At 37.0% G+C, this 288,358-nt stretch overlaps 11 protein-coding genes and 2 long non-coding RNA genes across 20 annotated transcripts; 8 read left to right on the forward strand and 5 right to left on the reverse strand.

The window, feature by feature from the left end:
* Nucleotides 1-46,902: 46,902 nt before the first annotated feature.
* sorcs3b (sortilin related VPS10 domain containing receptor 3b) lies at nt 46,903-162,443 on the forward strand. Of its 2 annotated transcripts, XM_065297371.2 has the most exons (28): nt 46,903-47,604; nt 77,736-77,803; nt 91,171-91,270; nt 92,389-92,547; nt 92,721-92,794; nt 93,122-93,142; nt 97,340-97,404; nt 100,366-100,484; nt 102,494-102,583; nt 102,672-102,851; nt 103,335-103,481; nt 115,872-115,974; nt 116,557-116,633; nt 116,786-116,877; nt 125,570-125,677; nt 126,092-126,209; nt 132,994-133,127; nt 138,134-138,247; nt 141,592-141,763; nt 141,895-142,081; nt 142,355-142,488; nt 145,190-145,313; nt 148,580-148,692; nt 149,383-149,514; nt 155,267-155,366; nt 158,831-158,936; nt 159,127-159,365; nt 159,859-162,443. In XM_065297371.2, the coding sequence occupies exons 1-28, from the start codon at nt 47,014-47,016 to the stop codon at nt 159,918-159,920; spliced, it is 3,729 nt and encodes a 1,242-aa protein (XP_065153443.1). In that variant the 5' UTR covers nt 46,903-47,013; the 3' UTR covers nt 159,921-162,443. The 2 variants fall into 2 exon arrangements, with proteins under 2 accessions (XP_065153443.1, XP_065153444.1); XM_065297372.2 differs by lacking the exon at nt 93,122-93,142.
* A 21,271-nt stretch (nt 162,444-183,714) lies between these two features.
* Nucleotides 183,715-193,609, forward strand: add3b (adducin 3 (gamma) b). Of its 2 annotated transcripts, none has more exons than XM_065297369.2 (15): nt 183,715-183,898; nt 184,887-185,137; nt 187,864-187,999; nt 188,172-188,323; nt 188,614-188,694; nt 188,785-188,934; nt 189,020-189,163; nt 189,511-189,609; nt 189,694-189,864; nt 190,054-190,314; nt 192,033-192,149; nt 192,252-192,341; nt 192,433-192,550; nt 192,838-192,933; nt 193,195-193,609. In XM_065297369.2, the coding sequence occupies exons 2-15, from the start codon at nt 184,940-184,942 to the stop codon at nt 193,506-193,508; spliced, it is 2,127 nt and encodes a 708-aa protein (XP_065153441.1). In that variant the 5' UTR covers nt 183,715-183,898; nt 184,887-184,939; the 3' UTR covers nt 193,509-193,609. The 2 variants fall into 2 exon arrangements, with proteins under 2 accessions (XP_065153441.1, XP_065153442.1); XM_065297370.2 differs by having other exon boundaries at nt 184,892-185,137.
* Nucleotides 193,610-197,414: 3,805 nt separating this feature from the next.
* Nucleotides 197,415-201,081, reverse strand: smndc1 (survival motor neuron domain containing 1). Its single transcript, XM_065297368.2, has 6 exons — nt 200,924-201,081; nt 200,301-200,420; nt 198,788-198,930; nt 198,502-198,660; nt 198,246-198,399; nt 197,415-198,108 (listed from the first exon to the last, which is right to left on the reverse strand). Exons 2-6 carry the CDS (start codon nt 200,418-200,420, stop codon nt 197,971-197,973), a joined length of 714 nt encoding a protein of 237 aa, XP_065153440.1. The 5' UTR covers nt 200,924-201,081; the 3' UTR covers nt 197,415-197,970.
* Nucleotides 201,082-202,123: 1,042 nt separating this feature from the next.
* bnip4 (BCL2 interacting protein 4) lies at nt 202,124-204,927 on the forward strand. The gene is made up of 5 exons (XM_065244879.2): nt 202,124-202,312; nt 202,908-203,055; nt 203,164-203,266; nt 203,602-203,831; nt 203,919-204,927. Exons 1-5 carry the CDS (start codon nt 202,270-202,272, stop codon nt 203,962-203,964), a joined length of 570 nt encoding a protein of 189 aa, XP_065100951.2. The 5' UTR covers nt 202,124-202,269; the 3' UTR covers nt 203,965-204,927.
* Nucleotides 204,928-205,922: 995 nt separating this feature from the next.
* On the forward strand, nt 205,923-212,900 carry ebf3b (EBF transcription factor 3b). Its single transcript, XM_065295976.1, has 16 exons — nt 205,923-206,014; nt 206,572-206,728; nt 206,858-206,921; nt 207,089-207,144; nt 207,248-207,321; nt 207,406-207,474; nt 207,579-207,660; nt 207,778-207,910; nt 208,183-208,316; nt 208,683-208,809; nt 209,846-209,934; nt 211,524-211,589; nt 211,662-211,815; nt 211,885-212,127; nt 212,313-212,392; nt 212,831-212,900. Exons 1-16 carry the CDS (start codon nt 205,923-205,925, stop codon nt 212,843-212,845), a joined length of 1,635 nt encoding a protein of 544 aa, XP_065152048.1. The 3' UTR covers nt 212,846-212,900.
* A 622-nt stretch (nt 212,901-213,522) lies between these two features.
* On the reverse strand, nt 213,523-215,372 carry mgmt (O-6-methylguanine-DNA methyltransferase). Of its 2 annotated transcripts, none has more exons than XM_065245167.2 (5): nt 215,292-215,372; nt 214,839-214,963; nt 214,556-214,713; nt 214,192-214,331; nt 213,523-214,102 (listed from the first exon to the last, which is right to left on the reverse strand). In XM_065245167.2, the coding sequence occupies exons 2-5, from the start codon at nt 214,958-214,960 to the stop codon at nt 213,947-213,949; spliced, it is 576 nt and encodes a 191-aa protein (XP_065101239.1). In that variant the 5' UTR covers nt 214,961-214,963; nt 215,292-215,372; the 3' UTR covers nt 213,523-213,946. The 2 variants fall into 2 exon arrangements, with proteins under 2 accessions (XP_065101239.1, XP_065101238.1); XM_065245166.2 differs by having other exon boundaries at nt 215,288-215,372.
* A 4,206-nt stretch (nt 215,373-219,578) lies between these two features.
* gnrh3 (gonadotropin-releasing hormone 3) lies at nt 219,579-220,393 on the reverse strand. Its single transcript, XM_065297574.1, has 4 exons — nt 220,342-220,393; nt 220,098-220,242; nt 219,857-219,931; nt 219,579-219,749 (listed from the first exon to the last, which is right to left on the reverse strand). Exons 2-4 carry the CDS (start codon nt 220,233-220,235, stop codon nt 219,678-219,680), a joined length of 285 nt encoding a protein of 94 aa, XP_065153646.1. The 5' UTR covers nt 220,236-220,242; nt 220,342-220,393; the 3' UTR covers nt 219,579-219,677.
* A 1,357-nt stretch (nt 220,394-221,750) lies between these two features.
* ecd (ecdysoneless homolog (Drosophila)) lies at nt 221,751-227,446 on the forward strand. Of its 2 annotated transcripts, XM_065297364.2 has the most exons (14): nt 221,751-221,879; nt 221,999-222,223; nt 222,473-222,678; nt 222,924-223,102; nt 223,219-223,411; nt 223,497-223,625; nt 223,724-223,849; nt 223,952-224,037; nt 224,801-224,907; nt 225,245-225,455; nt 226,083-226,150; nt 226,496-226,716; nt 226,799-227,012; nt 227,311-227,446. In XM_065297364.2, exons 2-13 carry the CDS (start codon nt 222,019-222,021, stop codon nt 227,009-227,011), a joined length of 1,944 nt encoding a protein of 647 aa, XP_065153436.1. In that variant the 5' UTR covers nt 221,751-221,879; nt 221,999-222,018; the 3' UTR covers nt 227,012; nt 227,311-227,446. The 2 variants fall into 2 exon arrangements, with proteins under 2 accessions (XP_065153436.1, XP_065153435.1); XM_065297363.2 differs by lacking the exon at nt 227,311-227,446 and having other exon boundaries at nt 226,799-227,309.
* A 692-nt stretch (nt 227,447-228,138) lies between these two features.
* On the reverse strand, nt 228,139-236,917 carry LOC135787421 (solute carrier family 35 member D3). Of its 2 annotated transcripts, none has more exons than XM_065297366.2 (5): nt 235,818-236,917; nt 234,866-234,957; nt 234,493-234,700; nt 231,169-231,466; nt 228,139-228,848 (listed from the first exon to the last, which is right to left on the reverse strand). In XM_065297366.2, exons 2-5 carry the CDS (start codon nt 234,895-234,897, stop codon nt 228,460-228,462), a joined length of 927 nt encoding a protein of 308 aa, XP_065153438.1. In that variant the 5' UTR covers nt 234,898-234,957; nt 235,818-236,917; the 3' UTR covers nt 228,139-228,459. The 2 variants fall into 2 exon arrangements, with proteins under 2 accessions (XP_065153438.1, XP_065153437.1); XM_065297365.2 differs by having other exon boundaries at nt 235,827-236,916.
* Nucleotides 236,918-242,505: 5,588 nt separating this feature from the next.
* On the forward strand, nt 242,506-253,678 carry p4ha1b (prolyl 4-hydroxylase, alpha polypeptide I b). 2 transcript variants are annotated; one of them, XM_065244874.2, is made up of 15 exons: nt 242,506-242,719; nt 244,819-244,895; nt 245,778-245,874; nt 247,047-247,198; nt 247,311-247,448; nt 248,060-248,311; nt 248,545-248,756; nt 248,851-249,027; nt 250,945-251,015; nt 252,031-252,130; nt 252,209-252,262; nt 252,362-252,427; nt 252,612-252,680; nt 252,768-252,864; nt 252,996-253,678. In XM_065244874.2, the coding sequence occupies exons 2-15, from the start codon at nt 244,820-244,822 to the stop codon at nt 253,064-253,066; spliced, it is 1,632 nt and encodes a 543-aa protein (XP_065100946.2). In that variant the 5' UTR covers nt 242,506-242,719; nt 244,819; the 3' UTR covers nt 253,067-253,678. The 2 variants fall into 2 exon arrangements, with proteins under 2 accessions (XP_065100946.2, XP_065100945.2); XM_065244873.2 differs by lacking the exon at nt 250,945-251,015 and adding an exon at nt 250,215-250,285 and having other exon boundaries at nt 242,508-242,719.
* A 2,561-nt stretch (nt 253,679-256,239) lies between these two features.
* Nucleotides 256,240-283,321, forward strand: actn2b (actinin, alpha 2b). The gene is made up of 21 exons (XM_065297360.2): nt 256,240-256,508; nt 262,090-262,204; nt 263,751-263,870; nt 264,019-264,105; nt 264,224-264,311; nt 264,428-264,506; nt 267,345-267,426; nt 267,537-267,622; nt 267,700-267,792; nt 267,875-268,105; nt 270,570-270,717; nt 271,753-271,903; nt 272,959-273,067; nt 273,190-273,330; nt 273,504-273,686; nt 273,913-274,047; nt 281,675-281,854; nt 281,962-282,108; nt 282,397-282,462; nt 282,665-282,823; nt 282,977-283,321. The coding sequence occupies exons 1-21, from the start codon at nt 256,380-256,382 to the stop codon at nt 283,133-283,135; spliced, it is 2,688 nt and encodes an 895-aa protein (XP_065153432.1). The 5' UTR covers nt 256,240-256,379; the 3' UTR covers nt 283,136-283,321.
* Nucleotides 276,140-277,876, forward strand: LOC135787663 (uncharacterized). Of its 2 annotated transcripts, XR_012335301.1 has the most exons (5): nt 276,140-276,645; nt 277,162-277,255; nt 277,354-277,486; nt 277,569-277,669; nt 277,780-277,876. It is a non-coding gene; the product is annotated as an uncharacterized lncRNA (long non-coding RNA). The 2 variants fall into 2 exon arrangements; XR_010547158.2 differs by lacking the exon at nt 276,140-276,645 and having other exon boundaries at nt 276,869-277,255.
* LOC135787662 (uncharacterized) lies at nt 277,879-279,002 on the reverse strand. Its single transcript, XR_010547155.2, has 3 exons — nt 278,842-279,002; nt 278,363-278,420; nt 277,879-277,965 (listed from the first exon to the last, which is right to left on the reverse strand). It is a non-coding gene; the product is annotated as an uncharacterized lncRNA (long non-coding RNA).
* Nucleotides 283,322-288,358: the final 5,037 nt, after the last annotated feature.

Below are 288,358 nucleotides of genomic sequence, written 5' to 3' on the forward strand. Positions count from 1 at the left end.
GGCACAGATGATATAGTTACAAAAAAAATGGTGACAAATATAAAAAACTTTAGCATTTAATTCAAAACTGAAGCAGAATAACATTCAACAGACTTTCTGCCAATTTTTACCAAATGATTAACCAAACCAAAAGCAAATGAAGAGTTAAGATAACTCAGTTTTTAACATTTTTGTAAAAAACATGTTTATTATTATGTTATCATGTTATTATTTTGTTTTATGGTGCTACTTAGCTGTATTTTTGTAAGTTATGAAGGTTTAAATCAAAACAAACCAACTGAATTGATATTTATTGGAATGCACAACCAAAAAACGAGATATCTCGTTTTGCAACGAAACTCTTCAAATACAGTTTGTATAGTATGTGTGTGTTTGTGTATGAGTGGCACTAAAGACAAACTTCGCCAGGCTGGCTATTCCCATAAATATCAAAACAAACTAAAATTTAAATTATATTCATTTGAACTAAACAACAGTTTGTATGTGTGGGATGTGTGTATGGGTTGGTGAGTGGCACTGAAGCCAAACTTCCCCAGGCCGGCTATTCAGTATCTGCTTAGTGTGCTAAATGGTATTTTGAATTCCTTTGCTGTGATCCTAATACTTTTGTTTTGAGTCTTTCCACTGTCTGTTCTTAAATATTTTCTGAACGTTTTGACTTCTTAAAGAAAATTATTTCATACATAAGTTTATGTTCATGAAAATTTAATATACAATCCCGATAAAAATGTAAAGCATTTATATATTTATAAACTTACAGCATATAAATACATTATATATTATAACATACATAAAATGCATAAATTAATACATTTATAACCAAATGGCTATACTGGTGTTGGTTGGAAGATGTGTCATCAAACCCCAAATCAGTGTGTCAACCAACCCCACCCACAATAGGACGCACCTGTTAAATGAAATGATGTTAGCCACATACTGTAGCATCACTCATCAGAGACTTTTAAATTTCATGTCAAAACATCTCTTATCAACTGAAATCATTAGATTTTATATATTTCTATCTATCCTAGTTCTAAAATGTATTTAGTGTGGGGATTTTTTTTGTTTTGACACTGTAAAAGATAAAAGTTATCCTCACATCCACAGTTAGTGACTATTCAATGATTTAGTGGCATTGAACTGTGTGCCAACCAACCCTTGACTCAACCAGCCTCACTCTCCCCTATGTACCCAAAAAGTACAACATTGTATTAGGTTAAGTAAACCTGTAAAGGCACAAAATGGAACCTTAGAGTACCACCCCGGCAACAGAAAAGGTACAGCTTTGTACCTTTATCTTAAAAATAAAAGTGCTTCACAATGCCAGAGAAGAATCACCTTTAACATCTGAAGAACCTTTTTGTTTCACAAAAGTTTTTTTGTGAGGAGAAAAGCTTCTTTAGATTATTAAAAGGTACATGTATAGAAAGAAATAGTTCTTGAGGTACAAAACTATTCTCTGACTTCGCTGTTAAGAACCTTTAAATTAAGAGTATCCCTTTATTTTTATTATCTACAGTATGTATTATCTATTTATAAATAGAAGACTAGGCTCTTCATTACTGCACATCTTGGATTATGTTATGGTTTCATCAGGAAGTACAAAACAGAAGAGCTATTTTAATCTTGTGAGGTCATGTGACTATAATGTACTAGTGTTTAAAAAGTTTGCAAACACCCTTATATAAGTAGGCAGTATGCAACATGTATTGCACAGCACGCAATACTGTAAGCAACATAGTAAAGCATTCCATTCTGAATTACAGTGTAGCTTAATTCTCTTATAAACTGCACACTTTTTGACCTCTAACATAATATAAAGCTATATATCTTCTGTCTGTGCCGCTCTGACTGGAGTTAATGATATAATGAAGAAAAGGAAAGGCTGTTTTCCCTGTGTATATTCTCAAAGAGTGATAATCTCCATCTCCCGCTGCGCTTTCACACAAACACGTGTACGTGCACACATACTTAGTGTTGTGTCTTATTGTGCTGTGAGAGAGCTTTGTTTCATCTACTTTTCTTTCTGACAGCCATTTAAATACGTCTTGCCAAATGAAACGCACACACACAGACACGCGCTTTTTGTACAGAGGATTTTACTTTGTTTAATACTGAAATAATAATATTTTCTGAGCTAATGTTTTTTCCTATACCACCTAAACCTGATACTTTTGGCATTTTTATGTTTTCATTTTTATAACATTTTATTAAAACATTTTTCAGGTTACCACAACATTAGTGATTTCATGTTTGTCCATCTTCACTACCCTGCCTACCCCAGACACATTTGTTTTTCTAAATAGAGACTTACAGTTTATTTCCACATTTTTTTATTGTTTAACCTTCTGTATTTTTACATTAAAGACATCAACTGTCTCCACCAAATTTAAAAAAAAAAGTTTCCAGCCAGTGCCAGCATTATTTATGATTTTAACAAAAGTTTAATGCCTTCCAAAAAAATTTCTTCTTTAAATATACTGTATTAATGAAAGAGCTTTGCTTTAAAAAAAAAAAGTTTCATCCTACCTTCATTTGTTTTCTTTTTATCACCTCTCAAATATGGGTAGGTTGCTTCCAAAATACCAAATGTTGAGCAAAAAGCTGAGATAATAGCATTTTTGTAAAGGACTTTTAATAGAGATCAGATTTTTAATAGAGATCAGATTCAGAGCGATGATCAAAACATACACGGAGTTCTTACAGTTTGCTCTAAGGCAGTGGTTTTCAAACCCAGAGGGTCGCGGAAATTCAAAACTGGGTCGCAAGAAAGATTTCAAAAAATTTTTACTAAAATAATGTATTCAATTTTATTATAAAAAACTATAAAAATTACAACACACTTAAATTAAAGCACAGTAAAAAATATCTTTTAAATACACTAAATAAAAAATACTCCACCTCTGTGTCACATGACCCATGTGTGTGCGCAGCTTACTGTATTAAATTGCGCGCGGGGTCACAGTCATTTTTTAAATGATGCAAGAGGAAATAAAAACTCCTAAATAAAAATGTGTTTGGTCTGATTTAAAAAAATGGATATTTTAAATGTATTTGATTGGTTTGTCGATAGTGAGCGCGGAAATGTTTAGTTGTTTGCTAAGCATGCTACTGGGGGGGGGGGGTAGAGTGCAGGTCGCATCATTTTTATTTCTTTAAATTAGGGTCGCACATAAAAAAGTTTGAAAACCACTGCTCTAAAGGGTTGCTTACGGGTTTTATATGTTAGGTAAGAGCGCCATCTGGTGGATAATAGTGGACATACGGATTGCAGGAAAATCTTGTCAATGGCAGGGAAAGAGTTAAGTATGTTTATTTACATTAAGTAACATAATAGGATTTTTCCTGCATAGACAATTTGGGGGGACCTGTCAACAGGTGAATCTAATTTCGGTAAAAACGTGTTTTCTATACCAAGAAAGTGACGAGATGAAAACCACTATTTTCTGTTACAAACTTTCACATAGCATCTTTAGGATATTATAACATTAAAACTTCAATCCATAATTAGATTTTCAAAGATTTATTATGAAAACTGATTCTTTTTTTTTCGCAAAATGCAATAAATCCATGAATTTTTTTTTCAAAAAGTTTTTTTTTTCAAAATGTTCTAAATCTATTGAATCAATATATAAATGTTCATTCATCTATGCCGTGTAATATTCATTTAGTTGACTAGCTGTATACACTGATTAAAAAAAAAACATTAATGGCATTAATAAAAAAGAAACACTTACTTTGTCATATTAAGAACACTGTTATTGCTGCTGTCGTCCTTGGGACGTCGTCACTGGACTTTTTTGACAGCGATCAGCTGTAAAATGTTTTGGTCCAGCTCGATTTTCGTTGACTTCGAGTAAAATAATGGAAAGTTTTTCATAAGATCCCCTGGGGTCAATGTGTTAGCATGACAGAAGCTTGATTTTGTCATGCAGAACAAGCATCAGCCGCCACTTTTCCTCCGCCCGAGTGCCTCTCATGTAAATTATTAGATTTTGATGGCTTACATTTCTTCCCTGCCACAGAAAACCACCACAGGTTTGTCAATGGCATCAAAAGTATTATTTTGTTTTTGTTTGTTTGTTGATCACGAACTATAAAGTAGATGAGGAAAACTAAGATTCCATGTGTATTCAAAACGGCGCCATTATTGTTTATAATGCGTGGAATGGTGCGCTGTGATTGGTTGAGCGGATTTATTGCATTCAGAGAGTGATTTGGAAAAAAGGGGAGAAAAGAAGACAGAATAGCACGGCGGATATGGGATTTTGCGTAAAAATTAATACTGACCAGATACAAATTTTGGTGGTAAATAAAAACAAATGGTGTTTATATCACATTTTGGAGCCAAACTCTTTAGGTGTCTTTTTTTGTTTTTTTGTAAATACACGACAATCACTGCATTACACCACTGTGGTTGCGCTGTTTTGTTATCAGCACAGTAAATGAAAAGTGTCTGTCCGTTTCCTGTATGCACTAAACTTTACAAGAATAGCTGCAATTTTCAAAGAAATTCCTCCCATGAGCTATATTAGGAGCTTTATTAGCTATATTTTTCGAATGTTAGGGGAATTATTGCAGACACCAGCTGATTATTACGGCAATGTTTCCCGCATGAAGTCGTTCGGCGCTCTCAACACAAAACATGACCAGCAATGACTCGAAAACAAACAATTATTTTTTACCCGACGATTAGGATCGTTGGCTTGTCCCCATATTGCATTTTTGTCCTTCAGTCCACACAAGACCTAACAGGCATCCCCCAAAATTGTACCAATACTAAAATCACAGCAAAACAATATTTTATTTGGACGTTCAAAGCTGATAAAATGGCTCTCTGCCTATAACGGGCAACATAAAGAAACCGAAGTAGTAATAAAGTAAGAGAGAAGTCAATATAAACATTTTATATGCCATTAATGCTTTCAACCATAATATGATAGCTGAATGAAACATCAGTTTACAAAAAAATCGCCATATCCTAAATCATTTAAATACAGGGTTCCCACACCTTAGTTAACTTCAAATTCAAGGAACTTTCAAGAACTTTCATGTGGAGACACATTTCAAGTGAGAGCAAGGTTACATCGTGTTAACTTTTAAGAAATATTGTTACAGTTCCCTTTCGAGGGAACTTGCGCTGCGTCACTATGGTGACACTTTGGGGACGCCCAGGGGTAAGTGCGTCTAAATGTGTATATCAAATTTAACCAATGGTGAGGCTTAAAGACAAGGTGACGCGGGAGCCAGAAAGTATATCGCTATCTGAAATATTGCCAAAGACGTCGTTACAGGGAAGTATGGCAAGGGAGACGCAGCGTCTCGTTCCCTTCTCATGGAACAACAGTTACATACGTAGCCCGAGACGTTTTCATGTGTCAAACACAACTATGCAAAAAAGCATTTTGGTATAAATCAACATTCGAAGACAGGAGCTATACTGTAAGCGTTTAAAGCGAACAGTTTAGCACGTGTGCTTAAAAAGTCTAGACATTTTATGATATTATCCTTACACTACACAGGGAATTTTATGGATATTTTCCCAGAAAACTTGACATGTATCTATGTATGTATATTTTCAAAAACTTCCCAGGGCCTTGAATTCAGATTCTGGATAAACAAAATATGTCAGATACAGTATACAGTCTATAAACTGTAACTGGATCTGTTTATAACGAGGGCCAGATGTTTAAATTGATACAGAATTAAGCAATTTACATGTTATTTGGTGTGACTGCATCAGTGTGTTTGTGTGTGTGCGTATGTCAGTGCCATCCCGTTTGATATTCATGCTTTTTAGCTGCTGTCACAGGTTTCTGATATATGTCTTTGGTTCACTGCGCTCAGGGTGAGATTTCTGCACATAAATATATTTGTATATTGTTATTTTCCCCTTTCCTGAGATGAATTATGTGTGAGATGAATTCTAAGAATGAGGTGATGAAATGATTCAAGGATGAAAGTACAGAGAAAAAACAAGAGAGGGAGAGAGAGAGAAGGGGTATGATGCTGAGCAATGTCTACCGCCCAGAAATGACAATATTTGTGTTTTCATTTGCAATTATCGTAATTGTAGCCTTTAAAATCAAAAAGCTCAAATATCAAGACTTGAAATTGAAATTCATTAGGGGTGATGCAGAGACGCCGAATTGATCAGCAAAGGCCTTTCAAGGGTTCTTGCATTAAAAACACATACACGTACATTCGCGGGTACACTGACAGACAGACGCACAGGTACAAAAATTCACATTTGCAGGTACACAGACAGGCTCACAATTAAAGGGGCGATTCGATTCAGGGTTAGTGGCTGTAAACAATTGATTTTTGTCTTTGAATGTGTATGCGAGAATTGATAGATGTTATAATTCACTGTATGCAAGGCAACGGTCTTATCGGCCTCACCGCAGGTCAGCTCGAGGCAATCGGCTGCCTGAAATTTATGCTTCACTCATATTGCAAATCCATCAGTATACAATCGGTGCAAACCCAGCCGACCGGCAAAAGTCGAAAATGTTAAGATAAATTAAACCTGTGATCACGGAGTCCTCAAAAATCAAAGACTACTCCAGTAACGCTGACCAAGAGTCTGCCGCACGTGTCCGCACACACACGTATGTGAGATGAGAATTTAATTGGCTCTGTTGAATTTTTTTACATATTTGAGTGCTGTAACCCTGTATCAGCCTGAATTAGACGCAGTGTATTTGGGGGGCCTAAAACACCTGCAAAACCCCTAACACGTAAACGTACGTGCATGCGCATATACCCGTTCACCGTGTAAGTTAAAAGAGAAAAACAAATAAACATTAGCAGCCTTTATTTGCCCTTAAACCCACCTGAGCCTGCTGATTTTAGGAAGTCGGGAGATTGTAGCGCTGGAGTAGAATAATTTGATGGAGTCATTATGGAGATAAAACTACGGGAGCATCTCAAACAACACCCGAGGGATGGAGCTTAATATTCGGAAGACACTTAGAGTAAAACACCACTTCGCATACACCTGTATTCTCGAACTCATTGCGTTTTCAACTCTGGTCATTTTTCGCACGAATTGGAGTTTGTTAATTAGGTGTAAACCTTGGGCAGGTTTACCTCAACAAGCTCCCGCAAGAGCTCCAAATGAGACCTTAATGAGAACCCTTGATTAAAGTTCCCTCATTAGCATATGAAGAGCTGTTCAAAGGCACCATGCGTCTTTTAAAGCCATGAAATACCTTCAGCTTTAAGGAACCAAGTCTTGCTGAGCCATTCGTAGATCAGAGCGTTTCAGAAGATCACGTCTACACACTGCAGCAGCACACATTCAAAGAAAGAAAGAAAGAAAGAAAGAAAGAGAAGAAAATTGTGTGTTTCCAAATGACTCAGAGCGGTTCCAGTACATTATCCTATACTAATATCTAATGCATATTTCATCCATAATTTCATTAGTTAAATTATCATGATATTAATTAAATAATCCTAATGAGTGTCGATTCAATGCAGATGGTTGTTTAATGAGTTTGCTCGAGTTCCCCTTAGGCTCTGGAAGATCAAGATTTTAACGTTTACATGAAAGAACAAAGAACTCGTTCGAAAAAGTGCTGTCTGTGTGGAACTCATTCTTCATGGTAAAAATTGGTGATTTCTAAAATTATTCAGTGACATACATGTGAAACCTTTGTGTTATGACAATGTGGATTAGAATGAATAACTTTCTCTATGGCCTGCCTGAAGGATAGGTCATAATAATATCATTCCTGCTCATTCAAACGGTGAAAGATCAATGAATCGTACTTGATTTCATTTCTCTGTGTTTTTCAGACAAGACCTCGCCTGAACGACAGACCTCGATTTGTTTCGTGCCGGGATTGAACATGTGACATTTAGAGAAAAGGGAGGTATGCATGTTAGCTAGTGAGGTAAAGGGCAGACTTTCACTCATTAGGTGCCGTTTAGAGGAGAAATGTGTCATGAAAGTATTTTGGCTTGTAATGGTTGTGTTTTAGAGTTCAATGACTGTACATATCTCCTTAAAGGGAGTGTTCACCCACAAATTAATAAACTTTTGTAATTTACTCACCCTCATGTCATTCCAAACCATTGCACTTTTTGTGTGCGATGTAAAATGTTGAAAGTGAACGGTGACCTTATCTGTCCCCTGGTCCTCATCCACTTTTATTTATTAAAAAGTACCTTGGACATCACTGTCAATTAAGAGGAAAAAATGATAATTTTGGTAGTGCCAAAATAGCTGCATTTCTATAACCCTTCAAATTGCACAAATTGAAATAGCGAATTGAAAATGCACCCACACTAGCCGTGTTTCCATCACCATAATTTTATGCACATTTTGCATCAAAAACGAGTGATTGAAACGCCAAATGAAATAAAATCCCTTAATTCGCAAAAAAGTTTTTACGCTCACTTGAGGTGTTTTTTGACTTCTGCAAAAAAGAGTAAATGGGAATAATTGGGAGATGAAAAAGTATTTGCAGAATAAATTCTGTTGTAGCGACAATAAACCCACGGGACTGACCGTCTAGCTGTTTCCGCTGAAGTTGTCTTTATCATATATGGGGCTCAACTTCGTTTTAATGCCCATGCTGCTAGTGCCTGCATCAAAAATGCAGCATTTCTTATATACACAGCATTCAGTTTGCCAATATAAAGCTGCACTAGTAAATTAATAACTTGCCCCATCGTGACTAAATTCAGTCCTGTCTCCATTTTCCAAGCAAGCATTGTTTTGTTTAATGTCGGTTAACTTACAAGGTTACCAATACCATGGTCATTCGCTCGAACAACTTGATGGAAACGCACCTAATTTGGATTTGTTTTTTTCTTTTTTGCAAATAAAAAAAAGGATTTGCTTTAGGTTTGGATGGAAACCCCAAAAATAGGCAGAATTTTTGTCAAATCAACATATATTTTTATGTTACTTTAACTTAAAAACAATTTCAACTTGATTTTCTAAGTTATGTGAACTTTTCACAAGCCAAAACATAAAATTAGGTTAAATTGACTACAAAACCAAGTTGTTTTAACTTAATGTCCCATTTTTTTACTGTGCAATGGAAACACAGCAATTTCGCACAAACTCACATATGTCGTAAAAAAGTTTTCACACTTGGGTGAAGTGGTTTTAATGCAATTCGTATAAGGAATATTTTGCGAAACTGCCAGGGAAACAGTTTTTTTTTCACATTTACAAGGTCAACTGGCGTGCGTAAAAGTCAAATGATAATTTTTAAATATGGTGCGGTATGTTTAATTGAAGGACAAGACAAAGGAGGTGTGGTCGACTTTATGCGGCAGCACAAGAGCAAAATACAGCGAGGTCAATTCAGGAGGCAACTACTTTCGAGTCACTTTCGCGGTATTTTGATGTCATCTGCATCAGTATGCATGGCGCCGTACGAAGTCAAACGCCATTATTTTTGGAATTACTTATCGCAAAAGAACAAAATGACGTTTTAGTCGCATAGCATCAGTAAATTAAAACCGCGTCATTTCAACATTTGTTGACATTAACTCTTTCCCCGCCATTGACGAGATATCTCGTCAATTAAGAGAAAACGCTTCCCCGCCAATGACGAGATTTTCCGTCTTTCCGCAATACCGCTATTATCCACCAGCAACTTTTTAAAACCGGAAGTATTGCCCTATGGCAAGTGGCTGCATGTCCGTGTCTGTTTTAAAGTTCGCTCTGAATGGGATCTCTATGAAAAGTCCGTCACAAAAATGGAATTATCTCTGCTTTTTGCTCAAAATATGGTGTTTTTGCAAAAACCTACCCATATTCAAAAGCTGATTGCAAAAGAACCACTAAAGGTAGGATGAAACATTTTTTTTTGTTTGAAAGCAGAGGGTCTGTTCTTTCATTTGGTATATTGTTTGTTTATATATTTAAAGAAGAACATTTTCTGGAAGGCATTAAACTTTGGTGAAAATCATGAAAAACGCTTGCGCTGGCTGTCAACTTTTTTTAAAAACGCTGGCGGTGAAAGAGTTAAGAAAATAACGCTAAAGTTTTATGCAAATTTTTTATGGAAATGCAGCTACTGTTTACAGATTTTTTTAATTTTAGTTCTCTTTATTTTAAGCTATGTTTACATGACAATGACGTAGTAAAAAACTAAAAGGTTTTTCCATTGCGTTGATAACAAATTTCACATATGACATCATACACGTGACAGCGCTGTCAAAAAGATTAGCATTTAAACAGATCTGCGAACATGACTAAAAACTATGCATGCGAGGCAAGTAGATGGCAATGTTAGTTTGTAAAGCAACACTACAGGCCTGCGCACATATGCATTCTTCTACAGAGAATGATGTTATACAAAACAGAAAGGTTTTTTCTTTGCGTTGTTGAAAGATTCACGCACACACGACAATACTGTGTCCTGTATAGCTACCACTTTATAGTGGTAAAATATTGCGTTAGCAATTTTCCAGGAAACACAGGTTGAAAAAATGTAATGCACTGTTAGTCACTTTGACTTATGCTGCATCCGAAACCACATACTTCCATACTATATAGTAGGCGAAAAGCAGTAGGCGAGGCGAGTGGTATGTCCGAATTCATAGTATCCCAAAACAGTACGCGAAAAGTACCTGGACATACAATACTACTTACGGCAACACAACACGTGTAGCCTGTGCACAGTGCGATAAATAAAAAAATGAAGATTAGAAAACCATCAAGCAGTTTTGTTAAGATGGACGATGAGTTGCTAAATAATTTTAATAGCCAATTTTAGTAAACTTTGTTGGAGAAGCGTTAATAAACTCAGCACTCAGCACTTGAACAGCACAAACTCAGTCCTGTAGGTCGCTATTGTTGTTTTGGTTATACCCACACATCACTATACACTGAATTAACAGATGTGCCTGACCTTTATCACACAATTCACTGTTTACATGGAGATAATAAGGTGTCATTTAAAAAAAACTTGCAACTTTGAAACCCATCATCAAAAGTTTGCATTTTCTGGAACCCAAATGTCGTTTGTGTAAACGGACAGCCAAGCCACATTAAAACTTTTCCGGTTTTAATTGGAAATTTTGTTGTGTAAAACAGCCCCTTAAAGAGCTGCTAAGCACAACCTAATCAATTATTATGAATAATATAATCTTTAAAAGCTTTTAAAGCCTCATGTATCCGCAACAGCTATAACCATATTCAAAGAATCTACCTTTTCTTTTGAATTTTTGTAAAATTGGCAGCATAATGAGTCTTTTATTGATCGGACCAACAGACATCTTGCACTCCTAGATCAGAGCGTCTCCTGCTACCTCAGAGACATATAAAAAGATTCATTTTCACCAGCGTTTGATCTCGCAGATCCACTCAGAAACAGAGCGACATGAGCCGACCAACGCGCTCACGCCCTCTCTCCCGCACTCGCGCGCGCACGCACACTCATCTTCTCCCCGTCTCTCGCAGGCGCCTGCAACCTCTCCATATTTTCATTCTCCTCCTCCAGGGCTGTGAAGTTCCATCAGTGATACTTCCTCTCTGATTCTCTCTGTTTCCTCCTCCGTTGTGTCTGATATTGCTCATGTCCAGCGGCGCACTGCAGGTTGAAATTGTTGTCAAAAGTCACACTAGAAAGAGAAGAAGAGATATATGGGGGGAAGAGAAGATCAAAGTCTGCTCTTTATTTCACTGCCTTTGGACTGGATTTGCAGCTTATCACGTTTGCAATGTACAGTAGGTGTTAAATCAGAGGGATTAGTTGAAAGTTTGAAAATAATCATTGAAACTTAAGCGAGATGTCATACAAACAATTAAGGGACAAAGAGACACTTCAGAGTACGCATTATTGCTTTTGAAGATCCCACCTCATTGTAATGATACTATGTTGAATTAATGTGTATAAACCTTTGGCTTACCAGCACAGACCATTATATCAAACCATTCACCTTGTACTGTATCTTTGTGATGCATTGTTATTATTAGACAATAAATCAAACCACAGAGTTAATTTAAAGCAACAGTAAAGAGTTGTTGCTCTTGCTCCCCCTACAGGTTGGAAGTGGAATTGTCCATTACCACTGTCGTAAATAATTTAGCCTACTGCAGCAAAGCTGGCTCTGATTGGATTGTAGGTCTATCCAATTGCGTGCAGAGGCATGCTCCACCCACAGCCGTAAAGCAAGTTTTAGTAGTTCACTCGAACTACAGGACCGCGACCCGACGGTTGAAAACTTCTTTAGTGCGGTTTTGGCCGATAGAGGGCTGCAAAGCGAATGTAAAGGTGCTGTTCACCCTGTTTCGAGTGGATGAACGACTGAAACTTTTTTGGAAACGTTATTTTAAGGTAAAAAAACTCTTTGGTGTTGCTTTAAAGGGGACATATAATGAAAATCTGACTTTTTCCATGTTTAAGTGCTATAATTGGATCACCAGTGCTTGTATCAACCTAGAAAATGTGAACTTTCACTAGTTTTGGTAAACCATTTTCCGCAAGCATGTAAAAATAGGTCATTTGGAAATTTGGCTCCCCTTGTGATGTCAGAAGGGGATAGTACCACCCCTTAATCTGCACTTTTTGGCAATTTTAACATGCTATGATAAATTATCTATATGGTATTTTGAGCTAAAACTTCACATACGTACTCTGGGAACACCAAAGATTTATTTGACATCTTAAAAAAGTCTTGTGAAATGTTCCCTGTAATAAAACCAAAAAGTTTATCTGCAATTAAACTGAATTACAACAACAATCACATTTGCAATTTGGTGAAGCTTCCTGACACTGATTTATGTGAATTATTTGGATAGCATTCTCATTCAGACCCACATAATTTAGCCTAAAAGCATTTTAAAGGCAAGAGCTCTACCGCAAGATGTATAGTTCAATAAAATCTTTCCTGAAATATTTGCTATTGACATCCATTTTAAAACAGAACAAAGCGACTGCAAAATTAAACATCTTCAATATAGAGAGAAAAGGAAGAAAGATATAATGAGAGAGCATTAATAATTATCTGATGTCAATACGATAAGCATTGTGTCATACAAATTTTCTACTGAAATGGACAATAATGAATAATAATTGTTTCATCTCCAGTACGAAATATATTATGAATCATATATCAAATTTATTTTCTGCAATAAAAATAATGTGTTAAAATTATCCTCATTGTTACATTCAGGCTAACACATGATGCAGTCAGGGATTTTTAACCGCACACAGTATCATATTTCACATACAGTAACATTGAAATGTTGACATTAAATATTGAATTATGATAAATCATAGGTTTGCCTATCCATGGTATTTTTTCCACACTGAACATTCCTAAATGTCACGACTCATGCGTACAAAGAGTTCAAGTAAGGCAGAAGTACTTGTAAATCTCCTGAGAGGTCTGATTGTATGCGTGCCTTTGTGGTTGCATGCCATGTCACATAAGTTTCAGGCGGCACTTGAAAATTTGGTGACAATTTAAGTGTGCGTAATTATATGTGATGTGACTCGAGTGTCTTTGTAGGGACTGTATTCTCTTTAGTGTTTGTGTGTGCATGTGTACTTGTAATTATGTATGTTTCTCATCTGGCCCCTAAAAGCCTCTACACATCAATAATTCCTCTAAGGCGCATAAAATGTGCATTCAGTCACTCATATTGACATGCACACACGTCTGCATATACACTACAATCCTCTCTCTCTACAATACATCGTATTCACAAGCCTATAGTATTAAATCCTGACTGGGCATATAGGGGTCACAGTAAACATTATAGCAACATCAGCACATCTTGACACACATGTAATAAAGTCTGTGTAAAATAAATAATGCACACACATCTACAATACTTTTATGCTCTATTATTCTCCCGTTATCATAGTTGCGAAAAAGAGACAAAGTTGGACAGAAAAATGAAAGAGAATTTTCTCATGCACAAGACACTCGCTCATATGGCTGTCGTAATATTTCAGGCGTCCTCGAGCAGCAATGCGTCAATCTCCAAACGCAGAATGAAAGGGAAAGTGAAGGAAAGAGAAAAGGCGCGTGAGGTGTGGGGGGAAGCAATAGACGGTGCTTTGGGAATGTAGACGGGAGAACATAACAGCGCGGTGTTCCATCTGTTATTCATGTTACTGTCTAATGTTGTCTGTCTATTACACATGCCCTGAACTAACACTGCATCTCGCCAGCAGTCAAATTATATAATGCTGAACATCAACGGTGGAGAAGTAAAGAAGAGATGGCTGGGCAAAGACTTTGAGATGTGACCATCTGTGGAAAGCTGTTTTTATTAGGATTTGATGTGGCTGGCTTAAATAAAAACTACAAACACCTGCAACTTACAAGATAGTTAATTCACACGCTAGGCAACAGTGGACTTCAAATCTTAGGGGTTGCTCTGTCAACCATGAGATCAGGCCACACCCACAAGTAGTGACCTAATATGCAGGCACTTACTGTATATCAATTGTATTGTTTTATTAAAATGGTGGTTACAATTAGAGTTTACCACTTAAAATTGTAGTAAATAGGGGCAAGCGACTGTTAAATTTCACTCAGATGTAAATATTCTTAATCAGTAGTTTAAAGAGCAACTATCATCCGATTCATGATTTGACATTTCCTTTAAGTGTGTATTAGTACATGTTAACGATATGCAAAGGTACAAACCCCAAGGTAAACGATGACGTAAGTTATCGTTTCCAACGTAAATCTCTTTTCTTGGACTACAACAAACACACGGATCGTAGGCAACAGTTTACTGGGACTGTTGACTTGGACAACACTGACATTATCATAATTCCTCTTACTTTGACTCACAGCTTGAAAGTTAACTCGTGTTAGCATTGCATTGTGAGCAAATCTTTCAAATATGGTAAGGAGGGTCATATAGTTCCGGTTGACGTCAGAGGTATTCAAGACAATCAAGGACACAATGCTTTAAAAATCGAAGAGTTTTGTACAAAATCAGTGCGTTTGAAGAAGGCAGGATATCTGGAACTACAAAAATCTACGATATGTAGCAAATAATGTGTTTTTTAACTATAGATGGTTTCAGCAGTAACAACATAAACAAGCGGCTGTCGTGGTCCGCACGTAACTTCAGGTAAACTCCGCTAAGAATAAATAACAACAAAGTTCTTTAAACGCAGTTTATTTATATAACAACCCCCAAAAAAACACAGATTACCTAGGAAACCAAAACATGTGTTTTATGTTCGACAAGACATTTGTTCAGTTTAGCAACTAGTTAGCCTGGCTCCGCCCTCCTACATGCTTCCGCTTAATTTTCATTTTCGCTTCAGCAGTACGTCTGGGACTGCTCTGTAGAGTTTCGTTTTCTGCTGCAAAAATCTGCAGGACCAATCAGCGAACAGATGGGGGTGGCTAAGAACGATGACGTTGAGGTCGTGCGTCAGTTTGAGTTGTAGTTCAGTAATGGCAGCGGAGAAAGACGTGAGGAAAGCTATTCGGTCCGTTGTTGCAAAACTGTCGAATATACAGAAGTTAAAGCCGGAGCAAGAACCAGGTTTGCTAAGTTTTGTTAGATTATTCTGACTTGTTGTTTCCAAACGGTTTCGGTGCATGATATACGTCACGACCACACGTTAGCGATTGGCTTTGGCAGATCCTGAGTGACTCTGGGCAGATCCAATAGTTTTAAACTTCAACAATGGACCCTCCTTAACGGAAGTAACGCTTTGCAATGGAGCGTGGCCAGACTCTCTGTACAAATGAAATTAATGTACGAGAGTCTGGTTGGACCAGGCTAGCAACTAGTCAGACCATTAAAAAAACGAAACTGGAAGTAAAGTTCGGATCCAGACGTGTATCGCGTCAGCGCACGTGCGTCCAATGAAACCGTCTTTAAATCACGCGAACACATTGAATTATACCAATTATACGCCATAGTCAGTAAGAAGTCCTTATCAATCTACTGTAAAATCATTATGAGTCAGAGTCGTTTATAACGTGCAATTAAAAAAGCAACACTCGTTAAACAAAATCTTTCAAAGTATTCTTTATTATCATGAAAATGCCTGAAACAATTTGAAGAACAGCAATATAAATATTCCTATAGACATTACCTGGAATAGCGTTTGTAATGCTACTTCTTCTTTGGCACGAAGGGAGTTTCTGCACGAGAGCACCGCCTGGCTTTGGGATGTCCTGGGATTTCACTGTAGTTAATTAAAATTCATTCTTTGAGAAAAGGCACATTTGCACGATTAATCGTGACATTCCTACTTTGAATAAAAGCATCTGCCAAGTGCATAAATATAAGAGTAAATTTACTGTTAAATGTTAGCAGTATAAGGGGCCATTCACATGTGAAAATGCTAGGCGCGTAGGTCTTTGTCACATGACCTGGGGTGCACTTGCGGCATTCTGAAAAGTTTCTATGTTTTTAATTTGATGCAGTGCGGACACGCCTGGAAAAAACGAACGTGTTGTACCAGATGCACCCCTTAAACGTGTTTCCGTCAGGACCACGTCGCTTCCATTATGAGCATCCATAACGCGCGCCTACATTTGAAATAATGAACTTGAGCGTGCACGGCCCCTAATACTGTAAAGAAACTACACTACAATACCATATTTCTACATTACAGTAAAATACCTTAATTTGTATTGCATTCTGGGTAATTTGTTTTTGAGCAGGGATATTTTAACGTATATTTCATTCTTGCTATAACTTTGTAATTTGGCTGTAATATACCAGGCAATAATACCGAAATGTTGTATACAGTGCCACCTTAATGTCACATCACAATAAGTACAACTCCTTATTGATGTTCAAGGAGGATGATTGATTTTTTAAAGTTCAGCAAGTTTGGTTTATTTCATGTATTTATTGCAAACCTAAAGACATTTTAGGATTTTACAGTACAGTGTGTCACAACATTGTTTTTTTTTTGTAAAATGAGCCTAAAATATATTGTCGCCTTCTTCTATAGCGTTGTGATCTCCTCTTTCAAAAAATAACACCCATGTCCCATACAGAGTTAAACCTTTGGCTGTTTTACATTGACTTACTGTGAAAATACTAGAAAATCTTTAGTGTGTATAAACTGGAATGCAATTGATTATTAATGATGCCTTATATTCTATTTCTCAGCTAGCTTACATAGTTATCATAGTCCTGTAAACCCATAAATCGTGCACCAGTTTCACATGTTCTGCCTAGTAGAGTAAAATCCTGTGACAATTTGATGACTGAACTCAAAGAAATGCACTTATTTTATGAATAGTGTTTCAACAAAAAATGAGTGTCACTTTTTTGACTATTTACTTCCATTATGAAAATTATACATGCTTCCAATTAGGCTTCACAACCAAAAAATAATGTAATAAAAAATCAAGGACTTCACGTCTCCTGTCCCTGAGAGTAATCTCAGTGGTCTATCACTCTGTTTAGACATCACACATCATAATGTCACTTCTACTCTATGCATAAGCACTTTATTGGACCAGATGGCAGTGTTTTATTATTAATTCCTTTGTTGTGGTTTGCACAAACTATACTTACTAGCTTTCAAGTTTTATAGCTCCTCGACCATGACCCCTATTTTAGGCCAACTGTAATAAAGTATTTTTTGGAAAAAAATAGTAGTTAGGCAGACTCACATCGGAGGATACTGACAATAGCACATCAAAAACACAAAACAAAGAAACTTAGGATGTTTCTCAATTCTAAGAACGCAAAGAACGGACTTGCGTTCTCGTGGAGACTAGTCTTGCAAGGCGACCTTGGAAGAACGAACTCAGAAGGTCGCGAGAACACAGAACGCACTTGTGAGAATTGAGATGTGTGCGATCTTCCTGCTGGTCACGTGACCTCCCCAGATTTCAACGCGCAAGTCTGCACTCTATGGATCCTCGATATCAAGAACTCATCCGTGTATTTTCACGCGTCCTCTGTACTTGCGTTCTTGAGAATTGAACTTTGACTGTTAATGATGACGTAGAGCAAGGACACAAGGACACAAGATCGCTGAAGAACGCATATTGAGAAACCGTCCGAAATCACATACTGTATAGTAGGTACTGAATAAGATGAAGTACCTACTTACTTGCCGTTAAAACAGTAGGTACTGTATAGTATGAATCCTGGTAGTATGAATGAGATCTTGACGTACTACATCCGCCATGTTGCTACATCAAGTGACATACGTCTTCATTACGTCATGTCATTCCAGCGCGAAAACAGCCGCATGCCTCTTCTTCTATGTTAGATAACTCCTCTGCCAGGGCATCATGGGATAGTGAAGTGTCCATCGTATGCACACTGGAAAAATCTAACCGGAAGTAGTAGATCATCCGGGTACTTTTCGCATACTGTTTTTCGAATACTATGTATTCGGACATACTACTCGCCTCGCCTACTGCATTTCGCGTACTATATAGTATGAAGTAGGCGGTTTCGGACGCAGCAGTAGTCTCTTACCACTAATACTAAAGCATGCCACACAAGCTTTGAAAAGTGAAGCCAAAACGTCTTGATCGCCCCCCAGTGACTGGTCCCAGTATAGGTCATAAACCCTGCCTCCCCATGTTATTCAATGGGACTTCCGACCAACTAAACAATTTAATAACACTAATTTAGTAGTTTTTATCACGCTTATGTAAATTCAAGTGTTTGTTTTTAAAATAAGTTTGTTTTTAGTTAGTTATTTAATGGTATAAAAACGGTGGGGTCACGTCATGATTGACAGCTGCGAGAGGGAGGGTGGGGCCTTGATTTGGCGGCTTTACTTCCTGCTCACTACTGCGCATGACTGGTCCCGAAATCGCTACTGCGCAGACTTAAGACCCAAAATGTCAGCGCCGTATCAGGACACTGGCGTCTTCACTTTTCACCAATGGAAGAGAGCGAACGGGCGTCGTCCATCTTTTTTTACAGTCTTTGCTAATACTACTAAGACAATGTTTACATTACAGTGTTTTCAAGTGTTTATGCATTTTGGCTGTTTATTTACACCACCTGTAATTGAAAACTTTTAAAAATGGGTTTGGAAGCGCAAGTGTTTGGTAATGACGCGGTTATAGTTTCAGTGTAAACTACTAATAAGACAAATTGAAGGTACAGTAATGAAACACATTCTTGCAATCTGTTGTGTTACTATAACCTGCCACAGCTATGACTGGAGTCTTTGTTGTCTTCGCTCCAAAATCGAATAAACCTGCTGTTAAACCTAGATTAACTGACTTAAAGGCCGGGGTGCATGACACAACACAGATGGGCCTGTCTTTTCAACACTGCGTTGTTGTAATAATCATTAGTTCTTCTTTTATCAGTCTCTCAGGACCTGTGAACTCGAAAAACTCTCTGCTATCCGTTTGCACCCTGATATCTAGAGAGTAGAAGAGAGGGAGCAAAACACTGACAGCTGTAGAGTCCTATCTCTCTCTCCATGCAGCGCTTTAAACTGATCTGGACTCTAGGGCCTGAATCTATCGATTTTTTTCCTTTATCAGGGCAGGTAGAAGGAGAAGTTTACCAGGACACATTACATGGCCAGGAGCTGTTCCAAAAGAACTCATCCAAGCAGTGCTTTACGTCTTTCTCACTTACTGTTACATACTGGGGCACAAGTAAAGGCTGAAATAGCCAAACATTTTTCTAGGGCTAAACAGATAGGATGACCTGATGGTCCAATTGGACCAGTGCTTTTGCACTTACAATACATATTGATTTGAAGAAACATACATCTGGCTTTATGTGAATTCTGCAGATGTCACCTATTGGCCGCACATAATCTATTATTGGATTAAAATTACTTAAAAGGGGGTTGCATACCGGACGTGTAGCTCAGCGGCGTGCCGCTCTAAAAAAAACTAACACGTTGTTTTCTATGAGTATACGCACACCGGAGCCGACAGGTGGCGCCTGTCTGCGGCACCCAGCTACATCTCAGGAAGTTGCTCAAATTCCTGTCGCGCCACAGAGCACCACTCACATAGTTTAACATTAAATAACATCATATTTGTCCCAAATCATTAACGATTAACATTGGCTGCCAACATATATTTTGCATTTTGAAGTAGATGCTATCTGACTAAGCTTGCGCTATTTAATGTCACTTTAATGTCAGTGTACAATACCTCCGAGTTGTCCTAGATGCGACTCGACGTGGCACGGCGCTGAGCTGCGGGTCCGTCCGGTGTGCGACTTAAAACTTAAGTTAACTTTTTGAGGTGTTACCAGTAATAAGTCATTTTTAAACCTTTATTATCTAATTTTTTTTCACTTTTAGTGTTACCAATTAAAGTTATTTGTTTATGTAGATCAAACTTTCACCTTTTTACTGTGCAGTACACTATCTACTGTGTAAAGTTGCCATACAAATACTTAAATGTAAAGATGACCAATTGGTCAGACAGAATCGTCATTAGCCTCTTTCACACAGTAATTCTGGTAAATTACCATGAATTTACAAAAATTAATTTACCATTAAATACAAAAATGTGCTGTTCACACATGCAGCGACGTTCCGTCTTTTTACCAGTAAGACATAATTCACACATCAGTACCAAATTACCGGTAAACTCAGAGAGAAAGCGGAAGTTACCTGTGGCGCATGGCTGGCGAGCTCAGTGTTGTATTTGTAAACAATGGCGGGTTATAACTTAATATCCATCAGATGTGGCCTTTAAAAATGCGCGTTTCTGAGAGCAGAATGCCGCGGAGACTTCCGAAATTCTGCGAGATCCCGCAGAAGGGGAGTTCGGTGGGGGACGCAGGAAATATAAAAACCTGTAGAGGGCAGGCGTGTTTCATGTAGGCCATACTGACGACAATGTGTGTGCTCGACTTCATGCTTAGCGTATACTGTATGATATTGAAGTAACATGACACGGATTATCAATGTTTAGGCGATAGACTTTGATGTCATACAAATGCATGCTTTTTGGCAAACATTTTGTTGGCGAAGTTTTCTTTTGCCAGTTACATAAACAGTCACATATTCTTCATAAAAATCCGACTCTAACGCGCATCATTTGTCTTATTTTTTCCGTGTACTTACAGTAGAAGAGACGTGATGTATGATAATCGAGTCTTATAACAAAATAATTCGCGAAGACCTTTGAAGAGACCGAGCGCATTTACGCAATATCATTAACTAGTTTATCTAATTTTACATTTAGTTCATTTTTGCATCTGAACGTTTTAATAGCTTTAACATGGTTGTGTTGCACTTTTCTGCATTACTGAACAGTAGGCTACTTTTTATATTATCATGTTTCCCTTTACATGGTATGAAACACGATAAAAAGTATGCAATGGTGTTTAATACATTTCACTGAGAATTTGTATAATATGTTATACTTTTGTACTAAGGAAATAAAATCATATTGTGAGTGTAAATATTCATAAATTGGAGGAGTTTCTGAGGTGTTTGTCATCGGCAAAATGTGCAGTTTCTTTGTTGCTGATTAAAAACCGTTGGCTATGTGATTGTTTAAAATTGACATTTTTTCTACTTATTATTAATTTATTTTTTGCCTACATTTACTCAAATAATATCAATGTGAAAATATAAGTAATTCATACTTCAAGTTTGGCGTAAAACTTACACATTTTTGATGTCAAATAGAAATAATAATAATTTGAAATATGCAATTATTACAGTTTAAAAAACTTAAATATATTACTCTGACCTTTTTAAATATATTGACTAAAATAATCTGTAAATGTAATACTTATATTATTAAGGCGTATACATCAAATAATATATGTACATTTTACACAAAATATCTGTTCTATTTTAAGTAATTTATTTTCCAACTAAAAAAATCGCATAACTGCATTAAGAGATTTTATTAAGTTACTTTAATCATTTATTTTAGAGATATTTACAAAGCCACTGAATCATTTTTAACACTGTGTACATTATGACCTTACGGTAGACTATTATTAAATGCATATAAATAAAAATATGTAAAACTAAATAAAAAATTTATCATACACGGACTGTATGTAAGCATACGTTTTCTTGTTCGGTGCACGTGGGTTTAAATGCCGTTTTTCTAAAGAAGAATTTTAAAACTTTATTGGTGGTAGTTGAGAAGAATTCCTTTTTCCATTTCTAAATCATTTTGAGCGCAATATAAATATATCATATTTTTATTCTTATTATATAAGAATACGCAATTTTTACAACATTTTTAACATATGGAAAATATACGTTAAGCATGTTGTGTGAATTTCCTAATTACAAGCTTTTGATGAAATTGCACCAAAACTAAACGTGCATAAAAACATAAAAAAGTAATTTAAATAAGCGAAAAATCTTTTTTATGAGCTCAAAATGTTGAATATAATGTGCTATTGCTGAAAATTGCCCATCTCTAAAGGAGAATATTCATCTTTAAAGTTGAAGAAACAAAAAAGTACTGACAAGCATTCTCAAATATAGCCTATATATTCTGCAAGCACTCAGTTGAGAAGAATTCCTTTTTCCATTTCTAAATCATTTTGAGCGCAATATAAATGTATCATATTGTTATTCTTATTATATAAGAATACGCAATTTTTACAACATTTTTAACATATAGAAAATATACGTTAAGCGTGTTGTGTGTATTTCCTAATTATAAGCTTTTGATGAAATTGCACCAAAACTAAACGTGCATAAAAACATAAAAAAAATCATTTAAATAAGCGAAAAATCTTTTTTATGAGCTCAAAATGTTGAATATAATGTGCTATTGCTGAAAATTGCCCATCTCTAAAGAAGAATATTCATCTTTAAAGTTAAAGAAACAAAAAAGTACTGATAAGCATTCTCAAATATGTATATTCTGCAAGCACTCATTTATCCATAATGATGTAATTTATTTTTTAATAACATATTGTCGCTGTCGGGCAAAGATACTCTCTGGACACCAAGACCATGTCTATGGGTTCAAGAATAACAAAATATTGGCCATTTGAAACTCGAAAGTCATCACTTTATTTTGTCCCATTGTTTTCCATTTTGCGGGTGATAAAACTCCTGTGCACGTCGTTCAAATTCATTGACATTTTGTTCACTTGTAGTTTAGCAAGTATGTATAATACAATTTCAATAATGTTTTTACACTGCACATCGTCTGAGGAAATCCGAAGTTGCGTCGAGGGGAACCGACAGCCGCGACATCAGAGATTGTCACGTACCTACAGAAGGGTACCTGCAGCGATATCATTCTGGCTTGGTGGGATGTCAGCCAGCGAGAGTCCTCTGATTCTGGCCTTGTTCTTTTACTCCTCAGAGTCTAAAACCAGGAGGGCATATTAAGTATTCATTGTATTTTCATTTTAACAGAGCAGCTATGGTTGCGCGTTTCACACACCTCTCCAAACCACGTTGTTAACACTATGCTTGTTCGACTTCATGCGGCGCCACAAGAACCGACAGCCGGATGACGTCAGAGTACCGCGAGAATGATTCAAGAAATCATATTTCGCCTCGCTCTCGCGATACTGTGACGTCTTCCGGCTGTCGATTCTCGGGGCGCCGCATGAAGTCGAACAAGCCTATTGACAGCAGCAAAAGCTACGCATGCGCTTTTAACTTGTAAAACTCAAAGGTGTATGGGTAATGTAGTCTCTGCTCTCGGTGGGACGAATTAGGTAGCTTGCATTGTGAAGGGCGCTTTGAAAAGCGGCAGCGCAGCCAAATGATTAAATTAAGCCTCTGATTTAAACAGATGTGCAAATGAGCGTTCGGGTACGCTAGAAGTACGTTCTGGGCGCAGGGAGAGGTGGTGGTACGCAAGAGCTATATTTGGAAGTGGCGGTACTGAGTACTGGCGCCTACCGGCCCACATTAAAGCACTGGCGGTAGCAAAGGTAGACGGCCCTTTGAAAAGCAAAAGAAAGCTGATAAAAATGAGAAACCCACACTGAAATAAATTGGAGTAGGATTTAGGCTACTTAACAAAATCTAAACATTTTTCACTCAGAAAAGGCTAGTAAATATAAACAAAATTATCAGCAGCTTTAACTTTATTACTTTTTTAATTTTAATTCACTCTTTGTTTCAGCGATGTTTATAAATATACTATATTTTTGCATTTTGATTACAAACTGTTCTACACTGAAAAGAAACTAATGTAATCTTCATGATTTAATCACGTAAAACACAAGTCTAAACACAAGCACCACTTTTCTGAATGATGATAATCACAAACATCCCAGAGTTTGTAAACCAATTGTTTGTAAACATATTTAATGCTAACTACTTAAAAATTCAGAAAATATTTTTTACAGTGTATAAATAAAAAGACATGAAGGAAGTTAATTCCAAAATTTAATTAATTGTACATGGTTTAGCTGCTTGTTTTAGCAGCTACCAGTGACACAGAGTCAAGAAATTAAAAACCACCCACCCCTAGGTCTGCCAATTCTTTGCCAACCCCCAATGCTAATCGATCACCTCATCATCAGGGAATCAAAAGAAAACCGGTTTATCCAGTTTTCACCATCGCGTTGGGTTTTAATTTCAACCCTTGCAGTTTCTTTGTTAAAATGCAATTTAAGCAAATAGGCCTAATACATACGCTGTATGTTATTTTAAATGAATGTTTATAACTTATAAAATTAAGTGGATATCAGGTAACTTAATTTGACATATGTTGATATAACCTAGGCTCTTTTTGTTATGAAACATGTTCAATGGTTACAGTGCCTCATGGTGGGGTTGAACCCCTGGTTCAGTTTACCCCATCTGGTTCACTTTGCCCCACAGCCACCGTTTTGGAAAACTGCCTAGCTTAGTAATTCAGGCTAATCTTTAGCTAAATCATTCACATGGTTTTATACATTAGCCTATCACCAATATGTATGGTATAAATATTTAGACCTGGATAAATCTTGACATAACAGCCATTATACCTGGTATGTATACATTTTACTTTGATAGGATAAAAACTGTTTTTTTTTTTTTTTAAATCATACTTTAATCATAACTCTTTAATTTGTCCTTCTCTTTAACATAGCCAAATATAAATTATGGTTGCTACCTGTATTTGTGGTCACACGGCTACAAATCTGTATGGTTGCCTAGATAAAGGGGGTGGGTCAACTTACCCACTGGCTCACTTTGCCCCACTCTCCCCTACTTGGTATTGAGAAACGGGCATTGTTTATCGAAGCCGGAGCGCGAGCTACAAACTACAGAGCGAGTGCGCGGGTGCACAATGGTGAAAGAGCAACACACGATGTAAATAACTAAACCAGTGCTCGCAGTACAGACACTTTATATTTTAGCGTACTGCGTACCTTCACTTTCTTTTGCGTGCCACCACTTCTCATGTTGCTGGTACTTTGCCTTAAAGAGTCAAAGGGCGTTTCTATGTGGCGCTGCGCAGACAGTTCGGCAACTAAGACATCAAAGTACCGCGAGAGCAAGTCGAAATGTTACAAATGGTCCGACTTTACCTTTGCTCTCGCGGTACTCTGATGTCATACGCCGACCAGTCAGCGCCGCACCATTTAAAGTCGAACACACAAAGCGTCAAGGCAGGGCCGCTGGAAGTCATTTTGAACAGGGGGTACTGTGAATTTTTTTAACCAAAAAACCTATGAGCCTATAGGCCTATTTAAAATACATTTTAAAAATAAATACATTGAGATTTACTACTTTATTGTCATATACACTTCAGGGCACACAGCCAGGGTCTGAAACACAGACATCATCAGTTCTCAGATGAATATGCGCTATTAATCAGAAGCAAAAATACTTATCCCAGGGGGAATTACTTTCGTTACAATTTACATACAACATATAATATTATAACAACATATAATATTAATTAAACTTCACAGTTTTCAATGTCCATGCGGACGAACATATTTTACTTTCGTTTTTAAGTTAAGATCACACGTCGATTAACAGATGTAAAATATTCTCACATTAACATACCTAGTATATTTTTATATAGATCTTTTTTTACTAAATAGTACTATTACTGTCTTTTTTAAACATATAAATAATTCATAATTTGAACAAAAATAATAATGGGTTTAGTTCTGATATTGTATACTTTATAAAGAAAAACATGGTGTATAATTACATTTTTAGAATAGGCTTTATATAAGGTTTGTACTGTAAAAATACTTTATTTGTTACAAACAAAAGATAAAGAATTTACAAACGTGTGGAGAGCCATTTCAGCACTTGGACAGCGAAATGTTTTTTTTAAAAGCATTACTTAAAATGTTTTCTCATCTCACCATATCTACAGGTGCAGAGTCATTATATACAATAAATCCGTTGGGTAGCATTTAAAAAAAAACATTTAAAAGTAGATGCATTTGTTTAAAGCAAAGCATTTATTTACTTAGCTACAGATGAAGCAGCTCTTTGCGCCTTCTAACGTCTCATAATTGGTCATCATTTATGTCCAAGAGACTCAATAATAATCTGTTACATTTTAATCCTTTAATTTTTCATATTAAAAAGCGTTTTTGTGCTGCTGCGCATCCATGTAATAAACAAACCCGCGTTGTCATTCCGTTAATACGCATATTATCAACGCGCTCTTTACTCGAACAGAAAAAACTCGCCTCGCGAATTGCGCCGGTTGTATAATAGAGATTCCAAAGTCTCTCATGAGCTAGAGGACTAATATCCAGGGAGTTCAGTATTTCTGTGTGGGCATGCATCAGGGAAAGGTGTGTGAGTCTTTTCTGGGTCATGGTGCTGCATACCAATGTCTTCAAAAGATGCAAGGCGGAGAAAGTGCGCTCGGATGAGGCCACGGATAGGCACAGTAATGAAATTAAAATCCAAAATACACGTAATAACCTACGTGTGTCAAAAATAATTTCCTAAAATATTCATAAGTAATATATCAATTGTGCAAAATATTTTAACCTAAAAAAAAATATATTTCTCGCCTTCCCGCGACCACGCGTCAAGGTCTGGAGGAAGGTGATACCTGCCCGGATCCCACGCACGCATCTGCAGTTATATACATTTTACAAAACCAGTATTCATTAGATTTTAAGAACTTTTTTGCCACTTTTAAAACTGTAAAACTAAATAAAAAAGATATCATATGCCAAATAAGCATGTAAGCATATGTTTTCTTGTTCGCTCCACGCAACACGGGTTTAAACGCCGTTTTTTTTCTAAAGAATAATGTTTACACTTTATTGGTGGTGGTTGAGAATAATTTATATTGCTTGCAGAATAATGTATATTGCATTTTAGCGCAATATAAATGTATCATATTGTTATTCTTAAATTAAAGAATACTAATATATTTTTTACAACATTTTTAACTTTAAAACATACATATAAAGATGCTTTGTACAATAGCTTTGCTTCTGACAACAATTTTCTGTAATAAATCAGTAAATGAATCACAAAATGTGTTGAAAGTGGCGAATAAAATGCTTGTCAATTCAAACAAAGGTGTATAAAACCGCTTTAATTAACAATAACTAAACTGTGCTCTTTTGCATACCTCTACTTTTCTCATGTCTTTCTTTATACCACCTTTATCTTTTTAAAATCTTGCCACTTTTAGAAATTATTTGTTTGCATTTTTTGTATACTGCACACTTTATTTGCATCAACTATACCCATAATAACATTTTCTACGTTTTTCTTTCAATAAGGAAATCTGTTTATTGTTATGAATAACGGCTGAAAGGATTAAAAAAAATCATAACACTGACTGCCTATATGCGCAAGAAAGGTATTATTAAAGTTTTAAATATGTAAAACTAAATAAAGATATCATATGCCCACTGTACAGTATGTAAGCATAGGCCCATGTTTTCTTGTTCGCTCTGCGTGGGTTTAAACGCTATTTTTCTAAAGAATATTTTTTTAACTTTATTGGTGGTGGTTGAGAAGAATTCCTCTTTCCATATGTATAGCATTTTAGCGCAATATACATGTGTCATATTATTGTTCTTAATATATTAAGAACAATAATACTAATATATTTTTACAACATTTTTAACTTTAAAACATGTATTTTTATACCACATGAATCTCTTTAAAATATTAATACTTTTAGAAAAACGGACATAATTATTAATATTATAAACAAACAATGAAACGGTGTCAAAATTCGACAACACAAATAATTAAGATATTCATTGTAAATAGAGTTAAGGGTATTAGGCTCACACTAAATTCTTTGTTGCACTTAGTATAAATGCCCATTGCACGTACAGTCATCTTAATATATGTATGCGCTGTTATGCTGGCAAGAAGGGGTTGACGTCACTTTGCTGTTTTAATAGAAATATTAAATATTCAGCAATGCCCTTATTAACTTCTGGAAACAACCGCAATGACAACGCATATAAAAATGTAGTTTTTTATGCGCCACCTGGTGGATTTTCTGTGAAGCGAAACACATTAAGGGAAAAGGGAAAGTAGCCCCCCCGAAAACACTTGCAGAATTCTGCGTGACTCCGCGAGACGATTTGGCGAATGCCGCGGGAGAAAACGCGCGTTTTTAAAGGCCACATCTGGGAGGGGAGTTTCTGCACGAGAGCACCGCCTGGCTTTGGGATGTCCTGGGATTTCACTGTAGTTAATTAAAATTCATTCTTTGAGAAAAGGCACATTTGCACGATTAATCGTGACATTCCTACTTTGAATAAAAGCATCTGCCAAGTGCATAAATATAAGAGTAAATTTACTGTTAAATGTTAGCAGTATAAGGGGCCATTCACATGTGAAAATGCTAGGCGCGTAGGTCTTTGTCACATGACCTGGGGTGCACTTGCGGCATTCTGAAAAGTTTCTATGTTTTTAATTTGATGCAGTGCGGACACGCCTGGAAAAAACGAACGTGTTGTACCAGATGCACCCCTTAAACGTGTTTCCGTCAGGACCACGTCGCTTCCATTATGAGCATCCATAACGCGCGCCTACATTTGAAATAATGAACTTGAGCGTGCACGGCCCCTAATACTGTAAAGAAACTACACTACAATACCATATTTCTACATTACAGTAAAATACCTTAATTTGTATTGCATTCTGGGTAATTTGTTTTTGAGCAGGGATATTTTAACGTATATTTCATTCTTGCTATAACTTTGTAATTTGGCTGTAATATACCAGGCAATAATACCGAAATGTTGTATACAGTGCCACCTTAATGTCACATCACAATAAGTACAACTCCTTATTGATGTTCAAGGAGGATGATTGATTTTTTAAAGTTCAGCAAGTTTGGTTTATTTCATGTATTTATTGCAAACCTAAAGACATTTTAGGATTTTACAGTACAGTGTGTCACAACATTGTTTTTTTTTTGTAAAATGAGCCTAAAATATATTGTCGCCTTCTTCTATAGCGTTGTGATCTCCTCTTTCAAAAAATAACACCCATGTCCCATACAGAGTTAAACCTTTGGCTGTTTTACATTGACTTACTGTGAAAATACTAGAAAATCTTTAGTGTGTATAAACTGGAATGCAATTGATTATTAATGATGCCTTATATTCTATTTCTCAGCTAGCTTACATAGTTATCATAGTCCTGTAAACCCATAAATCGTGCACCAGTTTCACATGTTCTGCCTAGTAGAGTAAAATCCTGTGACAATTTGATGACTGAACTCAAAGAAATGCACTTATTTTATGAATAGTGTTTCAACAAAAAATGAGTGTCACTTTTTTGACTATTTACTTCCATTATGAAAATTATACATGCTTCCAATTAGGCTTCACAACCAAAAAATAATGTAATAAAAAATCAAGGACTTCACGTCTCCTGTCCCTGAGAGTAATCTCAGTGGTCTATCACTCTGTTTAGACATCACACATCATAATGTCACTTCTACTCTATGCATAAGCACTTTATTGGACCAGATGGCAGTGTTTTATTATTAATTCCTTTGTTGTGGTTTGCACAAACTATACTTACTAGCTTTCAAGTTTTATAGCTCCTCGACCATGACCCCTATTTTAGGCCAACTGTAATAAAGTATTTTTTGGAAAAAAATAGTAGTTAGGCAGACTCACATCGGAGGATACTGACAATAGCACATCAAAAACACAAAACAAAGAAACTTAGGATGTTTCTCAATTCTAAGAACGCAAAGAACGGACTTGCGTTCTCGTGGAGACTAGTCTTGCAAGGCGACCTTGGAAGAACGAACTCAGAAGGTCGCGAGAACACAGAACGCACTTGTGAGAATTGAGATGTGTGCGATCTTCCTGCTGGTCACGTGACCTCCCCAGATTTCAACGCGCAAGTCTGCACTCTATGGATCCTCGATATCAAGAACTCATCCGTGTATTTTCACGCGTCCTCTGTACTTGCGTTCTTGAGAATTGAACTTTGACTGTTAATGATGACGTAGAGCAAGGACACAAGGACACAAGATCGCTGAAGAACGCATATTGAGAAACCGTCCGAAATCACATACTGTATAGTAGGTACTGAATAAGATGAAGTACCTACTTACTTGCCGTTAAAACAGTAGGTACTGTATAGTATGAATCCTGGTAGTATGAATGAGATCTTGACGTACTACATCCGCCATGTTGCTACATCAAGTGACATACGTCTTCATTACGTCATGTCATTCCAGCGCGAAAACAGCCGCATGCCTCTTCTTCTATGTTAGATAACTCCTCTGCCAGGGCATCATGGGATAGTGAAGTGTCCATCGTATGCACACTGGAAAAATCTAACCGGAAGTAGTAGATCATCCGGGTACTTTTCGCATACTGTTTTTCGAATACTATGTATTCGGACATACTACTCGCCTCGCCTACTGCATTTCGCGTACTATATAGTATGAAGTAGGCGGTTTCGGACGCAGCAGTAGTCTCTTACCACTAATACTAAAGCATGCCACACAAGCTTTGAAAAGTGAAGCCAAAACGTCTTGATCGCCCCCCAGTGACTGGTCCCAGTATAGGTCATAAACCCTGCCTCCCCATGTTATTCAATGGGACTTCCGACCAACTAAACAATTTAATAACACTAATTTAGTAGTTTTTATCACGCTTATGTAAATTCAAGTGTTTGTTTTTAAAATAAGTTTGTTTTTAGTTAGTTATTTAATGGTATAAAAACGGTGGGGTCACGTCATGATTGACAGCTGCGAGAGGGAGGGTGGGGCCTTGATTTGGCGGCTTTACTTCCTGCTCACTACTGCGCATGACTGGTCCCGAAATCGCTACTGCGCAGACTTAAGACCCAAAATGTCAGCGCCGTATCAGGACACTGGCGTCTTCACTTTTCACCAATGGAAGAGAGCGAACGGGCGTCGTCCATCTTTTTTTACAGTCTTTGCTAATACTACTAAGACAATGTTTACATTACAGTGTTTTCAAGTGTTTATGCATTTTGGCTGTTTATTTACACCACCTGTAATTGAAAACTTTTAAAAATGGGTTTGGAAGCGCAAGTGTTTGGTAATGACGCGGTTATAGTTTCAGTGTAAACTACTAATAAGACAAATTGAAGGTACAGTAATGAAACACATTCTTGCAATCTGTTGTGTTACTATAACCTGCCACAGCTATGACTGGAGTCTTTGTTGTCTTCGCTCCAAAATCGAATAAACCTGCTGTTAAACCTAGATTAACTGACTTAAAGGCCGGGGTGCATGACACAACACAGATGGGCCTGTCTTTTCAACACTGCGTTGTTGTAATAATCATTAGTTCTTCTTTTATCAGTCTCTCAGGACCTGTGAACTCGAAAAACTCTCTGCTATCCGTTTGCACCCTGATATCTAGAGAGTAGAAGAGAGGGAGCAAAACACTGACAGCTGTAGAGTCCTATCTCTCTCTCCATGCAGCGCTTTAAACTGATCTGGACTCTAGGGCCTGAATCTATCGATTTTTTTCCTTTATCAGGGCAGGTAGAAGGAGAAGTTTACCAGGACACATTACATGGCCAGGAGCTGTTCCAAAAGAACTCATCCAAGCAGTGCTTTACGTCTTTCTCACTTACTGTTACATACTGGGGCACAAGTAAAGGCTGAAATAGCCAAACATTTTTCTAGGGCTAAACAGATAGGATGACCTGATGGTCCAATTGGACCAGTGCTTTTGCACTTACAATACATATTGATTTGAAGAAACATACATCTGGCTTTATGTGAATTCTGCAGATGTCACCTATTGGCCGCACATAATCTATTATTGGATTAAAATTACTTAAAAGGGGGTTGCATACCGGACGTGTAGCTCAGCGGCGTGCCGCTCTAAAAAAAACTAACACGTTGTTTTCTATGAGTATACGCACACCGGAGCCGACAGGTGGCGCCTGTCTGCGGCACCCAGCTACATCTCAGGAAGTTGCTCAAATTCCTGTCGCGCCACAGAGCACCACTCACATAGTTTAACATTAAATAACATCATATTTGTCCCAAATCATTAACGATTAACATTGGCTGCCAACATATATTTTGCATTTTGAAGTAGATGCTATCTGACTAAGCTTGCGCTATTTAATGTCACTTTAATGTCAGTGTACAATACCTCCGAGTTGTCCTAGATGCGACTCGACGTGGCACGGCGCTGAGCTGCGGGTCCGTCCGGTGTGCGACTTAAAACTTAAGTTAACTTTTTGAGGTGTTACCAGTAATAAGTCATTTTTAAACCTTTATTATCTAATTTTTTTTCACTTTTAGTGTTACCAATTAAAGTTATTTGTTTATGTAGATCAAACTTTCACCTTTTTACTGTGCAGTACACTATCTACTGTGTAAAGTTGCCATACAAATACTTAAATGTAAAGATGACCAATTGGTCAGACAGAATCGTCATTAGCCTCTTTCACACAGTAATTCTGGTAAATTACCATGAATTTACAAAAATTAATTTACCATTAAATACAAAAATGTGCTGTTCACACATGCAGCGACGTTCCGTCTTTTTACCAGTAAGACATAATTCACACATCAGTACCAAATTACCGGTAAACTCAGAGAGAAAGCGGAAGTTACCTGTGGCGCATGGCTGGCGAGCTCAGTGTTGTATTTGTAAACAATGGCGGGTTATAACTTAATATCCATGGTCCGTATTTTGTTGTTTTCACATCTGTGGCAAACGCTGATGGTTAATAAGGTGCTCGTGACCAAACAACATTGCGTTAGGCTACGTCAAACGGAACCTGTGTTGCACATTAGGCTTCACAGAGGGTGTGCTAAGGACATCGACAATTCGGCAAATAGATGGTAAGCTGTTTTAAACAACTTTGGTGAAGAAATGTGGATGTTAACTTGAGGTGTGCTCGACATTTAAGCAGCTTGGGTGTGGAAATGAACGTAAACAGTGCGGGGGTAAACGTGTCATCTGTATAAAAACTTTATGATTGGCCTGAAGCTGTCAGCGCGGTCTGACGTCGTCCATTCTAAATGCCGGTAATCCTATATTTTTCATTCAGACATAGCGCTTACCGGTAAATTACTGGTAATCGTACAACCTCTCTTACTGGTAAATTGGCAGCACTGATTTACCGGAAAGGTTCTGTTTACACATGACCTGTTAACTGCAATTTACCAGTAAATTACCAGTAAAGACTGATGAAAGGGACTATTATCAGCGTTGTTGCTAAATGCAAGATTAGCTGGCCCTCGTGTGCCGTTGAGCAAAACAAGTCATGTTGTCATCTGTGCTTTGTTGAAGTTTCCTAACCATATTCTTTTGGTCGTGAAAAATGTCCAAATGCCAAAAATCAAGAACATCATTCAATCAATAAACTCGATTGCTCATGCGTTGTGCATTTGTTTGTATCGCTTTACAATGAAATCATGGCAGTAGAGATGGCGCAACTATAATGCTGGATTCACACCAAACGCGGTAGAGGCGGCAAAAACGCTCTATTCGTGCAGAGTTGGACGCTTGAACATTTTGAGTTTACTCGCATCATTTGTGCGTGAAATTCTAGTCATTTGAGACATTCACACAGAAATTCGCTTCATAGGAGGGGGTTCAGTGACTCCGCTCGCATCCTGTAATCACGTCAGTACTAGAGCAAGGTCCTGATTGGTTAACGCGGCACGATTTTCCGCTAAAAAAGTTCAGATTTTTCAACTTGCACGTTTCCCGCTGCAATGCTCAATTTGCGTCATTCGTGCATCAATTCGCATCATTTGTGCAAAATAGACACACGAATGTGGTGGATTAACATCTAGACGTGCGTAAACGCATTTTTACATTGACTTAACATTGAAATCATTTGCGCCAGATGCTCTGTTCGCATTTGGTGTGAACGCAGCATAATATTAAGTCGAGCCGAGCTGAGCAGTGTCGCACCAAGCCCAGTCCTACCATGCAGTAGAGAAGTAGGGCATGTAATCTGGCTAATTAATATACTGTAGATGAGGTTATGTCATAATTGTAAGAAAGGCATAAAAGATTCTTGGAAGCAATAGTTACAAATGAGATTACAACTAGAGATGGACTGATCGACTGGCCAGAGACCAGAATTGGCCAATTTTACACATGACCGGCCCGGACAGGTCAGTGTCACCACATTTTGATTCCAAGCCAGTTTTTTTGTTACCAGTTGCACAAGCAATAACCTCACAGCTAACGCACACTCGTAGTAGAAGCAGCACTCGACCGACCTGTTATCCAACAGCAGCATTAATTTAATCCCGTACCAGGAAACGTGATTATTTGGCATAAAGGCGCGAGGCGAACCGCCTCCACAAATCATGCCGTAATTAGAAACCTTAAGAATGTAAGCACAAACAAGACTTTTAAAAACACCAGCCTTTTAGCGTATACGAAAATAAGTCGAAATGATCTTGGGTTTTAGACCGCAGTCCGCCCACCCGTGCCTATATTGATTCCTGCCCCGCATCCGCACCGCAAATGACACATTGGCTGGGTTTCCATCCAAACGTAAAGAGAATCTTTTTAAAATTCACCAAAAAAAGAAAAACAAAGAAATGCGAATTTCAAGTTGTTTGAGCGAATGACGTTATTTTTGTAACCTAGTAACCAACAGTAAACAAAACAAGGTACGCGTGGAAAATGGAGACATGACTGCATTTAGTCACAATGGGGCAAGTTATTAATGTATAAGCAGTGCAGCTTGTTATTGCCAAACCGAATGCTGTGCACAAAAGAAGGAATGCAGCATTTTTGATGCAGGCACTAGCAGCAAGGACATTGTGACAACGTTGAGCCCCATATATGTTAAAGACAACTCCAGCATAAACAGCTAGACGTTCAGTCACGTGGGTTTAATGTTCGCTCCGTCAGAATTAATTTGGTAAATGCGTTTCCATCTCCCCAATTTTTCCCATAAATCAAAAACCACCTCAAGCGAGTGTAAATTTTTTTTTTGCGAATTAAGGAATTTTTAATCGAAATTTGGCATTTCCATCACTCGTTTTTGATGCAATACTTCAAAATGCATGGTGTTGGTATGCAGGACTCTGCTCTGGATGACCAGCCGTTCTCCAGGCAGAGGCTTCAGAAATCTGATAAACTTCCTCTGCCCAACCTGGATGTCGTGTTTCCCTGAGTTGTTTAATCTCGTGTCTTATCACACGCAGCCAGTTACAAGCCAATCCCGAAGCAGGAATCAGTTTCACAACTGATTTTTGGACATCTAACATATGTCAGTGAGCCTTACTGAGTCTGAGAGCACTTTATTTTGAGATCTGTTCAAATAAAAAAAGTTCCAGTAATTTAATACAGTTTGAGTGAAAGTGCAATGTTGAATAATTTTATGATAAAAATACAGTTTTTTTATGAGTAAAGTAGATTTATCTTTGTAGCCTATACTCTAAAAACAAATGGTGCTAAATAGCACTAAAAGTGATTCACTAGCTTACAATCATAGGGGAACCATTTTATGTGCCACATGTAGTACCTGTGTAGCCCCTGTATTGTGCTATCTAGAACCATATGTGGTGCTATAGTGGTGTTGTATCAGCCCTATATGGTTCTTCATATGTGCATAGCATTAAAAATGGTTCCCCTATGATTACGAGCTTTTAGTGCTATTTTGCACCAATTTTTTAGGGGGTATATGCTGTCAATTGTTGTTCTTAGAAACAAAATCGGAATCAGAAAAAATCTATATTGGCAGGTCAAACGAAATTCGGAAATCGGCAAAAAAATAAATAAACAAATAATGCAATCAGTACATCTTTAAAGGAACGGTATGTAAGAAATGTATATCTATTAATAATGGCCCTCATATGTCACTAAACAGAAATCCTTTTCAATTTTAAATGCTTGTCATTTAAAAAGTGGAGTTGCAGCCCTCAACTGATGTTTATGTTGTCATGTTGTGTATTGGCCACCAGTTGTGAGATTGCAGTACCAGTTTTAGCCACAAGTTTAGTAATTGCAGTACCAGTTTTGACCACAATCCTACATACTGTTCCTTTAATTACAACCGTATCGAAAAGACATGCTAAATCCGGCCTAAGCTGTTTGGCTGGTTTTAGCTGGTCATGTTGGAAGGCTAGCTCACCCACCCACCCACCAGCAAAAGACAAGTTGAACACCATCTTCACCAGGCTTGAAGAGCGGCAAAAAACAACTTGACCAGCTAAAAATGATCAACGCTACTCTTAGCTTACACCAATCTTAGCTAAAACAACAAAGCCAGCTAAAACTAAGCTGGGAGAACAGCTAAACCAACTTATGGTGTTTTAGCATGCAAATTAGTAATATATCAGTCTACATCTTTCACTGGGATATTAAAAATAAATTAAATAAGTGAATAAAAAAAAAATGATTTTTGATGAAGTGTACATAACTGATTAATCAGGTTTCCTTTGATGGATTTATTTGCAGATGTGGTTTGTTATTATTTAATACCAAACAATGTGGTAATGGATTACGTGAACTTTGTGGTCAGGAGGGCACCAAAAAGGACCTGGTGTTGTCTCTGTACAGTTCTTACCCATGTTGTTTTAGTGTTTTAATATCAGAGAGGTAAAGCTTTCATTCTCTTTCTTTATTTTAATCCATTGCACATCTCATAGTCTCTTAGTTTGATTTATGTCTATTAAGGTACTCATACAGAAAACAGCTTATTTATTGATTTGTTTTCCTGAAGAGCCAAAGTCAATCTGATAGTATTGATCCTTGCCGGTCCTTGAAAAAACATTACATAGCACAAACTGATGCACTTTATTCTATGTATCTGAAGGATATTCCTTTCTGTCCAAATCGACACACTTATAGTGCTGTCATGTTGGAGTGTGTATATGAGAGAGAGAGAGAGAGAGAGAGAGAGAGAGAGAGAGAGAGAGAGAGAGTGAATGAAACTAAGTGGGTCAGAGAGTTTCTTCATTAACAGATGGCGTTTGCTTTCCAGTGGCAATAAACAAATGCACTCAGCAGAGCCATAAAGACCTGTGAATGTTTGTGTGTGTGTGTTTGTATGGGTAATATGCATGGATGATATAAATGAATAGACTGCTCTCTGATTAAGATTGTGAATGGTGCAGGCTGCCTCGGTAATTGGTGAAAAATAAAAGGAATGTGTGTGAGTAAACATTAAAAGAAGTGAGAATGATTTCTAAACCCCAATAAATACTGTATAAACCCCATCGCGTGTTCAATGGTTTTCATTATTCATTAATAGTTCATTTGCCAGCGTAATTGTAATGGATTGTATGGATTCAGACTGATAGAGCCTATTACCTCAAGATGTATGACAATGTGTTTATATTTAACAGTAGATTTATTTTATGAGATCCCATCCAGTTATTTCTATGCCGGTTTATTATTATACGATTCATATTACTTGTAATTTTACTATATTACTTATTTATACAATTTTTAAAAAACAATAGTCATTCCATTTTAATTTCGGAAAAAATCTATTACAGTTACGTTATTGTGTTGCTGATGGGTCAATACGGCAAGTGCAGTCAGTGATGGCGTGCAAATAGAAGCAGTTTTAGTTTATCTGCCGACCTGTCCTCTAAACATTTAGGACAACATTAGAATCAAATTGATCACATTATCAGGTTCATTTGTGATGGGCTGCTGCTATTCTGAATGTCTTTCATTTCACGCACTTCAGCTGGAACATTCGATTGTGACTTTTCTGTTGAGCACTTGATGCATTTCCTATCTTAGGTTTTAGAAGAGCACAATCAACAACCTCTAACGTCAGTACTTCAGAGTATTAGACTGGCATTCCCTGTTTTCTCTTCATTATTATTTTACACGCAGACCATAACAAAGCAGAATATATATTATGTAATATTATTTTGTTTATAGATATCTAATTTACTTGGCCTCCAACATGCCATGTAGTAAATGTATTGTGCAACCTGATACGTGTAAAACTGCGTAGCGTAGTCTCATTTAATCCAACAGAAATGTAACAACGGTGACCTATGGCAACAAGAAGTGGGTGTGTCCAGAGACGTGAGAAAGTTGAGAAAAGTTTAACTTTATCCAAAAATGAGAGTGGAGTTCATGTCGTCTGTCAATTTTCAGTTATAGGCCTTGCATCCACCAAAACAATTAAGCGCGGCTGAAAAGGTCAAGCAAATGCCGTGTATGGGTGCTTGCCAGCTTTAGTTGTTATGATACTTCTGTTTTCTATTAGTACTTGTACTTGTACAATGTGCCGGTTGGTTTGGTATTTGTCCTGCCTCTCCTCCACTGTGATTGGACGACTGAATGAAAAGTGACATTGATGACTTCAGCGCTTTACCCAAAGTTGCTGGCGTTTTTAAAAAGTGTTATTATATAAAAAAGTGATATTATATTCTATTACAAGACGTTCATGCGAAATGAAAATAACAGACTATATATCTATATTTCACAGATTATATGCATTTGTGGAAAAAAATTGTCATTGGATGTATTTTACTGGACGTTTTTCATGGATTATTTACACATCTGAAACAGACTGGATTCGATTGGCGATCGTTATATCAACACAAAGGTAAGATGTCACGTTTATATTCTGCATATTGTCATCTGGACTTCGGTCACAAAGTACGACATTTATGATGCTAGAGCATCTGTATCTCAAAACAGAGACCATACACTGCTAAACCCATAAGTTATAACTTTTAAACGATGTATAGTAATGTTATTATTATTAATGTTTGTAGACAGTAGGCTATATAGATATTGTTAGCATCATTAAAAAACGGACATCATCCCGCCCACGAATTGGAGCATGTCGAGGGGTTGTGTGTGTGTTTTTGCAGTCATTTGCCATTGAGAACGGCGAGGTGGCTAACCGCTATGCTATAGTTTGCTGCGTGGTTTCTCCTGCAAAGCCAGTGACCAGCTACCATACTTTTCGAAAGTTCAAAGAAATGTTTAACTGCTTTATTTTACAAATCTACATAAACTTACCAAGTAATAGTGTTTTGCCAAACTAAAAGTGTTTTGCCAAATTAACCAAGGCCGGGCCTTATGTACCCTTCTATCACTTTCCCAAGATACGATCCGGACCTCCCGCTAGCTTCTACCAATCAGCATGCTGTCCACAAGCAGTATACATCCCCTGTCGGGTCTTAATTTCTGTAATTTGTGAAAATAATGCGTTTGAAAATGTTTTATAACAGGAATATGTTAGCGTTGTCTAGGGCAAAACGAGTGTATTGTTGAGACTACTACATCACAATTTACTCTGGAATCATTATGTGTCATGAGTTTCTTCTCCTGGAATGTACTTATTAGTGATACTTTTTTGCTTGATTTGTCTGTTGGCAATACATAAACCGTTAATAATAATATATAATATATAACAATAATAATTCAGTCTGTACTGCTCGCGATACCATTGCGCATGCGCACATGACGTTAGTAGTGGGGCGTGGCCAAAGGAGCAGCAGCTCATAAATATGTAATGACCAGTTCAAAACGGCACAATCTGAAATGCACTGAAACAGAGGCTACTAGAGATGGATAACAATCTTTTCCTACAAGCTATTTCGAGCAAACAACTTTTGAAACATGTTTTATGGAACTCATACACCTATTTAACTTGGAGAAAAGCAGTCATAAGATGGGCACTTTAAAATAATTAATAATAATGAACTTCAGAAGTGAAAGTATGCAGATTTAGCTGGTTTATTAGTCTGTGTTTGTAAATATTCTGCTCTTATATATTATTACTAGGGCTGTCAGTTGATTCATATATTTAATCTAGATTAATCGCATGATTGTCATGAGCTAACTTGTGATTAATCACAACTTAAATGCAAATTTCTATATATTAACCTTAATTTAAACACTTTTCAAGTTTTTCAAACTTTAATTAATATGGGCGTGGACAAATATGGATGCTTTATTCAAATGTATGTTTATCATTATTATTAGTGAATGAGTCAGCAAAATAAAATAAAAAAATCCAGTTAAAGGTATAAAAACAAAATCACTGCATTATTTCTTACAATCACTGGTAAAACTAATAGATTTGGCACACACATGGCCCTATTTTAACGATCTGAAATGCAAGTGCGAAGCGCAAGTGACTTTGTGGGCGGATCTTGGGCGCTGTTGCTACTTTCCCGGCGGGAGAAATAACTCTTGCGCCAGGCGCAAATCAATAAGGGGTTGGTCTGAAGTAGGTTCATTATTCATAGGTGTGGTTTGGGCGTAACGTTAAATAAACCAATCAAAACATCATCCAACATTCCCTTTAAACGCAAGTGCGCAAGTTCCATGGTGGGTTGCTATTATTATGACGTATTTACCAGGCGCACGCCAGGAGCGGTTCACAGCTGAGGAGACCGACGTTCTTGTAAGAGCAGTCAAAGACAGACCTGACGCCAGCAGAGGACTTCGCTGCGTCCACCCTCACAGATGAAAGCCAAGAAAAGCATGCAGTCCAACCCCAAAGTACACTTACAAATCAAGTTCACATACATTAAGGTTTCTTATGAAAACATGTTAATTATTATTTACATAAAATAAACGTAATACAGCCACACAACAAACTTATGAAAATATTTTAATCGTTATTTGCATGATAATATTTTTAACGCAGCCACACAAAATAAATAAAAACTATCACCACAATGCTCACCACTATGATTCCCCTTATCTCATGTGTTAATATTTTTTATTGTAACAATTTATGATTTGCAAAAATAACTGTTGCATCTGTGTAGATTAGATAAGCAAAGTGTGTGCGCGTTGTGTACGCTATACATTATGGTCAGGCATGCGCTGTTAAAATAGCATAATGAACAACGCGCAACGCGCCACTGACTTTAGACTATTTTTTTCTGGTCAGTGGCGCAATTGTTTTTTGAAACTGCAAAATAGCATCAGGGATGGTTTGTGCCGGAACACGCCTCCTTTTTTGCGCTGAACCGCCCAGGGAGCACAAGTTCATTCCCTAGTTTGCCGACGTGCCCGCTGTGCGCCGGTGCAAAATACGAATGATACATGCGTCACTGACAAAGTCAATTGCGCTGTGTGCAAGATAGGGCCCACAAAGTCAAAAACAATATCAATATATGTGAAACTTTTTTCTTTCTTTCTATTTTTGTTGCTTGATTTGACATTGAGTCACAGACAGATTTAAGATCTACACTGTCAAAAATAAAGGTACAAAAGCTGTCACTAGGGCAGTAACCTTTACAAAAGGTCCTAATATTAGGTACATATATGGTACACATTTAGGTACAAATATGTATCTTTGAACTGCCAATATGTACCTTTGAAGTACTAATATGCACTCTTTGGATACAAAAGTTGAAATGGTACTGTCCCAGTGACAACTTGTGTACCTTTATTTCTGAGAGTGTACTGTAATGCAAGGATCTTATACCGTAATGTTCAGATATTTTTTCCAAACAGTTAATCAAACAGTCACTTAAGACATAACAAATTATATCTGCATCAATTCTTGTCAAAACAGATATTTTTAAAACTGTAATGTCTATGCATGCATATATCAAGGTCACGCGCCTGTGTGCATGCTTCAGATGTGTCATTCAGAATGAGTAAGATCGTTTTTGAGTCTTATCTCTTTTAATAACTCTTTCAACATCAACAAGGCCCCGAACTTTATCTCTCTTAATAACTATTTTACCATCAAGCAAGTCCTCCACTTTATTTTCTAATTCCTGCATGCTTTAAAACCAAAATCTTGGATGTGCAAGTGGATGGATACACATAATTTGTATCGGTATCTTTTTTTAAATCTGTTGAACCAACGGAAATAACATAAAACTAGCCAGTATGATTGAAACTGGCAACTTAAGCCAGGGCTTGCCATTTTTGTATCCATCACGCCACGGATGTCAGTAAATAGATTATGGGTGGTCTGATAGCCAGCAGCAGGATGAGTCTACAAGCTGTAATCTTCAGACTCTGAGCCTCTTCTCCAGGTACTGAAGTAGCAAGCCGAACCCATCTACCTATTTCCACAATGTTATTGTGAAAGTGTGAAATGCTCTTCAACCTAACTGAATCTCATAACGGTTGCCACTGACACCCTATCATCAGTTTTGCAACAACAGAGGCTTTTGTGATCAGAGTAGACCTTTGCTGATCTTGTTGAAGACTTTGCTCATGCATTTATCAACAAAAAGCCAGATTCTGTGCTTTTAGATTGAATATGTTGTCAGCAGTTTGGGGTCGTCTTTGAATAGTTTTTCGAATCTGTGGATTTGTTCTGGCTGTGAATGTTGCACAGATAATGAGCCATAAAGAAGAAGAAGAAGAAAAAACACTGCGCAGATAATGAGGCGTAATGAGCAAAAGAACATTGGCGGTGTTATATAATTAATCTAATATGGATTATTCAGTTTAAAGACAGTCAGGAATTTCAGCACTCTCATCTTTTCTCTTCTTTGTTCATTTTTTAAATAAATCCAACCAGTGTGAGTGTTGCTGCTTCATTATGTCAGTTTCTGGTCTCTTTCTCTCTTTCTGTCTCTCTCTTGCAGTTTGCTACAGAAAAGCCCATCCACTAGGACCAATGTAAGTGTGCTTGTGTGTGTATTTTCTTCTTCACACAATGGCAACTGCAGTGATAAAAGCTCTGCAGCACTCTCTTTCACATGTCTGCATAAGTGTGTGTGTGTGCAAGACGAGGCCATTTCAGTGTCTATCAGATCTCATTCTGGAGTGTCGGAGCTAACAAGCTCCTCCATGGACTGCGAACGCTACAGATAGGACAGTGCCTGGAGGCTGGCAGTTTTGGCACACATGTGTGTGTGTTTGAATGCATGAACATATGTCAGTCTGAAGTCTATGACATGAAGTGTCTGCATTTGGCAGCAGCGTACCGTACATTGCAAGTAGGAATGTGTGTTCAGTTTTGAGTATTTGACAGAAGCATGAAATGTGTAGAAATAAAAGCTGCAAATATATTTGTGTTTAAAAGTCTTATCATTGCTGCCAGAGGTCCAGTGGAGTGCTGCAATCGTCGGGAAATCTTGACAGAGTTTGCCCTAAAGTAAAAATGTCACATAGGAGGAGGCTATTGATTTATTTCCTTGAAACTGTCAGAAAATCTGACGAAGCATTGACACAGCAGTAAGTGATTAGTGAAATGCCAATTACCCGATACATGCAAAACATTCCTGTCAGTCACTTTCACAGTGGGACTACCAGAGAAAAAGGCTTTTTACAAGTCCCAGACAAATTATTTATGAAGATAAAGTAATCTCAGTGCTGGAGATGCAGTTAGAAATGCAAAATGACACATACCTATAGACAAGGGGTTTGCAACCGTTTTGTGAGCAAGGGCTACTTTTTTGATATACATGTAGTACTCAAAACGTTTTGTTTTACTTGTTTTTATTTTTACTTTATTTATTGATATTTTTATCATTGTTAAAAATATTAACATATGTAAAGGAAGCCAAAGTAATATAAAAAATTGTGTAACTGAGGATATTAATAGAGTGTGGTTTGGCGGGCAACTCACAGATACTGTGCGGGCAACCTGGTGCTGGCGGGCACCATGTTGGAGACCACTGCTATAGACGGACATCAGACACACGTGCGCTGGCGCGGATACGTGCCTTGGCAGCCAGGCAAGAATTCAAGGATCTGTAGCTAACATTGTACCCATTCATTTTACACAGTATAACGTTAGATCATTGTAGTGGTTGATACGTTTTAGCTATCATTTTAACTAAGGTAATTTACTAGATATTTATTTTGCTTGTTATGAAAAATAATCTACTCTAGAAGGACTCTCTTGTTTTTAATTTTATGCAGAAGTTTACAGCAAGTTACGTCTGGCCCGCAAACGCCATTTATTTATGTTGTTGCCACTGAAACCATAGTTGGTCCTAAGTAAAAGTTCTGTTTTAGACAGATGGTTGTCAGTGTTTACTGGTGCACAGTTAAACCGATTCTAAAGAATAACATTGTTCATTTTTACTTTAATGGGGGAATAGTTTTTCATCATCACAACTGATAGCAACAATAAAAATATCCATATAAAAGTTTTTATCCTGGCCAGCCACAATAAGCTATACAGAACATTTTATTGATCATTTTGTTTTTATTTTGATACCAGGAAGGAACACCGCCAACTTTGAAATGTCATTGTGTCAACATTTCACTGCTCAAAACTCTACATTAAACATCAAGGGGCGGTTTCCCGGGCAGGGATTAGACTCCTAGACCAAAATAAATGTTTTAGCTGTCCAAACCGAAAACAACTTGCACTAACATATCTTAAAATACATCAGTACCCTTTGTTTTGCCTCAAAATGCACACCAGTAATGTTTTGAGTAAGACTTGTTTGTTAAAACTAGTTATTTTTTCTAATTAAACTAAGGCCTAGTCCTGGTTTAAGATAATCCCTGTACGGGAAACCACCCCAAAATACCAGCAAAGAAATTTATGCCTATATTCTTAAAATTATATTTTATGAAATCTATAAAATAGGGATGCACCGATACCACTTTTTTGGAATACGAGTACGAGTACGAGTACTTGCATTTCAGTACTTTCCGATACCGATACAGAGTACTTAATAAAAAAACATGATTTAAATTTACAGGTAACAGCTTTAGTCATATAATTTAACAAAAAAACAAAGGACTAGTTTTCCAGTTTGTTGTAAACTATGCCTCTTTGGACAACACAAGAGGCATTATCCCCTTACACGCCGATTAAACATAGACAGTTCTCAGACCGTGGTATCGATTCCAGGTATCGGGGGACTTTTAACGAGTACTTTATAAAATGTGGTATCGAGGCCGATACCAGTATCGGTATCGGTGCATCCCTATTCCCTACTATAAAATAATAACTTTAACAAGCACCTATTGTCCGATTCACGTTTTTAAATTTCCTTTGGTGTGCAAGTGTGTATTAGTACATGTTAATGATATGCAAAAGGTACAAACCCCAAGTAAACGATGATGGGAGTTATCGTCTCCAACGAAAATCTCTTTTCCTGAACTACAACAAACACATGGATTGTAGGCAACAGTTTACTTCCTGGGATTGGTGATGTAGACAAGACCGACGTTATCATAATTACTCCCGCTTCGGACTCACAGCCTGTAAGCTGACTCCTGTTAACAACCAAATCTTTCAAACATGGTAAGGAGCGTCAGATTTCCTGCTGACATCAGAAGTATTTAGGGCAATCACAATGTACAGATTAGCTAGCCAATCAGGGGCACAGAGCTTTTAAAATACGTGCATTTCATGAAGAGAGTGAAATCTGGAGCTACAAAAATGTACGGTATGGGGAAAATTATGTTTTTTTTTAACCATAAACCATGCAAACACATTATATTATACCAAATACATAAAATAACATTGTTGTTAAGCAATGAAATAGGTACTCTTTAATTAATTAATGGGTAAAGAAATCTGGGTTAGAATATCACCATCTAGTGGTGAAACTAGACGAAAATGAACCCCATACAATATTGGGAGCATTTTTGTTTCTTTCTATAATATTTTGCCTCTAAACCTAACACACAGTAAGTTAAATCCCCACAAAGAGTTAATTCATTTAAAAATTCGGTTAAAAATCATCAAGCCAACTTGAGTTCAATACAGTACAGTATTTTCAACGAATCATTTCAACCGAAAATAAGGGTGAGAGGTCAGCTGAAAGTGCTGATAAAGGTGCAGCAAATCCTAAGGGTTTTATGTGATGGACACATCCAGGCTAATTTCCCGATCACCTCAATCAAAGAAAGAAAGACTATAGTCTGACCTTCCTCGTGACAGGTGCTCTCCTGTGTGACAGCTTGCATTTTGTTTGCGCGCGCGCGTTACAGTGATCTTCATAGAGATAGCCTACTGCTCATGCAATTGTGCATATTTTAACTAACCCAAATAAAAAAGCTTTTTTACCTCCTCCTGCTTCAAACACTCGCCACTTACTTCCCAAAGGAGAAAAAAGACATCTCTTCCTCGCTCCCCCTTAATGTAGGTTCTCTCCCTAATCATGCCATCGACAGGTTGTTTTAAATAAATCATGAATGCAAATCTTCCTCATCCTTTGCCTTTTTTTAAAGTCGTCTATTTGCAGTTCACCACAGAAAATTTAAAGAGATTTTTATTGCATCCAGGTGCTTTTATTTATGCGGACTTCTGTTCGAATTAAACCTTTTATGAGAAAAGTAAAGGAATCACTAATTTAATATTGGATCTTAAAATATGTCGTGGTATTTTTACCTATAAACCACTTACCGAAATTCACACTGTAAATATAAAAAATGAGAGTACAATTTTTATTTAATCTTTTTGATAAAAACACAAGATTAGAATTTCAAGATTAATTAGTGTCTATCAATTTGCTATGTTTTTGTCTGCATCTTATTCATGTGATGGAGACAAGGCTATTAGTTCCCCTGCTTATTAATATCAAAGAAGCTGCCTAGACTCATCCAGATGTCACTGCTCGCGGATACCCTCGGGGCCATAGCTGTACGCGCGCACCTGTCACTACTCTCTGCTCTCGCGCTGTATCCTAGCAGGAGCGCGTGAGTGAGCGCGTGTCACTCAGCAGCTCCACCCCTTCGGTAACTACTCCCCGCTCAGAACCGACCGAACCCTTAGATCACAGACGGTTGCACAGGTATGCCCAACGTCACTGTTGTTACGGAAAGTTATTTTAGGTGTACTTTTGAGAAAACTTACGTGGACTTTAGGGTGTAAAAACAAGTGAAGGATGAAGGATGTCAGTGGTTTGGGCTTTGACTGGATCCGGACGATGTTTTTTCTGTGCGCTCTCGTGCCGCTTCCCGCGAGCGCAGACATCACTTGCGCTTCGTGCTCCACGCCAATTAAAATGCGCGGGAATGAAGCGCTCACGCAAGTTACGCCGACTATTATTGTCAACCGTCAGTCTGAAAGTGTAACGGTCGGCAGCGCCCTGAAAAGCAGGATTTGGGGTCTGGATAGACCTCAACTTTTCACCGAAGCGAACAGAGGCTCTCCCGGGAGACAAAACACAGAGAACGCGCATTTATTCGGAGAGGTTCAGGCGAGCCCAACTAAAGAAAATGACGGAAAAGTTTATTCAACAGTATCTTCAGGAGGATCCAGAAAAGTAAAGCGCAGTGTGTTCTCCTCAGAGCCCGAGAAAAGTGTAAACAGCGCAGCCGCGCCTCGGTTTGACTTCAGGCGGACAGGAGGAGTTGACGGTACCGGCAGAAGTCCGAAGCAAAACGAACCACAGCTTGTCACGTCCACCTTCGCCCTCTCCGGAGATTCTGCTCATAATCAGGCCATGGTGCTGTGGTCCGGACACAACAGCAGCGTGAGTGGAAACTTTATCTAATGCACTAAACTTTGTGTTATCAGAGCTATAGAGTTTCTGTGTTTATTAAGTAGATTTCTAGGGCACTTGTGGAGCATTTATGATCTGTTTTTTTAGAGTTCTCATATGGTTTTCTGAAGTGTTTAATAGAGAGGATTATGATTCGCGGGAGCTGCAACATCATACATCATCATACATCTCACGGAAACGTGCGCGCGCTTGTGTGTGTCCCCTCTATATTCTCACCCTTGTTTGATTGCAAACTCATTTTCTGTGTAATGTTTTAAACAGTGAATCGACAAGAAATGCATACGAAGTTCAAACATCCGGAAAAAGGCGCACAAAGTCCTTGCACAAGCCTTTGACGCACTATAAATTTATAGCGAATTTCATGACGCAAGAACACAATCAATAAATAAAAGCGAAAAAATCAATCCGTCTCCCCACCAGTAACCCATACATTTCGTTGATTAGTTTAAAGTTTCTTCCTTTTTAGTGATACTTGGAACCAACCTAACGCAGATGCTTTTATGTTGTTATTGATGTTGTTATTGTTTTAAAACAATTAGTGGATCTCTGACATATTTTAATAATGCCCATGTCACTTATGGGAATACTTTCTAAAGCATTCATTTTAAACTGTATAGGAGTAGAAATATTAATAATTTGAGTATTTGCAGTGCTGTTATCATTTTGCTAATTTATTTACTAGCAAAATCAACTTCACACAATACTTTTTGCTTTCAGGCTTATGTAACCTAAACAATTATTCATCGTATTTTTCTTATTTTGCACTTCATCGGGACACCTGTTCTAGTATGCATTTTTTTTTTACAATTCTGAGGAATCCATTAATAGCCTCAATTTGACTTTGTCAGTTGTCTACCAGGACCAGTGTACTTCATTAATAATTAATTCTCTTTATTAGTGATCTACAGTGGTTCCATCTGTTTTTAACACAGAACTGCCCAGGTGTCTGTCTGCTATGTCTCCATATAATGCTATGTGTTTTGTTTTGATTTGAATAAGACATGTTATTTTAGCCCAGACTCATTCCTTTTCCTTTACAATTTCTGTGTTTCATCTGAAATATAAATGAGCAACTTTGTCAGCAGAGTTTAAGACTGGTTCTTCAATTTGGTGTGTCTTTTACCGAGCTGCATGAGTGGTATTTTGAGATGGCAGAGATGCAAACTGAACGTCATAAAACAGATAGCATCTACAGGAGCTCTCTCTCTCTCTCTCTCTCTCTCTCTCTCTCACTCTCTCTCTCTCTCATCCATGTCTGTTTGTCTCTCTCCATCTTTTCCTGACATTCAAATTTTTGCACATAAAAAAAACTTATACGGCAATGCATAATGAACCACAAAACTGTTTAAAGGAAGGCATCTGGATCCCTCTTTTAAAAAATATCATGTTGACGAATGACAAATGAGGCACATATGGTATTTTCCAAAGATCAGTTTAGGAAATTATGTTAGCACTAGAAGAGATGACACTGGTACCCTCTTAGCGGCAAGCAGCAAATGAAGTCCTCTGTCATCCCAGTTTTTATCAGATGTGTGAAGCCTTTCTTATTACAACAATAGTGATAAAGCTAATAACTGTTCTTTCTCTTGGAGAGCACACCTCTGTTGTACTCATTCAATCACGTTACAAAACACACATTAGCACTCCTATCATTACAGGGACATGATGGTTTTAATACTGAGCTAATGTTTTTTTCTATTACCTTACACTACCCTTAAAAATCATTTCATTGAAATATTATATAGTATTCTTTAAGCCATTTAAACTGCAATGAGTGTTGAGTTCCTCGCAGTGCAGCAAATGTCAGAATTCATTTTAAATTGTGAGGCCATTTTTGCCACCTAAACAAAAACACAGGTTTTTGTAATACACACATACAATGACACATCCAGTCTTAAATGCTCTTGTTTGCTCCAGAAGGAGAGAACAGATGGACAGATACCTGTAGCGCAGGCAAATAGAGTGATACACATGCATACATATTCAAGGGTGTCATAATGATTGTGTTACAGGAGCGCAGGTGTGTGATGACATCATGGAGAATAAAGACAGTAGTTGTGTCCCTCTCTCCTATCCACCTTATTTTTGACATAAATGTGTGCGCTGCCATCTTTGAGCTCCATTGAGTAAGACTTCACATGAGCCACTAAAGCTAATGGTAGTCATATTGCGAGGGACACGAGTGTGCCGTTTTGACAGGCTTTTTTATGTTTATTATGAAATCCAGGAAGACCGGAATAAATTGTCCAGTTAGGGGTTGCCATAATAGCTGGCACAAACACAGTAAATCTCTACAAAACATTTGTTTTAACTATAATAAACGCACAAGAGCTGATTATGTATGTGGCGCACATGCATCCATTATCTGTATCCACACATCCATCCAGTAAAACCTTAGAACTGCCAGTGAAAAATAAATACAATAATTGTTTAAAAACAACTAATATTATTATGCTGTTAAAAATATGCTGATTTAGTTGGTTTATTTATTCTGCTACTATATTATTACAAAAATGTGATTACAGTACAGAATATATACGACATAAACTGCTTATTAGTTAAAGAAATATTCCATTTTCTTACAAGAAAAAACAGATAATTTACTCACCACCATGTCATCCAAAATGTTGATGTCTTTCTTTGTTCAGTCCAGAAGAAATTATGTTTTTTGAGGAAAACATTGCAGGATTTTTCTAATTTTAATGGACTTTAATAGAGCCCAACATTTAATACTTAACTCAACACTTAACAGTTTTTTCCAACGGAGTTTCAAAGGTCTATAAACAATCCCAAACGAGGCATAAGGGTCTTATCTAGCAATACGATTGATACTGAATACATGTAATAGTTTAATATGTTTATTATGGTTTGTTCAAATAACTTACAATGCGTTGAATGAGAAAGGTGCTGCTGACTGTTGGACCGTGTGAAGCTTGATCTGTCACTTGAAATCAATTAAAAATTGCTGTTTAAAAAAAACTCACACCAGAGGGACAGTTGTGACATTTTAAACAATCGCCTGAAAGGTTAAAAACACAAAGTCTTGGTCTATTCTACGTACAAACACTCAACTGACTTTCCCATTGTAAAGATACTGGTATGTCTCTGTGCTTTTATATTTGCGCATTGAAGACCCATCATCTCTCCAAACAACAAAATAAAATGATTGAATATACTTTATATGATATATAAGGCTACTTCTTAATTTCATCCTCACACTGGTTCATACATGGCAGGTGTAGTAAATATTAAATATAACTTATTAAATCATGTTTTATGCGTGCTCCCACTACACTGCTTTCTACCGGCTGGCTATTGAAACAGACGTCTCGCTCAAAGAAGGGAAATATCAATTACTTCCGCGTTCGAAAATAAGGTGGAAATGAAGCACTAAACTGGAGGTCAACCATTTTGTAGTGGTATTCCAAACCTGAGTAAACAACTTTATTTCCTACATTCGTTTACACTTTTATATCGATAATGCACTGCAAGTTTGTATTTGATGTACACTTGCTAACTCACTATTTTATATGAAAAGAGATTCCAAAACAAGATAACTTTTTTTAAATAACGTTTTTGAATTTTTTAAAACATGTTTATTGATATGTTATCATGTTTTTATTGTGTTTTATTGTACTACTGTATTTTTTTGTTATGAAGGCTTAAAGCAACACTATGTAGTTTCCATGTAAAAATGACTTACAGCTCCCCCATGTGGTTGAAAAGCGCAACAGTGCCTGGTATCAGACACTCTTCTGCAGGCAGGGGGAGGGGCCGAGCTGTGTTTCCTACCCTCCCCCGCCACTTTCAGAGTGTGCTTGTAGCAGCTAGGAGGTTGCTCAGGTTGCAGCAACAGTACAATTTGTCCAGTTAAAAGTTGTTCTACCACTGAAATAATTTTAGAGACATTATTTAAAGGTAAAAAAACTACATAGTGTTGCTTTAAATCAAAACAAACCAACGGTTTGAAAAATGTAAAGTTATCTGGTTTTGGAACCAAACTCTTCATATTTTCCTATGTGAGACGGCAACACTCACAAATTAACTTAAAATTAAATTAATGCTATCCATAAAGCCACAGAAATTAATTTAGGGTATAAGTGTTTATAATGTTTATGAGGAAAGTGTCTAAGAGAGTTCTTTGTGACGCATAATGCTGTATTTACAGCAGTGTTTGAAATGATTCACTCACTTTCATTCACGTATAGTAAACTCACATGTTATTTGCTGTATAAAGAATAGTGTAGGAGTGAACAAGTGAGTGGTTTCGGACACAACAAGTGTCTCTTTTTATCATGATAATAGCTTCTCAACTGTGTTTGGCTGATGCGCTGAGTCATTTAAACTGAGTACTTTTTGCATGTTTCAAACGTTTGCTATATTGTGATGTTTGTGGGTTTGGTGAGAAGATTGATCCGTATGGTTCATCAGTTTTACTCAAGCTTATCTAAAGTGGACTGAGATTGTGTGTGTGTGTACGAGAAAGCTTGTGTGTTCTGCTGAAAGCATACTCTCTTAGGGCTAATGTCACTGAAAGCTTTCACTTTTGATTCACGGCAATGGAGAGGCTGTTTGGCTGCTTTCTCAATTGTAAAAACAATCAATGAAAATCCATAAAGATGATGGAAATGCTAGAGAATCATTTTGCGGCCCCTGCTACGCCTGCCCTTGGGTCCTGATCCATAGTTTACCCTACAAAGTCCACACTGACATTTTCCCTGAGAGTAGCCCCTGCAGAGCAAGAAATCATTGTGAAAGTAGGATTTGTGTATTTTGTTGTCTAGACTAACCAGATCTTATGCAAATGTGTCTAAGGAAGCACATCTCCAGAGGAAGTCACTCCACGGGAGCTTGATTGTGATCGAGCAGTGATTTTAGTGTTCTGAAAAACTCTCCAACCTGCTGAGAGAGAATCGCAGATTATGGTTGTACAATCACAGGTTGCGCAAAATAAACCAGGACTTATTTTGTTCGACTGTCTGTTACTTGGCTTGCTGTTCTGTTAATGCTCTATACAGGCAGTCAACTTTTTCAGGCATGCATACTGTACAGTTACAAGGTGTGTATCGGCTGTGTGTACATGTACAAGTTTGTGTAAGTGTCTGTGTGTATTTGTGTCCTACACATTGCCTGCAGTGGGCTACAGTTATGTCCTTGAGTTTGGTGTCCATCCAAATGTTTACACATTGTCCAACAGTTTCACACTGGAATGACATCCAAAATGAGTGTGTAGTGGGAGTTTTGCGTGTGGTTTCAGTAAGCACTGACGCCGAGACACATGTTTTAAAGGACCTTTCCATATAAGGCAGTTTGTTTTGGTTTAGTTTTAAATCACTGCGGTTTTTTAAGAAAATGAATTTGATTCAGATGATAAATCATATAAAATGTTTCCCAGCCGTGCTGTAAAGCATAAATCGGGGGAACTTTGAATTTCACTGTGGACAATGAAAGATAAAAAAACTGGTGATATCATATATTTAAATACTATTTCATAAGTTTACATTAGTTCAACATTTCTGACTTGGATAGTTTTGCCTATTTAGTATCTATACCCAGCAATAAGTTTGATCAATTACCTGAAGAGTTTTCAATAGGGATGCACCGAATCCAGATTTTTTAGGTTCGGCCGAATCCCGAATCCACCGTTTAAGATTCGGCCGAATCCGAAACCGAATACCGAATCCTACTCGCATCCTTATTCCATTAACACAGTAAAACACATTAATGAAGTAAACAACGTCCACAGCAGTGTATTTTTCATTTTATTTAATTTTAACTGTACATTATGCCAGGATGACAAGTTGGAAAAACTATTTTGACAATTACCATAAGCCTATGCATAATAAAAGCGATGCGTTGCGACACGCTCGTTTTTACAATAAGCAAGCAGCTCCGCGCTGAAAACTATATTTAACTTTGAGTGAGAAGCTCCGCTCGTCAATGTCAGGTTTCACACGGCCGCCCAATTACAGTGGAGGAGGGGCGGGAGATTACCACAGCAACCAACCGGCTCACAGCTGAAGCATCACAGCTACCAAGCGCTCGGCTGAAAAACAGCTGGAATTTGGCGTCCTCAAGGCGTTTTCAGCTGTTTTTAAAAGTTTTGGTGTGTCCAGCCCCTAAGGCTCACCGAAAGAAAAAGCTCATCTCCACGTCAGCACCCGATGTGTGTAATCAACGGCCGCGTTACGTCTACCAGCGTAGCGCAAGCCTAGGGTTCAGTTCGGTGGAAAAAAAATCTAGGATTCGGCCGAATCCGAACCCCGTCAAAAAGCCCAGTATTCGGCCGAATCCGAATCCGAATCCTGGATTCGGTGCATCCCTAGTTTTCAACAGACTATTCTTAAAGGCATCGTTTAATAAAATACAGTATGTTCATATATTTGCACGTTGACCTTTAATTTGTCACCTGATGTGCAGATTGGATTACATAAATCCTTACAGCAGTAAAGTCCCGAAAGGGTGGTGTCAGTAGACTGTATATTTTATTTAAACTGACTAAGGATTTACAGACTTATGAATAGTAGTGGCGGCTCGTGACTGCTAACCCGAGGGGGTGAGTGTCATGTGTGTTGCTTGTGTTTTCAAAATATGTGTTTGTTGCATCATGTGAACCATGTGCATCACGTGTTTTGTCAAAATAAGTGCCTGCTGCACACGCGTCAAAACTGTTTATGATAAAAGAGACGCTCACGTTCACAAAATACACGCAAGACACTCCCTTAATAGTAAACTTTGATTACGCATGAGATTATGTGAGTATCTGGCAACGCTACTCTATTATCGTAAACCCTTTAGACGTGTCTGCAGCAGGCACTTATTTTGACAAGACACGTGATGCACACAGGATCTCTTGATACACAGAACACATATTTTGAAAAAAGGAACCACACACACATGATGGGCTACATACATGTTGTGACGAGCTTTACATCGAGCGCCCTCGAAAAAGAAGTTACCGGCCGCCACTGATGAATAGTTAAACTAAATAATAATTTGAAAACAAAACTATACATCTTTTTTTAGCTTTATAGCTTAAAGTTCACCACATCATCTAAAATTTAAATGCACAGTGGAAGCTAGATGAAACAAATTCTTGTCATTAACAAAGCACAGGATTATAATTTTTTCTGAAACAATTATCTTGTCATTATAAAGGATGTTGTTGTAAAGCTTAGCATTCTTTCAAAATGAGAGAATTACACATACAAATGCTGTAGGGGTTTGCTTTTAAATTATCATCAAACCGACATCATTAAACTCCCTGTAATACCCCTGATTTTCAGGTTATTTTGTTACAGAATTTACAATAGCAATTATTCAAATAGTTGCTATAACACATTCATGGATAGTAATTTAGATCTTAAAAACATCACTCTAAAGGGATTACATTCTCTATAATATATTTTCAAATCTTTTCAATTGATTTCTCAATGATTTCTCAGTGCGTTTCACTCAAAATATACAAAAAAAATTCTAATAATGTCATGTGGTCAAACAAAAGGGCACAGATGTCATGACTCATGTTCCTAAGTATTGAGCACGGGGCAACCTCCCAATCTCTCTGATGAAACCAATATGGAAGTGACTTAAACTGCAATTCATCGTCGGGCTGCTAGAGACTGACTCCAAAAGGGAGTCAATTCAAAAAGACCACCATTCAAATGGCCAAATTTATTTATACAATAATATGTTTACAGCTGGTACAAAAAGTGATTTTGGTCTTTATAGCTAATTTTGCCCTTCATGACAACTGTGAGGGGGTGATTTTTTGTAACTTTTTTAATAAAAAACTTCAAAACAATGCATGCTTTGTTGGAATCTGACAAAACATGACAGAACTACACCTGTTTGAAGTTGACAGAGTCAGCTAAGTTAATTTAGAGGAAAATCTAAAATTCCCACAAAAATCACCACATCCATACCTTAAAATCACTGGTGAAACCAATAGATTTGGCACACACAAAGTCAAAAACAATATGGGCCCTACCTTGCACCCAGCTCAATTGACTTTGTCAGTGACGCATGTATCATTCGTATTTTGCACCGGCGCACAGCGGGTTTTTCCCTCCACAGACGCACGTCGGCAAACTAGGTAATGAACTTGCGCTCCCTGGGCGGTTCAGCGCAAAAAAGAAGGCGTGTTCCGGTGCAAACCATCCCTGATGCTATTTTGCAGTTTCAAAAAAAAATTGCGCCACTGACCAAAAAAAACTAGTCTAAAGTCAGTGGCGCGTTGCGCGTGGTTCATTATGCTATTTTAAGGGCGCATGCTTGACCATAATGTATAGCGTGCACAACGCACACACAATTTGCTTATCTAATCTACACAGATGCAACAGTTATTTTTGCAAATCATAAATTGTTACAATAAAAATTATTAACACATGAGATAAGGGGAATCATAGTGGTGAGCATTGTGGTGATAGTTTTTATTTATTGTGTGGCTGCGTTAAAAAATTCTCATGCAAATAACGATTAAAATATTTTCATAAGTTTGTTGTATGGCTGTATTACGTTTATTTTATGTAAATAATAATTAAAATGTTTTCATAAGAAACCTTAATGTACATGATCTTGATTTGTAAGTGTTCTTTGGGGTTGGACCTTGCTTGCGTTTCTTGGGTCCGATTTCAAAGCCCCCAAACCTTTTCAGCGGTGAGGGTGGACGCAGATCTGTGTAGAGGCAGATCCACCTCCCGTTACACGGCGTGCCTGATTTATGCTGGCAAGCTTGGGATTCCCCCGTCTCCTGACATCATTGTAGCACTTGGCGCAACGATGGGGATGCCAGCTGATGAGACAATTGTGGCTATTTCCTCTCACGCCTGTTTAACCTACGCTGATTTGGGTGGGTTTCTCCTATCCCCATACAAAACAACTTCTCTGTCTTTGACTGCTCTTACAAGATTCGGTCTCCTCGGCTGTGAACCGCTCCTGGCGTGCGCCTGGTAAATCCGTCATAATAATAGCAACCCGCCATGGAACTTGCGCCCTTGCGTTTAAAGGGAATGTTGGATAGCGTTCTGATTGGTTTATTTGACGTTACGCCCAAACCACACCTATGAATAATGAACCTACTTCAGACCAACTCCTTATTGATTTGCGCCTGCCGGGAAAATAGCAACAGCGCCCAAGATCTGCCCACAAAGTCACTTGCGCATTGCGCATCGCACTTGCGTTTCAGATCGTTAAAATAGGGCCCAATATGTTAAACTTTTTTATTTTATTGCAGACAGACAGCTTTAGGATCTACTGTATAATGCAAGGATCTAATTAAAATGTTACACATCAGATATTTTTCCCCGACAGTTAATCAAACATTCACTTAAGATATAACAGATTATATCTGCATTAATTCTTGTCAAAACAGATATTTTTTAAACTGTAATTCTGCGTATACGTCTATATCACTCGCATGTCTGTGTGCACGTGCTTCAGATGTGTCCGTCAACGTGAGGAAGATCGCTTTTGACTCTTGTCGCTCTTAATTACTCTTTTAACATAAATCAGGTCCCGAACTTTATCTCTCTAAATAATTATTTTAATATCAAGCAAGTCCTGCACTCTATTTTCTAATTTCTGCATGTTTTAAAACCGAAACCAACATCTTAGATGCACAAGTGGATGGACAACCATCCTTTGTGTATTAGCTATGCATTTAGGTTGGTACACCAATCAAAAAAAGTACAAATAAAGATCATTTTAGATGCTTAATGACCATTTAGAGCATTGAATGAGAGCTAAATGTTTTTATTTTTATAAAAACCTTAGACTCATTTAGACAGCACGATCCACATTGACTGTCTTAAGCTACATCTCAGTTTATCTATGGGCTAGATCAAGGGTCAAACAGAAATTGCACGTCGCATTTACCGCACGTTAATAAAATTTGTGGTGTTAAAATGAATTTGCGTTAACGCTTTCATTTTGACAACCTTAATATTTATATAAACATTTTCTGTGAATTCAGTGTTTACTATTTCTGGTAACAGTACGTTTCCCATACATTTTACCAGTGCGTGATTTTCCGTAAAAAAAGGGATTTCCATATTTTCTGACTTTGGTGGGATGACTTGTCATGTAAAATCATGTAAATCAGATGAGTTTTATTTAATTTTCTTGATTACGAAAAGTCATAAGTGTATAAAACGCAAAACACTGTACAACCGACTGACATTGCAAAGTGACCTGAAAGAATTTTATTGGAATGAATTGGAACAAATTATGGACATACTCCTCGTATGTAAGTCACATTGGTCTACTAGCCTAATCTAAATACGTAAAGGTAAATATGTTAAAATGGCAAAATATTGCATCAAATACTGTTAATACAAATTTTTTATTACTGACAGATTGATGGCTGGTCCACCCAGTCAAGAGACGAAAATATTTTTGTGGGAAAGCAGAAAAATCACGCATAGGCCTACATGAAACGAATCATTTAATAAGCATAAATCAGAAATAACTATTTATGTAGAATATTTATAATTTTATTTGTTTATAAGCCTTGCCAAATATAACAATTAAGTGTTTTTGAGCACCAAATATGCTAAAGTGAGCTGTTTTCTGTGCACATAGATGTGCACTCAAATGTACACATACTCATACTGTAAGCCCACGCATGGAGAGGTGTGTTTCAAAAAGCTTGCAAACACAGAATTTCTCTGCGCTTGATATATACACACACAAAATGATCTTGTAATTCCACAGTCCTGGCAAGTATGCTCGTAAAAACAGTTGTTTATTATAAGTGAACCGTTCAGAAAGAAATCAGATGTGTCAGTGTATGGATCCACGTTTATTTGGTCTTAAAGGGACAGTTTCCTTATAATAAATACTTTTTTAAACTCCAAAATCACTTCTATTAGCTTTAAAAATATTAATTATACTTAATTTATAGAATGAAAACAGTGTTATTATTCATTTGTTTATATTTCTGTACCTGATTATTACTTTTAGACCTTACTTTATTTGTAACTTTGTTCTTTTCTATTTTATATGCTTGTAATTTCTTGATTTGTTCTTATTTTATTTCCATCACTTTTTTGCAGATTCGAAAACCTGTGACTTAAAAAACGTAACGTAATTCATGTAACCAGCACTATATTGGGGCATTGAGGTCCACCCTAAATTTCTGGCCTCGCCACTAATGTACAGAATACTACAAAATACAATTATTGCTGATGTTTATTAGTAAGGGGATGCCACTTGTTACAGCTTTTCACATTTATCAACATATTTAATTAAACATTGTCTCTAGGGATGCACCGATAGGATTTTTTTGGACAGATACCGATACCGATTTAAACAGACAACTTCTGGCCGATACCGATGCCGATACCGATATTAAACACTTGTATACAATACTATACAGTTGGTCTATTTGCTAGTTTATTTCTGCATCAAATTATTTTTACTGAAAATGGATTTGATCTAATTAACATTCAACTGACCAACATAATAAAAGAGGCACAAATTAAGCTAAAACAAATATAATAAGACAGCATGACAACCTTCAAAGGTGTTTTTTGCTGTTCAGCATTTATTTTATTAACAACATTAACTCGTTTTTTACATATAATGGATTTCTTTATGCAGTTAATTAATAGGCCGATACCGATTGTTTTTCTCGTGCTATTGCCGATATGCCGATGGTTTCAAATTCATCAAAAATCGGCCGATAAATATCGGCGGCCGATACATCGGTGCATCACTAATTGTCTCGGTTACTAGTAAAATGATTACCTTTTAAAAATTTAACTTAAATTATTCTTATGGTTTGTAATTTTTGTCTATATGTGTGTTATTGTGTGCATTTTTTGCGCGTGTCAGTCTCATGCCTAATTTTAAGAAATTATGAAAGTCCCATTCATCTAATAAATAAAATGCATTCAATAATATAATTAGTGAATACTCCCATGTACCCCTTACATACAAATGTTGCCAGACCAGTGACCCGTTTCCTCTCAAATAGGATCAGCGTGACAGACTTATTCATTATAAGCTTCTATCTATGCTTTGTCACAGTACTGAATATTAATGAGAACATAGATTAATTGTGGTTATTGTAAACTTTCCAGGGATGTAGAGAGCAAGAATCAGAAGTGACCCAGAGATGAGACATGAGTGCATTTGTCATTGGTCTTTAGAGAGAGTGTGCATGCTAGCATGTGGTGGATGTGTGCGTGCTTACGTGTTTGGCACAGGTGTGTGTGAATATGTCTTTGAGACCTGTGTGTGTCCGTATGTGTGTCTAATTATTGGTCTGTAGAGAGTCAGCTTGTCTCTCTGTCTTTTTAATTAAAGGCAGAGGCAGAGGAGGTCGAGTGGGTATCCAGACTCTAGAGAGTGCTGGTGAAAGACAGAGAGAGGAGCAAAAGAAGCCACGGAAACAAAGGAAGTCAGATCAAAATCCAGAAACATAACATAGAGGTCACACCATATTTATAGAGCAAACTATTTTAACCCATTTCTGCCAGTGATGGAAAGTTACATCATAGAAATTTGTATTAGAGGAATACAAGTGACATTTAAACATAACATTGAGTGTCGTTAATGTTAATGATACACTCCCCTGTTTTAGTTTTGACTATCTTTGTTTTGACTTTAAGTCAGGTCTATTTTTACTTGAACGGCAGGACTTTAGCTTATATTTTTAACCTTTAAACCCAGTGACAGCTTGTGCTAATGATCTATGGCAAGTCTAAAAGATCCCTTAGATCACTTCTTTTAAAGGTCTGTTTAAACAATGACTTACAGCTTTGTTTAACATTCTGTGGAGAGCAGCAATGACTTTTTTATCACTTACTCCGGACCACAAGGTTTTTCGAAGCTCATTGTTCGTTTAACACTTTTAATTTCTAGTCATTTATTCCTAAGGCAAGAAACTAAGTTGTCCATCATAGTGTAGATTTTATTTACAGGATGTGCTGCTTGCATCTTCCAGTTTTAAGGTATTACATTAGAATGAACTGAGGGTCTCTCTTTTTGTAATTTTACATTTGTTTGCAAATAAAAACTAAAATGCCATAGAGAATGCTTACACTTATTTGCAAAAAACCCATAAGGGGGTGCAGTTTCTCTTAATTTTCCCTGCAAGACATGATTTCAATTGATTGGTGTGAGATAACATAAAAGATGCTACACATTTGTAGTTTTGATTATTGCCATAGCAAAGCTTAGGGATAGCTAAGCACTAGCACTATACTGTAACTACTTAAATAGTTATTTTACATGTATGCTTTACATGTATGCATGTTCACTTTTTAAGTTACACACCCTTATGTCAAACATTCACCTAGTCTATGAGGACATTTGAAGCTAAAAAGTGAATAAACAGTTTATTAATCTAATAAAGCTAAGCGGGACTAACATATGATTATTTTGGTGCTTGTTAAATGGTTAAATTCAACTACCAGTATTTAATAACATGGTCATTTTGTGGTATTTTCAGACAAAAATGTATTTATTATATTTTTAGTATATCGGAGGACATAAAAGCAGAAACATGTGAGAGTTAACATAAGACTGAGCAGAAATGTAAAGCTTGTATTTTTTTTTTAAAGCTGTTACATTGTCACAGAAATATGACGAGTTTGGTAATACATCCATATAAATTGCATTAAATCTATTTTGACCCATTTGTGACCCAAAAAAAGTGACAAGATGAAAACCACTATTTTCTGTTACAAACTTTCACATAGCATCTTTAGGTTGTAATAACATTAAAAATATAAATCCATAATTTGATTTTCAAAGATTTATTATAAAAACTGATTATTGTTTTCGCAAAATGCATTAAATCCACTAAAATATTTTTTTCAAAATTCTATAAATCTATTGGATCAATATATAAATGTGCATTATCTTTGCCATGTTATATTCATTTAGTTGACTAGTGTGATACATTGATAAAAAAACATTAATGGCATTAATCAAAACATTTACTTTGTCATATTACAAACAGTGTTATTGCGCTGTCATCCTCAGGACATCGTCACTGAACTTTTTTGACAGCGATTAGCTGTAAAATGTTTTGGTCCTGCTCGATTTTTGTGACTTCAAGTAAAATAATTGAAGTTTTTCATAAGAGATACCCTGGGATCAATTTGTTACCATGACAGAAGCTGTAGTTTTTCCATTGCCTGAGTGGCTTACGTTTCTTCCCCGCCACAGAAAACCACCACAGGTTTATCAATTCCATCAAAAGTATTATTTTGTTTTTGGTTGTTTGTTGATCACGAAGTACAAAGTAGTTTAGGAAAACTACGACTCTGTGTGTTCAAAGCGCCTCCATTATTATTTACAATGCGTGGAATGGTGCGCTGTGATTTGTTCAGTTGATCTATTGCGTTCTGCAGAGGAGGACGACTGGCGTTTGTCACGGTTTGGGAAAAAGGAAGAAAAGATAACAGAGAAACATTTTCGCGTAAAATTAAGAATTTACCTTTAAATACTGACCTGATACAATACTGATTTTGGTGGTAACTAATTTTTTTAAATGCCGTTTATCATGTTTTGGAAAAAACTCTTTATATGTTGTATAATACAGTAGGTGATTTTTATCACTAATGTTCAATGATTAGAGTATCTTCTGGTTGTACATTACACTACAAGCAATCTTGTGGGTGAAATCTGAAAAACTTGGCTCCAGGTAGACATCTTAGTGACCAAGAAAGGACATTATCTTGGATTTCTTGTGTATGAGTTTAAAAATACAACTGTGCACAACAAAGGTTGCTAGGGGTTTCTTTCACACTAGTCACATGCTTAACTATGAATTTGAAACCATTTTCTGTGGCATGCAGCAGGTCACAGTTGTTGTCAATAAAGCTTAAGAATATTAATTTGATTAGAAAGGGAGATTTTAAAGTCTTTATGTGAGAAAAGCACAAACTGCTAACTTTGATTTGTTTATTTGTGTTAGCAGAATCTCATGTGCTATGTGACAAATGTGCCATGACTAAAGATCATTTTGAAAGATTATACAAACCCTGTGTCACGGATAAATAGCATGAAGTGTGAAAATTGTGCATATGATACGCCATTCACTTAAACAGCGCATCTTTTTTGTTGTTTTATTTATTGGTTTCTCATTTTTTGTTGATCGGGTTTACGGTTAGGACAACTTTTTGTCCCCTAACCCAACTCCAAGCAACCATGGCTTAAAAATAGACAAAAACATGTAGAAACCTGTATATTAAATAACCTCCTTAAGCAAATCTCAAAGCAAAAATGGTTTAAAAAAACAGAAAAAAATCGAGAAACCAAAAAATAAAACAACAAAAAAGATGCACTACTTAAGTGAATGGTGAGGACTGGCTTATCGTATGCACGCCAAATTGGAATTTGGCGTATATGTATTGCATGATTTTCACACTTGTACTGAGGGTATTTTATTGTAACTTGTAGCTATAATTTCCATTCCTTTCCAGTTTGTGGCAGGTGCTCATAATTATTGGCCAATAGCTGTTGACTTCTTGTGGCACCGTACAGAACGATCAACATGAAGTTCTGCGAGAGTGATTTGTAAGCACTAGTTTTGAAATGCTCTCAGGATACTTTGATGTCCAAAATTACACTCCAAAATTAAAACTGCATTAAGAAGTTGTCTGTCCGAGATAAACACACAAAATGACAGTAGAGTCTGAATCAGTCTTTATGCATTTATTACACACAGGCGAGCACTGTCAGGTTTTAGTCAATGCGGATTAAGTCAATTAGGTTAAGGTAGATATAGAAGGTCATTTGAGTTTTGTTCAGTTCAGTTTTGTTTATATTTTAATTGTAAATGTATTTTCTAATATTGTGTTGTTTATATTTGTTTGTTCTTGCATGTTGAACATGTACCTGTAAAGTCACGTACCTTTTCTGTTCATCTGTTTTTTTTTACAAATAATAAGCACAAGCTTCTATGCTCGACTTGTAAGTTCATGATTAAAAATGAAAACGTGAACAAAAACAAAAGCTATTAAATGTCCTATTCTTATTAAATATGAAATCAAATAATTGAACCCCGTCCGTCAAAATGACGGAGAATGAAAAATGTCCAATATGACCTCTGCTGAAGATTTAGGAAGTATTTGACCACCGGAACATTGGATTTCTTGTTCCATTCTCTCGTATGAAATATAAAGAAAACCCAAAATAAACATGGAGTCAAGAAAACACGACAAGGTGGTATAATATTAGGTAGTGTAAGAACAGCTTGACACATGTCTACTACAATCTAAGCTTGGTAACACATTAGGATTCATGCGTCTGCTTTTGTGTTTATATGTATTTCTACATAAAAGGTTCTTTTTATATGATGCAGTAAAATAAACCTCCCAGCTGTTGGCAGTGGTCGTGAAGGCTGCTGCCCTCAGCAGAAATGTTATGCTCCCTGAGTATTTGTGTGTTGTATATAAATATGTGTATATGTGCAGCTGCCCGTACTTTAAACTGGTATATCTTGCCGTAGTCAGCTCAAAACACAAGTATCTTTTCAGAGGCATGCATATGAAGGCTATTTATATTCATATTTATATATTCATACGCAGATGTGTACTTAAGGATTATGCTTAAGAGCTGGATAATGTACAGAGTTTTTATTATGGCCCTGCGTGGCCTCCGGGCCTTCTGTTAAATAAACACCAAATAAGATCCAGAAGTGTGTGAAAATGATTGAAATTTCTAGCGAGGCAGAATCGAGCATTGCAATGATTTGTGGAGTTTCCTAAGGCAAAGAACTGAGCATTAATAAAACATAAATATGAATAAGCATCCTGTTTTTCTAGGTATGTGTTGGCTTGTGTATGTGTGTGAGGCACATCTTTGCTTATTGGACTGATGAGAAAACGTCTTTCACCCCGAAGCACAAATTCATTCTGTTGTGTGTATTATCCTCATAAACTCAATTTCATGCAATGAATGTCTGCTTTTAAATGGTACTGTGAGAATTCACCAACACACTCACCAAACAACCCTAAGAGTATTTTATTTACCTTACTGGTTTATTGTTAGAGAGCGCAAAAGTAACATACCCTTGAGTTTCCAATAGACCACCCAAAATCTTCACATGGGTAGGTGATGCAGACATCAACTTACATTTTTGATAAAAATAATGTAAATGTGTTGGTATAAAGAAAGCTGTATTTTATAGATCCTGTAAATGGTCACACATTTTTTATGCTTTTCCTAGTTTTTTTTTTAAAAAGAATTTCAGAAAGAACTAATTAATTAACATATGCAATCTTTATTTGTTCTTTTACAAATTCCTAAATAAAGCCACCTTTAGGGTTGGGCGATGTCCCCTAAATTGGCAGTTGACGATGGTTATGTTAAACCATCGTGATTATTCGTTATTATATAATTATTATTCGTTATTTTAATTTATTACTTCCACTTAAGAAGAGTTGTGCACTTTTTTATTTTAATATAGATTTTTACATAAATACTTTTTTGTACTTTTGTACTCAGTCAGAGGGGGTCTTCAACACCGCGGGGAGCAGCCAGCACTTCCATCCGCAGCTTATTAAAACTAGACAAAGTGAAAAAGTTGGTATTTCTTACCAGAAACATCAAAATTGAAACATGGTCTGTGTATGTAAATCCCGCGTTTCGATCGGGGTGTTGTTCCCGTTCTTGTTCTTGGCGTTCGCTGAATTCTGGGTTTATATCTTAATCTGGCGCTTCAGTGCAGTATAGTCACATAGCTACGTAGCAATGAGCACGTTCTCCTGATACACTTCAATAGGCTACTAATAGGGGTGGGCGATAAACCGGTAGACAAAATTAACCGGTAGAAATTTGTCAACCGGTAGAGATTTTGGACTATCGTTTCTATCGAGGTTACGTGCCCACGTCACGCTCCTGTGCGTGTGGTCGCGAAAACGTAACGTTTGTACACGTATTTAAGCACTGCAGTTTTAAAACAAGTTATTTTAAGCCATTGAAACACAGACAACAGATCTGTATGCGTGCGTTCTTTCTGTGTGTCAGGAGCGGACAAGTCGCGCAACCGCTGCTCTTTCTGTCTGTGAGGAGCGCGCAGGTCGCGCGACCTCTGCTTATTAAGCTCGTGAGCATTTTTCCCGCTTTATTGGCCTTAAATACACATATGCGTCAAAATTCCCGTCTTTGCAAGCATCATCATAAACACGACCAGTAAGGTCTTAAGAGAAAGTAAACAGCTAAAAGAGAAAGCGCATGTGTAACAGTGTATAGACCCTTTTACTGTTTGTACACAATGATGACGTGGCAGCGTATGCGCGCGCATTTAGGCAACGGAAGTATCGTAAGAATCAACAGTGAAGCAACACAAACAGTAAGTTATTTTAAAAAAATTGACTTTATCAACATTTTCAACACAGCTACCAGATCCGTGTACTATAGTGGAGTGGATAAAAGACGTTAGCAGATGGCCAAAAATAAAGTTGCCAGATACATATATACGTATATTAGTATATTATATTAGTGCAACCAAACGCAACAACGGGACATTTTGATGTTGAGAAACCGTTTTAATAAACTTTCTGAGTTGCTACCACGTCAGAACCAATGGGGAATAACACCACTTCCGTTGCCCAAATGCGCGCGCAGGCTATTTGATCACGTGAGCTGTAAAAGGGTCTATTGGATCCGGACTTTGGTCTTAAAGGGGAAGTTACCTAATTTTGCTCCTGTCTGTCACTCGTGTTAATCAAACAGCATTGAGAAAAAATCTCTCACTGCTCCTGATTAAATCACTTTTCTACCTTAAATAAAAATATATATAGGCCTATACATACATGCATAATTATTTATTATCATTCTTATTGACTGTGTATCTTCAGAGAGCTTGAGTTTTGTTTGTTTTTATCTTCTTTCTATGCTTGTATATGTTTTTTGTGAGAATTATGAACATTTCTATGGTATTAAAGATTTAAACCTTATTAAAACATAAAAAACTCTACCGTGATACATATCGTTATCATGATATAAAATTAATCCTATCGTGATAGAAGATTTTGGTCATATCGCCCACCCCTAGCTACTAATAAATTATTAATATGGGCTGTTTTCTAAAATATTTTAAGTTAAATGTACAACTTGTAAAAAGACAAGATTCTAGCAATGTCAAGATCAAATGCCTGACAGGATATTTTCACAGACTAACACACGTCACGTCTCAGACATTGGGCCAGATTTACTAAACAGGGCAAATTAGCGCATGAGCGCAATTCCAAAAATGCGCTGATGGGAGTGGTGATATCTGCGGGTTATTTACTAAAAAAGCGCTAATTAAATAACACAGGCGCAACAGCTGATTTCCATAATGACCAACCAATCTACTAAGAGCAGCGCAAATTAGCGCATGGTTGCAAATAAGCAGAGATGATGCTCCTGCAGGTGCATGTGATATACAGGCCGGTAAATAAAGGCAGAGAGACGCGTGAACTTATCTGGTAAAATGATCCTGGAAATCCTCTCCCTTCTACCATGCAGTCTCTGATTTCTGCGATGTCTCCTCCTAGCAACAACAATTGCAGCCATTTCGAGCGCAAAATGATTTAAGACATGCTTTTTTTCGGCGTTAAATAGTCGCGCAAATGCCATACATAACACATGCGCAAACATTAGTAAATCGCGTTGCGTGAATCATTTAAATAGTCTCCTCCCAAAATGTTTGCGTCTGAAAGGGAAACTCCTAGAAATGCATATGCAATCAGGTCAGTCGCTAAAAGAACTAGACCACACCTTTTCAGAGCTAATGATCCACTGCGCGTCTTTAGTAAATTCCGACATCGCTATTTACCGCCAAAATGATGGGTTACGCTGGCGCAAGCGCTTAGTAAATCTGGCCCATAGACTACAAGTATTTAAAATAGCATATATGCATTAGTTATATTTTCAATTTAATTTATAGAGCAATTCCCACAAAGATTTTAGGTTAACTATAGTCTATAGAAGAGAGTTAGTGTATGTCGACTTGCAGCGGAGTGGGGTGGGGGCTGTTTGACAAATACGCCGAAAATACAAATATGCCTTTTAGAACGACAGAAAATTAAAAGTTGCGATTTTCTAGGCAGATATTGCTAGGAACTATACTCTCATTCTGGCATAATAATCAAGGACTTTGCTGCTGTAACATGGCTGCAGAAGGTGCAATGATATTACACACTGCCCGAAAATAGTGCCCTGCCATTAAAAGTTACTAAGGGGACTATTTTCGGCTGCAGCGTAATATCATTGCGCCATGTTACATGTTGATTTTGAGTTTGTTTGTGCCCCCCCCAAAATTGTTCAAGCATCAGCCTCCACTGCCCCCCACACACACAAAGGTAGCTAAGGTTTGAACACTGCTGATATGAAACTATGAATCCTATAGCTTCTTTCAACCTCCCAAGATTTTTAGCTTCCAGTGTATGCCTAACACCTCTGTGTCATTATATTCAGACACGTGAACCTTGCAGTAATACAGCTCTTTTATTAAAATAAAGCCTTTTTGAAAATCAATTCTACTTTTCATCCTGTCCCTCCTTTCTTTTGTAACATATTTCAATGCCTTAAGGTTTATTGATTTTTACGGCAGCGTGTAAATATGATACTGTAATAAAGCTCTAGAAGACAGATTGAGGAGGAAACCCTATGAAAGGGAATAAAAAGACAGTGGAAAATGAAGAATGTTGGATTAATATTCCACACACTCCATGCACACATTGAAACTGATTGTTTCAATTCCACTAGAATTATCCTGATATATTATACCCAGTCTGTTCATGATCACTGATTTATGAGAGAATAAAGATTCCTCAGTCCTTAGTGTTTTATTCAAATTGTGAGCATAAATTTCCGTTTGGAGTTAACTCAGGGGGTTGTATTTTAGTACACAGAAACAAATTAGTGCCAGAAACACAGAGATATGAGCTGTGGAGTCCACCTGAGAGACACAAAAGTCACAATGTGCTGCATGACTCCCATGAGAGCAGAATCGCAATGAACGCAGGCGCTTCCTTTACACTGCGAAGACACTGCACGGAAAACTCACTGTTGTTTTTTTTTATGTTTCTGTGGAATGCTCAATACTTTACTCTTGACAGTACTGTGTTGTAGGAATGTCATTGGAACAAAAAGCAGGTAGTTCCATTCAATTTCACCATTTTAATTGAATTCATCTGAGTGTTTGAAACACAAAAAGTGTGACTGAAACACGCAGAACACACAGACTCCTTAATCTCCAATCCATTGTAATGTAATTTTGTTGTTTAGGGTTTTGGAAACAGTTTTAATTATAGGCTTCATCATTTGCTCTGCAATTAGACTGCTGCTTGAAATGGGGTTTCATGTTTTCTTGATTGTTTTTGTTTGGTCCCAGTTTGCAGTTGCCTGCTTTCAGGTGTAGGCTGGATATAAGCAGTTTTATTTCGACTTTAACTAGAGGTTTCAAGAGCCTCTGGTTTGTTTTACTCCCCAATTTAGGTCTGATCAGAACACTATTTGTATTGGATTCCTTTTCTAAACAGAGTTCGAGTTTCAAATTAACATGGATGTTTGTGATTTCAGGTACTGATTTGTAGTTTTTGAAAAAATTGGGTGTTCTGGCCATTACTGAAGGTAATGTTCTCTGAATGCATTGAAATAAATAAACTTGAATCTTATATCACGATAGAATTCATTTTTTATATGTTAATAAGGTTTTTATGTTATTAAAATATTTAATGCCATAGAATTTACATAATCCCCCCCCCCCCAAAAAGGATAAAAAAAACTCAAGCTCACTGAAGATAAACAGTCAGTGATGAAAGAATGATAATATACACTGTAAAAAATTATTTGCTGCCTTAAATTTTTTGTTGCATCAACTCAAATTTACAAATCATTTCAACTTACTATTATTTATCTTGACTAGAGATGAGTTGTTAAGATGACTTGTAAATCTGAGTTGATTTAATAAAAATATTTAAGGCAGCAAAGATTTTTTACAGTGTATATATATATTATCACAAACATTCATATATTCTTTTTTATGCAAATACGATATCCGCCATGTTATTTTGTCATCTTTTCTCCCTTTTTTTCCAAACCGCAACAAACGCCAGTCTTCCTTCTCTGCAGAATGCAATAAATCCTCTCAACAAATCACAGTGGACCATTCCACGCATTGTAAACAACAATGGTGGCGCTTTGTATACACACAGAATCTTAGTTTTCCTCATCTACTTTGTACTTCATGATCAACAAACAAACAAACCTGTGGTGGTTTTCTGCAGCGGGAAAAAAGTAAGCCATTAAATTCGAATAATTGACATTGACCCGAGGGGATCTTATGATAAACTTAACATAATTTTACTCCAAGCCAACGAAAATCAATAAGTAGGGCCCTATAAAATCCGTTTTATTTTTTCCCAAATTCCGTTTTATTTTTTCCCAAATTCCGTTTTGTCCGTTTTAATTTTTGCAAATTCCGTTTTGTCCGTTATAATATTTGGCAATTATTTTTTTCACCCTTTCCTGTTATTTTAGTCATAAAAAGAGTGTGCCTTTAATGTTAATGATTAAAATGAACACAAATACAATAGGAATTACCTTAAATTTATTGAGGTAACATTTTTTTACATTCCCTGTTTGAAACGCACACACACATATACATTTTACTCAATTCAATGCATTGTTTAGTGTTGTTGCACAAGGCTACGCATGTCAAAGCAGTGGTGCCTTCAGAAATGCCTTAAACACATTGGTCCAGCGCAACGCGATCCAAGCACAGTCGCTTGAAATGCATATAACTTTACAAACATACACAGGATTATTACTTACTGATCTGACTTCGGAAAAAATGAATGCGCAGCTCTCTGCACGTGCAAGCGAAAGAGAGACAGAGAGCGGTCTTGATGCAGATTATTATATTTTAAACGCAAGGAATAGTTTGCCTCAGCTCGCTTGAAATGCATAAAACTGAACCAATACATGAGGATTTGTGTTCGGACTTCAGACAGATGTGATAGCGCGTGCACGTGAGAGATGTGCAGCGAGAAAGACCTGGATGAGAGAGTGCATGTATCTTCGCGCTCCCAGTCAATGGAATGTTGACAAAACTTACAAAATAACAGTTCTCCGGTCACATAAAAGTCATGTGAGAACTGCTCGCAACTGAGGGCTTAGGGTAGAGTCGTGGAGAGCCGCTTCGCCATGGTTTCAGTGTTTTGGAGGGGGTCTGAAATGACGGGAGGGGATGTGTCGCCCAGATTTGCTTCCCCCGGTCTGCATTTCCCACAGACATACGTTGTTCTCCCACACAAAGACAGAATTTTTTTCAAAATATGCAAAATTCCGCGTTAACGCTAGATTCCGTGTTAATTACCCAATTCCCGCGATTCCGTCCGTGATTCCGTGATCGCGGAAATTATAGAGCCCTAAATAAGAAACAGTGCGTGCATAGCACTGTTGTTGTGTTTCAATGGCTTAAAATCACTTGTATTAAAACTGGGGTGCTTAAATGCATGTACAAACGTTAAAGGCGGAGTCCAAGATGTTGAATCGGTTGAAACGGTTTGGAAAAAGGAGACGGGCCGACTACCAAAACACACTTATAGCCAATCAAATCAAATCAAATGCCTGGTTGCGTATGTGTGGGGCGGGTCTATCAACAGAAGGTCCAGATTCTTTTGGGGTAGGGGCGTGTTTGTTTAGGTGATTTCAAATATCAACATTGGCTTTCAAACAACATGGACTCCGCCTTTAAGTTTTCGTGACCACGCGCACAGCAACGTGACGTGTAACCTCAGAAGAGACGATAGTCCAAAATCTCTACCAGTTGACACATTTCTACCAGTTTATCATACCAACCGCATGATAGCACTCAAAATGTAACTTTAGTTGCATTATTTAGGAATCACAGATATACTTGCCCAGAAGGCATTTTATTTCTCTGAGGACCCCAAAGTTAAACGAAAAGCAGTAGGTAATTTACTGTACATAGGTTGTGTGAGGAAAAACAGATGTTTGATTGGGACAGGACTCACAGGAGGATTAAAATCATAAAGTATGTCTATGTATTCACATCACCTCCTCAGGGAAAATACTGCCATCCAACATTACTTGTTGCATGTGTCTAATAATCTTTGTCTTCTGAATCAGTTAGATGGTGTAGACCAGGGGGAACAAATGTATCATACCAAATATAATATTATGGTGGGTTTTTAATGCCTGTAAAAAGTAGAAGAACTTTATAAGCAATATTCTCCTTTAAAAGAATATATAACTGTTTAAGCTGTTTCATCTTTACATTGATTTCAAATTGATTTTAAAATGTCAACCTGTCTCTCTCTATACATGGTTTAATTTTATAGACGCTACAGTGTTAAAAGCTAGAGTTTACAGGTGTATCATGATTTCCCATGGGTGGAGTTTTAAAAGCTGATGTTTCACTTTGGGAATTGCCTTAGATCTGCTTCAAAATGTCATGCTCCACAAGAAATGCTGTAAATGATAATAGTGGATTGTATTGTTGTCAGTACAAATAAAATTTCACTTTTCTTGGTACAAAAAACACACTTATAACACACACACACACACACACACATTCTGGTTTCCATGTTTTGTGGGGACATCCCATAGACGTAATGCATTTTATACCATACAAACTGTATATTCTATTCCCCTTACCTGCCCCATTCCCTAACCCCAACCATCACAAAAACCTTTCTTGTACCTTAGATTTTCAATAAACATCATCTTGTTTGATTTATAAGCTTGTTTCCTCATGGGGACATCAAAATGTCCCCACAAGGTCACAAAAACACTGGTATTCCCACAACGTGATAATTACCAGGTACACACACACACACACACACACACACACACACACACACACACACACACACACACACACACACACACACACACACACTATTTAATTAATACAATTAAGTTTAAATATGTAATGTATAAAAAGCAATGGATTATGTTTTATATTATATATTATATAATTTATACATTTATAAATCAAGCTAAACAGTTTCATCAGCTGTTGTCTGCATGTTTTTGCTGGGATCTTTCATGCAGATGAACCTCCACCTCAGTCTAATGCCGTAAGTAAGGGATAATGTACAGGCAGCCGGTTGTGGAGAAATAAGCCCCGACAATGTGTTCAGGGCCAGATGTGAAGCGGAGGTTCTTGTATCACACTGAAGAGGCTTCAGTGGCGGCCAGTTCTTCTTTATTCGAGGGCGCTCGATGTGAAATTCGTCACAACATGTATAGAGCCCGTCGTGTGTGGTCCCTCTTTTAAAAATATGTGTTCTGCCCATCGAGAGATCGTGTGTGCATCACGTGTCTTGTCAAAATAAGTTTCTGCTGCAGATGCGTCTAAAGGGTTTATGATAATAGAGACGCATGCGTTTGCCAGATACTTGCATAATCTCACGCGTAATCAGAGTTTACTGTTAAGGGAGTGCCTTGCGTGTATTTTGTGAACGTAAGCGTCTCTTTTATCATAAACCAGGGGTTCTCAAAGTCCGGACTCCGGTCCGGATCCGGACCTGACGGCAACTTGATCCGGACCCGCATCCACTTCATATTACAAGTGCATTAATTTCTATGTGATTGATTAAATGTGTGCATTTGCTTTTTTACAAATGCATATTAAACTTGTAAACCATTTGTTTAGTTTTTTTCTTTTTAGATTTAAGAGTATTCCTGGTCCGAAAATAAAACGAGTTATTTAAAAAATTCCTGTGTGACGCTGTAGCCATCACACCCAGATATTATGCACAGCTACTTCATGTACTACGGCTTTTGATCAGTCCTTACCAATCACTGTTGGTTTGAGTCGTTTAAAACATGCATTTAAAAAAGCAACACTCGTCAAACATAATCTTATACATTTTCTTTATTATCATGAAAATACCTGAAAAGCTCATTACATGACTATTTACCTCAAAAGTAAGGTAAGAAACATTAAATATTTTAAAAATATTTTATTTGCTCGTTTTTAACAAATGCAGGTGCAAGGAAAACCCATTTACTTTCCACTATTTGGTTTAATAATTTGTTAATATAATATTATATATGTTTGTTAAAACATTAAAATTTTTTGTGTAATATTAAACTGTATCTGTCAAAATTATTTGCAGCATCCAGGAGGTTATCGTGTGTTATTAGTTTTGAGCGGTTGTTATCTTGGAATACCAGAACAGCAAATATCTCGACTGGCCAATCAGAATCAAGCATTCAAATGAGTCGTGTAATAAATACATGAACTTAGTATGACACCTGGAACATACAGGTATGCAATATTATATTTGGGTGTTGGCACTAGCTAAAGTAATATTTTTAAATAAGAAAACTAAGCTTTTTTATTACATATATACAATATTACATGTATTTAAAGGCGCAAAAGAGGATGTTTTTCGCCGACTGAGAATCCAAAAACGATTACTGAGTTTTTTAAATGAGGGCATGCGTAAGAGCAGCCTCCCTCCTTCACAGCTCATTTCTAGGGAACGCCTTCCAAAACTCGTGCACGAATATTTGAATACGAGTGTTTGTTTAACACCGGCATATGCTGTGTCGTGTGACTCGCGTCAGTGGATTCATTATGTGAAATGATGATAATAAACAAATAAGAAGTTAAAACGTTAGATCAGTCTACGCTTCTCCCATTTCAACTAGCATGTAGCATACTGGTCACTGCCTTACAACTACAGTACAAGAACACTTACTTGAATAACAGTACAGCAATAATTATTCCCCAAAGAAAGAATAATCACTGTTACCTGTCGGGAAGAATTTTGCGAACTGTGCGTCTGTCTTGACACCTCTCTGTTCCTTCATTGCTCTCCAGCGTTGAAATGTTTCTCCAATAACGACTCTGTTTACATTACGTTCTTCTGACAATTTTCTCCTATTCCCAGCGGCTTAAAAAAGTCTTTCTTTTGCGTCCTCCTTCGAGTTTCTTCTCTACCGTGGTGCAAATTCGAGGAGGAAAGCAGGATCGACAATGAAAACAAACCGAAACTTAAGATGGAGTTTCATGCGCTATGCGCATGCATCGCCTGTGTTTAGTTACTGGAGCGCGCACGTCTCTCACAAGGATCGTAATGGCAGTGATTGACAAGCCAGAGGGCCAATCGCTTATGCGATGACCACATGAGCAAATGGCTGATGCTTTTAAGGCCCTATCTTGTGCACAGATGACGTATATTAATATTATTACTTTCAGTGCAGCTAATAAATAGTCTTTTATCATTTAGTAAAGACAGTTTCAAGTAATATTGCAAAAATGTAAAAGACAAACATCCTCTTTTGCACCTTTAAGTAACTGCATATTAAAAATAAAATGACGTAAACATTGCTAGTCAAACATGTGTTATTTTCTAGCACATGCTTTTTGTATTTACAGGTCATCAAAAATAGCCTCTGGTGTGTAAAATTAGTAAACTTGTTTAGTGCAGTTTTTGGGACAAGGCTCATCCTAGTCCCTGACTAAAATGTATGTTTAAGCGACTTTAATTTTAAAACATCTTAACATATATGAGTGCCATTGTTTTGTCTCATTTATGTCCCATTTATTTAGCCCTGTAAAACGTAATAAAGCATTAAATGGTTAAGAAGGACACCTGCCTGTATTAGCATTAGCACTGAAACTCACTTGTTTGAATGAATCCGGGTGTAAGCCTTTAATTTGTTTTCTCCTGCATCACGACACATCGCTATCCTCCTCATGGTTTGCCTCAAATCTAAAGTACATCTGTACACGAGACTGCACTTTAAGAGATGTGTCACCATTGCCGGTTTGATATGTCTTTTCAGATATTTTGAGCAATTTTTATAACCAAACTGTTTAAGAGCACCTTTGACTTCCATGGTATTTTTTTCTATTATGGAAGTCAAATGTGCTCCTGCTTTCTGCTTTCCTTTGTGATCATCAAAACAAAGAAATTGATACACGCTTGGAACAACCTGAAACATACAGAATTTTTAATATACAAAATATTTAAATTGTGTGTTAAATAGGATCAAATAAATGACCATTGTGTGAGGACTTTCTCAAATCTAATCAAGGGTCTGATGTTCTCAAAAGTAATAAAATATAAGACAAGTAAGAGTCAGCATCAGTGTAATTCAGGCCAGTGGCCTTGTGTTATTTTAGGCAATGAAAATGACTTTGAATCCGAGCTTTGAATACTGAGTATTAATTAGATAATAGCGTTTTAACTGAATCACTGAGCACCAGATGTTGGGCTGAGAATAAATTTGTTTCATCAGGCGCTGTTTATGATACTTTCAATACTAACGCTGTGATCACAAACAAAGAATTTCTACATATCTTGGACTGCCTATAGGCAGCAAAGTAAACAGTCAGTATGATATATCTTTCCATTTCACTTCTTACAATTGAAGTGCTATAAAACTTCATCATTGCCCTTTTGAAAAGACATCAGCTATTTCTGTAGTGCCATACCATATGTTCTTACTCCATTTATGGTTTTTTGTTCCACGTCTGCTTGTTGTCACTGTCAAGTGAGCAGCTTTTTGTGGATGCTGATTGGTCTTAGTAAGAAATGTTTCCATGGTATCAGACAGACGACAACAAAATGAAGGCCATATGCAGGATTATTGCAATTTAGATAATCACATTTCATGAGTAAATGCAATAAAGCAAATGAAATAGATTTGTGAATTATGGATATTTGCAGTTGTGAAGTTTAATGGTTAATAAGAATTTTATGGCAAATCAGCCCCAGCTAAAAAGACATTCAGAACTGTTGAATCTTCAACCATGTGGACATGTTATACAAAACCTTGGTTTTAAAGAGAACAAAATGGAACGAACAAAAAGATTATTGTAATTGTGAAGTTGTTTCTTGACATTGAATGGACCCCAGGGCATTGACTGTAATTTGACAATAAGTCATTCATATCCAAACTGAATCTGATCTAAGGCTGAACATGGACTGATCAAACCCACCATTCATATGCAAATGTAATTAAATCTGCATAACATCCCTTATTGACCTCATAGAAACGAACAATGGAAACCTTTACTTTAATGGTAATATCCATATATGGACACTGGTTTCTCCCTCTCTCTCTCTCTCTCTCTCTCTCTCTCTCTCTCTTTCTCTCTCTCTCTCTCTCTCTCTCACACGTGTGATATATAATTAGTAACAGTGGTTTTACTGGTTCAGGAAGCTGAGTGAGTTTGACTGGGGTCCTGCTCTTTCAGATATGCTGTATTTAGATATGCTAATAGTTTGTCCTCTTCTGATTGGTTAATTAACCTGAGATGAAGTTGTCCCATAACAGGTGGGGCTGTGAAAATAGTGAAAGTTACACCACACAACACACGCCAACATATCTCAGTTAGTTGAGTTAGTAATGTCACAGATTACTGGTAATAGGTTATTCAATAACATCTTTGTTTGCAGCTTTTTTTGTTTACTGAATTATTGTTTCGTTTCTTTTTTGGCTTAATGATAATGCTCATGTTGACTGAACTCTCATCAGGGAACAATCACGAAGTGTGAAATGAAATATTGGACCTTTTAGACTAATATTCATTAGCGTGTGGATGCAATACAGTAAACAGTGCATTCTCTCACAGACAAGGACACAAAGGGACTACTTACTCTCTGCCTTTGAATCAAAGTGTTTATCTTCTTTTTTCCTCTGTCTCCATCCCTTTCTGTCTTTTCAGATTATTACATTTTTTTTTGCAGTAAAAAACTGAAAAGGAAAGACATGCTCATTTGGACACTGTTGTTCATGAACGTATGCTCAGAATTTTTGTCAGGTGGGAAGAGCAGAGCGTTTTACCTGTCACGTTTCAGCATGACATTTGACAGCTTGAACATGTTTGTGCTTTTGTGTATGTGTGTAGAGCGTTGTTGTTTTTTCCCCGATCATCATTACCTTCATCAGGCTGTCCTGGCTCTGAGTGCATCGCGTCTTATTCTGCTGTCATCTCTAGATAATAAAATTCACACCTAATATTTACTCTCATCCATCACTGTGAGGCTACCTGACAGACATTTTATCATTTAGCCTTGCACATTAAGAGCATTGTAGCAAGGGAAATGCATAAGTGGAGATTGCTTAGTGATTTGTTAAATGTCTACATGTTTTCCTTTTAGGTGATCCTGATTCTGACAAAACTGTTCGACTTTAACCTCGGAACTGTGACAGAAAGTTCACTTTGGAGGTAAAATTCACTTCTGTGCATGGAACATATTATTTAATGAGTTTTACATTTATTGACTTGTATTTTTTTATGGGGCATCCACACTGTGCGATTATATGACAGCAAAATGTTGCAATTATATTAAATAAATAAATGTGTGGACTTGTTAACACAAACTTTCTGATAACAGTTTGATGATTTTCCTTGCTGTTTAAAAAAAGAAAGAAAAACTAACAAAAAAGGCAGTGCACGTGTGGCATGCACGTGTGTGGTGTGCGTCGTCACTTATACCAGAGCAAAGATGGATGCAGAGGAGGTTGACAGTGATCTGGTAGCTAAAAAAAACTCTATGTCTGTTGTATGGCGGTATTTTAGATTTAGGATTACTGACACTGAGCAGTTGCTACATCACGTGGCAATACGAAAACATTTCTAGTTTTACAAATACACATTTTAGCTAAACTGTGTGTGGATTTTCCTTAAAACCCATCAAGTTGATTCATGATACCATTTAGTATAATCGCAAATCGAACATCACAATATTAGCATCAATAACCGCAATGGGAAAAATTACCCAAATCGTGCAGCCCTACCCCAAACCCAAGCCAAAAATTGAGAAACCAATACATGAAACAACACAAAAAAAATACAACGGGAAGGACTTTTGATGTATGTATTGCACAACTTGTCTCACTGTGTGCTATTTATACGCACTTCATCAGAATGGGTTGGTGGTATAGCTCTTCAAAATGCGTGTAAATCACTGATCTAATGACTGGAAGCCACCACGCCGCCATATTGGTATTCCCAAACATTCTATTAAATCAATGGACGTTATTAGATTTTAATAAGAAAACCTCACTTTACTACTCTCCATTTTTATATCTGAAGTCTGCCTGTACATTATTACAACGCAAACGTCCTAAGCATGTACATAGTTATTTACTGAAAGTTGTTCAGAAACAATAAGTTACTATACATTCATCTTCATTACAGTATCAGATTGGCGGACAGATTGCAGCATATTTAGTATTAATGACAAACGTTCTCTAGCCTGGTCCAACCAGACTCTCGGACATTCATTTAATTTGTACAGAGAGTCTGGCCACGCTCCATTGCAAAGGGTTACTTCCATTACGGAGGGTCCTCTATTGAAGTTTAAAACTATTGGATCTGCCCAGAGTCACTCAGGATCTGCCATAGCCAATAGCTAACGTGTGGTCGTGAAGTATATCATGCCCCGAAACCATCCGGAAACAACACGCCTGAATGATCAGACCAACAAAACTTAGCAAACATTGTTCTTGCTCCGCTTTAACTTCTGTATATTTGGCAGTTTTGCAACAACAGACCGAATAGCTTTTCTCACGTCTTCCTCCGCTGCCATTACTCAACTACAACTCAAACTGACGCACAACCTCAACGTCATCGTTTTTAGCCACCCCCCTCTGTTCGCTGATTGGACCTGCAGATTTTTGCAGGAGAAAACTAAATACACAGCAGTCCCAGACGTAATACTGAAGCAAAATAAAAATTAAGCAGAAGCGTGTAGGAGGGCGGAGCCAGGCTAAACGTTCTCATCCTGTAATCTAAATAGATAATCATGCTTTCTATCGTATGTTCAGGCAATAATTTGATGGTTTTGTAATTATGTTACCTAAACTTACTCAGAGAAATAACGCTGAGCGTGTAGCTTAATGTCAAAAAACGTCTCGGTTACGGATGTAACCCTCGTTCCCTGAAGGAGGGAACGGAGACGTCACGTCGTGACCGACGAATTGGGAACTCGCTTAGAGAGACCAATCTGCTTCGTATACTACTAAAACGCCAAAGAACTTGGCATTGAGATATTTGCATAATGCTGGCGCCGCCCCGCCAGGTGCGTATATAAGCAGCAGGTGCAAATAGGGAAATTAGCTTCTTTTCGCTGAGAAAGCCGGGAAAATGAGACCGGCCGATAAACAGCAGGTGGCAGCACCTGTGGCGACGGGACGTGACGTCTCCGTTCCCTCCTTCAGGGAACGAGGGTTACATCCGTAACCGAGACGTTCCCTTTCAGTCGGTCACTACGACGTCACGTCGTGACCGACGAATTGGGAATCCCTACCAAAACGCCACTAGGGGCTGACCTCTTCCAGTGTCTGCGTAAAGCCCTCTGGTTCCACTTAAGGAGGAGGAGATAGGTTTTAAGGCAGAAGGCCGGGCACTAGATGTTCCTTTAACCCCACAGAAGTGCCAGCGACTGGGAAGCGCCCTACCTGAGCGGGATAGGAACGCTGCGGAAGCCACCACCCGTCTTAAGGGCTAATGGTGGGCGAAAGTCAACCATAGTTGAGGTAAAAATGACAGCCGTGGCTGTGTAAGCAAAGCAGTGCTCTGCTAAGGGAAACGTGGGCTGGTAGGATTAACCCCACGGAAAAATACTCACAAAGGAACCCGGTGGGACACAATGTGGAGCCCGAGCCAGACACGTAGGTTCGCGAGGATACAGCTAGTGAAAGGCTGACAGCCAATGCTCCGCAACAAAGGCTGCCAAGGCAGCGGAGGAAGAGCAATTCAAACCATTACGCATTTTTGCTCTGAAGGCCTTCCATACTGACACAGTTATGAAGCGTCAGTTGGAGGCTGCAAGCCGACTTGCGAGTCTGCTCTCCGTGCCCTCCCTGGTGAGGAAAGAACACGAGAGGATACAGGCTCGATACGAACACTGTAAAATCTAATGAACGTATTAGGTGTCGCCCAACCAGCAGCTCTGCAGATGTCTGTTAGCGAGGAACCACGAGCTAAAGCCCAAGATGAGGCAACGCTCTGTGTGGAGTGCGCTCTCAATTTAAAGGGGCAAGGAATACCCTGAAGATTATAAGCCAGGGCGATAGTATCAACTATCCAAAGAACAATCCTCTGCTAGTGACAGCTTTCCCTTTCTGCTGGCCACCATAACAAACAAAGAGCTGGTCTGAGGTCCTGAGGCTTTGCGTGCAAACCACGTAGAGTCGCAGTGCGCGTACGGGGCACAACAAAGCCATGGTTGGGTCTGCGTCCTCCGGGGGCAGCGCTTGCAAGCTCACCACCTTATCTCTGAAGTGAGTGGTGGGAACTTTGGGCACGTAGCCTGGTCTGGGTCTCAGTGAGACAGCAGGACCAAACTAAAAGCACGAATCGTCAACAGAGAATGCATGTAAATCCCCTACTCTCTTCATGGAGGCCAATGCTATCAGGGTCAGAGTTTTCATTGATAAAAACATCAGACTCGTAGACTGCAAAGGCTCAAAAGGGAGACCTGAAGGCTTCAGCACCATGGACAGGTCTCAGGAGGAAAGAGGGAGGGCGCGAGGGGTTTAGCCTGCGAGCGCCTCTTAAAATGTAATAATTAAATCATGCTGGCCAACTGATCTGTCGTTGATAAATGAGTGATGAGCAGAAATAGCGGCGATATCAACTTTAATGGCGGAGGGACAGCCTACCATCTAACCTATGTTAAAGATATAAAAGCACAATGTTAATGGGCATTCTCTGGGGTCCTCGCGTTGCGAAGAGCACCGGGTGACGAAAAAGGTTTCTTTAAGCGCGTAAGCCCGTCTTGTGGACGGTGCTCGAACCGCGTCGATGGTGTTAGATACCGCTTGCGCTAAATCACCTAAACCTTGCGCGCGCTCAACGACCATACATGGAAATCCCACAGGTCGGGGCGCGGGTGCCATAATGTGCCCCTTCCTTGAGAAAGAAGTTTTTCCTCAGGGGAAATCGTCAGGGAGGGGCTGTCGCGAGGAGCATTAACTCTGAAAACCAATTCCTGGTAGTCCAGTACGGGGCGACTAATAAAAGGCTCTCCTCGTCCTGCCTGACTTTGCACAGTGTCTGCGCAATAAAGCTCACTGGAAGGAATGCGTATTTACGCACCCCCCGCGGCCAGCTGTGTGCCAACGCATCCACGCCGAGGCTGCCCTCGGTTAGTGAATAAAATAGGCGACAGTGGGTATCGTCCGGCGACGCAAACAGATCTATCTACGCACAACCGAACTTCTTCCAAATTAGCTGGACCGTCTGGAGGTGGAGTCGCCATTCGCCGGGGGCGCAGCTCGGGAAGCGCGTCTGCCGCTGTATTGAGCGAACCCGGGATGTAAATGGCACGAAGGGACCTCAGATGCTTCTGACTCCAAAGGAGGAGATGACGAGCGAGATGCGAAAGGTGACGAGAGCGCAAAACCGCCTTAACGGTAAATAACGCAACAGTCGCAATGTTATTGGTGTCGGCTAATACATCCTTCCCTCGCATCTCCATAGCGGAGCGTACAAGTCCCAGATATACAGCGCACCGCTCGCGGCAGTTGGGGTGCTATGCACACCCCTGAGACTGCAAGCCCGTCATACGTGGCTGATCATCCCGTGCTGAGGGCATTGCAATATACAGAATGCCAGGAGACCCCTCAGGGGCATTTCTTCTATCGGAAATGCCGGGTCTACCACGGGGAAAAATTTAAATGACACGCAGGTGCAATGTTTACACGGTGTATGTCGGTGTGCCACGCTCTCCTCGAGACTCGATCGTAAGCCAATGCTGAAGCGGTCTCATATGAAGCAGCTCGGGCGGCGTCACAGCCGCAGCATGCTGTCATATGTCCAGGAGCTTCTGAAATTGTTTCAGAGGGACCGCGTACTTCCCTCGAATTAAACCGAGGCAAGTCAGAACTGACTGGTTGCGCGCTCTTGTTAAACACGCCAATTAGTCGACCGAGTCTTATTTCCATACTGAGAAAAAGGATCCTCTGCACGGGGCAAAGTTGCTCTTTCCCAGTCGACCTGAAGACTTAAACGAGCGAGATGCCGAAGCATTAACTCTCTGTGTTCGCGCACGTCTGCCAAGAACGGGCTATTATAAGTCGACGTAGAAAAAAGCAGAATGCGAACAACGCTCTCTCTCTGACATTTTAATGCCGTGACTAGCACATGGAGACACGGAGAGAGAGAGACAGCTCGAATGGTGTACTTAGTATTAATATGCCCACCCCACGACGCAGAGCGAAAAACGGTCTAAAGCGAGGGGAGATGGACACATAAAGTACATGTCTTACAGGTCTAAGGCTGCAAACCGATCTGAATATTGAAATACGAGCCTCGGCGTTATCATCCAAAAAGAACACCTTCGTAGAGCCGGTGCGTAAATCAAATCGATCGTAACCCGCCGCGTATTTTGGGTACTATGAGATAAAGGCTGGAAAAACCCTATCATCATCATCTCGGTAAGAGGGACCGGCTCGAACATCCTTCGCCAACAGGATATCGACTTTTGCACGCAGTACATGTGCATCGGACGCTTTCACAACAGTGAAACGAAAGCCCGAATTTTGGGGGTGTGCCGGATTCGTAACCGAGGCGGATCGTGCGTAAAACCCAACGAAACGGGCTGGGAACTGAAGCCAAGCACCCAGGCACCGTACGAGGAGAAATAACGACACTACCGAAGTACCCGCGGTGGGGCAGCGAAGCGAGACAGGTGGGACTGTCGGTGCGTCTGCTGTGACAGCATAAACATCTACAGTATGTGTGTGTGACACTGACCTGAGCCCGCTGAGGGTAACGGTCGTCTGGTCTCCTCTACGGAGAGCGCAGACTCCGATGAGGGTGCTGGTGGTCCGGTCTCCTCAGCGGAGAGCTCGGACTCCTCAGGTCACCCGCTGGCGATAGAGGAGAGGTAGGGGAGCTGGTGTGTACCCGCTCACGGCTCTTTCGATCCTCCGGAGACCTAGAGAGGGAAGAGGAATGCACTCTTATGTGTGGTTAAGTGGGTACCGGCCGAACAGCCGGTGGAACATATGCAAACCAAGGATTTTCCACCCGACCCTCTATCGGGGGAAGGAGCTCCATCTCCTGAAGAGTGATCCTCTGCCAATCCGGGTCGCCCTTCACTGGCCACTTAAACTCCCGAATTTCACGGGAAGCGGCTAAGCGGGCGGGGCGAGCTGCTGACGACCGGTTCCCCTGCGCTGCCGAGATGGGGTCCGAGGAGGGGAACGGAGGTGGTCGCCGCAGGACGCCGACGGCGAGAGGCAGACTGAGGAGCCGGCGTGGTGGACCAAGGGCAGCTCTCTTCCGCCGGGGCATGACCTAGGAGATCGCCTCAGTCTGCGCAGCGGAGCTGTACGACTCCCCTGGCTCGCCGAAGAGGCCGGTCTGTGAGACAGGAGCATTCAAGTTGTTCTCGTCTGCGTCCGTCATGTCAGCCAGACACAGCCAAGGTGGCGATCTTGAACCACTATGGTGGACATCGCACGACTGAAGGTCGCAGCCTCCCTCGTAAATCCTTGGTGAGCCTGCAGCAACGTTATTGCGTGCAGGGCCGAAGCCGCCTCTCCGGCATGCCTGATGGGCAGCGTCCGTAACCGGACGACTGTCTACAAACACGGGAGGGAAGGGTTGGGTGGTCCCTCCAGGAACACATCCCGCTCCACTGAAGGGGTCCCCGCCTTTAGCGGCTCCGTTGGTGAGGGAGGTGAGGGGTGAAAAGCTGAACGGCCGGATGGCCGCAAATCACGTCAGCTCTTCGTGCCGTCGGGAAAGAAAGGCACAGGAGGAGAGGACCGAGAGGCCCGAGCAGCTCCGAAGTACCAATCATGTGGGCGGGACGGTTCGGGCGGAGAGGGGTTAACCTTTCCAACTCTACCGTCTCCGCCGCTCGCGGGCACGGCCGCCATCTCCGGAACGACTCTGCCTCGGAGGAAAAATGGACACCCCTCTGATGCTGCAGAAGTGACGGGACCAGAAGGAGGTCCAATGGATTCGGCAGACATCGTAGAACACGACTCTGCAGTCTCCACCGGAGCCTCAACCGGCTGAGGATGAGAAGGCCGGTAGGTGGAGGACGCATCCTCCGTCCTACTCAGCGTAGTGACGCGAAGGGCGCCCTGCGAGCGCTTGACAGCCGCACCATGGCGGCGTCAGCACTGCAAAGGCGCGGACAGCGTTCCCGTAGAAACGACAGTCGTCTCCGCAATCCAAGAGGGTTATGCTCTCACAGAGAGAACAGAAACTCTCCACGAACGCAGCCCCGGAGTGCTCGATGCCTGAGCACGAAGACAGCGCTCGTGACCGTCACTGGAACCCTTATACTTCTCGCATCCAAGATCGCACGGGCGAAAAGCTATCCTGAAAAGGACGCTGATCCCCGCATATACGAGAGAGTGGCTGCCTTTAACAAGGCACAAAGCTCTCTCGTATCACTCTTTTAGGGAAATTCACTCAGATGCTTAGTTGATGAGCGCACAGGAAGGCAACGCACACACTAAACTCAAAACAATAAACAGATGTAGAGCCGTGGAATAAGCGAAGCGTCCGCTGTGATACTGCTAGTTCAACCAACTTCAGCAATCAAATCCCAACAGAGTAAAGTAGCTTCTCAGTAGCAGATAAAGCCGGCTTTCGAAGCGAAAAAGCTAATTTCCCTATTTGCACCTGCTGCTTATATACGCACCTGGCGGGGCGGCGCCAGCATTATGCAAATATCTCAATGCCAAGTTCTTTGGCGTTTTAGTAGTATACGAAGCAGATTGGTCTCTCTAAGCGAGTTCCCAATTCGTCGGTCACGACGTGACGTCGTAGTGACCGACTGAAAGGGAACTTTATTTATAAACAGAATGTAGCAGACACACTCACCTTATCCTGCCCGATTAAAACATTAACATTGCAAATAACAATATAATTAATAACTATTTTACGTACACACATCCTAAAAATGAATCTTGTGTGACTGATACGCTGTAAACCGGGTGAATTTAGATCATGATTTTGAATGTAAGTCAATTACGCTCTCTGCCGGTTGGGCACACCAAGATGGCCGCTCGACCGTTTGGTGCTCCTTATAGGAAGACCTAGATGAAATCTGTAGACCTTTTTTTCATTTTACAAAAAATTGGGGAATTCTGCAGATTTTATGTTGCTAAAATAATCAAGATTGCAAAACATTTTATAAGCAAATTTTGCAAAGATCTATAGAAGTTTACAGTAATGCCAATAAAAGGGCAGGAACATAAAAGCCATCCTAATGGAAGTACTGTAAAATAGCTGTTGGAGGATTTTTACTACATACTGTATTGTTATGCTGCGTTTACTCCAGCTGCGGTAGAGGTGCCAAGCGTGAGTGATTTCAATGTTAAGTCAATGTGAAGACATGTTGACCAGCGTTTGGAGGTCTCGCGGCGCGGTAGACGCAATTTCGCCTCATTCCACCTCATTCGTGCGAATTGATCGTATGGCGCGGTACGCGCAAATTGTGCTTTTTGTGCATTTAGCGTTTTACACGAATTTGCGGCTGACGCCTGAGTTGAAAATTTTTTACTTTGCCGGATTTTCACGTCGCGTTAACCAATCAGGAGCCTGCTTGCTGCTGTGGAGGCAGCCCCGCCCGGAGACACTCATTGTGCATGAAGGCTTGATATTGTCCGTGGGCAGTCACCCGGAGCTATACGACACAAGTTCTTATTTTTATGGAGACAGAAATAAAAAGGACCTCGCTTGTAAGAGTGTTAGTGAGGACATTGGGCAACCTGGTAAGTTGTAAATACACTTTTCACTTTTGAGTCAGGTTACGTTTAATTACCCGCGCCGTTTATTTTCCCCCTATAGTAAGGTGACTTAATACAAACCGGTAACTCTCTTGATAAATGCACAATCAACATCAGTCATCCTGCAAACAGACAACCGCAAAGCACTTGCCCCTCCCACAAGAAGGGGATTTTGCCTCTGACGTGTGCCAAATGCTATGATTTTTGAATGCATTCAAACTGTTCAAGCGGCAAACTAGGCGCGGTAGACGCGATTTTGACGCCTGAAACGTGGTTGGTGTAAACTCAGCATAAGGTCTGTTGCATTATAGCATATAGGCCTATAGTTGCTTTTTAAATGACAAATATGACAAATTAAGAAAATTTTTTTGCATTTAATTATTTACTGGTGTAATGGCGGCCAGCTAGTGAGTAAGAGCTGTCCAGTAAGTTTTGCCAAGTAATCTCAAAATTTCTTATACAAAATAGAAAAACTAAACTAAAAGATAAAATAGATATAGTAGATGCAATAAAAACAGTGATTTAATGCAGTGATTTAAGGTTTAATACATAAAAAATCTAATGAATTGAACCATTCTAAAGGGCTGAAAGTGACGCACCGCTTCTCGTCCGATGTGCGACCCCCTTTAATGTAAGTGAAGCTGTATACAAAGGTAGCGGTGAAAATATATACCAAAAGGTTCAATTCTGTTTATATTGAAGTGCGCGTGGCTAACTGTACATAATCAGATTATATTTTTACGTGATTGTACTACTAAGTTTAACTTAGATTTAACATCAGTAAGATTATGATATGGTCAAGGCTGAACTTGGCCCTCTGCCTTCAAGTACGTGTTACCCATTTTATCTCTCCCTCAAAGGAGGGTGCCTGCATGTATCACAGCGATTAAGGAAGTGAAGAGTCTACACTATCAGCTGCAAACTCACATTCAAATCTGACTCTGTTCCGGTGTGGAACACCCACTTTTCACAATCAATTAATTCCCTGTGGATGCCAACCTGCCCTACATTTCTTGTCCTGTCAAATATTCCCGTTTCACTCAGAAATACGTTTTTTGCGTAAAATAGGTTGCGAATACTGTTTCATGTTCCCTGTAACTATACTGCAGCACTGCTGGGCCAGCAAGAATGAAATGATCTGATAAGACCGCAGTATTAGTATTAGGCTTCTAGCTTATTACAAAGTAGATAAGCGAACACACGTTTTTACATTAGCCGCTACTGCGTTAGTGGCAACGACTCGGGCCTGTGAATGGCAAACACCTGGGATAAATTTCTGCTCTGAAGCACTTTCTCTGAAACATTGCTGATGTGCCCCTGGGTGAAGTACTTAATCCCTGTCTGCTCCTGGGACACACTGTACTATGACCTGCCTCTCGCTCTCTGCCATAGCGTGGAGACAATGAAAAGAAAAGAATTGCAAGGTAGCAGTACAAGTCAGGCTTAGACAGAGAGAAAGAAAGCACTGACTGTACATTCTGTCACATTCAGCTTTTTGAATTTTCTTTCCCATTAATTTTGAGTTCACATCACAGAGAACAATCATTTACTCATTTATAAACCGTCAGTATTCACAAAACACTTCTCTCTGCCTTTTAATAAGTTGGTGAGAAGCTCACCTTACTTTGGTATGCTTTTTTAACTTCTGGATTAGATTGCTGCAGTGCATTTCTCTCTGGCTGTCTGAAAGAGGCTGTTTTACATTTCTCTGCTCAACTGGGGCGCTTCTCGCTTGAGCATTTCTGAACTATTTTATCTATTAAAATGGCTCCCGGTCAAATCTACAATTCATTCCCATTAAGGTACCTTGAATTAAATTTAAAGACCCCAGACCCTCAATTTTTAAATGACTCTGTATTAGTATTCTCCCTTTACTTTTATGGTTCTATAGTTTTCAATCCTGTTATATTCATGGTCAAACTTTGGGGTTTTAAAGATTAGAAACTTTTAATGATAATATAGTGTTTAATTATTAGTTTTAGCTTTCCTTCACATTTCAGTAAACCACCTTTAACATCTTAAATGTTCTATATTTATTAGTTTATTAAATTTACTGTGTTTTATTTAATTAACTATTTATTATAGTTACATTATTATAGGATAAAAGGATTATTATGAACACCATACTAATACTGTGTTTGACCCCCTTTCGCCTTCAGAACTGCCTTAATTCTACTTGACATTGATTCAACAAGTTGCTGAAAACATGCTTTAGAACTGTTGGCCCATATTGATAGGATAGCATCTTGCAGTTGATGGAGATTTGTGGGATGCACATCCAGGGCACGAAGCTCCCGTTCCACCACATCCCAAAGATACTCTATTGGGTTGAGATCTGGTGACTGTGGGGGCCATTTTAGTACAGTGAACTCATTGTCATGTGCAAGAAACCAATTTAAAATGATTTAAGCTTTGTGACATGGTGCATTATCCTGCTTGAAGTAGCTATCAGAGGATGGGTACATGGTGGTCATAAAGGTTTGGACATAGTCAGAAACAATGCTCAGGTAGGGCGTAGCATTTAAACAATGCCCAATTGGCACTAAGGGGCCTCAAGTGTGCAAAGAAAACATCCCCCACACCATTACACCACCAGCCTGCACAGTGGTTACAAGGCATGATGATTCCATGTTCTCATTCTGTTTACGCCAAATTCTGACTCTACCATCTGAATGTCTCAACAGAAATCGAGACTCATCAGACCAGTCAACATTTTCCCAGTCTTCAACTGTCCATTTTTGGTGAGCTCGTGCAAATTGCAGCCTCTTTTTCCTGTTGGAAGTGGAGATGAGTGGTACCCAGTGGGGTCTTCTGCTGTAGCCCATCCGCCTCAAGGTTGTGCGTGTTGTGGCTTCACAAATGCTTTGCTGCATACCTCGGTTGTAACAAGTGGTTATTTCAGTCAAAGTTGCTCTTCTATCAACTTGAATCAGTCGGACCATTCTCCTTTGACCTCTAGCATCAACAAGGCATTTTCGCCCACAGGACATCCACATACTGGATGTTTTTCCCTTTTCACATCATTCTTTGTAAACCCTAGAACTGGTTGTGCGTGAAAATCCCAGTAACTGAGCAGATTGTGAAATACTCAGACCGGCCCGTCTGGCACCAACAACTATGCCCCGCTCAAAATTGCTTAAATCATCTTTCTTTCCCATTCTGACATTCCAATTGGAGTTCAGGAGATTGTCTTGACCAGAACCACCCCTAAATGCATTGAAGCAACTGTCATATGATTGGTTGATTAGATAATTGCTTTAAAGAGAAATTGAACAGGTGTTCCTAATAATCCTTTAGGTGAGTGGATAAAGCTATAACAAAAACAGCTGAATGTTAAAAGGTGTTTTAGCAGCCACTTTTGTTATTGTCAACTAATTAGCAACATCAATACAGGTGCAAAGAATCATATATTTCGGATGGGCTTTTGTTCATCATAATGAGGAATATGTTGTCATAACTAGGCCGGAAACATGATGCATTTTTGCAAGATATGAATTGTCCAGTCTAGAGCGATGCAAAATGACATCATCCTTTATCAACATGCCATCACTGTAGACACACACATACACACAAACACTCACACTGCAATCACCTTGAAGGAAGGCTTTGTTTAATTTCTTTTTGGCTCCAAGCCCTGATGAGATTTCCTCTCCTGCTGTGTGTCACTCAGAAAGGGAGCTAAGGTGGGGGGGGGTTTACAGAGGAAAAAACAGAAAGCCATTATCAAACTTCCTCAAACAGAAATGGCATAAACAGGAAATGAGGAAGAGGAAAGAAGTGGAAATAGAAGAGTTGATGAGGGAGAGAAAGACAAGTAAAGAGGTGATCGTGAGACAGAAAGAGAGAGAGAGAGAGACGGCAGCGGGGTGGGGATGGGGGGGTGGTATCATGTTATTAAAAGAGGTGAATGTTAAAGCTCAGCTTGCAGGCTGTTGTAAATGATGTCGGTAATAACAGTATGAATGATTAATGAATGTTGCTGTTGGCAGCATAAAGGAGGGGGAAATATGAAGACAAATCACAACTCATTCAGAGGAGCTAGTTAATCAAACTCTCCTGTGTTTTAAAATAGATATACATACCAGTATCTACACTGCCCATGCAATCTTTACACGCACACATTGTCAAGTATACGAGTATAATGCTCTTAAGTACAGTGCAGAAGCATCTGAAGGTCAGAGAGAGGGGCTAACTGCACCAAAATGTCAGAGGAGCTTTTTAGGTACTCACCATCCTTTTTGAGGGTGCTCAGTGAACCATCTTCCTCTTCACCTGTGCCGCTGTATGGCAGCTTACACAGCCCAAATAACCTTAACAGCTTAGAACGACCGTGACACAGAGAGAATGCGGCGTAATTGTGTGCTATGTGTCGAGATGGTAAAAGTGTCAAAGTAAGAGCGCTCTCAACATACACAGAATTGAGCACTCCAGGCGATAATGCTTTAGACAACGCGCGTGTGCACCTCCAGCGCCACAGCACATAACTATCTGGCCCAAAACCATTAGCGTTATTATACTTGCAAGAGTACGGCACTCTCCTGTCTGCAGCCATACCAGACGGAGAAGAGACAGCGGTAATGAGTTCAGATGGAAAGAAGATGCAGACGCATACTATACACAGTAGTGGAGAGGAATTTCAGCTTCAGTTAATTACGACTGCAACTTTTCTAGCTAAGCTGAGGTGCGGTGGCATCCTGACGTTTCACTGCTCATGTGGGTGATGTTAGTTATCGCATCCCTGGTTTACAACAGCATGAATTTCTAGTTTGATGCTGATGTGATGCTGGACCGAACTTGTGTACAAATATGTGTATTTGTGTGTGTTTGTAGGTCTGTAGATTTTGGGACGACGTATGAGAAGCTGGCAGACAAAGTGATGAGCAGAACAATGCTTAGCTATCTGTACGTCTGTCCGACCAATAAGAGGAAGGTGGGTGTGTCCCAATGCATCATAAACGTAAAAGTATGAAAGGGTGATTCTCGCGAAATTAGACTTATGAGGTGTCATGAAAGTAAATGCTATCAAAATAAGAAGCAAACATTTTTGTTGTCTTTTCCACATTTAAGTTGGGGAAAACTTTCATTACCGCAACGTGTCCATGACTGGATTTGGGTTCTTTGACATGGAAAAATTTTTAATTAAAAAATCTAAAAAAATTCAACGCTTCAGTGCATGTTATACTATAAACATTTACAGTAAAGAAACATGTGGTATTTGGTGATCATTGGTAAAAAATAAGGAATATAAATGTGTCCAAGACCAATTTTCTCATCCTCCGCAACAATTTTCAATCATTGTTTAAGCCCTCAAGGAACTAACATTTTCAAAAATTCTCTCCAAATTAGGGATTAATCGCGATTAATCGTTAGCAGAATAAAAGTTTTTGTTTACATCATATACGTGTGTGAACTGTGTATAAGAACTTTGTATAAATAAATGTACACACATGCATATATATGTTTTAGAAATGTTTACATGTGTATATAGATTTGTATATTTATGTATAATTTATATTATATATAAATATAAATACTTAATATATACATTTTTTTTCTTAAAATTATACATGAATGTGTTCATATTTATATATATATACATATTTATTATACACAGTTTACACACATATGTGATGTAAACAAAAACTTTTATTCTGCTAACGATTAATCGCGATTAATTGTTTAGCATCCCTACTCCAAATAAAAGTTGAAATTTTGTTTATCATAGTACCTAGACAACTTTTTAGTTCTCATTACCGAAACATGAGTTTGTAAATGCATATATTTAATTTAATATCATGTTGCGGTAATGATAATTTTTGATAATGATAATCTAAAAAATGTAAATAATTCTATATGAAATATTTTTAAAATCTTTTAAAAATAGTGGTTATAGTAAATTCAGACCTTAATCTTATTTGTGTTAAAAAAATTGGCTTCAAGGGCTTTTTTAAAAAATCTGATGCTGGACACCTTCTAAATCTGGATTTCGTGAGAATCACCCAAAAGTGTCAGGAAGAAAATGTAAAGCTAAATCTTTCTCTCGTTCAGATCCTGATTTTGTCCGATCCGGAGGTGGAGAGTTGTTTACTTATCAGTTCGGATGAAGGCGCAACCTTTCAAAAATACAATATTAACTTCTATATTATGAGTCTTCTGTTTCACCCTACGCAAGAGAATTGGATACTGGCTTATAGCCACGACCAGAGGGTATACAAACAAATATGCATACAAACACTCATACATTACCTCAAGGGGGTCTAATTTTAAGAAGCTATTAAAAGCAGATAATGTGGATAATTAAGTGTGAGCAAGATAATTACCTTTGTTGTCTGTAGTTAGGCATCTTACAGTGAATGTGTGTCTTTTTCACTTGGCTGTAGCTGTACAGCTCGATGGACTTTGGAAAGAAGTGGATTCTTATAAATGAACGGGTAACACCGGGGCGATTCTACTGGTATGATTCACAAACACACGCACACACAGAGTAATATTTTTAATGATCATCAATCTCATATATCACGCCTACAGTGCAATTTCACACTAAACAATTAATCTGACGCAAGAATATACCTGCATGCGTAAACACACACGGAAAATGAATCCTTTATTAATCCCACTCTTCATCTGATACTGATGAACTTACATACACGAAAAACACACTCATGCACTATGACTTTGTATCTTTGTGTCTTTCCCCATGTCTCTCTCTCTTTTCCTTTCTCTATCTACCTCAATCTGTCTCACTGTCATCACTTTGCGTCATTCCACCTTCATATCATAGTACGTGTGGAATTTTGATCAGGTTTTATATTTTAATCCCATCAGTGTGAGATTGTATTCGTGCGGATATATTTGTGAAGTGCGTAGTCAGTGGTTGCCTGTCACATGCTCAATGAGCTGTAGAGACAGCCAACAGCATGTCTTCACCCATGGGTTTAACATCCCCCCCATAAACACTCAGCACCTGCATACCCCCCCCCAAAAAAAAATATATATCTACTTTGCTGCTTCCCTCTGCAGTACACACACACACTGTCTTGCTTGTTTTTGTGTCATTAAACCCTGCCGTATCTTAGTTTAGTGACTACAGACTGGAAATTGAAAAAGTTTAACCTCAGACTGTGACTTTAAGGGTGCGTATTATCGGACCGGGCTATTGGCGAATGTATAAACACAAGCTGAGATAATTGATGGGTGGTTTAAATTGAGACTGAAATAATAATGAAAGGGTCAGTTAGACTGAGTTTACAAGAGACACACCACAGTTATAAAGAAGGGCTTAATAGAGTGCTGCAGGGATGATGTTGGCAGGACATTGGTTCCCTCGCTAAAAAGCCCATGAATTTATCCCTTAGACTTTTGGATTATCTAAAAAAAATAAAATCTGTGTTTAACATTTTGTCCAACAATTTAATCGTCTCAGATGAACGTTTATGAATTTTTGAAGTCTAAATGTGTTTTTTATTTCTAGTAATCGCATTTAGAGATGCTTTATGCCGAGTTCAGACTGCACGTTTTTGGCCCTGATTTTGACTCGCCGACAAGTTTTGAGAAATTGCAGACAAATGCCCAAAATCACAGGCAAATCTACCGAGCCCCTAAGGTGACATTGGAGTAAAAAAATCTATAGTTTAGTTTCATGTGCTCATGTGAAACTTTCATGTGCAGAATTTTTTTTTAAGTTTAGTTTCGCTTGCTCATGTGAAGCTATCGCGCGAGCACGTGAAACTATCGCGTGCTCACCTGAAACTATCTGGCACGCACGTGAAAGTTTCACGTGCGCGCGCGATAGTTTCCCGCGAGCATGCGATAGTTTCACGCGAGCACGCGATAGTTTCACGCGAGCACGCAAAACTAAACTTTAAAAAAAAATCTGCGCATGAAAGTTTCACGTGAGCACATGAAAGTTTCACGTGAGCACATGAAAGTTTCACGTAAGCACATGAAACTAAACTTTATTTAATTTTTGCTCCATGTCCCCTTAGGGGCTCCGTACAAATCGATGCTCGTGCACGCAAGTGACAATCACATAGTATGAATTATCAAAGACGTGATTTGAGATTCAAAATCATGCAGTGGGAATGTGTTTTGACTGAAAATAACATCGGCGATGACCTCCAGCCAATGAGAGAGAGCAACATACAGGGCAGCTGGAAGTTCGGGGAGGAGTCTCTCCAACCATTTCCTCCTTCATAATCTTTATTTATTTTTCTTCTTTCTGCTGCAAATGAGCACACATGCAATTTTTATGGTAAGCTTTTTGCGGGCTAGCATTTTTTAATAATAATCCCAGTCTCATGTGAGAACTCCGGTCTTGCACGCCTGACCGTGCTTTTTTCTTCACGTCACTTCTCGCGTGCGTTTGGTTGTGAGAGGTAGTTTGCGGACCGGGATTCTTCCTATTGTAAAGTCATGCAGTGTGAAACCATCTGTCGCCAATCAATCATGCAGTCTGAAAACAGCGGCGACTGAACGCTACCCCAGATAGTCAAGCAGTGTGAAAACATCTGTGACCCGCCCGACTAGTTTGAAAATCATGCAGTCTGAACTCGGCATTACCTGTAGCCTGATAAGTAAGCAGATTTTTTTGCTTTTAAAAAGTGCTAATATTGCATTTTTTTAATGCTACCCTAAGGATTTATTGTTCATGATGATTTTTGTACCTCAGGAAATGATAAGATGAAAACCTTTTTTTAAGTAATACTTTATCAAAATAGTCATGGCGCTCTCCCAGGTGCTGAAAAGAGAAAAAGCATTTGGCTTGTCCAAATCCACTTTTGCTAACTTAACAATGGGAAAAACAGTCTAAAAGAGTTGTTCCTATTTTCGTAATGGGTATGTTTTGGGCATAACATGCAATAAACCAATGAGGGGATGAGTCCCATCTCTCATCATCTTTAAAAGCCAGTTGCGCCAAAGAGTTTGTAATCGGAAAAACTGTAAGGGGAGGAAGAAGACCAGTTTAAGATTCATGTTCAACAAATGCGTTGTTTTGTATTTATTAAAATGGTTATTTTTAAATGAAAGCTTTGGTTATCTTTAAAAGTCATTATTTCAGTCATGAATTTATAAGTAAATTAAGCAGTGTTATAATTGCTGATAAAGTATGATGCATGATCACTGTAATTTTAAAAAGTTTTTTGTTAGAATAAATTACAAATATGCAAAAAAAGGTTTTCATAAAGTAAACATTTTTTTTAGGTAGCAAACAGAAGATAAAAAATGTACAGATCTGTTGAGAGCAGTTTCAGCACTGGACAGCGCCGTGTTTTAAAAAATATTACTTAAAAATAGTTCTCACCATATCTAGAGGTACAAACTCATCATATACAATAAATCTGTGGGGTAGTTTTACATTTATTTTTTTTAGAGCAAAGACCTCATCTTTTAATAAGGTCGTTTGGAGGCGTTTCTAAATCTGGTTGTCATAAACAAATGAATACCGTCCACTACAGTAACTGACAAGAGACAAATGACGTGAACTCCACTGCTTCGCTATCATTAGTCCCTTTCACACATACAGTACAGTCTTTACTGGTAAATTGCAGTTAACAGATCATGTGTTAACAAAACGTTTCTGGTAAATCAGTGCTGCCAATTTATCAGTAAGAGAGGTTGTAAGATTATACTATAGAATTATATTAAATTATAGAATTTACTGGTAAGTGCTATTTGTGAACGAAAAAAAAAACATTACCAGCATTTAGGACAGACGACGTCAGACCACGCTGACCAATCATAAAGTTTGGATACAGATGACGCGTTTACGACTGCAATGTTTACGGACGTTTCCACACATGCAGCTCGAGCACACCTGACATTAATGTCCACATTTCTTCATCAAGTTGTTTAAAACCGCTTACTATCTATTTGCCGAATTGCAGACATCCTCTGTGAAGACGTAGGTTACATTTGACGTCGCCTAATGCAATGTTGTTTGATCATAAGCAACTTTGTGACTGTCAGCGTTTGCCCACTGACTAAACCCTGATTCAAATGCAAGTTTTGAATAATGTTTTAAGCAACATAATAGGGGCTCTTTAAAACTGAGACTGAGGGAGTTTAAGAAAAATGTTTAAACTAAGATTATAAGAGGGTGTTTAATATGAAGGAAGATGTTGAAAATATAAGCAAGGTTTAATATAAAAATGGGTTTCGTCATTTCATCTTCACATTATGACTGATGTTTATTCTTCTTTGATTAATAAAAAAAAACTTGGATCGTAAATGGCGCTTAATATCAAACAAAAGATCTGCAAGGGTGCAGTATCAGATTTTAACTGAAAAGCTTAATATTAAACTTTGCAAATATCATTAATATCAGATTTTGACACTGTTTAAATGGACGTTAAAGACCATATGAGGATCTGAGATCCATAAGCCCCTAAACACCACCTCTGTCCAACATTAGATAATGATATTAAATGCTCTCAGCATGTATTATACGTTCATCAAATACTTTCACTTAATATCCAAATGATTCTGGCCTCAGTCAAAAAAAAATCCAATTTACAAGAAAATGTGTTGGTCGCATTAAGAGGTTTATACATCTGTGCTCTTCATGCTTAACAAAAGTATATAATGATTACAAACCTTAGAGGACATAATTGTGTGTTTGCACACTAAAAATAGGTATAAAATAGTGTATTTGTTTGCAAACATAGTTTTTGAGCATGCCAGTGAGAGTGCGGTTTCTGTGTCTGTGATTAATTGCCATCAGAGCCACAATAGGGTTTCACTGGAGACAGACTGTCTCCTACTGGAGCAGCGAAATTATGCTGTCCATCACTACCCCTTCATCCTTCCTCTCTCCTCTTCTATCACTCCATCACTCTCATGCTATTACCGCACTCATCTGCCCGTTTCCTGCTGGCATCTTCTTCTATCTCCTTCTTTAGTCGTCTCCTCTCCACTGGAGCTCTTCCTGATTGTTTTCCTCTCTTCTGTTCTTTTTGTTTTCTGTCATTTTTTGTCTTTCCTTCTTTTTCTTTGATTTCAGGGCGCTGAGTGGTCTGGATAAAGAAGCAGACCTGGTGCACATCGAGGCCCGAACTGACAGTGGACGTTAGTCTCTCTTTCCTCTTTTCTTTACCCCTCAGATTTTCTCCTTCTTTCTCTCCCTCTTTCTGGTTTGCTTTGGACCCTCTCTTGTTTATTTCTTCCTATGTCTCTCATTCTGTCTCAATAGCGCCTTTAGTGTCGGAGTGAAAAATGAACAGATGAAATCTGGACAACAGGAAACTCTCAATGGTAAATGGGTCTGGTCTCGCTCTATCAGGCTGTTGCGCTTTTAGTTTATCCTTATGGGAAAGTGTTGTGCATTAAACACTTTTGAAAACGAGTCAGACCCAACAAAACAAGAATTGAAAAACGACTCTTTGTGAGTGATGCAGAGGTTATACGAAATTACATAAAAAATGTCTAAAGAATGTCAAACCCAAATAAGAAAGCTTATGCTGCGTTTACACCAGCCGCGGTAGAGGCGGCAAGCGCGGGTGATTTACATGTTAAATCAATGCAAATACGCGATTACAGTCCGATTATTATCCTGCGGCGCGGTACGCGCGAATTAAGCGTTGCCTCGGGAAACGAGCGAGTTGAAAAATCTGAACTTCGCCAGATTTCCGCACCGCGTTAACCAATCAGGACCTTGCTGTAGTATAGTGACGTGATTACAGGAAGGGAGCGGAGTGGCAGAGTCTCCGCGGAGTCACAGAAGCCCCTCCCATGACGCGAATTTTTGCATGAATTTCTCGAATGACTAGAATTTCACACGCGACTTTCACGCATGAATGAAGCGAGTGAACTCAAATGTTCAAGCGTCCAAGTAAGGCGTTCAAACCAATTTAGTTATTTTTTTCCACATTTAAGGGGGACATTTTCATTACCGCAAAGTGTCCATGACTGGATTTGGGTTCTTTGACATGGAAATATTTATTATAAAAAAATCTAAAAGATAAAAAGCTTCAGTGCATGTTATACTATAAACATTTACAGTAAAGAAACATGTGGTATTTGGTGATCATTGGTAAATGTAGAGACAATAATAAGGAGTTTAAATGTGTCCAAGACCAATTTTCTCATTCTCCGCAACAATTTTCAATCATTGCTTAAGCCCTCAAGGAACTAAAATTTTCAACAAAAAAAATGTTGAAAGGGACATAATTGACTGTGACACTCAAGATGGCTACCAGGTAAACAGTTCTTATTTTTTCTCTCCAGATAAAAGTTGAAATTTTGTTTGTCATAGTACCTAGAGAACTTTTTAGTTCTCATTACCGAAACATGAGTTTGTAAATGCATATATTTAATGTAATATCATGTTGCGGTAATGATAATTTTTGATAATGATAATCTAAAAAATTGTAATAATTCTATAGGAAATATTTTTTAAATACTCTAAAAATAATGGTTATAGTAAGTTCAGACCTTAATCTTATATGTGCAAAAAAATTGGCTTCAAGGGCTTTTTAAAAATTCTGATGCTGGACGCCTTCTAAATATGGATTTTCGTGAGAATCGCCCATTTGGACCGCCTTCATAGTAAGCATAACGGAATTCTGTTTGAAATATAACAGATTGGTCTCGTACACACTGCAAACTTTCGGGGGTGACAACCGCATTTAAATGCAGGAGTGAATCTCTTAAATGTTCGTTAAATGTCTGTACGGAAGAAGACTCACTACCGAAAATCTGATGATTGACAGAGATAACCATAGCAACGTTCTGCCATCTTGCATGCTTATAACTCGCGTTATGTTTTGCAATTAACCTCTGTCTTGGCGTTGTGTATTGTACGCATTTGTGAGGCTGCCCCACAGCGCGCTTATAGCTTTTGGCTCATCAAGTTTTTGGTGTTATTAAAGTGTGAAGATGCCAATATTTTGGTCTTTGGGGTAAAGCATTTGGATTTATTTCGTTTTTTTATTGTATTTTTCTTGTTCGCTGTTTTTTTCGTGCAACATCTGGCAACAGTAGTCAGCAAATGCTCATGCCTCTGTCATTCTTTGCACCGTGCATACAGAAGACTTTTCCTCTTCTAGACATTTATTTTTTCAGAAGAAAACCTGTCATGTCCATGATGCACGTTTTAACACTTTATTAAGTTGTTCTGTTCGGTTATGTACACACTATGCAGTGTTTCTGTAAATGCGGTTATCACTACCTGCATTTTGTGGGAGTTAATTCGGTTGTCATGCCGTTGTCAGTCGCGTATTAATATGCAATGTGTTTAGGACCAGAGTGTCTTTGTGACTAATCCCATATTTGTAAACAACAATGCTAATTTCTTGCTAGAAAGGTAACCAAAAGTTGAAATATAACATTACTTTCGTGAATTTTGCTTTTTTTGGCCACCCATTTTATTTTTTAAAACTCGACCAGGCTCGACCAATCACATTCCCTGTGCACACCCATGCATAGAATTGTGGGACAAGAATCAGGAAGTAAACCAAATTGGATTCGGACATGCCTTGATGCCTACATGCCTTTGAATGCTGCCTCTGGAGGCAACATTTTAGAGATTACGGACGCAGCCTAAGTTTTCTTGGATATAACAAAACTTTTTTTTCGAGAGTAATTATAAACACAATTACAGCTTTTGCTTCATATCTTCAACTCGTCATTAGAAAAACATTTGCATTTTGTTTTGTGAAACTTGAAAGAGATAGGTGATAATCCTATTTTGTTGTTCCTGTTTGGTTCTTTGGCTTTCTCTCTTTACTCTCTCTGTTTCTTTCTCTTTCCTTTTATTTCCACCCCCTCTGTCTTACCTTTCTGAGTGAGGATGGATAGCTAGTAGAAAGACTGATAATGGAGAGCACTGATTAATTTGGCTAGACACAGAGATGTGTGGGGAGTTTTTGTGTAGGTCCTTCATTGTGTTTGTTGTGTGGGTGTTTGTGTACTAGAGAGAGCGAGCGAGATATTGATCATCTGTTTTTTGTTTGGTGTAGATCAAGGCGTTCTTGTGCAACAGCGTATCCTGTGTTGATAAATCTGTGTGTGTGTTTGTGTGTCTTACAGAAATGCAATATATTACCTGTCGAGCACAAAAGTGTTCAGAGGAGGGTAGGCAGTATCCATTCAGTGGCCGAATTGACACCAACTCCTTGGTAGTGCAGGACCAGTACATCTTTTTACAGGTACAGAAATGTGTGTGTGTGTTTATAGTAGAAATGTGTCTTTATCATGTGCATATATGATGCAGACAGGTGTGGGACATAACAACAGTGCTTGTATTTGTGTGTGTGTCACCATAATCTCTGACTCTTTTTATAGCTCTCCTTTTATCTCTGTCTGTGGCTGTGTAAGTGAGTGATAACCATTGTAACCAGCCTCTTCATCTCCAGAGGGTTAACAGAGGTCTAGGGGAGGACAGGACAGTGTTTTGAGCGAGAATCCCAAACCTGGACACTCCTCTGTCAATACAAGAGACTTTCTTTTGACTTTTATAGCTTGAAGCTGTTGGATTTGAGTTGACAGAGAATAATGAGGTTATCGATTCAAAAAGCGCAGGGACAAGAGACTGTCTGACACCCGACACCTCACAGAAAAAACGCAATCCTCACCCTACAAAAGTGAACATGTTGTATCGTTCTGTGAACATCTAAGCTGTATTGACACTGGATCAATCGGCGCATTAGCACCTTAATACACTATGTTTGCAGCTTAATAGCAACAGTCAACTTGATTTGGGAGACCGGCGATAGTTGGGGACATGGAGAAGTTGTCACATCCAGTAAAAAACAAGACACTTTTTTGGCAGACATTCAGACAAGGGTCAACTATACTGTATAGTAGTAGATTTTTAAAGGGACACTCCACTTTTTTTGAAAATATGCTCATTTTCCAGCTCTCCTAGAGTTAAATATTTGATTTTTACTGTTTTGGAATCAATTCAGGCGATCTCGGGGTCTGGCGCTACCACTTTTAGCATAGCTTAGCACAATCCATTGAATCTGATTAGACGATTATCATCACGCTAAAAAATACTCAAAGAGTTTCGATATTTTTCCTATTAAAACTTGACTCTTCTGTAGTTACATTGTGTACTAAGACCGACAGAAAATTAAAAGTTGCGATTTTCTAGGCAGATATGGCTAGGAACTATACTCTCATTCTATATTTTCATTCAATAATCAAAGACTTTGCTGCTGTAACATGGCTGCAGTAGGCGTAGTAATATTACGCACTTCCCGAAAATAGTCCCCTGCCATTGGAAGTTACTAAGGGGACTATTTTCGGCTGCTGCGTAATATCATTGCGAGTCCTTGATTATTACGCCAGAATGAGAGTATAGCTCCTAGCCATATTTGCATAGAAAATCACAACTTTCAATTTTCTTAGTACACGATGTAACTACAAAAGTGTCAAGTTTTAAATAGGAAAAATATCCAAACTCTTTGGTTATTTTTTAGCGTGATGCTAATGGTCTAATCAGATTAAATGGATTATGCTAAGCTATGCTAAAAGTGGTACCACCAGACCCGGAGATCAGCTGAATGGATTCCAAAAAGGTAAAAATCTAATGTTTAACTCTAGGGGAGCTTAAATGAGCATATTTTTTAAAAAGTGTCCCTTTAAGTCTTGATGCAGCTTCTCAGGACATCCAGGTTGTTAAATGGATAAATGTCACAACTTACCCCAATGAACTGTGTATTTGTTTACTAGCAAAGGTATTAGAATGAGTGGCACAGTGGCTCAGCGGGTAGGACTGTGTCCGCACAGCAACAAGATCTAAAAGGCACCGGCTAGGTCAGACGGCGTTTGCATGTTCTTCCTGTGTTAGTGTAGATTTACTCCGGATCCTCCGATAGGCCAAAAATATGCATTAGACATCAAATTGCCCTTCCGTCAACGTGTGTATAGATTAACCGGCTCTCTGCATAAATATAGCCATAGATGCTAAAATGGCGTTAAGGATAAATAAGGTGTTAGAATTTGTCAACAGATTTTTTTTTATATAAAACCCATTCAGAGAAAAATGCATAGGCATTAAATGGTTTAATTTGTTTACTTTGTGTGAGTTTATGAGCAGTTTGGGACCACCTTGGAAAATTAAGTTCTTCCTGCTATATGCTTTCTCACTAGCAGTGGTCTTAAATGTAACCGTGCTCATTACTGTGAATTCTCTGACCTTTGTGTGTATCAGCTAACCACAGGAGGAAGAACTACATACTTTGTGTCATACCAGCGAGGGCCCTTCAGGACCATACAGCTCCCGAAATACTGTCTACCCAAAGTAAGATACATGACACAGCACTAGCTGTCAGGAATAAGTTGTCAGATGAAATGCGCGCGTGTGGCTTTAACAGCTGTTCTCCGTACAGGACATGCACATTGTCAGTACAGATGAGGGACAGGTGCTTGCAGCTGTGCAGGAGTGGAACGAAAATGACACCTACAGCCTGTACATCTCTGACACGCCTGGAGTCTACTTCACTCGCTCACTCCCGAACCTGCGCACATCCCGAGGGCTTGCTGGAAACCTCATCGTTGATGTCTACAAGGTCTGCGACATCCAATCGTTGAACTTTGATGAATTATGGATGTGTGGCCTGTCAGAATTATAGGGTGCTTGCCAGTTAAATTGAAGATCTTGCATGTACTGAAATATACATTTTTGTAAAATTAAGAAAACCTTTATAATTATGATGATCTTCTGTAGAAATTTGTGAAAGTACAGTAGAACCACAATCAATAATGCATAAAACAAACTGTAGAGTGTTTGAAGTTAATAATAAACAACATGAATACACGGAGAGGAAGCAAATCTGGTAATGAGAGTAAATAAAAGCATTCAAAACTGAAGTGTAAGCAGAATGGCCAAGGAAATTCAGGGTTATGCGTAATAACATAGAGATAGTGATAATCTCCTTTTCCTCTTACTCCTATCATCTCATTTCCATCTTGGCTTACCAATAAATACAAATAGATTTCTGTGCTGTAAGCACATTCATTATGCAATTCATTATGTTTTCTATCCTGTAAAGGTGGCGGGTGTTAGTGGGCTGATCATAGCCAATAAGAAAGAAGACACACAAATGAAAACATACATCACCTTCAACAAAGGGCAGACATGGGCCTTACTGCAACCCCCAACGAAAGATGCTAACGGAAATGACATCAATTGCTACCTGGTGAGTCCCACTAGACTGTTACCTAGATACACAGCGGGTGGACAAAATAGCTAATATCACTTTAATTAAAAGGCTTTGGACCTTGAATAGTGTCCAGAATACTGTACCATTCATCTTATCAGATCATCTTCCAGTTGTTTCAGAAAGGTTGGAGTCGGGAACTGGATCCTGCTTCTCATTCTTTTCATAATTGTGGAGGCTGTTAATCTTGAAACCCCAAACATTTGGGCTGTTAAGATTACAGATGCTCTTGCTAAATGAGCTCCTACAGTTTGTCCCCTTTGGAACTCTGACAAGTTAACAATTTCACCAATTTTTGGTACTAACCTCTGCTAAACACAACTAAATAATATTAACAATGCACTGTAAAAAGATTTGTTATTTTAACTAAAAATATAATTATAAGTTGACTCAACATTTTTTGATAAGTTGAATTAACTCAAAATTTTAAGGCAGCACGAACACTTTTAAGTTAAAACTAATCTTTTTTACATTGTGGGTGTTCATATTATTTTGTCCAACATTGTACATTACCCACTAACATTTAACTCTTAAATCACCAAAAAACACTTAAAGCACCGCCAAAAAAATCTGGTGATATTTTCCTGAATTATTTAATATAGTGAAAGAGTGAAAGCGACGTATTTGCCAATGAAATGTGACCTCTGCATAGCAGTGGGCAGCTACAGATGTGGCCTTTAAAAATGCGCGTCTCTGAAAGCAGAATGCCGCGAGCACTTCCGAAATTCTGCGAGATCCCGCAGAAGGGGGAATTGGTGGGGGACGCAGGAAATAAAAAACCTGTAGAGGGCAGTCGTGTTTCAAGTAGGGCATAGCCTACTACGACAATGTGTGCTCGACTTTATGCTTTAAGCATTCTATATGATATTGAAGTAACATGACAGGGATTCTTGGTGCATTGGCAGTACTTTGATGTCACATGCAAGCTTTTTGACAAACATTTGGTTGGCGAAGTTTTCTTTTGCCAGTTACATAAACAGTCAAATATTTTTCATAAAAATCTGACTTAAACGCGGATCATTCGTCTTATTTTTTTTTGTGTACACTTACAGTAGAAGAGACGTGATGATAACGGAGTCTTATAACAAAATAATTCGCAAAGACCTTTGAAGAAACCGAGAGCATTTGCGCAATATCATTAACTAGTTTATCTAATTGTACATTTAGTTTATCTTTGCATCTGAGCGTTTTTAATAGCTTGATTGTAATGCGCTTTTCTGCATTATTGTACTTTTTATATTATCATGTTTTCCTTTACATGGTATGAAACTCGATATAAAGTGTGCAATGATGTTGAATAAATTTGTATAATGTGTTATATTTTGTAGTAAGTAAATAAAATCATGTTGTAAGTGTAAATATTCAATTCGAGGAGTTTCTGAGGTGTTTGTCATCGGCAAAAGGCGCAGTTTCTCTGTTGCTGATTAAAACCCGTTGGCTATATGATTTTTTAAAATTAACATTTGTTCTACTTATTATTTTATTTATTTGCCTACATTTACTCAAATAATATCAATGTAAAAATAGTAAGTAAATCATAGTTCAAGTTAGGCGTAAAACGTACATTTTTTTTAAGTTGTTGTTAAATACAAATAATATTAATTTGAAGAAAGCAATTATTACAGGTTTAAAAACTTAAATATATAATTCTGACATTATCAAATATATTGATTAAAATAATCTGTAAATTAAATACTTATATTATTAAGGCGTATACATCAAATAAAATATGTACATTTTAAACAAAATATCTATTTCTAGTCATTAATTTTGGTTTGTCTAACTAAAAAAAACCACATAACTGAAATTAAAAGATTTTATTAAGGTACTTTAATCATTTATTTTAGATAGCCTACATTTACAAAGCCACTGAATCATTTTTTACAGTGTATACATTGTGATCTTACGGTATTATTAAATGCATATAAATAAAAATATGTAAAACTAAATAAAATAGATGTCATACACGGACTCCATGAAACCATACGTTTTCTTGTTCGGTCCACGTGGGTTAAACGGTCACATAGCCTATTCTCCATAAAAATCCGACTAAAATGCAGATCATTTGATTCATTTTTTCTGTGCAATTAGAAGAGACGTGATGTATAACTGAGTCTTATAACAAACCTCTATTCGCGTAGACCTTGAAGAGACCGAGAGCATTTGCGCAATATCATTAACTAGTTTATGTAATTGTACATTTAGTTCATTTTTGCATCTGAACGTTTTTAATAGCTTGGACATGGTTGTAATGCGCTTTTCTGCATTACTGTACTTTTTATATTATCATGTTTTCCTTTACATGGTATGAAACTCGATATAAAGTGTGCAATGGTGTTGAATAAATTTGTATAATGAGTTATATTTTTGTAGTAAGTAAATTAAATCATATTGTGAGTGTAATAATTCATAAATTCGAGGAGTTTCTGAGGTGTTTTTCATCGGCAAAAGGCGCAGTTTCTCTGTTGCTGATTAAAACCTGTTGGCTATATGGGATTTTTTAAAATTAACATTTGTTCTACTTATTATTAATTTATTTTTTGCCTACATTTACTCAAATAATATCAATGTAAAAATAGTAAGTACATCATAGTTCAAGTTAGGCGTAAAACGTACATTTTTTTAAGTTGATGTTAAATGCAAATAATATTAATTTGAAGAAAGCAATTATTACAGTTTCAAAAACGTGATGTATAACGGAGTCTTATAACAAAACTCTAATTCGCGTAGACCTTGAAGAGACCGAGAGCATTTGCGCAATATCATTAACTAATTTATCTAATTTTACATTTTTTGTGATTTGTGAATTCATGTTCTGCTTGCCCCAATTCCAAATATTCTGTTGTATTATTATTCCCATTTTTTGTTAAACCGAGTATAACTCCCAAGCTGAACACCTACAAAACTAACCGTTTTGTCCAGTCTTAACAGTGTATGATATTCAGCTGTCTTAATTTAATTATTTTATTCCGCCGAATGGAAAAAAATCCATAGGCTATCTGAATGAATGGGATTCAGGAATAAAGTACAATAGTCTATACGTGCGTTAGTGAGACCTGTCGGCAGATCACGTTTGCCAAAACATGAAAAGAAACGCGTTTTCAAAACATATTGCGAGCAAACACAGACGTCTTCATCCGGACGGGATTACATTTCTCAGATGACCTCTGAGTTCGGCGTGAAACAGTAGGTAAAATGCTCTGAAATTTACAGATTACAGAGGTCGTCAGAGAAAAACACAGACATGGCCGATTCAGACGGGATTAAAAACACAGTGGACCTCTGAGAAGCATGATTTTCTCAAAATGATTTTTGTCGAGGGTGCCCCGCAAGCACGAGTTTGAAGCCTATGAATGAAAACGTTATTATTCGCTTTGCGTCAAACCCTGTTGCTGAAGGAGACGGACCGGAGCTCCGGCAAGGTGTGTTGTGGACCCGAGGAGGCGGAGCTGCGCTCCGGCCCAATTTAACCTATTACTTCCACTAACTGAGGTATCCTTCCTCCTTTGCTGTCTGCCTGGTATGATTTTATTGGTCATCTAGGAATAATTTTCACTTTATCTTACTTAATGGGGCGCAGCGCAAACCCGTTGGCCTGTGACATCACACTACCGCGAGATCTATTCAAAAGCATACTGTAGGCCTACTGTCTCGCGGTGCTAAGACGTCACATGCCGTCCGATCGGGCTGCGTGGCGCCGCAAGTCGTCAAACGAGCGCTGAGCATTGAGTCAAATAAGACACGCGTCAGAAAATTACCGAGGTCCGGGCGGCCATGCCCTTTTTTGCCTCAAAATGCAGACAAATAATGTTTTTAGTAAGGCATGTTTGTTAAAACTAGTTATATTTCCTATTTAAACTAAGTCCTGGCTTAAGCTTATAAAGACCCCGCAAAAACCCTGCTACAGCTCCTGAGGGGGTGCTCTCACTATTCACATGTAAATAAAATGGTTAGAAACCGGTTTTTCTGGTTCTCATTGCAGGACTGTGCGGGGGGAGGGCATTCCGTTTCCATGTGGAGACATTTAACAAACACATTTGATATACACCAAGTTCCAGATTACAACACCAAAAACACATCACGTTTGATAGCAGTGCATGTAGGCCCTACTTATTTGAGTATATTGATAGAGTAAGTATTATGTTGGACACTATTTTGGATATCAAATTGTCCTTTTCTCCAGACAAATAAAACACTGATGTGCATGTCTATAGATCTTATCTAAAGAGTCATTGCTATCATTTTCACTTTTGTGTTGGGTTAATTCCCTGACCAGACCTCTGTCATTTTCTTACGCTCGTCTTATAATTTGACTCAACGCTCAGCGCTTGTGTGGCTTCTTGCTGCGCAGCGCAGACCAATCGGCATGTGACGTCTATAAGCAGAGGTGGGACAAAGTGAAGGTGGGGCACTTAACAGAAGATACAGTCTGTCAGAATATCTCTCCACAGTTACAGATGTAAAGCAGAGACGAATCCGCACTAAATACAGACTCAGTGATCACAGTCTGGCAATAGAGAAAGGCCGACATAGACAAACATGGCTCCCAAAAGAAGAGCGAATCTGTGTCCATTGTGACAGTGGCGAGATCGAGACAGAGACACACTTTCTCCTTTACTGTGGTAAATATAAAGAGCTTATAGAAAAACACTTTGACAAAATCTCAAAGCTCATACCAGAGTTTCATAAATCTTCAGACTCAGATCAAATGAAGATGTTACTGGGGGAAGACAGACACCCATCAGCTGCTGCTAAATTCATTTATCAGTTACACACCATCAGAAATAATCCACAGCCCTGATCTTGTACAGTACTTTTATTTTACCTCTCATGTGCCTCCATAAATGTACATTTGTATACTTCATATTTTTATATTTCAAAGTCTACTTTATATTGTAAATATCCTCTGATTCTATTTTATTTTATTTTGCAGTAGTACTTCATCCATCACCCAGCACCTTAGCTTAATTGCACCTTAATGTTTGTATTGTGTTATTGTATGTTTCTTGTTTTATGTATAATGCTTTGGCAATATTGTAAGTGACACAATCATGCCAATAAAGTTCTTTAAATTGAAATTGAAATTGACAAAGTCATTGTTATGCAAGTCACAAGTAAGTCTTTGCCCTCGAGTCCCGAGTCAAGTCATGTCAAAGATGAGGCAAGTCCCAAGTCGAGTCAAAAGTCAAAGCCAACAAGTCTCAAGTCGAGTCCAAAGTCCTACTGTACCATTTTAGTTTCAAGTCATGTCAAGTTCTCTTACAACAGAAATAAAATGCATGCTGTGGACAGGTGGAGGGAGGCCCCTATACTGCATTGCATTTTCAAAAGATCAAATTGGCCATGATGCCACCATGGCTGAAAACTCGCTCCACTGTAGCACTAAGCAGGCACTGCCAAGGCTACTTGAAAGAGTGAAGGAAGAGTGCCCAGAACAAAATGGCATTCTGTCCTTCTGCCATGTCAATGTAGTGACTTAGCTGCAGTGGTATAGATCTCTTGGTGATGTCAAAGTACCGCGAGAGCGATTCCAGTTATCACGTGGCTAAATCCGCTTTGAATCGCTCTCGCGGTACTTTGCTGTCACTCGCCTGTGGGTTTTGTAGCGCCACACCACTCTGCTCCCCAGTCACTTTCGCGCCGCTATAGGGATTTCATATGCCGATCGGATCGCGCAGTTCGGCAGAAAGTCAAACACACCAAATATATAGCCTAATATGTATATGCATTTCAACCCGCTAAAGTAGCAAGTGTAGCATGCTAATGGTCAGTGCTTCACTATTACTAAAAGTTTGAAATGTCACAAAACCATGCTGTTACGCATCCTCACGCTATTTTTAGCGGGTATACGGAAATCCTTTACAATTCCTAGTAGACTACACCACTGCTGAGCTGTACTGGTACGGTCCCAACATCCAAACCAACGTGGGACTGCAGTGATTGGATGTCGTGCAGGCAGCGCGCGTGCTCTCTGCATGCAGGTGGTGCACATTTTTTTCATAGATGCAGACACACAGAGACCGGCGCGGCCGTGTGCATTTTTTGTGTAATGGGTAGGTTGCTTCACTGCTGATTCTTGCCATACCTCCGTTGCCTAATGCGCACGCATACGGTGCCATGTCAACATGGTGTACAAACAGTTAAAGGGTCTATTAAGTAAGATGAAGTCAAAATGAAACCGAGATGACCAATAAAATCAAACCAGGCAGACAGAGGTGCAACACAGAGGTCAGATGCGCAGTTAGTGGAAGTGCAAGAGAGATGTAAGTAATCAAACGCTGACTATTATACAGCAGTTTATTGACGAGAAATATGAAACCGTAGTGACTGTCAAGGTGACAGGACAAGAAACATTACTGCAGCTGAGAACTTGGGTGTCCAAATTTAATGCGCTGCTTTCTCTCCCTCCAGTAATTCACTTTCCGTTATTCAGCATGTTTATTAACAACATTCCACGCCACCCTTTAATTCTTGAAGATATGTTTTTAACTGTATAATGATTAGATTCACTGTGTTGCACTGGACTTCTGCTAAGCTTGAACTTGAAAACGCGATGCATCACGTGCGCGGTACAACGCTTCATCCACCCGTAGCGCGCGTGCACGGAGTTTAAATGTTCATATTTTGGCTTGAACATTTTATTGCATTCAGTCTTAAAGCCTAATAAACAGTACCTGTTGAAGTCATTAAAGTTAAATAAATAACAAAAGAAGAGAAAGTGTGCAGCAGTGTGCCCAGGATGGTAAAATAATTATTACAATGTATTCCTAATGACCAACACAAGTCTTCTGCATACTGACATGGTTTGAAATCTATAGGTATTTGATTCTTTGGTTTTCTGATGTATTAAAATTCATATATGTAGAGCAGGGAAATAAGAAGCTTTTTTTCCTGGGGTGCATGCCCTGGAAAATACTTATATGGACCTCGGTATTTATAAAATCATGCAATGCGGCGTGTTTGTCTTTACAGTTATGAAATTTATTATTTTAAACACACATTTCACAAAGTATATATTGTAAGTGTAAATATTCATAAACTCAACACTTCGGAGGCGTTTTTCTAAAGAATAATGTTTAAACTTTATTGGTGGTGGTTGAGAATAATTCCTCTTTCCATATGTAACGCATTTTAGCGCAATATAAATGTATCATATTGTTATTCTTAATATATAAGAATACTAATATATTTTTTAAAACATTTATAACATATATATATATATATGCTTAGTACAATAGCTTTGCTTCATATAAGTTTCTGTAATAAATCTTTAAATCAATCACAAAACGTGCTGACAGTGGCAAATAAAATGCTTGTTAATTTAAACAAGGCAGAAAGGTGTATAAAACAGCTTTAATTAACAATATCTGAATTGGCTCTTTGCACACTTCTAATTTTCTCATGTCATAATTTATAATTATTAATTAGATTTAATATAAATAAGTTTTGAAAAGTGTTGAATGCGAACGTGTAAGATATCTGGAAGGCGATGCGGCGTGTTTGTCTCTACAGCCACATGTTATAAAATTGATTATTTTACACACACATTTCACAAAGTACATATTGTAAATATTCATAAACTCAACATTTCGGAGGTGTTTTTCGTCCGCAAAAGGCACAGTTTCTCTGTTCGCGTCAATTATTTTGGTTTGACCAACTAAAAAAACACATAAGTGACATTAAGACATTTTATTAAGTTACTTTAATAAATTATTTTAGTGATATTCTATTTTACAATAATATTTTTTACAATTGTGAATTACGTAGAAACACTGACTGCATATGCGCAAGAAAGGTAGCCTATTATTAAAGATTTTATAAATATAAATATGTAAAAACGAAATAAAAAAGATATCATATGCCAACTGTACAGCCCGGGTTTAAACGCCTTTTTTCTAAAGAATAATTTGTAAACTTTATTGGTGGTGGTTGAGAAGAATTCCTCTTTCCATATGTGAAGCATTTTAGCGCAGTATAAATGTATCATATTGTTATTCTTAAAATATAAGAATACTACTATATTTTTTACAACATTTTTAACTTTAAAACATGTCTTTTTTATACCACATTAATCTCTTTAAAATATTGATACTTTTAGAAAAACTGACAATTATAAATATTATGAACAAACAATGAAACGGTGTCAAAATTCGACAACACAAATAATTAAGATATTCATTGTAAATAGAGTCGCGTTTATTAGGCTCACACTAAATTCTTGCACTTCCTATAAGTTCGCATTGCACGTATCTTAATAGTTGTATGCGCTGTTATGCTGGCAAGAATGGGTTGACATATCACTTTGCTGTTTTAATACAGTAGCAATGTAAAATATTCAGCAATGCCCTTATTAACTTCTGGAAACAACGCAATGCAATGTTTTTATGCGCCACCTGGTGGATATTCTGTGAAGCGAAACACATTAAGGGAAAATGGAAAGTAGCCCCCCCGAAAGCACTTGCAGAATGCTGCGAGACTCTGCGAGACGAATTGGCGAATGCCGCGGGAGAAAACGCGCATTTTTAAAGGCCACATCTGTATCACTGCATCGCCCGGGGAGCAACTGGGGTTAAGGTGCCTTGCTCAAGGGCACCTTAATCGCAACCTGCCAGCTGTCTGCCTTTAATTGGCTTCTCTAACCACTAGGCTACCTCTGGCTCCGTAACCATTTCCCCGCCAGCGTTTTAAAAAATGCTGCCAGGTAGCGTCAAATTTTTGTATGATTTTCTCAAAAGTTTAATGCCTTACAGAAAATGTTATTCTGTAAATAAATAAACATGCAATATATAAAATGAAAGAACAGACTGTCTCCTCTCAAACAAAAAACTTGTTTCATCCTACCTTCATTTTTTCTCTTTTTATCACATCTCAAATATGGGTAGGTTTTGATAGAGATCAGATTCAGAGCGATCCTCAAGATGGCGTTCTTACCCAACTTATAAAACCCCGAAGGGCAAACAGTTCAAACTTTGTGTATGTTTTGAGTCAAAACATACACAAAGTTTGAACTGTTTGCCCTTCGGGGTTTTATAAGTTGGGTAAGAACGCCATCTGGTGATAATAGCGTAAATATGGATTGCCGAAAAAAGTCGTCATTGGCAGGAAAGCATTTTCTCTTAACTCGTCAATGGCGGTGAAAGAGTAAAACACCAGGGAAATGTGTTAGACTTGTCAATATTCTTTTATACCCTTAAGAATCACTTTTATCAATCATAACTAGTAATACATGATATATCAGCCAATAATTGATACCTGCAGATAAAAGCATTTTTCCACTGTCAGACATCAGGCGATTGTTTAAAAACAGCCGATGATCAAGGCAGATTATATCCAGGTAATAACAAAGGGGGAACGTATCAGAATTCATGCTGTGTGATTGTTTTGAATTGGGTCACAATGACAACAGAATTACAGTTTACACTTGTTGATTTCATGAAAAAAGAATTCAAAACAATGAGTAAAAAATTGAGATGCAGCAATATAAGGCCAATAGCTCCATTCATTCCTATGGTACCAAACAGGGAAGCCACCAAACACTTCTGTGTTTTCCCTATTTAAAGACATGAGGAGTTATACCAGTAAGTATGGTGCCACAAAATAAAACTTTTTTTTGGTACCATAGGAATGAATGGGGCTAGGCTAAATGCTAACACATTCACAACACGCTGTACAGTGCACGCATTGAAAAAAGATAGATATGTATTAATTCGTCTAGGTTGAGGTAATAACATAGTTTAATATGGCAAAAGGGTAGACTATTCCTTTAAAGAAACATTACTAGTTTAATGTTTAATATTAATGGTCATTATATAAATAAATAACATTCATAAAATTTAATTTTCCGAATTTAGTTAATGCCAGTTAATATAACCACCAAACTATCTGTATCAACAGATATCAGTCTGAATAATCGGCTTTAGGTATCGATGAAGAAATTTTATATCGGTGCATTTTTCTGTATGAATACATATTTCCATATTTTCTGATCTCGGAGGGATGGCAGGTCTAAATCACGTAAATCCGATGAGTTTTATTTTTGTGAGGGTTGGGGGAATGGCAGGAATTGTTTGTAGACGCGCACTTCGCCGTCATCCAACATTTATCCAATAAATTAGGTTTGTTTGACTTCATGCGACTCCGCAAAAACCAAAAGCACCACAAGAGTGATTTGAGAAATCATAAGGAGTTTGCTTAAATTGCTCTCGCGCTACTTTGATGTCATCCGCCTTTTCTGCTTTCTTCGTCATACACATGCTTGTTGAGGATGCGCAGACCGACTACATTTGGGCCATAAAGTCATCAGTCGAGTATAACCTTGGGTTCACACCAGCCGCGTTTGAGGCATCAAATTCGCGTCTACCGCGTCTAGTTTGCCGCTTGAACATTTTGAGTTTACTCACTTCAAACGCCACGCATGAAATTCTAGTCATTGAGACATTCACGCGGAAATTTGCGTCATAGGAGGGGCTTCTGCGACTCCGCCTGTTTTCTGTGATCACGTCACTACTAGAGCAAGCTCCTGATTGGTTAACGCGGTGCCTTTTTCCGGCAAAGTTCAACATTTTCAACTCGCAACGCTCAATTTGCGCCATTCGCGCGAACTAGACAGCATAAGACACAAAATCTCTCTGCTCTTGACATGTGATATATACACAACTTTTCTTGTAATACCACAGTCTTGGCAAGTATTCCCATAAAAAGAGTCCATTTTAAAATTGTATTATTAGTGAGCAGTTTAGAAAGAAATCAGATGGGTCAGCATATGGATCTGCGCTTATCCGTTCTTAAAGGGACATAACCCTCTATTTTTTTTTTTTCGATTGTGTTATTGTGTAAATTAAACTACAGAAGACCAAAGGAAAATCACTTTTATAGCTTCAAAAAGATTAATTATATTTAATTTATAGAATTATATATTTCTATACATAATTCCTACTGTTAGACTTTACTTTATTTGTAACTTTGTTCTTTCCTTTTTTTATATGCCTGTAATTTCTTGATTTGTTTTATTTTATTTTTTGCTGATCTGAAAATGATTCATTTAGTGACTCAAAAACCATAGTGTAATTCATTTAACCAGTACTACATTGTAAAATTATGTAAATGTAGGCTTATTTAAAGGTCCACTCAGTTTAATTTTTCTGGCCTTGCCACTGATGTACAGATTAATTTATTGCATATGTAAAATAGTAAGACGATGCCACTTGTTACAGCTTTGCACATTTATCAACACATTTAATTAAATAGTGTTTCATTTACTAGTAAAATGCGTATATTTTACATTTATAATCTAAATTGCCCATCAGAATTAAATAATTATAACGGTTTGTATTTTTTGGGTATATGCGTGTTATTGTATGAATTTTATTTTTGCGCGTGGGGGGCTTCCTTCTTTTTTGTCCTTGCCCAATCACATGCCTTAAAAAGCTTAATTGTCAGTATCATTGGTATTGGTAAATGTCATTTCAAGTAATCGAATATTGGTATCGGCACAGAAATTTTGTATCAGTGCCTGCCTAGTCAGGACCATAAACACTCACTATATCTAACACATTATACAGTTATACAGTATTATAGTGTAATTTTAAACAGTAGAGTCATGTAGAGGAACCCCTGTAGTGTCACAGTGAGTTGAGGGTGGACTATTAGGTAGCACACAATAGCTCTGTGTTCAGTGCTCTGATGATTTGATTAAGACACACTACCTTCTCTGTGTCTAATGACTTTCACTGATGTTTTACACTGTTCTGGAAGATTGGTGATTTCAATTAAGACATAAATTGAACAACTGGAGTTCATTTATCAGCGGATCTCAGAAAACCTTAATTACTTTTCTATCTGCTGCACCAACAGTCAGCGAGTTCTGTGTTTGCACATGTGTTGTCATCCTTTAAAAAGAGATGAAACACATTTTTTACAGTCATCGTTCTTTGGGTATTTTGGGATTTATTACCAACGTTAAGCAACTGCTAGTACAAGAATTTCGAAGCATCTAGAGTGAACAATAATTTGCCAAATTTAAAGCTGCTCCATGCATATTTAATACGTTTTGAACTGTTCTGATTTGTGATGGACATTGTGTAAAAAGGAAACTAATCTAGACCTTTCATACACTAAATTCAATAAAGTGTCTTAAATCAAATAGATTGTTAGGTTTTGCAGGAGCTCGACAATCAAAGATTTGATTTTGCGAGTTTCCGAAAGAACTGGGTTGCACTAATTTTAAAAGGTACTAAAATACAGACAAGAGCTGCCGAAAAACTGAAACTGATTAATTTGCACAGTTTTTGAAAGCTTTGAAAGCGATTATGTTGATACATGTAAATATATTGTCATATAATTTAATACTGTGTGATGTTCCAATTTCAGCCATCGTGCTCCCTGCACCTTCACCTGCAGATGTCTGAAAACCCTTACACACCTGACACCATCTCCACCAAACACTCCGCTCCAGGGATTATTGTGGCCACAGGTGTGTGTAACTGTGCCAGTTGCTTTATTGTGTTTTATTCGTATGCCTTCCCAAGGATGGTCTCTCAGGTGTTTTTGATAAATTAGGGTGAAGAATTGGTTTGAATGGGCTTGCTTTTAAACACATACAGTGGTGATATCACAAGCGATCAAACTGTTACAGCCTTGTGTTTCAGCTCCTGAGTTTTGGTTGCCCTAGTTAAAACAAAAACTAATTTAATTCTGTTCATTTGTCAGACTCATTATAAGATTTTCTTGAAAATTCAAACCCTAATGGTGCCCTGTATGAGCTTAAAAAATGCACGCTCAGAAAGTTAGCCATGCAGAGCACGAAGGAAGTATGACCGTCGTCTTCCACATTCATAATTGCCTGTCATGTTCGGCAGCTGTTACGCAATCACTTTCACTTGCTCAAAGTGTACAAACACAGAATTTTGAGATTTTTAAGTGCTTTGCTTGTGTTGCCCCTTTGTACTCTTTGTACTTTTCTTTGCACAGTATTGTATTCTTACACAATTTCCCATAGTATATGATGATTATTAATTCATCTCTCATAGTTACATTAGTATTTTTCTTCTTTTAGGGAACATTGGGCCCGAGCTGTCTTTTTCTAACACAGGAATGTTTGTCTCTTCTGATGCTGGAAACACATGGAGACAGGTTAACAGCCCACCATCTTATTTCTGCAAAAGATATGGAAATAAATATTAAATCTATGATTACATCTCCAACTGACTGACGCTGACAGATATATGAGAGACAGCATGCTGTCTTCTAGATATTTCAGTCTGTAAATGCTCTTTTTTTTTTAGATTTTTGAAGAGGAGCACAGTGTTTGGTTTTTAGATCACGGAGGGGCTTTATTAGCTGTTACCCAATCTGCTGTTCCCACTCGGCATTTATGGTAAGACGCACAAACAACCACACAAGCATCCATACTCCCACTGTGTCGCACAAACAGATATTTATAATAGTCTGCTTTAATAAAAAAGTCACTTACTTACAGTATAAATCATAATTTACTATTATTATGTGTGTATATAATAGTATTTTGCCCCGCAGACACTAGACTATATTATATTTTTCCCTGCGTCAATTTAATGGCAGTTCATTTTAAACTTAGGGATGTTTTACATTTAAACTCAGTTTAAGAAGTTTGCAAATGCTTGAACTTCAACTTTGAGATGGGTACTGACAGATATAAACAACACGCAATAGGTCTTACCATATCAAACATTCTGAATCCTTTCAATGAAAAGTGTCTGCATGGCTTTGTAGTGCAGGTGAGTTTTTTGCCAGGGCTTTTAAGCTCGTGTTGGGGGGTAAAGGTTTGAAGCAGAGGTGGCATTCGCTAAGTTTTCATCCACATGTTGTTCCAGCCATGTCACACGGGCCACTTTGATGTGCTAAACATCCAAACAATGTCAGGAACAATTAGGCTGTGTAAGATAATTCTTATCCTCATGTGGGTTGTTGATGTAACAACAGGAGTGTGTTCGACTGTCAACCCCTGTGACTTCGCCCCACATTTATACCAACAAACATCAAGCGAGAAAACAAAGACTGCTTTCTTTTATGAATAAAAAGATGCTTTAAAGAGACTGTTATATTGTGTTAGAAATAATAAGGAATTGGGAACAGAAAGATTTTAAAGTATTTAAAGTCTGTGTAGTCATTTCAAAGAATTTTTTTTAAACACATTATAAATGTTAGAAATGTATTGCTGATACACACGTTAGGAAGACCGTGAACTATGTAGAATTGTGGAGTTAAACAGTTTTTACACGTGTTTAGGATTATTTGAGCAGGGCTAAAACGGTTGAACATGGCCCTGCCCCAATGCAATTGCGGGCATCCATTTAGGTTTTAACCATAGACTGTAAAAAAAGATGGACGATGCCTGTTCACTCCCTTCCATTGGTGAAAAGTGAAGCCGCCAGTGTCCCGATATGGCGCTGACATCTTGGGTCTTGAGTCTGCGCAGTAGCGATTTCGGGACCAGTCATGCGCAGTAGTGAGCAGGAAGTGAAGCTGCGAAATCAAAACCCCGCCCTCGCTCTCGCAGAATGCGCATATCACACGATATCACAGCTGTCAATCATGACGTGACACCACCGTTTTTATATCATTAAATAACTAACTAAACACAAACATTTTAATTTACATCAGTGTGATAAAAACTACAATAAATGACAGAAACCAGCTTCGGAAAAAAGATAATTGAAGTGTAATTAATTTTTTTAGTTGGTCTCAAGTCCCATTGAATAACATGGGGAGGCGGGGTTTATGACCTATACTGGGACCAGTCACTGGGGGGCGATCGAGACGTTTTGGCTTCACTTTTCAGGGCTTGTGCGGCACGCTTGGTTGTAACTGTATTTGTAAGTTGCGAGAGGCGGCAAATTTCCAGGAGTGGGTGTGGTTTCAGCGTCAACTGTGAACACGCCCCCAACGTTTGAGAGCAGAGAATCCTGCTTGTTTGTACAAGATTTTGATAACTTTTTTATTTATTTTGTTTCTTTTTTCAGACTTTACACAGACTTCAAGGTATAGATGATCTGAATGACAGATGCTTTGTTCTTTAAAAAATGGGTAACACTTAAAGGGGTGTTCATAAGACTGACATGACACCTTCATAATCATGACATTATGCATGTTTATGACGACTGTCATTTTGTTCAATTATGTCTTTTTTAATGCAAAGATAACATTGTTTGAGATCTTTGTTATCACAAATTGACATTAACCAATACATCATAACTTGTCATGACAACTTGACATTTCCCAGACAACATAACTGACCACTTTTTACCAGTGATACAAATTAAATTTGTCATTAAAGTGTCATTAAGTCTTAATTCTCTGTCAAAAGGTTTTATAACAACGTCACGGATATTTTTCTTGACCTCAACTATAGTGGTACAAATATAATTTGTCTTTAAAATGCCATAAAGTGTTAATACTCTGTCATATAGTTTTATAACAGCATCATGAATATTTTTCTTGACCTCAACTACAGTGGTACAAATATAATTTGTCTTTAAAATGTCATTAAGTGTTAATACTCTGTCAAATAGTTTTATAACAGCATCATGAATATTTTTCTTGACCTCAACTACAGTGGTACAAATATAATTTGTCGTAAAAATGTCATCAAATATTAATACTTCGTTAAATAGTTTTATAACAGCATGATTAATATTTTATAATGTTTATGAGGTTTCCTCCTGTTAGAGAAATAAAACCAATCATCCAATTATAAAAATAATAATAATTCTAATTTAAATAAATTATATTTAATTGCATTTGGAGACTGATTTACATAAAATTAAAAGAAAACAGTGCAATAATGGGTTAAGCTATGTAGCATTGGGTTTATATCACTGCAAAAATCAGTTAATTACATTGATTTTATTAAATGTTTTGTTAGTTATTTCTTCTGTCAGAAAATTTCAAAACCCTCTGTGGAGGAAGAACAAGTTCTGTTAGTTGCCTATCATTGTATTGTGAACATACATAAAGTTTAGTATATTCTTTGGACGTCTTTTTTTGTTAAGGTATTTAAAATTATTTGACATAATATTAACACTCTATGACATTTTAATGAGAAGTTAAATTTGTGCCACTGTAGCTGAGGTCAAGAAAAATGTTCATGATGCTGAATGACATTGGTCACACCAAAACTTTTAAACGCGTCTGAAAATGCCTGGAGGATGCAGAATGCAAGCTGTTTTTCAGCTGAGTGCCTGCTTTCTTCAGCTGAGCGCTTTGGAAGCTCTGATACTTTAGCTGTGAGCGGGTAGGTTGCTGTGGTAATGTCCCGCCCCTCATCCACTGTGACAGGACGGCCGTGTGAGAACTGACATTGACGAGCGTAGTTTTTCACACAAAGTTGAATATTTTTCAACTCTCGGCACTCAGCACTGAGCACGGAAAAACAGTTGAGTACCGGTTTTCAGTGCAGAAGAAAACCGCTAGCTGCTGGCATTTTTGAAAAACGCAGAGCTTCCATTGGAAACAATTGAAAACATGCGCCGGCCACAGCTTTGGTGTGCACGCCCCCTTAAGTTTGATAATTATTCTGCTATGTCATGTCATTAAAATGACATAATTAAGCAAATGACAATTAATGACAGTGTAATTAACATGCATAAAATCTCCTTCATGTTCATGATTATAAAGTTGTCATGTCAGTCTTATGAACACCCCTTCAAGTAAAGTGTTACCAAAGCAAAAATCTTAACAAAGTTAGATAGAATTTAAATGTAAGCTGACCATAATTTATGCCTTGTACAAAAGGTATGTTTTGCGATTTAAATTAATAAAATTAGCCCAAAAATGCAAGACTGTTCAATAAAAAATTACTGCAGTACATGCGTATGTATTTATTTCACAAGCAAATAGTTGCAGACATTGTCTTGCATTTGTATCAAAAAATTCTTATGGTCTGTTCTCTTGGCTAAAATGTTGCAGTCCCGTCCCATTTTCGTGAGATGAGCTGCCTCTTGTCGTTCTTGCTGAGTTTGATCTTTATTTCCTCCATCTCTTACTGTCACCAAAAGGGCTTTGATACTTCTGCAGTGCTGGACGATTTATCAAAGGTTTTGCTTGGCTGCTCTGGTGTTCACCAAAGTGCTGAGGCTTCCATGTGTTGTGAATCTTTTTGTGGTCTGACCCTCACAGGAGTCATTCACCGTGGGTGTGCATTCATAGTTAGCGCTTAATTGATGTTCCTGTACGTTGGCCGACTCGTGTCTAACAAAGGAGGTAAGTATTGGCACCTCAGGAGTCCGATGAGATGATCTCGATGAGGCATTCTCATATCCAGCACCGGGCTCAAGCACTTCTAAGATTTGCATGTGTTTCAAGCCTTTGGTTACTGATCCAAAGTTCTGGTGACTTGTCAGATCTTCTTGGAGTTGCTTACTAGGCAGTTGCTCATTGATGGAATGCACCATAGGCTGTGTACATCCATAGCTGGCATTCGTTTCCAGATGTTTTTTCACATTGGTGCACTGGTAACCCTTCGTTTTTCTGTATTCTTGCATTGCTTTTAAAAGCAAGGGCTTTTTAGCAGACTTCTGGTGCTTAAGGTCCTTTGCTTCTTTGGGTCCATGGCTTGAGCAAGTTCCAGGGAGGGTTTTTTTCTTAGGAATTCTCTCAGCACGCAGGTACTCTCTGCTTTGGGGAGCACCCTGTAAAAAAGTTGATTCAGCTTTATTCAAAATAGTGTGTTTGGTAAGCTAAGAAACTTTAGTTGTTTGCACATATATCTGAGTTCTTTAAAATTAGAATTAGAAGCTGGGATGACAAAGGTGAAGCTGATCAAATAGTCTGACCACCTTTATGGGCAGTTCACATTTTGCATATAAAACCAACCGGAAAACACTTTCCTCCTTTTTTCCAAAAGCGGCATTCTGAAAAATTGAAGTATTTTCAACTCGCGACTGCATCACTTTCTATTTGAGCATGCTTGCCACATGTCTACATTCAAAATAACGTATATGCACACACAAACAATGCGAAATGTGAACTGCACATGTAAACTTGATGTTAAACTGAGTTAAAATGCATTGAGATAAAACATCAAATTATTTTAACTGTGTACTCACAGCATTGGTTTTTGTCCCAAGTTTAAAATAGGTTTTAATGTCCAGCGACAGCCTTTGGCGGAGTAAATATTTGTTAGAGAGGTGATAGTCTCCATCACAACTTTCTGCCGCGGTGGGAGCGTCATGCTTCATGGACTGATTGGCCATAGTTAAATTATATTTAAGACGTTTCGTTGAAAAAATATGCTATTCAAATCAAACAACCACAATTTTTCATACAACAACTCAAGAGATGTTTACAGACAAATTTCAACCAATGACATCATAACACTGTTGCCATGGGACTTTGATGCACATATCTTTACCAGTGCAAACTTAGCATTATTGACTGTTAAAATATACTCTGAATAAATAATTTTTTTTTGTCAGTAGTGTAGTAAGTCCTATCCCTTGTCTGTCTGACATTATTTGAAATGCTATTAATTTGGTGCTTAGTAAAAAAACACACACATTTTTGAAAAAAGCTTTAATGGGGCATGTGGTGATAATGACAGCTCTTGATAAAATTTATATAAATAATTTTGACCTAAAACATATTACTTTTTTTATTTTAGATTTACATAGATTTACATATAACTGGGGTGAATTAATAAATTGCTCATAAAAGAATTGGTAAATATATACAATGATAAATGAAAACATGCTTAAAAAGACAACGTTAATGTGTAATTTTGATATAATTAAAAAAGTTAAAATCGGTTTATTTTAATAAAACAAATCCCCTGTATACATAACTGTAACATAAGTTTAAAACTCAACCAATTGTGTCTCACTAATAAGGCCGGGTTTAACATTCAACACTCATAAACAAACAAACAAGCCTAAAAATTGAATTAATAAAGATTAAGTTTTTAAGTTTTAATAACTACATAGAACAAACATCACTTGGACATTATCGCAGTGTGATTAAACAAAGGCTGCATACGAAATTGCATATTGTGACAGTAGATGAAGTACCTACTCATCAACTGTTAAAACAGTATGTACTTGATAGTATGAATATGGATAGCATGAATGAATTCGGACATACTACATCCGCCATGTAGATACATCACTTGACATGCGTCATCATAACAACAAGTCAGTGTTGTATTCGAGACCAGCTCATTCGAGTCCGAGTCAAGACTAAGTCCAGAGAAGGTTGAGTCCGAGTCAAGATCGAGACCAGGGAATGTCGAGTCCGAGTCAAGACCGAGTCCACATAAAGTTGGGTCTGAGAAAAACTTAAGGTCATAGTCTGTCCTATGGCATTTCTGATCTCACTCAATTCATGTTTTGTTAAAAATGTCAAAGTCACCCCCAGTTTAATGATTTTGAAATCCACTCTACAATATACACAGGTCAACTGTAACAGAAACCACAGCATACCAATTTACAAAATAAATGCATTATTTATGAAACAAAATAATAATTTAGTTAAATAAATAAAGATAATTGCTAATAAGCTATAGTACTGTGCAAAAGTCTTAGTCCACCACCACCAGACTTGTTGTTTTACAAGTTTTAATGTCCATCCATATTTATTTTTCAATCTATTTTATTAAGATACAAACAGAAAATACAGGAAATATGTACAAAAAAAGTCAGGACTAAATGTCTTCTTTAGGCATCGTCGGTGTTTAGTGTGACATCTCTTGGCACTAAACACATCTTGAGCGTTTTTGAGCAGAATGAAGCAAAAATACTAATTTCTTTTAAATTAGAAATGAGGATTTAATTTTATTTAGGTCTAAGAGATCCTGCAATTTCCTGCTATTGATTAAGTGGAAGGAGAATTAAAAAAACTTAACACTTAAGTTTTTTTATACAGTTTTTAATACTATATACACATTTCCTGCATTTTCTGGATGTTTTCTATTTAAGAGACTGAGAAACAATTATATATGATCACTATAACATTGCAAAAACAACAAATCTAATTGTGGCATGGTGGCCTAAGACTTTTGCACAATACACGTCTGGATCCGAACCTTACTTACAGTTTCGTTTTTTTAATGGTCTGACTAGTTGCTAAACTGATCTCTTGAACAAATGCCTCATCGAAAATAACAAATGTTTTGGTTTCCTAGGTAATCTATGTGTTGTTTTTTTGCTTGTTATATAAATAAACTACGTTTAAAGTACTTTGTTGTTATTTATTCTTAGCGGAGTTTACCGGAAGTTATGTGCGGACCGCGACAGCCGCTTGTTTATGTTGTTACTGCTGAAACCGTCTATACTGTATATTTGAAAATTTAAATTAATAAATAAATGTTGGTATTTGTGGTATTTCTCTTCTGAGATATAAATCAAGAATAAAATATAATACAGAAATATATGTAGACTAAATTTACAATATTGTGGTGACTCATTTATTGCTGGAATTATGTGTAGTGCTACTATGTGTTTTAGCGCCGCCGTCTTATAATTTTGGGTAACAACGGCTTATATAATGCTTAAATCTCAATGGCAGTGCAAAAACCTCCTCAGGTCTGACCTTGCGCCAGTCTGATGCACGCAAAAAAATCACCAATCACTGTTCGTTTCAATCTTACATCAGTTTAAAGAAACAGTAATATATATTTTAAAAGGCACTCGTGTGGACTCGAGAATAAGTCAGATTCCAGATGTATTCGAGTACGAGTCGAGACCGAGTCAAAATGCTCACTAGTCCATGACAAGACCAAGACCATTAAAATATGGTCTCGAGACCGAGTCCAAGACCAAGGCTGCGTCCGAAACCGCATACTTTATAGTAGGTACTGAATTAGATGAAGTACCTACTTACTTGGCGTTAAAACAGTAGGTACTGTATAGTATGAATCCGGGTAGTATGAATGAGATTCGGACGTACTACATCCGCCATGTTGCTACATCACGTGACATACGTCATCATCACGTCATGTCATTTCAGCGCGAAAACAGCCGCGTGCCTCTTCTTCTTTGTTGGATAACTCCTCGTCCGGGACATCATGGGATAGTGAAGCGTCCATCGTATGCACACTGAAAAGTACCGGAAGTAGTAGGTCTTCCGGGTACTTTTCGCATACTGTTTTTCAAATACTATGTATTCGGACATACTACTCGCCTCGCCTACTGCTTTTTGCGTACTATATAGTATGTAGTAGGCGGTTTCGGACGCAGCACAAGTCTCGAGTACTAAAACACTGCAACAGTTAGATGTTAACTGAAACAACTAGCGCAATTTATTAAACACACGGGACCACTGTTTAATGTATATGTATTTGCATTTGAATAGAAACGCATTACTGCTTTCAGGTATTTTTGAATAAACAATGACCCTCCGTCTTCTTCTTCGTTGGATAACTCCTCTCCTGGAGATCACGGGATAGCAAAGTGTCCATCGAACAAACACTTCAGGAAGTAGTAGGTCATTCGGGTACTTATCGCCTACTGTTTTTCGAATACTATGAATTCAGACATACTACTCGCTTCGCCTGCTTTTCGCCTACTATATAGTATGGAAGAAAGCAGTTTCGGACGCAGCCACAAACAAATACAAAGACAAGACCTTTGAAGTAATTGACCAACATACAAAAACTGAACATTGTAGTTTTATAACTATGAAAGCACGAATGCACTGCAATATAATAAGGAAATAAAGAGATCAGCATAAAAAGAACAATGCAGATGCAAAAACAGACTGAATGTGCAATGAGACGTAATATGCGTTTTACATGACTAAAAATGAGTCGTGTCTAATGTAAACTGATGTGGTGTATGGTGTATAATTTTGTCTTGATATTCTTCAACAAGCATATATTAGATTTGATTTTAATGTAATTATGCAGATGTGGCCCACATTAAATGTTAATGCAGTGACTTCATAATGACTTGTTTGTGGATCCACTAAATATTCTCAGATGACTGAACAAACTGCATCGACTTTATTTGTCAAAAGTATTTTGTACAATATGTTAATAAAAACATAAATCTATTGTACTTCGACAGTGAAGTGATAAAGGTGTTTGTGTGTGTGTGTAGGATTAGTTTGGATGAAGGCAGACAGTGGGATAGACTCAGCTTTTCATCTACTCCTCTATTTGTTGACGGGGTTTTGATGACTCCAGAGACCGAAAATCACATCATTACGTAAGAAATCTCATACACACACTCACATTTCACATCGGCACCTCATCTGCTCAAACACGCTGATCTGAATGAGCCAGGAGGTGTAATGAACCTTTACTCATTGGCAGCATTGTTATCTGTTTAGATCTCTGCATGGCTAAGCTGTTCCTCTGCACCCCTGCTAACTTCACGCTTTCATTCATTAACTAATTGCACATCAGTTGTAATCACACATTTGTGTATCACCTTAACCTGCAACTCAATTTCTTTTCATTTTTAAATTAGACTTATTCTTGCTTTTCTTTGACAAAAAATTTATTATTTAAGAATGGCATTTATGCCACGTAATAGACAGTGTATCTTTTTGCAATTAGCAACAGCAAAGAATATAAAAGTAAACTCTTCTTTTACTCTTAATTGTCTTTTTCCTCTTAGATTCTTTGGGCACTTTAGTTACCACTCCGACTGGCAGCTGATAAAGATTGACTACAGCTCCCTGTTCGGGCGGAAATGCACAGACGGAGACTTTCAGACATGGCACCTGCATAACAAGGTTGTCACCCAACATTTATCAGCATGCCTTACTGTTCAGTCTCAGTGGTGAAGAACTAATTCACTCATTCAACATTTTACATGAGCTTCTTTTTGGCAATGAATTCACTAATTATGGGAGTACAAGAGATTATTTTCACCTCTGGGGTAACATGTCCAAACAGAATGGAAATTAATAGAGTGGTAATGGATTTTTGAATCTTGTGACATGTTATCCATCAGCCTTGACTCTTATTTTTTGAACTGAGTTTTAGAGTCATCTTTCTTCAGGTCAAATCTGTTGCCTAGAAGCAAAATAAGCTGAAATCTTACAAACTGATGTAGTTGTCCTTACCATATGCGTTGACTTACACTGCGTTCCAAATTATGTGCATGCCAATTTTTTTTCCAATACAGTCAGTAAGTTTACACATTTTATTTTACCCTCAACACAATATGACGGTGTGGATGTTATTCTATTTAAATGAAATAATGAGATACTTAAATACTTAAAAAAATATGCAAAATATGATGTTCCAAATTATTATGCCAAATGCACTTTATCTGTCAAATGTGCTGCATGGACACAAAACAAAAATTGTCCAAAAAACAAACACAATGTAAAATAAATAATGTATTTACACAAGTTACATAAGAATATCTTGACATGACTTTAACTCTCCCATTCATTAAACTTGTAAGTATACAAGTATAGGTTCTTATTTTATGCCCATATTAATTCAAATAGTCGGTGTATTATCCTCCATGAAAGTAAATTTATTTCAACAGACATGATTCCCTTTATATCCCATATTTTAGGAACTCTGCAAATCTTCTAGATGTCTTTTTGACCCCCTCAGGGACCCTAAAGGGACCTACCATCTAACTTCCTAATATTCCAGTCCAAATTATTACTCTGCCTAATGTTACAGTCTTGTTTGAACATGATGGCTATTCACCAACAATCCAGAATGGCATTATCAACATTATTCAGTGTATTATGGCATGTCAATGAATAAAACTGTGTGAAAATAGTCTTCTTGTATTCTGAGCTCACAGCAAATGTTTCATTTTTGCAAGTTTTGGTTTGGGGAGAGGTAGAAATACAGCTTCATGCACTAAAGGATCCTGTATTAAAGGGGTTCTTGGCATTCCAGAGACATCAGTAGGTTTAAATACATGTTTGCTTCCTAACGGTGGCTTTTTATTGCTGCCTTTTCCAAATATTTTCCTAAAAAATATTTTAAAAAGCCTTTATATAGTAAAATTTTCTCTACTGTGTATCCCTTATAAATCTAATAATAGTTCAATTATTTATGTTTAGATCCACCAAATATAAATTGTTATAGGAAGTAATTAGCTTTTTTAAGATATTGTGCACACTTTTTGTCTTTTAGAAAGATCTTTTTCATACCCATATTGTTTAAGAACTACAACTGCTTAATAATTTGGAACGGCATATTTTTCAGTGTATTAGAGTATTTTTTTAACATTAATTTAAATAGAATAACATCCACACTGTCATATAACTGTTGAGGGTAAAATTAATTTTTTGAACTTACTAACTGTATTGGAAATATAAACAAAAATGGCATGTGCATAATAATTTGGAATGCGGTGTTGCCCCCCACTTTAAAATAAAGATCATTCTGTCCCCCACACTTTTTCAACTCATGCAACTGCAGCTGAAAACAGAGCTCATATCACGCACTGATAATAACACTGATAATACTATACATACATCAGGATATGTGTTAGAAACAAGCTAGTGTAACAAAAATGATGCGCTGTCACTTTGCAGTAGACTCAATGAAGAAGAACGGTGTCAATCACTAGCAACTGATTTATATCTTCATCACAGAACTTGCATCAAGAAACACATCATGTGCTTAAAAAGAGCATTTCAAAAGCTGTATGTAAGAGTGAAAGTATGGTTCGGTTGAGAAATGTTCCACGGGTGTTGATTATTTTTCTGTAAAACGCACACCTAACCTGTAAGATGTCTTAAAATAACCACCAGAACAATGTTTGTGGTAACGTGGTATAAGCGAAATAATTGACTTTGGTCTTTTGAATTATTTGAAAATAATGGTGCGTCTTGGGTGCTATATTTTTTTATTATATATATTCTGTAAAAATATATAGTATATATATATATATATATATATATATATATATATATATATATATATATATATATATATATATATATATATATATATATACAGAATATGTATATATGCTGTCAATGGAAAAAAAATATCGGATTAATCAAACCCTTTTTATGCGGATAACACACTCCACTTGTCGTTCACCCTGAAGATTCCACGGTTTCTGCCCGCATCTCGACATGCCTGAGGGACATCTCACTCAGGATGAAGGATCACCATCTCCAGCTGAACCTTGCAAAGATGGAACTGCTTTTCATATCGTCTGACCCCAAGATCCATCACAACCTTTCCATTAGGTTCTTCGACCATTACGCCTTTCAGGACAGCCAGAAACCTTTGAATGGTCATTGATGATCAGCTTAGCTTCTCGGAGCATGCTGTCAGCACCACCCGCTCTTGTAGATTCATCCTCTACAATATTAGGAAAATTAGACCTTTCCTAAATGATCATGCTATGCAAGTCCTAGTCCAGGCTCTTGACCTGTTCAGACTGGACTATTGCAATGCATTACTGGCCAGACTCCCAGCCTCCACAACCAAACCCCTACAGATGATTCAATTATTTTGCTAACTGATAATGAAGTAATTTGTTATTTGGGGGTAATAAAAATAGACCCAATTGAGTAGTAGCATTTAACTCTTTCACCGCCAGCGTTTTAAAAAAAAAATTGCCAGCCAGCGCCAGCGTTTTTCATGATTTTCACCAAAGTTTAATGCCTTCCAGAAAATGTTCTTCTTTAAATAAATAAACATACAATATACCAAATGAAAGAACAGACCCTCTGCTTTCAAACAAAAAAAAAACCGTTTCATCCTACCTTTAGTGGTTCTTTTGCAATCAGCTTTTGAATATGGGTAGGTTTTTGCAAAAACACCATATTTTGAGCAAAAAGCAAAAATAATTCCATTTTTGTGACGGACTTTTCATAGAGATCCGATTCAGAGCGATCTTTAAAACAGACACGGACATGCAGCCGCTTGCCATAGGGCAATACTTCCGGTTTTAAAAAGTTGCGGAAGGGCGCCACCTGGTGGATAATAGCAGTATTGCGGAAAGACAGAAAATCTCGTCATTGGCGGGGAAGCGTTTTCTCTTAATTGACGAGATATCTCGTCAATGGCGGGGAAAGAGTTAAAATGACATAATAACGAAGATGCAATAATAATTGGTTCAAATAAAGTATTAAAACCAAGTTACATTAAACAACATTAACAAACACATTACATTTGTGGCCTATAGACGGATTCATCGGACGCACGTGATACACGTCTGGATCCGAACTTTACTTCCGGTTTCGTTTTTTTAATGGTCTGATTATAGTTGCTAAACTGATCTCTTGAACAAATGCCTCCTCGAAAATAACAAATGTTTTGGTTTCCTAGGTAATCTATGTGTTGTTTTTATTTGCTTGTTATATAAATAAACTACGTTTAAAGAACTTTGTTGTTGTTTATTCTTAGCGGAGCTTACCGGAAGTTACGTGCGGACCGCGACAGCCGCTTGTTTATGTCGTTACTGCTGAAACGGTCTATAAATAAAAAGCATTATGTATGTATTATAACAAATGCCTGCAGGGGGCGATAGATGACTCGTCTCGCAGACGCTATCTTCACTTTCACTTTAGACGGAGAGAAACGCTTATTTTTAGCCAAACAATGTTTAAATCCATATTAATATTTAATATATGTCCATTTCTTTACACTAGAAATTATACAGACACTGTCAGATTTTGAGCAAGAACATGCAGACATTAAATTATATAAACTCTGTGTGAGGGTTTAATCTGCTGAGACTTCACATCTGACACTGATCAACAGACAAACACAACGCGTCTCAGACTTCACACGAGCTCCCAAACGAACATTATTGGAAACCTAAACAAGAAAGCAAACGCAGTAAAAGACCAATATAATGCATGCAACAATATATATATTTGTTTGACCAACTGACAGCCATGTCCCCCCTCACTGCTTTTAAGATGTCAACTACTGGTGGTCCGTACCAAAACATTAATGGACATTCCCTGTGTTTAATTTGGTGTTACAGGAATATGATTTCTGTAGAGAGAAATCATGCATCTAAGGGCCGACATTGGCAGTCCTGGCTCATTTAGTGTGCTAGGCTGGATAATGACACTAACAAAGAATAAACATGTTTTAAATACCCAATAGCCACTTTTAGACCACTTAGTTTTGGTATGCGAGAACTACTTCATGTAGTTGCTATATATAACCAATGGACCACAAACCAGACATAAGGGTCATTTTTAAAATTAAGATGTAAATAAATAAATAAATAAGTGTTCCATTGATGTATGGTTTGTTAAGATACAACAATATTTGGCCGAGATACAACTATTTAAAAATCTGGAATCTGAGGGTGCAAAATATTGAGAAAATTAGCGTTAAAGTTTAGTCCTTAGCCACACATAGTAGCAACAGCTTTAAGCAACAGCTGGGAATGGAACGGCTACGGCGACCGGAAGTATGCTGTCACACCGCCGTAGCAAAGAACGTAAAAATCACTAAGCAAAGTAAACAGGACAGTGCAACACGGCATTAATTCATTTACTGAAATACAAAAAAATTTCATTTAAAAAACATTGCTTTTGCCATTAAATGAAAAAAAAATTGTCAGAAGAGGAGTTTTTACTATATTGTATGATGTAAATAAGTCTTAAAACCTAGATTTAAGCAATACTTGAGAATGTTGAATACTTAAAAATCATTTAAATTAGCTTAAATTTAAAACATTTTAACACATATTATATAAAAGATTTGTGGTACAATCATAAACTGATGCAATTACAATGTCATATGCCATAAAACATAACATTTGTTTACATAATCTCTCACGTTGTAGTGACTACGGCAAATCAGCTGTTCTCCCGTAGTAGACTGTTACAGTAGAACGTCGCAAAGTAGCAGTTAAATTCACGCATGCGCAATACAACGTCAGAATGCCGTTGCCGTTCCACCAGAGGCTGTTGCTTAAAGTCCCTAGTACCTATGATAAATACATATTTACGATAGGACATTTACAAAATATCTTCTTGAAACATTATCTTTTCTTAATATCCTAATAATATTTGGCTGAAAAATGTATACGTTTGTTCTGTACAATGTATTGTGGGCTATTGATTCAAATATACCCGTAGGGGAGAGCGGGGCACAACCTAACGCTTTTTGGTTTTGGCTCAATCGTTCAAAAAATATTTGAGTTTGATTAATTATATTTTTACACAAGCAACACACACATCTCTGCTACAAATGAACATTTGAAGTTTGTTTCTATTACTTACCATTCTTGGACAATTACACCAAACGTGATAGAAGTGCAAACGTTACAACTTACCCCATAGGTGGGGTTAATTGTAACAGGCAGGGGGTTAGTTGTTAACACTTGCTAAAAATTAAGTTTGCATGCAAATATTTCAAAACAATTTTGTCTATTTACTTGAACTGGATATTGTTTATATATCTGTCTATAATAGAAAGGTATCCACACTTTATTCATTCATCCAGCCCTTTTCTAACAATAGTTCAATTATAAATCTATCTAAATATGTGAGGAAAAAGCAGCCCAATTATGACAAAAAAATTTTTTTATATGTGACTCAGTCTGTAATAATCATACTACAGTTACAAAATCAAATTCTGAGATATGAGCATCAAAGTCTGATTTTAGCCATTAATTTCATTATGATTTCAATCTTTGACGTGACCTTATTCATTCAATATTAAAGATATGAACAAAAATAAATTTCGACACACAATTTTGGGTAAGACATGCAAATTTATTTTGTTGGCAGCCAGCAATCCTTAGTGTGTAGCCTATTTAAAACAACGACAAGAATTACGCTAACGTTACTGATTTTCATTTCGTAAGTGCTGAGGGGTTAGTTATAACACAGCATTACAATTAACCCCACTGGGTCAAAATATTTTCAAGCCCACCAAAAAATTTGCTTAGAGCTGCAGACATTTTAAAATAGCATATGACATAGCGTTGGATTTGGTATCTTACACACCCAACTTAGAAACGAAAAAAAACATTTGATGAAAAAAATTACTTAAATGCAACCAAAACACTCGTTCAAGCTCTCTGAAAAACATTATACATTTCCAATAATTTGCGGGAGATCGTCTTTTGGCAGTGTGAAAAAATACCGGAAATCCAAAACGCTCAACCTTGTGCAACAATGTAAACAGCGTTAGTTTTTTGCGCCGCACACCCCAACTACTTATTTCTTGGTCCAGGGTCAAATATCATTAGTAATACTGAGATTAATCATATTCGTAGTACCACATACCTGATTATACAACGTTTTCATAAGTCACTATGAAATGCGTCAATTATAAATCCAGACAGGCTCGTACTGCAGGTCGAAATGTGTAAAAGGAAATAGAAGTTTTACCCAAGTATAAAACATGTATTTATAAAATGTAGTGAAGTAAAAATATGCAGAAAACACTGAAGAAGTACATATACTTAAATGTACTTAAGTAGTAAGTAAAAATACACCTCTGGAACACTTCAAGTGCTAAGCAAAGTAAGGGTGGGTAGTTGGTTACAGTATATTTAGTTTTAATGCAACTACTGATTTAAGCTGTGTGTGTATGTGTATGGTCAAGGGCGAGGTGTGCGTGATGGGAGAAAGACAGGTGTATATGAAGAGGAAGCCCGGCACACGTTGCACTCTGGGTCGAGAGTATTCTCGAGTCATTTCAGCTGAGCCCTGCATCTGCACCCTTTATGACTTTGAGTGGTGAGTCACACACATACACACACACACACACACACACACACACACACACACACACACACACACAGGCTGCTTTTTCCAATAGAGGAAGTGAGTGACGGCAACTCCTGTGGATCAAAGGACTCAGCGTTGCATACAGAGAACAAAAGCTGCGGGGATCCAACCAATTATACATATTAATTAAGTGCCTTTTGAATGTAAAAAAACAGGGTTTTTCCCTTTATCAGCTTTATGTGAAACTTCTTCGCAATGTAGTTCATTTACACTCTACAAGATATTGTTGCATTCAATACATTAAATTGAACTGTTTATGATATGCCAGAGTAAAACACTGGTATGTCGTAATCAAATTGCTATATTGATAAAGTCATTTTTACAAGCCCGCTCTTCTGGACACAGACTGAGACACACTCTCACGCTGATCTTAACGACGATATAAATCTCCCTTATACCACACACAGACGCCATTAGAGTTGTCTGCTTATAGGCAAATATGAATGAGAGGCCTGCAAAATTAGCATAATGTCAAATGATTAATTATCTTCAAATGAATAAGTAATGAATATTTAAATGGGTGATAAATGTGGCAGTGATCTGATTAGCCCAGAGGAGCTGATGTTACTGTGTCTAGTCCTGATCCTATAAAGCACGAGTTAACAGAGCAGCGCTGAAAGAGTATGCATCTCAAACACACCCACCAATCACAACTCACATGAAATGAGCTATGGTTCAAGTAGAACTAGTTTTAATGTGTTATAGATCTGAAGCTGACATTTATTGCCGACAATGGCTGTGTTTGTCATGGCTGAAAATTGTACAGAGTCTACACTCTTAATAATAAAGGGTTTTACAGCCTGATCCCATTAGAAAATGTTTTAGGGCCTAGATGGAGCTTTTTCATCTTTAGATGAGTGCCTTACGCCACGTGTATCATGCTTTTAAGATGACATGTTAACAATAGTTCAGCTTTGAAAATGTGTGTCTGTGGCACCTGCATTCAGTTCATTTTATCAGTTCTGCTCTGTTTAACTTATTTTTAAAAGTAGAAATGCATTCTTTGTTTAAGTTATGCCTTAAAGGATTAGTCCATTTAAAAAAAAAAAAATCTGATAATTTACTCACCACCATGTCATCCATAATGTTGATGTCTTTCTTTGTTCAGTAGAGAAGAAATTTTGTTTAGTTTAGTTTTTTTGGAAAACATACCAGGATTTTTCTAATTTTAATGGACTTTAATGGACCCCAACACTTAACACAATTTAAAATTGCAGTTTCAAAGGACTCTAAATAATCTCAAACAAGGCATAAGGGTCTTATCTAGTGAAACCATTTTTGGCAATAAAAATAAAAATATATGCACTTTTAAACCACAACTTCTCTTCTTCCTCCGGCTGTGTGACAAGCCAGCGTGACCTCACGTAATTGCGTAATGACGACGAAAGGTCACGTGTTACATACATGAAATGCACATTTGCGGACTATTTTAACCAATAAACTGACACAAAGACATTAATTAGTATTATTCCACATACAACATCGTCGGAACGGTCCTCTTTCTCTACACTTGTAAACATTGGGGTGTAGTTTCGCATACGTCATTCGTGACCTCTTGACGTGATGACATATTACGTGAGGTTGCGCTGTCACGTCACAGGACCGGAGGAAGACGAGAAGTTGTGGTTTAAAAGTACATTTTTTTTTGTTGCCAAAAATGAGAATCATTTCGCTAGATATGACCCTTAAGCCTCGTTTGGGATTGTTTAAAAACCTGTTAGCCTGCGCGAGGACGTGGATGTACTGAAGAGCTATTTATTTACATAATTTAAATTACTGTTAGTTTAAATGTACTTACATTAAACAACTATACATCATTAAAAAGTGTTTTGATATAAGATTTAGTTTTTGACCTTTATTTTAATCTGAGAATCCTAGTAACAGTAATTTCTTCATTTTTGTCAGGCGTTATGAAAATGAAAAACGGTACATACCTTTAATTTGAAATATAACCCTCAGCCGCACTCATTGATAAAAATACTCCTCCGTGATCGTCATGAAAGCACTCGATAAAACAACATCCATTGAGGCTTTTAATTCAAAGTATGCATATTTGGAGAAATATTACTTCAATTTTATATGTTTATTTCAAATTTCTGCAGGGGGGGTAATATTTCACCCATTTTTATTCCAAACATGGTGATATGAGCAAGCTGGAGTCTGCAGTCATTCACACTCAGTTTGTTTCATTCATACGTGAAGCCGGAGGGCGCTAAAGTCTGAAACTCTCAATATGAAAACTTTCATAGAATAAGACGTCAGAGCTCAGCTCAGCTGTCAGACGTGAACTTGAACAGTGACGTGCAACGATCGATCGCTGTTTTTATAATAACATGCAAATAAAGATGTTTTGATGTTTTAAAACCATGGAGACAATAAACACGATTAAGATTATATATGGTTTGTCTGTATTTTTAACGCTATGTCTGTTATTTTCATAACAGTACTGTATATTATAATGCTATGCTAATCGAGCAAAGCTAACAGCATAAATAACATAAAATTGTTTATTTTCGGTCTTATTTTATGATTCAAAGCCACATCAGATCACGCATGATTGTTTAAGCACTCGACTTTTGATGTTATAATGTGAGTTTTATTATAAATGCTTTTATTTGTAGTGTTTTGATGGTATGCTAAGCTAACGTACTAGCTGTTCTGTAAACATCTGCTGTCTGGAGATATGAGATATGTGTTTCTAGGAATAATTTTGACTGGTAAAGCTTCTTTAAGGTAAGTTTCTTTTTGTAAGAAAGGACTTTAATAAAAAGAAAGTGAATTGAGACAAAAGGAGGAAATAAAACACTAAATAGAAATTATGAGCAATTATTAATAATAATAATAAAATAAACATTTAGCCATATCCCGGATTAAAAGTTGTTAATGACTTATCCGGATGCTTATTTAATGAGTCTGTTTAAAACCCGGAGCAATAGGACAATAAACTGAAAGGATGTTGTGAGATATAAATAAACAAACATTAGCTTAGCATTTTTGCTGTTTTCTCTAAATAAATTTACATGACATGGGTCTAAAAAACATTTCATAAAATACAGAGTTTTAGAGGTATCATCTTCAGATTTAAAACAGAACATGGTCAGACCTGTGGCTTTATCTGCAGAGCATTTCTAGATTGCTCGAAGGCCAATTTCATTTAGATTTTCATAACAATATTTCATACATGTTTGGTGGAGTTAATAAAAAAGTATAATTTAAGCTCTCTATAACAACTTTTTTCATTTTAACAGTAACTAATGTTCACCTCTTAATAAACTTCCAAGTGTCTGCTTTCAAATGAGACCAAACTTATGCTTTTAGTGCAAAGACTTCATAAACTGTATCTATTTTAGTTTGGCTATGACAGTTTTTGTGGGGGGGGTCGGAAAATGGAAAGAGGGCTAACAGGTTAAAGTCCTTTGAAACTGCAATTTTAAACTGCATTAAACTGTTAAGTTTTGGGGTCCATTAAAGTCCATTAAAATGAGAAAAATCCTGGAATGTTTTCCTCAAAAAACATAATTTCTTCTCTACTGAACAAAGAAAGACATCAACATTTTGAATGACATGGTGGTGAGTAAATGATCTGGATTTTTTTAAGAAAACTGACTAATCCTTTAAAATCTTTTTCAGACCCCGATTGATAACCTATGTGTATACAGTAGTTTCAGCCCCAACTCATGGTGTTGTCCTGATCGTTGTCACTTTGGCTTAAAATCCACTGAAAAATTACAAGAACAAAGTACCATATGAGCAATTTAAGATCCTTGTACAGTGAAATTGGTCTTTGACAGGAAGAGGCTTTATTGCTAAGCCTCATTTGCCTCAAAGAATGATTGAGAAATCATTTTATCATTTTTTCAGAATTAACTTAATTAAGAGTGTAGATCAAGTCACTGTTCTTGACTATACATGAATATCAGCAGCTGACGTCACTCACTTGTCTTCTGCCATTTTGAGGACCTGAAGTGGTCGCAAAAGAACTAGAAGCTATGCCTTCAATATGCTGTGAGCATCAAAATCGCTATTTTAACAACACTAAGAAGGCTCAACACAACATGATATTTTGCTCGAAGTATCACCTGTGTCTCTACATGTGAACTCGAGCATTGAGAATATTGTTTGTGTACACAAAGTTAACTAAAAAGAAAGGTTTTGAAAAACTGACTTTGGATGATTTGGCGTCCGCTCGCCCCTTCTTCCCAGTCAAGATGTATCGATCTCCAATTGCGACGTAAGGAGGGAGGAGAGTAAAGATGGATATCTCCTAAAGCATAGTTCCATAAAAATGCACGGAATAATTCGTTGTTTTGTCGCAAGTGAAAAACAATATTGACCTTCTAGTTGAAAAAGGAGCCTCATATGAGATTCATTCATTCGCATTCGGAAATCGATTATTTACGTCTGCCAGAGATGACGAACGGACACCATAACAGCCAAAGTCAATTGTACAAAACCTTTCTTTTTAGTAAACTCTGTGTACACAAACAATGTTCTAAATGCTGGCGTTCATGTGTAGAGATCCAGGTGATACTTCGAGCAAAGTTTTATGTTGTGTCGCGCCTTCTTATGTTGTAAAATAGTGGTAGTTCGGTAGCAGCGGACAGGGGCTGAAAGAACGCATCAGGGATCGAGTAGGCATCATACCCTAACCAAGATATATTTTTTTAAAGTAGCGTTTATTTTCATGACAGTCGAGATGCGACATGTTGTCTTTCGTAGCCCTTTACTGTATCCGTAAGAAACATAAACAGTAAAAGATAAGAAATCCGTAAATTGTAGCAAGGTAGCCAATGCTTGTCAATAGCCTACTGCTACTCGGTAGGTCCTCAAGATGGCGGCATGACGTAAAAGGTCACATGACTGAAATCCATCTATACTGTAGTCATACACCTTTTGACACAAAGTGGAGCTTATACAACCTGAAGAACTGATTTTTTTGTACACTTTTTCTGCAGTGATTATGGATTCGAGAGGCAGGCCAGTGGAAAATGTTCACCTGCATTCTGGTATGATGTCAATTTACCTTCACACACCTGCAGCCATGGACAACACTTCCGCAACAGCACAGGGTAACATTGTCATGCACTCTCTGCCCTGCACTGCATGAATCTTCATCTTTAATAACCTTCAAAGAAACAAATAAATCTGTAAATCTAAATCTTATGCTTATACTGTTGCAGGGAAACATGACTGCTGTCAATTACTGGGTGAACCCTTATGTTTACCTTCAAAAAAAAAACCCAGATTGAATAATGTGCCACAGGCGTTTTATGTCTGTGTATTGTACAACTATCATTACATGGACCAGAACAGCACGTAAACAAATAGAATTTAAAAATCCCAGTAATATAAACTACACTGGCCGTCAAAAAAGCATCTTGAAGAGGTTTTGTTCATAAATGTATGTAAAATAAAGTAATATGACTATGAAATTTTTGTACTTCTGGTAAGCTCCACGGAACGTGCTGCAAAAGCAGACGGTTTAAAGGACAATGGTCGTGCGGCAAACAGCCTTTATGTGGGGGCAAAATTTTAATGGGGACATTTTACAAGACATTTTTAAGATGTAGAATAAATCTTTAGTGTCAGAGTACATATGTGAAGTTTTAGCTCAAAATGCCATATAGACCATTTCAGCAGTAACAACATAAACAAACAGCTTTTGTGAAACAAACCTCACTTCAGGTAAAGAATTAATAATAACAAATTCCTTTTAGAGTAGTTTATTTCTGATAACAAGCTACAACAAGTACATCACCTTAGTTCAAATCATAGCTAATGCGTATCAAAAACTACACTTAGCTAACGTTACTGTGTAAAATGTGTACTACTGTTTATAATGTATGCAATCTTAACTACAGATCAGCTGCCAAATCTTCCTTCGAATTGCGGTGATCCATGATTGCAATCTCCCCTTATCTTTAGGAAATCAAAACAATTTATATTTTCGACAAGGTATTTGTTCCAGACTTCAGTTTAGCCACTAGTCAAACCATTAAACAGAGATCAGAAGTTAAGTTCCATCCGGACGCGTATCCGCAACAACGCACATGTGTCCGATGAAAACCATGTTGGTTTGTTTAAATTGAAACTAAGGGCTCTATCTTACACCCGGCGCAATGCAGCACAATCCGCGATGCAAGTCTTTTGCTAGTTTCCACCATGTGCAATTATTATTTTCACGTTTAGCGCCATGTTGTTTAAATAGCAAATGCATTTGCGCCCATGGGCATTCTGGTCTGAAAACGAGGTGTGTTCAGGCGCATTGTTGGCACGTTGCTATTTTGAGGCAACTAAAATAGACTATTTTGTTATTTAAAGAGCGCATTAGTAATATGCGCCTATAAACTGAATGACAACACGGGTTTGCTTATCACATACATGGATGCGCAGCAGCACAAAAACGCTTTTAAATATAAAAGATTAAAGGATTAAATGTAAAAGATTATTATTGAGTCTCTTGGACATAAATGAGGATTAATTATGAGACGTTAGAAAGCGCAAAGAGCTGCTTCACCTATAGCCTGGTAAGTAAATAAATGCTTTGCTTTAAAAAAATGCATCTGTTTTTAAATGTTTTTTAAAAGCTACCTCGCGGATTTATTGTATATGATGACTCTGTACATGTGGATATGTTGAGATGGGAAACATTTTTAAGTAATGCTTAAAAAACTGATTGCTGTCCAAGTGCTGAAACGTGCGGAGAGCCGTTTGTAAATTCTTTATCTCCTGTTTGTTACAAAGAAAGTATTTTTAGAGTACAAACCTTTTCTTACATACTTGTAAATTATTTTTTGATGATATTGGATAGCCATACATTTAAAGCAATTAAAAGCCTGCTTTTTTACTTTCATGACTAAAAGAAAACGGGTTTTAAAGGTTTTAATAAAAAAATAACAATTTCAATACAAGTGAAAAACAACACAATTAGCCTATTTAACATTAATCTTAAACTGGGGATCTTCTTCCTCCACTTAGTTTTTCAGTTTACAAAGTCCGTCATCTAAATAGGGATTAAACATAGTGCCAGCGCAACTGGCTTTTAAAGGGGATGAGAGCTGAGACTGTCATTGGTTTATTGCATGCTACGCCCAAAATACTCCCATTACTCATTAAAAAAATAGGACCAACCCTTTTCGACCATGCGCTTGGCGCACATACCATTTTTCCCATCGTTAAATTAGCAAAAGTGGATTCGGACACGCCCATTTAGACCGTGCGCTGTGCGCTTTAGACAATGCGCTTAGATCGTTAAAATAGGGCCCTTTGTCTCTCTCTCTCTCTCTCTCTCTCTCTCTCTCTCTCTCTCTCTCTCTCTCTCTCTCTGCACTAAATGGTTGGATAGTGCAGATTAAGGGGTGGTATAATTATTATAAGATCCCCTTTTGACATCACAAGGGGAGCCAAATTTCAATTACCTATTTTTTCAATTACCTATTTTTCCACATGCAGAGATTGGTTGTTACTGGGTTGTTCTTTTTCACATTTTCTAGGTTGATAGAAGCACTGGGGACCCAATTATAGCACTTTAACATGGAAAAAGTCAGATTTTCATGATATGTCCCCTTTAATGAGTCAGTCATTGAGTCATTTATTCAACCAATTTGTTCAAACAGCCGATTCATTCCAAGCAAATGTACACATTTTGAAATCATATGCTACACTACTCTAATAACTTTAACCATAAATTTATATGATAGAAATAGCATGTAAGCATGCAATTTTGAATTCAGCTACTTTTATGAAAGAGTCACTGAATCATTGACTCTGATTCAGTTTGGTTCAAAAATGCGGATTGCTCTAAAATGCACTGTTCTCTGTGGGTTTATTTGCTGTATTTTGTTGGTAAAATACATTGCACATGTACAGTTATGCTAATATTCGGGAAAACAGCTCTCTTGCTCGAGTGCTATTGTTTAACTATTACATATGATATAAGTTAAACAGGCAACTTTTTAATCTAATGGCATTTTAACTACGCTCTAATAGATTACAGGCAGTGAAAGCTACACTCGCAGCACACATTTTTGTTTGTTTTGACACAGCGAGAAATGCTTGTGTTAAATCAATAACCCTACTTTCATTAATCATTATATAAATATTGTGTGGGTTGTCTATACTTGTGCTAGTTTTGATTATACTGTAGGTGTTACCTCCCCCCATTACCCCCAGAAACTATTCCCCTGGTTGTGATACGATGAAATATTTGTCCTGTTTTAAAGCCTGTTAAGTTGGGTTATAGGATAATAAATAAATAATAATAAATAATTATTAATAATAAATAATTTTAGATCAGTATAAAAACAATAGATGATATAATAGACAAGTCCCCACCATTATAGTAAACATAGGTGTGTGTGTTTAGGATAGTGACAAGTGAGTAACAGACAGCAATGTGTGTGTGTATGTGCAGGTACAGAAGAGTGATGTTAAATAACTGTCGAGAGGGTCTAAAGGATACACTGAGTCCCAAAACGCAGCAGTGTAAACCCATTGCACCTAAGGGTCTACTGTTGAGCACCAGCAACTCCCAGCTCACTGCTATACTGGGAACCAATATCACCTTCAGAGTAACACTGCAAAATGTAAGTTAGCACAGACACGCAGACATAAAGAAATTCATATCAAGGTTGTGCAATCTTTTCGGTGTTCCTCACTTTATCCTTTACAGAATTTACAGGAATACCCATCGAATATATCTTGTTTTTTACTGTAGGGTGACTCCTTGTCCACAAGTCTCCATGTTGACTTTGGAGATGGCACCTCCGTGTCATACTCTAACATCAGTCGCCTTGGTGACAGCATCACACACACGTACCGGATCGCTGGGATATTCAGGGTCACAGCACATGCACAGAACAGCCAGGGATCTGACAGCAATTCAGTCTATCTCCACATCACCAGTACGTGCTTTAGCACAAACGCGCACACACACATATTTATATTTCCAAGAATCTGACTTCTTTGTAAGAAGGTGGTCCTGCAACTGTACAGTCACACTTTCTAAAGTTTTACCTGTCAAACTAAATCAGCTCTACGCCACTGACTGCACATCTAGAAAATCTATTTTAGCTCCAGCTTTCAATGAAGTATGTGTAGAAGAGGAAATTGCTGTTGGTACAGCTTCGTGTACAGTGCTAAATGTGATTGTTGTGATGTCTGATGTGTCGTGCTAGGTCCCGTGGAGCGTGTATTTCTCTCGGCGCCGGTTGTCGTCACCAGAGGAAGAGAGGCCAACCTGACGGCAGTGCTGTGGCCCAGTCAGCCCAGGACTGCTACCTTCTACTGGTGGTTCAATAACAGCACAGAGGTTCAAACACTGAGTATTTGTACACATGCGGCCCAGAGGCCCAGATCGGTTAAGCAGCTATTCGAGTATTGCTTTTGACCTTTAACAAACAAGGGCTCTGCCTAAGATATTGTGGTTGCCGGGGCCAGCCCTGTTATTAGGAGGGATTTGGATTGGGGTCAAAAAAGTCGAAAGCAAATCCACGTCTAGGGGCTTGTGGGGGTCCGCCGTGACATAAACTGCGTTTTTCTTCCAGTACCGCAGAAAGAACACCTGCTACCATAAGCAAAAGAATAACTGAATTTTAAGCAACTCTGTCAGAATAGTTTTCGTTGAAGGGCAGGTATAGTTAGGGAAACACAAGTACAAAATGCTACCAGCTGTGCCATTGTGTATCCTGGCCAAGATTAAAAGCCCTGATAGAATTTTTAATTATAGATCACATGACACAAGACAGACTTTTTATTGGCTGCTTATGTTGTTATTGCCAAAATTGTGCTTATGGCTGTTTTTCTCGTTTTATTACTTACAAATATTACACATGCTGCTGGAGCCAGAATCATTTCAAGTTCATCACCGCAACCATTTTGACATCATTGCACTAGTTTCTTATAAAGTCAAGGTGGATTTAAATTTCAGATATATGCACATGAATCATATTTTTATGATCTTCTTATTTCACAGAATTATGTCCCTGGACAGACTGTAACGTCTGCTTAACGTATTAGAGGTGAAACACATAAAAAGTGTCAGAGCAGCTTTTAATGATTATGCGTGTATATTCTTATGCATTTTAATCTGCTGGAAAGCTTCCAGGGTTTGTATATGAGGCATTTTTAAAGCATTTAAAAACGTACTTGTTTATATAGTTTGTTTTAGAATTTAAATTAGGTTAGCAAAATATGTGCTGGTAACTTCTTCCAGTAAATTACTTTATAAAAGTCCCAAAAAATGCTGCTCAGTGTGCAGTGCAGGTCGCACAGTTTGCATTTGTTTGTGGTTTGCATCTTCCTTGGAGCTTTCCGTGTTTAGTGAAGTAATAATACATGAAACAAAAAGATGCAGTCAGGCAAAGGGCAGAAATACACCCTCAAGTGAGTTTCACTTTTATAAGTACATTTGTAAATAATTTAAAGGGATAGTTCCCCCCAAAATTAAAATTCTGCCAACATTTTCTCATCCTTATGTTGTTCTAAACCTGTATGAATGGAATTTTTTTTCTGATATTTTGATAAAAGATCTTAAGCACACAGGTGAACTATCATTTTTGGGTGAACCATCCCTTTATGCGCAGTAAATATATAAATTTAAGGAATAGTCCATTTTCTTAAAAGAAAAATCCAGATAATTTACTCACCACCATGTCATCCAAAATGTTGATGTCTTTCTTTGTTCAGTCGAAAATAAATTATGTTTTTTGAGGAAAACATTGCAGGATTTTTCTAATTTTAATGGACTTTAATAGAGCCCAACATTTAATACTTAACTCAACACTTAACGGTTTTTTTCAACGGAGTTTCAAAGGACTATAAACAATCCCAAACGAGGCATAAGGGTCTTATCTAGCAAAACTATTGTCCTTTTTGACAATAAAAATAACAAATATACACTTTTAAACCACAACTTCCCGTCATGTAGATCCGGTCGTGATGCGCCAGCTGACCACACGCAATACGTCATGACGTCAAGAGGTCACAGAGGACGAACGCAAAACTCCGCCCCAGTGTTTACAAGCGTCTTGAAAGAGGACCTTTCCTACGCTGTTGTATGTCAACTGATACTAATTAATATCTTTGTGGCAGTTTATTGTTTAAAATGGTCCGCAAATGTGCGTTTTATATGTAACACGTGACCTCCCTCCGTCACTACGCATTTACGTTAGGTCGCGCTGGACCGGACCTAGACGAAAAGTTGTGGTTTAAAAGTACATTTTTTTTTCTTGTCAAAAATGACAATCTTATTGCTAGATAAGACCCTTATGCCTCGTTTGGGATCGTTTATAGACCTTTGAAACTGTTGAAAAAAAACTGTTAAGTGTTGAGTTAAGTATTAAATGTTGGGCTCTATTAAAGTCCATTAAAATGAGAAAAATCCTGCAATGTTTTCCTCAAAAAACATAATTTCTTCTGGACTGAACAAAGAAAGACATCAACATTTTGGATGACATGGTGGTGAGTAAATTATCTGGGTTTTTCTTTTAAGAAAATGGAATATTCCTTTAAAAGGGATAGTTCACCCAAAAATGAAAATAAATTTTTTTGGGTGAACTATCCCTTTATCCCATTATATACTAACAGGACAATGTTTCTAAATCTGTTGATCCCCACCACCTCTGTAACCATGAAAAATAGGTCACCATTAAAATCTAACTACATTTTCTTTCATCCAAAATGAATGGACCGTAAACTCTAGAGCTGTTGTGCAAAGGAGTATCGCCAATGCATGGAATTGATGCATATCATCAAAGCACAAGTAAATCTTATGAAAAGAACTGCTTGTTAAAAAATATCAGGATAAAGCTGAAGAGTCCTGAGATCAAGATGAATGTATGAAAAGAGCCAAGATCAAAAGTATGCCAGCTCATCCGTGAAACACAGCGGGCGTTCGGTCATATTGGGCTGAAACAGAACTCGGCTATAAATGATTCTGCCACTCACACATCAGTCGGAGTTGCTTTCCTGTTTCTCAGCTAATTCTGGACCAAACTTTTGCGTGTTTACAGCCACTGATCACACTGGATGGGAGCGTGTCGCACATTTTCACTCAGGAGGGATCTAACTCTGTCACCGTACAGGTGTCTGCCGGAGGTGCTGTCTTACAGGACGTCAAAACCATCATTGTCAAAGGTAATATAAAAACGCTGCTAGCTGTGAAGATTTCACGCGTCTTATGAGCGGCTTTCTCAGCTTGTGGTTTTGGACCACCTAGGGGTTCCTGGAAGCATAGGGGGTTTGTGAGGTTGTGATAAAAATGCCAAAGCAGGGTAAAATTAGATAAAGATATATACTTTTAATGAAGATAAATATGTAATCTGATGTCATCTTAAGCATAGTTCATCAGTTCTCATTTTTTGTGATTTCAGCATCTGAATTGTATTATAGCTATATTGTCTTTAATACCCCTTTAAAATGATTGGTCTGTCAAGCTGGTTTTATTTTGACAAATATAAGCCCTGTACACACTGTACGTTGGGGGAGTGACAACAGTATTTAACATTTGCATTAAAAAAGTGTTTCTGAAGAATTTTTATGTTAATCTGCAATACCGCGATTACCAAATTTATGAAAAAACTGAAGCCAAAATGTTATTTACTAATTTTAAATTTAATTTATGTTTTGATAATAGTTCTGAATCTGATCTCTAACAAAATTCCTCCAATTATTTTTTTTTAAAGGAAGGCATTTTGTGAAACTTTTGTAAAAAACACAAAAAATGCTGGCGGGTAACTTTTCAAAAAATGGCTGGCGGGGAATGAGTTAAAGAATTACTCCTTTTTCTTAAAAACATCCCAATAATTTACTCACCCTCTTGTCATCCAAAATGTTGATGTCTTTCTTTGTTCAGTTGAGAATAAATTAACTCTTTCCCAGCCATTGACGAGTTATCTCGTTGCATTAAAAAAGTGTTTCTGAAGAATTTTTATGTTAATCTGCAATACCGCGATTACCAAATTTATGAAAAAACTGAAGCCAAAATGTTATTTACTAATTTTAAATTTAATTTATGTTTTGATAATAGTTCTGAATCTGATCTCTAACAAAATTCCTCCAATTATTTTTTTTTAAAGGAAGGCATTTTGTGAAACTTTTGTAAAAAACACAAAAAATGCTGGCGGGTAACTTTTCAAAAAATGGCTGGCGGGGAATGAGTTAAAGAATTACTCCTTTTTCTTAAAAACATCCCAATAATTTACTCACCCTCTTGTCATCCAAAATGTTGATGTCTTTCTTTGTTCAGTTGAGAATAAATTAACTCTTTCCCAGCCATTGACGAGTTATCTCGTCAATTAAGAGAAAATATTTGCATGAAAAAAGGTGTTCCTGATGAGTTTTTATGGTTATCTGTAATACCGTGATTATCCACTAGATTACCCAATTTATAAAAAATAAAGCAAAAATGTATTTATTTATTTATTTTGATAATCGTTCTGAATCACTAACAAAATTCCTTCACAGAAATGCAACCATTTCAGCTTTTTGTTAAAAAAATATTTTTTTATAAAAATACACATATTTAAGAGTTTATAAGCAGAGAAAAAATGTAAGTAGGATGAAACATTTTTCCCGTTTTGTTTGTTTTTTCGTTTGTTTGAAAGCAGAGGGTCTGTTGTTTCATTTGATATATTTCTATGTTTATATATTTTAAGAAGAAAATTTTTCTGGAAGGCATTTTATAAAAAATGCTGGCGGGCAACTTAAAAAAAAAAAAGGCTGGCAGGGAATGAGTTACGTTTTTGAGGAAAACATTCCAGGATTTTTCTCTATTTAATAGACTTTATTGGACCCCAAAGGACTCTAAATGATCCCAAACGAGGCGTAAGTGTCTTATCTAGCAAAACGAAAATTAAAACATTTGCACTTTTAAACTACAACTTCTTGACTTGCACCAGCCGGTTTATGCGCCAGGCGACCTCACGTAATTGCATTAGCACATCGAAAGGTCACGTGTTACATATGTGAAACGCACATTTGCCGACCATTTTAAACTGACACAAAGACATTCATTAATTATTCCACATTCAACAACGTCCGAACGGTCCTCTTTCTCCAAACTTGTAAACACTGGGGTGGTAGTTTCGCATATGCCATGCGTGACCTTTTGACGTGATGACGCGTTACGCGAGGTCGTGCTGGCACACCACATGGCTGGTACAAGGCGAGAAGTTGTGGTTTAAAAGTACATATTTTTTATTTTAAAAAACACTTAGATGTCTACAGAGGCGTTGTGTATTGTTGATGTTGTGAGGCTGCAACAACGCTGTCTTGCAGTGTTGCCATGTCCACAGGTTTTTATGGGGGGTCTTTGCCATTTTGAGTCGTAAGTGTTTTTGGGCTTGGCTCATAAAGCCATTAAGTTTTTAGAGTTGATAAAGTGGGATGTGCGGATTGTGATATTTTGGTCTTATTTTTCATGGAAAGCATTTTGCTGTTTTTCGTGCAAGATCTGGCAACCCGAGTAAGTAAACACTCATGTCTAACCCTGTGATTTTACTGCACCGTGCATAGAGAAGAGAGACATATAATGTTCATGATGAATGTTAAACTCTTTCCCTGCCATCTCATCAATTAAGAGAGAACACTTTCCTGCCAATGATGCTTCCTTGAGGAGTTTTTACAGCAATCTTACCCAACTTATAAAACACTTAAACTAAAAATACCAGAAATATGTACACATGCTCTGGCGGTACCACTTTTACCATAGATTAGCACAATCAGTAGAATCTGATTAGACCATTAGCATTGCGTTAAAAATACCCAAAGAGTTTGGATATTCTTCCTATTTAAAACTTGACTCTTCTGTAGTTACATCGTGTACTAAGACTGACAGAAAATTAAAAGCTGCAATTTTCTAGGCAGATACGGCTAGGAACTATACTCTTAAACTGGCGTAATAATCAAGGACTTAACTGCAGTAATATGGCTGCAGCAGGCGCAATGATATTACGCACTGCCCGAAAATAGTCCCCTGCTATTGAAAGTACCCAAAGGGACTATTTTCGGGCAGTGCGTAATATCACTACACCTGCTGCACCATGTTACATAAGCAAAGTCACTGATTATTACGCCAGTTTGAGAGTATAGTACCTTTAATACTGCATACACATTTCTGGTTGTATTCTAATAGAAACTATATATGATCACTATACCATTGCAAAAACAGCAAATCTAATGGTGGCCTAAGACTTTTGACAAAAATGAAGATTCAGAATGGTATATTTTTCAGCTTGACAGAGGTTTGAAAGCAGATGCAGAATTGAGAAGAATTTTTCTTGGTGTACATTTTATCTACTGTTAGGAAAGGTGCATTTCCACAATTGACAGTTTCTCTGCAGATTAATAATCTTTCTCTAGCTATCTATCCATCATTCTCTCTTTCTTTATCTCATTCGCAGAATTCTTTCGTTCTTTATTGCTGTCATTTTCTCCTAACCTGGAAGAGCACAACCCGTCTGTTGCAGAGTGGAGACAGGACGTGGGGCGCGTTGTCAGGGCAACGCTCACTCAGGTATACTGATCTTAAAGTCCATCATGGGCTCCTGTTGGAGTGTTCTGTTCATGTCAGTGAATGAGTAAAAAGGACTCGTGAAATTTCTTGAAAGGCTGCTGATAGCTCTCCATGCTTTCTCTCCTCTCAACCATTCTCTTTCCTCTTTCTCAAATGGCGCTGGTTTTAAGCCCGATGGCTCTTTTTGGTCTCTTCATCAAGGTTCACGTTTGGCTGAGAGGCTATACGTGCACTCGTACATCTGTCTGATTTTCCCTCAGTCTGAGTGAGAGAAAAAGAGCTATGTGGCACTGCCGAGGAGCGTGAATCAGACGAGTACAGAGTGAATATTGATGTAGCAACAGAGAGACTCTAAAGCCAGCCAGCCAATTAAGGAACAGAGCCAAAGAACTGCCTCACAGAACTCCATTACAATAAGTCGCTCAAGCACAAATATAATGGCTTGGCAATACCTCTGTATTTTCAACTGAGACGTTTTTTTGAGCGCGTTCGATAGTGATACACAACATCTATGGTAAACATTACAGCCGTCTTGAGATTTAGTAGAATTACTCATTATGATTTGCTTAGATTAACTTTGTTTTTAATTAATGTGCAAATGGGCATGAAATAATGTTGACTAGTTATTTTATGCACAAACTAGATGCTGTCATAAAGTTGTAAGAGAGTGTTTATGCATGTTTTCTACAGGTTTGTGGGTTCCCTGAGGCCCAGATGTTGGTTTCTGTGTTTCCTGGATCTCCAACAGCCGCTGAGCTCTTTATCCTACCAGACAAGAACCAGTCGGCATACAGATCACATGCAGAGGAACAGCTTGATAAAGTAAGACACACACACACACACACACACACACAGTGTTATTCCATAGTTTTGATGAATTTGGTAATATAGTGATGTGTACAAACTATGACTGTCGTGTGAAGTCAACCCTAAAACTTTTGAATGGCAGTATTTAATGTTACATAAGCTAGTTGGACAAAAATATATATATATATTACTGCTTTATGTGTAATTATAGTAAGCTACTGTACATAATGATATATTAGATATACACTCACCTAAAGGATTATTAGGAACACCTGTTCAATTTCTCATTAAATCAATTATCTAATCAATCAATCACATGGCAGTTGCTTCAATGCATTTAGGGGTGTGGTCCTAGTCAAGACAATCTCCTAAACTCCAAACTGAATTTCAGAATGTGAAAGAAAGGGGAGTTAAAGGAACACGCCCACATTTTGGGAATTTAGCTTATTCACCGTATCCCAGAGTTAGATAAGTCCATACCTTTCTCATCTCCATGCGTGCTGTAACTCTGTCTGACGCAGCCCCCGCTAGCTTAGCCTAGCACAGAGACTGGAAGTGAATGGCTCCAGCTAGCATACTGCTCCCAATAAGTGACAAAATAACATGAACACTTTCCTATTTATGTGTTGTGATTTGTATAGTCACACTGTGAAAAAATAACAAGGTCATATGAGACACAGCTATCTTTTAACAGTATACATACTGGGAACTATATTCTCAGAAGGCGAAGCACTGCTACTTGGGTGGAGTGATTAGCTTAACTCTTAGCAAACTCTCTGCTGCTCACCACAGGGCTTCTCAGGTGCTGTTAGCAAATCACTCTGCACAAGTAGCAGTGCAACAATACAAATCACAACACATAAATAGGAAAATGTTTGCGTTATTTTGTCACTTATTGGGAGCTGTATGCCACCTGGAGCCATTCACTTCTAGTCTCTGTGCTAAGCTAAGCTAGCGGGGGCTGCGTCAGACAGAGTTACAGCACACACGGAGATGAGAGAGGTATGTATGGACTTATCTAACTCTGGGGGATACGGTGAATAAGCTAAATTCCCAAAATGTGGGCATGTTCCTTTAAGCAATTTTGAGTGTGGCATTGTTGCTGGTGCCAAACGGGCCGGTCTGAGTATTTCACAATCTGCTCAGTTACTGGGATTTTCACGCACAACCATTTCTAGGGTTTACAAAGAATGGTGTGAAAAGGGGCAGTCCTGTGGGCGAAAATGCCTTGTTGATGCTAGAGGTCTAAGGAGAATGGGCCGAGTGATAATAATAATTGACTGAAATAACCACTCGTTGCAACCGAGGTATGCAGCAAAGCATTTGTGAAGCCACAACACGCACAACCTTGAGGCGGATGGGCTACAACAGCAGAAGACCCCACCGGGTACCACTCATCTCCACTACAAATAGGAAAGAGATGCAAAAATTTGCACGAGCTCATCAAAATTGGACAGTTGAAGACTGGAAAATGTTGCCTAGTCTGATGAGTCTCGATTTCTGTTGAGACATTCAGATGGCAAAGTCAGAATTTGGCGTAAACAGAATGAGAAAATGGATCCATCATGCCTTATTACCACTGTGCAGGCTGGTGGTGGTGTAATGGTGTGGGGGATATTTTCTTGGCTTAGGCTCCTTATTGCCAATTGGGCATCGTTTAAATGCCACGGCCTACCTGAGCATTGTTTCTTACCATGACCATGAACATTAACTCTTTCACCGCCAGTGTTTTTAAAAAACCGTTGCCAGCCAGCGCCAGCGTTTTTCATGATTTTCACCAAAGTTTAATGCCTTCCAGAAAATGTTCTTCTTTAAATATATAAACATACAATATACCAAATGAAAGAACAGACAAAAAAAACGTTTCATCCTACCTTCAGTGTTTCTTTTGTAATCAGCTTTTGAATATATATTGAATATTTTTGAACATTTTGAGCAAAAATTAGAGATAATTCCATTTTTGTGAAGGACTTTTCATAGAGATCCCATTCAGAGCGATCTTTAAAACAGACATGGACATGCAGCCGCTTGCCATAGGGCAATACTTCCAGGTTTAAAAAGTTGCGGAAGGATAATAGCGGTATTGCGGAAAGACGGAAAATCTCGTCATTGGCAGGGAAGCGTTTTCTCTTGATTGACGAGATATCTCGTCAATGGCGGCGAAAGAGTTAAGGCAGTTCTAAAGACGAAAGGGGGTCAAACACAGTATAATTATGGTGTTCCTAATAATCCTTTAAGTGAGTGTACTTCATCTTATTCATATAAAACTCGTAACGAGATGAGTGATATAGCTGCATACATTTTTCCTCATCTTTCCAATTGGATTTTGTATAATAGGTGCCCTTTAAGCCTCTTTTTCTCATCCATAGTTCAATATGTGTTATATTACTAACCTCGAACTAACACCACCCCTCCTTCCCGCACTTTTGAGTGACAGCTCTTCTCTGGACGAACACTTCGACTCCCAACCCGATTAACTGATAAGCATGGTGACAACCTCCAGAGCACTTTGGAAAGAAGGAAGAAGCCTTAACCCGCGTTAAACATGCGTTTTAAGACTTGATATGTAGACGGCCCCTTAAAAGTTGAAATCATTTATCAAACAAATATAAAATATGAAAATATAAAGTATATGCAGCCGCAGAGAGGGGGAGAGCAGGCGCAAACGTGCCTCGGGGCGGCAGTTTAAGACCCCTGGTCTAATGATTGATACAGTTTGTTTAAGTAACCTATTATGATTCTCTAATGGCTAAATAAATTATAGTGGCAATAAAAATAGGCTTTATTACTAGCAAATAAACCTTTTGAAAATACACGAAAAACCTACTTTAAAATGTCATGGGCTGAATTTCTAATGCCCAACAATCACAAAAGGAAATAAAAACTGCAGGGAAATTTATAGTTGACAGTAATTCAAATTTATGCTAAAACATTTTGATTTCCTTTTCAATTTATTAAATGTCATGACCTACACTTTCAGTTTATATTTTGAAATGGAAACTTTAATTGTTTGATTTGTGGATTTTAAACTGCTTAAATAGAAATAATTGAATACCATGCCAAATCGTTGCGCAAGGAAACTTGAACATTTGTGACCCTGTCTATGAAATTCAGGCTAAAGTCCCATAATCTGAGATTAGGAGCTTCAAAGTTTGATTTTGCTCACTGATTTCACATCTTGATTTTGAACTTTGACATAAACTTAGTCAGTGTTATCAAGGTTATTTTTCACAGAATGTTTAAATTATTTATTTTGTTTTTGTATAAAACAGTTAATTACACAAAAGGACTTTAGCTGGGATTTTACAGGCAGGGTCACATTTCTGACTAATACTTGCTTGAATTAAATTATAATAATAATTATAATAAATATAATGTTGCAAGATTGTGTATGAAACATCTTAAAGCTGCAATCCGTAACTTTTGCCTCTTTTTGCCATCTCTGTATGAAATAAAAAATTGCAGCTATCTGCACTTGCAGAGTATTTTTCTGTATGTGGGTTGTGCTTCGCCCCCGCTACCCTATGCAGATAAATCTGATGTCAGTGATCACCACATCAGAGCAGATCTGTCATTTTATATCGACATGACAGAGGTACATCTTAAAAGTCATATACAAAAAAAGTATCATCTGAACTAGTAAGATATCTGCTGCGTTTGTTCTGACTAAATGAAAACGTAAATAAATCACGTTGCTGATGTCTGACCTGTTCATTCCTTCAGATGTTGAAAAGTCCTGGTGATATTAAAGGATTAATCCACTTTCATAAAAAGAAATCATGATAATTTACTCACCCACATGCCATCCAAAATGTTGATGTCTTTCTTTGTTCAGTTGAGAAGAAATTAGATTTTGGAGGAAAACATTCCAGGATTTTTCTAATTTAATAGACTTTATTGGAACAACAGTTTACAGTTTCAATGCAGTTTAATATTGCAGTTTCAGCGCAGCTTCAAATGACTCTAAACCATCCCAAATGAGGCATGAGGGTCTTATCTGGCAAAATGATTGCCATTTTCAGCAAGAAAAAAAAGCACTTTTAAACCACAACTTCTCGTATTGCACTAGCTGTGTGATGCGCCAGCGCAACCTTACGCATTGAGTAAGCATGTCAAAAGAGTTGAAAAATATTCAACTTTTGAGTGAAAAGCTCAGCTTGTCAATGTTAGTTCTCACACGGCTATCTTATCACAGTGGATGGGACAATTTTCACAACAACCAATCTGCGCATCGTATAACGACTGATAAACAAAGCAGAAGTATCACAGCAACCAAAGCACTCAGCTGAAGAAAGCTTTCTCGTTATCCTGACATGATAATCCAAATGACATAATGTAATTTCCTGTTCATAATATTTTGTGTATTTTGAAGTGGACTGCTGATGCATACTGTTGAACGGGTTGATGTTCATGACCTCAGGGACCTTCTCTAGAGTAATAATGTACACGTTTCTATCTTCAACATCTTTTTATGTTGAATAAATATCACAAATCTAAAAAGTGTGCATTATAGCTGACAACCACATGAATTTTGTGACTGTTTGTTGACTTTAATAGGCTTTTTGCCTAGCTGCACTACTTCCTGAACTTCAGCCAGCTCCTTGTTTCCTGTCTGCCATTATTGGTGTGCCTGACCTCAGTAGTCACAAACAAACTGATTAATCCAGGTGTGCCTGCCCTCAGTAGTCACAAAAACAATAATCAGACACACCTGGATTAATCAGTTTGTCCAATAATGTCAGACAGGAAACAAGGAGCTGGCTGCAGTTCAGTAAGTAGTGCAGGTGGGCATAAAGCCTATTCATTCCATTTAAATGCTGTTTAAAGTAAAAACGTGTATATTTTGGAGTTACTTTGGAGACGGTCCCTAAATTCACCACTATCAAATTGTCAATTATTGACAAATCTATTTCAGCTTGAGCGAATCCCTGATCCAAATAAAATCTCATTTCTTCATCCATGCTAATTTAGCAAAATATCCTTTTGCTGTCTACAAAGAAAACAACACATTCTATTGAGTACATGGAAGCTTTAATCACATCACAAGAATTCAACTTTTGTTATGTCGAGATCACGAGAAAACAACTTTTGTTATCCCGAGATCACGAGAAAATTAAGTCGAGATCACAAGAAAACAACTTTGGTTATTTCGAGATAACCAGAAATTAAGTCGTGATCGCGAAAAAATAGAATTAAAATAGTACATGACCTCTCTCGGCTTCCAAAGCCGATCTTTGGTGTGCACACCCCCTAATGGTGCATTCACACCAGCTGCTATAGAAACGGCAAAAACACGCTATTCGCACGTAGTTGGACGCTTGAACAGTTAACTCGCTTCATTCGCGTGTAATTCTTGTCATTCCAGACATTCACACGGAAATTTGCGTCATGGGAGGGGCTTCTGCGACTCCGCTGAGACTCCGCTCCCTTACTGTAATCACATCACTACTACAGCAAGGTCCTGATTGGTTAACGCGGCGTGGAAATCTGTCAAAGTTCTGATTTTTCAACTTGTGCGTTTCCCGCGGCAATGCTCAATTCGCCCGGAATGCACCAACCGCACGTACAACGCCGCAGGATGTCTATTCGAGTCTTTGCATTGACTTTGAATCACTCGCGGTTGCTGCTTCTACCGCGTCTGGTGTGAACCCTGCATAAAACATTCACTTCAAATTTTTTTAAAGGATTTCAAGTCTCCATAATGAAGTTTTCATTATTTTCAGTTTGAACTCTTTTCCTCATCATGACCATCTTCCTATTGTTTCAGATGTCAGAGGTGCTTGTGAACGCTTTAAACCTGAACCTGATCCAGTTTGATTTAAAGCCGGACACGCGGGTCACTGTGTCTTTGTCCCAGCTTACTTTGGGTAAGACCTGAGCAAACACGTTTTGTTCTTAAGAGCAAAAACCCTGTTTTAGATGACCTTACTGTAAGACCTCTGTGTTGGAGCGCTAGATTCATTGCAGTGATACTGTGAGAAATACGATGCTGCTGTCTGTGGTTATTTTTGTGATGTATTACACTGCTGTCAATAGTTATGAGAATTATATTAAACTGTTCGTGTTTGTGTATCTATATTTTGACAAATATATGGCTGCTGTTTGTGATTAGCTGTCCCTTGAGTTCCTTTATGCAGTTTTCTGTGGTTATGTGACACATTTGGCACTGCTGTCTGTGATCATTTGAGCTCCAATGTGCTTCTCTCTGTGGTTTTGTGATGCACTTGCTGCTGCCAAATTCGTGGATATGAAAGTACATTAAGCTGTCTACCTACCACATTGTGTTTCTGGATGTAATTGCGCTCCACAGTGTGGTAAATTACAGCGCAAACTGTGGTTATGTTGGATGACCTCTGTGGTTATATAAGGTTTTATAATAATTAGTTTATTGAGAATCTATAGTGTCAACCATTTCTTAGTTAAAGAAATCCTCTGGAACAGATCCTCCATCATAGGCTTTTAAATTAATATTGATAATGCTGGACCTGCCTGAGCATGACCAATATAGTGAGTTGAAAATGATATTACTGAATCATAAAGAGTGTCCCTCTGCCACATATAATTCTACCCTTTTCAGACACAGCCATTTGTCTTCATTGCTCTGAACAGGAAAAGGTTCAGATTGCCTCCTGCATTCTGCCGAAAGGTCACAATCATCGTGCGTCAACCCTCAAAGGGCTGAAGGATTGGACTGCTGTGTGTGTGTGTGTGTGTGTGTGTGTGTGTGTGTGTGTGTGTGTGTGTGTGTGTGTGTGTGTGTGTGTGTGTGTGTGTGTGTGTGTGTGTGTGTGTGTGTGTGTGTGTGTGTGTGTGTGTGTGTGTGTGTGTGTGTGTGTGTGTGTGTGTGTGTGTGTGTGTGTGTGCAGTGAATGAGTAGGACAGTTTTTGGAAGTACTGAAACAGATTTGGCTGTCTCACTTTTCACACAGTCTCTGAGACAAAGAGATCTGTGCTTAATATTAATATTTTTCCTGTTTATGTTATTTTCTTTTAGTTTTTTTTGTCATTATGCTAATTACTCAAAAACAAAACAAAAATGTATTATATTTTTAGGAATCTCAAACTTTGCCTGATAATACTTGTGAGCAATTCCAAATGCAAATACCAATGCAAGGGTCTCTGTTTAAATTTTCAAGCAATTTTTCAAATTATTTTCCATAGTTAGGGGCGGATCACACAGAACGCATTTATGGCCATGAGGAGCCTTTTTTAATTGTTTTCTATGGGCAGTGAGTGCTAGACGCGCTGTTTATGCACGCCGAACACCTTGCGTTTTTGACGCGCAATAAGTTTTTGCAGGAGCACGCTGTCCAATTGAAGGAGGGGAGAGGCGGGCCTTCCGTTGTGGTGACAGAAGTTTACAGTTGTTGGAACAATCTGACTTCTCTTACTCATCCTTTTCACCCATAAACCCTATTCACACAGATCTTTGGTTTGAGGAAAATAGCCGTAAAAAATGCCAGACAAGCCTCTGTGTAAAGGCAAACATGTCCCATAAATTTTCTGGGATCGCTCCCGGAAAGAAGACCTAGTAAGATACCCAGAAAACCCTCTGTGTGAACAAGAAGCCGAAACAATGTCGTAATTGGCGTGTCCTTGTGAGGTCGCGCGTCATCACAACTCTTACTGCGCTGAAGCAAAGATTTTTCACCAGCATAAAGAATTTCGTGTCAAGTGCACATTTGAGCTTATAATAAAGAAAAATGCCTGCGCATCATCCCAACAAGATATATCGTTCAGCTCCTTAAACCGGGGGTTTTAAATGCATATAAACAATCACAATGAGAACTGTCTGAAAACTGGATTGAAGCAGAGATCAGGGAGCACCTCAAATATCCACTCTGAAGCTGAGATCATTCACCAGTGCTGCGTCACGCCCTTCTTTATAGTCTTATCATAAACAAAAATGCACGCAAGTGGTTCCTGGAGAGAGAAATAATAAATAATATGCAAACTTCAGACACTGCGTAGAAGAAAGTGCAGGACTTTAAACAGGTCACGTGTCTTTCCGGGACCTTGCAGATTCCGGCAACTCATTAGCAGTGTGAATGAACAAAATATCAAACGATCCTGGAAAAATCCAGGGTGCATTTTCCGTGTATTTTCCGTAATGTCTGTGTGAAAAGGGCTATACAGTCTTCACTGGTAATTTACTGGTAAATTGTAGTTTACAGGTCATGTGTGAACAGAACCTTTCTGGTAAATCAGTGCTGCCAAATTACCAGTAAGAGAGGTTGTAAGATTAGCTTACTTAGCGCACTTATTACTGCTGTTAAAGACGCAGGTTGCATCTCTTCCCCAGTTCCGTTATGTTTGAAGTTACCTAATGCAATGTTGTTTGGTCACGAGAAATTTCGCGACTGTCAGCATTTGCCACAGATGTGAAAACAACAATATACGGACAGTGGATATGAAGTCATAATCGCCATTGATTACAAATACAACACTGAGCTTGTCGCACACCACATAAAGTCATTTTGGTAAATTCATAGTAGTTTACCGAAATTACTGCTTGAAAGAGGCAACTGTCTCACCCTTGATCATGTCAGAGCAGGCTCCCTATTTTAAAGTTTCTGCTAATATGACAGTTAACAGCAAACCAAAGTTTCAAGAGCGCTCACAATATTTGATTGACAGGACAGCTGCCTCGGTGGTTGCCTAGCAATATTAAAAAAATGCAGCGAACTGCTCTTTACTGAAGTCAATCAAATAAAGGCAGTGCTGTCTGTCTCGGGTTTTCTCAAGCGTTTAAAACGCATTTGGTGTGATCGGCCCCTTAAGTAAGTGCAGCTTTAGAATTGTCACATCTATAACAGAGATATTTCACATTCATAACATTGCTTCTTTCTCATAGCTGCGCACATGGAAAATAAAATAAATATGATTTGTTGTTTGAAGAGCCGCCCCTTCTCCATTTTTTGGGGGGTGTTATTGGTTCTGGTATCTGTGCATTTAAATTGCCTTAATTCCTACAAAGTATGTTGTTTCCCAAAAACGTGTGTGCCACATCCATAACACGTGTTTATTTCTCTCATCCAAAATATACATGAGTATACACTGATATTTTTGTCTAGACTATTTAGAAAAATCTAAACAGAAAGTTCAATATTCTGGTAATAAATACATCCTTTGAGAAATTATATTAAAATTTTTGGCTGAAAATGTCACATCCATAACGCTGAAATTGCTCATATTGTCATGTGTTTTCATAAAAAACAATGCAAGACTCTACAAGCGATGATGAAGTATATTATATATTACAACTACAAAAGCATTACATGCTGTAAAACAATGGGACATTGAGTCTAATTATGCTGTCTAATGCCTACAGCACCCCTGGTTGACTCCACGGCACTCCCCAGTGGTTCTGCCATGCTGTTACTGGTTTCTTTGGGTCTGCTGGGGTTGGCCATTCTCTTCATATACAAGTTTAAGCGGTAAGCCTCATCTCACTAAATCGCGCTCTACTCTATTTTAATGTGCTCTCGAAATACCCACAGATGGTGACCAATGATCCTTGCTTACTTTATTGGCATCATTGAGTGTTCTCCTCCCCACTTAGACTAGAAACAGAAACACTTAGGATTTTTTCACCACACTGAATAGATTTTGTTTCTGTCTGCTCAGTAAGATCCCGTGGATCCATGTGGAGACCGAGGACACCCATGAGAAGGAGCCGGAGATGATCAGTGCCGTCGGACAGGAGAAGAACGGCACGCATACGACAGCCACTTCTTCATTCACACCGTGCAGCAAACACAGCGCGCACACACCGTTTCCATCGAACCCTGGAACACTCAACAGCTTTAGCCATCTGCCGCCTCCTAGAGAACTGATGGAGAAAGAGCTTGAAGCTCATAACACAGGTGAGAATGAGTTTGAATTAGTGCACCATTCAAAGTTTTATACTTTTACATTTACACATCAAGCATTTAAGTTACACATTTTGAGTTTTCCAGCCCCGGCCTTTCCATGATGTTTAAGGATTGTATCGTGTTTTGCTAGGTTTGTTGTGTTGTCAAATCTTCACTGTTAGTGTCTTAACAAGATCTTTTTCTGGCGACTTTAATGTTTATAAACCTGAGATTTGGGCTCAAGGAGCAAGCAGAGGTGTGCTTGTTCGTGTTTATGTTGTCGTTCCATAGGCGTGAGGTCAGCGGACGGACCCCAATTCATTCATTCATCTTTTATTACCCTGCTGTCAGGGACAGTGATTGTCTTCTGTGTCCCAGGACTTTTTGATTCACAGTAATCAAGGACTGATCCCATGACACTGAGGTGGAAAGCATTGATCACAGGGTTGCCCTTGTCTGTTGGTTGCAATTACAGTGATTTTCTGCTTTCTGTCTTTGTCTTTAGGGGGCCTTGGGGTTGGAGAAAGGCTACGAACCAGACAGATTCCAAACTGCACCAATGTCTAAAATGATGAAACGAAGACAGATTCGATGGTGAAATATCATAATTTTATAGATGTTTCAAGGAACTGACAATTGTATAAGATGCGTAATTACGGTACGTTTTCACTTTTCCTGTTATTGTGGTGCTTATGTATTTTTACTATTATTGTGGTGTTTAATATTTGAGCTTGATAATCAATTACTTAACAAAAAGTTACTCAAAAAAATATTATTAATTGCAGATGTAAATAAAATCTAAATCTCTAGCGAAAACTGTAGTTATATTACATCAGCACTTGAGGAGTAGTTTTTCTTACATCAGATAATACAAATATATCTGATCTATAGACGGTTTTATGGGACTCACGTGCGTTGCCGCACTTACGTGTTCGGTCCGAAGTTAACTTCCGGTCTGTGTTTGCTTATCAGTCTAGCTAGTGGCTAATCTTGAGACCATTACAAATACCTTGTTGAAAATGTAAAAGTTTTGGTTTCCCAAAGACGAGGCGAGCATTAGCGCTGTGTGGATAGTGGTTTGGCAGCCAGGCAAGAATTCAAGGATCTGTAGCTAATAGGGGTGTTCATTACAGTTAATTACGATCCGATACAAAAGAAAAAAAATCACATAAAATCAAGCTTATGAACGCAAAAGTTTTTTTAGTATTTTGTGCCAAAATGTGCAATAGTGACAATCCCTGAGGTAGTTTTTTTTAAAAATAATTAAATTGAAAAATAAATAAATATAAAAATTTAAGCTGTTAAAGGGACATTACACTTTTTTGAAAATATGCTCATTTTCCAGCTTCCCTAGAGTTAAACATTTGATTCTTACCGTTTTGAAATCCATTCAGCTGATCTCCGGGTATGATTTGAGAAGACCAGCAATGATGGAAGTAAATAAACAGCGACTTCTGTTGCAGTTTTAGGTTAAGTCACTCCAAAACTTGGCCATTCCTTGTTTTCACCGCCGCAAATGGAAATATCTATGACACAGTTTTTTTATCTGACGGGAGGGGTTCTGGTGGACCAATCACAGCACTTGCGGTCCGCGTAGAACTGACGCGCTGTTAAAATTTTTGCACGTCAGGCTACGCAAAGCTACGCACAGGCTACGGATAGAAATTACGCACGACTATAAATTGGGCTTTACGACACGATGTAACTACAGAAGAGTCAAGTTTAAAATAGGAAAAATATTGAAACTCTTTGGCAATTTTTTTGCCCGATGCTAATGGTCTAATCAGATTCAATGGATTGTGCTAAGCTATGCTAAAAGTGCATAGAGCCAGACCCGGAGATTAGCTGAATGGATTTCAAATCGTTAAGAATCAAATTTTTAACTCTAGGGGAGCATATAAAATGAATATATTTTTAAAAAAGTGGAATGTCCCTTTAAACTAAAACATTTGATCTGTCACACAATAACAGATCTAACAAGTACTTCAATGATCTCTTTTCAGGAGATTACTATTTAAAAAAAAAATTGATAATCAAAATGTGCAGGAGAGAAGAGATTGTGTTTTTAAGGCACGCTCGTCTTCTGTCTCTTTCGCTGCTACAAACGCTTTGTTGCTGCATCGCATATACTTGCTGATGCTAGCAGATAAAAAAAATGCACGCTATGGCAGAAGTGCATAGATGAACGTTATGTCAAGTAATAAGGACGCGGAAAGTGTAAAAATAAAGGTACATCAAATCTATTTTTATGTGTGGCATCGATGCATTGGATTTTTAGAAATTAAACCGATGTATCAATCCATATTGATGTGTTACACCCCTAGTAGCTATTGTATACATACATTTTACACAGTAACAATAGGTCAGCGAGTAGTTGATATGCTTTAATATAATTTGAACTAAGGTAATTTACTTTGCTTGTTATCAGAAATAATCTACTACTTCTTTGAGAAGTCTACCGGAAGTTAAGTTTGGGCCGCAAAAGTCTTTTGCTTATGTTGTTGCCACTAAAACCGTCTATACGATTATCGTTAACCAAATTCCTTTTGTAAATCATTTTCTGCATGCTCACTTGTAGATATATTAAGTTATACGTCTCTCTTTGTAAAAAGCTCACTTTTAGATAACGAAATCACATAGAAGTGATATGTTTTTCATACTGAAACAATAATATGTAATAATTTGAAACATGCTTATTTAAAACTGTTAACTAGCTTTATGTATGTTTTTGAATTTGGTAGTTATTCTCAGATGTAAATAGTTAATGAGATAAGAGGTTAACAGAAGCAAGGTTAGGGTTTTAGATTTGTCTACAGTAGATATACATGGCACAAATAGAGGTGGGCACTTTCATCTGCAGAGACTCCACAGTTTAAAAGCCTCATCTGCTGAACGTGTTCATTTGTGCCTTGGATGTGCATATTAAAATGTCAAAACATTCTTTCTATAGTCTTCACAATACTACATTACTAGACATAATGTATTACCATGTGAACGCATGTTTCATTGCTGCTATTGGCTGACATACAATTTTATATTCTACTGTAAACTCAAGGTCACTTTAATCTGAATAAATGTATTTTTACATTAGAGAAGACTGCACACTGATTTTTTTTTACAATGGCTTTTCATGAGATCCCCATGACAGTCCAATGACCCGCATTCGCAATTTCTCCAGCCAATTTCTAAACATTCACCATCTCTTTCATTTCCTCAGTAAATAGCTTTTTCGTGACACCAAAATCTTTAATAGGACAACTTGAATGGCAGAATACAAAAGAGCAAAGCTTTTCTGCTAAAATAGCACGTAAACATTCAGTGATTAAGCATAATAACAGAAATAGGCAAACAAAAATATTTCTATTAAAATAGAACCAAACACAGCAAGGACCAATCTAACAACACAAATATTTCAATTCATGAATCTATTTTATTACTGATATATTTACAGAAAACGTTTGGTAGTTTGAGTAGCAAAGTGTGCATCTAAGTAACACACAAAAGTAATTCCCTATGCGTTTTTAACACTAAGCCTGCTGAAACCATTCAGACATTTACATTTGGTCGCAGCAGATGCTTTTAGATAAATAAGGAATATCGCAAGCAATTTGCCAAGAGCTACAATAGCTGCGGTATCACACAGATATACAACTCTAAGCAAGAGCAATTCAGGAGCAGGGGGACGAATGCAAGGACAAAAGGGCCAGATTATTTTAATAAAGATGACTCAAGGACTCGGTACACAAAAGAAATGCAGTCAGGCAATGTTTAATATCAACCCATAAATGTGCAGCCTGCTGGTCTGGACAAAGACATTACAGTAACCTTTAGAAATCGTATTTTTCATCATTTTTACTCTGTCGCACACATACAGGTACGCATTGTCTGATTCATCGGGTTGTATGGTTGCATGGTTCTTATCCAAAGATCTGTATGTTTGAAGTTCAGTCTCATGGACAAAAGAGCGCTCTGTGTGATACACAAGTTTAATATAATTCTCTTACAGGGAGCACTACTGGTCATGTTTATACAATATAGGGGAAAGGGTTTGCGTAATTTAATATTAAGGTACATGGGAAGGCCACATTGATTCCCTAAGAATCTAACATAGCATTGTTTTCAAATATACAGTATAGTTATGAATATTAAGATGACTCAGACTGTCCTCCAAAAAAATAACAACCTCATAAGTGGTTTGTGCAAGCACCTTATTACGACATAAAGTGACGTATTAAGGCATTAGTGTCCTCTAGCGGCAGTAGCTTATAAATACAACCTGTTGTTACGTTTTAAGGTTTTTAATTAGATTAGACGCATTTAATTTTATGAATTTGTAAATGTAGAAATGGTTTTATAAACATTTATGGTTTTAAAGATATTTTGGAGCATCTAACCCACCCTCACCCTTACCCTAAACCCAACCACCTCTCGACTATATAAAACACAACATACAAGTAAAAGTACAGTATTTATTGCATAAAACAGTATAAAAGTATTACAAACCATTCACGTTGCAAACCTTGCGAACTGAAGCCATACAATTACTTTATATGTAGAACTCAGTGATCAAAACGCACAGTCAGATCTCATTCAAACATAAACCAGCATGACATAGTCGGTCACAAGAGCCAATAGCGCTTCACATTCTTAGATAACGTAATGATACAATCGGTCACGAGACACGCGAGAGCCAATGCCTTTTTACAATCATAGATGACGTAGCATTGCGGCAGTTTTTGAATCAGTGTATGTCCGGATCTGATATTTACAGTGGATTGTGCATCTTTTCTTTAAATAAATCGATCGTTTGACCTCGGTACACTTGGTATATTTTAAGTGCATTTTTTAAAAGTTGTGACTGTTTTGTTTGCTGAGTTTATATCATATAATAAATAAATGGGTACGTTATTTGATCTAAATTCCTGAATAGTAATGTGTAATAAAATACAATTAATCCTGGTGGTTTAAATTGAAAATGTTATCCCAGTACATGTCATCGTAGAAAAATGATACACCAAAATATAATTTTATACCTTAATATTTGTGATGCACCGATGTATCGGCCGCTGATATTTATCGGCCGATTTTTGATGAATTTGAAACCATCTGCATATCGGCAATAGCACGAGAAAGGCCGATACGATTGTTTATTAATTAACTGCATAAAGAAATCCATTATATGTAAAAAATTAGTTAATGTAGCTGAATAGCAAAAAACACCTTTGAAGGTTGTCATGCTGTCTTATTATATTTGTTTTAGCTTAATTTGTGCCTCTCTTATTAAGTTGGTCAGTTGAAAGTTAAATAGTTCCAATCCATGTTCAGTAAAAATAATTTGATGCAGAAATAAACTAGCTAATAGACCAACTGTATAGAATTGTATACAAGTGTTTAATATCGGTATCGGCATCGGCCAGATGTTGTCTGTTTAAATTGGTATCGGTCCAAAAAAATCCTATCGGTGCACCCCTACTTAATATATTACGTTTTACCTGCTGCCGGTAGATGCGCTACTTTACTAAATGCATCTTTTGGTCGTATTTGGTGAAATGGACAAATGTCCAAAGCAATCGTATGGGTTGGAGGATATGTTGCTCACTACACACTCATCACTTAAATCTCAGCAATTTTAAAATTTGACCAGCGTAATAAAGTTAATGAATAATACACAATTTGTAAACTACAGTACATGTCCCTGATGATTTTATTTGTAGTTTATGTAAACTTGTTATTTAATTAAATATCAATCGTTGTAAAAATGCCTTTCAAAGCATTCGAAAATGCTTCAGCATCAGGAAAATGATAAATAATGCATTTTCATTTTTCCTGTGTGTTTAAAGATCTGTGTGTGAACATAAGCTTAAAAATTAATAAGCCATTAATATTGCTACACAGCCAGCTTGGCAAATGTTACCATAAACTTCAGGGGTTAAAACTCTACAGTTAATGCATTTCAACATCTCTATGACGCTGCGTTAGGGGGAAAAAACGGACAGCTGTCACTTTATAAGTCTGAAAAACGAATCCGTGTCGAGGTGATGGGGCTTCGGCTGTCAGCACGCGCGTGCACTGTTACTGCCCTGCTGACGGACTGTTAAGGTTTCAACCTTTCCTGCCAGGCTCATCACAACCACGTGCAAAAAAGATTTAGCATTTTCCAAAGGTCATCTTGAGCTTTCAAAGATTGAGAAACAATGATAAAGTCAGAGGGATTATTTAATGTCTGATGAATTATTAAAAAGGCCTGTTTTGGTGCGAGTACGTCAGACGCCTCCGCCTGTCATTACTTGCGGACTTCATCTCACACTCGACGTGTTCATCAGACCTGTTTCACTTCAGTGCTGTTTTGACTGGCGCGATTGTTAGAAAAACGGCAGTGTTCATTTAATACGCTCAATTGTTATTCATGACCTTTATAAAAAATAAAAAAATTAAGAAATAAGATGTTGTCACCAAATTGTCAAAACGTATCATTACACCAGCGGGAGACTGCCTTATGGTGCCGTTGCAATTTTGTCTTTTTATATTTTATATCTAACTTATAATGAATCATTATATACATTTTACGTATCTAAGTTCTACTAATCTATGGCAACTTTAGAAAGGGTTAGTTCCAGTCCTTGATTCTGATTGGTCAACAGCTGTGTTTTAATTACAATAAAGCACAGCTATGACAGCTGCACCCAACGATTCTGTGTATCACTGTGCAGCACCCTTAGCAACCACCCTTAGCAACGGTGTAGGGCTGCATAACAATGAATAGCAACTAATTGTTTGCATAATAAAAGTTTTTGTTTACATCATATATGTGTGTGTGTTGTGTTTAATTATTTTGTATATATAAATATTTTGTATATATTTAAGAAATATTTACATGTGTGTGTGTGTCTATATATATATATATATATAGACACACACACATTCATATATACATACATACATATATACATATACATATATGAATACTTAATATATACAAATATTTTTTTCTTAAAATTGTACATGCATGTGTGTGTATTTATATACATTATTCAGAATTATTATACATAATACACACACATATTTGATGTAAATAAAAAAAACTTTATTTTGCAAGCGATTAGTTGTTAGACACATTTTTGCTTTAATATTTGTATTTGTATTGTAAATTCTTTTTTTCACACTGATCATCCAGTGGTGACTTAATGAAACTCCATTTTGTTTATGTGCTTCAATGAAAGGATATTAAATGACTTTGGTGTCCATAAAGCTATTCTTTCACTGGTTTTGCTATGGGGACCTCCAATGCCGCTTTATTTGTTGTGTGCTAATGTGACCCTGTTTTATGTTTATTGCATGTAATCTGTGTATCTGGAGGGAGTCGCTGTGTGATAGGATACTTTTTCTATTTGAATTTTTACTGCTATGCAAACAACCCCTGAAGCATGAATACAAACTAAAGTGCTTTATAAATGAACGATTAGGAGTAATTTCGTATGTTGAGGAACCTCTGAGTGAAATTTGTGTGACCTCTGTGAAGTATGCAAAAGTTTAGATTCTGAGTGCTTGCTACGGTGTTGCTTACTAATTCATCTATATACCCTGTGGTATTCTGGATATAAATATGGCTTAGGTACTTCTTTTAATGTAATATGGGATTTTATTGTGTATTTTACTACCTCAATGTGAAGTCATTGAACGTATCATTAAATTACGCTTGTAGTAGCCACCTCTAATTGATACTGTGTCTTCTAACATGGACAGAAATGCTACATACATGCCTCTACAGAGAATTCATTGCCTCCACCTTAAATACATTTTAATTTATACTTGCATAAAATCTTTTTTAGTTTAGACTCTTGGGTCATGCTTATCTGGAACTGATAATACTGAGATTAAAAATATTGACTTCCAATGCTAGGACACGCCATAATGCGTGCAAAAAGCCAATAATTCACCTTTAGTTTCCTGTGTGCAGTTCGCAATCGATTTTCTTGCTGTGCTGGTTACTTACATTCGCATTGTATCAGTGTTGCTAATAACAACATTTGCGATGGTATTTGAATACTTTGTAAATTATGCATTGTGTTTGAAAATTATAAAAGCAAAACTGGCAGAGATACAACTAGCAGCTTCAAAGGAATAGTGTCACTATGATAAATAACTCTTCCTTTCTAATACACACACACACATTTTGTTGGGACATTCCATAGAGATAATGGTTTTTATACCGTACAAACACTATATTCTATTCCCTTCCCCAAACCTCAACCCTAACAAAAAACGTTTTGCTACCTTAGATTTTCAAGAAACATCATTCTGTTTGATTTATAAGCTTGTTTTCTCATGGGGACCTCAAAAGGTCCCCACAAGGTAAACATTTACTTGTATTCTTAACTATGTGGGGACATTTTGGTCCCCACAGCGTGATAATTTACCAGTTACGCACACACATATGAGGCCATCTGTGAAAATGCATGACCATATCATAATAAAATGACTTTGTTTGTACTCTTTGTATATCCTTCATTTAACACTTACTAATTCAATTATCACATTGCATTAAATACTGGACAGAGCACACTGTTGCGTTAAAGGGATAGTTCGGCCAAAAACGATATTAAACCCATGATTTACTCACCCCCAAGCTGTCCGAGTTGAATATGTCCATCGTTTTTCAGACAAACACATTTTCGGATATTTTAGAAAATATTTTAGATCTTTCTGTTCATTAAATGTAATGTCACGGGGTCCAGCAATAGTCCACGACCTTCAAGTCTAAAAAAGTGCGTCCATCCTTCACAAATTAAATCCAAACGGCTCCAGGATGATAAACAAAGGTCTTCTGTGGGTAATCCGTGCGGTGTTGTTGTAGAAATATCCATATTTAAAATGTTATTAACGTTATAAACTACCTTCCGGTAGCGCCGCCATCTTAGACTCAGGAGAGAGTATTAGCGTAGTGTACGCACTTTTCTTAGTGACGTATGACAAATTCGGAGGGCGGGGGCACAGAGCAGCAGCAGAGAAACTCTGTACGCTGCGTAAGCTCTCATCCTGAATGCGGATCACTCCAAGATGGCGGCGCTACCGGAAGGTAGTTTATAACGTTAATAACATTTTAAATATGGATATTTCTACAACAACACCGCACGGATTACCCACAGAAGACCTTTGTTTATCATCCTGGAGCCGTTTGGATTTAATTTGTGAAGGATGGACGCACTTTTTTGGACTTGAAGGTCGTGGACTATTGCTGGACCCCGTGACATTACATTTAATGAACAGAAAGATCTAAAATATTTTCTAAAATATCCGAAAATGTGTTTGTCTGAAAAACGATGGACATATGCAACTCGGACAGCTTGGGGGTGAGTAAATCATGGGTTTAATATCGTTTTTGGCCGAACTATCCCTTTAAAAATTCCCCAATGCTGGGTGCACTTTTAACCCGAAATTGGTTGACTTTGCTAGAAAATTGCGTGGAACCCTTTGCACTAAATCATTTAGGTTTTTACACAGCGTGAAACTAAACAGGGGTCCGTTTCCCAAAAGCATTGTTAGCCAACTACTGTCGTAAGTTACGTTGTTCCTGACGAAGATGAATGATTTGGTGTTTTTCACGAAACCATAGTTCAAAGGAAGAGACAAATCAGAGTTAGTTTTTACTAAAAACGTTAAGGATATATTTTATAAAATAACTATTAAGTTAAACAAAAAAATTGTACATTTAACATAAAATTTCTAGTTCAATTAACTTAATTTTAAGTTGATTTATTTTTTAATATCAATTTGTATTTTGTTGAATTTGTAATATCAATTGCTCTGTCCAACTTCTCCACTTAGTTTGTATTATAACACATAATTCATGACTACAAGTCAATCATTAAATAAACTTGAATCTCCACAGAAACGCATAAAAAACTTTATTTTGACATGCATTGTCAGTACTTTGGAGAGAAATACAATAAAATCCTGAACAGGGTTCATATAAGTAAATATTAGTTAAAGATCTTCTGTGATAAGGCATAAATAATCAAAATATTCAGGCAAAATGGATTATGGGTATTCCTCACAACATGTACTAATAATCTTAAGCTTAAAGTTAGATCAACAAAAATGTTGAAGTGTAGTTCTAAAGCACAAAATATTTATTGTTTAAGTAAAGACGATGGGCTCTATTTTAACGATCTAAGCTCATTGTCTAAAGCGCAATGTCTAAATGGGCGTGTCCGAATCCACTTTTGCTAATTTAAAGATGGGAAAAAAATTTGTGCGCCGAGCGCATGGTCGAAATGGGTTGGTCCTTTTTTTTTAATGAGTAATGGGAGTATTTTGAGCGTAATGTGCAATAAACCAATCAGAGTCTCACCTCATATACCCTTTAAAAGCAAGTTGCGCTGGCGCTATGTCTATTATCTATTTAGATGACAGACTTTGTAAACCAAAAAACTAAGCGAAGGAAGAAGATCCTCAGTTTAGGATTAATGTTAAATAATTGTGTTGTTTTTCACGTGCACTGAAATTTTTATTTTTTATTAAAACGTTTAAAACCCGTTTTCTTTTAGTCATGGAAGTAAAAAAGCAGGCTTTTAATTGCTTTAAATGTATGGCTATCCAATATCATCAAAAAATAATTTACAAGTATGTAAGAAAAGGTTTGTACTCTAAAAACACTTTATTTGTAACAAACATGAGATAAAGAATTTACAAACGGCTCTCTGCACGTTTCAGCACTTGGACAGCGTCAGTTTTTTTTAAGCATTACTTAAAAATGTTTCTCATCTCACCATATCCACAGAGTCATCATATACAATAAATGCGTGAGGTAGCATTTAAAAAAAAACATTTAAAAACAGATGCATTTGTTTAAAGCAAAGCATTTATTTTCTTACCAGGCTACAGGTGAAGCAGCTCTTTGCGCCGTCTAACGTCTCATAATTAATCCAAGAGACTCAATAATAATCTTTTACATTCAATCCTTTAATCTTTCATATTTAAAAGCGTTTTTGTGCTGCTGCCATTCATGTATGTGATCAGCAAACCCGCGTTGTCGTCCCGTATGTCCCGTTTATAAACTTATATTACTAATGCGCTCTTTAAATAACATAAAAACATATTGCGCCATTGACTTTAGACTTTAGACCAGGTTTTTGTTGGTCAATGGCTTAGTCTATTTTAGTTGCCTCAAAATAGCAACGCGTCAACAAATGCGCCTGAACACACCTCGTTTTCAGACCAGAACGCCCATGGGCGCAAAAGGGGGCGCAAATGCATTTGCTATTTAAACAACGTGGCGCTTAACGTGAAAATGATAATTGCGCAGTGTGGAAACTAGCAAAAGACACTTGCGTCGCGCATTGCGCTGCATTGCACCGGTTGTAAGATAGAGCCCGATATCTGGGTTAACAGTGTGGTTTTAACCCTATTCTGCTAGGTCATTACAAACCATGGTTGGGTAACAACAACCCAGCATTGGGACATTTTTAACCAAGCAGTGTGCTCTCACCAATATTAACCCAGTGTGAGTTAAAAACAACACAGCTTTTTTTAAATGCCATAAGTGCACACATACTGATAAAAAAATGTAAATGTACAAATGCATTTCAGGGTGACACACTAAAACTTCTGGGTTGTTTCAGCGCTGGCTGTGTAAAATATGGACAAACCGAATGGTTGGGTTAAATTAACTTAGAAAATGTCCATATTTTGCCCAACCCACTTAAAAAACACCTGAATTTCTATGATTACTCTCATCCCTAAATATCTCAATTCCACATTCAGTGTAAATCTAGGGAATTTAGATGAAAATGCCAGATGAATATTATATGTGAATCCTTTGAACAAAATGACTATTTGCCTTAGTAGATTTAATGAAATAATTTTCTATAAAAAAATAATTATTGAGTTAAACTTTTGAGTTAAAATAACATTAAAATATGAGTAATTTGAGTATTTCTAAATGTACACATTATTGAGTAATTTCAATGTAATTTTATCATGTAAAATCCGCAAAAATGTGTAAGATGGATATTAACTTAATAATTTTATTTTATTTTTTGTAGTTCCCAGCATGCTTTGCATGGGACTGCATTCAGAGAATCAATTTTGAAATGAATTGCTATTTTGTGTGTTTTTCACTAAAATAAAGACTTTTTTAGTATTTTATGCTCATTTATCATTGAGATTTAGAAGAGTTTCGGTTTCTTATTTGAGTTTTGTGGTTACCATCGTTCAGAAAAGTGGTGCGCGTGTTCCGACTGTGGTTACACATGTTATAATCCACTCACAGAGTTAAGGCTATGAGCAATGTCCAATTAGTTGCATCATTAATGATGTCCAGCATCTTGTGCTTTGTTGACTGAACTGGAATCAGTTAATAAAACTAATCTAAGCAGCACCTAATTCGGGACTCCTGAGTGCAGGTGCTTCAGAATTTCCAGGGAAATAAACCGAGGCCCTTCACGCTCTTTCATCATCGTTTCCATTACATCAAGCAGCTCATTAGCACGTCGTTTTTATTAAGTCTTCACTTAGTGCTGAGTGTCCATTAAGTGATAAGTCTGCATTATTGTCACAGTAAAGCACTTCAGGTTGCTACACGTAAAAACAACATACACGCATAAGCACACACACAAGCAGACACACCATCTCAAAATACAAAACCATCGTCACTGGTGCAGAAAGCCTCTGCTGCTGACTCCCCAGCGTTTCACTGTTGGGGAGGAGTCCGTTCTGACTAATGACCGTCTCCAATGTCCTATACCGGGACCGCTTACACCTACACACACATACACACACGCTGAGCATCGCGTGGACACATCTTCACGCACGTGTGTTAACTCCTTCTCCGTGACTAATGATGGTGTCTTATGGCCCATACAAGGGTCAGTAAATCAATTACACATTCTAATAAAGAAGCAGACACATCTCTCTTAGCCTGTCAGCGCTGATATATTACACATACTATGAGTGAGATTGTGTGTGCGTGTGTATGTGTGTGTTAATGCTCCACTGAGGCTTTTCAGGCTCCCCATCACAGCATGAACATTGATGAAATTATACTGAATAATAATGACAACTACCCATCTACCTCACAAACTTCATTGCCATCAGACTGTAAAACTAACATCTGCTCTTTGTTTATTGTACGGCTATACATCATCTTTAATTAGTCCTGTGAAATAATGTGCGTTCTGCGTGTTCTCCTCTACAGAAATTAGCTCTACTCGAGCTAAAAACTGAAGTGCTGCTTGCTTGATCATTTTTTGATGCATAATTGCATGCAATCGTATCACAATTATTCAAATTGACTGTGATTTAATTGTAGTTACAGTAGTTAATTGTCAGCAAATCTAACGTGCAGCACCATGATGCACACTTTAAAAAAAAGATGTGTTGGGTTTACTTAAAATATTCACAAATATTTTTTAGGTTTTATATTTATTTATAAGGGGTATTTAAAAAAATAATTTATTTTTATTTATTTATTTTTCTGCATTTATTTGCAGAAAACTGAATGCAGACTAACAAAAAGTTGCAATGCAATTATTACAGATCTTAATAATGAAAATAAAACATGTTTATATTCATTTTTTAAACAACACAATGCTAATGTTTTCACATGTATTTTAGGAAGAGTTAAAAAATGAATATTTAATGCTATTTTTAATCTTGCATTGTCTTGCATTGCTGTTGTTCGAGTTTATTGTCACTCTTAAGGTTTGCTTTTGTTGGAATTTAACAGAAACTGGACTGAAATTGTCACAATACATGTAGAAATTATGATTAAATGCAAAACTGGAGTGGGCTCTTAACTTTTTTCATGGTTGTACACATGCATCTTATTTTCGTCATGCTTTGTAAGAAAATTTCATGTGAGTATATATAACAAGAAATAACCTTAACGGTATTTTAGATTTAGTTTAGATTTCTTTATTGTTATTGTAGCATCATACAACAAAAATAGGTTGCACACAAGGACCAGATGAATACTTTCATCCATTTTTTCATTCATATTCTACACATCAATATTACTGCATGGCAGTATATACAATTAGTAAATGTTAAGGTGCATGTTAATAGATTATATTGCTCATAAGTAGAAATATTGCTAAGGTTTTACTCATACCAGCCAGGACTTGACATTAAGCATTGTCATGTGGTTGTAGATAAAAATGTCATTTTAGCCTTGTCAATTATGTTATATCTGATTGTTATAGAACAAAAGCTGTATATCACAAATGAAAGCAGTTATTTGTATTATTTTTTCATTTTTGCATTGACATTTCAGTTTTCCCCACAGATTTTAGTTTATTTGTGGTGGCACATCCGATGGGGGGATGAGTGAATAATGGGTAACTAACCACATGTCTGAGTTTGTGTACATTAAATGCGTGTGTGTGGTGGTGTGCAAGGCATTTTTGAAACTTTGCGCATGGCTCCGCATCCAAAAATGTCCAAAAGTCTTGTGTATAAATGAAGGGTCAGCGTCGCAGCAGACCTGTCATGTGAGAGAGAGGCAGTGAGAAACGTGATGTGCAAAAACTATTTCGATTTTTTGGCGGGGATTTTCAAGTTACTTGTCCGGTCGGGCAAGTCAAGCTCTCTCTCACTTGCCCATCCAAAACATTCATTTGTCCCGAACACATGGATACGGGTTAATGTTGAGCCCTGCAAAATAAATAGCTTTACCTAAACAAAGTGCTTAACCTAAACAAACAGGACCCGGAAAATCCTGTCATGAAAATCCTTAAGTGAGGGTTTCCCTGAGGGGGGAAAATCCCTGAGGAAAAGTACAAAAAAGTGTTGCAACAAACGTTTTAAATGTCAACCTTACCTAAGTGTTTATATCTCAGTCAAAACATGGCAACGGAGAAGCGTTTGTTATACTTAAAAATCTCACAAATCAATGGATCAGCTTAACAGATGGTGGATTTATGTAAATTAAAGACGTTGTCAATAACAGACTGAAAAGTACCGCATGCAAAAAAACTAAAAGCGATTAAAACTTTAAGCGAAAACTTTGGATGGACTGACGACTGGATTGATCAAACCACTATTCTCCTAATAACTGTGCATCCCTTTCTCCAAGGGATTATTTTTATTGTTAGAAATGCCCCTTTGTACTTCCTCTTCTTTAATAACCATAATAATAATAATTTTAGCTATGCCATATAACGTTTAAGGACCTATTATGCTCCCTTAATTTTTTTTAAGGTAAAATGGGTACTGAGGGATTTGTATCAATGCATAAAGTGCTAAAGTATTCCCTTAAGTTCTGTTATGGAAAAATACTTATGGACAGCTTTATGGTTCCTTAAGTGCAACTTTTTTTTCTTGCAATCTGTATTTTATTAAGCGTACCCTTAACCGTATAGATTTTCTTAAATTGAACCTTTTTCTACAACCGGGCCCAGTTCACTTAACTTATAGTGCTCATGATTGTACTTAAATTGTTAAATTGTTTTAACTTGCTGTTCATAAAGTGCACTGATGCATATTATAAAAAAGAGTATTAACAGATTTAATGGCTAATTCTATGCCAGTTATTGAACAGACTTACTTAACCACAAAAACACACAGGAAACTACATTTTTGACATGCAATATATACATTTTTTGTGATATAAATATGTGTTAAACAGAGTCCACCAAAGCAAACATTGATCAACTGAAGGGTGACTTCAGAGAAATGTTTTATAACAAAACAACATTAATAATACACTCTAAGAATGGTCTGTTGTTTTAGGGACAAGACACTGAATGCGTTGTCCCAAACTAGACACATATTTTTAACACAAAACGACACACAATGTGTTAAAACGACATAATGTGTTAAAATGACACATAATGTGTTTAATAACATAATACGAAGTGCACTAAATAGAGCAAATATTCAAGGACTTATGGGTATTTCTCACAGCATTTTTACTAATTTAAGTGCATTGCATTAAATTTGTTATGTTTCCTTGATTTTAACTACACAGAAAAAAAACTACTTGTAAAATTAACTTTAAAAAAATCCTCAACTTACCTACCAAAATCAAATAAAATCTACTTAATACTACATGAAACATTTGTTAAATAATTAAGTGAATGCCACTTAATTAGGCTATTTTTATTTTAAAAGATTTATTTTAATTGTTTAAGTAAAGTCTATTACTTGTTTAAATACTGAAGCATTGCTGTCCTAAAAATATTAAATCAATCTTATTTACTGTTTGTTGTTTTCTTTAACATGATTGTATGGCCTGAGTACTCTTACGGGCGGTTTGCCGACCATGGCTTATCTTAAACCATGACTAGGCATTAGTTAAATTAGGATATTTAAGTCATTTTTAAAAGCACAATTTATAAATAATCAATACTGGTGTGCATCTTCAGACACAACACTTGCACTGATATATTTTAAGATATGTCAGAGCCAGTTGTTTTCGATCAAGACCACACTAACATTTAAGTTAATCTGGGACTACACTTAAGCCCTGTCTGGGAAACCGCCCCATTGTGTTATAAATGGCTGACTTACTGATAATTTTAAGTTCATTAAGTTAATGTCACTTGAATGTCTTAGTTTAATGGATTTTATATGCTTAAGTTAAATGAACTCAGATTTTTTAAGCAGACTTGAACAGACTTGTTTTTATTAAAATTTACTTAGTTATTTTAGGACTGTGTGCAGTCACTATAGACGGTTTCATCGGACGCACGTGATACACATCTGGATCTGAACTTTACTTCCGTTTTCGTTTTTTAATGGTCTGACTAGTTACTAAACTGATCTCTTGAACAAATGCCTCGTCGAAAATAACAAATGTTTTGGTTTCCTATGTAATCTTTGTGTTGTTTTTTTGCTTTTTATATAAATAAACTACATTTAAAGTACTTTGTGGTTATTTATTATTAGCGGAGTTTACCGGAAGTTACGTGCGGACCGCGACAGCCGCTTGTTTATGTTGTTACTGTTGAAACCGTCTATAAAACATTTAAATAATACAATAAAATATAGAATACAACTTACTATTCCCACACAGTTCATTTTGTACATTAATTAATTAATTGTGTATTTATTATAAAATCTAGTTCTCAATAAATGTTGATATTACTATGTAGAAATTATGAGGGTTAATAATATATTTTACCATACCAAAAAGATATCAGTGTAGTTGAAAAACTGAGATTTTCCATTCACTTTATTCATACTTTTGAGTTTACCTTGTAATTTATTTTCTTGTGTTGCATGAACAATGCATTGTTTTTACAATAAGCAAAAGCTATAATACGTCATGTTGTTGAGACAACAAATCACTTTTTTTGTGCATTTGACCAGGATTTTTAAATTTGACATTAAACTACTTTAAAACTTTTCTTTGTCTATCTTTGTCTTACAGAAAGGCAACCTTACTGGATATTTTATTATAGGCTATACAGTAAGGCTACAGTAAGGTAGGATTAAATGAAATGCTAAATTGGACTTTTTGCATAATATTTTTATGGCATTGTTTTTGCATTTATTTATATATTGCTGTACCCCCTGTGTTTGGTCCTCAAAGCTTCCTCTTCAGGCTTCCAGTATTAGTTAATTAGGATTAACCCGTGGTCTGTTTCTACTCTGACACATTAAGAAAGTGTAAATGCCGAAACCCATTAATGTTCCAGTCTGTTGTGGCAAGCTAATTTAGAAAAAAGCTTTTCAACTCTCACGTCAAAATATGCGCCTTGAACTATAATTATTTCCTGTGACTAGGGTTGTCAGTGCTTCTGGGCAAATGTTGTCCCGTGGCATAAGCTGAATGCCTGTATGTTCATGCGCATTATGAATTTTAATAGTGTTCAGCGGCGTATATACAACTTAATCACATGCAATTATGTGTGCTGAGATTAATGAGTGACATGAAAGTGAGAGAGCTGCAGTGACACCGACAGCAATATTTACATTTAGAGTGAAGACAAAATGATACCTGATATCTTTATGAAAGTCCTTCTTGTATCCTCTGAATTTGTTAACAGTTTATATACGACAAACAGAAACATTCTCCAACTGAACAAAATCATGGCCACGGGTGAGGTCATTTCCCTCTTCTGGTGTCAAGCTATGTTGCCAGCAGTCATACTGTAGTGTTTACTGTATTCATTGCTATAGGGTTTCTTATTCCCCAAGTCCAAACGGCTGCGATTCCTATGACTAATAACCTACGGGTCATGACTGCAATGCGAAGTAATGAGCTGCCAACCCTTCTAGACTGTGTTATCCATAAACACTCACCGGTAAAAACATGGTAAAGAAAGAGCAACTGAGGGCAGTGCATATAGTGTGTGGGATTGAGCAATTGCAGTTTCCCCAGGAATGATTACAGTACATTTGTGACAGAAGCAATGTGCACAAAAGCTATAACCTATTTAAATCCAAGCACCTGATAAATTACAACCCGGCTGAGGAAGGTGAGCTAGTACATAAAACAAACAAAACACGTGCTGTAGTTAAAAACATGTCTGTGTAGGCCAGATGTTGATTTATAAAACAGCGATTGATGCGTGATGAATTATTAATGCTGATCTGGTTCTGTGCGTAGCAGAATGAATTATAACTAATTATTGTAAAGAAGACTGTATGGTGAGGTGCGTGGGTGGGTGTGCCCAGGACTTGACCCCTGACCCTCTCCATTTAATATACGTTTAACGGCTAAACCAAGAACAGCATTTACACTTGGCATGCGGTTTCCTCAGAATTTAAAGGGTTGAAAAAGGGTGTAAATAATCTGCTTCAAGTAATCGGAGGACATCTGCCACATCAATCTGAACAAGAATGGGGTTCAACGAAATAGATGCCTGTGGAACGGAGGATACTTTATTCTTTTTGCTCTCATGTTGAAGAGAGGCCTTGAATTAATATGAGATATGAGCGGAGACACAAATGAATGCTTAAACGCATGCACACACGCACAGTGCACTTGATACAAAAGCAGGGCATTGTGCACGCGCATGTGTGTGGTTCAGTAAGGAGAAAAGGTCACGGATATTGTATGCTGCTGCTGCTACTAATATTATTCGGGTAACTCCCAACAAGACAGAAAGTGAGAGAGAAGTGGGGGAGATTGATTTGAGGCTCTAGGTATATTGTCCTCCTTTCATTTGTTAGTTTCAGGGTTCAGGAGATTCACATAAAAAGAGCAGGACAGTGTTTGCTGGGCCATGAGGTAATTGCACATGCTGAACTCTTACATCTCGATAAGTGATCGCCTTTAAATCTTTACACGTCACATTCTGCACAGGTTTTGGATTCGAGCTTTGAAATGTTAATAATACAGGGCATGAAACTGATTGTATTCGTGAAGATCTATTCAGACTGATTTAATTAATAGATAGGATTCATTAGTGTATGTGGTGTAATACTTGAGCAATAACAGCCTTCTTATTAAATGCATCATTGATTAAATCTCTACTGCCATCTAGTGTCGCAAATACCTATTGCATGCAGAATGCGTGTGAACGCTCTTTGTAGACTCCTGGAAACAACTTGAAAAGCTGCCATAACAGACCCAATAAAACTAAGAAATTAAACTTTCAATTATTTGAAATTGAAGCATCAAAGTTTGATTTTAATAATTGATTTCACACTAATTTCAATCTTTGACATGGCCTTAGTCAATATTAACTCATTCGCTGCCAGTATTTTTTTTTTTTTTTTTTTGAAAAGTTGCTCCAGCATTTTTTTTTTAAACTTCCAGGATCATTTTCTTCTAAAAACATATAAACATACAAATATATCAAATGAAATAACAAACAAACAATAAACAAACAAACAAAACAGGAAAACAGTTTCATCCTGTTATATTTTTTTCTCTGCTTATAAACTCTTAAATATTTGTATTTTTCTTCAAAAAAAATTTGTTTTTTGCAAAAAAGCTGAAATAATTGCATTTTTGTAAAGGAATTTTATTAGAAATCAGATTCAGAACGATTATCAAAACATAAACGCAGTGTAAAATTAATTAAAAAAAATTGCTTCAGTTTTTTCAAATAAATTATATTTTTTATATATATATATAAATCGCGGTATTACAGATAACCCTAAAAATTGTTTTCTCTTAAATTACGAGATATGTCATCAGTGGTGGGGAAAGAGTTAAAAATATCAAGGTTAGATTTTCACAGAATGATCTTTACATTATATAGGATAATTTTGTGTAGGAAACAGTAAATAATATAATATAAAAATAACAATAATTCAGTTTTCAGAGGCAGGTTCATATCATTTTGATCAGGTATTTACTTTAGATCTATTATTTATTCAATATTATTTAATTATTTTTAAGAATAAACATGATCTCTAGAATAAAGTGTAATCTCTATCTATCTCAGACACCAGACTGAGAAATGTGGATGTTTTCAAATATTTTTTGTCAGCTTATCTCCATTAACTTGAATTATTTACTTGAAGTAGGCCTACCCCCTGAAAAATATGTAAAATAAGTAACGACTATAAGTAAATATTTAAATAATTTAATAGCATATTTAAATTGATTTATTTTTAATCCATTTTAAAGTTTTTTAAAGTGTTAAATTGTTATTATTACCTTCATCTAGTCATTTTTTATAGTAATGGTCACATGACATGCAGATTAAACAAATAAAATATAAGGAATAATTTGCCCAATTTTCTCATGGTTTATTCCATCACAGATGTGCAAGATGTCTACTTTCTTCAGATAAGAACAAATGAAGTTTAAATAAAACAATCACTTATATAGATCACAAAATGACGAAGCTCCAAAATGCACAAACCTCCATCATAAAAGTAATCCTGTGAGGTATAAATGTCTTCGAAAGGGAAAAGATGGGATAGTAAAAGAAAATTATTCATATTTTGAGCTTATTTAGCAAAACTGATACCAAAACATGCACATCTGAGCACTAAACTGAATTATGACAACATGTCAATAACTTTAAATCGCATTGGTTCTTGTGTATATTGTGACAAAATATTATGTGACTATTATTTAAATAATCTTACACATATTTTTAACAAATGAATTTACCGAGAAGCAAGCATTTTAAACACAATGTTCATTAAAAAAATATATATTTTTACATTTTGGTTAATGTATTGCAGAAAAAATAGATATTGTAAAGAAATTGCAACACCTAAAAAAATTTAGCTTTATCAACTTAATTGTTTTGCTTAATGCAAGACAATTAAAGTTGAAAAAAAAACATTTTTAGGTATTACCCATTAAAGTTTTTTTTAAGTTAATTAAACTTTCCATTTTACAGTGTAGTCAAATATCACTACAAAGAAGAATTATTTCTCACTGATATATCACCATTCTCTGAATTTTTTGTAGTTCAGCTTATATCCACCAGAGAACAGCATTGGTCCATACTGAGCACAGAGCACTTTTACATCCCAGTAAAAACAAACTGGCAAGGATGCAGAGCTGATCTGAGGTCAGCATTGTTATTCTATATGTGAAACGTCACTACACCACAGTCATTTAATCACTGTCAGACAAAAGGGTATGACTAGGAAAGATGAAAAGATAGAGCAAGTGAGGAATAGAGAAAGCTAGAGCAGCATTATTTAATGAAATTATTTTTCTCTTTTAGGATAAATACAGCTTGAGAATAAATATAAACTGATATGGTCCAAAACACTGACAAAATTCTCATATATAAGCATTCAAAACCTACACATGTGCTAAAAATGTCAAATAATGATGCACGTTTCATGGCACTTCAGTGGGCCTTTAATGCACAATCGTACACAGCACAATATTTAATAAAACAAAATACATCCAACTTTTTCTCTCTCAGTTTCCTCCTCTGTTCTTCTCGTTATCGTTCTGTCTCTCAGATACACACATGAGCAGTGAGTCACGGTGCTGTATGAAGTGATTGTAGGCGGAGGTGAGAGCATGTTGTAAAGAGAAAGATGTTGCAAATGTAACAGTGCAGTATGCAGGAAGCACAAAATATTCAGCAATAATTCTGCACAAATACATCTGATGAAGTCTGCATTATTGAAAAAAAGCTATACCAGCAACATGACTAAATAGTATCATACAGAAACTCAGCCTTGCTATAAGGATTAAAGTGTGTTACAGATACCAATCGTATCATACCTGTATGGTAAGATCTGTGTAGGGACACATGAGACTTGAATTAACTGGGTCTAGGTAAAAACAACAAAGTATTAGCATCTGCATTAGCATTTCAATTGGAATAGGGCTTAATCACAGTCATAAGATGTCATGATGACCAACACCAGAGTAGACCTGCTCAATTTTACAGAGCTATGGGGAGGACTGGTGTTAAGATAACATCTTCATCAGATTTTGCAAAAGAAGCAACAGTTTTAGTTTTGTGTGCGTATGTGTGTGTGTGTGTGTGTGTGTGTGTGTGTGTGTGTGTGTGTGTGTGTATCTCAAGGATAAACATCCCAACGGTTATGCAAGATCCTCGTGGGAAATTGTCCAGATGTGGCTTACTTGAGGCATGAGACACTGTCTTTCTGTCTGCCTCTTAAATGTACACTTCAGTTATTTAACCCGCAGTAACATCTGGAAACTCAAAAACTGCCTCTTTCCTCCAGACGTTTTTAACAAATGATAAACTTTTGGTATCTGGACCAGAATCGCAGTCTGTCTGTACTAGAGGTCAAGACAGAGTTCATGTGTTTGATGGAACACAGAATAACATTTTCCAAAGGTCATCTTAAAGTCTCAAGGGTGGAATAATATGCACACGGGACAATCAGTAATTTCGGTCTTGCCAACTCCTTTTTTTTTAAGAATTATTGTAACAATTTGTCAAATACATAAAACAAAATGCTATCAAGATTTACTATTTAGAGATATTTTAGCAAGTTCAAGCTATAAAAAATGTTGTTCTATTGCAAAATCACATATGAGTACATTTAAATTAATCCAACAGGGACTATTAATGCAAAAACATCACATTTATTAGACTAATTTCAAGTAAGTGCTTTAACTAACATAAGTACATAACAAGTTTGTCCAAAAAAAGGGTAAAAAAAAAAATAGTCCCAGGCTGTCATTGAGGCAGTACCCTTTTAAAAGGTCCTTATACCATTTATGTACAGATGTATACATTTGGTACCAAATATGTATCTCTAAGGTACTAATATGAACTCTTAAGTTTCAAAGGTGTTGAAAGAGTACCTCCACAGTGACAGCTACACTCCAGCATCGGGTCAAAATGGGACAAACGCAGCTAATGGGTTAAAATAACACAGAAAATCTCTAGATTTGACCCAAAAAATGGGTTAAAACAACCTAGCTTTTTGAGTTGAAACAATTGCAGATTGGGTTCATCCATTCTTGACCCAACTCTGGGTTGAAAATAGCATTTTCTAGAGTGCAGGAACCACTTTTTGACTATTTTTAGGTGCTCCACTCTTATAAAAGGTTCCAAAAAAGTTATTTGTCAGGATGTGTGGTTCCATAAAGAACCTTTGACATTGAGAGAACCTTTTTTGTTGCACAAACATTTCTTTACAGTCAAAAACGTTTATACAGACCAAAAATGAAAGAAAAAATGGTTCTTTAAGAAAAATAAGAAAATATTACATTACATCAATGCTGTGACGAAATCTATTTAGAATCATTATTTTTAGAAATGTTCAGAACCCTAAAAAAAATAATTATAATACAACAAAAAATGGAAATGAACAAACACCAATGAAAATGTTATCTCTGTGTCTGTTAGCCCAATATGAGTGTTTGAGAATTCATTTATAGAACAAAGAAATCTTTTATTTCCTCAGGTACTTGGGTAGTTATATGCTTATTATCCACTAACAAAAAGATAAAGAGGAAAGCCACACAATACAGAACAATATACGGGGTTAGGAGTTTCACCTGTGAACAATGGTAGATAAAAAGAACAGAACCAATTATGTGATGTCAGAGGAAAAGTTCAAGTTCAGAGCATGACACAGACATGATGCTGTGCTTGTGTCTCTGTGTGCATGTGTTGGCTCAGGCTTATATAAACGGTGTTCTCAAAAAGTAAAACTTTGGGAAGAGATCAGTTTTTCTTATTCTCATTCTGTTCTTATATTAATGCGAGTTTGGGCTATTCCTAATAATTTATGTATGTATGTGATGTCAACCATTGCAGTAAATTGTGTATGTGTTTATTATTTAGAGACATGTGAGAGCAAATCTCCAAATAAGCTATAAGGTTGTTATAAACATCCCAGATTCAGCATGTATATGTGTGCTTGATGTGTAACATCTGTATGTGTTTGAAAGATAAAGCTCAGGGAGGTCGCGGTGGTCCTGCCAAGGCACAAGCAGCAGTGGGCGGACAGGGTTGGTCACGTGATCCTCTCGCCAAGTTCCCACGCAAAACACTGCTCACACATTCACACTTGCACGCGCATCCATTGCGCGTTCACGGCCTGAACTCTCATCGTTTCTAAAACGTAGTAGTAATAGTAGTGCTGTTTTTAATGTAGTTTTTCACTCGACTGAAGGTGATTGTGGAGTTAAAATGTTTCCTATTGCCATTCTGAGAATAAAGTTGAAGAGAACCTAGAAGGTAAGCATTACGCGTTTATATTTCTATTTTGTTGTTAAAACTTTAATTGGTGTAGAACTACGACAGAAATTGTTTAATTGTTTTATCTGTAGTTTTATTTGGCTATATTACCAAAATGGTTAGTTTTGTGTGTTTTGTTGTTACAATGAATCTGATGTTTAGTTACATAACGCAGCAATTATACAATGGCAGTGTCTCAAAATTTTGTGAGCTGGCTACCTTTTCTTTATATATATAGCGCGTGGAGCAGTTGGAGCCCAGCTGGCTTGATAATGGCCAGAAATGACGTATTTCCCTCTGAGGGCCAAAATGCGCATGGAACACCGATACCCGAAATGTTTCATGCGCTGATGATACCCCCCAAAAATTGCATGCGCCTTATGACGTTCGAAGGGTTGCATGCGCATGTTATGGCTAAAAATGTTGCATGCCCTTATGATGCCAAAAATGTTGCAAACACGTATGATGCCCAAAGTGTTGCGCGCGCCTATTTTGACGCCCAAAAGGTTGCATGCCCCAATCTGGCCAAAACTGCTGTAGCGGGTGATGTACTCCTGTGGTTGTTAAAGGCAGGCATCTCTGAATTTTTTGAGTCACAGCCAATCATATATAGCGCTCTGCCAAAGGCCGCGCCGCAAGACGCGCAACAAACTATTTGAGTGTTTGAGGAGTTTTTTTCATTGAAGACTTTTCCTCTTTTATTTATGAACCAATTTACGTAACGGTGTGATTTGGGGTGTTGGGGCGATTTGCGTTAAATGGTGGGGGTTTAAGGTGTCAATTGTTCTCAGTTGGGTGCGCGCAGATATGCATGATGGGTTTTCAGCTGAAGAGCAGACACATATGTGTGCTATTGTATTTGTGTGTGCGCGTGTTTAGACAATACAGTGTAATCCAAAGTGCTCTGACCTTTTTACATTCAAACAGCAATTACAGCGTGTATCAGAAAAAACTCATCCCACCCTTTCACTTTCTCTCTTTCTGTCAGTGAAGCAGAGGGTTGTGTGTTGTGTTAATGTATGAGTGTGTGTGAGTGTTGCGATGAGTGTTGGTTGTGAAGAAGGGGGGCCTTCTGTCCGCCCCCCATGCACTCTAAATGTGAAGAAAGTCTATGGTGATAGCACAGAAGAACTATATTCTCCAGAGTCTCTCAGACTCAACGCCATGTCACCTGACCTGAGGCAGGACTTCAATATGATGGAGCAGAAAAAAAGAGTTACACAGATTCTGCAAAGTCCAGTAAGACATCACTCCCACACACACACACACTAAATTCACATTCTCTCTCTTTCTCTTTTTCTCTCTCTCTTTCTCTCTCTCTTTCTCTGGATTTTTGAAAGCGGAGCCCACGCTTATATTTGATTGCATAACAACCAACAAGTGGAATCAGTTGCCCTTGGTAACCATGCATAGATCATCAGAAACACTGGGAATGAATTAAAGAACCCCAACAATGTGTTTTTGTGTCATGCTGCAAAAATAGGATACTTTTAAGGGGATTTCACAACTTCTAAATTTAGTCTGATTTGTTTTGCACCCTGTTTTCACCTATTTATGGCCAGATCACCTTAGATAATATGCAAACTTTCTGTAATGTAATCAATGTCCTGTTTTGAATAAATACACAGAGCATAACCTTTACAGTGTGCAGCCCTGAAGCTTTCGAAATTTCCAACTGTAAATTATATTACAGTTTGTAATACATATATGAATACATTTTCATAAAGTTTGCCTTAAAGCCTGATACATTTTCAGTATTTTTTCAATAATGTAACTAATATACTAGCAAATCAGGAATGTCATTTAAGATGTACTTAAAAGCACTTAAAAACCATTATTGCATTTTTAACGCAATCTCAGATCCAAGAGTCATATGCAAAAAAAATGATATTAAACCCATTTTTATTAAATATATGCAGGCTGCAGCATTCAAATACAAAAGTGCTTTATTTTTTGCACACAAATTTTGTACTTAAAATACTAAAAATTCACCTTTAGTACTTCTTAAGATGTTCTTTAGATTATCTAAGTGTACTTCACTGTGCTATTTTGAGACACCATGAATATGAACTAAAATGCACTTTTAACATACTATCTCTGTATTAAAAAATGTATTTAGTTAACACTTGTATTAAACTTGAACTCAACTTTCATACAAAGATGGGTTCAAGTTTACTACAAGTGGTATGTAAATACGTTTTTAAAATACATTTTTAGCACATTTTAGTTCATATTTATGGTGTCTCAAAATAGCACAGTGAAGTACACTTAGATGATCTTAAGAAGTACTAAAGATACATTTTTAGTATATTAAGTACAAAATTAGAGTGCGAAAATAAAGCACTTTAAGTACACTATGGAAGTGTACTACTTTTTCACCTGGGATGTAATTTAGTCAATCAGTGTATCTGTTGGTTAAGCAAGTGTGGGTCATACCAAAGTTCTTTTAAGGAAGCCTCCCCACTTGCTGGCATGTTTGCAATTCTTCCAGGCATCTACAAATATCTCTTAAAAATCGTGTGCTCAAATCACAATAAAACAACCATACCATAACGTTTATTTATTAAAGGCGGGGTGCACGATCTCTAAAAAGCCAATGTTGACATTTGAAATCACCCAAACAAACACGCCTCTACCCCAATAGAATCTGGACCTTATTTTGATAGACCCGCCCCACACATACGCAACCCAGGCAACGATGTCGGTTAGTAGACATGCCCCTTACTGCTGATTGGCTACAAGTGTGTTTTGGTACTCGGTCCGACTCCCTTTTTTAAAGTGTTTTCAAAAATCATGCACCTCCCCTTTAAAGGGGACAGAGAATGAAAAATACATTTTTACCTTGTCTTTGTTGAATAATGGTAGTCTACCCGCATTCACGAACATACAAAAATTGCTAGACATGCTAAACAACTCAGTCTCATAGAAATTCCTCTTTTAGAAATGTCAGCCAGAAAATGACCCAATCTGAAAAACTGATGCTTATGACATCACAGGCATCTCACTGCCCCTCCACTTTAAAATAATTGGCTACATTTTTTGAGTGGCAGCAAAGTCAGCCAATCAGTAATGAGATTGCAAGTTAAGCCAGTAGGGGGAGCCAAATAGGTGCAAAACCACTTGTTTAAAATCCCCCACCCTAATAGAGCTATCTGAGAGAGGTTTTTAGGAAGCTTCTAAGGCATTACAGACCCAACAAAAAAAATTTGTCTACATGTCACATCACAGAACCAAAGTGCTGTACAGCATAAAAACAATTATAAAACACTATCAGAAAAGAAATAATTGACATAAAAATTTAAAGAAATAATAATAACAAAGGTTAAAATTATCTCCTAAGCTACAATTCAGATAGAGAAAATAGATGAGTTTTCAATTGAGATTTAGGGGCTCTAAAGTGAAAAGGCAGATTGAAAAGCACCTCACGTGACTATACATAACTCCCCAGAAAATCGTCAGTCTTTATCGATTGATGATTGGTTCGTTAAACTGTAAGGCGGGACTTCGTCGCCAGAGAAGCCATATTGAGCATTGCATTGTCCCCTATTCATAGTAATTTGAGTGCTCAGTCGTGTTATATCCTCTATGTTTGATCATACACTCTAAAAACAAACGGTGCTAAATAGGTAAATACCACTAAAAGTGGTTCTTGGCTTGTAATCATAGAGGCACCAATGAAGTACCTGTGTAGCACCAGTTTACCATATGTGGTGCTAAAGTGGTGCTATGTGACCCCCGTATGGTTCCTCATTGGTGCTTCATAGGTGCTATATAGCACTAAAAATGGTTCCTCTATGATTACGAGCCAAGAAACATTTTTAGTGCTATTTAGCACCGTTTGTTTTACAGTGTACGTTTGACATATATTCCAAATTTGCTATAAGTGTCCAAATACTTTTTGTTTCTGTATTTAAGTACATTATTGTTGTAAAAGCATGACTCCCATGTGTTAATGTTTATTACAGGATTTTAAGGACGAGCTGGAGTGTATGGTAAAAGAGCAATACTCTAAGAGCAGTAACTCTGGTGGTCTATTAGGTCACATTGCGCACATCCTCATCAGCAACACGCTTAGCAACACCGGAGTGCAAAGCCCCAGCAGTAAGTGCACACACACTTTTATTGACCTGTGTTTTATAGCCCCACTGAAGATTATTTGCTGTGGCCCTAGTAAACAGATGGCAGGCATGCGACTCTAAATCATTATGCGATACTTGTGGAAAACATTGAAGCAATATTTATTTACAATGTCACACGGCATGTTTGTTTCCAGGCGTGGGGTCAGTAAGTCCAGTGAATGATCTGTGTGGTGCGGAGTGGATGCATTGTTCTAAAGCCGAGAGGCAGGGACGCTGTAAACTGGCTTGTTTGTACCGCCTACTGGACCTGTATGGACACACCCACTTCCCAAATACATATGTAACGGTAAGGACCTAATTTTTGATATTTATAGATATTCTTCAGCTCATTCATTCACCTTTATTCTCTTCACTGATGTTTCTGTAGCTCAATTGATAGAGCATTGTGTTGGCGACACAAAGGACTATCACAAATATAGGCTACTAATAAAATGTTTACCTTGTAATGCAATGTAAGTTGCTTTGGATGCAAATGCATGAATGTAAATCCTGAGGCTTTAGTAAACCCAGATGACACATGCAAATACAAAAGCATAAATGTTGCTGATAACAGATCTATCTGTATTTTTTCCATAGCTGCGTGTGAGCAAAGAGCAAGATCATATTCTCATTCTTCCTAAAGGACTCTCATTCGCAGAAGCCACTGCTGCCAGTCTGGTAAAAACACATTTGTACTGTATAAAAAGACTATACTTCGGGCTTTACAGTGTACACATCAATATAAAGTGAATGTCATCTTGTTCCTAGGTGAAGGTGAATCTGATTGGTGAGGTGGTTGATCAGGGAGGAACTGCACTGCCTGTGGATGTTTTGGGATTCAAACCCCATTCGGCAGTCTATTGCGCTAGACCGGATGCCAAATGTGTTATACATACATACACACCAACTACAGCTGCAGTGAGTACATACATATGGAAACCAGACTCTATTGGATGTTATTTTTACAATCAAACAAATCAGTAACTTTCTGAGTGTCCCGCAGGTCTCCTCTATGAAATGTGGCATCTTACCCATTTCCCATGAAGCTTTGCTGTTGGGGGAGGTATCTTATTTTAGCTACTATGGTGATTTGGATGATGAACAGGAGAAGATGGAACTACAGAAAGCTTTGGGTCCCACTGCCAAGGTGAGAGTCTAATACTTGTTGACATGACAACCATGCACTGTACGAAAGATATTGAATAATAACAAGATGCAGCATTGTGTGTCTTATTCTAACAAGACCTAGAGGCGTTGCAAATATGGCGGCGGAGTGACGTAATTTCTTTTAAAGGACTGTACACTTTTAAAAGTAAAGCTATTGACTAAAAATGCTCTTTGGAGAATCAAAAATGGTTCTTTTATGGCACTACTGTGAAGAACCCTATCAGAATTTTATTTTTAAAAGTGTAAAAAAAGCTTTAGAAATATTAATAACATTCATTGTAGTATTCATTGTGGATTTGCGGAACTGATGTTATTTTGGCATTTTAGATTTTGGTGCTGAGGAATCAAGGCTTACTTGCATTTGGAGAAACTACAGAGGAAGCCTTTCATTATTTGTACCACAGCCACCAAGCCTGTGAGATACAGGTACATGCACATAAATACAATCAAAACGAAAACTTTTATACGCATACAGTGCCACTTCATCAGTATCTTTTTGTTTTTGTGCAGGTTAGTGCTCTGCTTTCTGCAGGTGGTGTTCAAAACCTTCACGTGTTAGACAGAGCAAATCTCAAAGCAGCCCCTTCGGTGAATCCCAGTGGAAAAGTGTCAGATGGACAGATCAGATGGAGAGTTGGAGAGGCAGAATTTGAGTCTCTTATGAGAATGATGGATAACTTAGTGAGTGCATTTTACCTTATTTTTGGGATATAAACAGCCAATTGTATAGCATTGTTTTTAGATACTTGTAGCATGTAGGTAAGTAAAGGCATTTCACAATGTAAAATAAAATATACTTAATAAAAGATGCTAACACCGCACACATTTATGCACACATGTTTATTAACATGCATCCATCTGTGTTGTCAGGGCTACAGGACTGGTTACACCTACCGCCATCCCATAGTCAAAGAGAAACCTAGACACCATAATGACGTCGAGATCCCAGCAACCGTCTCTGGGGTGGGACTGGAGGAAACGGACGGCTTCCCGCAGAGTCCTTTGCACTTGCAGGCACACAAGCGGGACAGAGAGAGGATACGATGGTTAAATTCACCTAACAGCTACCTAAAGGTCAATGTACCCGAGGAGTCGACCAATGGCACCTGTAGTCCACGTACTAAAACCATGGTATACTGACACAAACATGCATGTTTTATAAAACAATGTCCCTACACAAGATGCAAGACTTTATACAGCTATGGATTTGTATTATCTATAAATAAAATTTAGCAACTGCTATCGTGGAACATCATAGTAAGAAAATCTCATCTTTGGAAGCTGACATCTTAATAACTTGGGGGATTTAACTGTCACAGATCAAACAGAGTTGCATGTGGTTGATCACAGATCAAATCAGTTTAGCAGAAAAATATATAAAATTATGTTTATATCCTCTCTGACAATTAAGGAAGCAATGCATTTATTTATACTTTAATCAGGAATACCATTCCATGGTCATGGAAAAGCTAAAAAAAGTCAAAAAATGTAAAGATATTTTCAGATTTTAAAGTCATGGAAATAAACAAAACTGAGACACAATACTTATCATATTTTTTTTTTAAAAAGTGAAGTGATGGAAATTGTGAATATTTATGTTAGACATACACTGTAAAAATTAGTAAAACCTAAAAAAATTTAAATATAAATTTGAAACTCATTTTAGGTGAAAATTTTAAGTTGTAATTTTTTTAGGTGTTACAAATTGAAGTAATTAAAAAAAATCACATTTCTTACTTTAAATTAAAAATTTAAGTTGACAAAACTTTTTTAAATTTATCAAATCAACATAATTTGTTAAGTTAAAGTAACATAAATATATAAGTTAAACAATTTCAACTTGTTTTTATAAGTTATGTCAAGTTATCAAAACTTAAATAGTAAGGTTGAATTGACTTTTCAATTGACAAGTTGTTTTAACGTCATGCTCTATTGTTTTACAGTGTACCGATTAAAGTATTTTTTTTAAAAGGGACACTCCACTTTTTTTGAAAATGTGCTCATTTTACAGAACTCCTAGAGTTAAACATTAGATTTTTACCGTTTTGGAATCCATTCAGCCGATATCCGGGTCTGACGGTACCACTTTTAGCATAGCCTAGCATAATCCATTGAATCTGATTAGACCATTAGCATCACGCTAAAAAAATAACCAAAGAGTTTCAATATTTTTCCTATTTAAAACGTGACTCTTTTGTAGTTACATTGTGTACTAAGATCGACGGAAAATTAAAAGGTGGGATTTTCTAGGCCGATATGGCTAAGAACTATACTCTCATTCCGGAGTAATATCATTGATCATTGCGCCTCCTGCAGCCATGTTACAGCAGCAAAGTCCTTGATTATTACGCCAGAATGAGAGTATAGTTCCTAGCCATATCTACCTAGAAAATTGCGACTTTTAATTTTCTGTCAGTCTAAGTACACGACAAAGATTCAAGTTTTAAAAAGGAAAAATATCGAAACTCATTGGTTATTTTTGAGTGTGATGCTAATGGTCTAATCAGATTCAATGGATTATGCTAAGCTATTCTAAAAATGGTACCAGCAGACCCGGAGATCAGCTGAATGGATTCCAAAACGGTAAAAATCAAATGTTTAATTCTAGGGGAGCTGGAAAATTAGCATATTTTTTATAAAGCGGAGTGTTCCTTTAAGTAGATCCAACTTTAACTTTTTACAGTGGATGCTTAGCCCTAAAAAACAATCTTAATAAATATAAATTGTTTTAAAGGTAATGGAACTCATTCTAAATAAATGCAATTTAAAACTGCTATTTCATTTTTTTAACACTTTCATCTGACAACAGATTTCCTTTTTATTTAAAAGTCACATTCTTTTCTCTTTAGTGGATGAAGTCGGAAGATTCGGGCAGCTGCAAGGACACCCCAATTAAGATTGAGGACCCCAACCAGTTTGTCCCACTAAATACCAACCCCAGTGAAGTACTGGAAAAGAGAAATAAGGTGTGTGTCTGTGTGTGTGTAAGAGAGAAAGTGAACAGAGCAGATTGTGCCCACAGATTGTGTTCCCTACACTAAAGCACTGCTTTGTTTACGGTGGTTTAGATTCGGGAGCAGAACAGAGTAGATTTAAAGACGGCAGGACCAAAGTCTCAACTGCTGGCAGACATTGTGATCGACAAACCACCCGGTCGAGTGCGTAACTAAACCAGTGCCTCCAATTTCATGCAATTAAAACAACTACAAATGCGTTACTGAGACACAATACTTATCATTTTTTCCATAGGCTTTCATTTATGAGGATGAGGAGCAGACAGCTTCCCTACCACCCAACCCTTTTGACCAATCAGAGGCCGAGCTTCAGGATTACACGCAAACTGTGGAAAATAAGTGCAACCAATCAGGTACACACAGACTCTTACCGAAACACATGCTGTACACTAACAAAAGGACGTTGATGTGAAATGTGACAGCAATGTCCTGGAGTGGGACATGCTATACCTAAACATTTGAATAATTCATGTATCGTTATTATCCATATGCTGTTTATTTGTGCTTAGTTCCATGACTGAAATGTACATTAGCACGTTTCCTTATAAAACATGTTGTTACGCATCAGAGTGGTTTTAGGACACAAATAATGCATTTCGATCTGATTCTCATGTTTTTTTATATATATTAACTCAATCAGAGGCCGACGATGAGTTGACTGATGGAGAAATGACAACATATGATGGCTCCACGGTGTCCCTGTCAATCTCACCCCTCATGAGCCCAGAAAGAGGAGGTAAAGAATCTCTCTGTTTCATATAAAGTGTATATTCCAAAAATAAGAGTAACCCAAAATGCTAGGTTGTTTTATTTAACCCATTGTTGGGCCAAATACAAACATTTTCTGATTTAACTGAACCCAAGGGTTGGGTTTGTCCCTTTTTGACCCAAAGCTGGGTTGAAAATAACCCAGCATTTTTAAGAATAACAACTGTTGGCTGGGATTGAATGAGTATATTACTGCCACATCATGACCGAAAAATCTCTCTTTTCTCAGACTGTCTCTCAGCTCTTTTACAAAGCAGCGACGACCTTACGCAGGATGATGACCTCACTCTACAGGTCACGGAGCTCAGCATCACTAAAGAGATGCAGGTCTCCATAACAACCACCGTCGCCAATGACATTTCAATCACCAGCTCCTCTGAAAGTCAGAAATCTCCTAAAAAGAAGAAAAAGAAATTCCGTACTCCTTCCTTCCTGAGGATGTCTAAAAAGAAAGAGAAAGGAAAAAACAAAAAGGAACAAGAAAAGGAAAAAGAGGAAATAGATGAAGAAAAAGAGTGTAAGGACCCAGTCAAAATTGAATAATCTGTAATATGTAAAATGATTGTAAAATAAATAATTTGTAAGATGATTGTTGGTAATATAGTTTAAGTATAGGGTCCTGTGTTAAAGGGACACTCCACTTTTTTTTAAAAATATGCTCATTTTCCAGCTCCCCTGGAATTAACATTTGATTTTTACCGTTTTGGAATCCATTCAGCTGATCTCCGGGTCTGGCTCTATGCACTTTTAGCATAGCTTAGCATAATCCATTGAATCTGATTAGACCATTAGCATCGCGCAAAAAAATTACCACAGTTTCGATATTTTTTCCTATTTAAAACTTGACTTTTCTGTAGTTAAATTGTGTATATGATATTACGCAGTGCCTGAAAAAAGTCCCCTGCTATTGAAAATTACCAAGGGGACTATTTTCGTGGGCTGCGTAAAATCATTGCGCCTGCAGAAGCCATGGTACGGCAGCAAAGTCCTTGATTATTACGCCAGAATGTAGTTCCTAGCCATAACTTTTAATTTTCTGTCAGTCTTAATACACAATGTAACTACAGAAGAGTCAAGTTTTAAATAAGAAAAATAGTGATACTTTTTGTTCGTTTTTGAGCGCGATGCTAATGGTCTAATCAGATTTAATAGACTATGCTAAGCTATGCTAAAAGTGGTAGCGCCAGCCCCGGAGATCGGCTGAATGGATTCCAAAATGGTACAAATCAAATGTTTAACTGTAGAGGAGCTGGGAAAAAAAGTGGAGTGTCCCTTTAATTGCGATGAATGTATTTGTGGGCAGTTGCATTGAGGCAATGACTTGAATGTGTAGGTGTTTTACTATGAATATTTTATTTCAACACACTTTTTTGTTACAGCTTTATTAATAACTACAAATTGTCTTAATCGTGACATTCTACACTTTTATGAACTATATACTGTATGTTCACACAAACACAATATTGTCAGTAGTACATTCTAGTTGCGGATTTTAAATAAAACCTGGAGGTCCTACATGCTGAACTTGAGAAGCATCATTTTGATGATTTGTATGTCATATATAAATACATTGTGTATTGAAATGGTCAGGTGAAAGTGATAAGATGATACATTGATTTATTACAAACTATGTTCCTACATTTCAGGAATATTTAATTTAATTGAAGTAGGCTACTATCAAATTGGTATTTATAATTGAAAGATGGACATTTAGTGTGATATAAAGCTGTTTTGCTTCGCATAGTATGTGTGGATGGAAATGTGTTTATACTTAGGCTATGACTAAAAAGTATGACAGTTGCTGTTACTCTGTTAAATACACTGTTTTTATCATAAATCTTTAAACGCATTGTAATTGTTTACAGTGATGTATTATTGTTGTTGTTTTTTTGTTTTTTTAAATACTGCTTTTGTAATTTGCCGTGTCAGTCACGTGTGGATGAGTTGTGACATATGATTTACTTTTTAAATAAAAATGAAGATTGACAACTGTAGCTCTCTCTCATGCGTCTTTGAAAACTTTTAGCGATGGCGAAGTGATTTCAAATCAGAGCTCGACGATGACCTCTGCTGGTGAAAATGGGGAAAACCGCTATGACCCAAAATGTTTCATAACTAACCAACTTATTAATCAAAGAAGCAAAATTAATTAATGGATAAATTAATGAATACAGTAAATACATGAAAACAATCTGCTACAGTGCATACTCATGGACTTTTTTTCTGTTTGTAAACAAATTAAACTTACAAATAGACAAGTAAATAAATGCAGAAGTCAGACACATGTATATATTTACACTACTAATATATGAAAGCCATAGGGCGAGGAAAGGCTGTATTGATTATTGGTGCACCTTGTGCATGGCAGTTTTAGTGAACAATCTTAATAACCGAATATTAGGCGATCTATAAAGGGATAATTCACCCAAAAATGAAAAACTTTCTTAATTTTCTTATCCTCGTGTTGATCTTAAACTGTATGGATTTCTTTTTTCTGATAAACACAAAGAAGATATTTTGATAAATGATGATAAGTAAAGCTGACTGTAACCATTGACTTCTATAGGAAAACAAATATTATGAAACTGTTGTAATAAATGATCAAAAAGATGGTTTGAATGTTGTATACTCATTGAATTTCATTGTATTTGTTTTTCTTACTATGGAAGTCAGTGGTCACAATCGGCTGTGTGCTTTCCATTGCTTATAATTTTTTTTTTAAATCATATAGGTTTAGATTAGAACAACATGCGGATTAAAAAAAAATATGACAGAAATTACATTTTTGGGCAAACTATCCCTTTAATGATGCAATTTGGCATATGTGACACTATGTTAAAGGAAAACACCACAGTTTTTCAATTTTTACTATGGTCTTACCTCAACTTAGACAAATTAATTCATACCTATATTTTTTCAATACGTGCACTTTTTACAGCGCATTGTGAATATGTTAGCATTTAGCCTAGCCCCATTCATTCCTTAGGATCCAAACAGGGATGAATTTGGAAACCACCAAACACTTCCATGTTTTCCCTATTTAAAGACTGTTACATGACTGTTACATGAGTAGTTACACGAGTAAGTATAGTGGCACAAAATAAAAAGTGGCAATTCTTTAATTGGATAAAAAATGAGAACTATATTGTATGGCGAAGAGCACTTAGAGGCTGTTTTCGTCGATCGGATCACAAGTGGACGACGTTAATGGCAGGTGTAAACGGTGTTCAAAACGTTTTGAGCTCGTCCACTTTCGACCACTTTCACCCACATCCAGAGGTAGTCGAAACCACTTTCGATCTGATCGCTTTGGAGTTGCGGAAGCATATGTGGTTGAATGTGTTCGAACAGCCACACGCGACCGCCTTCTCTCCGCCCATTTATCTAATCTGAGGTATTAAACACAAGTTTTACGTCTTTTTTTGATTTCTGGCGTGAACATACGTGAACAGCACTATTTTTAGCCTATCATTGATAAAACTAAAGCGGAGGATCTCCGTAGTTTCATTTTGAAAGCGTGTGAAAGTTGCGATCCTATTTCATCAATTGCGCTGAAATTTCAGAGAAAGCTCTTACATACACACGTACAAAACTCTATGCAGCATGTTAACTTGCTAAACAAGCAGCAGACTCCGACATTATATTAGTTTGAGTCCATATAAACTCATAATTACTCCCGCTCGGGTTTGAATGACAGCAGAGAGACTCACCCACCGTCTCACAGACCACCCCCTCACAGTATTCAGGACGGATGCGGTCGAAATATCCCTTTAATACCAAGTGTAAACAGACCCTTAGTTTGAAGCACTCTGACCTCGGATATATCAATGCATCTCTATTATCAACCCGACAACTCTCGCAATATAATATAATACACGCTAACAAGGGCACGCCCCTTTGTAGAGCATTTTTTAATCCTTTTAGTACAAACAAGGCAGGTGGGTGTGTGAGAAAGCTTTAGAAGTCATCTGAATTTGATAGAACGAATCAAATAAATAAAACAATAAAAAAAACTTTAAATCATTTCATTTTTTTGACACAAGCCTCTGAGCTTCGGTGATACGGCTACCATTACTATGAAAACTCATAACGTTCAAAGAAATGTCACAATTTTGGAATACTGGCTTGACAAAACATTACCAGTTTTGCAAGTAAACACAACAGTACATACTGCACTGTTTGAAAATGTTGTCAAAACACTGTAAGTACCCATACCAAGTCACTGGGGCAATACCATTATATATATATATACCATTAGGTCCAGATATATATACATTTGTAACCAATATGTATCCCTCGGGTACTAATATGAGTTATTTAGCTGTAAGAGTACCACCACTTTTAAAAGACGACAACTAGGGTACCAATTTTGACCTTTTTTTGACTATGTATTGCATTACTCATAAAAGTTAATCTTACATTTAACACAAAACACAAATTCTTAGTACAGACATTTCAACAAATCAATGTTTATTCCTCTCAAATATGTAAATATACAAAACTGAAAAGCAAATTTAACAACACAGGGACTGCAGAAACAGATATCAGAAAGCAAAACAGAAAACAGCTTTAGCCATCCCGGACTAAACCTTGTATGAATTTTAATTATGTTACTTCAGACATTATAAAAAAAACCTATAGGGCATTGTTCTCATCCTCCATATCACAGCAAATGTGCAGAAATCCAGTCCAGAGAGCATGATGAGATCCATTTAAATAAAACAGGAACTGTATAAACTGTACTTAGAAGTATCTGGAGTGATGACTTATTAGTTATACATCCAGTGATTCTTTCAGTATAGAGCAGCCAGTATATAGACATCCAAAGCCGAAAAACTCGCTGGAACTGGAAATATAAAATGGGAGAGTCCTACTTGGGAAGCGTGTTACTCTATTCATATTTCCAATCAAACTTAGGAATTCTTATCCAGTATTTATATGCTTCGTTCTAATGGTGGATGGTGATGTTGAGGGGATGAGACAGACAAAACACGACACTGATGGATCACTGGGGCATCAGATGCCTGACGTTATATTTTGAAGTGTCGTTGTACTGAGTCATGGGTTTATCAGCGATGCCACACGTGCCGACGCCGACCTTTCCATTTACGCTCTCTGGTGATGCAAATATACTCCTCTTTACCTGCATAGGATGATCAACGTCAGCATTAATCATGGGTTAAAACATTAAAAAAATTAATTCAGCGAATCACTGGTTAGTAGTGCAAACTTTTCTATAGACCACCACAGCTCGATAAGTTTATTCACTCTTATACACACCTGTCCTTTCTTATTCTTTGAATAGGCTTTATTATTAAACTGCTGCCACTTGGATTTCTGATCTTCTCTCTCCTGTTCAAGCTCCTTCATGCGCAGCACCTTCTTTTGGGCTTTCTTCTTCTTATATTCCCTCTGCTCAGCCAGCATCTCCTTTCTGACAGAGTTTACATTTTTTAAATCAGACAGTAACTCTTAAATTGTATCTGCTGTATGCATATCTGTTTTGATATATATACACCCTCACACATCCACTTACTTGGATTTGGGCTTTCCATCAATCTGTGGTCTGCTAATTCCCTCCTCTGAGACTCTGAGTGCCTGAAGAGGCACCACCTCTGCATTGCCATAGCCACTAAAGGTGATGGCTGCCGTGCCATTTTCGTTGTCGATCTCCTCGATTTCTGCCTCATACAACCTGCCAATTAAACAGCACTGTAAGCAGGTGAGTACGGATATGCACAGAAATCTCTCCCCCAAATGTTGCTGAATCCATAAACAGCCCAAATCACCTAGCACCGTGTGTGTGACCGCATGATACTCACTGTCCGTCCTGGTTCCAAACGGCCATGCAGGAGTCTCCGACTCTCCAGCTTCGAGTTGGCGCAGCAGCCTCTGAGCTATTGGTGCTGGCCACGCCCTCCGCTGGCTGTGATGTCAACAGGTCTTTTGTCAACTCAATCACCTCCTACAATAACACATATAACAGCAATATGTGATATGATAAATCTACTTACTTAGAGCTGACATGATGTAAATTCTTTTTTATCTTGTTGCAAATAGATGCTATCAGGCTTCGACTTTAGTGAAATAAACTGCACACTGAAAAACAAGGCAGATCCCTAAGTCTATTAACACAGGTAAAATATGCTAAAAAAAAAAACATAGCAAGCTCCAGTTCATAGTCCCGATTTATATTAAATATTAATGTGGTTCCTGTAAAGCCTGATTTCTACTTCTGCGTTGGACCTATGTCGTACCCTCTACGCCGTAGGCTATGCGTTAATAGTTGATTAAATGTAAAGATTGAACATTCTGCAAATTGCTTTAGATTAAAGGGATAGTTCAGCCTAAAATGATATTAAACCCATGATTTACTCACCCCCAAGCTGTCCGAGTTGCATATGTCCATCGTTTTTCAGACAAACACATTTTCGGATATTTAAAAAAATGTTTTAGATCTTTCAGTTGATTAAATGTAATGTTACGGGGTCCACGACCTTCAAGTCCAAAAAAGTGTGTCCATCCTTCACAAATTAAATCCAAACGGCTCCAGGATGATAAACAATGGTCTTCTGAGGGTAATCCGCACGGTGTTGTTGTAATATCCATATTTAAAACTTTATTAATGTAAATAACTACCTTCCGGTAGCGCCGCCATCTTAGACTCCTCTGTATTCAGGATAGAGTATCAGCGTAGTGTACGCACTTTTCTTAGTGACGTATGACAAATTCGGAGGGCGGGGGCACAGAGCAGCAGCAGAGTAGCCTCCGTAGGCTGCGTAAGCTCTCATCCTGAATGCGGACGCGACTAAGATGGCGGCGCTACCGGAAGGTAGTTATTTTCGTTAATAAAGTTTTAAATATGGATTTTCTACAACAACACCGCGTGGATTACCCTCAGAAGACCTTTGTTTATCATCCTGGAGCCGTTTGGATTTAATTTGTGAAGGATGGACGCACTTTTTTTGGACTTGAAGGTCGTGGACCCTGTAACATTACATTTAATCAACTGAAAGATCTGATTCTGAAACATTTACTAAAATATCCGAAAATGTGTTTGTCTGAAAAACGATGGACATATGCAACTCGGACAGCTTGAGGGTGAGTAAATCATGGGTTTAATATCATTTTTGGCCGAACTATCCCTTAAAAGTGTCATCCAAATGCATAAACATTTTTATAATAAAAGTGGCTTTATTTAGCGTTGGGAATATAAACATTAATGATATATGTACAGAAAGACCTGGTCAAATATAAACGTGTTGTTTTTTAATCTATTTATCTTCAATAATTCCCTCCACAAAATAATAAAAAAAACAGTGTGTAGTCCCAAACCTGGAGGTCCTTCTGTAATTTAAGCAGATCTTCATTTTCTGGATCTGTTGAGAGTGCAGCTTCTACTTGCTGCAGCTGTGCCTTATAATTGCTCAACTGCTTTACCAACTCTTCAGACATCTGTAAAGACATCCATGAAAAACAGAAACAACAGCTCAATAACACACATATTGAAATGGTAAATTACTCAATTTAGCTAAAAAAAGTCAATTTCAACATTATACGTACACATATAAGCATATAATTCACTTGGCTGAGTAGTATTTTGAAAGAGCAAGCCTGATTAATTTAACCTAAACGTTACTTCTAACGTGCATGTGCTATTACTATCGATACTACAGGTTGTTTACGCAAATCAAACCTTAGCTGTGCTGCTAACTAGCACTAAGCACTCTCACATCAACCCTCATACAGGCTAAGCTTAAGTAAACATCTACAAAGAATTGGTTATGTAAACCTTTACAGAGGAAAAAACACTGTTCTTATTTAATTGAAAATATTTGGTTTTGGTACAAAATAAAAGCTAATCGGCGGCTCGTGCTCAAAGGAAGCCGCGTACAAGGCCACGATGTTTATATTTAAATATCAATAATAACCACGTACTTATTTGACAAATATCTTACCCCTATAGAGTCCTCTTGAAATGTTTATATGAAATATTGCAAAATTAAGCGCTTAAGTGTCCATGTACTGCTGTATTTTAATAAATAAAAACTGGCCGTTCGTTTATTATCTCCCGTTCCTTTCAGCAGCAAGTCGACCTCTTTCCGCCGGATGTGACGCCAAAATCCCATGTGATAATGTGTTATCGCGTTATTTCTGTTGGGGATGCAAAGAGTTCTGTGTATTTTGAAGATTGGTAATCAATTTTAACATGTTTGTGCAAAAATAGCAAGCCAGAACCTAATTCTATGCATGTCTGTTTGCAAAAGCAGATACAAGTCCCTAGATCTCACACACTCTTTCAAATACAAAGCCCACATGCGCTGCTACACATCTGGTTAAATGTACTTCAAAAGTGTAATTGTGTGGTTTAAACACCACACAGAGATGCTAAACACACTACTTCAACCTAATAAGATCATGATAAAGACTACGTCATAAAAGACTAATTGTTGTTTTTATCAAATTCGAGAAAATATGAATATCCTTATTCTGTTTATAACTTATAATATCATTAGAATTTTGATTCCGGGTAATAAAAAACAACACAAATTTAACCGTCTTAAATATAATGATATACTTGTGGGAGCTGTTTTGTGTATTAACTTTACACTATACATAACTCTCAATTCTGGCGTATGTTATAAAAACATTGATTACTAATACCATGTCTGTATTGTCTGCTTCTTATTTAATTATACTGATGTATTGTCAATAACTTTTTTATTTATGTAGGCCAGTGTTTTTTTACCCAAGGGGGTCATCAACAGACATTGAAGGACCTCAAGATGATGTTAAATTATTTAAATTAAGAAAAAACAAGCATTAAAATAACACAACAAAAAATTAAACGAACAAAATTAATTTAAATGCATATTTCTAGTTATGTTAGCAAAATAGTGGGCATTGAAGTCGGTTAAAATCCACTGATGTAGGCCCTGCTGGTGTCAGCCATCTTGTACCTACTGGTACCTAAAATTCATAGTAAACGTAACCTTGTCTCTTCAGTTTAGTTTATTTATTTTATTTGACTGATAAACGCAATCATTTTATAATATTTTTATTCAAAGTGCTTGTGTCACATTTCCCATCAACCTACGTAGGGCGAGATGATTGGTTCACAGACTGACCAATCAGAGCGCAGATTCTGTCTGTAAACAAAAGATTTCGTCATTGTTTTTCAAGGCGCTCAAGCTGTCCGTATGTTTGTTTCTCTCAGAGAGTTACTTTATCTTCCGTTCACGTATTAACACATCTTTCTACATTGTGGGAGCGTAATATAATAAAAAACAACATTTAAACAACAATGTCAACGCAGAAGCTTGTAACACAAGAGGATGGTCTTCACGGTGAGTTGCACACATTGGCTCCTCGGTTAGATACGTAGGTACATCGACAACTTATGTTAACAATATGAATATTAACAACAATATTTACTCACATTATTTAGTAAGTTGGATTTGATAACAACACATGTAATGTTCTTTTGTAAATCTCGGCAGTGCAGAGCTCAAATCCGCTAACTAACACTGCGACGTCAGCAACTTTGTGTTTGCCCAAAGCAAACATTTTTATTTATATATATAAAAAAAACCTTTGTTTAAGTTTGTTAAGAGTTTACGACTAAAACGCTTATTTGTGATATGTGGAATCTCCATGACCCAATTTTAAAATAGGTTATGTAAAAGGATTTACGGACTAACATCGAACATGGTGTACTTGTTGTAATACATAATTATTACATGATTGATTCGAGCATTGATGATTCTGGTTTGGTCCAGTTTTATCAAACACAGGGTGATAAACATATGGGATGGTTATGAAGCTGAAACTGATAAACAAAATAAAGCATTTAGTACTTCAAATGGAATGCTGGCACAATTGAAGTCAAATCTGGAAACTCCTGGAAGGTCCTGGAAACTCAAATCTATTTTTGTTTCCCAGACTCATGGGTAGAGCTTCATTTTGATTCAAGCAGCGAGCATAGTGAAGGCACACCAACCCTGTGTGACATCACAGACCTGGAAAAAATGCTCTTGGAAGCCCAACGTGAGTCCAGCAGCAGTTCACGGACAAGCTCTCACTGTAGCAGGTGTGTGAAAATCCTTCCATTCAGGAAGATGAAAGTTTGTTTGTTTTTAAAAAAATTGTTATACAGATAAAAAAATCACATTGAGTATAATGATTTCTTTTTATGAAGTCCTCGACGAATCCAGACACCTCCACTTGTCCAGACACCTCCACTTGTCCAGGTGTCTCCAGTCATTAGTCCAGCCTCCTTCAACACACACACAAATGTACAGGTAAATGATGACATCATTACACATATTTCATCTTTTAAAAAGTATATACCTTTTCAAATATTTAGGAGTAAATGATCACTCTGATTGACAAGACATATTTGTTAAAAAGCAACATTGATTTGGCCAAATATTGATGAATAGACATGATCTTTTACAAAAATGATCTTTTGCAAAAAACTATCTTGCAGATAGGCCTTACTGTAGTATAGTTGCATTTTTAGTTTGAGTTGCATTACCCAACCAACAGAGATCACAGAAAGTTCAGTGTTGGACTTACGCGATTTAAGAGTTTAAAGATCAGATGTTATTGTGGGTATTTGTTCTGTTCGTTCTAGGAAGAAGTCGTAACCGAGAACAAACAGGAAGCCGAGCTTGTCATGAGGATCTGCGACTGGTCCAGCCGTCCAGAGAATGTACCACACGCAGCATTTATTATTAAACGGCCAAAGAGGAACCAAGTGAGCAAAAGAAACACAGCTCAACCTGATGAGGAAATGAACACACATTTGCTGAAGCTATTGCTGCCCTCCCTAGTCATTACACACATCTTAATGCTTGGATTGGGGTAAGGAACTTATATACATACATACAATCTTTCTCAGTTGTCCTACTTATTTATTCACTGTTTGACTGCATGTTTTTCTTTTTGCAGGATCTGTATTGGACGGCGTCTCACTACTCAGTGTTCTGCTATCTAAGTCATCATAGCAAACAAATGTGTGTATCCCGTCTCAGGGTCTCTCTGGCACAGGCCCAAGAAAGCACCTGAAAGCATCTTTTTCCTGGCATTTGTTCTTCTGGGAAAATTCAGGTCTTTGTAAGTGGACACTGTGAAAACACAAAACTCTCAGCAATAACTTTTTCAGTTTCTAGCAGGGAGATTTTTTGCCACAGAATTTATATTGTGTAGATATGTAACTTCTACATGGAAAATGACTTATAATTTTCAGCTTTTGATTTGAGTTAAAAGTGTTAAAATAAATAAATATAGTGTTAAGGTCACAGTGTAGTTTTTTTTAGCTGACCTGCTTTTGTTTTATTACAGTCCAAGTAAATAAATACACATATTCCTTATTCTGATCATGATGTGCATTGGAAAATGCTCCATATTACCAAAAAAAGAATAAACTTGTGCTAACCAAATATATAAATGTTGTGGAAATAAGTGATGTTTGTTCTTGATGTTTGTTATTGACCTCAAATCTGCATCTGTTGATTAGTGTTTGAGGAATTTTGATTATTCAAACATTGCAAATAGACATGGGGGCTGCTGCTGTCAATATTCAACATTTTCCAATGGCTGTAAAAATGCTTTAAGACCAGCAGGTGGCAGAAAAATCCAACTTCTTTATCTCCTATCAAGCTTTTTAACATTGAGTAAAATGTGTTTAAATAAATTAAAGAGGTAGTTCATTTCTACCACTCAAATACCACACTTTGTCATTTGCTTAAAAAGTGCCATGCTGTATTTGTGTTGGGTTGAAGAAGGAACAAATACTGAGATTATAACTCATGATCTGACATTTTGAGCAACAATTGACTTCATTATATTCTTTCTAATGTGTGAATATGTCTGCGTTTTACACATAAAATTGTTGACTGTTCAGCATAAAATGTGATATCCAGATGTTTCATTTTCTTATTATTGTCACATTCACCTATCTTAAAAAAAGTCCTTAAAGCCTTCCATCACTCCGATAAAATGAACCTTTCAGCTGCACAGAAGTTTCTTTGTAAACTAAAAAAGTAGGAAAGAAAAGCTTCTTCTATGGGATCACTGTGAAGAAACCTTGTGTTGTAACGCTCCATTCACAGGGAACCTTTAACATCCAGAGCCGTTCTGCACTAAAGGGTCTTTGTAATAGAAAAAAGTTTATGAAATGACAATAAATAATTATTTTAAAAACCTTTGTCACAAAAAGTTCTTTGGAGAACCATTAACTATTATTCTATGGCATCAGTGCCAATAGCACCTTTATTTTCAAGAGTGTAAGTTATTGCATAGACTTCAAATTTCCATTTTCTTCCAAAAAATTAAAACGAAACATTATATACAGTATATATGCACAATAGCTATATAACCCAATCAAGTTTACACGAATAAAATCATTTTAGATTATATAAAGTGGTGTAGTGCAGGTATGCAGGGAGTGTACCCACTTCTAAAATCTATATGAATTAATAATATTAATTTCATAATGATCCTTACGCTAAACAGCTAAGGTTCAGTTACAACACTGGCCCATTTTGCAGTTAACTAAATACGCAAGTTTTACATGTCACTGTTTATAACACAGGGTGTTAGCTTTTAAAAAAAATGGGGGCAGGGGGCATAAATTAAGAGTACCCACTTCTCCAGGCAGGCACCACTACACCACTGTTTTTTAGAAGATACACTTCTAGATGTGAAGTTAATGAAAAAGATTTCTATGTTTTCTAAAGATTGGTTGTACTGCTTAGCACTTTTCGACTAAGTTTTGCTTTTAAAGCATCTGTGACAGCCCTACATCACAGCCACGCCTATACAACGCATCATTACACCAACCCTTATTCTTAAGCGCTTTGCATCGCGTTTGTGTGAGAGGAGGCTATCCTGAGGGAAAATAACTTTGTGCGCGTATCCCTGTGGATTCAGAGCCGAAACAGTCCGGGAATAATGAAGGAGGAGCCGGCGCCGCTGACTGGTCTGGGGTCAGTTTGTCCCTGGCTGTCATCCGATGGGCCGGATGCAAAACTTCGTACTCAGAGGTAAGCAGGTGCATCCTAGATTGTTTGCGTTTTCCTCCTAGTGAACTATCTGGACTCTGATCTCTTCAATCTATCAAAAATACATAAAAAATAATGTGCACTTTGTAATTAAACACAGTGTAACATTGTTTTTTATTATGTTATAATAGTAATAGTAATTAAGATTTTATTTATTAACTGTAATTGTGGAAAGATTAAGTAATATATTAATAATAGTATTTTTTCATTAATATAAAGTGAAGTCCAAATGTCTTCATGTAGCATTTTGCTAATTTCATTTTATTTATAGGAGTATTCTATTTGCACATTTTCAGGAATTGCATTGAACAGACTAGTGTTCTTACACATATAATTTAAACACGTCCAAGATATAAACCTTTCTTCTGATTTATTTTAGCATTTCTTTTTTTTGTAAAATTAATTTCTTTAAAATTACTGTATTTTCATAAATGCATGCTTTGTATTGTTTTTTCCAATGTTAAAAATAAATGTCATATTATCAGTGGAAAAACAGATCATTCCACAACACCAGCATTCACCCTGTCTCTTTTCCCCAGGGATGTAGGTCTCGCCCGAGCACACTTCGAGAAACAGCCACCTGCCAATCTGCGCAAGTCAAACTTCTTCCACTTTGTGTTAGCTTTGTATGACAGTCAGGGTCAATCTGTGGAGATTGAACACACTGAGTTTGTGGACTTTGTGGAAAAGGAGAAGGTCAGTTTGAAGCTTTGAACATATGCAACATTAAAGAAAAAATACTCAGCATAACCCAGAGAACAACTAATAAAACTTTTTACTCAAGAGGTTGCATTTTTTTATTCATCTATATGATTTTTTATTTAGGAGCCAGTAAATGAAAAGACAAACAATGGAATTCACTACAAACTCCAGTTACTGTACAGCAATGGTGAGTGAATCTTTAGCATTAAAAATATTTATTTATTTGGCATAAATGATGGGCTGCTTTAGAATGAATCTACTATTAAAATCCAAAATTCCCACAAAAATGTGTCTAATAAGCTTATTTCATTTGATAAATGGTATAAATTGTGCTCATGTTTTGTCTCTTATTAGGTGTCAGGACAGAGCAGGATCTGTACATCCGATTGATAGACTCTGTGACCAAAGAGGTAAAATATTTTAAGCACTTTTATTTTATTTACAAAAAATGTAATATACTGGTACTACTGACTGTAGTTTTTAATGTTACTCATATTTACTCAATTTTCTCAGGTCATTGTGTTTGAAGGTCAGGATAAAAATCCTGAAATATGTCGTGTTCTTCTTACACATGAGACAATGTGCAGGTAATTTAATGACAGTAAAACAAACTGATACACACTACAAAAACATTTAGCTTCATGACTGACAGCTGTTTGTGGATATTACAGCCGATGCTGTGAAAGGAAAAGTTGTGGAAACAGGAAAGAGACTCCATCAAATCCGGCCATTATTGACAGGTAGGACATTTCACACTTTCTTATATATGATCATACACATATAAAGGTTCTTTGGAAAATGTTATTTTAATATCATAATTTTTTTCTATTTGTTGTAAACTTAGGTTCTTCCTTAAATTTTTCCTCAAATGCAATCAAAACTGTCTTAAAAACGCTGGAAACCCACGAACCACACGTCGTTTTCAGGTATACATACGGTTTTCTTTAATAAAAGTTTGGAGTGTGTAACTCAATTTTTACAGTGTGAATTGTCTTTGCAGCAGACTTTTACGTGAACACTAACAGTAAACCTGTACACTGTAGGTGATGGTCTCTACCACAGCCTCTGTTAAGGGCCACGTTCTAGCCATTTCTGATAACATGTTTGTCCACAACAATTCAAAGCATGGCAGAATAGAGAAACGATTAGATTTGGCTGAAGGTACAGTAATCACACGCATGTTTACTTTATAAAATGTATTTTAGTAATTTAGTTTTCTTGCATTTTTATAATGTCCTGGGGACAGAAATGGCACTGATTCGGTGGAATAGCCCTTAGTAATTTAACTGCATGACTTTAAATGCACAGTGTCTTCTTGCTCTGCATATGGGTGCATGTGTGTGTGTTATTTGTTATACAGTAGTGTGAGGAGGGAGAGAGATAATGCTAAAGAGTGAGGCGTATATTCATGCACTATACTTTCTGCATGTGTGTACTAATGTTTGTAGATGAGATCCCCTGCATTAAGGCGATCAGTCCGAGTGAAGGTTGGACAGCAGGTGGAGCTTCAGTTGTTATTATTGGAGATGAGTTCTTCTGTGGGCTGGAAGTGGTTTTTGGAACAATGTCAGTTTGGAGTGAGGTGTGTAACAGTCTGTCTCAAATCATTTCTATAAATACTGTGGGTTTTGTGTTTGTAAAAAGTGAAAAGTTTGAGCAACTTAAAAATTACTTCAATTGGGAACACCTAAAAAATTTAGTTTCTTAACTTATATGTTTAAGTGAAAAGTAGGCTAAAGTGGAAAATTGAAAAACTTTTTCCAGTATATTCTTATTTACTTAGTCAAATCTTTCAACAAAATGACCCAAATAAGAAGGTGCATTTTTAGGGAGTGACACTCAAAGTAGAGAGAAAAAAATCCATTGATCTTATAAGATGAATGTAGGGTAAAGTTAACCTGGATTTTACCTTCCTGTGAGGATGAAGATTTCTTCCTGTTTCTCACAGGTGATCACACCTCATGCGATGCGCGTGCAGACTCCACCTCGTCACATTCCTGGTATTGTAGAAGTTACACTGTCCTACAAATCGAAACATTTCTGCAGGGGAGCTCCAGGGCGCTTTATTTACACTGGTGAGAGCTATCTCTACAATTTGTATGTGTGCGCACGTGTGCCATAATTCTGTGCTCATGTCTGCGCAATGGGATTTGTAAAATATTTTCCACTTGCATTCTTGGGTATAAAATATTGTAAAATAGAATATTCAAAATAGAAAATTATTGGTTATGTCTGCTGCTGCTTTGACCAATGCAGCACTGTAAAAAAATTGTTTGTTCAACTTTAAAAATTAAGTTAACTGGCTGCCTTAAAATTTTGAGTTTTTCTTTAAGAACAGAAATAGTTTTTTACTAATAATTTTACTATATATATTTATATATGTAAGGGATAATGTAGAGGCAGCCGGTAGTTATCGGGAAATAAGCCCCGACAGTGTGATCTGGACCCGACGCGAAGCGGAGGGTCTTGTATCACACTGAAGGGGCTTATTTCCCGATAACTACCGGCTGACTCTACATTATCCCGCTTATTACACGGCTACTTGTCACATAAGAAAAAAACTGGACATGAATATGAATTTGAAACATTTTATTGGCATATTTGTTTTAAATTAACATTTTTATCCTTCCGCGAAACTTTGCACAGATGCATAAAATGATCGTAATACCTTATTAAGATCCTCTGCTTCATACTTGTCTGTCTCCATTTTTTTCTCTTTTAGCCAGTCTTTGAGAAGTTTTAATGCCCATTCTGTATTTTTTTGTGTGTTGGCTTCGTAGCTGTCATGCTCTATTTTGTCAAGTTCAGTCTCAGTAAGCTCTCTGTGTCTTGTCGTGGTTGTCCAGTGTTTGTCACAAGATGTCGCCAAACAAACAGTAATCTTTATTGGCGCGGAGCGATCTTACTCGTAAAAGTAGTACCGGCTATGCGTTATTATTTTGGAGCGGTTATTATTCGAAAAGAACGAACCTGCAAATGTCTCAACTGACCAATCAGAATCAAGCATTCCAGAGAGCCGTGTAATAAATATATATATTCAATTTTTAAGCTCCAACAATCTAATTTGTATTGTTGCTAAGTAATGTGTGGGTTTTTGTTTCTCTTTTCAAGCTTTACATGAACCAACCATTGACTACGGGTTCCAGCGGCTGCAAAAGGTCATTCCTCGTCACCTGGGGGATGTGGAAAAATTGCCAAAGGTGAGGAAAACCCAAGATATTAAGCTAAAGTATAAAAATAAACATGGAGTTTAAATGCATAATTAAGATAAACAAACTTCAGATTTTTCATTTAAAATTGATATGTGTTTGTCCTGCTACTGTTACAGTGAACCTATAATTAACCAGCCTAAAGATCACTCACATACATTATCTACAATAAGCATATACAGCAGGGCTAGTCAACTGGTGGCATGTAGGCCTAATCAGGCCCTCCAGTCATCTTTATTCAGCCCTCCAGTTATCTTTATTTAGCCCACCGGTCATCTTCGTCTGATTTAAAATCAGCGTGGTAGCCACCTTTCCACTGTACAAGATCTCTCACATGTTGACACGGATTTACGATTAAAGGTGCAGTGTGTAATTTTTAAAAGGATCTCTTGACAGAAGTGCAAAATAATATACAAAACTATATTATCAGGGGTGTATAAAGACCTTTCACAATGAACCGTTATGTGTTTATTAACTTAGAACGAGACCTTTTTATCTACATATACCGAGGGTCCCCTTACATGGAAGTCGCCATTTTGTGCCGCCATTTTTCTACAGAAGCCTTTAACGGACAATTTTTTTACTAAGTTCTCTCCGACGATGACATGTTTGTCCGGTGGCAGCTACCGTAGCTTTTCTATGTGTTTCAAAGTGAGCAGTGGACTGAGCTGTTGGTTGCAATTCGCAATCTCACCACTAGATGCCGCTAAAATTTACACACTGCACCTTTAAACTGAAATTTCATTATGACTGCCACTAGGGGGCGAACTCAGACAGTCGTGTCCGAATGTAGTGTACAATGGAAAGGCGGTTTAGCCAATATTTTTTTTAAATATTAAAAAAGGAAAAATTAAATGCAATTTTTGTCATTAGCAGAAGACTGTATATATTATGAATACTTGAAATAAAATAATTTATGAAAGTTAAACAGTTATAAATAAAAAAGTTTAAGAGCTCTGCATTACAGTTAGTGCTATACAAAAATACATGTGTTGATTATTTACTCTTGCACTTTTTTGTGAAATGTTCATAGTTAAACTATTAACATTTGGCTCTTGCAATGTTTAACTGCAGTTGTTTTTAAAATAATAAATTATGAATAAAAATATGAGTTTTCAGTAATTTAAAGCCAAAATACTGGATACAAGATGTATGCATCTTTATTGAAAATGCATGTTTTTTTTAACCCTGGAGAACCCAGGAAAATCCCAAAACCCATTTATTCTATCGAACAAATTTGACCCCGTGGGTTCTCCAGGGTTAAATATATGACCTATAACAAAAAAGTAACAAAAACAACATCAATTATAATATATATTATGATAATGATATATATGATATAATATATATATATATATATATATATATATATATATATATATATATATATATATATATATATATAATGGGTAAAAGTAAAATATATATAAAAGGTAAAAATATGGGTAAAAGTTTGGTCCGCATCATATTTGCATTTTTAAAATCTGGCCCTTGAAGATGAGTAGTTGAAGACCCCTGATGTACAGTATTCTTACAGTATGTGGACGTACACTAATAAGTGTGTTCTTGATGATTGACAGGAGGTGTTACTGAAGAGAGCAGCTGACCTCATAGAGGCATTTTATGGAGCCCCTCACAACAGCCAGGTAAACACAACCTTTCAATTTCATTAGATCACTCCTAATAGTGACCGTCACATAACGTGTGTCTGACTATAGGAAATGATCCTGAAGCGAGCGTCTGGCATAGCAGGTGCTCTCCACACACTCCCACGAAACCCAAACCCATCCCACACAAACCTGCATGGCATGATGGGAGTTATCTCATTTGATGGACAGTTAAGCCCAGACTTTTCACAGGATGCAGAACGAGGTATGCGGATTGCATTCATATAATATGGTACACAGAGCAGTTTTTCAATCAATCTCTTATTTTTTTCAGTGGGTTTAAACAATGGCTTCATTTCAAGCAGCACAACCCGACAGTCTAACTTCAATGCCAGTGTAGGCATGAATGCACACACAGACACGATTTCCACAATTCCAAGGCACACACACACAAGCACACACTCGTCCATGCCTGGGCACCTCCAAACATACACACGACCCTCTGTGCCAAACGTCCCACCAACTGCCACACAAGGGGTCTTCAACAGTCCCACAGCAGACACACAGCACTACATCGGTAAGAGCAACTACTAGAAGTGTAAAAAACACATTTTTCAGAATCTGAAACATACTAAAACAATAAAATTGAATCAAATATGACATTTCATGATACATTCCATCATTTTTCAAATATAATCACATTGATTTGATTATAAGTCTGAATCCACCCACTTCCAGTTTCTTATAGTCTTGTTTTTATAGCAAAGCAAAAAAGTGCATTCGCTCCTGTTCTGAAGCTGCAGTCCTCTCCGACACACGGTCCACATCTTCCCATTTGCATGGTAAGAACACGCCTGCAACACACATACTTTTAAACACATCAGCTACACCAGTGGTTCTCAAACTGGGGGCCGGGGACTCCAGGGGGGCCGGGAGAAGGTGCCAGGGGGCCCCAGGATTATGACATTTTATAAAAACATTGATTTATCATAAATTCTGTGTAATGAAACCTCAGAAAATTAAGGCTACTAACCAACAGCAATACATTGTATATTTTAATATGTTTTGTTTAATTTAAATGTTTGAGTTTTAGAATATTTTGTCATGCATTTTCTTTTGGGGGGCCGCAAATGAATGCACCGTACCCAAGGGGGGCCGCACGCCGAAAAAGTTTGAGAACCACTGAGCTACACACAGTGTGCACATGTAAAGATTTGTGGAGTGTGAACATTCAACTGATTCATACAATAGATTCAGATGTTCATTTTTTGTCTTTACAGCCTTGCATGGACTAGCAACAAAATTAAACTCTTCCAGACATGGATGGACAAACACCTGATGGTGTTTTCAATGCAAGCAATACAAAATATGACATTTGTGTTAATGTGTATGTTTATTTGCTGTCTGCAAATGATGTTGTTGGAGTTTATGTCTATATACTGTGTTAGCCTCCATGTACTTTATTCTGATTTTATCATGCAACTTTATTGGTGTACTGTTACTGTAACAACTATAATTATTTAAAATAAAATCAATAAAGTCCCATCAAATCAATCTGCTGTGTGATGGTTCACTGTGTATGTGATCTTATTGGGTTCTGATTGGCTGATAATAGTTATCCTGTCTAAACTGAGCCTAATATTTTATATACATAGATTTCAAACGTAAAACGTAAAAGTCCTGTTTTATGTGCTGTAAATCTGAGAGTCCATTGTGTACTTTTTGTTGCTTTGATTAAACAATTTATCCTATGAAATATGAATATTTCGTAGGTTAGACCTCATGACTTTCCTTTTTTTACTATGAATTTAGTAGGACTATTTGAAAACATCTTAAGGGAGCACACACACAGTACAAACCACTACCTACAAACTTGACAATAGTCAAGTACAACAAAATATTTTTGCACTGATGGCATAAAAAAATCCAGATTCTTTACAAAGTTGTTTATTTCTTTTAAACATTTCTTATATATCCCTAAAAGAGGTATGCGAAAAAAAGATAAATATACTACAAAATATCTTGGTATAAAAATATTAATATGCATTTTAGGGAAAATTATAACAATATCAAATATGCAATTTAATAATCCTTGGGATTACAAAAAACAGCTTGGTTGATCACAAGCATACACTGTACTGATTAATCAATAACATTTATACAATGTCAACATAACATTAACAGTCTAAACTAAATTCAAACTCTGTAGTGATCAGCTTGGTAACTGAACAAACTGCACGCTCTGAAAAACATTTCCAAACAGAAACAAAAGGAAACTATAAATGGACTAAAAGAACGAGTCCATTTGCTCAAGTGAAACACACCAGCCTTTTTCAAGCTCAACTTAATTAACAAACATCTCTATTTGTAATGCAGAAAGAAGTCACTGGTGACCCTTAGGTGGACTTTTCATTTTTTTCTGGACTGACGTCCAAAGCCTTCTTCTCATGAGTGAGCAACCAAACTTTAATATGATCTCCATTCCCTCCCATGTATCGTCCACTTTGACCTGAACTGCACAGCACCCGATGACATGGAATTATGAGAGGAATCTGAGAGATTGAGAAGAAACCCAAAGTCAGATGAAAAATAATTTCAAGGTCATGTAAAAACCAATCTGACATCACTGCAAGAAGCCCACCGGGTTTCTTCTCATGGCTCCGCCTACTGCTCGTACAGCCTTTGGATTCCCCGCCATTTCAGCAAGCTGCTTATAAGAGACAGTTTTACCGAGCCCCACCTCCTTAAACAGTGTCCAAAGCACACGTGAAGTAAAGGAGTCTGAAAAACAAGAAAGCAAATAGAGATCACATTAAAGTCTGGTTTAATAATAGATTTTTTTATCACTGAAATACCAAGTAGCATTCGTTGCACACAATTTGAGACATGAACTTCTAATAGTGAATGTGTTAGAAACAATTAATTACAAATATGTTTAACAAAACCTTGGACAAATATGTACCTCTTATTGGGAATCACTATATGTGTCAGTATGTGTCACTAACCGCTCTGCAGAAGTGGATGGTGAAAGGCAGGTGGAGGAAGAGAGCTGACCGACTCGGGGTGGATGAAGTAGCACTGAAGCCAGTCAATACAGCGCTGTAATTCAGAGCTAATTTCTGTCTGGCCATAAGAGACCATATGCTGAGCAAGCCAATAACCACTTAAAAATAAAATAATAAATATGATACATCGTGTAAGAAACCAAACAATATGACATTATCACAATAATGCAAAAATTTAAATTACTGGACATCTGGAGTTGCTACTCTGGATGAATAAATTTACCTTGACCTTTTTTCCACTTGGATGTCAATGGTGTGTACTCCCATCTCACATCCACTCAACATGATCTCCCCCACGGGTGAGCAGAGGGACACTTTGCGCAGAAAACACGCGCCAGACATCATAGCCTGCTCTCACACATATGCAAACTGATGTTAATCGTATAAAACGCATGCATGTGGTGCACACATAATAACGCATCACATTCAAATGCGTGACTGGTCGTATGCGCGGCGCCTGCGTGGCTGTCACACATCATACACGTGTACAAACAAACACACAATCATCTGTTCACGCACATATCTGTCAAACATTACACACGTGCCAAAACAAATCAAAACCTTTAACCACTTAGTTTCGGTTACTTTTTCACTTTGTTAAGCAGCGACGCCAAGTAATGTAGGCTGACATTCTCATAGGATTAACAGACAGTTAAATGATAAAGATGTTACCTACTAAGCTTGCAAATACCACTTTTAATTGATTTTAAAAGACCGAACATGCGTTCATAAATTCACTTCCGGATTTGAAATCAAGACCGCGTGATGGAAAACAAACGACCAATCAGAGCAAAGCATACTTGCGCTCCGTGGAGTGATTGGACAGTGCTGCTTTTGGTCAGCCTCGATTACGTGAAAGCCAAGTGAATTTAAATATTTAGATGTAAATATAGCGAAAATATGCTTTTGTTTTTTTGTTTTAAAGATGTACATATGGGAAAATAACCATTTGTTTTTAATTATAAAAAAGTAAATAAAATATTACGTTTTAATATTTAAAATTCAAGTCTTAAAGGGATAGTTCACCCATAGACAGTAAAAATCCTCATGTTGTTCCAAACCTTTTTTTTTATAAACACAAAAGAAGATATTTAGATAAATGATGGTAAGCATGCAGCTGATTGTAACCATTGACTTCCATAGTAGGAAAAACAATTCGATGGAATTCAATAGGTACAGTCAACTGTGTGGTTACCATTATTTATCACAATACTTCCATAATATTTGTTTTCCTACTATGGAAGTCAATGGTTACAATCAGCTGTGTGCTTACCATCATTTATCAAAATATCTTCTTTTGTGTTCATTAGGAAAAAACATGTCATACAGGTTTAGAACAACATAAGGATGAGAAAATGATGACAGAATTTTCATTTTTGGGTAAACTATCCCTTTAAGTGGCCATGGCACAATTTTGTGATCACACAGTGGCATTTAATCAGAGCAAAGCCTTCTTTTCTCATACTCAGGGAGGAGCAGACAGATTTATTACATACTAAATGTTCAGCATATGGTTTTATTTTCTGTTTTCTCCTCCTCTCAGTAAAACTCGAGGCTTGATGAAATGTATTTACGAATTGAGGTCAGAACCTTACAGACACCAAGCCTCCCTTAACACATCAGTAATTCTCGAAATTGTCTGAGAGTTTAATGGGACTTGAAGTTTTGACTTGTAGAGACATTCATTCATGAACTATTGGATCCATGTTCATGCACTTTCAACAAACCAGCTTCCCAGCTCTGGATGTCACACAAACCCACCCTCACCCAGTCATAATCTTTCTAATGGGGGGATGAAAGAGGTGTGTCCCTGGGGAGATCTCCACAGTCAGCCGTGTGATACGGTCTTATATTGTGTTTGATCATCTGTGACATGCTCTGCTTCCACCGCCTCGGGCTCTGCTGATCTCTGAGCATCTCTTTAAGCCTTCACATACGGCTTTACACCACCTTACAGAGGAGCAATTTGCGCCTATATGGGAATAAAACTGTTGGATTATGTTCAGTGAATGACACATGCTGTGACCTAAACATTTAGTGGAGTAGAGAAGCAGGTGACTTACCTGTGTTATTTGTCTTTATTTTACAGTGTAACAGAAGCAGCCTACTTATTTAATGCTTTAGATAAAAGACACCTCGAGAAACATCACAGGATGTGATGTCATTAGAGATGGAAAGCTAATCTGCTCGGGATAGGACCACATACTGACAAATGCACTTAAAAATTTTAAATCTTGGTAACACTATTCACTTGAACAAGAGACATGCACCGGGGGAGTATCCATGTAATTAGTCTACTGTAAGTTACTGTCAGTTAAAAGACAGGATCAAACTGGATTTTGTGTCAGAATGAGAATAAAATAAGATTAAAGTTGAAAGATTCTCTCTTGATTGACAGAAGGATGCTGATTTACAATTTGATCCCTCCATTGCATTAGCCACACACTGATATTTTAATCTTCAAAGCATGTAATGTGTCAGGGAAAATGTATTGCATAAAATACATTTATTACAGATTACTTGACATGGTTCACACTTACAATCTTTTTGTTGTGCAGTTTAGGAAAAAGATGCAAAAGTTGCCACTGGGATGTACCTTTTAAAAATATGTACCTTTGAGGAATCGGTATGTACCTCTAAGGTACCAAAATGTACCTAGGGGTAACAATATGCATGAGTCACTCTGGATGCCAAAGCTAATGTTTAAAGCTAATGTTTTCCTAAAAGTTCAGTCCAGTTTTTGGAAACCATCCATAGAAAGTCTGTAGGCTAATTTAATCTCTTTTTATTATTCTTACATTTTGAATCTTAAAAAAATCCATTTTATTCAGAGAACCATTGAGAAAATCACAGATGGTGTACAACTCGGGCGAAAAACAATGATAATGCAGGACTGTCAATCAGCGACGGGGCGGGGCTTTATCAGTGTGACATCACATTGATAAGAAAATCAAAACGGAATGTCTAATGAGACTAATAGGGATTTAAACTGTAGTTTAATTGTTTTCACAACACATTACAAAATGTACGATTATGTGTGTAAGCGTGAGCAAGCAAGCGTGTGAGCAAGTGAGTGATGAACAGAAAATACTGATTAAAGTTTGATTAGCCTTTATTAAAATTATTGCTTACACACATTCTCAAATTCAAATGGGACACAGAACCACCCCATCACATCCCTTACCACCCTGTGACAATAAAATGGGGTGGTAAATTTCATCCCAAAATAGCTGTAGATTTCCCATGTGGTCAAGTTCTCACCTACAGTAGCATGCATGCATTCAATCTGAAATATAACTTTTTTTGCATTAATTAAGTTAAACATTTTAATAAAAAAAAGTTTTCCCTATCTTATTTTGCGTAACAGGGTTGTTGGTTTGAGCTTGACGGACCCTGTGTAACATGAAAAAGCAATAGACAAACAATGTAAAAATGTCAGTACTGTCCTGCTTTAGTTTTTGGTGTCTAAAAGGCTCAAATGAAATGATGTCACTCACTTCCACTTTGTGATGTAATTTTAAAGCAGTAGCATTTTGTTTATAGATAAAACAAGTTAGTGTGACGGGGTGATAAGTCAAACTGTGGGACAGACATAAATCATAAAATATTTACAAAAAAAATATATGGTTTATTTTTAGGTTTATTTTATTTTTTATAGGTTTATCTTTTCTAAACAGGGACACATATACTCCTGAAAAAAATAAATGTCTGCAAAAAACAACAACAACAACAACAAAAAAACATATAACTTATTTGGTGATATTTTTGATGCAAATATCTTATTGGTCAACATGGACATGTGAAATTGTGTAAGTTCCAATTAGTAATGAAAAAAATGATAAAAATAGCATGTTAATCTTTAAGAATAGTATTTTATCATATATAAGGACACTTTAATTAATAACTTTAAGCTTTGAAAACACACTTAAGGAATTTTTTTGGGCCTTATGCATATGGCACCCGTTTCGTAGAATGACATCTTTTTGGTACAAAGTGTACTTTTTGAAAAGACAACTTTTGTACCCTCTTAACTGTTTCTGAGAGTGTGGTATTGTTTGCCATGAATGAGTTTTGATTCACAGAGACTTTCTTGGAATCTATATGGCAGATGTCATTATGCGTCAAAAAACACATTTTGTATCAGCCACAGGTAAATGCTCCATGCTGTGCAGGTGCTGCGTTGTAGTTCATGCTCAGAGGTGATAACATCTAAGCACTTATATATGATTAAGGTATCACACAGTTGTGCAGTTCCAGATCTCACATCTGACGCTCTTGCGTGGCATTTATATAAAACTTCCCCCACATCCCTTTTTGTGCACTTTACTTACTCTACTAAGCCAAGTCATCACTATCAGAGGTGTCAAGCCAAATGTCTCCATTAAAATCCAAATATAGAAGCACTTGTAGTAAGAGCCACCACAGCTATTTTATCACCTGCTTAACATATTAATGCACTTTTTGGAGACACGCTTTCATTGAAAATTAGTGTATTGTTTGTTCACAACATTGTGGCTCAAATAGTAAATGTCAAGACTGTGGGTTTGAATCCCAGGGAATGCATTAACTGATAAACATCTTGAATGTTAGCCATTTTGGGTAGTCTCCGGAGGCACTTTTATGAATTAATCCCTTATCCTATCTATCATTAGTTTTAATAAATGTACACTCACATACATTCAGATATGTGACAAAAATGTAAACACTAATGGCATGTTTATTAAGCACAGTAGACATATTACTTTAAAATAAATTACAGCACAATACAAAAATAATACAAAACATATAGCAAGAAGTGTGAGGTGTTTGGAGTTTGAAGGTGGCACAAGAGTGCCACCATGTGGATGAGAAGTTTGTATCTATTTTAAACAAAGTCTGTGTGTATTTTATCTGCATTGTGGAAAATGACTGATTCTTTTATCAATTATGTGTGATTATTTGGCACCTATACTTGTATATTTACAGTAACTCTAGTACTACATTTATTAAAATCAGGTAAGGATGATATTTTATCAGGACTCAGTAAGAAGAAGTTTTAATTAAACAGGTTTATCTTCATCTTTTACATTCTTCCTCGTCTGTTGGGAAATCTATGTACCTTCAGAGGCAAACCTTCAGCGTCCACCTCATTCACCTGAAATTATAACAGAAGGACATCACTGATCAATAAAAACAATTTTACAATGTGAAATTCAGTCGCCAATGTTTTTTAATAAGAATGAGAAACAGCTGTGTTCTCACTGTGTGCATTGGAGAAAACTTCTCCAGCGGAGATTCGGCAGGAATAGAGAGGACTGTGTCACCAGCATCCATCATCTAAGAATATAATAGAGATTATAGATTTAGATATAGATTTTTATATAAGAACCTCATAACTCAACGTTGCATTGGATTACTTCTGGTTATGGTTTGCTTACTTTTCTTATGTGCTATTGAATTTAAAGAAAAAAGATCAATGCTGAGGAAGAGAGCATAATCTTACCCTGAATGTTGCCTCTACTTCCCCGACATTTCTTTTCCCACCAGGAAGCCAACCATATGACCAGTGCTGGCAAAAACTAACTTCCAGCACAAATACTAACATTAACAACTGGATCACTAGCCTTCCTTTCCACTCCATACTGGAACTGAAACAAAGACATTTGAAGTAGCCTGTGTTATACTGTACTCTCAAAAGGACATTTAATTAAAAACATTTTGTTTTGTTTCTTTAGTTTGATATTTACATTTGTTCTAGTTGTTAGGCAAAAGATGCTATAATTGTCCAGTTCAGATTCTACAATGGAAAAAAGCAAGCCGTTCAACAAAGTGGTTCATGATAACATTTCAGAAAATGCAGAATAAAGAAACCCATACACGCTTAGAACAACATGAGGGTGAGTAAATGATGACAGAATATTTATTTTTGGATGAACTAACCTTTTAACAATATTTAACAACTGAAACCAACAATTTTGGCAATTGATCATCAAAAGAAAACATTCAAAATATACAAAGAGGTGCTTTGTATGTGTAGACAATGTTTAAAACTGTAAAATTATATAACATTATTTTGTGTATTCCTTTAAGAATGGTTGTAGCAATATATGACTTTTTTAAATAAACAAAAAAATACAAATTAATAGATCTCCTTAATATTTAATATTAAATAAAAAAACTAAGAAAAAGTTATATAGAAATGCGATAGTGCAAAATGTCTTACCTGTTGTCTTTGTGAAGATGAGTTGTGTTGTTCTTGATCTCTTTTATATAATCTTTTTAAAATGTGTAAAAAACCATTTAGTCATCAGGAGACCCAAGGAGACCCCGGGGCAGGTGCAGGAGCACGCTCTAATGCACACCAGGGGTTAGTAAAAAAGAACTGTCATGGGGACCTGGCTAATGGACTTGTGTAAAGCCTAAAAATCATTCAGTAATGCTGTGTCTAAATGGTCAAAACAGACTCTCCAAATGGCTAAATCAACACAAGGGACCTAATGAGCTATCTATATAACTGTTAATGGTTGTGCCAAACAAAGGGTGAATCATAACACTTACGATCAACTGTTGGACTGTTTTAAAAATAGATTAAAAATCTGTCTGTACTTCTGTCCTTTTTCCCCCTTTCTACTTTCATTATATATTTTATTAGATTTCTTTAGCATTTTGTCTTTTGATGTAATTTACATCATATATTTGATAGTTATGGACACATTATTGTATTTTAAATGGAAGAAAACACTGTTTTTGATCTCAAAATAAAGCATTTTCCCTCTGTACATGACTGTGGGGTCGAGCACTTCTGTGGTGCTTGGAATTCTAATTAATTAATAAAAATCAAATATTGCTACATTGATGGCTCAAGAAGGTGTAATTGTTCATATAACATATTGTCTCATTTTAAAATATAAAAAATTGTTATATTAAAAAAAATCCGTAGAATGACCCTCTTTCTTTCTTTCTTTCTTTCTTTCTTTCTTTCTTTCTTTCGTTCATAATTACTCTATATCTTTATTAAAACAAATTTTTACTTTAAACTATTTACTATAAAAATATATTTAATTACTCCATTTTTTCTATATATTAATTGTTACATTTTATCTGTAATGTGCGCTGTGACGTTCAATTTAAGAGACTTTTATTTCGTGTTAGAACACTTCCGGTAATAAAAAAGTCCCGGGAGCTCCACAACCATATGAAAACATGTCAGCATGTCCGCATGAACACATCAATATTATAAATGTATTCACCAGATTACCGCATATCGACTATTAAAGGCTTACAGGTAACGTTAAATTCAAGTTGAAATATATATTACAGAGCTTATGTCATAATTATTTATCGCGCTAGCTTTGTAGGTTAAGTTCTATCCAAAAACTATAACACGTGCTTTATTTTTACAAGGTTGTATGAATTAAACGAACATGGATTCTTTGAAAAGACCTGCCATTCTTGAGGACGCGGTCCAGTATAAACTCTTTCTGGTTCAGCCTGACCCATCAGACGCAGAAGTCAACGAGAGATCCCTTCAGCAGCTTCTGGAGAACATCCTGGCCGAGGTTGCCCCTCTTCTTATGCAGTATATCTGGCAACATCAACCATTTAATCTCAGATATCACCCTCAGAAAGGTAAATATTGGGGTAAATATCCCAAAAGTACCACAGGACTTATTTGTTCTGTTTTTAGTTTATAATTGACCTACTAGTATTTTAAAATGTAAATATTCATATTGTTATTTGTGCTTTAATGTGGCTTATATAGAGGACTGAACACTTTTATGTAAACAAATTAGTGAATGTTGTAATTTGGTTGTGATGTGTTGACACATACACTTGCTTGGAGGCTTAAAAAGTACAGTATGCTTCTTCACTGAATAGGGGATGAGCCAGCACATTTGGGCGGTGTCACTGTGTTTGCTGATAATGTGGAGGATGAATGGTTCATCGTTTACCTGCTTAAATCCATCACATGCACCTTTAAAGAAGTCGCTGCGGTTGTCTATGATAACGATGGACAGTTTCTTCTGATTGAAGCAGCTGAGCATCTGCCAAAGTGGCTGGACCCTGACAGCAGTGAAAACAGGGTTAGTGTTAAATTATAAACAGCCCCTTACTAAAACGTTATGTGTTATTGTCTGATTTTTTAACATTGTGCCACGGTAATAACATAGTAGTATTCTCGTATTGAAGTACAATGTGACATACAGTATCTGCCATATTAATTCCTACTACCTGTGCAATTGCTGTGATTGTTATTTAAATACACTGCAAAATTACTATAAAATGCATGTACACTTCATTCCCATTGGCTAATGTTTATGTCTGTCAGGTGTTTCTGTACCACGGAGAGCTGCACATAATTCCCAACCGCATGCATCCTGAAGAAACTGGCTGGCCTAGAGACTCAGTGCCCACTGTGGGTCAGGCTTTAGAGATGCTACATTCAAACACTAAGAACTGTCTGGCTAGAAAGCCTATACGCTCAGCTCTGGCCAGGAGACTAGATGGGTAAGACTAACATTAGAAGTGATGCTTGTAATGAATTGAATAATATTTGTTATATGTTCAATTATATTTATTATTGTTTCACTCAGTTCTTTGTGCATGTGTGTGTGTCTACTCAGGTACCCAGAAAAGATCCATCAGAATTTCCATCATGCCCACTGCTACATACCTGCAGGCATTGCTGTGGTGTTGTCTAGGAGACCTGACCTCATAGCCCCTGCTGTATCTGCTTTCTATCTGCGGGACCCGCTTGACCTTCAGGCCTGCCGAACCTTTCGCAACTTTCCACCTGAAACCAGAGTTATGACATCAGTATGACATCTGATTTCACCTTTGTTTGGGAAAGCTATTCTGTCTTGATTTTGTACATGAAAATCAGTCTGTTTGTTTTTTTCAGGTAAAGTTTACTCGATGCCTGTACGCACAGCTGCAGCAGCAGAGTTTTGTTCCAGATCGTAGGAGTGGGTTTACCCTTCCTACCCGTACTCATCCCCAGTACAGAGCTGATGAGCTGGGCATGAAACTGGTGAGTGGATGAGGTTTCCGGCAGTTGATCATCTGGTAAAATCCACTGATGCTGTCTGTTGTGGTGTTAACATATTATGCTGTTTGTTTATACTCAAGGCCCATGGGTTTGAAATCCTGTGCTCTAAAAGTGGCCAGTCCTCATCGGAGCAAGAGGCGCCTCTCGGCAGTAACCGTCTTTGGAGAGGCTTTCTAGATAGCCTTAAAAAGAATGGATACTTTAAGGTACAGAGAGAGTTTCCAAATGTTCCTTTGCCAGAGAGAAAAGGTTGAATAAAATATTTTCATTTTATTTCATATTCCTGCTTATGTGTTTTGTGCCTCCAGGGCGAACTAGAAGGATCTGCTCGATACAAAGACCTCATGATGTCAGCGGAGAACTTTTTCAAACAGTCTGTAACCAACACACACCGGTAAGAGTAAAAAATTTTTTAGTTAATCATAACCTTTCAAATTGTAATTTTTTTGACTTTAAGGGACACTTTTTGGAAAATAGGCTTATTTTCCGGCTCCCCTAGAGTTACATTTTTTTTGTTTTATAATTTTAAAATCCATCTCCCGGTCTGGCAGTACCACTTTTAGCATAGCTTAGCATAATTAATTGAATCTGATTAGACCATTAGCATCGCGCTGAAAAATAACCAAAGAGTTTTGATATTTTTCCAATTTTAAACTTGACTCTTCTGTAGTTACATCGTGTACTTAGACTGACGGAAAATTAAAAGTTGCGACTTTCTAGGCTGATATGGCTAGGAACTATACTCTCAAATTGGCGTAATAATCTTTGCTGCTGTACCATGAGTGCAGCAGGCGCAATAATATAAACCAGAGCTCGAAAACAGTCCCCTTGGTAACTTTTAATAGCTGGGGACTGTTTTCGGGCACTGCGTAATATCATCTACAGAAGAGTCAAGTTTAAAATAGGATCAATATCCAAACTCTTTGGTCATTTTTGAATGCAATGCTAATCAGATTCAATGGATTGTGCTAAGCTATGCTAAATGTGGTACCGCCAGACCTGGAGATCAGCTGAATGGATTCCAAAATGGTAAAACTCAATTGTTTAACTCTAGGGGAGCTAGAAAATGACCATTTTTAAAAAAAGTGGTGTCCCTTTAATGAGGAATTTGTTTCCTATCGATAATCATCGTTCTTTTTCTTTTTTTAAATCTTAAGCCCTGATATTCAAAATCCTGGTAATGAAGTATTAAAAATCTTGGAAGGCTCTTCATACAATATAGAAGATCTAAAACAGCAAGAAGCACATCTGCCACCAGAGGACAGTATGTATTATTTTATCTTGTCTAAAAGTGTACAATATTTAATCTTATCTTAATTGCAGTTTCTAGAAGTTAATCTTTTAAGTAAATTGGACCTCAATCTAAGAAGGTTTGTTTTACCTGGAAAAATGTAACCGTTAGCATTCTTATTTATTTGTTTAGCCAGCATAATTTTGCATGGCTAACAATACAGCAACATGCATTTTGCTCCCATAATTGTTTATCTTTAACAACTACCAGTATGGGCTAAAAGAAATCGACTAATCACTTCCTGTTTAAAGGTGGGATGCATGATTTTTGAAAAACACTTTGTATTTATCCTCACTGTCACCTCAAATAGGTGATGCATGGTTAGACATCTCCCCACAAGAGTTGGAGAGGCTGCTTGAGGAGAGAGGAGGCCGTAAGGTGATCGATGGCACACGCAAAACTGTAGGACCAGAGGATAAAGAGCAAGAGGAAGAAACCGGCTACAGTCTGGTAGCTGTAACACAAGGCATGAAGGATTTCATCAATGCCATGTCTTCCCATGAAGGAGCTGAAATTCCAAGGTAATTATGTTTGAATATTTGTCATTGTGAAACAGATACCCATCCTTGATTCTAAATGATTGATAGGAAGATAAAACGTCTTATTGTTATGATGTTTTTATCCAAATATTTTTCATATTGTTTAGCACCCATAACTGTTTCATTGGTACTTTCATGGCATAGCTATGTAAAAAAAAATTATATTCAACCCATGGTTGGGTCAAAAAGGGATAAACACAACCACTGGGTTAAAAGTGGGGTGCATGGTTTTTGAATAACACTTTGGAAAAGGGAGTCTGGTTGAGTACCAAAAACACTTGTAGCCAATTAGCTGTAAGGGACGTGTCTACTAACCGACATCGTCGCCTGGCTTGCGTATGTTTTGGGGCGGGTCAAAAGACCATAAAATAAGTCATCCAAATTATACTGGGGAGGGGCGTGTTTGTTTAGGTGATTTCAAATATCAACATTGGCTTTCAGACCTCATGCACTCGCCTTAAAGTAAAATTCATTCATAACCTAGTGGTTAGGTTTGTCCCTTTTTGAGGCTTAAAAATAACCCAGCACCTCTTAGATTGCAACTGAGGGCTATTTTACATAAAATAATTTAATACCATAATCATTTATTTTTCCCAATTTGTGTTTTAGATCTTGTTTGACTGATCCTTTCAGTTTTGACCCAGATGCAGTAACCAGTGCTCTTGATAGACTACTTGGTACGTGTAGATAACTTAATAGAAAACTTTATATAAATTTTTTATTTAATATGTTCTATATATAATATTTTTATGATTTATTGTTTTATATTAAATGTATATTAATGCACCAAGTCAATCCACTGCAAACAATGTTTGGTACCACCTGCATGTGACCACATCACACAGTTAAAATCCGGCTAGTCTTGTTTATCCACACCTCCTCTGTGCTATCATTTTTACTGTCCTATCCAATAAAAAGGCAAACAATTTCTAAAATATTTAATTTATCTATAATTCTAAACTGCACGTTGCATGTATTGTGGTACAGTATTGCTATAATAACGTATAAATCCTGTTTTATAGGAAATAAGGATGATGATTTAGACTCTGATGACTTTGAGGATTATGATGATGATGACGACGACGAAGAAGGTAATGTAAATAAGGACGAAGATGTGGAGAATGCCGGCTCAAAGGAGCAGGCAGGCACAGAGACGCTGGAAAGTTTAAGGGAGTACATGGATGAAATGGACCAAGAGCTGCAAAGCACAAATATTGGGAAAAGTTTTCCACAGACTAATAATGTGAGTATCTATTAATATTTCATTTCCTAATCAAAGTGTGCTGAAAGGTTTTATTTTATTAATCCTTCTTTTTCTTTTGTAGACTGGTAATAGATCGGGTGCATCTAAAAGCTCATCATCGTTCACGTCAGGCTCTGAGCCTGTTGAAGAAGAGATCCAACCACTTGATGTGGACCTCAACCTGGTTACAAACCTTCTTGAGTCATTGGCTTCTCAGGCTGGCCTAGCCGGCCCTGCCTCTAATTTGCTGCAAAGTTTAGGCATTCACATCCCTCCTGATGCAGATAAGTCATGAAGTAAGAAAAACTCACTGTGACTTATCACTAACTTATCAGACCTGTAGTGTTACCTCACCTAGTATAAATTCGTTGTTTCCTAGTCATAGAAAGACTTGGTATGACATTGGTTTCTGAGACTGTCATGGTATTGAATTTATGGTTTAAGTGTAACATTGGCCTACCATTTAAACGGAGCACTTACATAGCATTCGATTTATGGGTGGGAACTGTTTTTAGCACAATGTCCCAGCAGTTTTTCCCTGCTTTTCTCCAATTAAATGTATATTTTTCAAATAAAGTATCTTTCTAATTTCAGTTTGGCTCAGTTATCTTATCACACAAACAGAGAAGGAAGTGAAAGGTTTGCTCTGCTCAACTGCAGTGACGTGAATGTTGAAATGAATTGCTCCTCTGTGTAATATTAACCAAGTGGATACAGACAAATCAGTAACGCATGATTGCAAAAAGATTGCGGTGCTCTGCTGCTGCTAAACTTTATTAACCTCTTGTTGTTATCAACGGCAATGTAACGTGTTGAACTGCATGTGCTTTTAAAATGAATAGCTTAAACGCACTGTTTATTGGATGACAGCATCTGGCAACTACATATATGTAGAAAGAAAATTTCATCTACTAAAAAATAAAATTACACTTTACATAATAACAAACATAAGGACATAGAAAAGACACTGGAAAATGTGATTTAATACTTAGAAAACCTCATCAGTATATTTTATTTGCTCCAAAACAATAATACTGTAATTTGCTATTGCATGTAAGGAGCTTATTGAATAATGACTCACAGGTTTTCTATAAGTTACTTACAGGTGTAACTTAGTACTCGTAATATTCTTAACCTTGCAAAGAAGTAATTTTTTTAAATAGTGTAAGATGAATGTCTCACCATACAATGACGTACTCGGGTGAATTTCACAAAGCATGGTAGAGAACAGGCCAGGGTCATATTTCACCCAAATAAATAAATACAACTTAGACTTATTTTAAAGAAAATTAAGATTTTCTTGCATTGTGGCATTTCTTTCATATATATATACACTAAACAAGACAATTAACCACCTGACCCCTCCCCAAATAATATGTTTTCAGATGTTTCACTTGTCATCAAGGATTCTCATTATTAAAGTAAATTTTACTTCTTTTATTAGTTTCTTTTATTATGAGCACCATATAATATAAGACACATGCTACAATAATGTATAAATATTTTTGCATAATTTAAAAATTAAGCCCAACTGTAATGAAAATAACACCACAATGCAAATAAAGTTTTATAGATTTCAGTGCAAGCCAACAAAGAAGTCACATATTAGTTCTGCCAAAATCTTTGAGTTCAGTCTTAATACTGTTGTTGTATCAATGATAATAGCAGTCCTTTGGATGGTCACCCTTCAATGTTGCCAACCACTTGGGTTTGTAATGTTGTACACTGATTGGTCATCATTTCCTAAAATACACTGAAGAGGGGCAAAACTAGTCCTCTGGTTGCATGCAGCACAGCTGCCGGCAAAGCAGAAAAATACAGAGCTGTCATATTCACAAAGAGAAGTTGCACAGCACCCAGCAGCAACATTCCAAGCATGTATCCATAAAACAGGAGACTGTGCCAGCTGCCGCCAATCAGTGCTTTTGGGCTATCAGGGTGTATAAAGCATAGGAACCCTAATAAAAGGATGCGTGTAACTGTTAGATTGTAATAAAGGTCAAAGGTTGAGGCATCACCTCGCTCCGTTTGGGAGACTTTAGCTAGCCACACAAGAGACAGGCTGTGGAGGATCAGGCTGAGGGGAGAGTAGACGTATTCCAGCGGCTCCATTGTATGCAGTCCTTGACATGCTGAAAAACAGGGAAATGTAATTATTCAGTGGAAGACCTATATGTGACCCTGGACCAAAAAAAAAAACAGTCATGAGTAGGGGAGAGTGGGGCACAACCTAACGCTTTTTGGTTTTGGCTCAATCATTCAAAAAATATTTGAGTTTGATTTATTATATTTTATCTCTGCTACAAAAGAAACATTTGAAGTTTGTTTCTAGTACTGACCATTCTTGGACAAGTACACTAAACGTGACAGAAGTCGAAACGTTACAACTTACCCCATAGGTGTGGTTAATAATTGTAATAGGCAGGGGGTTAGTTGTAACACTTGCTAAAAATTAAGTTTGCAGGCAAATATTTCAATACAATTTTGTATTGAAGTGGATATTGTTTATATATCTGTCTATAATGAACAATAATTAACAATAGTTCAATTATAAATGGATACAAATGTTTAAATATGTGAGAAGAAGCAGCACAATTATGACAAAATATTTTTTTTATATGTGACCCAGTCTGTAATAACCATACGACAGTTTCAAAAATCAAATTCTGAGATAATGAGCATCAAAGTCTGATTTTAGCCATTCATTTTATTATGATTTCTATCTTTAACGTGACCTGATTCAATCAATGATTAAATTTGACACACGATTTTTGATAAGACAAGCACATTTATTTTGTTGGCAGCCAGCAATCATTCGTGTGTAGCCTATTTAAAACAACGGCAAGAATTACGCTAACGTTAGCGGTTTTCATATCGTTATTGCTGCGGGGTAAGTTGTAACACAGCGTTACAATTAACCCCACTGGGCCAAAATATTTTCAAGCCCACCAAAAAAGTTGCTTAGAGCTGCAGATATATTTCAAAACGATGCTATGTTTTAGTCAACAAGACACTGATTAATATGACATAGCATTGGATTTGGTATCTTACACACCCAACTTAGAAACCCCAAAAAACATATGATGAAAAAATTTACATACATGCCACAAAAACACTCATTTATCAATAACTCTCTGGAAAAACGTTATACATTTCCGAAAATGTGCGGAAGATCGTCTTTTGGCAGCGTAAAAAACACCGGAAAAACAAAACGCTCAACCTTGTGCGACAATGTAAAAGTCTGTGTTACAACTAACCCTGCATTAGTTTTTCCCCTGCGCACCCTTACATAAAATAAATTTGTAGTAAAAGACAACAATACAAATTATAGATTAAGTAAAGATCATGTTCCATTAAGTGATATTTTGTGAGTTTTTACAGTAAATATATCAAAAATGTATCATTAGTAATATGTGTTGCTAAGGACTTTAAAGGCGATTTTCTCAATATTTAGATTTTTTTGCACCCTCAGATTCCAGATTTTCAAACATTGTCCTAAAAAACATACTTCAATGGAAAGCTTATCTATTCAGCTTTCAGACGATGTATAAATTTCAATTTTAAAAAACAGACCCTTATGATTGGTTTTATGGTCTAGGGCAGGGCAGGGGTGTCCAATCCTGCTCCTGGAGGGCCGGTGTCTCAGCAGAGTTTTATTCCAACCCTAATCAAACACACCTGATCCAGCTAATCAAGGTCTTACTAGGCAGACTAGATACTTTGAGGCAGGTGTGTTGAGGGAAGTTTTAGCTAAACTCTGCAGAACACCGGCCCTCCAGGACCGATTTTGGGCACCCCTGGTCTAGGGTCACATATTTGCCAGAGAGTATATAGTAAATTAATTAGGATGGGGCGGTCAAGCTTCAAACCAGATTAAAAGTATCTACATTTTCTGAGACACTGTACAAAAGTTGTCACTGGGGCAGAACTCTTTAAAAAGGTCTTAATAATGACAGTTTTGGTACAGAAATGTATGCATTTGGTACCAGCTCCTTTACAGTTCACTTTTTTAATGGCGGAGTGCACGGTTTCTGAAAACGCTTTGGAAAAGAAAGTCGGGCCAACTACCAAAACACACTTGTAGCCAATCAGCAGTAAGGGGTGTGTCTAATAAATGACATCGTTGCCTGGGTGGCATATGTGTAGGGCGGGTCTATCAAGAGAAGGTCCAGATTCTACTGGGGTGGGAGCGTGTTTGTTTAGGTGATTTCAAATGTCAACATTGGCTTTCAGAGATCTGGATGGACCCTGCCTTTAAGTACCACAGCTGCAGGTGTTGTCCCACCATATGTCTTCTGAAGCCAAATTATATATTTGTGTAAAAGAAAATTAACTAAAACTTCTTGGAAACAATAATAAAAGTAGTTACAGTACAATTTTACTTAAAGAAAAAAGGCTACTCTGCTCCTCTATTATTATTATTATTATTATTATTATTATCAGTTTTCATACCTGTGACACTGACAGAGGCGACCGTGACAGCTGTCAGAAGGCAGGAGACGTGGATTGAGCCAGGTAGATTTAGTGCAAACAGATGACCTAAGCTCACGCTGACCAGTGGGAGGAATCGGGCGGTGAGCGGGTACAGACCAGAGTGGGCACTTGCTTCAGCCCAAATGTCCAAAGCACACTGGACACCCCCACAGATGGCAGGTACAAACAAACGCTCGGACAGCCTCAGGGAGAAAGGCTTGAGGCGGATCAGACCCACACCATGCAAGGCTAGCAATGCCAGGAGATTTAGACATACCTGTAAAATCATGTAAAGTATTAGCTAAATCTGCAGAAATGGATGAATATTTTACAGTTTAGTGAACCTAAATTATCATTGGAGATTATCACCTGCCATGCAGTGTTATAAATCTTGGAGAAATATAATCTTGTGTGCATACGAAAGACCTATAGCCCACTTTTAAAAGAACTATAAAAATAGCATGCGCTGATAGTATTTGTCCTGCAGTTTAACATGACATACTTCATTTGTAAAACAAACGTTTTCTCAAAGAATCATAAAAGATACAGTTCCTTATATTCATTGAGAGACTACCTGGAAGTCATTTGTCACATGGCAAGTCTATTTAATCTGTGAAAGTGAATTGTAAAAAAAGCTAAACAGTAACTAACAATCATGATCATGTACAATCTGCTCTATAGCATCCCTTTAAACATATGGTGGCGGTTTCCCGGACACCGGGCCTTAGTTTAATAGGAAATATAACTAGTGGGCACTAAACAAAGGGCACTAATGTATTTAAAGATATGTCAGTGCAAGATGTTTTTAGTTTGGACAGCTCTTAAATTTGTTTTAGTCTAGGTCTAGTCTAATCCCTGGCCAGAAAAACCACCCCATTGTGGTCACAAAACTTTGTTTGCACGAAATGTCAACAAACAAAATGTAAAGACAAGTATAATCAGCTAGCAAATAAAGCGTTTATTTGCTCTTTACTAGGAAATGACTATATCAACAGGTCGGTTCCCTGTCAGCTTACTTCTGTGTCCTAGCAGCCACATGTAAACTTTATTGCATTAGCTATAAATATCTTGATGTATGGCTTGGTTTCAAATATTAGAGACTTTAAGCAACAGCTGGGAGTGGAACGGCTACGGCGACCGGAAGTATGCTGTCAGACCGCCGTAGCCAAGAACGTAAAAATCACTAAGCAACCGTAAACAGGACAGGCTTCATTGATCGGATCACAAGTGGATGAGAGAGACACATTACGTTTACACCTGGTATTTAAATATCTTTTGTCCACTTTCGACCGCTTCTGTCCTGGTTACTGTGAGGGGGTGGTCTGTGAGACGGTGGGCGAGTCTCTCTGCTGTCATTCAAACGCGAGCGGGAGTAATTATGAGTTTATATGGACGCGAAATAATATTATGTCAGAGTCCACTGCTTGTTTAGCAAGTAAACATGCTGCACAGTGTTTTGTATGTGTATGTTAGAGCTTTCTCTGTATGGACATATGTAATTGTAAAAAGTTCAAAACCTACAGTCGTATGCAAAAGTTTGGGCAACCCTGACAATTTCCATGATTTTTATTTATAAATGAACATGAAACATTTTCAGTCTTTATCAGCTACAGTAAGTTACTGGCAACCAGCTGCATAATTACAGCTATTTGTTTTATAGTACGGATGCATAAATTTGGGCACCCCAACAGAAAAATCACATCAATATTTAGTAGAGCCTCCTTTGGCAGAAATAACAGCCTCTATTTGAAATTGCTGATCCAAACACCCAAATATTTATAGACGAAAATCATGGTTTCAAATTGGTTTCAAATCAAATTGTCAGGGGTGCCCAAACTTTTGCATACCACTCACTGTAAAAATTTGCTGTAATTACGCAGCGGGTTGCCAGTAACGCAGCAGAAGATAAAGACTGAAAATGTTTCATTTTTTGAACAAACTGTTGCCAGTAAATAACATAAATGTAAAATCTACAGTAAGTTACTGGCAGCTATACCAGAAATAACCAGTAATACTGTAATTTCTACAGAATTTTTTTTACAGTGCTGTATATATAACACAAATACTTAATACATGCATAAATTTTGTATATGTATGCAACTGAATGCTTCTTCAAGTGCCTTTTTGAGAACTGTAGAATATTACGGTAAATTGTTGAATATTTACGTACATATTTACAGCTGGTATATTTTTGGTATATTCTAAAAGTCGCAGTAATCTTTACTGGCATTGTACATAATGATTACCAAGGTGGCACATTCAGACTAGAATAAATCACAGAAAAGCTCTGGTAATAATTGCTTTACCCAACCTCTTCAAGTAAAACTAATCCGGACCGAAAAGGGCTATAGTTAAATTAGGACCTAGTTTTATAAACGTACCATAAAAACATTATGCTTTTTGAGACAAAAAAAATGGCAATGGTATATTTAAAAAATATGTCATTTTTAGGCAGAACATTTCAAAGATACATTTTAGTCTGGGAGGTTCAAGCCGGTCTGTAATGAGCCGGGCACATATGTCTTAAATATATGGCCAGTTATTACATGCAGACACACAAATAATAAATGACTCAAGTTTATGGCACCAGTCCAATAATGACATGTGACACACCTGATGATTCACATGAGAGATACATGAGTGAACAGCACATACAAATACTTATCACAGATGATGATTTGATGTATACACCCTGGAATCTAACACTGCACATTCATGAAGTACTTAGTCATTAAGGCAGTTATTCTTAATCCGAGTTATCTTATTTCATCACACTGTTCATAGTTTACCCCGGGTTAATCATTAACATTTGGTATTCAGGTTTCGTGTTTCACAGTGTAGATGTGTAAACCTAGAGTGGGTAATGTTCAAATCTGAATACTATTGAATATAACATTGATGAATTACAATGACTCCCTGTTCATCTGTGGAAATGATGCCACACTAGTGTGTAAAATCCTATAAATGTGCATTTGATATAAACTTGTAGTGATGTATCTTAATTAACACTTAAGGGCACAAATAAAATGTATATTTCACTCCAGTCCTTTTATAAAGCTTATTACATTGCTTTTATGGATGTAGAATTGGTTACAGCTGTAATTACTCACAATTATTCACCATCATTTTCAACCAATTCTATTAAGCATAGCCTCAAAAACCAAGCAGATACTCGACCATGCACACTGCCCCTAAATGCATGTGTGTGGAACACCTGTCCAATCCTTTTGACCTTTACTTTTGAAAGGCGATTATAACGTGTACTAAAACTCATGTACTGTAAGTAATATAGTGGCAAAATACCTGTATGAATGCAAGTGGCACTGCATAAGGGTAATGATACTGGGGAAGGAAAAGCCTGCATACAAAGCTGTGTAGATTATCGGCAAGAGCGTACACAATCACAGCCACCAGGGCAGCGATGCAAAGCAGGAGTGGCACCAGGGGTTTATATACTTCATAAAGACAAGCTCTCAGTGCGTGCGGAGTATGCATCTGCCACCATGAAGAACTACAAGAGATATAAACAGATAGCAGACAGACAGTAGATGTATAGCATCCTTTATAAGAAAATTTAGCAATACTGTGTAACATTAATTATATATTGGCATAATCATTACCAATAATCATTAAGTTGTTGGTTACAATATACAATACAATATAAAGCTGATCTTACCATCTTGAAACCAGAGTTTGCCAGGGGTCCATACTGGCAGTCTAACCACACCAGGGCAGGTGGGGGTGGAACACTATTTTGACTTTTTACCCCTTCACACAATCAAGGGTTAAATGAGAGATGTTAAACAAACAGACACAAGTTGAGTTAACAAACATCCTAGAGAGATATTCATAAAAACACAAATCCACTACTACAGATTTAAATAAATGTAAAGCACAACATATATGCACCATGAAAGATGACTCTCTTCTCACTGGATATTATTTAGTAGTATTTTACAACTGAATGTTTAATAAACCAACTCTTAATGAAATCGTTTATTAATTCACAATTAATTTTAACCATTAAAATGAATAATAAAGAATCAATGATTGAAAAATGTGCTCACTAGTCTTTTTTAAACTAATAAATAGTCACCATAGGTTCTATGGAAAATATAAGGTGCTTTTATTGTAAGCTATTGAAAAGCATCCAGCTGACAAATATTTTTACAGTTAGTAACGCTATATAGGTACATAAACGTTTTGCAATAATACCATCTCACATAAAAAATATGTATTTACTATAGCAAACATTAGTTAATTGTAGTATACTGTAGTATTTAAAAGTAGGCCTAATAATTCCTTATAAGCTCTATGTTTAGTATAGTTATAGTAAATTGAAAAATTGTAGTATGCAAAATAATGTAGTATACTTTAATATTTACTTTGATAAGGTTCAAAAACACTATTGTATGAATTTTAGTAGCTACACTAATAGGCTATTGAATACTAAAATTTTCGACCATATTTTTTCATGTGGATTTTTTAGCATATTTTATAAATTTCCTGTTTTCTGTTTATCCACTTATTTCTATTCACTGTTAAATGAAAGATGTAATAGAAATACATTTAAGTTGAATAATTAACTAAAAAAAAAGAAAGATATATTAACGTATGAGGTAACTTACATCACTTACTTGTCATGAGATCGTGTTAACTTAGGCTATTCCGTTATATTGGTTGACTGTAGCGTTGTCTCGATAAATACCGTGAATGTTCATAACCGATCCGTGAATTCACCACTGGTATTAGCCCTACTGTTGCTCGTTAACTGAAGACGAAGAAGTGCAGATGTAAATCGAAGATAGACAAAAACAATCTGCTTAGTCAGTGTCAGTCAGGAACTTTCACGAGTGGACATTGATCTTTTCCCACCCTGTTACAAAACCACAAATTATGATGAACTTCTCTTTAGATACGTCTCCATTCTTCAGCTTACTGATCTGGTGCCTTTTAAATCCTGCATATTGTCCTGGATTTGATCCTTTTTTATAGTTTTCTACTTTGGTTTGAAGGACACGGTTGAGGACATCGCGTCACCTCTCAGTCGTTAATGTGCCATAAAAGATTAAGCGCGTGAACGCGCATCTGATCCATTTGAAACGGACACAGTTCATTTCACACAGGTTATGAAACTGCCCCAAAAGTGTATAATTTACTAGTCATGTTATTTGGATTCTTATAAATAAAGATTGTTGAAAGGTTATTTAGGCTGTAAAGTTCCATAAAGAACCTTAATAATACACCCCAAAATTAAAATTCTGTCATTATTTTCTCACTCTCATGTTGTTACAAAACTGTATACATGTATTTGTTCTGATGAACACAAAGCAAGATATTTTAAAGAATGTTTGTAAGCAAACTGATTATCACTTTACTATAGAAATTAATGCAGATGTATTATCTGGAGCATGTACTCATGACTTTCACTTGTGTCAACAAAGCGTGATTTTAAACAAGCTTCACTTTTTTAAACTTTAAATTGTTTGTTTTAGTGTTTGCCTGTTCTTTTCTTATACCTTGCAGCTATGTTTACACACCCTGGAGTCTCACCTACTGCAATTCTTTGTAGTGGTTTGCAAAAAAAATTGTGTAAGAATGTGTGAGTTACTCAGTACACACCATGATAATATTATGCAAAAGATTATTGATTTTTTTCATGTTAGCCAGAGCACCTCACACAATGTATAACTCTTCACGTCATTTGTGCTCAGGAAGAGCACAGCTTCGCCTTTTATGGCAAAGAGTTCTTTCTGCATTATCTCTTTTAGATGACAAAATAAACAGATGATGTACTTGTTTTGTTTGGAAGTATAGTAATATGGCATCCACCATTACACATAAAATAAATTACAAATTCACTGGATAAACGTGCTGAGAAAAATTTGACCACAGTCATTTATAAATATTTATTATTTGTTCCTCTCAGCATCAATACATAATCATCAATTTGAATAAAACTTTTCTGTCTGAATATGTATGCATGCAAAAGCATACATTTTAGCTAGCGGCTATGCAACCCACCACTAATTAATATATATATAATAAATAGTGACATTAGTTTTGTATTGTGTCAGTACTACAGTAACTTATCAATGAGAAACAGTAAAACAGAAATCTCACAAATGTCTCTAAAAGTTTTAAAACAAAACCTAGGCCCGGTTTCACCAACAACATTTTACATTTATTCATTAAGATAACGCTTTTATCCAAAGCGACTTACAATTATATGTCAGAGGTCAGACGCCTCCGAAGCAACTAGGGTTAAGTGTCTTGCAAAGGGACACAATGGTGTGTCATGGTGGATTCGAACGGGTCTCTCACACCAAAGGCGTGTGTCTTATCCACTGCGCCACCACCACCAACAAAGCTAGCTAAAGCCAGAATAGGCCTTAAGTAAAAAAATGTATGCATCTTTTATACACATACCTTAGATAAAGACGTTACTGGTGTGTATCTTAAGACAAGTCAATGGCAAGTTATTGTCAGTTGAGACAGCTCAAACATGTGTTTTAGTCTAGGGCTAACCTTAAGACTTGTCAGTCAGTGAGACAAACTAATCTCAAATCTGCCAACCCGGTCATTTAGAATAATATTACTGAAGATCTCAATGTAAACATTTCTCATCAAAATACCCATATACATTGCAAAATATTGCAAAAAAAATCCTAAGCAGTTTTAGGAGAAACAAGTTGAAACTTAAATGAAACTGCAAACTCCTTCAAATCTTCAGAGTTATGAAAAACCAAACTCAGTTTTTTTCCTCTGGGTAGGTGGGTTGGTCAATAACTTAAACATATACATTAGCAAAATAAATTCTATTCTAATACTATGTCACAGCTGAAACATAATGGTTTCTATGCATTTTATCTTAAACCAAGGCAGCAACTGTAATTCTTATTTAATTAATTGAAATTCAGAAGTGTGTGTTTGTATCTGGTCTGACACACTGACCTGTCACTGCCAGCATGCTTTTGCTCATGTTAAGCACTTCACTTTTCTTTATTACCATGACAACCCACTAAGTTTGACAAGGAGGAGGGAGATAGTAGACTTCAGCTACACAACCCAAAATGATTCCCATGCAAAACCATGGGCATTGTGCTGTCCAGGTGACAAAATGATTCAAAATCTTTTTTCCTCAAAATTTCATTTTTACATATACAACAAAATGCTCTAAAAAAATAAAGAATAAAGCAGATAAGGGAAAAAGTTAGAGTTTTAGAGATAAGAGTTTTTTTTATCTCACATTCAGACTTCACCTGGTTTGACTCTAGTGCACCACCTTTTCTTTTGGTGGAGAGGATGTAAAATTGATACAATACAACATAAGCTACAATATTTAGCAAATACCTGAATATGCAATCGGTCCAGTCCTCCATTTTCACAGAACTGATAAATGTCCTTGGGTTCGTCCTTCTGGCATGCCAGGCTCTCTGCAGCTCCGAAATGGCGCCTCCTGCAGGGAGTTGAAAGGCACAGTCAAACTCTCTTAAATTAACGTCATTGAATCATCTCAGTCCAAAACTGAAGGTAAACAATGTCATCGTAAAAGATCACACCATGCACAGTAATTAAAGCAATAAGCCCCAAGAAGCAGTGGGTTACCAGTGTGAACAACACTCACCAAATGCACATTTGTCTGACACATCTCACTAAAAACAATCTAAATGTTATACTGCAATCCAAGATTAGTTATTGTACACTTAAAGTGTCCTTACATTAACACATACAACTCTCACATGCGTTTCGTTGTGGGTTTGTGTATTATTTTGCCTATTGCTTACTGCTTTATATGTGCAGATACAAGCAGAGTCACCTGGTAACTGCCTGTGCCAGGGTGACTGTAATTTATCCAGAACTGGGTTGTTTGATCAGTTGTGTTCAACTTCAAGAGTTCTCTATACTGCTGAAGAAGGCCAGAACCCAGGTATAACACTCTTTTTTTAAATGCATATAGACCTACTATCAGGGGCATCATGCACTATTTTTTTAAGGGGGCACAGTGTACCCCACTGTAATCATATTAAATGTAAATTAAACATCAAATTTAACCCCACATTCTTATAGACTACACTGCGTTTATAAATTATTTTATTGCTATCTTATACATTAATAAAAACTCAGTAGTCATGTGACATATGTGAGTGGCTGCAGTAATCAACACTGCATTGCAAAAGAAGAAAGAAACATTTGATACAACTTAAGCAGATCTAAATGTAATACTTTTTTTATTTTAGTTAATTGCATTAAATTTAATTGTATGACCATTGCTTGACTGTGTAGCATATTTTGTAAATAAAAAAAAACATATACATTTGTGAATTTGTATGTGGGTTTGTGCTTCAGTTGGCAGTCAGGAGGCACACGCTGATTCTCCCACTCTTCAGCAATGTTTTTTTCAGCTGAGTGCTCTAGGAATGGACCCAGTATTCCTCCAGGGGGGCTTTTCATTCTCTCTATCCTTTCCTGTGCACCCCTTGGATGATCCTACAGTCTGCAGTCTGAGCATTGCTTCCTCACCATCTATGCCTCTGAAATCTTGGAAGGGGCACCCAAGGCTCTGCCTCTCTAGGCCCATGACTGCCGCATCATCAAAAACCTCCACATCACACACGTGGTCAATGCGACTGCTGAAATATCTGATGCCTTTCCAACTGTAATACATTATCTTCACCTGCGGCTTAGTGATGATGCACAGCAAGATCTGAGACAGGCCCTTCCAGAAGCCTCAAGTTTATTGCTGAGGCCTTGAGGGGGGCACCGGGTTCACCGGGCGGTCGTGTGTTGGTGCACTGCAGCCGGAGCAGGAGCTCTATGTTGACATTAAGGTTCCTAATAGAGCACAGACGTTGGTCTTTGCTACATGTTTTTCACTGGCTGAAGGAGAGAAGAGGTTGTGCTGCCCCAAATGCAATGTTTCTTCTGCAGCTCTCTGACTATGAGGAACAGCTGTTTGGGCAATGTCTCACCTCGCTGGATGACTTCTGTCTTTGAGAAGTACAGTATGAAAGTTCAGGACAGCTTTCCAAAAAATTTTGATGTGAAGGAAGGAAACTTCTGATTATCATGATATTGTTGTAAAAAAAATACAGACTCGAGAAGACTTTACCCCCATGAATCAAACACTAAAGGTGCTTTAGGATGCCATAGAACAGGAGTGGGGAACCCTGGGTCCTGGAGGGCCACTGTCCTGCAGAGTTTAGTTCCAACCCTAATCAAACACACCTGAATTTCATTTGCAAGTGATCCTGAAGACTTTAATTTGATTTTTCAGGTGTGTTTAATTAGGGTTGGAACAAAACTCTGCAGGACACTGGCCCTCCAGGACCAGGGTTCCCCACCCCTGCCATAGAAGAACCTTTTCTGTATAAATTGTTCTTTAATGCACCTTTAACATCTGAAGAACCTTTCTGTTTCACAAAAGTTTCTTTAAGGGAATAAAAGGTTCTTTAAATTATAAAAATGTATAGAAAAGTGGTTCTTTGAAGAACCTTATCTAAATGGTTATTTGAGAAACCAAAAAAGGTTATTTTATGGCATCGCTGGGAAAACTCTTTTAAGCACCTTTATTTTTAAGAGTATACTCCATCAATAAGAAAACTAACAAAAAGTGTTGTATAGAATTGCTATTTTTATATGTGCTTGCAACTACCAAGGTAACTACCAGGATGTGTTTAACAGTGGATTTCTGGACCTCAATATCATTGACAAACCACTAAACCTTTGCCTTTTATTTAATGTTAAGACCATAGGGAATGAAGATAAAGATTGTGTGTGTGTCTAGTTTAGGTTCTGTAACAAAAAAATTGATGTTTTGCGATTTATTGTGAACTACTCTGCTCGTATTGATGTTCTTACACTGCGGAGGTCCAAACTTTAAATGAGTCAGATGTATCCTATTGAAGGCAGGCTTATTAACTTTCAAACAAAAGAGCATTATCTTTACACAAAGAACATTAATACAAACATGTTAGCCCACAAAGAATAATAGAGGTTTAAAGGTTTCACTTTGATCAGTTAACTTTATACAATAAGTTAAATAAATAATAAATTTGCATTAAATTCCCCTCATTTGTAATATAATTTTACATCCATTAGAGTGGAATAAATGGTTTATAACACAATTGCCTTCCATTGTGTCACTTTTGTGCTATAAAGGTTCACACTCAAACAAACACAGATGCATGCAAACATTCCTCTGTGTATATGTGACAAACATTTGCCTCTTTTACAGCTCTGCTTTCTACAGTGTCAATATGGAAAGTAATGGTTTTAGAAGCTAAAACAACAGGAATAGCTTTAAAGATCATTTAACTTTACTGTATAATTACCAAATTTTAGACCAGTTCGTATTATAAATCATAAAAAGGAGGGGTGGCAGGAGAAAGAAAGAAAGAATGAAAGAAAGAAAAAGTAAATGAAAGAGGTCACTGTAAGATACATAGTAGGATTACATATAATGGTATTACAATTATTCTCAAAACGAGAACAGAAACATATTCTTAAAACAAGAAGTTTTTTTCTGCTAACTCTGCACACACACAAATAATTTGTTCTGGTTTCCAGAAACTCTTAGTATACATATTTACATTATATATATACAACACAAGAAACAGAAAAAATAACGGAATAGAATAAAAACGTGTACATGATGTGTTATTTACACATGTGCAAAGAATATATAACACTGTGTATACAACTGTAAAACTATAAATAAGCCTATGTATTTTAATTGTTATGCAAGTATGCATATAAGCAGTGTACTGCACTACAGAATATTGATAATTATTACAATTTTAGTGGGTGGATGTGCTAAAACATTTAGTCTTAAATATAAAACAACTGAAAATGTGCAGCAATTATAATGCATTTATCGGTTTTAGTCTGCATTTTAAAGGGATGGTTCACCCAAAAATGAAAATTTGATCACTCTCATGTTGTTACAAACTTGTATAAATGTCTTTGTTCTGATGAACACGAATGTAGATATTTTGATGTTTGTGGACCATTGACTTTCATTGTAGGAAAAAAGAACAGTATGGAAGTAATTGGGGTCAACAAACGGTTTGGTTACAAACATTTCTCAAAATATCTTCCTTTGTGTTCATCGGAACAAATAAATATATACAGGTTTTTCACAACATGAGGGTGAGTAAATGACAAAATTATAATTTTTGGGTGAACTATCCCTTTAAAACAGCAAAAAAAACCAATTCACTCACAGTGGAACATTCAGATGCTCCCTTTGCAATGTGCAGAGATTCCAATGCTAATGTAGAATGCGCATGCGCAGTTCCGATTCCAACCCCAAAATTGCCAGGTTTCGTGATTTGGGAGTGTGTGAGACTCTGCACGTAGCTCAGCAGATAGATGAGAAAAGCCGTGCAGCCTCCTCAGTCCCAAATAAAGCCCAGCTGCACACAAGAGGCATCGTAAACACAAGCGTCTTCAAGACATTAGCATCAGGAGAGGAACCTCGGGATTGACTTGGTGTTTCTGTACGTGGTGACAGTTCGAAATTACTCAGGTAAATGCTTTAGTTAACAGAAGTTTTGTTATATTTATGCTCTCTAATAGCAAAGTTTAATGAAAGTTTTGTTCTTGTTTATGTGTTTAGTGTGCTTTAGCCTTATAGATAAAGCAAGTTAATACGATACAGTAAACGTACAATTTACAAGTAAACACTTTTCGGTGGAAATAAAATCACTGTTCTCGAAAGTTTGTAAAGCTTTGGGGGTTTTCCTTGCAGGAATTTCCACTATTCATTTCACTGTAACGTTAACTTAAATATTTAACGTTAACTACAATATTTACTGCAATTTATCAATTTACTATAAAATACTATATACATTAACTAATTGACAATATATATTCAGTATACAGGTAAACTTTCCACTGGCATTAAAATTATTGATCCAGAAAGTTTGCAGAGTTTCGGAAGTTGCCGGTGTAACACCGGCAGGAATTTCCGCTATACACACAACAAAATATGTATATTGAGCTCTTCGAGAAAAGTGTCATAAGGATTAGTAGTGATGTTTCGGATTAAATTTTCAAAGTGTGTCGCTTTTAATTTCTTCAGTCAAAAATAAGTGGTCCAATAGTTGCACGTGGTTTTGCGTATTGTGTTGTTTGTACAGTTGTAACGGGCGCAGTGCGGCGTGCCTGTGATAGGTTGGCACCTATAGTGGGTAAATTAGATATTAAAAGTACCACATGACCTACTTTAGGAATTCTGTTATTTTGTGGCTTGGCGTTTGCTACTGGCAGCTTTTAAGCATTTGCTCCACCACTGTTCGCTCGTGCACGGGGAGGGGGAGCGCGAGGACGTGGCACTTCCGCTACGCTGGAGCCAATGAACTTCTCGTAGCTTCCATGCTGGACCCTCACAAGCTCACGAACTCTCTTAAAAAAAAACAAAAATGTACATATGAACTTTTTAAACTCATAATAAACGATCTCATTCAAGAGGTGTAAGAAGACATCATATTTTTTGTCATTTTCATGTTTTTTTATTTCTTTGACAGTTAATTTAATTATATTAGCATCACATTGTTATCTATTGGTTTTATAACTATAGTGTTTTTCTATAACTATAGTGTCTTTCTCCTTTCATTTTTAAAGAATACTAGCCTTTGTTGCCTGGATATTTTAAGCCAATTTGAGAAAAATGAAAACTACTAATGAACTAAAATGGGTGATATGCTCCAATATTAGTATGATAACTCTTAAACTGTACAAAAACAATGTCAGAATTCTCAAGGTGTGAATAAGGACATATTTTTATGTGTATCTCTGTGACAAAGTCGTCTCTATGCTAAGAAATGCAAATTCATGCATTTAGTTTATGTAGCACCATTCATAAGTTTTCCATTCATACTATCCTGACAGGGATATGGCATTAACATTAGTTCATGCAGCAGGCAAGGTTCAGGTGAATTCCTTTTACAGACCAAATGTGTATACAGCAGTCAGATAGGTTGTTGGTTTTGTGGCCCCTTAGGGCATTTATTCCTTAAGCGTCAGATGCCTGTTTAAACATACCATGACATGTCTCTTCACATAATTTGGCCTTATGACATTACTTGTGCAACACATTAAATATCCTGTTAAAATAAATTATACAGATTTTTTGCAGTTTATAACAAGAATGTCCTTCTCTAATATTATGTGTTAATAACATGCATGTAGCAGATTGTGGGTCAATTAAACTTGAATCGAATGATATGAAACTGGATGCAGTATAAGAAGGACAGTGTGAATCTCTTTATTTGTGGGGGGTTGTTGGTGTATTTGTCCAGTAATTCCCTACCCCAGGCTTCCTGTGGCTTGACAAGTTAACCTTTTCACAAAACAAGCGTGACCTCTTGTTTACACAAGCCAACACTTGCACAAACACGCGAAGAGAGTTTCCCGCAGGGGTGTCTTGATTCCCTCTGTCATTCAAACCATTGGTTGACAAATTTGTGCCAACAATAAACACTGCCTCCAAACATCCATACTGCATGTTGTATTAAAACTTACTTTGGTTCCCTGTTTGAATAATGACACCATAAAAGGCAGAATTATTATCATCTTTTGTGTATGGATTTGATTTGATGCATCACGTATCCCTCTTTCTCTCAGGATGGTGCGGTGTTGGTTCCTGTTGAGTTTACTCTTTCACACCCTGTACGCCCATGTTGACTTTTTCACTTCTATAGGTAAGATTATCCATTGTTTTTACCAATGTTTATGGTTTATTTCCCTGTATTGTTTCCTGTCTATTACTCATAGGTTATCCTGATATTTAAACATGCAGGATGTCCGTAAATAGGGTATAGACTAAGAATGTAAGTGGGAGGTGTGGTGCAGCTGCTGACCCAAGTGTAAAAACAATCCAAGTCATTTCAGTGCACCAGCTAAAGCACATTAGTACAAATTAAATTTTTTCTGAATTAGCAACAAATGTTTCATTCAGACTTTAGCCCTTTTCAGACACAGATTACGGAAAATACACGAAAAATGCTTCCGGGATTTGTATCAGAGGATTGTTCGATTTTTGGTTTATTCACACTGCCAATGATTTTCTGGAATCTTTTTGGCTGTGTTCAAACACATCCCGTAAAGATCCTGTAAAAATACATGACTAAGTCATATACTTGGTATGTTTTTATCGCAAGATCTAAAGTAAGCTTATTTTCCGATTTCTCTTTTGTATATGATGAGATCATAAAGGAGCGTATATGAATGATAACTTTTTGCGATGGCACTCCGCCGTCCTCACTACGACACGTCGCTTTTTGGCATTGTTACTGCCTTTTGTTTACACAGGACGCGTTCCGTAAATGTTATGACAATGTTACTAGCTCCTCTTTATGGGAGCGATCCCAGGATCAATTACGGGATGTTTTTGCGTTCACACAGTAGGCAAGTTGGCAAAGTTATTTTCTAGGACCAGTGTGCTGTCTGAATGGGGTTTTGGTGTGATCTGTTCCACCCCTTCTGAAAATAGAAACATAAGAAACCTAAATCAGCATGCATTTAAATGGATAAGTATGAGATGCTTCAGTTTTAATTTTAGATTTGTGTTAATCGACTTCTAGGTCAGATGACAGATCTACTATACACAGAAAAGGACCTGGTGACATCACTAAAAGAGTACATTAAGCAAGAGGAGAACAAACTAGAGCAAGTCAAACAGTGAGTCTGAACAGTCACACAGACACAAACAAACATGGAAACATATGCTGCAAACATGCTCAGCTGTGCAAACATACATGCCAACACATATGCTGATCATCTGTTTGTATGGGGCTGTTTACATAGCATAACAACATTTTCAGTAAACAGGAAAGTTTTTATGCGTTATGGCTGTTACATGACAGCACCGTTTTGAAGAGCGGTTTCAAAGTTCAAGTTTTTATACCGGCGCCTTGTTGTCTCCATGTAAATTATGTAAAAGCAAATCTGTGATAACGGTGACATTTTTTTTATTCAGCCTATAGCCATGCGCGAGTAAACCAAAACAACATAGGCGACCTACAGGACTGTTTTTGTGCTACTCAAGATGCTGAGTTTATTAACGTTTCTCCTACAAAGTATACAATTTTGTCACTTGATAAGGGTTACTTGTAATGCTGCGTTTATACCAGCCATGGTAGAGGCAGCAAAAACGCGCTATTCGCGCGTAGTTGGACGCTTGAACATTTGGGTGCGTGAAATTCTAGTCATTCCAGAAATTCACGAGGGAATTCACGTCATGGGAGGGGCTTCTGCGACTACGCTGAGACTCCACCACTCCGCTGGCTTCCTGTAATCACGTCACTACTACAGTAAGGTCCTGATTGGTTAACGCGGCGTGAAAATCCGCCGAAGTTCAGATTTTTCAACTTGCGCGTTTCCTGCGACAAAGATCATTTCGTGCATTCCGCGTCATTCGCGTCGGGTTTACCGCGTGTACCGCGCGGCAGGATAATAATCCGCTTGTAATTGCGTCTTTGCATTGACTTAACATGTAAATCACCCACGCTTGCCGCCTCTACCGTGGCTGGTGTAAACGCAGCACAACTATAAACCTACCTCATTGTCTAAACAACGTCTAAAGTTGCATGCTTCTGTCATCTTTGCATTTATCAATCTGCTGAAGAATGTATAGGTGCGCAGGTGTAGTGTTTCTTTTCAAGGTAACATCGCCATCTACTGGCCAACTACTACATTGTTGTCATGTAAACGTAGCCTAGATATAAATGCTTAAACATGCTTTTTATTTAAAAACACAAGGACCTTTTTTCCTTACGTGTTTTGCCAGTTCATGAATGGCTTGTGATTTATTAGCATCTAAGCATTATTTTATTGTTCATCAATTGCAACAGGTGGGCAGAAAAGGTGGATACGCTGTCACACACAGCCACCCAGGACCCCGAGGGATTCCTGGGACACCCGGTGAACGCCTTCAAGCTCATGAAACGACTCAACAGTGAGTGGGCAGACCTGGAGAGCTTGGTTCTGCAAGACACCACCAATGGTTAGTGATACCAGAGACTTTGTCGACATAATTGCTAATATCTTTACTTACATGAACATTCCCTTTTTTTCATTATTCGTGATCTTTGAGGTCTGTTTTTCTCATTTCTTAGGGTTTATTTCTAATCTGACCAATCAGAGACAGTTTTTCCCAACGGATGAGGACCAGACAGGAGCAGCCAAGGCTTTGCTTAGATTGCAGGACACATACCAGCTGTCCGCCAGCGCCATTTCGACTGGAGACCTACCTGGTGAGTGAGTGCATGTGTTTATGTTCTCCCTGAAGTCTGCTTAAAATTAAAGAGGGCATATCATGAAATTCTGACTTTTTCCATGTTTAAGTGCTATAATTGGGTCCCCAGTGCTTTTATCAACCTAGAAAATGTGAATAAGATCAACCCAGTAACTTAGTTTTGGTAAACCATTCTCCACAAGCATGTGAAAAAATAGGTAATTGAAATGTGGCCCCCCTGGTGATGTCGTAAGGGGATAATACCGCCCCTTAATCTGCACCATCCAACCACGCAACTGCCGTTTAGGACAGAGATCGGCTCATTTGCATGTTAAATGACACACCCAAAACGGCACATTTTTGCACACACCTCTAAAGTCACAATTTTAACATGTTATGATAAATTATCTATATGATATTTGGAGCTAAAACTTCATGTATTCTGGGGACACCAAAGATTTATTTTATATCTTAAAAAAGTCTTGTGAAATGTCCCCTTTAATGAAAACTATATGTATGAGAGATGTTTTTATAGTAAACTATTCTTTCAAATGTATTATACTTTTAATTTTCAACTAAATATATTACATTTCATTATAAAAAGACTTGTGTCTTTTTATCTGCTTACAGGTGTGGCCTCAGGTGTGATTCATAAGAGCCAGATGACAGTGGAAGACTGCTTTGAGCTGGGGAAGATCGCGTACTCTGATGCGGACTACTATCACACTGAACTTTGGATGACACAAGCACTCGCACAGCTGGATGGGGGCGAGGAATCCACTATAGACAAGGTCACAGTAATGGACTACCTCAGTTACGCCATTTACCAACAGGGGGAGCTAGAGAAAGCTCTCGAAATTACCAGAAGGATGCTGAAGTTGGGTAAGTTTGCAGAGTAAATAAAATTATGGGAAGCTCTTCTTTAAAGTAAAGTTTGGAATATTATTAAGAGATGTAAAGGCTGAGTTTGATATAGTATAAGGAATGAGCTGTTTAGTAAGGAAAGAGCTGGAAAGAGTGACCTTACATGACAGAAAATAAGATAGCTCAACACTCGGATAAATCATACCTCGGCTAACTTGAAAAAATGGCTTTGTGCTGCGTTTGAATTTCAGACCCGAATCACCAGAGAGCCAATGGGAACCTAAAATACTTTGAGTTCCAGTTGGAGAAGCAGAGAAAGGCAGAGGAAGAGAAAAATGAGGAGGTTAAAATAAGAGAAAAGAAAGCGGTGGACAAACGTGAAGCTCAGAGAAAACGCTCCAATGATCCTCTGCCAGAAAGGAAGAGATATGAAATGCTGTGCAGAGGAGAGGGATTGAAACTGGTAAAAAAATAAATATGACATTTATCTCCACTTTTTCTCCTTAACTGTTAAATATTTTTCTTAAATTTTTGTTTCTGTTTCTTTTGCCCTGTAGACACCTCGCAGACAGAGCCGTTTGTTTTGTCGTTACTCTGACAATGGCCGCAATCCACGATTGCTATTGGCTCCGGTGAAAGTGGAGGATGAGTGGGACCGCCCGCACATTGTTCGGTATCATGACATCATCTCTGACAGTGAAATCATGACAGTGAAGCAACTGGCAAAACCCAGAGTAAGTTTTTGAGTTTCTGAATAAAGTCAGATATTTGCAGACACCCTAAAAATCATTCTTAGGATATTTGCAGGGCTAGGTTTTTGTGCATTAGATACTCATTAATAATTAAAATCTACAGTAAATGCTTCTCTAGTTTAAAGAAACTGAGCCATGTCAAAGCTCAAGTCAAGTTTATAAGAATAATATGCACAGTTGAAGATTTTATTGTATTGTTGAGAAAATGTGAAATTTAGAAGTAATTAAGGAGTTCAGATGCAAACCCCTCTAAGTGCGTCTGGCATGTTTTCTTGTAAATGAGCATTTCTTATCATGCTCTTATGTTTAGGTTCAGTAATTTCACTTTTATGGCAATATAAAGGTTATTTGTCAGTAATTGAAATGCCTTATTTTCACAAATGTCACTCACTACAGTCATTTTATTGGTATTTAACAAAATTGATGCACTTTCGATGCAAAACCCACTAAGTGCATGCAAGTTTTTCTTTAATAAAAACTCCAAATTTATTTATTTGGACATGACATGGTAAACAGTTGCAAACTCACTAAAGATGCAACTGAAAACATTGCAAATAATACAATTCAGAATGTAAAAATGAAGAAACTAAACCACAAATTAGGGGGTGCTATGATCCATGTCACTGCCACATTAAGGTTGTATTCAGGTCCAAGAACTCATAATAACTCCTTGAAGAACAGCAGGGTCCTTGCACCTCAATGCTCGGGCCCTAACAAGGGACACAAGTTTGAATGTGATCCATGGTCGTTTAGTGTGCCGTCTGTGCACTTAGAGGACTTTGCTGAAAATCTGATTTTGCCAACAAAGCAGTATTTCTGAATGGTGTGAATCTCCGTATATATGTAATTATTTTTAATATACGCTAATAAAAATGAGGGTTCTTAAAAGGGTTCTTGACAGCGATTCAACAGGAGAACTTTTTAGTCAAAGGTACTATATATATATTTCTTACATTTATATTTTCTGTATAACCCCCTTTTCTACTACAAACAACTTTTTTGCAACTGAACAGTTTTGTGAATATTTATGGAACCATAAGTACCTTTTAGGAACCTTTATTTTCAAGAATGTACTAGTTTAGATGTCTAGTCAGTATTAGTAAAGGGTTGAGGTACTGGAGGCTGTAAGGGGCACAGAGCAATGTGTAACCCCATGTCTGGCTCCTCAGCTCCGTAGGGCCACTATATCCAATCCCATCACAGGCGTGCTCGAAACCGCCCCCTACAGGATCAGTAAGAGGTAAGGCTTGAAAATGACGAGATGCTGCGCCGTGCCCTCACTGTTCTGTAGGATTAGAGAACTCCTTAGCAGAAACAATGTAAAACATGGATTTTGTTATTATTTATTTGATTAAATTAATTATTTGAATCAACTAATTAAAAATACTAAATTTTAATTACTAAAATTGTAATTCTACTTCAACAAAATGATTATAGGGAATACTAGAATCTAGTTTGAGAAATAACTGTTGGAGCAGAAAGTTTTAATATTGTTTTTATGCTGAGGAGTTGTACACCCTGCATTGGTGTTTTTATGTCGTTATGCTGTTTTTTCCAGCTTTAGTAGTCATGTGCTCAGTGACGGTGAAGCGTAAACAGGGACAGTCTGATTTCAATAGTATGTAAAAAAGACAGTTGTGCAAATTACCTAGTTGCAGTTTGTGATCGAAAGATTCATGCTGAGAACTTAAAAGCCAAAGCATAAAACATTTACTTATAGTTTTGTATCACTGATGGTGAACAGATCTGTCCCTGTTCTTTACATGGCTTTAGTTCAGAATATTAAACTAAAGTGACCTCTTTCTTTCTCTCTCTCTGCTTTATCTGTCTCTCTACTACTTTGTGTGCTGCTTTTTTGTTTCTATCTTTCTTTCTTCTGCTTTGTATAATGGGGTTTAGCTAAGGAGAGCAACTGTGCACGATCCCATTACGGGAAAACTCACCACTGCCCAATACAGAGTCTCCAAGAGGTAAGGGCTTAAAAGGTGAATTAAATTGAAATGTTATCAATTAAATTAAGGTTTAATTTATTAAGCTGAATTAAATTTAGAATTTAATTATTTAAATAATTTTATTCAATTACATTTTCTCGAGTAGTAGAGTCAGTTCAATGTCGTGCTAATATGCCATTGATTTTTTTTGTGATGCTGTTGATATTCAAAGGACTTTACAGCATTGTTATTAAATTCTGAAGCAATAAGCTTATTACTTTTGTAAGCAATGACTTTTCGATTTAAGTACAGGCTGTTTTAGGCCTGTCAAACTGTGAATGCAAGCAGCTACAAAACGTCCCAGTTGTTAGTTTAAGCCTTATATTAACACTGTAATATATTTATACAGACAGCAGATGTAAGAGTAGAGAGAACATATTTTCATGTGTGTTCTTCCCAAATCCTCCTAATAATCATCCTATCGGGAGTACTTGGGAATGGATAAATATTTGTGCGTGCACACACGCTCGCACACACACACACACACACACACACATTAACACATACAAAAGTTTGTTGCCATAGCTGCTGCGTGGCCAACCGTTGTGTCTGTACACTAAAATAATCTTTAATAGTGCTTAACATAGTTGAGTTGTCCCAGTCATTTTCCACCCACACCCCAGTGGTTTAACCTCTCTTAGTTATTATAAGTGTGTGTGTGTGTTTGAGAATGCACTTCTTGTACTGGACAGACTGGGTGGAGTCGCTGGAGTAATTTTGAGCCTGGGTGACACTGAATAAAGTTGGTGTATATCGGTTTGTGAGTTTACAGCCACAAACATTCCTTTTAATAAAAGGAAAGTAATGAAGTGACCCTCTCCTGGGGCCTGCCTATATATTTCCCATCTTTGGTTCCCTTTCCCACCCTTTGTGGCTTTACCTGCATGTCCGTCCGCATTAAGTTATTCATGTTTGCATGTGATGCCATATAGTTGGCTTGTTATACGTGCTATGTTTTGTGGTACGTTTAATTTCCTCTGCAAAATTTTTTTAGTGCTTGGCTGTCTGGATATGAGCATTCCACAATTGAAAGGATTAACCAGCGTATTGAGGATGTGACCGGTCTTGAAATGGACACAGCGGAAGAGTTGCAGGTAAGTGGGAGGGGTTTCCACATTTACCAGCCATTTAGAAGTGAACTGAAATGCTCAGGTTTTTTTCTCATATGTCAGGTTGCAAATTATGGAGTTGGAGGCCAATATGAACCTCACTTTGACTTTGGAAGGGTGAGTCCCTTTGTTTGATATTTAAATAACAGTATTACACTGTATGGGACATACAAGCTTGTGTTTCATGCTTCATTCTTTGTTTTTGTATTCATACAGAAAGATGAACCAGATGCTTTTAAAGAACTGGGCACAGGAAACAGAATTGCGACCTGGCTCTTTTATGTAAGTAACCCCACAGCTCACACAATATGTGTCTTGAGGTTTTTTTATTTATCGGTATAGTAATACCACAAGTAATAAAGTTGATCAAGTAATATAGCATTACTTATCCTTCATATAAGCAAGGCTCGACTTATAAGTTAAGTTTTGGTATGGGCTTGATTTATCCTGGACTCTTGTGTTGCAGATGAGTGATGTAACAGCAGGGGGCGCCACTGTCTTCACTGATGTAGGAGCAGCAGTATGGCCCAAAAAGGTGAAACATACTGTACAACAAAATCTTTTCGTCTTTCCCATCAGACAGGTTCAGCCTTTTTAATTTCAGTGGTTGTTGTCTCGCCAGGGTACAGCGGTTTTCTGGTATAACCTTATGGCTAGTGGAGAAGGAGACTACAGCACACGACATGCTGCCTGTCCAGTTTTAGTAGGCAACAAGTGGGGTGAGTATTTTGGCCGCCCAACAACTTTAGTGACTTCTCCAAAAACACAAAGCATTCTCTGTAATAGTTCTTAAATGTTTGAATGTTTCCAGTTAATCACTTTTACATTTCTTTCTCATTTTCTTTGCCAGTATCAAATAAATGGGTACACGAACGAGGTCAAGAATTCAGAAGACCATGTAGTCTAAGTGAAGAGGAATGATCACATTCTCTATCGTTCCTGTTTAGTATCATGGTGTCAGTTTTATTCAGTATGGAATGTGTGTCTGTACAAAGAGTGTATGACTATCATCAATGTTCATTTCTTTTCTATGCCCCTTTTCAAACAGAAACATGGGTAGGATATGATCCTAAATGCATCATGAATGTGCAGAGGTCTAATCAAAGGTTTTATTCTAGTTATTTATTTAGGGTTGCTTTTTAAATCATATTTGGCTTTTGCACTTTCTTTCATCTTGAACTCCAATTCTAGTGAAGTTGCTTAAGTCCTGCGTTTAACCACTGAACACTCAAAACCATAAACTTGAATCCGCTAACACTTTAGGCTTGAATAGAAATGAACGAGGAAACATGCAGTAGTTTAGGTCATTTTGAGATGATCAAAACAACTTGATCTATATAGTCTGAAGACTAACCTTTTAAGACCAATATGTTGCTGTGGACAAATCCCTACATAGTACCAAATAATATTTTAACAAGTTCTGTGGCCAATGCTAGACATGTTTGTTTTTAATGGGTTTTTTATGTACTTTTGTATTTGTGGAAAATAAATTGTGTGTGACTGTTTTCTACAGAAATAAATTTTATGTCATCATTCTGTTGAGTCTTATTTGGCCACAACTTACTGGCAGGACTTCCAGCCTGCACGACCAAACCCTTACAGATGATTCAGAACGCAGCGGCAAGAGTGGTCTTCAATGAGCCAAAGAGGGCGCACGTCACTCCTCTCTTTGTCAAGTTACACTGGCTTCCTATAGCAGCCCGCATCAAATTTAAGGCTCTGCTCCTGGCCTTTAAAACCACCACTGGGTCAGCACCCCCTTACCTTCGCTTGCTTATAGAGCCTTATGTACCCTCTCGATCACTGCGCTCTGCCACCGAGCGACGACTTGTGGTACCATCTCAAAAAGGGAAGAAAACACTAACGCGTACCTTCTCAGGAACTGTCCCACAACTGTGGAATGATCTGCCGGTCGTGACACGATCAGCTGACACTGTAGCTGTCTTTAAGACTCGGCTAAAAACCCATCTCTTCCACCATTACCTAACTTCCTAATTACAGATTTACTATCTTTATTTAGTTACCCTTCTCTTTATCTCTTTCTCTATCTACCTTCCTCTTTATCTAAAAAAAAAAAAAAAAAAAAAAAAAAACTACTAACATACCCTTGGCTATGTATATTGTGTTGGACTTGATGAGACTATTTCCAGTGCACTTATGTATTGCTGTCTTATGTTGCCATAATTGCTTCTATTGTTTACCTCACTTGTAAGTCGCTTTGGACAAAAGCGTCTGCTAAATGACTAAATGTAAATGTAAATGTAACTTTCTCTGTGTTTCAGCAAATGGTTATTTTGTGTTATTTTGACACATATTTTGGGAAAATGCTTTGAATATTTTTCAAAAACTCAACAATACACTGTGGGCAAATTCACATCCCTTTCGTTATGTTCGTGAAAAAACCTCCACTAAATTAAACTGCTGTAAAAATCAGATAAATATTTGATTTCAAACTTTTTTGCATAAATCTGTTAATCAACCTCAGTTCTAATCAAAACTGCTAAATGTTTAAGAAAAAATCCAGGATTTTTACTCCTTAATTGCCAATGATTTTTCAAAAACACACTCAAAACTGATTTGGGGGAAAAACATTGGCTTTAATGCATTGTTAGTTTTTGTGCAGCATCAGTTTAAAATTGTTTCTCCCTTATTTACTGCCCGTGGCCGTTTTTTCCCCATTGACATATTCTCTATTGGGTTCCATCGTGACTATTAGTTTGTCTAGTGCTACACTTTTGTGTTCTCTGCTTTCCATCTTGAGTTTGGAGTAAAAAAAAATGTTTTGTTCTCTTTTAAAGATCAGATAAGGGGGCCCTATACATACCTTCGCCTTGGGCCCCCAATTTGCTAAATCCGCCACTGATACAAAGTCATGTTATAATCATGTTTAATTTATTTGTGTCCATGGCACAAAATTCAGCATGAATATCTTTTTTGTGTCACGAATTTCTATAAATTGTTTTTCTATCTGTGGCACAACTTTCTTTTTCATGTAATTTTATTTATTGTTTTCTAATTTTTTTCCTATTTTCAAATCATTGTCACTTGGGTTTGGGGTTAGATTTGGGGTTTGGGTTATGGATGTACTTTTATGTATTGGTTTCTAAATGTCTTTCTTCCACTTTTAAAACGTTTCTCGTCTGGATTGGTGGTTAAAGTTGGGGTTTGTGTTAGGATGTCAGAAAATGTAACAGAAAGTGATTCTTACCCCAACCCCAAGTGACAATGGTAAGAAAATAGGAAAAAACAACGAAAGAACAATACATATAATGAAACAAAAAAGAAAGTACGAAAAATTATTTATAGATATTTTTTTCTACTATGGAAGTGAATGGGGCTCATGATCGGTTTGGTTTCAAACATTCCTCAAAGTATCTTCCTTCGTGTTCATCAAAACAAAGACATTTATACAGGTTTGTATTAACATGAGAGTGATTAAATGATGACAGAATTTTTATTTTTAGGTGAACTATACCTATATGTATAGTCAAATATATCAAAAATATTTTAAATATATGTATGTTTACATTTTTTTAATAGGTCCAACTAACACATTGTTTGATTGCAAACGATCGATTGTCACTGTATTAAAAAAAACTGTGTTTTAATGTGTTCGACTTCATGCATCAAATGGCTCTCTGTCATTTCTCTCATCCTCCACCCCCTTTTTACCTAGTCAATTTGTTTTAATCTCACTATTGATTAAATTATCGATTGCTAAACCTGTTTGCATCACTCTAAATAACCCTTCAGCTTTCATGCAAACATATACACATACACTCACAAATATACAGAAGCTATTAGACCGAATTTGCACGGGCAGTGAATCTGTTTGTCTGTTTGTCTTATTTGTTTTTGTTTTTTCCCCTTTGTAATTATTTAGCATATGTAAATAGAGTCAATTTCTGTGTTTGCATTATATATTAATAAAAAATGCAGTGAGAGCTCACCTTTAAAATCATCAGAAAACCCAGCTGTTTAATTGCTCTCGGGGTACTTTGATGTCACGAACCGATCAGATTACGCAGCGCCGCATGACGTTTTGCGGATTGACGGTCACGTGACACATCAGTACTAATTGACGTTCGCTCTTTCCTCTGTTCTGTCACTCACTGCTCGCGCACAGCGCCCGGGAGCCTGGAAACCAGCACGAAAGTCAAAAAGAGATACACCTGCTACACTAACCAGTTCACTTACACTATAAACTATAATAATAATAATAAAACCGGGAAAGATGATGAATCAGATCGAGCTCTCGGTGCCTTACGATAATGGATACGAGCAGGACGAGTACATGATGCCGGAGGAAGAATGGGATCGAGATTTACTCCTGGATCCCGCCTGGGAAAAACAGCAACGAAAGGTAAGGTATAGTTTGCTTGAAAAAACAAAGCAGACTGAATTTCCCTTTCTTTTTTTATAACCAATAATTTTTTTTATGTCATTCTTTAACAAGTTACACATTGATTTAAATGTAAAGGCAAACTTTTGTCATTTTATAGTCCTACTGATGTGCATTCATATAAAAAATTCGGGAACTTTTAATCATATCCAACTTAGACTAATATATTTAAATGTGTACTGATCTTTTAAATAGTAAAAGTTATAGTTTGATGTTAATATAAGCTTTCTAGGTTTTATATGTACTCCCCCCTCATTTTCTGTATTACCTCACATGAAAAGATTACTGTACTTTAGTATTTACTTTGAACCTTAACATTGTTAATTTCATAGTTAACATACTGAACACATACAACGTTTTATTGTATATAAATGTGGACTGTCCTATTAATGTGGGTTCCCTGGAATGGTCTGGATGGGCCCCGGCTGTTAGATGGATGCAGCGGGTACCGAACTAACAATAGCACTGAGTGCATGGCTCTGTTTGTCTGATACGAGAGGAATGCGGCCTGTCAACAGATGCTGCCAACACAAGATGACGTCCTTGGGATTAGAATGGATGCAGGGGCTAATTTTAACTGTTGGACCAATAGGCGTTATACCAGGTTAATCCAGTGTCCTTGGTGGGGAATTCTTTTGTATATGAAACAGAATCTTTACTATTGTATAGGCTATTTTAGTGTGTCAGATATAATATCTTCATTTTAACAAACGGGCAAAGTGGCACCAATTTAGAATTAAATACGACATAAATGATTTCGGATTCGGATTCAGTCAAGATTTGGCATATGGTGTTTGTTTTATAACAGGACATTTAATAGTCTCAAACTGGATGTAAACACTTAATTATGTGGGGATTAATGTGGGACTTGTGCTAAGGTCTGTGGGTTTCTTAACTGTGGCTTAAGCACAGCTAGTACGTTGTAACTTTAGTCTTTAATCTTTACAAAAGCACTAATTTATTCTGTCCGAGACCCTGTTCTTAACTGTGTCTGTATCTTCTTGTTTTTGCAAACTATCTTGTGGCTGCTGAGATTAGAAGTTAAGGTTATTAAAGTACATGACAAAATACTACCATATACAAATATAGACAAACCATAAGCCATATGGGTTATAATATATATTCGGGTTAAATTAACCCAATGGTCATGTATTTTGGTATTTTGTGGTACTAACTATTTACTAACTGGTACTAACAACAACTTTTGTAGGTCACTAAATTCCTAAATGTAACTTAATAATATAATATTATTTTATACATATAATTGGGTAATTTAAAACTAACCTTTATCAGTAATGTACTTTTGGATTTCTTACCAGATCTAGACCATCACCCCACACAAACATGTTCCTGCTGACACACCCTGAAGTTTTACAGAATGAATGAAATTCTTTCCTGTCCGATTAGATTAGACAGAGATGCTATAGACAATGTGTTAAATATACTGCATTCAGTTTCATATCTCTCTCTTCAATGTGTGTCTACTTCATCAGCCTTATCAGAAGCATACTGCAAAGAGAGAGAGCTAAATTTACACCCTTACCTCGCAGGAATGTACTGCGGGGTCTACAGTAAAGCTTTCATCTGCCAGCAATGGCTGTAACAGGGCTGAACCTGCTTTAGGGGATTAAAAAGATGCTCCATTGAGTCCAAAATCTGGTCAAAGGTATCGGTGGATTTGAAAGTGCAACCTAATACAGATGTGGGCAGCAGGGTAGCCGCATTTTGATCTATGAAATACTTCACAACATTGCTCGGGTATTTTTAGCTTAAAGGGGACATTTCCCAACACTTTTTTAAGATATCTTTGATGTACCCAGAGTATGTATGTGAAGTTTTGTGGAAAAATTTGCCATTTTTGGGTGTGTCCTTTTAAATGCAAATCAGCTGATCTCTGCACTAAATGGCAGTATAGTGGTTGGATAGTGCAGATTAAGAGGCGTTATTTTCCCCCTCTGACATCATTTGGGGAGCCAAATTTCGATTTTTATTATATGCCTGCAAAGAATGTTTTACCAAAACTAAGTTACTGAGTTGTTTTTGTCACATTTTCTAGGTTGATAGAAGCACTGGGGACCCAATAATAGCACTAAAACATGGAAAAAGTCAGTTTTTCATGATATGTCCCCTTTAATAATACACTGTAAACAGTTAACTTAACTCAAACCATTTAAGTAAACCGATTGCATTAGACCATTTAAGTTTTAAAACACATAAATTTAAGTACTGTGAACTTGAGTCATGTGCAATTATGCACTTATATTTAAGTAGTGTGAACTTAAATATAAGTGCATAACTGCATATGACTCAATTTGTTTAAGTTTACAGTTCTCAAATGTATGTGTTTTAAAACTGATGCAATCGGTTTACTTAAATGGTTTGAGTTGAGTTAACTTTAAGGTTTTACAGTGTATTTGTCCTTTATTTTCCCATTTCTTTCTGTAATTGTAAAGCAGTGTCTGTCATTAGAGTTATAATTTGTGCTTGTGGGAAGATTGTCGATTGCTGTGTTTTATATAAGTATTTCAGGACAGCAGTCATATGATAATGTAAAGGTTAATATACAGCAGCAGGCAGTTTTCAGCTTTGTGGCTTATTTGTCAGTAAGTGCTACTATTTTTGGAGACTAAACTCAGTACAGCTGACGTGGAGAGCTTGTGTGTATTGCAGTTTTATGATGATAAGACCACTCTGTTGTGCGACTGACTTATTTCACTTCCTTTTGATAATAAGAGACAATTAACACTAATAGACAAAACGGAGAACAGAACCTACACTACGTGCAATAGGGCTGTCACTTTTTATTCGATATTCGAATATGCATTCGAACATGACGTGAAATATCCCGTATTCGAACTATAAATAAACCATCCGGTTTTTTAAATGCCATGTGTAGCGCATTTTTTACAGTAACACCTCGTAATAGGAAGGAGGCTGAGAGTGAGACCGACGACGGCAACTGTGCGCAAGAGAGGGAATCAAATGGGACCAAAATGAACCTCATGTGCATGTCAAGATAGAATTATAGTTTGTATATAAAATGACATATGGTTTATAGTGTTAAATATTATAGCAGAATAAAAAGCTTGTGTTAATACATTGCATTATGAAATTAGCTTGTATGAAGATATTTCATCATTTTTACAATGCAATGTAAACTTTATATTAAATAACAACAGCATTTGTCTTGTAAACGGATTTGAAATGATCATGTGCTGACTGTTGCGCGTCACATTGACGACAAGTGAGATCTGCTTAACTCAGCGGTAAGTTTAATTTCATCTCAAGTATCAAAGGGTTTGTGCTCTCTATCATTGAAAACGGGCAAGCAAACAGCACGCGCAGGGTTAATGTACTTGTCAATGACGGCTCACAAACGCGCGGGATAGGCTTTGTATGTGTGCTTGTTGTCAATGACAGTTCTGGTCACAAACACGCTCAAGCGCGGGATATGTGTGCTTGTCAATGATGGTCATTAAATCCGCGGAATTCTGCAGAGTTTTCTGCCGAAATCTGCGGGCGCGAATTCCGTTTGCGTCTGCCTATATACTCCTGCTGCTATTTAAGTTGTCACGTTATTGTTTGTAACTGTTCTGAATCGTTTTATATATATATAAGTTTGTAATTCATAAGTTGATAACCTGCTGTTTCAAACATTAAGTAAAAAAGTAATCCAGACAACCCCGTTTATGACTGTCACTGTTAATAATTTTGTGATTGAATCTCCATTGCGGTGGGTTTTTGATGCGCGTGGGGGGGGGGGGGGGGGGGTTGGTGTGGCGCCTAGATATTCGAATATATTCGGATACATTGCATGATATTCGAAATCCGTTCGAATTTGATTTTTCTCAAAAGTGACAGCCCTAACGTGCAATTATGTGGCACAAATAATCGAATTCAATGTCTGTTATAACTAATTTACAAGTTAACTAGTTGTCTTTGACACTTGAGTAAGAGGTTCATAAAGACATCTGATATACTGAAACATACAGTATTAGGCTTTTGACAACTCTGAAAGATCCATTTTGACTATGCTAGAAATGTTCGGGTTCGGGTTTACTCGATCTCTCTTTGTCATCTACTCTGTTGTGAGTTACTCTAGCATATAATAAAAAAACAGAGATGAAGAACAGTTGGTAGGAGACAAAGTGATGATAGTGAATAAAATGAGCAGAGTTTATTGAATAATCTTAGTTGTGTTTCGATGCTCAGTCTTACTTTGCCCGGCAAGTAACGTTTTCAGAAGCTGTTATTATACACAGACAGTGGAAAACTGCTTCACAACATTTTCCTGTGATGTTATTGAAAACCTTGAAATGGAGACCAATTGAAACCCAGTAATGAAAAGAATGTAGAATAGAATAACAGGTAGAATGAAATTAATATTTAATGCATAACTGATAAACTATAAAAAGTAATAATATAGATAAAAAAATAAAACACACACACATACAGGCTTCTTTTAAGGGAAAACATCACCGTTTTTTCAATATTTTACTATGTTCTTACCTCAACTTAGACAAATTAATACATGCCTATCTCTTCAATGCGTGCACTTAATCTTGGTACAGCGTAGCATTTAGCCTAGCCCCATTCATTCCATAATAATCTTTTGTGCCACCATACTTACTCGTGTAACTACTTATGTAACAGTCTTTAAACAGGAAGTGTTTGGTGGCTTCTTAATTCATCCCTATTCAGACCATAAGGAATTAATGGTGCTAAGCTAAATGCTAACACATTCACAACGCGCTGTACAAAGACTAAGTGCACACTTTGAAAAAAAGGTAGGTATGCATTACTTAGTCTGTGGTGTTTTCATTTAAGAAACTAAGGCTATGTCCACACGAAGCCGGTGCATTCCCTATCCTATTTTTTTTCCTTGCTCTAAAAAAATAATCTGTAAACACGAAACCACTGAAACCGACTGAAAGGGGTGTAGTATATATGCCGGACCAGTATGGGGCGCTGTAATTCTGCCACAGATATAAACTATACACGGAGAAGAAGACTTTGAGCATGCGCATAACCAACGCATGGTGTTGTCCATTATCGCTTGTTGGTCACCACAATTGCATAGAAGCAATAGATTTTGCTGTAATAAAGCTAGTAGGCTTTAGTAGCTTCTGTAGCACGAACACAATCACGTAGTCCGCCGTTATTGTTGTTGCTGTTACGTGGGACGCTTCCGACACGTGATGGGATGACGTTTTCACTTCAAAAAATATACGGATTGGCTGTACAGACGAAACCGCAAGGGTGTCGGTTTCAGATTTATCCACTTTAGGACCCGGTTTCAAAAAATAGCGGATTCAGTCTCCCAAAACGCTGGATCCGTGTGGATGAAACGCCAATACGATAACAAATTTATACGTATACAGTGATACGAGTCTCCGTGTGGACAGCCCCTAAGATCCTAATATCTATTAACTCCATATGCCTGCTCTACTATATTAAAGCAGTGCATGTTTGTGTAAAAAGTGTGACAGTATCAAGAGGGGAAGCTGGAGCAATACATGTTCATTATTTTCCTCTTTTTCAGACATTTACAGCCTGGTGTAATTCTCACCTGAGAAAAGCTGGCACACAGATCGAGAACATAGAGGAAGACTTCAGGAATGGCCTGAAACTAATGTTGCTACTTGAAGTCATCTCAGGTACACATGCACCTAAAAAATAGTTTAATGCTAAAAATCATTAGGATATAAAGTAAATATCATGTTCCATGAAGATATTTTTTAATTTCCCTACCTTAAATATATATAAAAATGTATTTATTATTAGTAATATGTGTTGGTAAAGACTTCATTTGGATAACTTTAAAGGGGACATTTCACAAGACTTTTTAAGATGTAAAATAAATCTTTGGTGTCCCAGAGTACGTATGGGAAGTTTTAGCTCAAAATATCCCAGTTAATTTATTATAACATGTTAAAATTGCCACTTTGTAGGTGTGAGCAAAAATGGGTGTGGGTGTTAAATGCAAATGAGCTAATCTCTGCACTAAATAGCAGTGCCGTGGTTGGATAGTGCAGATTAAGGGCGGTATTATCCCCTTCTGACATCACAAGGGGAGCCAAGTATAAATTGAGCTTTTTTTTCAAATGCTTGCAGAGAATTTTATCAAAGTTTACCAAAACTAAGTTACTGGGTTTATCTTTTTCACATTTTCTAGTTTAATAGAAGCACTTTTATGAAATTATAGCACTTAAACATGGAAAAAGTCAGATTTTCATGATATGTCACCCTTTAAATGTGATTTTCTCAACATTTAGATTGTTTGCACCCTCAGATTCCAGATTTTCAAATAGTTGTATCTCATACAGATATCGTCCTGACAAACCATATGATACATCCGTGCAAAACTTATTTATTCCGCTTTTAGATGATGTATCAATCTCAATTTCAAGAATTTGACCTTTATGACCCAAATAAAATAATTAAACTTACCCTCATGCCATTCCAAATTTAAGGCTTCCTTTGTTCAGCTGAACACAAACATATAATAAGAATGATTACATTATATTGATATTATATTACAATGTAGTTAATGTGTTATTCTTTTATATGGGGTTAACATGATGACGCTCCAAAAAGCACATACATCCATTGGGTTGATACTCTATAGCCTACTATGTTTGTATAGACGGTTTCAGCAGCAACAAAATAAACAACTTTTGAGTCATTTTACAGGGAAAATAAATGACAAGTAAATTACCTTCATAGATTTCATATATTATATCAAAGAGATAATGTTACTATGAAAAATACATGTACACAATGTTAGCTACAGATCCTTGAATTCTTGCCTGGCTGCCTCCACACAGTTGTGATCCATGCTCGTCGTCTCCCCTCATATTTAGCAAACAAAAAATGTTATTTTCCACAAGGTTTTTGTTTCAGAGATCAGTTTAGCCACTAGCCAGACTGATAAATAAATACCAAGCAGGAGTTCACTTCTATTCAGACCTGTAACCGCGACAATGCGCGTGTGTCCAATGAAACTGGCTATAAGAAAACTGATAATAGTTTGAGCTTTCATAAACAGTGTTGACCCAAATGAGCTGGACTCGAATACAACAATATGCTCAAAAACACATCTGGGTTATAAGCACTCTGAGCTTCCTTAGGTTCTTCTGATATTTTAAAGCTCAGTTCACTTTATCTCATTGAAGTCTTTTATTCTGTAACCAAACCACACAGGTGAGAGGTTACCCAAGCCTGACAGAGGAAAGATGCGTTTTCACAAGATAGCCAATGTCAACAAAGCCCTTGAGTTTATTACCAGCAAAGGAGTTAAACTGGTCTCTATTGGAGCTGAAGGTATGCTTTATTTCACACCTGATATCATTTATAAATACATTTACAGTAGTTAAAATAACATGGTGATTATGAGACAGGTTAATTCTGTAGTGTATTGTGCTTTAAAAGTCATCAACAGGACAATAATAAAGCTTTGCTGTTTTCGTAGAAATTGTGGATGGGAATGTAAAGATGACACTCGGAATGATATGGACCATCATTCTTCGCTTTGCCATCCAGGATATTTCTGTGGAAGGTACCGAATCTACCACCCCACAACCAAATTACAAAACAAATAAAAACATCATTAAATAATAAACAGTTATTTTCTGTTAAACTAAAATTGTTTTGTATGCTTCTTAAATTTCCTTCAGAAACCTCGGCTAAAGAAGGACTTCTACTGTGGTGTCAGAGAAAGACTGCCCCCTATAGGAATGTCAACGTTCAAAACTTCCATGTCAGGTAAGGCTCATTTTAAATCGATAGCGATTAGCATTTTGTTCTGTCAGACGATGGTTAGTTTGGTGGTCAGATCTTTAATTCCAACATAACCCTGATTCTCTCTGTCTTCGGTAAAGCTGGAAGGATGGATTGGCGCTGTGCGCTCTCATTCACAGACACAGACCTGACCTTATTGACTACGCCAAGCTCAACAAGGTCTCAAGCGTGTCCTCAGATTAACATTATTCAATTATTCTAATAGTCCTATCACAGTAATGAATTTATATGCCAACCACAACACGTTTGTATTCCCCTTTATTATATCATACTAAAAATGAATCAGTGACTTTAAAGGTGCAGTGTGTAAATATTAGCGACATCTAGTAGTGAGAATGTGAATTGCAATCAACACCGCTCAGTCACCTCTTCCTTTCGAACAATAGAGAAGCTACGGTGGCCGACACAGATCAAATATGTGAGAGTAGCCAGACAAGCAATGAGGTCAATAAAGTGATAAAATGCACTCTTTTGCGCAGTTTTCCATTTAGGGCTACTGTAGAAACATGGCGTCGCAAAATGGCAACTTTCCATGTAAGGGGATCTTCGTTGTATGTATATAGAAATAGCTCATTCTAAGGTAATACAAGCATAATAGTTCATTATGCATTATGTATCATTGTCAGTTCTGTCTATTGATCCTCCTAAAATTACACACTGCACCTTTAAGTCATCTCCCTCCTTTAGGAAGCCAAGGATTTACCCTTAATTTTGTCTGCGGTTGTTTTCACTCTTTATTTCTTGCATGCTGGCTTTGTTTCTATAAAATTTACTCAACCCAACATTGATATTTTGTTTAAGGCCTGATATATTATAATCGTATGGAAACTACTCACATACACCCTTTAGTTATTGAGGTTAACAGAGAGAACGCTGGTCCATAACACTTTTCCCAAAGGTCCATATGGGTTTATGATAATCCTGATCCGGAATAGAATTTGGGAAAGTGATCCACATACCAGGAGTACCAGAGCTGTTTCTTAAACATGCTTTCTAATAAACCATCAATGGGAATGCAAATAACTGTGGCCCAAGTCCATTTAGATTACACATTGTTTTCTTCAGACACACTCAGGTCTCTGTGAATGAATTATGTAGTATGATTTTAATTGAATGCTGGATCAGATCGAGGATCATTCAGTTCCCACTAGTGAGTTGTAAAAGTGCGCACACACATTCCGACCCCCTTTCAGCTGTTGCTGTCGGCTCCAGGTGAGCTGGAATGGGGTTATCCGGTCTTTAGGATAGACATCAGGATGTCCATTACATCATGGGTCGCCTGCAGCTGCTGATGTCCTGCAAAGTGGCTTTGTATTGTCAAAGAGATCAAAAGCTTAATCCTTAAGCCCCGCTTAAACGCATATAGATATCTGCAAATACACAATAACATATGCATTGTTTATTTGTGTATGCAACACTTATACAATGCAGTATGACTTGAATATGCGTGTGAATGTTGAATAATATGAGAGTTATAACTATAAAAGTAGGGGAGAGCGGGGCACAACCAAACGCTTTTTGGGTTTGGCTTAATCATTCAAAAAATATTTGAGTTTGATTAATTATATTTTTACACAAGCAACACACACATCTCTACTACAAATGAACATTTGAACTTTGTTTCTAGTACTTACCATTCTTGGACAATTACACCAAATGTGACAGAAGTGCAAACGTTACCACTTACCCCATAGGTGGGGTTCATTGTAACAGGCAGGGGGTTAGTTGTAACACTTGCTAAAAATTAAGTTTGCAGGCAAATATTTCAATATTATTTTGTCTATATTGAAGTGGATATTGTTTATAAATCTGTCTTTAATAGACAGGTATCCACACTGTATTCATTCATCCAGCCCTTTTCTAACAATAGTTCAATTATAAATGGATACAAATGTCTAAATATGTGAGAAAAATCAGCAAAATTATGACAAAACATTTTTTTTTATATGTGACTCAGTCTGTAATAACCATACTACAGTTACAAAATCAAATTCTAAGATAATGAGCATCAAAGTCTGATTTTAGCCATTCATTTCATTATGATTTCAATCTTTGACGTGACTTTATTCAATCAATGTTAAAGATATGAACAATATGTTGACACACGATTTTTGATAAGACAGGCACATTTATTTTGTTGGCAGCCACAGTCATTCATGTGTAGCCTATTTAAAACAACGGCAAGAATTACGCTAACGTTAGCGGTTTTCATATCGTTATCGCTGCGGGGTTAGTTGTAACACAGCGTTACAATTAATCCCACTGGGTCAAAATATTTTCAAACCTACCAAAAAAGTTGCTAAGAGCTGCAGACATATTTCAAAACAATGCTATGTTTTAGTCAACAAGACACTGATTAATATGACATAGCATTGGATTTGGTGTCTTACACACCCAACTTAGAAACCGAAAAAACATATGATGAAAAAATGTACTTACATGCCACCAAAACACTCGTTCATCAATAACTCTCTGGAAAAACATTAAACATTTCCAATAATTTGCGGGAGATCGTCGTTTGGCAGTGTGAAAAAATACCGGAAAAGAAACGAAATGCTCAACCTTGTGCAACAATGTAAACAGTCCGTGTTACAACTAACCCCGCGTTAGTTTTTGCCCCACGCACCCCTACTATAAAATACTATATTGTGATTTAATAAAATATTGACAACCATCGACATTATCCGTTGTTGTGGACGCTATTCAGTATTGGTGTAAACAGCATTAAATCTAGGAATTCCAACCTGTTGATTCTGTATGGAAAATATTTCAGGACAACAATAACACGCATTAATTAAACCGTAAAAACTCAATTTACATAGAAATGAATTTATGTAACTTTCTTATTGAAAATCTTCTTCATTAAAATCAATTCATTTGCTCCTTCCCTTTGGTGGCACCTGTTTACTGACACACCTTTGCATGGATAAAGACTAACATTTACGGCCTATTTAGATTTTTAAGATAAGGAATATTTTCATTTTGTGTATTTTTTAGGATGATCCTCTGGGTAATCTGAACCTGGCATTTGACGTTGCTGAAAAACATCTTGACATTCCCAAAATGCTGGACGCAGAGGGTAAACAATCCCATTAAATTCTCCTTATAACATATCAGAATGGTTAGCAGCTCCATTCATCTCATCCTGCTTTATTTCATGTCTTCTCTTTTGTCTCTGATCTTCTCTAGACATTTTGAACACCCCTAAACCTGATGAGAGAGCCATTATGACATATGTGTCCTGCTTCTATCATGCGTTTGCTGGAGCTGAACAGGTACAATGTTTAGTGCTGTGTGTGCTTTCTGCATCTCTATTTTTTATTCATGCTTTCATTTTTACTAACTCCATCAGGCTGAAACAGCTGCAAACCGAATCTGTAAAGTCCTGGGAGTAAATCAGGAAAATGAAAAGTTGATGGAGGACTATGAAAGGCTGGCTAGTGAGGTCAGAAGACAATACTGTACCATACTCCCCATATACTCATTAACACCCAAACAAGCGTTTTAACCTTTGTTTTTCTTCCTAGTTGCTGGAATGGATCAGGCGTACCGTTCCTTGGCTGGAGAACAGAGTTTCGGAAAAGACCATGGTGGAGATGCAGAGGAAGCTGGAGGATTTCCGAGATTACCGCAGGTTGCACAAACCCCCAAAAGTGCAGGAGAAGTGTCAGCTGGAGATCAACTTTAACACTCTTCAAACCAAACTCAGAATCAGCAACCGGCCTGCGTTCATGCCTTCTGAGGGCAAAATGGTGTCGGTGAGAGGACCTTTATTGGTTTTAAACACAGGCAGAGTTTCACATTTGTGCTTGGGGGCACCTACCGGCAGACAGGGGAACTGCAATATTTTAAGATTAGGGAAGACGTGGGACGTTTTCAATGGTTTAAATGAATTCAATATATTTTAGCCTTAACTTACTCAGTCTTCCCACTAGAATAATAAGCTTAGTCAAATGAAATGAGAAAATATGACTTATTTTTATAATATATAATATTTGTATAATATGACTTACTATATTTTATTTCAATATTCAATATTATTTTATTTCAGTGGCAAACTCTGCCTATAGTTTTAATTACCACGAATTATAATATAATAAAAAAATTATATATTTACATTCATGCATTTGGGAGATGATTTAATTCAAAGCAACTTACAGTGCATTCAAGTTATAAATTTTTATCAGTATGTGTTCCCTGGGGTTCGAACCTATGACCAAAAACGATGATTTGCACTCCTTATTATTCAACATAGCACATAAAAACAAATGTTTTGCCTTTTTAGGTGAATCTGTTCTCATTTTAGTAATTTTGTGATCAAAAGTAAAGGTACACTACTGTGCAAAAGTCTTAGGCCACCATGCCAGAATTAGATTTGTTGTTTTTGAAATGTTATAGTGATCATATATAATTGTTTCTCAGTCTCTTTAATAGTATACATCCAGAAAATACAGGAAATGTGTATATAGTATTAAAAACTGTATAAAAATGTAAATTGATGTGTTGAGTTTTTAGGGTAAACTTCCCTTCCACTTGAGCAATAGCAGGAAACTGCAAATAAATCTCTTAAACCTAAATAAAATTAAATCCTAATTGCTAATTTTAAAGAAATTAGTCTTTTACTTCATTTTGCTCAAAAACGCTCAAGATGTGTTTAGTGCCAAGAGAGGTCACACTAAACACCTACAATGCCTAAAGAAGACATTTAGTCCTGAAAATTGTATTTTTATTTTTTTGTACATATTTCATGTATTTTCAGCTTGTATCTTAATAAAATAGATTGAAAAATTAATATGGATGGACATTAAGACCTTTAAAACAACAAGTCTGGTGGTGGTGGCCTAAGACTTTTGCACAGTACTGTATGTCAGAAACCACTGTAGATATAAAAAAGTCATATAAAGCAAATTATTATAGACAATATAATATACTTTTGTACCTGTTTACCACTAAATTCTTCAACTGCACCATTAGCTTGCATGTAAAATATCATTTTTTAATGAAAAATTCACATAAATTATTATTTTAATTAGATTTAAATAGTTTTAGATATTGATCTAGAAGTTATGTGTTGAATTCGGCCAACTGCTGGTTAGAAAAAAAAAAAAAAGAATTACAGTTTAGAAAATAAAAAATTTTAACCAGCAGAGGCCCATAGAGACCCATTCATTTCACTGGATGTGGCCAACTGCTCCCATCACTACTTTAGTGATGCATTTTGTGAATTTATGTATATATAAACATTAGAAAGGACATTAAAAATAAATATTATTCAAACAGTAGATTTTTTTGTGGTTTTGGATGCATTTTGAAATGTCTGTTTTTACAAAATGCCACAGAAATTTGACTGAATGTAAATGTGTGTGTGCGTGTGTGTTTGTGTCATTCTGTGTGTGTCTGTGTGTTCTGTGTTTAAGTGTTACTGTGTCTTTGTGTGTGTGTGTGTCTAAGTACATTTTTTTTGTGTGTGTGTGTGTGCACGCACCTGTGTGAGCATTAGAGCCCACCACTTTACATTTTTGTTCTGCATCCCTGTCTGTGGCAGTCATACCATTGTGTATTTAGCATGTCTTTTATTGCATTTGTGCTTTAGTACCACTTTTTATGTGTTGAAATGTTCAGATTTATTCTGGATGCATTCATTTATTTATTTATAAAATCTCTTTTCCCATTCATTTCAGTTGGGGTCATTTTGACCCCCAAGGGCCTCTTTGTAAAAAATATTTTTACACATCTTCAGAACGACCAAATCAAGACCCCTTTTTATATGAATATTGACAGAAAATGTAGAAAAGTCACAAAATCTTATTCCACTGAGATGAAGGGAACCGTTTTTTGGTAACTAAAGAAAAGTGCCTTGGAGTCATTTTGACCCCAGGGAACTTATAAGGGTTAAAAAAATGGGTGCTAAATAGCACTAAAAGCTTGTAATCATAGGGGAATAATTTTTGTGCTATATAACACCTAAATAGCACCTATGAAGATCCATAAGGGGGTGATATAGCACCACTATAGCACCACATATGGTTCTACATAGCACAATATGGTTCTGCACATGTACTGCATGAATGTTTCCCCTATTACAAGCCAGTGAAACACTTTTAATGCTATTTAGCACTGTTTGTTTTTAGAGTGTTAGATAAAGCATTATTTAGGAATAAGATGACATTAGTGTAGTGTATTGAACATGCTTTCGACTTCTCATCTGTGTTTTTTGTGCAGGATATAGCCAGTGCATGGCAGGGTCTGGAACAGGCAGAGAAGGGCTTTGAAGAGTGGCTGCTGTCTGAAATCAGGAGACTGCAAAGATTGGACCATCTTGCGGAGAAATTCAGACAGAAAGCTACCAACCATGAGGCCTGGGCGGCAGGTGAGTCCAGAACCAGGAGTAGTGTATTGTATATATTAAATATTAACAGTTTGCACATGTTTGTCTGTGCTTATTCCAGAGCCGGCGCCAGACCATAACTAACAGGGGGGCACTCGGCTTCCAACGGGGGGCACGCAATAGCAACAATAACTTGCAGAAACTAGACATTAAAACAATAAATACAGCAAGCACACACTCATACAACTGGTACAGACTGTCAGCTCATTTCCCGTATAAAGTGCAAAAGACCACAAACTATGCGCAAAACTACTGAACTTCGACCGCGGTGTGAGCGCAAGCTGAGCTCCGCTGCGCTCGCGCTCGACGCAACAACAAACCGCCCTCGCGCGGCGCAAGCCATTGAAATGAATGGGCACAGCGCACACCGCGTCCTGGCTTTAAAAAAGCCGCTTTACCATAATCACGTCGTAATGCTGTTAACGGTCTATAGCCGCACTTCACATTTAAGCTTACGTAATTTAAAACAACGCTAACTTACCTTTAAAATAGCTGAAGACGGCGTGTAAGAACATTAAACTTCCTTAAAACAGTGTCCTGTAGATTTGTAAATTCCACCTCGACCTCTAATCTCTGAGTTTGAGCCAGTCTGTGTTTCATGAAGTCAGATGAAGCAGGCGGTGCTGATTCGTTCTAAATGTTCTAATATTCATATTTTACACAATCCATAAAATGCCGCGAAAAAACACGTTGCTAGTATCAAGTCACAAATATGCTAAAGACGTAAGACGGGTGAGACGCGGCAATACATCCAATCAGAGAAACTGGTCTATTTTAATTAAAGAAAACATATATCAACTATATTTTCATCATTTGATTACATTACAAGTCATGAAACATTCAATGTTTAATTTATTTTAATTATTCTTGATATATATTAAATGAATAAAAACTTTGTAGGGGGGGCACAACAACCTGTTCGGGGGGGCACTGCCCGCGAATGCCCCCCCATGACGCCGGCCCTGGCTTATTCTCTTTTGTTGAGTTTGATCAACCTCCCTGTTTGATAAACAATAGGTAAGGAGGAGATGTTGACACGTAAGGATTATGAAACGGCATCTCTGATGGAGATCCGAGCGTTGCTGCGGAAACATGAGGCATTTGAGAGTGACCTTTCTGCCCACCAGGACAGAGTCGAGCAGATCGCAGCTATTGCTCAAGAGCTTAAGTATGACCTTTAGCTAAGATGTTCAGTATTGTGTTTCCCTATTGCTTTTCTAAGACATAACACTTATGAATAACAGTGATTAACAGCTTGTGCGATGCAGGTAAATATAATGGAGGAAGTTAAGATAATCTTGTGTTTCCTATCACAAAAATATTTACACAACTTTGTAGTGAACAGACTGTAGTAAATGTCACATTAGGATGCAGACATGCACACACACAAAAAAATGCTGGGTTATTTTCAACCCAATGTTGGGTCAAAAGGGACGAACCCAGCCCAATGGGTGGTAATTTAACTAATGCCTTGTTATTTCAACCCAACATGCTGTTTTTTTTAACCCAATGGCTGGGCTTGTTGCTTTTTGACCCAAGACTGGGTTGTAAATAACCCAGCATTTTTTTAGGGTGCATCCGGGAGGATTATACTTTGCTCACGTTGGACTGGACTTCAACAGTTTGATCTGCGTTTATTTTAGTATGTGATTTGTCCTTGTGACTGACCTGTCACGTTCGGACACCATGCATGGGCTGGATAGCTTCATATCACCAACACTGTTTGTCTATGACAAAATGCACACAATGTGCTTACAGTGCACTTAGTAGTTTGCATCGCTCGATTTCTATTTTAGCATACATTATCTCCCCGCAGACCTGAATAATTTTATGTGTGTGTGCATAAAGCGTGTGACTGATAGCTGTCAACCTTTACGTTGTCTTATTCAAAAATCTTCATGGTATTTACATGACAGCCATGAGCATATTTACATTAATACAAATTAATATCCAAATAATATTTAGCAGTCTGGAATGAGTGTTTTGTTTTATTACACGTTCATTGGTTATTTACATAGCAAAATCTTAAAGTACAGTGACAAAGACACAGTTGAGTTGAAAAATATTACAAAATTATAGAATATGAATTTATTAAATTAGAATTACAGTAGATGTGCCTAAAACACACATGTTAATAAATTATTAATAAATACATACATCCATAGATTTTAAATAGCCATTGCACTTTTAATGTTGCTATTCTCGCTTTCTGTCATTTTGAAGTGAGCTGGACTATCACGATGTGGCATCTGTGAATCAAAGGTGTCAAAGCATTTGTGACCTTTGGGACCACCTTGGCACGCTCACCCAGAAACGCAGAGAGTCTTTGGAGGTGCGCCGGCTGTGTGCTCTCATCATTATTTTTCCTTTTTGGTCTAGAATATATTATTAGACATACACATATTAATGCATCCACTGAGAAAGCAATAAGCGATCGTGCTATCATGTTTGCAGAGAACAGAGAAGCTTTTGGAGACAGTGGAACAGTTGTTTCTGGAATATGCAAAGAGATCTGCGCCCTTTAATAACTGGATGGAGGGAGCCATGGAGGACTTACAGGATATGTTCATAGTGCACACTATCGAGGAGGTCCAGGTACACACAAATGCATACAGTATGCTTTCAAAAACCTTCACATGTAAAGATGCTTTTTACAGCCAGCTTGATCAGCGTAAACCCATTGCAATTCATGCTGGTATATGTTGGCGTTTTCAGCAGGGACAAAACCTCTTCTCAAGCTTGCTTACTTTATCTGTCAATGTGTGCAGACTTTGATCACTGCTCATGAGCAGTTTAAGGCCACACTTCCCGAGGCAGATGGAGAGAGGCAAGCCATTATCGGCATCCAGCAGGAAGTTCTGAAGATCTGTCAGAGTTACGGCATCCGTGGAGACCTCAAAAACCCCTATAGCACCATATCTACAGAAGAGATTGCCATCAAGTGGGACAAGGTAAAACACACGCCTTGGTTTTTGGCAGAATTTGTTGCTCTTCAATATTTTCGGCTGCTTTTTATGAGACATCTCACCCGATATAATGAAAAACTAATAACAGGATAACAAATTTGAGTAGTTTTTGTGTTTGAATAGTTGTTTGTGTTGTTTAACACAAAGAAAAGAAAGTTTAAATAAGTGTATCCTTTTGATTACCTTTTTGATTTTCTGTATGTCCGTTCAGGTAAAGAAGTTGGTTCCTCAGCGTGACAGTGCGTTGCAGGAGGAGTTAGCACGACAGCATGGTAATGAGAGACTTAGGCGGCAGTTCGCTGCCCAGGCCAACCTCATCGGACCCTGGATACAGACCAGGATGGAGGTCAGTACTTTATGAGTAAAAAAGACAGGTTTTACATTCAATTGTTGAAGTTAAAGGCACAATAAATGTAAGATTTTTGCATTGAAGTATCCAAAAACTTCTAGCACTGTGTTTTATATTTGATATTTTTACTTGTGTACTTACATTTGCCTAAATGTTTGCAGTTTTAGCTCTGCCCCTGTGCATAGGGTCACTTGTCAATGATATGGGTTATCCTCTGACATTATCCATTAACATTATTTGTGAGTCCTGTCGGATCGATTCCCGTCGACAGTTAAAGGGATAGTTCGGCCAAAAATGATATTTAACCCATGATTTACTCACCCCCAAGCTGTCCGAGTTGCATATGTCCATCGTTTTTCAGACAAACACATTTATTTTCGTTAATAAAGTTTTAAATATGGATATTTTTATAACAACACTGCGCGGATTACCCTCAGAAGACCTTTGTTTATCATCCTGGAGCCGTTTGGATTTAATTTGTGAAGGATGGACGCACTTTTTTTGGACTTGAAGGTCGTGGACTATGGGTGGACCCCGTAACATTACATTTAATCAACTGAAAGATCTAAAACATTTTCTAAAATATCCGAAAATGTGTTAGTCTGAAAAACGATGGACATATGCAACTCGGACAGCTTGGAGGTGAGTAAATCATGGGTTTAATATCATTTTTGGCCCAACTATCCCTTTAAGATTAAAGAACTCTTGTTGTTTTATGCTTTTTAAAGCAACACTTTGCGGTTTTTTGACTGCAATAAAAATAATATCTCTATTATTTCAGTGGTAGAACAACTCTTAACTGGACGAATTCTGCTGCTGCAACCTGACCCATAGAGCAGAAAAATAAAAAATAAATAAAATTCTAATATAATTGTAAATATATTTAAAAATATACAAAAAAAGAAATTTTTTTTTTTGCTAAAATATATTTTGAAATATGTTTACAAAAATGTTCACCAATATAATTTTTTGGCCATTTAAAAAAGGCATAACAGATTAGAAAATTTTTAACTGCAAAAATATTCTTATAATTTTATACATTTTATACAAACTTTTGTTCTTTTTTTGCTGTTTAAAAATTAATTTGTTGCTTCTTACAGGGTGCAAACTTGTCACCTTTCGGCGAAATTCGCCGTTTTTGATCCAAAATAGGTCATTCTCGTGATTCGTCTAGATCCGATGTGTTTTTGAAAATGAGGGGTGAGGGGGGTCTGCGACATGGTAGCAGTAAATGAAATTATGAAAATCATGTCCAGCTATTGTGGTTACGATGTCAAATTACTAGCCAGTTTGGCGGGTTATGTTTTACAATTTATAGTCACCTCATTTGCTGCCGAAGTTTAAGCAGTCTGCAGATTGAGCGCACGCACTTAACTCGTAGTATTTTCTTATTCGAGGTTAAGCACCCATGTCACGTTGCTGTGCGCATGGTCATAAAAGCTTAAAATTTGTACACGCACCGCAGTTTTAAATTAAGTGATTTTAAGCCGTTAAAACACAAAAAAAGTGCCATATCCGCTTCTCATTAAGCTCGTGAGTATTTTTGCCGTTGTATTTGCCGTAAATGCATACACGCGTCTAAATTCCTGTCTTTTGCAAGTATCCTCATAAACACGAACATTTAGGTCTTAAAGAGCACCTATTATGGGATACACGTTTTTAAAGCGTAACTAAACCCCTGGTCAGAGCCTTACTCCACCCACTGGCAATATTTGAAAAATGCAAGAAAAGTGGGCAGATCCCAACGGAGATAGAGGGGACGAACTAAAGTGTGTAGTGAGATCGTAACAAGGGCGTGGTGAGCTTGAATCTGCTTACGTCACGAGTTACTTTTTGGACCCAACATCCAATAGGAAAATTCAACTGCAGTGGCCACCGTTCAACCTGAAGAGGGCAGCACTCAGACGTTTTTACACCATATATTGTAGTATTGAAACACTTTATATACAAATGTCAAAAAACTTACTAAAATGAATGAACAGGGCTAATAAAGCATCATTCTTACAGATCTTTAACTAAAAAAAGTTTGTTTAGGGTTTAGTTACTCTTTAAACATCATTTTGTGTGTAAGTGTGTATTAGTACATGCTAACGATATTCAAAAAGTACATACCTCAAAGAAAACGATGACGCGAGTTATCGTCTCTAACGTTCGAGGACTACAAAAAACACTCGGATTGTAGGCAACAGTTTACTTCCTGGGATTAGTGACGTAGATAAGACCAACATTATCATAGTTCAGCCCTCTCTGCTTTGCTTGGGTACGCCCTCAAAGACGAGGGTGGGGAGCGCCGAGTCAGAAGAGAGCTAAAATGGCGGAGGTTGGGAGTCCCTGCTTTTACTCTGTTTGCAAACTCTTGTTTCATCGTTTAAGCGATTAAATCTCTCGAGTAGACGCTGTCTCTTTAGATGCGAGGGCAAAATAGCACTTTATGGACTTCCACAGAGGACATCATGTTTAATACGGTTCCGGAAAAATCCAGTCAGAAGTTGTTCACGGAGTTTTCACAATAACTGCTTCTCATGAACCGAAGCTGGATTTGCGCGACGTCTCCTCCTGAAAGTTGGATTACTGTGCACTTCTGGATCACAGGCTGTAAGTATTCACGTTTATTATTTGCCTTTTACTGTACATTACGTAACCGGTAACCGGAGATTAACATAATGTGCGTGTAGAGCTAAGCTTGCAAGCGAACTGTTTTGTGTTGTAATACTGTATTTCATAAACAACGTACCATATTTACACACGTGAATGTTGAATTATGCAGACTATCTTTTTTTTATCGATGTTGGTTAAGACATGTTTACAAACTTGCTAAGTTACCAGCTTAACTGTTACCGGTAAAATTTGTTCTCATGATCAAACTCAAGAAACTCTAAGTACAGATGATTTGTTTAAAGTTATATGTATTTTACTGTTGTATTTACTTGAAGCTTTCTTAGATTTTGAAACGAAGTAAACACGTAATGTGTGTTGCTAATGTTGGGCCATGTAATATGTAATACATTAACGTTTTAATGAATAGTCTAACGATTTATAGTCATGGTACTCTATTGTTATAATATGTCTTTTTGACTGAATACATGTTTGTTTTATTTGTCTATATCTTAGATTCGCAGCTGGACACATCCTTCTACACTGTATGCAAACATGCAACATCATTACACACAGTACAAGGAGTCAGACTGGCATATGAGGAGCAAAGGTGTGTAACACATATGATGTATTTAGCTAGTGAAACCACTACCAGTCTTAAATGTATAACTGATGATGACAAAGTTTTTTTTCTCTGCATAATCATAGGAACCCAGACAGTAGCATCGTTTCACAATGTTTCCATCACCATCATCAGTGGATGCCTTTGCCGTCCGTAGCCTGAGATTTCAGATTTGCAGCAAAAAAATTTGATTTTCTCATTTATTGGAATGCTATGCAGGTATTTAAGTATTTTAGTAACTGTGTTATATAAAGTAGTATTTACTTTTACAATAAATTTATGCTTGCTTATATTTTTACAGGTTGTACCTTGCAGCCATCCATTACAATGTCACCAAGCCGTAACAAAAGCAGGAGAGGGAAAGTACAAGGCTATGTTCCCAAAACACACAAATGACATACCGTAAGCAGTAATGTTTTATTTCAAATACATTCATAATTAAAAACTTAATGTATGAAGCAGGGAAATAAATGATCAAAACAAAAGATTTATTGACTGCAATATTTCTACAGTTATGTGGATGATGTGATCAGGCTTGTGTTTGATGAGGTATTTGAAGATAAGCTGAAGGAAACCCCAATTCCAATGGACCTGGCATCACAGTTTGAGAAACCTTCAAAGGAGGACGTGATTGCATGCCATCTTCAGTGCAGGGGTCGTCGGAAGCCAACATTCCAATCAGGAAGCTCCAAGCATATCTGGAGAACAACACACGACAGGATGATAACCCTAAAGTGTCATCTTAGATAGCACCAGCTGACAAAGCTTTGATATGCCATTTATCTCAATAGATAGCTGTAAGAAGTGAATTGAACAATTTTTGAAAGAATAGCACAATATGGTTACTAAAGTATGTTTATTTGTATATTGTTTAACATTTAAATATATATTTGTAATAAATAAACTTTTGACTGACTACTATATTTTCTTTAAAGTTACATCTTTTGTTCTTTTGGGTACTTTGTTACTATAATAATACTTTAGTGTTATTGGTTTAAAAATGTAATAAAACTTAATCTAGTCCTGCGCCTCAAAGGCTTATAGTCGGTACAATAAATGTTCTGTGTGTAGGGATTTAGACAATTTGTGCAAAACCTGGATGATGAATCACGCAGGTAAGAGGCCCTGGAACCTGTTGCATTCTCCTTAAAACCTAGTAAGTAAAAACATAGCACAGTCTTTCATAGTTTACCATAGTAAAATAATGTAGAACTAACATTCATTTCAATTAATACTTTCTTTGTGCTACATTTGGTGTTTCCATATAGTTTGCACAGTAAAATAGTATGTAAGCAGTATTTTATAATTAAGTTTACTATAGTAAAATAATGTAGAAATTACCAAGTGAAATCGTTTTATAATCATTTCAACAAATACTTTATATGTGCTACATTTGGTGTTTCCATATAGTTTGCACAGTAATACAGTATGTAAGCAGTCTTTTATAATAAATTTTACTAGAGTAAAATAATGTAGAAATTACCAAGTGAAATCGTTTTATAATCATTTCAACAAATACTTTCTATGTGCTACATTTGGTGTTTCCATATAGTTATGTAGTACGTTATAATTACCTTTTGGATGTCTTTGCAACACATTTTCGTCTTCGTTTAGCATTCTGGCAGAGCTAAGGACACCTAAAAAAGTTAAATCCAATCGCGTTCATTGACGGAGATCGTTTATATCGTAACGGCCGTCTGAACTCTCTGGATCGAGCTCGAAGTGGTAAGGCAGTACAGACACCATCGTTTATAGAGAAATATAACGCTTGTTTACGTTGCCTCTCTGAGGCTGTGACTCTCAGTCAGAATCTGTAGCCGTTTCTCAAAACCAAGTACGCTGAACTCGGACTTGTGTCCTTCGTAGTTCGAACTTGTAAGTTCAGACTCGGAAGAACGAACTCCTGACGCGAAATGCATTCTGGGAAACTTCGCTGTCATAAGTCCACACAAGTCTCCTCTGATGCATCCTCGATAAAATGGGCGGATCAAGAACACATCCGGGGATTTTATGTGAACTTGGGCTTGATGCGAACTTTGAATTGGAACAGTACTTGGGCCGCGACTGATGACGTTTCACAAGTCCGCAAGAACACAAGTACAGACAAGAACGCATATTGAGAAACGGCTTAAGGGCGATTTATAGTCGTGCGTAGGTGCTACGCCGTAGCTACGGCGTAGGCTATCCGTAGCCTGTGCGTAGCTCTGCGTAGCCTGACGCGCACCTCACAAAATTCCTAACAGCGCGTCGGACCTACGCCAACCGCAAGCTCTGTGATTGGTCCACCAGAACCCCTCCCGTCAGGTAAAAAAAACTGCGTCATAGGTATTTCCGGTTGAGACGGTGAAAACAAAGATGAGCCAAGTCGAGGAGTGATTTAACTAAAACTGCAACATAAGTCGCTGTTTATTTACTTACATCATTGCTGGTCTTCTCAAATTATACACAACAAGTTGCTATTTTTTCTTCGTTTGTGGGTTAACTTGCTTAGCTTCTTCTTCTGTGACGACTTCTGCTGCTACTGTGGTTACACGCGTGATTACTGCCAACCAGCGGTTTCGCGTGTCTTTGCACGTCGACGCGGACGGCGACGCACAAGTATAAATGAAAACCGACGCGGAACCTACGCCGTCGCTGCTACGCCGTAGGACCTACGCACGAGTATAAATCGCCCTTTATGTCAACCCACGCGTAGTCATGGGCGTAACCTTTCAAACACACGCTGAACCCAGCTGACCAATAACAGTTGAGTAGTCATCTGACCAATCCGATTACACTAGACATTTTGGGAGGCGGAGACAGGAACTAAACCGAGCGTTTTCCAGACAGTGGGAAATCGGTGAGGTATGTAAGCAATTTATAAGACTCACAATGCATTAGTTCAAGTTTTAATAACATGTATGTACTATGGGATATTGCAATAACGTGCTAACGTGCCAATTTATTAGCATAATTGGTGCTCTTTAAGAGAATGTAAACAACTAAAAGAGAAAACGCATGTGTTAACAGTATATTAGATCCGGACTTCGGTCTTAAAGGGGAAGTTACCTAATTTTACTCCTGTCTGTCACTCTTGTTAATCAAACAGCATTGAGAGAAAATCTCTCACTGCTCTTTAACTAAATCACTTTTCTACCTTTAATAACATTTGTATGTCGAATTGTACACGAGTTTGATTCAAGTTGCTCGTTCAGGGTTCATATTTTGTATTAGAGCTATGACTGTGAACAGAACAAACCCTGAATAATGTTTATATGTACTACTAAATAATAATAAAAATACAAATTTCTCTAATACTTTACCAAAAGGTTGTATTTGTTCACATTAGTAAATGCATTATGAACAAAAAATGAACATTATATTGTATATAAGCATTTATTAATTCTTGTTTATGTAATTACAGTAATTGATGTAATTGATGTTGCATTAACTATGCTTACAGATTAAAATTTGATTTAAATTAAAATGCTAAAATCAAATTTAAATGCTAAAATGAATAAGATTTACAAAAAATAAATAAAATATATATATATATATATATATATATATATATATATATATATATATATATATATATATATATATATATATATATATATATATATATAAATATGAACGCTTGTGTCTTTGTTACCTTTTTCAACCCTGATGAGTTTGCACCCCTGTTCTAAAATTCATTTTGAAATATATGAAGGTTAAAACTAAATATATTTTAAAATTTCAAAAATATATTTAATTAAAGGGGACATATCTTGAAAATCTGACTCTTCATTATCCCCAATGCTTCTATTAACCTAGAAAATTGGAAAAGATCAACCAAGTAACTTGGTTTTGGTAAACTATTCTCTGCAATCATGTGAAAAATAGGTAATTGAAATTTGGCTCCCCCTGTGATGTCAGAAAGGGGATAATGCCGCCCCTTAATCTGCACTATCCGACCACGACACTGCAATTAAGTGCAGAGATCAGCACATTTTCATTTTGAAGAACACACCCAAAGCGGCCCATTTTTGCTAACACTTACAAAGAGGCAATTTTATCATACTATATTAAATGATATATATGATATTTTGAGCTAAAACTTAACATGCATACTCTAGATTTATTTTACATCTTTCACATGACTTTCTGTATTCACCGGTTTTGTAAAAAAATTCATGTGAGCTGTTTACAGACAATTGCATTTTTCAACCACACCGGAAGCTGTGAGACAGTCTTACATAGTGGCAATGTAACAGCATCATCATGCTTTAGCTGTTATTGTTGTTTAGCGTCCTCTAGTGGCAAAAATGACATACTGTGTGTGCCTTTAACTGAACAGTTATTTTATACATTAAGTTCATCATTATAGAATCAATAAGTAAAACAGGTGATTGCTTTACTTGTCATGTATTTACAACACAAAAGGAGATTGGCCGTTGTGCTATGGTGATTGGCGGAACTTTGGAGGATCAGATGACCCAGCTGAAACAATGTGAGCATGTTATCGTCAGCTACAAACCCAACATCGACCTTTTAGAAGGAGACCACCAACTCATCCAGGAATCACTTATCTTTGACAACAAGCACACTAACTACACTATGGAGGTAAGCACACAATGCTTGATAAAGTATATACCTTAAAATTGGATTAAAGCTTGTGCTAAATGAACATGAAGTATGTTTAGACTTAGTATCTCTCTTTTCCTTTGCAGCATATCCGTGTGGGCTGGGAGCTCCTTTTGACTACAATCGCTCGTACCATTAATGAAATTGAAACTCAGATTCTGACGCGGGATGCAAAGGGCATCAGCCAGGAACAGATGAATGAATTCCGATCTTCCTTCAGCCACTTTGATCGGGTGCTGTACTCAAGTGTTTATTTAGATTAACTAAACCCTCTACTGTGTTTGAATTCTATCCTAATCCTAATTGATGAAATGACACTTTTACATTGTGATTAAGAATTTAAAGGCACTATTTTGTATTCTCCACAGTAGGATGTAGATCTAAAGAATATATTTTGCCTATTTTGTGTTGTTTTGTGTTAGGTGCTATTTCCTTCTCTATTCTCTATTGCTTCATTTTTCCTTCTGTGACCCCAACATTCATCCATCCTTGACCTTTGCCTTTAAACCTCGGCTGTGCAGAAGAAGAATAGGGCGATGGATTCAGATGACTTTAGAGCCTGTCTCATCTCGATGGGCTATGATCTGGTAGGAGTTAAAGAGGACAGATTACACTGAACACTACAAAAAAATATTTTTTTATTAGTATGTGGTTTACCAGTTATAATCCTTTAAGCAAAATTGATTTCCTTCAAGAAATTTTGCAATTGGGGAAAATATAAACCTAACCCAAGATATATAAGAGGAGCTCAGAACCAAAACCCTGTATGTGTTTATGTGTTTTTCTCAGGGAGAAGTGGAGTTTGCTCGAATTATGATGCTGGTTGATCCAAACTCAACAGGCGTTGTGTCGTTCCAGTCTTTTATTGACTTTATGACCAGAGAAACAGCAGACACAGATACAGCCGAACAGGTCATCGCTTCATTCAGGATCCTCGCTGGAGACAAGGTGTGTATGATGTTGTATTTCTTGCAGTATAAAATAGTATTTCCTTTAACCACAAATGAAGAGCTTCCTCTCTGGAACACTTTATCTTTACCCTGATAAATCTGTTACCAGATGCCTTATCTGTTTTGTGCTCTGTCTTTTATCTTTATTTAGCCATATATTTTGGCAGACGAGCTAAGGCGAGAGCTTCCACCAGACCAGGCGGACTACTGCATCAGCAGGATGCCTCCATACACGGGCCCCGGGGCCATGAGTGGAGCCCTGGACTACACCGCCTTTTCCTCTGCCCTTTATGGAGAGAGTGACCTTTAACTCAAGCAACACCTGAGCTTCACCTTTCACCTTTAAAACCTTTATTTGTTAGCCTAGTAAATTCTTTACCTAGTAGATCAAATGCACCAAGAAATGAAAACATTCAAAGTAAATGAAATATGATTAACTTATTGATTATGATTAACTAATTATTCTTGATTATGATTACATAAATATGATTACCTACAATGTTTCTGGTTGATATAAAATGCCTTTTTTAGTAATTCAAATTCAAATGCATTTGTAGTGCAATCAGTGCACAAAAGAATGAAAGACATTATTAAGTTTGAATTTAATTCACTTTGTTCTGAATGTTATAACTCACACTGAATATGCATTATTCTACTACTGTTAAAGTCACAATGAAATTAAAATTAAAAAGTGCAATTTTTTTGGCTTTTTTTACAAATTAAAAAATCATCTGCCCTAATAATGATTAATTAAAAAAGGCCAATCTCCTCCCCTTCTCCAAATGATCTCTTTTCTGGTCACGAGGAATGATTCAAAAGGCGGGGCCTGAGAAAAGATAGCAGCGATTAGCAGTTAGCAACATAGCGACCTCTAATCCAGTCAGTTCTCAAAGGAAGAATTTATGTCCCGCCCTACTTTTTTTCTCCTTTCAGAAGCTGTTGTACTAAAAAACAGAAAATAAGACAATCGCTACTTCTGGTTCATTGTGACTTTATATTCAAAAGCATGAAAAATATTTTACTGTTTAATCATACAGTATAGAGAAATTGATACGAAAATGTAGTATTTCAGAGCAATATGTTTTATGTTCACTAGTAAACATTAGTAAACATTACACTGTTATTATAAAATAAAGTAATAATAATAAAAAAGTTTCCACTTTCTTTTATTGAATAAAATGTGGTTTCACACTTATTACTCCAGATTGAAAAATTATCAACCAACAACTGTTTTACTGCTTTTTCCATGGGTTGTATTACTTAAAAGGTACCTCAGTTATAAATACAGGCATGGTTTAATAGATTATCACTGGGATTGGCAGGACAGTAAAAATAAACTTGAAAAAATATTTTTTTCATCACTATACACAACGTCAAATTGCAATAAAGCCTGTTCCATTAAAGGAATAGTCTACTCATTTTCAATATTAAACTATGTCATTACCTAACTAAGAATTGTTGATACATCCCTCTGTCATCTGTATGCGTGCACGTAAGCGCTGGAGCGCGCTGCGACACTTCGATAGCATTTAGCCCCATTCATTCAATGGTATCAAACAGAGATAAAGTTAGAAGTGACCAAACACATCAACGTTTTTCCTATTTAAGACGAGTAGTTATACGAGCAAGTTTGGTGGTACAAAATAAAACGTAGCGCTTTTCTAAGCGGAGGAACTATATTGTATGGCGTAATAGCACTTATGGGAGTACTTCGACTCGGCACAGTAACACCCTCCCTCTCCCATTATGAGAGGGAGAAGGGGAGCGGACTTTTCAGGCGAGTCGAAGTACTCCCAAAAGTGCTATTACGCCATACAACATAGTTCCTCCGCTTAGAAAAGCGCTACGTTTTGTGCTACAAAACGTTGATGTGTTTGGTCACTTCTAACTTTATCTCTGTTTGATACCATTGAATGGGGCTAAGCTAAATGCTATCGAAGTGTCGCAGCGCGCTCCAGCGCTTACGTGCACGCACACAGATGATAGAGGGATGTATCAACTCTTCTTAGTTAAAGGTGCTCTCCGTAAGTTGAGAAATTTCTAACCGTTACTGACACCGGTGGCCATTATAGAAACTGCAGCCAGTCTCATGCTCGTTCTCGGTGAGCACACTCGTACGAGCACGACCACAACAACCAGAGTTGCCGTAGCAACCACAGACAGCTCATTGATATTCACCAGCATGTTTACAAATGTAAGAAAAGTTACAGTACTGTAAGGTTATTGTTTGACAGACCATATTTTAGCAAAATGTTGCAGTGCTACTTTATATTTTCAACAGAAGTCTACTTCTAAAAGTTTTGTAACACGACACTGTAAAACACACTCCCGACACTCACAATCTTAATGCCCTCGTGCTCTGAATAAAGATAATTATATAAGAAAGTAACTTTTGAAATGGTCCTGTGCTACATGCTATCGTCAGCATTACACCACAAAATAAATGCTATCGTTAGCATTACACCACAAAAACAATAACATAATATATTACAGATGCCCTGTAACTATGTCTTACCTTTGCAGTAAAAAGGAAACCTGCTCAAGGTCTGTTTTCATACCCAGCGCTGACCGGAGCTCTCTCCAAGAATCAAATGCCAATCCGATGTTTACTCTTGTCTTTTCCCCGACGCCGGTCACGCACTATTTTGGCCGCACTAGATAAGGATTTTTTTTAACTTATGAGGAGTTTCCGTGAGTGTCTGGATTGTGCTGGAAGTTGGTCGCTTCTTTCCGTCTACAGAGTCCATTACATGCTAGCGATTGCCGCTGTTTACTTCTTTCTTCTTCTTCTTTGATTTTTATGGCGGATTGCGAACCAACTTCATAGGTGCATACCGCCACCTACTGTGGTGGAGTGTGAAGAGAATAAACTAACAAAACAAACTAAAAAAAAAAATTTTTTATTTTTTAATCCACTTATCCTGATAAATCTCATGATTGCATTTATCATTTTCCCTGCATTTAATCCGTTAGTTAATATTTCAGTTAATGTGAACTCTTGGATTCCCAGTGATTGCATTTCCTCTTTAAGACTTTCCCTTTCTCTTTCATATACCTTACATACCATCATTACATGTTCCACTGTTTCCTCTATTAAACATACTTCACATAACCCTGTATTATGTTTTCCTATTAAATGTAACGTGTGATTAAGATAAGAATGACCTGTTCGTAAATGAGTGAGGATAACTTGTTCCCTTCTACTTATATTATGATTGATTTTAGATTTCTTAATACTCCTTTGAACTTTATGAAAATGTTGACCTTTTTGACATGAATCCCAGAATGTTTGCCATTTCCTATTACATGATTCTAAAATTAATTGTTTCCCTTCTGATCTACTAATTGAAATATTAATACTTGGTTTATCCATATTTAAACTATCTTTAGCCATTTTGTCTGCTTCTTCATTCCCTTGAACTCCCACATGTGCAGGTACCCATACAAAATTAGTTGTTATTCCCATTTGTTTAATACTATACAATGTAATCATGATTTCTATTAAAATGTCACTTCTATTTGTTTGCATTGATTGCAAACTCAACAGAACAGCCATTGAGTCAGAGCATATTATTACCTTTTCAGGTCTTATTTCATAAACCCATCCAAGTGCCATTAGAATTGCAACCATTTCTGCTGTATACACAGATGTGTCATCTGTTATTCTTCCAGCCTTCCTAATATCAAACTCTGGAACATAGAATGCAGCTCCTGTTCTTCCAGTTTCTATGTTCTTTGACCCATCTGTATATACTTGAAGAAATGAATAATGTGAATTTTTAATATACTCTGCTACTAATGTTTTTACATTACCCACCTCTCCATTTTCTTTAATTTTCTCATGTATCTTTAAGTCTATTTCAGGTTGATCAAGTAACCAAGGTGGTATTGGCGACGTTACAATTATTGGAGCAAATACTTTCGTATCTAACCCAGTTTCATTAATCCATTTTTTAATGTTCCATGCAAAACCTTTACCTGGTGTATTCATAGTTTCCCAACTTTCCTTAAGTACTTCTTTTACGGGATGATCGTTACTTTGTCCATTTAGATTAATCCAATATGCCATAGCTAGTTTTTCCCTTCTTATATACAGAGGCATTTCGGATGTTTCCACCTGCAGTGCTGCATTTGGGGTTGTTTTAACTGCTCCTAAAATGATTCTTAAAGCTTTGGCTTGTATGATATCTAACTTTTTTAACATAGATACAGATGCCGATTCATACACAATACATCCATAATCTAGGACTGATCGCATGAGACCAACATATATATCTTTTAATGACTGCTTATCTGCACCCCAGTCTTGACCTGCGACACCTCTCATTAAATTCAGTATTTTACTGCACTTTTTTAAAATATATTCAATATGATCTTTCCAGGTTAACTTATTGTCAAACCATATTCCCAAATACTTAAATTTTGACACTTTTTCTAATGATACTCCATATAATTTAAGTTGCTTATTTTCTTTCCTTTTTTTCCTTGTAAATATCTGATAACATGTTTTGGATATCGAGAATTTGAACGCCGCTGTTTACTAATGACGCCGTACGCGTCTATATTGAACGCCCAGGTAGACGAGCATGCGCATGCGTCACATTTTGAATTTCGCGCCAATTCGGACCCGACTTTTCCACACAGAAGAGCCTACAGGCTGATAGAGACAACCGTGCAGGACACTCAAGGTGTCATTCTTTCTATTACATTATGGTTGCCTCATAAATATACAAATGAAAACTCTATCTTAAAGATTTTTTTAAGTAATAACTTACATTCAGCCCCTTTAAGGTAATAACATAATTTAATATTGAAAATGAGTAAACTATTCCTTTAACGCAAGGCAAAATAAAGGCGATCTGAGAGTTAAGAGGGTCAATGATGTGACGTTAATTATTTTGTGTCCGTATGGTTCAATTAAATGTAAAAGGGTTAAAATTTCAAAATAAATTTGCAGATTACTTGTATACATTCTCTTTTTTGAGGACAAAGTCTAAAATTTCTGGTTTTATTTCATTTTGAAAGAATATTTGGGGGATAATTGCAAAAATGTCAATATGGCATAACCGGTCTGTGTCAATTGGTAGCCTGTGGAATAAAATATAATCATCTAGACTAGTTTAGTGTATGATAAGTTTAGTAAATGATTTTTTTACATACATTTATACATAATTTGTCAAAGATTATTTAGAAAATTATTTAGAGTTGTTTTCAGCATATGTCAGGACAAATATTACAAAAACGCATTACAATTTACATTTAGAAATAACTAATAAAATTATATTTTAAAATATTTTTTTTGACGATTACGCTTACATGCCATCAAGATGGATAAATTATTTAATATTTCTCATTCTTTGGCGCAATTGATGGTTAACCTACCCCATTTTAAATTTTTAGGTCCATTCAGTCTTAACCTTCATAAAAATGGTGCAAATGTAATTTTTTATTGCAAAAATTTACATAAATACACTTTGTGCATTGAAAAACAAGCTTTTTTAAATGATTTTTTAATTTCTTATCTTGCCAAACC

The sequence above is a fragment of the Paramisgurnus dabryanus genome, chromosome 17 (genome assembly GCF_030506205.2).
Source record: "Paramisgurnus dabryanus chromosome 17, PD_genome_1.1, whole genome shotgun sequence".
Lineage (NCBI taxonomy): Eukaryota > Metazoa > Chordata > Actinopteri > Cypriniformes > Cobitidae > Paramisgurnus > Paramisgurnus dabryanus.

What these genes read in the sequence shown, in the direction of transcription:
- LOC135787421 (XM_065297366.2), bottom strand. Translation starts at nt 234,897, where the DNA reads ATGGACCCCTGGCAAACTCTGGTTTCAAGATG. An exon ending in TGCCACTTGCATTCATACAG is followed by an intron (nt 231,467 to 234,492) that starts GTATTTTGCCAC and finishes ATGATTTTACAG; the next exon opens with GTATGTCTAAATCTCCTGGC. An exon ending in CGCCTCTGTCAGTGTCACAG is followed by an intron (nt 228,849 to 231,168) that starts GTATGAAAACTG and finishes CCTGTTTTTCAG; the next exon opens with CATGTCAAGGACTGCATACA.
- actn2b (XM_065297360.2), top strand. Translation starts at nt 256,380, where the DNA reads ATGATGAATCAGATCGAGCTCTCGGTGCCTTACGATAATGGATACGAG. An exon ending in ACTACGCCAAGCTCAACAAG is followed by an intron (nt 264,507 to 267,344) that starts GTCTCAAGCGTG and finishes TGTATTTTTTAG; the next exon opens with GATGATCCTCTGGGTAATCT. An exon ending in ACACTATCGAGGAGGTCCAG is followed by an intron (nt 273,331 to 273,503) that starts GTACACACAAAT and finishes CAATGTGTGCAG; the next exon opens with ACTTTGATCACTGCTCATGA.
- gnrh3 (XM_065297574.1), bottom strand. Translation starts at nt 220,235, where the DNA reads ATGGAGTGGAAAGGAAGGCTAGTGATCCAGTTGTTAATGTTAGTATTT. An exon ending in AAGTAGAGGCAACATTCAGG is followed by an intron (nt 219,932 to 220,097) that starts GTAAGATTATGC and finishes TTATATTCTTAG; the next exon opens with ATGATGGATGCTGGTGACAC. An exon ending in AGTTTTCTCCAATGCACACA is followed by an intron (nt 219,750 to 219,856) that starts GTGAGAACACAG and finishes TTATAATTTCAG; the next exon opens with GTGAATGAGGTGGACGCTGA.
- p4ha1b (XM_065244874.2), top strand. Translation starts at nt 244,820, where the DNA reads ATGGTGCGGTGTTGGTTCCTGTTGAGTTTACTCTTTCACACCCTGTAC. An exon ending in CAGAAGGATGCTGAAGTTGG is followed by an intron (nt 248,312 to 248,544) that starts GTAAGTTTGCAG and finishes TTTGAATTTCAG; the next exon opens with ACCCGAATCACCAGAGAGCC. An exon ending in GAGGAGAGGGATTGAAACTG is followed by an intron (nt 248,757 to 248,850) that starts GTAAAAAAATAA and finishes TTTGCCCTGTAG; the next exon opens with ACACCTCGCAGACAGAGCCG.
- add3b (XM_065297369.2), top strand. Translation starts at nt 184,940, where the DNA reads ATGAGTGTTGGTTGTGAAGAAGGGGGGCCTTCTGTCCGCCCCCCATGC. An exon ending in CGGAGTGCAAAGCCCCAGCA is followed by an intron (nt 188,000 to 188,171) that starts GTAAGTGCACAC and finishes GTTTGTTTCCAG; the next exon opens with GCGTGGGGTCAGTAAGTCCA. An exon ending in AAATAAGTGCAACCAATCAG is followed by an intron (nt 192,551 to 192,837) that starts GTACACACAGAC and finishes TAACTCAATCAG; the next exon opens with AGGCCGACGATGAGTTGACT.
- sorcs3b (XM_065297371.2), top strand. Translation starts at nt 47,014, where the DNA reads ATGAAGGATGTCAGTGGTTTGGGCTTTGACTGGATCCGGACGATGTTT. An exon ending in ATGACATCAATTGCTACCTG is followed by an intron (nt 103,482 to 115,871) that starts GTGAGTCCCACT and finishes TTCCAATTTCAG; the next exon opens with CCATCGTGCTCCCTGCACCT. An exon ending in ACCGAAAATCACATCATTAC is followed by an intron (nt 125,678 to 126,091) that starts GTAAGAAATCTC and finishes TTTTCCTCTTAG; the next exon opens with ATTCTTTGGGCACTTTAGTT.
- smndc1 (XM_065297368.2), bottom strand. Translation starts at nt 200,420, where the DNA reads ATGTCTGAAGAGTTGGTAAAGCAGTTGAGCAATTATAAGGCACAGCTG. An exon ending in GATGGAAAGCCCAAATCCAA is followed by an intron (nt 198,400 to 198,501) that starts GTAAGTGGATGT and finishes AAACTCTGTCAG; the next exon opens with AAAGGAGATGCTGGCTGAGC. An exon ending in CAAAGAATAAGAAAGGACAG is followed by an intron (nt 198,109 to 198,245) that starts GTGTGTATAAGA and finishes CATCCTATGCAG; the next exon opens with GTAAAGAGGAGTATATTTGC.
- bnip4 (XM_065244879.2), top strand. Translation starts at nt 202,270, where the DNA reads ATGTCAACGCAGAAGCTTGTAACACAAGAGGATGGTCTTCACG. An exon ending in ACAAGAGGATGGTCTTCACG is followed by an intron (nt 202,313 to 202,907) that starts GTGAGTTGCACA and finishes TTTGTTTCCCAG; the next exon opens with ACTCATGGGTAGAGCTTCAT. An exon ending in ACAAGCTCTCACTGTAGCAG is followed by an intron (nt 203,056 to 203,163) that starts GTGTGTGAAAAT and finishes CTTTTTATGAAG; the next exon opens with TCCTCGACGAATCCAGACAC.
- mgmt (XM_065245167.2), bottom strand. Translation starts at nt 214,960, where the DNA reads ATGATGTCTGGCGCGTGTTTTCTGCGCAAAGTGTCCCTCTGCTCACCC. An exon ending in CCATCCACTTCTGCAGAGCG is followed by an intron (nt 214,332 to 214,555) that starts GTTAGTGACACA and finishes CTTGTTTTTCAG; the next exon opens with ACTCCTTTACTTCACGTGTG. An exon ending in GAGCCATGAGAAGAAACCCG is followed by an intron (nt 214,103 to 214,191) that starts GTGGGCTTCTTG and finishes TCAATCTCTCAG; the next exon opens with ATTCCTCTCATAATTCCATG.
- ecd (XM_065297364.2), top strand. Translation starts at nt 222,019, where the DNA reads ATGGATTCTTTGAAAAGACCTGCCATTCTTGAGGACGCGGTCCAGTAT. An exon ending in ATGAGCTGGGCATGAAACTG is followed by an intron (nt 223,626 to 223,723) that starts GTGAGTGGATGA and finishes TTTATACTCAAG; the next exon opens with GCCCATGGGTTTGAAATCCT. An exon ending in TGCTCTTGATAGACTACTTG is followed by an intron (nt 226,151 to 226,495) that starts GTACGTGTAGAT and finishes CCTGTTTTATAG; the next exon opens with GAAATAAGGATGATGATTTA.
- ebf3b (XM_065295976.1), top strand. Translation starts at nt 205,923, where the DNA reads ATGAAGGAGGAGCCGGCGCCGCTGACTGGTCTGGGGTCAGTTTGTCCC. An exon ending in ACTTTGTGGAAAAGGAGAAG is followed by an intron (nt 206,729 to 206,857) that starts GTCAGTTTGAAG and finishes TTTTTTATTTAG; the next exon opens with GAGCCAGTAAATGAAAAGAC. An exon ending in TTCACAGGATGCAGAACGAG is followed by an intron (nt 211,816 to 211,884) that starts GTATGCGGATTG and finishes TATTTTTTTCAG; the next exon opens with TGGGTTTAAACAATGGCTTC.